Consider the following 288,358-nt stretch of genomic DNA (forward strand, 5'->3'; position numbering starts at 1 on the left):
GGCTGGCTCACCTGGATCTGCCAATCCAGGGACAACGGAGATTTGTCCCATTTTGTCAAAATCTCCTTCTGCAGTGGAACTGGGCATAAGGTACTGCCTCGAAGGAGGCTACCATAAGCCCCAGTACTCGCATGCAAAAGCGGAGCGACGACCACTTGCGGTTCATCAGTAGTTTGACCGCAGATCTGAGAGTCTGCATTTTGTCGGAGGGGAGAAAGACCCTCGCTTCCCTGGAGTCCAATAGTAAACCTAGGTACTCCAGATGCTGGGTCGGTACAATCACCGACTTCTTTAGGTTCAACAGCCACCCAAATTCTCGCAGAGTCTGCATGGTGATCGCCACATCCTCCTCTAATTCTGAGGCGGAAGATGCTCTCAGGGAGATCGTCTAGGTAACCCACGATCGCAATCCCACGTTGTCGCAGCAACGCCAATACTGGAGCCAGTACTTTGGTAAAGACTCGGGGGGGGGGGGGGGGCTGATGCCAGGCCAAAGCAAAGAGCCACAAATTGGTAGTGGGCTTCCCCCGACTGCCAAACGCAGACATTTTTGATGCCGAAGGCATATGGGTATGTGCAGGTACGCAACCTGGATGTCCAAGGACACCAGGGAGTCCCCTTGGTGGAGTGCAGCGACTACTGAGCAAACTGATTCCATTCTGAACCTCTGCACCTTTTACAAAGTGATTGAGGGCTTTTAAGTCCAAGATTGGACGTACCCCTACCTTCTTGGGGACCACAAACAGATTTAAGTAAAACCCCTGGAAGCGTTCCGATTCCGGAAATGGTACAATCACCCCCTGATTCAGCAAGTCCCTCACCGCCCCTAACAGGGCCTCCCCGGCAAACTGGGGATGTGGGTATGCTGGAAGGGAAGAATCTGTTCGGCGGCCAAGAGAAACTATCTTGTAGCCTGTGTAAATCAGGTTGCAGACCCATTGGTCGGATAACCGGGAGGTCCACTGGGCTGCAAACTCCCAAAGGCGACCCCCCCACCCGATATGTGGGTGGGGGGCAAACCTTCATGCGGTAGCACTTTTGTTTGTAGGCTTGCGGTTCCAGGGATGCTTTTGACCGTCTGTGGACTATCAGGCTGGGAACGTTTTGTCGAAGCACAGGGCGGACCAAAAAGCCGATTGTGAGCTGAAAGAGGGCCCTTGCCTGTGGTGTGGCTCCTTAGCCTTCCTGGCCTGTGGGAGTAGTGTACTCTTACCGCCAGTGGCATTTTTAAATAATTTCATCCAACGAAGCTCTAAAGAACTGGTCTCCAAGGAAAGGCAGATCCGTCAGGGCTTTTTTGTATGCTTGGTCAGCAGATCAGCATTTTTAGCCAAATCAGGCGCCTCAGCACCACAGTGGACACTGAAGCCCTGGATAACAGAGGGAGAGTATCCAGGGCCGCGTCACAAACGTACTTAAGGCCTTGCACTAGTTGGTCTGCTAGTTCCATGCAGATAGGGGAGGCCTTTTGCTCACCCGATTCACGGTGCAAAACTTTTGCCCACTCAGTCAGTGTCTGACACCAGTGCGGATGCCAGTACTGGTCGCGCGGCTGACACACACACACACACACACACACACACACACACACACACACACAGCCTCGGCCTTCCTATCCACGAGATCCTTGAATGCAGGAGTCCCCTCAACCGGGATCGTGGTTACTTTATTTAACCTAGATACTGGGGGGTCCACGACCAGAGGAGCCAACCATTTCTTGAGAAGGCTTTCCTCAAAGGGGTAACGCACCGCCATGTTTTTTGGGGACCGAAAAGGTCCTTTTCAGCCGACCCATTCCCTGTAGATGAACTTGTCAAAATACAGGAACACCTTATAGTTTCATAGTTAGTAAGGTTAAAGACAACAGTCCATCCATCTCAACCTGAGTGAGTGTCTACAATTGCCCCTATCCCTGTACATTGTACACTCACATCACACATCCCTACCCTCAAGGAGCCCACAATCCAAGGTCCCCATTCATATACTAGGGCAAATTTTGGACAGAAGGTGAATGTGCTGACTTGCGGGACCCAAAAGGGACCGATACATCAGCAGAGGGATCCGCTGGCTCCTGGATCTTCAGGGTATCACGCACAGCTGTGATAAGTGCTCCAAGAAGCACTTTGTCGCACCCGGACCCAGACGGGGAATCATCCTCGCTGTCCAAATGGTCCTGGTCAGCCTCGTTCGATAGGTCAGAGCAGGGGGTCACCAGGTGCAGCAGGGCCCGAGTCTGCATCAGAGCTCTCCCCAGAGGATGGGGGGGGGGAGGGGCCTTTTACGCGCACCTTTCCTTCCACGCACCGCCTCTAATTTTAGCAACAAAAGAGTTAAGGACCGCCGTCAGGGTGTCCATGGGCACAGCGCTATCCGCAGGTGACCCAGTTGCAACAGCCTGGATTTTGGGGGGGGGGGGGGGGGGGGAGAAACACCAGTTTCTGAAGCCATGCTGACCCTACCCTGTCTGCCACCTGCAAGGGGACATAGGACAGTGAAGGTCCCACCCTCCTGCCACCACCGCCTGGTGGGGGGGTTCCTAGCGCCAGACTCACCACCCTGGGGATTTCTGTGATAGTTTTGAGCCTTGCCTGTAGTCCCCAGGAGGTTACCCAAGTGCAGAGTGAGGAAACTGTCGGCAGCAGCTGTAGAAAATAGTGATGAAACGTTCTGCAGAGCTTGCACCAGCGTTCAGGAAATGGCCATCCAGTGTCCTGTATACACAGTGGACACAGGAAACAGCATGTGAAAGCACATTTAATGCTGTCACAAGAGAACTGCGGTGAAAAGAGCGCTCAGGCTTAAAAAAAAAAAGCCACCAATGCAACTAATAGGAAAATCTCCTAGAAAATGGCCGCTGAGGCTCACAAGGGGAACCTGCTCTGCCCTCAGCCAAAATGGCCACCGGACAGCACCATGCAGTGACAGGAAAAATCCTAGAACAGCGCTGCCTTCAACCAGCAATAACTCCACAGACACCTTTTGGGACCCCCCCCACACGGGGACCAGTACCATCGCTAGCTGCACAGACCCCCTACAGGTGAGAGAACCAGCGATCCCCATACACACACCGCCCCCAGCACATGCAGCCACCCCCCCCCTTCTGGGGGGGGGGGGGGGGGAGGGAGGGAAGATAGGGACGTGGGAGAGAAGTGGTGAGGTGGCCCCCGAATCGACCTCCCAGAGAATGCCCAGCTGCTCCACTCCCCGAGGAGGGAGAGCCGTACTTGCCAGTCCTGAAGAGCTGGGAGACATTCCATCACAGACCCACTCCTGTGCAGTTACAGGATGGCTGCTGGCCCAGTATACTGTGATCCAGACATCAGTAGCCTAGTCATATGTATACCCTGGAGCATTGAAGCTCACCGACCACCTCTGGAGCTGAGGTATGTCGTGGTCTGCCGAGCCTTAGCTGCGACCTGCACACGCTCGATGGCCGAACTGGGGGGACTACAAGGATAACTCAACCAGCCTGTCACCCAGCCGGCAGTTGATGAAAGATCCTGGGAACTTCTATCTTGCGCAAAAGCATCAATCCTGCATCAAAAAAAAAAAAATGGACCAAAGGGCCCGCAGGGTTCCTAGGTCATTCTCCTTCACTAGGCAAAATAAAACTGGAGGCTGCTGGGGCAGCAGGGACAGTTGTTAGCACAGGGTCCGCCCCCTGGGCGGTACTGACAATTCTGTGTTACAATTTTGCCTAGTTCTCCTAATGGCAGGCTAACAAACCCATTTAGTTACAGAGAGCTGTGTCGGTCGGTGAAATAAGAGAAATCAAGGCATGTTTCGTATGCCATTGGATCCCTTGTCCTTGACACAAAGGTCCACATCCGGAACTACCCATCTTCTGGCATATCAACAGAAGCATGTTGGGGTGAAGGGACCATTCTCCCGGGAACAATTGTTGGCGACTCAAGTAGTCCGCCTGCCAATTCACTATTCCTGGAATGAAAATTGCTAATAGGCAAAGAATGTTTTCTGCCAAGATAGACTATGATTCACCTCTTTCTGGGCCGCACGACTTCTTGTGTCCCCTTGGTAAATGATAAAAAGCCACAGCTGTGGCACTGTCAGATTGGATACCGATATGACAATTCCGTAGTTTGAACTTCCAGGCCTCGCGGACCAGGCGTACTGCCCAATTTTCTAGACTATTGATGGACAAGGTCATCACTGATTTGGACCATTTCCCCAGGACAGATTCTTCTTCCAGGACTTTTCCTTAGCCCAGAAGGCTGGCATGTTACCACCTTCCAGGTAACTGGTAGAAAGGATTTTTGAAGATTCTTGGATATCAACCACCAATTGGGCTCTGATGCACATTGGGGGATAAACGCATTGGGAAGTCCAGAGCTTGGGCCTTCTTGTTTGCAGTTGACAGTATACGGTTTTGCAGCAGTCTTAAATGAAACCGCACATAAGGAACAGGCTCGAAAGAAGCCATCTTTCCCAACAAAATTCATGTAAAGCCTAATAGGATTCTTCGTTAATTTGAGTCACTTAATCAGTCCCCTTATGGAACTGATCCTTTCCTGGAGAGAAAAAAAAAAAAAAACACACACACACACAACATCCTGTGAGCTGTATCAATGATCAGCCCCAAGTACTGCAATCTCCTTGATGGATTTAAGGAGGATTTCTCTAGGTTGAGAATCCAACCTTGGTATTCCAGGTAGCCAACTGCAGTGACCAAAGTTTGGATTAAGCAGGCTACCAAATTGATCTATGAAGAGAAGATCTAAGCAGGCTAGTATTGTTATACCTTGAACCATTACCCTGGCTAAAGGAGGAGCCAGGATCTTTGTAAACACTAGTAGCTGAAAAGGCAGAGCTACAAACTGAAAATGAAGATTTTCTACCTTGAAGCGTAGATTTCTGGTGAGCGGGCAAAAAAATAAAATAAAAAAAGCATCCTTGATGTCGATGGAGGCCAGACGTTCTCTCCCTTGTAGGACAGAGACTACTGACTGGATTGATTCCATGCAAAAAGGATATTTCAAAACCGGTTTAGATCTAAAATGAGTCCGACATCCCTGTACGGTTTTGCAACTGTAAAAAAGGTTTGAATAGAACCCTAATCCTTGCTCTACCAAGGGGACCACCGATATCACTGAGACAAGAGAGGATTCAAGCTAGAAAGACTTCACTGGATCTCTGGGAACATTTTGATCTGAGAAAACAAGATGTGAACAGTTTCTGCCAGACCCATGAAAACTGTAGAAGCCTTCCCACTCGAGCGAGCGGGGGGAGGCACCCTCCATAAGGCTTTAGTATTTTGTTTTGTGGGTTACCCAGGTCCTCTTGATCCTGGGACTGACCCTGAGGTTGAATCCTGACTGGAGGCCATCGTGACTGCATGGAGGCAGATACCCCTGGCACTGGAGAAGCACATTTAAAAGAAAAATACTTAAACTTCTTAGCCGAAAAAAAAAGGACTTTTCCCATTAGAAATTCTTTGGATATACCTATCCAGATTGTCTCCAAATAATCATGCACCATAAAAAGGGAAACTGTCCAAGAGCTTTTTGCATGGCGCTTCAGCTGACCATTTTCAAATCATAAAATATGCCATGTACCATATCAACTGTAAAAACAGAACACTTCTGATATTCTGGCCAAACCCTGGGACTGCTACTGATCAGAAATAACCGACTACCTCTATAAACTGGTCCTTTAAGGACTGAGACACTCCGAATGCCAGCGCAGGTTTGAATGACTAAACCTGCAAAATCTTTTTTAAAAGGAACTCCAACTTCTTATCTGTTGGACCATTTAGCACATGAGCATTGTCTACTGGACAAGTCAGGTTTTTGTTTACAGAGGATATAGCAGCGTTAATTGCTGGAACTCCCCATAAAACCCTTCCTCCATAGAAGGAAGTCTGGAGAACTCTTTCAGGGGGGGGGGGGGGGTTATCTGGGTGCTCTCAGAATATAAGCTTTCTTAGCCATGAATGGATAGAAAAAGCATTAACAGATTGGTGGGCTTTTAGTGAACTCAAGCAGAAGCGGGCTCAACGACTGACTGCGTTACTAGCAGTAAAAATGTGGAGCGGACCAAATCAGTGAATTGTAAACAACTTTTCACCAGCTAGGCTTCCATGTGACTAAATACGGTTTTCTAGAGCCCTTATTGACATTTTAACCCCCCTTCTGCCATAGCGCAAAGAACAAAGCAGAGGTACTACCAGAAGGAATGCATCCACTGCTTGAGAAATAGTTCAGCTGTCGCTATTGATGCTCAGCTAGATGCAGTAGTAAAATGTTTCAAAGGAATGCCTGTGTCACCAACCTCGTTGGTCGTGTCATTCCTGCAGCATAAACACAATGGTGCTTTAAAAACCAGACCTTTCCGCACTGGGCATTTGAGGACGCCGACTCTGCATTAAACCAACCCCCCCCCCCCCCCTTTAAAAAAAAAAAAAAAAGTTTTCCTGTGTGAGTGTGTGCCCCAGATCCTATAGGATCCACGGGGGAGGAAGGAGGAATGGAAGAAGAGGGGCCTGGAAGCCAACGAGCGGCGTATTTTTTTTTGGAAAAACACCCTTTCGCACCCTTTTCCGAAGAGGGGAAGAAAAAAACAGCACAGGGGGGCATCCGGTGGGGAGAGGGAACACACCCCCCCCCGACTTACTAGAGGTCTTGCTGCACCGGAGGAAGAGAAACTGGCTGTTTCCTGGACAGCGATTGTGACGATTTTTATTCAAGCTAAACCTCGGCTTTAAGTGTTGTGATGACACTTTCCAAAAAACAAAACAAAAAAAACGACCATATCACTGCTCTTTCATCCCCTGGGCACTAAAACTTTTTAGCTAAACAGGCTTTAAAAGGCAGAGTACGTCAACAAGGGTAACAGCTGAAAATGTGGCATGAGCAGGTTTACAAGCTTTGAGGGAGTCTTGACAGGCATAGGATTTGAAGTAATTTGTTAAAAGTATCAGCTAAGGTTCAAGGAGAAACCCCCTTGCCAATAATGCATCCTGAACTTTTCTGACCCAGCTGGCAGCAAGTTAAACCCAACCTGCAAAAATACCCTTGGCAAATTCTTTATAAGTGAGAGTTGGGATAAGTCAGCAACCCACCTCTGCATGGGGGGGCACTCTACCCTACAGATTGAGGACCCCTGAACACTGCCCTATGTATTAGGATCTCTGCAAATCACTTACATTGGCAAGACCTCATTACAGCCAGTTGGGCCAAAACTCAGACCAGACTGCAAGGCCAGAAGCTAGTGCATCATGCAAGCCTAAAAAGGTACCATTTCTGTTTGCAGGATAGACTTGTGGGGGTGAGCAATTACTCTCCAGCCATGAAAACTGACTAGTGAACAAGTGAAGCCTAGTTTAACGTAGAGCAAGTTTATCGTGATAGATATATATATATATATATTTTTTTTTACTCCAGCTCTACTTTGTTGGGGCCTTGCTGGTTATAAAAAAAAAAAAAAATGAAGACAGCTGGAAGCTGGCAACAGCTTGGATTACGGGATAAATTTATATTTTGGGTATGTACGGAGCAAGCCAATTTGCCAAAACAGTGAATTTAGAACCTTGAATTAAGTCTCCCTTGCATGTCTTTTAACTTCTAGAGCACTTTGGGGCACGCCAATATGCGATAAAAGCAAGAAACAATTTAACACCGCACTAGGCAATGATTAAGCACCCTACAGTGGCGTGAAAAGAGAATATGGCTAGAGAATTTTTGTCCCTCATGTCTCTAACCGTATGGATTTTACTATCTTTAATAAAGTTATAATGGAGTGTGGAAGTCCAGCTTTTTCTTCAATTCTTCATGCAATAAAAGCACTCAAGACAAACACAGAGTTGACGTGATCCTTCCAGCGAACCCTAAAGTTTCAGCTTGATGGGTTTACTTAGCAAGAAATTGCAGGCAGGCCAGTACTCCGCTTTCCATTTGCAATTCCTTCATTTTATATTAGAGTATTCTATGATTGCTTACTGTGTGCCTGAAAAGTGCAGAATTGGTTCCATACCTCAATTAAAGCTGCCACGTTACATACTGTGATAACAAAGCCAGCCCTCATGGATCTAAATCTGGTCGAATCAGGGACTGACCAAATTTCAACCCATGTATGGGCACGCTGGTTGCACACAAGTGGATCAATCCACTTGTGTACACAGCCTGTCTTCCGGATATTTCCCAGATTAGTGCTGCAGTAGTGATTCCCCCATCAACACTGACTAGGTTGAATCAAGCAATTTTCAGTGGAAGGGGGGGAAAAAAAATAAATAAAAATCATAATCCATGGGCTGCTTTTGGCCAAACCTTGTAGGCAATGGCCCAATCTGTGTAAGCTGGCCATGAACAATAAGAGGTCTCCCACAAACAACAGGTGGGGAAACATCTGCTTGTCAACTAGTGTCAGGACCCACAGCCATCCTTATAGGTGACCTGTTTTAAAGGACTAAAGCAGCACATGCGTATACCTTTTTTCCACTCATTGAATGGAAGGAGGGTCAGCCTGGTTACACAAAACTAGAGCCATTTCTTGAGCCGGCAAGTGCTCATTAGTAACCCCTCGAATAGCCCTTCATGTCCCAATCCCTGACCATTTTATTTTTTCCACCAAAAGAGAAAGAAATCAAGCAATACAGAACGTTTGCCAAAAATTTACCAGTCAGTTCCAAATTTATTTGGGAAAATATACAGATCGCAAAGGAATTTTAACATAACTTGCAGGCATTTTTCCAAGAAATACATATCTAATAGTAAAATGAGTAGAAAATTAAATATTTCCTTCCTGCAATCACAGTGATATCACCATCCTAGACTGGAATTGCACCACAGGGCAATCACAACCTATGACCTCCATCAGCAAACACGGTACGCGCACCAATAGTCCCTTTCATGTAAAAAGGAAAAACATTGTCCCTTCGAATGACAGACAAGTTAAATAAGTGTTATTACAACTTTAAAATATCCAGCTGCTTAAGAGTCTTGATCTGGACCCTTTCCAGCCAAACGAAACTTAAAGATAAGATGTAACATCACTTTGAAGTCCCTAACGGACATGCCTGTCCCACTAAGAGGACAGAACATGAAGTAGCCAAGGATCAGTTTTAGGAGGAGAGTGGTAACCCCATAATTCCTCACAGGTCCAGAACTACATAAATGTGATCTTTAAAAGCTAGTTTATTACATGATATAAAAATATATATTTTCCCCACAATTTGTGGGGGATGGATGGATGCATGGTTTAATATTAAAACAAAATAGGTGAAAGCAGAGTTTAAATCACAATTTTGCTGGGCCAATTAAGCAGGACCTACAGCAAAAACAAAAAAACCCTCAGCCAAAATTTTCCAATGGAGCAGCCTGAAAGCACTAAATAGAAAAAAGCAACCATACATATTTGAAACGTTTTGATGATACACAAACCCAGGGGTATTGCTGTATTTTTAGTGACAGAGGATGCTTAGGAGGCGTTACGGCATTTTCAAAAATTATATTATATATATATATATATATATATATATATATATATATATATATATATATATATATATATATATATATATATATATATATATATATATATATATATATATATATATACACACATATACATATACACACATATACACACACACCCCGTTTCCCCTAAAATAAGACCTAGTGTGATTGTTGGTGATAGCTGCAATAAAAGCCCTACCCCCCAAATTAACTAGGGCTTATTTGGGGGGTAGGGCTTATATTGCAGCCAACACCGACAATCATGCTAGGTCTTATTTTAGGGGAAACAGGGTATATATATACACATTCTTCAATGCATGTATATATTCTTTGAAATACACCTGCCACAGTCGGTCACGCTAGTAATATTTAGATATCACCTTCTAGTCAGGGATTAGTATAGAGCATAGCTGCTGGAAAATGCATGACATTTTAAAACTAAGCCCTACTCAAATGCCACCATTTGCAGAAAGGAATGACTAGATCAGTTAATGACAAAAATAAGGACATGATTGCATTTGTTACCAAATTCATACATTATTATAATAGCAGAATCTGCTCCTTTTCCCATTTCCAAAAAAAAAAAAAAAAAAAGAAAAAATTAAACACTTCAATTATTTCTACCTAGAATGACTTTTACATGCAAACGTTCTCATACTTTTAAAATATGAGTTCGTTTAAGTGCGCCGTTGTACCTGCAACAAAAAAAATAAAAATAAAATGGAGCTACAATTTCTAACTTGTTTTAAAAAGGTGCAAGCTCCAGGGGTTTAAACCAAGCCCTAACATTACAGCCACAGTTATTGATCTAGATAGAACTCTGCACAATAAAAGTGCAGACTTTTCAGATGGCACACTTGTTGCAGAATATGAGTTTACTAGTTACTTCATCAAGCTGGACCTTTGAAAACAAGCCTGCAATGGGCAGACCCTGCGTTTGTATTCTCATAGCACTTATCAATAGCTGAACGTCTGAGATCAGGATAAAAAGTTAATGTTAATGCACATACCACCCTGCAGTTGCCAAAAGAATGGACATGGAAACCAGAGAGGGGGTTAGGCTGATGACACTCTGCTCAATAGACTAGATACGTGTGGAATGCGGAGTTGCAGAAGTGAATTTTACTCTAGCCTCCACAATCCTAAAATCATTCCAGTTGAGCGCAGGGACGTAGCATTTTCCAATAAACTGGGTTGCCATTTGACTTGGCCGGTGTAAAAAAATAAAAAATAAAAAATCCTTCAGGAGATGGCCATAAAATGCTCAAGTGCACTAGAGGCAGGCATTATGTGCAAATTGGAAATACACTTTGGTATCAGCAAGAATACACAGATGAAACCAGATATGTTACAAGTGCAGTACCAGCTCTTGGATCAACGAGTAAAGTTATATCTGGTTAAAGAGCACTGTTTGTCGGTTTGAATAAAGTATTTCCAATGTTCACAAAATTTGAAGTGCACTGCATGTCCTGCAAACTGCATACTGGAGGTCCCTATCTCAGTAATAGAAACACAGCTATAAATGACAATCAAGCAATGGTAAGAACAGCAAAGGAATGATAAATAGACTTGTGGTTTAAAGTCAATAACAGACCAAAATGAATGCAAGTTTTGTGACAGCAGTGGTTTTAAACTTAACAATGGACTGTCCCAATCCTACAAAATATCAAAATCCTTTTAGAAAGAGGGTCTTAAGACTGGTTTATATGCCCGATTTTATTGGTTGTATTTATATATATTTTCTTTTGGTAAAGTAGTCTGGTGTGAATTCCAAAGAGGTCTTTTCCTCCGCGTCCATGTTTGTATCCAAAGAGGATGGGGGGTGGGGGGGCCTGGATCCAATAGTACTCTGTTAGATCACCAACAAAGCCCTTTTTTCAGTTTCAATTCATTTCGTTGGGAGAGGGGAGAGGCAAAAAACAAAACAAAAACGCAGGTACTAAAAATAAACTGGCAGGTCGAAGTCAAACACCTTTGGATCTAGATTTCCTCACTCTGTGCCTTCATTATCTTCAGCAGTGGCTTGCTCTGCATTCTTTGAAGCCTACAAAAATAAAATTAAACACCATTATATGAATGCCCATTCAGAACCAAAGATCCCACTATTAGCAGCTATAGTTCAATGTTCTATGTGTTAGACTGGCCATAGACAGAGGATGGCTGAAAACATTTATGAGTGAACCACTAGAAGGGTGGTCTCCCCCCAGACTGATCTAAGCACGTACATTCAAGTGGATCAAGCATGCATGTGTAACGTCAATAGACAACTGGATACAAGCAGTAAACTGATCAGTCAATTCTAGAAGCAACAGCAACTAGCCAAAAATCACACAACTGATCACCATTTACTTCACCTTCAAAAGTCTTCTTGGTATTTGTTACCCAAGGACATGAGGATGGTCATCCAAACTTCTGCTGATCATATTATTCCAATAAGAGCCGTAAAGAATAAAATTTGTGGTCGAACGCCACCATGTATGGCCAAAAATCAAACTAATTCTGTCTAACAATACTGCTGCAAAATTGGATTTTTGTATTTTCTGTGAAATAGTTTTCTAGGACTCCACTGAGGGATGCAGGAAATTTTATCCCTTGGGGTTATACTACCACCTACAGAAGGATTGGATACTGGAGGGGGAAAAAAAAAAATTTAGGCAGCGCAGGATAACTCCTTTAACTAGATGCCGACCGCCGGCTGTCAAATGACGGCCAGGCGGCGCACCTATTGTGGCGAGAGGCCGTCATATGACGGCCTCCCGTTTAAACAGGGAATGCGCGCGATCATGCGTGCGCATCCCTGTTTCTTCGGTGGCGGCGTGTCACGGAGACACCGCTCGCCACCGAAGGGGGTGAACAGCCATTCGTTATGGCCGTTTACCACGTGATCGGCCGTGATGAAGTCACGGCCGATCACAGATGGTCACACCCTGAACGTGCATGGCGCATGCGCGCGATCGCGTGCACGTCGATGGCGGCGAGTTCCCCGGGAACACTGCTCGTCACCTACGCTGGTAAACAGCCATTGGCCGGCTGTTTACCCACGTGATCGGCTGTGATCCTTCCACAGCCGATCACTAAAATGTAAACAAACCGCGGTAACATCTCGTTACCGCATACAGTGTACACCAATCATACTGATTGCCCCCCCCCAATAAAGAGGACCTGTCAATCACGGCCCATCAGAGTACCCGAGTACCTGTCCCGGCCCATCAGAGTACCCGAGTACCTGTCCCGGCCCATCAGAGTACCCGAGTACCTGTCCCGGCCCATCAGAGTACCCGAATACCTGTCACAGTCCATATGAGTACCAGTCACCAGGCCATCAGAGTACCAGAGTAATGGGGTCATTTTGTGGGTAATTTCACTGTCCTGTGGTCCAGGACCTTCAAAAGTGTGATGGGTAGGAATGAAATGAGATGCGTCATTTATGCTCCTAGAACGCCTGAACGTACTACTTCAATGTTCGGCCTCTCTATGTGGCCAGGCTGTGTAAAAAGTCCTACACATGTGGTATCGCCATACTCAGGAGTAGCAGAATGTATTTTGGGGTGTAATTTTTGCTATATACATGCTATGTGTTAGAAATCTTATAAATTGACAATTTTGTGTAAAAAAAAAAAAAAAAAAAGCGTTTTTATTTTTTCCCACATATTCCAAAAACTTCTGGAAAAAAATGAACCGTTCAAGACTCATTATGCCTCACAGATTATGCGTTGGGCTGTTTTCTTTCCAAAATGGGGTAATTTTATGGGAAATGCCATTGTCCTGGTACTCCAGGGACTTCAAAAGTGTAATAGGTGGTTGAGAAATGAGATGCGTCATTTTTGCTCGTAGAACGTCTGAAGGTACTACATCAATGTTGGTGCTCTGTATGTGGCCAGGCTGTGTAAAAGTCTCACACATGTGGTATCGCCGTACTCGGGAAGAGTAGAAAAATGTATTTTGGGGTGCAATTTGTTGTATGCATATGCTGTGTGTGAGAAATAACCTGATAATATGACAATTTAGTGAAAAAAAAAAAAAAGAAAAAAAAAAAAAAAAAAAAAAAAAACCTTCATTTTGCAAAGAATTGTGGGGAAAAAAAAGACAACTTAACCACTTGCCGACTGCCGCACGACGATGTACGTCGACAGAATGGCACGGGCAGGCATATGGGCGTACCTGTACATCCCTGCCTTCCCGCGGGTGGGGGGCCCTATCGGGCCCCCCCCCCCGGTGCCTGGGGCGGTCGGTATTCGTTCGGGAGCGATCCGGGATGAGGGGGCGGCCATTCATTCATGGCCACCCCCCTCGCGATCGCTCCCGACGAATGAAAATGCTCCGTGACATCACTTCCTCTCCTGTAATGTAAACACAGGAGAGGAAGTGATGTAATCTCTCCTCCGTGTCGGTATTTTTCGTTCCGACACCGAGGAGAGAGGATCGGTGAGTTGCACCAACACGACACTACACAGTAGAACATGCCAGGCACACACACACCCCCCCGATCACCCCCCCCCCCCCCATTACCCCTGCCCCCCAGTCACAGTGACACCAATGTCTTTTTTTTTGCATTGGTGTCATTTGTGACTGTAATAACTTAAGGCAGTTAGGGTTAGCCCCCTTTAGTTCTAATGTACCCCCCTAACCCCCCCAATAAAGGTTTAACCCCGTGATCACCCACCGTCGCCAGTGTCACTAAGGCTGGGTTCACATTGCAGCGGTTTATGAGAACGAATGTGATTCGCACCGCACTGCAGTGCAAATCACATCCGATCTCTGTGCGATTCGAGTTCAGCCATACAGATAGTATGGCTGAATTCGCGCCGCACCTGCCCCTTTTTTGGTCCGCAGCAGAATCGGATCGCATGGGTGTTCACACCATGCGATCCGAGTTTGCAGATCGCACTGCGATATGCGAACTGATCTTGGGGTGTCATTAACATTTCACTGACACTCCCAGCAGTTCGCATAGGGCAGTGTGAACTGCCGCCGGGAGGCATGCGATGCGGGAACCCGCCGCGGATTCGTGGCGTTCCCGCATCGCTCCAGTGTGAACCCAGTCTAATAAGCGATCATTTTTCTGATCGCTGTATTAGTGTCACAGGTGACGCTAGTTAGGCAGGTAGGTAGGTATTTAGGTTCGCCGCAGCTTTTTATAGCGCCAGGGACCCCCATATACTACCGCATAAAGCCCCCTGATTGCCCCCTAGTTAACCCTTTCATCAGTGATCACCATATAACTGTTACAGGTGACGCTGATTGGTTAGTTATTTTTTTATAGTTTCAGGGCACCCGCCATTACCTAGTCTCACTTGTGTACCCCTAAATTTAGGGGGTGTCTACTTTCCAAAATGGGGTCATTTGGGGGGGGGGGGGGGGGTTTGTGCCATCTTGGCATTTTATGGCCTTCAAAACTGTAACGCCCTTAGAAAGCCTGAAGGCGGTGCTTGGTTTTCGGGGCCCCGTACACGGCTAGGCTCCCAAAAAGTCCCACATATGTGGTATCCCCGTACTCAGGAGAAGCAGCAGAATTTATTTTGGGGTGTCATTTCACATATGCCCATGGCACGCGTGAGCAATATATCATTTAGTGACAACTTTGTGGAAAAAAAAAAAAAAAAAGTTTGTAATTTTCCCGCAACTTGTGGCAAAATATAAAATATTCCATGGACTCAACATGCCTCTCAGAAAATAGCTTGGGGTGTCTACTTTCTAAAATAGGGTCATTTGTGGGGGTTTTGTTCCATCTTGGCATTTTATGGCCTTCAAAACTGTAATAGGTAGTGAGGAGTGAAGTCAAATATTTACGCCCTTAGAAAACCTGAAGGCGGTTCTTGGCTTTCGGGGCCCCGTACGCGGCTAGGCTCACAAAAAATCCCACACGTGGTATCCCCGTACTCAGGAGAAGCAGCAGAATTTATTTTGGGGTGTCATTTCACATATGCCCATGGCATGTGTGAGCAATATATCATTTAGTGACAACTTTGTGTAAAAAAAAAAAAAAAAAAAAAAAAATTTTTTTTTTTGTCATTATAAAATCGCTTGAGGCAAAAAAATAAAATATTCAATGGGCTCAACATGCCACTTATCAATTTCCTTAGGGTGTCTACTTTCCAAAATGGGGTCATTTGGGGGGGTTTTGTACTGCCCTGCCATTTTAGCACCTCAAGAAATGAGATAGGCAGTCGTAAACTAAAAGCTGCGTAAATTCCAGAAAACGTACCTTAGTTTGTAGATGTGACAACTTTTGCGCAAACCAATATACAGTTATTGACTTTTTTTTTTACCAAATACATGTGGCTGAATACATTTTGGCCTAAATGTATGACTAAAATTGAGTTTATTGGATTTTTCTAATAACAAAGTAGAAAATATTTTTTTTCAAAATTTGCGGTCTTTTTACGTTTATATATCGCAAAAAATAAAAAAAAATCGCAGAGGCAATCAAATACCATCAAAAGAAAGCTCTATTTGTGGGAAGAAAAGGACGCAAATTTTGTTTGGGTACAACATTGCATGACCGCGCAATTACCAGTTAAAGCAGCGCAGTGCCAAATTGTAAAAAGACCTCTGGTCATTTACCAGCAAAATGGTCCGGTCTGAAGGTGGTTAAAAAAACTCACCATGCTACTTACTTAATACCTTGAGATGTCTACTTTGTAAAAAGGGGTCATTTGGGGGGTATTTGTACTTTCCTGACAAAGTAGTGTCTCAAGAAATGAGATACACCTGATGTACTGAAGGCCTGATCAGAAGTGATCAATTGGCACCATAGTTTGTAGACTCTATAACTTTCACAAAGCCCAAATATATACTAATGTGGGTCATTTTTACCAAAGATATGTAGCAGTATAAATTTTGGCCAAAATTTATGAAGAAACATTACTAATTAGCAAAAATTTATGACAAACGAAAAAGGCTTTTTTTTTCCACAAAATTTACGTTTTATTTTATTTATAGCACAAAAAATAAAAAACCCACTAGTGATTAAATACCACTAAAAGAAAGCTCCTAAAAAGGACACAAGTTTCATATGGATACAGTGTTGGATGACTGAGTAATTGTCTTTCAAACTGTGAGAGCTCTGAAAGCTGAAAATTGGTCTGGTCAGGAAGGGGGTGTAACTGCACTGTATTGAGGTGGTTAATCACCAGCATGCCACAATTCTACAGCAAAGCAGCGTTGAGAATTGGGAACTGCCTGCAACTCAAAGAGCCGCCTGGGAGCATAAGCTTGGAGCGTGGTCTAGAAGCCACCTAGAGATAGTGGAGGAAGAAGCTGGTACACCCTTACAGAGTCCATCTGGGGATTATAAAAAAGGGAATTAAGGGTTATTAAACTGAAAACCAAAAGTGTAATAGATTACAGTTTACAAGATATTAGATGTGGTGGTTGCATTTGTTTTTTAGGCTCCCCTCGACCCTTCACCTGATCTGGCCAGCAACACACCTATTAGAATGCCTACACTCTGGATGAAGGAACACCAGTGCACATTTGGACAGCAGCATTTTTAGTTTGGGAGGGGAGTGTTAGACAACAAAGCCGTCTTATAGGTTCAAACACTGCAGAGAACCAAATTCACATCCCAGAGAGTCGGAAGGGAACAAATGGGGGGAGCCAAATGTGGGACCTTCTGTACAAAAATCTTAATCGTAGACAAACTGTCACAGAAAAAATAGAGAGGGCAGAAACCTCACCAATGATAATGCCGAGAGCCAGAACCATAAAAGCAAGATTACCAGAATGTCCTCCATCTTGGACCCCAAAAAGCAAGTGAGCTGAGGGGGGGGGGGGCAGAAATTAGGCAAGACTGATGCAATGGTGCCACCAGGGCATTCCCTATTCACTGTACTTGGAAAAAACCTTTACATTTTATTTTATTTTTTTTAAACTGGGAGGTCCACATCCTGGATCCCCAACCTGCAGGTTTAGAGACCACTCCCCCAGGTCCAGGCACTGCCGGCTGAGGAGCTCTTCCTGCCAATTCTCTGCAAACCAGAATAAACACAGCTAACAAGTCTAAAAGTTCGGAGGACAAGTTCCAATCTGCAGGCAGATTTCTGGTTTCTCCAAAATTGATGATCGCCATCCACTGTAGCAGTCTGGATTGGACAATCCTTCAGTAGAATGGTCCAATGCTGCAGAGACAGCCAAAAGTTCCAGAAAATTGATTGGGAGAAGAGACTCCTGCAAAAAAAAAAAAAAATAGGATTTTTATACTCGCCGTGAAATCCTTTTCTCTGAAGTTCATTCAGCAGCTCTTGACCTTAGGTTATATCATCCCTTTAGGAGAGGACTAAGCAGAACGTGTTAAAAACAGCAATACTTGCACAGTACTGCCCAGGGAGAGGTCCTACTGGCTATAACCCTTCACACTGCATCCAGCAGCTCAGTTCGTCGAAAGCAGTACAACCAGAAATAGGAGGGGTGGGTGCTGTGTCCATCAATGAAGTTGAGAGAAAAGGATTTAATGGCGAGTACAAAAATCCTATTTTCTCTATAGTCCATTGACAGACACAGCAGCTCTTGACCTTAGGGACGTCCCCAAGCAGTGTCAAAGAAACGAGGGGAGGGAACAGCAAACAACTCCACCCAAAACAGCCACAGCTCCTCAACGGAGGAGTTGCAACCTTAAACAGCCACCTGTAAAACCTTGCGGCCGAAGCAAGCATCTGAAGATGCACTCACATCAACCTTGTAAAATTTAGTAAAAAAAGTGTGAACGGTAGACCAGGTGGCCACCTTACACACCAGAGAAACAGATGCTTGATGTCGGAAAGCCCAAGAGGCACCAATTGCCCTGGTAGAATGTGCCGTGACAGGAAAGGGAGGCGCCCTCCCCCTTATGGCATAAGCCTGAGACACAATTTGTCTGATCCACCCAGAAATGGAAAAACGAGACCGCCAGGCCCTTCTTTGGACCAGCCACCGATAAAGTCCGACCTCCGAAAGGGAGCCGTAACAGACAGACAGACAGATACATGCGCAGAGTCCGGACTATGTCCAGGGAATGCAAAGCCACCTCTTTAGGGTGTGACAGCCAAGAACATAAGGATAGAAGCACAATGTCCTCATTTAGATGAAAGTCTGAAACAACCTTTGGAAGAAACTAAGGCTGCGGATGCAGCACTGCCTTATCCTTGTGGAGGATCAAGTAGGGATGACTTGCAAGACAAAGCCACCAGCTCAGAAACCCTCCTGGCAGATGTAATGGCAACTAGAAAGAACACCTTCTGAGAGTGTCAATAAGGAAAACTCCCTAATGTTTTCAAACGGCGGTTTCTGAAGCACCGAGAGCACCAGATTCAAATCCCACGGGGGCAGCGGTGGGCCACATGTTGAAACCCCTGAACAAATGTGCCCAATGAATGAGCCAAGGGTCCCTTGAAAAAAATAGCCAAAAGCTGATCTCTGCCCCTTAATGGTGCTTAATGCAAGTTTCTGATCCACTCCTCACTAAACAGGATCCTGGAACGTGAATATATACGCAGATGCCACCCCATCTCCTCACACATGGAGATGTAGGCCTTCCACGTATGATGATAAATCTAAGAAGATAACTTCTGTGCCCTCAACATAGTGGATAGTACCGAATCCGACAGACATCGGTCCCTTAGCACCTGGCTTTCAAACAGCCACGCCATTAAAGCCAGTGACGGTAAAGCAGGATGAAATATTGGACCTTGCGACAGAAGGTCCTCTCACATTGGCAGTCGCCAAGGAACATTCGCCACCATTCATACTATGTCAGCATAACACGGACGCAGAGGCCAGTCTGGGGCAATCAGAATCACAGGAATCCCCTCTGCCTTCAATCTGATCACCATCCAATGAAGGAGGAACGACTTCCCGGACCGAAGGGCTGACAACCTCAGCCACCAGATTAGGGAATCCCCGACTAGCTGGCTCACCCGAATTGGACAATCCAGGGACAACAGAGATTCGTCCCATTTGGACAATATCTCCCTTTGCAAGACTAGAGTGTGTAATTGAGCAAACGGTATCGCCTCAAAAGTGGCTACCATGAGACCCAGGACTCATGCAAAAACGCAGCGACGACCACCTGCGGGACACCAACTTAAAAACTAAAACAATACTATAATATGCGCAAATTTGGATCCCAAGAAATGAATATTCAGATTCCTACATAAGCCCAATCAGGTCTGTCTCATTCTCTTAAACTAAAAACTAAAAGAAGAAAATTATAGCTGTTGACATTCCAAATAGGCATGAGCATTGCCGAGCAAGAATTACCTTCTTTTTCTTCTTTTTCTGGGTCTTTCGGCTAGCAGAACTTTGCAGAAGTGCCTGAAAAAACAAAATAAATAAATAGGTTACTAAATAAGTTAATAGTATACAAATTTATTGGCCAGTAAAAGAAGTTGGTCTATGCTGGAGCATTATAGAGGATGAACTTTTCAAACTATTCAAATAATTTTACAAAATCAGCCTGAGCTACTTTCAGCCTTTGAGAAACACAAACGTAACGATGCTGCAAACTGAAGTCAATGCACTGTTACTGTAATTTTTCTGAATGTATCAAGTGGAAAATCCAAAAAAAGATTACACCTCACGGATTTTTATACAAAAATATTAAAATACCGTCATATTGGGGTTATCAATGCTGAATTTTTGAAAAACTGGTTTTAATGCATTAAGTCAGGAAAGATTAAGACATCAGGAAAGTTTGACAATGTCCTCTGCATTATTAGTCAATTATGCAAAGTATTAAAATGAGAGTCGGGTAGCTAAAATTTTGGGACAGAACAGCAAATGGAAAGGTTTTGCTTAAGTCTGCTGTGGCAATTTTGGTAGTTTAAATATTTAAATCTAAAAAGTCCAAAGACCAATGTCCACTTACCTTTAAGTCTGTATCCTGCACCTCAAGTGCAGACTTGTACAAATCTGGCTCAAAGGGACCACTTGTTATTCTCATGGGGCCATTAGGCATCAACAGAACTGTAAACTTAAACTGTGCAACGTGTTCTCCTGAGAAAATAAAATGCAATAAGTTAATGTACAGACTCCACAGAATTCTCCAAATCTTAATAAAAAAGCTGAAATAAAATAGAAAATACAAGAAGATTATGTGAGCACAGTCCTACACCATGACTGCTCAGGTAAAGCATAATTTTTTTGCACAGCAAACCTATTATGCAAGGCTACTAACACATACCACACATAAAATGCAGTTTGCAATCTCACCTTCCTTTTCATAGAGTACATTGAAAGGTTGGAGCAATTCATGCTTTGCACATTCCACCACGCCCATCCTTGCTTTCTTTTCATCTTCAAACGCCCTGTAAAAAATTTGAATATTGAAAGCTAGGAAATATACACACACACACACACACACACACACACACACACACACACACACACACACACACAACCCAGCAGAATACATTTTAGATTTCTTTCCAGTGTTTGAAGGCCATTTAAAAGGGCAAATGAATGTTTGCATACAAATATTTCAGCCACGAATTTACATGGCTTTCCATAGTAGAAGCAATTTCTATCCAAGAACCAGAAAAAGCAGCGACTTACAACACATGCATAAAGTATGAATGTTGCTTTTACAGAGAGCATACGGTAGTCAGCAAAGTTTCAATGAACACCAATAGCGGCATTGAGCACAAATAACCCAAATTAAATAAGTGCACAAAGCTCTAAAAATGCCAAATTACTGCAGCTTCCTTTGACGTTCCAGAAAAAGAATAAAAAAAGGCTAAGATCAGTTATGTGCCAGTTATTTTATACATATAGGTTTATATTTTAGGGCTTAAAAAAAAAAAAAAAAAAAAAAATAAAGGACAATATACTATACCTAAGAGTAAATGGCATGGCACCAAAACGTCTCTCAACTTCACTGAAAAAGGCACGAGAGGTTTTCATCTTCAATCCATACTGCTTAGTTGGATCCCTTTTGTAAATTGTTGTTCTCTGTCCAGCATCCTTTGCCTAATTCAAGGTTGATAAATTATATATTAGCAATAAAATCACACTAATTTGGATTACTGCAATATAAAATAAAACCTGCTTTGTCCTAAACATTTACCAAGGTAACTGCTCTGATGTGCAAGAGCCTTGTACAAATAAACGTAAAAGTAGCAATCTTTTTTTTGCAGAGCCTTGTGTGTGAACATACCTGCATTAATCTTCAAATCCACCACTGGGGAACCCTTCGGATGCTAGGCCCATGCCATACAAGAGACTGACTTCTGCCCGTCTAGACAATAGGTTGTCACTTCACAAAATGAAGCCTTGCCTCATCAATCAAGTCCTAAATGTCTGAACCTCATGATCAGCTCTGGCTTTTGAGGCCCCTTGTTTCACCTTGGGCTAGGATAAAAGAGGTGCCTGCACATCAGCATGGTTTTTATAAAATGTTTAAGATCAGGCTTAAAAAGGTTCAGCCTGAGCTTTTTAGGCTTCTCCTAAGGGTCACAGGAGTGCAATTCGTTTTGCACTCCTGTGACCAGTTTTCAGCAGAGCCAACATTACCAAGTTCAGTCCAGGCAGCACATCATCCAGACTTAGAAAGTCTGGATCCACCAGCTGCCTGGACTGATGGCAGTCTCAGCGAACCGCTGAGACAGCCACTCCCCGTCCCTCTACAACTCAGTACTCCAGTGAGCGTGCAGGAGAGATGTTGACAGTCAGCAGCTCTCCACTCGGGCAGGTGAGAGAACCGAGCCATCGGCGATGCTCGGTGGCTCAGCTGTCAGTGAAGAGGCAGCAGGGGACAGATGTGGCATGCATCCACCTAAGTATGAATAGGGAAAAAAGCAAAAAAAAAAAAAACACACAAACCAAACCATACCATACCATACTACTCTACATAACTCACCTTTCCCTCCCCAGTACTAATAAGAACATCAATAGCATAAACTTCGTGAACTTCAAATTCTGCCTTTTCATGGTCTTTCCTATAAAAGGGAATGAAAAATACAATTTAAACAAGTTTTTCTCCCCCTTTATCCAGCTACAAGCAAACAGACAAACAGGATGCAGAGGTACACAATGCAATAAATACCAGTATGTGGAAAAAAGGCAAACTGCATTCCCATCCACTTATACAGTAGATCTTACAGCAGCGACAGTTCTGCATATATCATTTGCCCAGCCACACCTGTTTTCTTATATAGATATCAGAAACCAAGCATTACAATACCTTCTATCCTCAACTGCATCATCCAACTACTTACCCAATATAAGAGTGCTTTTGTGTTACACAACACCCCCCCCCCCCAACTTTTATGCAATTTGTTTTTCTTGTAAAGTTTGAGCTCCGTAACACATTCTTCCACTATGGAGGTCTCAATTGAAACTAATTTCAGTACTAGCATTCCGCTACCGGCAAACTGATTGTGTCATCACCAATAGTATGCAAATCCAAATCGGAGTTTTAAAAACAGGGCAAAATACACGTGAGCAGAATATTGCTAATAAGCAAGCAAAAAAATTTAAAAAGTTGCTAATCTCAAAAACTATCCCAGTTTGGAAGTTTAGAACATATCCGCGGAAGAAGGTGCAGAAGGTCTCCTTGACCTGAGCTCCATTTGCTGCAAGCATGGGGTATCTCTGACTCCAGGACCATGTAAAAATTTGGGGGGTCCTAAATGCTCTAGAGATTGGAGAACATCCTCCCATGTCTTCTCAGACAGGGTAATATACAGACGTATTACCAAGGAGTTGAGCAGCAGGTCAAAAATAAGCCTGAGCTGCAATGCAAAGTTGTAAGGTCTAGACTTGCCTGTCATTGCGAGTGTAATTAGAACCAAACAGATGCTTAAAGTGGTTAGCCCATATTAATCTATGCCAGCCCCTCTATTAGAGCCTGGCATTGCACACCAAGTCTTTGGTAAAAATGAGGCTTGTAAATACCTGTTTAGAGCCGACTTCAGGCCGGTCACATGACTCACAGCCGCTGTACAGCTCCGTTGGATTTTTTCTGCAGGAGGAGCCCAAGAGCTCCCTGTAATGTCAGCTGGGGAGGTTACATGGCCCCTCCTGCAGTAGCCCTGTAAACTGTCCAAGAGTCATGTAACCGGCCTGAAGATCCCTCTGAATGGGTATTCACAAATTAATTATATATATATATATATATATATGTGCTATGCCAGGCTCTAATAGAGGGGCTGGCAGTGACGATTTCAAAGTTTTAATTTTACTAATAGCAGTGGGAAATATGAAGGGGGTTTGAGGCAGAGAGACACAGCCACTGAGCTAACAGGTAGGGAGGAGGGAGTTAGGGAGAGAGATGAGAGCAGAAGGGCTGCGGATGGAGAGAGACGTACCGATGAGGATAGTCAGGGCTCAGCCTGGATTTTCATTGTCAGTGCAGGGGAGGGGGCAATGGACACAGAGTGGAGGGATCAGGGAGGTTTTTATTAAAAAAATTTTTTTACAGTTTAGGAGGTGGGGCAGATTACACAGCACAAGCACTGTTCTGTTTAATCTGCTTTAAGGGATCAGTATCTGCATTTTTTGGGGGGTTAAACACTTTAAGCATCATATGCCAGGCACGCTCAACCTATGGAGCCATCTGATGTGGCCAGTGATCTCAAACCTACGGCGACCTGCATAGCCTCCTTCTGGTGCATACCAGTATTGCAGCCAGCTGCCTGCCCGTCTTACTTTCCTAATGCACAGACATGGGAGAGGAGCCTTTAGTCAGGTGGATTACATCTAGTGTCATCAATACAAAGGTGGATTCTGTGATCTTGATGCAATTCCGGGAGAATGTGAGTGCACCGTGTCATTTTATCTTTGCTTAATAAAAAAAGACAAAAAAAGAAAATAGATTACTGCACCAATAAGGCATGTGCTTTCCTGGTCTGTTTTTGTTTAGCTTATCCACAGTCCTTATTTTGGCAATTCAAGGGATGGCTGCAAAGACCCTGATTTAAGGCTGAAACATCGGTTCAGGGCTTATTTTCACTGGTCACACCTAAGTGCAAGAGTGGGATTAATGGTGAAAGTTAATTGTGAGAATAAAAAAAAAAAAAAAAAAAAGATCTTTGATTGCGAGGGGGAATACTGCTACCCAAACTTTTTATCTTCATGTAAGGAATTGTAAGGTAAAAATGTTTAGGCTTTAGAGACGACGACAATTCCAGTGCCCTAGTTAGAGCCCATTCACACAGGGGCAACTCCTGATCCGACTTCAGGTCGCCCCTAGTCGCCTCAGGTCGGACAACATTTAAAAAGCAATGTAAGTGAATGAGAGCCGTCTTAATGCACACTACTGAAGTCGCTCCGACTTCAGAAAAGGTTCCTGTACTACTTCTATCCGACTTGTAGGCGACCGGTACCCATTGATTTCAATGGAGATCGCCTCCAAGTCGGATCTCCGTTTATACGGAGGCGACTTTGACAGAATTATCAGCTCTCAAGAGGGAACTCCACGGCAAATTTCTGAAAAAAATTTGGCGTGGGTTCCCCCTCCGAGAGCATACCAGGCCCTTAGGTCTGGTATGGATTCCAAGGGGAACCCCCTACGCCGAAAAAACGGCGTGGGGGTCCCCCCCAGATCCACACCAGACCCTTATCCGAGCACGCTACCCGGCCGGCCAGGAAAGGGGACGAGCGGGCGGCCCCCCCCTCCTGAGCCGTACCAGGCCGCGTGCCCTCAACATGGGGGGGTGCCTTGGGGGAGGGGGGGCCTGCGGCCCCCCCACCCCAAAGCACCTTGTCCCCATGTCGATGAGGACAAGGGCCTCTTCCCGACAACCCTGGCCGTTGGTTGTCGGGGTCTGCGGGCGGGGGGCTTATCGGAATCCGGGAGCCCCCTTTAATAAGGGGGCCCCCGGATACCGGCCCCCCCACCCTATGTGAATGAGTATGGGGTACAATGTACCCCTACCCATTCACCTGTGGAAAAAAAGTACAAAAAAAAAACACAACACAGGGAAAAAATATTTTATTGCACAGCTCCGGGGGTCTTCAGTCTTCGGGGGTCTTCTCGCCGGACTCCTCCGCTATCTTCTTGTAGCTCTTTTACTAGCGGAGGAGTCCGGCTTTCTTCCTCCCCGCCGCCGGCCTCTTCTCCCGACTTCGGGGGTCTTGTCCCCCTCTTCGGTTCTTCTGCCGGGCAACCGCGCCTTCTTATAGCTCTTTTACAGGCGGTGGCCCGGTCTTCTGTCGTCGCCGCCGCCTTCCGTTCTTCTTCTTCTTCTTCTCCAGGAGATGTTGACACGACGCTCTCTCCGGCCGGAATGCCAGAGCCGCCCTGCGCTGCCACTTATATAGGGACAATGGGGCGGTGTCACATGGGTTGATGTCACATGGGTTGATGTCACATGGTAAGGGGCGGGGTCACCATGTGACATCAACCCATGTGACCAACCCATGTGACATCAACCCATGTGACACCGCCCCATTGTCCCTATATAAGTGGCAGCGCAGGGCGGCTCTGGCATTCCGGCCGGAGAGAGCGTCGTGTCAACATCTCCTGGAGAAGAAGAAGAAGAAGAAGAACGGAAGGCGGCGGCGGCGGCGACAGCGACGACGACAGAAGACCGGGCCACCGCCTGTAAAAGAGCTATAAGAAGGCGCGGTGGCCCGGCAGAAGAACCGAAGAGGGGGACAAGACCCCCGAAGTCGGGAGAAGAGGCCGGCGGCGGGGAGGAAGAAAGCCGGACTCCTCCGCTAGTAAAAGAGCTACAAGAAGATAGCGGAGGAGTCCGACGAGAAGACCCCCGAAGACGGAAGACCCCCGGAGCTGTGCAATAAAATATTTTTTCCCTGTGTTGTGTTTTTTTTTTGTACTTTTTTTCCACAGGTGAATGGGTAGGGGTACATTGTACCCCATACTCATTCACATAGGGTGGGGGGCCGGTATCCGGGGGCCCCCTTATTAAAGGGGGCTCCCGGATTCCGATAAGCCCCCCGCCAGCAGACCCCGACAACCAACGGCCAGGGTTGTCGGGAAGAGGCCCTTGTCCTCATCGACATGGGGACAAGGTGCTTTGGGGTGGCCTCCCCCAAGGCACCCCCCCATGTTGAGGGCACGCGGCCTGGTACGGCTCAGGAGGGGGGGGGGGGGCGCCCGCTCGTCCCCACCCCCTTTCCTGGCCGGCCGGGTAGCGTGCTCGGATAAGGGTCTGGTGTGGATCTGGGGGGGACCCCCGCGCCGTTTTTTCGGCGTAGGGGGTTCCCCTTGGAATCCATACCAGACCTAAGGGCCTGGTATGCTCTCGGAGGGGGAACCCACGCCAAATTTTTTTCAGAAATTTGCCGTGGAGTTCCCCCTTGAGCTCATTCTCTGCTTGGCCTCGGCAAAAGTCGCCTGGCCTGGGGCGACTTGTAAGTCGTCCCAAGTCGGGCTTGAAGTTATCACAAGTCGTTTTGAAGTCGTCCCAAGTCGCGCTGTGAAGTCGTGTCCAAGTTGCCTGACTCAAGTCGCCTACAAGTCGTGTTGCCCCTGTGTGAATGGGCTCTAAGAGTGTACTTTGTGTCAGAAATGGGAAGATGCCGATGACACTAGTGCCACTTTTTCTTCATCAGACCCCTTCCTGAATCTCACTACATGAAGGGTCTTTCCAAAAAAAAAAAAAAACAAAAAAAAAAAAACCACACACACACACACACACACACACACACACCACAGGCAGCAGGATGCGACTGCAAAAAATAAATAAAAAATAAAATAGCAGCAACAAGGGACACCATAACCCTTTCATGCCTATGTGCCATTTCTTGCTTACAACTTAAAATCCATGTTTTTTTGCTAGAAAAATTACTTAGAATCCCAAAAACAATACAGTGTGTAAAGCAGATCTAAAGTGAGAGGCCAGAGAGCACAGAAGTGACACGGGAAGAAAGGGATCAAATCCCCTTATATTATGAACACTCAATCAATGGTGAAGGGATACATCACGTACAGTCATGTAAATCTTATTAGGGACTGAGCATTTATGGCCATTAATCATCTCTTTATCTGTGTGCAAATTGGTGTCCATCTTTGATACATGGTTTCCTTATGGCACAGGAACCACTTTAATTGTATCATTAGATTAAGGACATCACTGAATTCAATTGGTTTGTTTCACTTTATTATATTCTAATGTGTGCGGATTCACTAGTGTCCATCATTGAGACACGTGGTTTCATCTTTCTTCAGAGGAATCACTGATATAATTATTGCTTTGATTGACAGCGCAACACTACCCCACTGTCCAGTTATACATTTTGGGCTGTTGAGAAGTAGCAAAATGTGCAAGCAACTTTCAAGCGTCATTAAAAGAGCACTGGGTTTAAATCTCGTCTGATTGAAATAGCCGTTTGTGAATACTGAGTCAATGGAGAGTAGAAGGCAAAAAAATAGGATTTTTACAACAGATTACCTGTAAAATCCTTTTCTTTGAATTACATCATAGGACACAGACATAGTAACTGCTATGTGGGTTAAAGGCCACCTTCAGGTGATGGACACCAGCACGCCCTAAATTAAAAAAGTGCACTCCCACTAGTGGGAGTACCTCAGTCTTGTAGCAAAGCAATACACGTGTATACCAAGATAAGCGGTTATAAAAATCCTAGTTTCTTATCGTACATCACGGGACACAGAGCCATAGTAGTTACTATGTGGGATGTCCCATAGCAATGCCAACTGCAGGGAGACAACAAAAGTAAGGCACCAGAAGATCTGGCAACCAAGAAAATATTTTTTCCCCTGTCAAGAGGACCAAGGGAATCTCATACCAACGCCGGAAAAAAAAGACTGCTTCTATAAGCTAACAGGACTACAATTAAGTCCCAAGGGTTCAGGGGTGACAAAACTGGAAGATTAATCCACGTTACCCCCTGTTTAAAGGAGAGAGGAAAATAAAAAGACCAATAAGGCAGATATCTGGCCACCGATAGTACTCAAGGCCAGCTTCAATTCTAATCCCATCTATAGGAATTCAAGTAGCCTACCTATGACATTTTTCTGGGGTGTCACCCCCTGGACGTACACCAGGAGACATATGCCTTCCAGATTCTTGACTCGAGGAGGCTGGCTTCCTAGCATTTACCAAAGTAGGACTACTGAGGTTAAATCACGCACGATCTTTCAGAATGTGGGTCTCAATAGCCAAACCGCAAAATTTAGCATTTGAAAGGAAGGATGGAATAACGAACCTCGCGAGAGAAGGTCTGGCCATAGCGGTAGGGTCCAAGGGTTCCCCACCACCATCTTTACGATCTCAGCAAACCAAATCCTTTCCTTCTTTCTTGATCCTGTGATGAAGGAGCTGAAGCAGAACAGGAGGGAACACATGGATCAGAAAAAAAAAAAAAACGATCCCATGAAACAAAAAAATAAATAAAAAATATATCAAGCCATCCGTTTCGTATGCCAAAGGATCCCTTGTCCTTGACACAAATTTCCACATCCGGAACTCCCCATCTTCTGGTATATCAACAGAAACATGTCAGGGTGAAAGGACCATCTCCCAGGAACAATTGTTAGCAACTCAAGTAGTCTGCCTGTCAGTTCCTATTCCTGGAATGAAAAAATTGTTAATAGGCAAGGAATGTTTTCTGCCAAGAAAAAAAATTCTTCACCTCTTCCTGGACCGCACGACTTTTCGTGCCAACTTGGATAAAAGCCATACCTGTGGCACTGTTGGATTGGATCCCTATAGGACAATTCTGTACTTTGAGCGTGCAGGCCTCGAGGACCAGATGTACTGCACGAATATTTATGGACAAGGTCATCACTGATTTGGACCATTTTCCTTAGGACAGATTCTTCTTCCAGGACTGCTCCTTAGCACAGAAGGCTGGCATCCGTTACCACCTTCCAGGTACCTGGTAGAAAGGATTCCTCTTTTTGAAGATTCTTGGATATCAACCACCAATTGGGGCTCTTGATGTACATTGGGGGATAAACTCATTAGGAAGCCCATAGCTTGGGCCTTCTTGTTCCCAGTTGACAGGACACTGTTTTGCAGACGTCTTAAAAGAAACTGAGCATAAGGAACAGCCTCGAAAGAAGCCACCATCTCTCTCAACAAATTAATGCAAAGCCAAATAGGATTTTTCTTTGACTTGAGTAACTTAATCAGTTCCCTTACTGAACTGATCCTTTCCTGGGGAAATAAAACATCCTCTGAGCTGTATCAATGATCAGTCCCAAGTACTGCCATCTGTATGGATTTAAGGAGGAGGGTTTCTCTAGCTCGAGAATCCAACCTAGGCATTCCAGGTAGCTAACTGCAGTGACGAAAGTTTGGAATAAGCAGGCTACCAAATTGATGTATGAAGAGGATCTAAATAGGCTAGTATTGTTATACCTTGAGCCATTTACCCTGGCTAAAGGAGGAGCCAGGACCTTTGTAAACACTCAAGGTGGAGTAGCTAGACTGAAGTAGAGCTACAAACTGAAAATGATGATTTCCTATCTTGAAGCATAAATTTCTGGTGAGCGGGGTGGGGGGGAACGGAACATGGTGGAAAAAAAAAAAGCATTCTTGATGTCGATTGATGCCAGAAGAAGTTCTCCCCCTTGTAGGACAGACTACAGATTGGATTGACTACATGCAAAAAATTGATATTCACACCCGGTTTAGATCCAAAATGGGTCAGACATCCCTGTACGGTTTTGGACCTGGGAAAAAAAAAAAAAATAATAAAAAGGCTGAAAAAGCCCTTATCCTTGCGCTAGCAAGGGGATCACCGATATCCCTCTTTGAGACAAGATCTGAGAAAATGGGGAGACGGGGACCCTGACATCGATCCTGCCAGACCCTGGAAAGCAGTAGACGTCTTCCTCCCACTCGAGCGAGCAGGGGTGGCCTTTCATGAAAGGCTTTAGTATTTTGTTTTGTGGGTTACCTCTTCCCAGGTCCTCTTTTGACCCTGGGACTGACCCTGAGGTTTACCTCTTGAATCCTGGCGGTGGAGGAGTCGTGACTACCTGGAGGCGGATGCCCCTGGCACTGAAGAAGCACATTTAAAAAGAAAAATACTTAAACTTCTTAACCGGAAAAAAAGGGGAACTTTTCCCATTATAAATGATTTGGATATTCTTATGCAGGTTATCTCCAAATAACCATTCACCATAAAAAGGGAAAGAACTTTGTATGGCGCTTCGGGTGACCATCTTTCAACTATAGGGTTCTATGCACATGTACCAGCCTTAGCATGAGCCGTGAGGCCTGAAGAATAGAATCTTTCATAGCGTCAACTGTAAAACAGAACTCTTCTGATATGCAGGCCAAACCCTGGGCCTGCTGATCAGGAATAACTTTGGAGTGCCTCTATAAACTGGCCCTAGAAGCCTACGGCACATGGAATTCCCAGGTGGTCTCCCATGCAGGTACTAACCAGGCCTGACCCTGCTTAGCCTCCAAGATCAGGACCAGAATGGGCACGTTCAGGGTGATGTGGCTGTAGGACTCTGAATGCCACTGCAGGTTTGAATGACTGAACCCGTGGACGAAATATATAATAATGTATAAAAGTAACTCCAACTTATCTGTTGGACCCTTTAGCATATGAGCACTGTCTATTGGACAAGTCATGTTTTTGTTTACAGAGGATATAGCAGCATTAATCGCCAACTCCCCATAAAGCCCTTCCTCCATAGAATAAAGTACTGAAGAGGAAAAAAAAAAAAAGTATTTTTTTTATCTGGGTGCTCTCACTCAATATAGAAGCTTTCTTAGCCATGAATGGATAGAAAAAGCATGAACAGATTGGGGGGCTTTTAGTGAATCCAAAGCAGAAGTGGGCTCATTGACAGACCGTTACTGGTAGTAAAAATGTGGAGCAGACAATTCAGTGACTGAAAAACAACCTTTCCTACGAGCTTGATACTTTGCATCAGATTCTATGGAAGAGAAGACATCAGCCTTTTCCTTGTCCTAGAGAGAAAAAAAAGTCACCATCTCTCACTCCTTGTTCCTCAATATGAGGATCCTGAGCAATGGACGGGGACCTGTTACGCTTAGTCCCACTCTGGGTTGCGATTAAAGCATCAAACCTTTACTTTAAGCTTTGAACATATACTGCTTGAGCTATAGTTTAGCACAGTTGCTGCTATTAATGCCCAGCCTGATGCAGCAGTAACAATGTCAAAGAAAAAGCCTGTATCACCAAACATGATAATGCCACCTTTTTGCAGAGGAGCATTCGCAGACAAAAACCTTGTTTCTTTGGATAATAGGCCCAGGTACCAGTCAATCCGGCCAAAAAAATAGGATTTTTAAAACAGCTTACCTGTAAAATCCTTTTCTTTGATGTACATCAGGGGACACAAAGCCATAGTAATAACTATGTGGGTTATATCAGATCATCATGTGCTGGACACTGGCACGCTTCCTAAGGCGTGTACTTCCCCCATATAACCCCTCCCATTGCTGGGAGTCCTCAGTTTTGTAGCCAAGCAATATAAGTGTATAAGAAGGGAGGGAGGGACCTCCATGTCCCCTGATGTACATCAAAGAAAAGGATTTTACTGGTAAGCCGTACAGAAAAAAAAAAAAATAAGTAAGTGACTCTGGAAGCCGGTATCCTGGAATTAGTCAAAGTAGACACTACTGAAGGAGATTACCCACAATCTTTTATAGAGTGGGACTCAACAGTCAAACCTGTTAAACTTTTGTCCGTAAGGTAGGCTAAAATACCTGACCTCGTGCAAGGTCTGGCTATAATGGCAGAGGCAAAAGGACTCATACTGTCATCTTTAGGATCTTCTGGGGCCGCCAGAATAACCTCCTTTTGTTCCTGCTTGATCCTGTGGAGAAGGTACGGAAGTAGCAGAATTGGAGTAAATACATAGATCAGCGATAACTAATCCCCTGGGAAGACTAATGAGTTTGTTCCACCTGCTTGCAGACCCCTTGTTGGACATAACGTTGTCGACCTTGTTAATGAATATGGATGCGAATAGGTTCATGTCCGGAATAACCCATCTGACAAATTGCTAGGAAGATGTCGGGGTGAAGAGATTCTCCCGGAAATAATTGTTGGAGTCTCAAGTAGTACGCCTGAAAAATTTAAATTGCTAGGCAAGGAGTGTTGTGTTCTGCCAAAGCTAGAACCTTCTCTTTTGGGCTGCACGACTTATCGTGCCTCCTCTGGTGACCGATGTAAGCCACCGTGGCCTTGTCAGACTGAATCCTGTCAGGACAGTCCCGTAGTCTGACTGCCAAGATTCTAGGGCCAGATGTACTGCCTGAAACTTCCGAAAAAAAAAAAAAAAAAAAAAGTTGATAGGCAAGGTCCTCTAACTTGGACCATCTCTCCCCTGGACAGAATCTTCTTCCAGGGCTGCTCCGCAGCCTCGAAGGCTAGCATCTGTTAACACCTTCCAGGATAACCACCAATTTAGGCTCTGACCTGTCGGGAGCCAGGCGTATTGGAAATAAACAAGGCCTGAATCTTCTTTATTCCAGACCGACAGGATGGTGTCTTGAAGCAGTCTTTGAGTAAAATTGCGCGTAAGGGACGGCCTTGAAGGAGTCCACCATTTCCCCTAAAAATCTCCTGCACAGCCAAATTAAGGCATTTTCCCTTTGGTTTGATACGTTGAATTAATCCTACAATGGAACCGATTCTCGTCTGGGGTAAGAATACCTTCTTCTGTATGGTATCTATAACCATTTTTTTTTGGTGGCAACACCAATTTAACCTGGCTAAAGGAGGTGCCAGAATCTTTCAGGAACACTCGTAGTGCTGTGGCTAAGCCAAATGGCAGGGCCACAACTGAAAAAATATTTTCCTTTTTCAAAACCGCAGAAATTTCTGGTAAGCGGGAAACTTTGGCACATGGAGCTATGCAACTCCCCTCCTTGCAGGATGGACACAGCTGATCGAATTATGAAAGGATCAGATGTTCAAGTGACAATTCAGATCTTGAAGATCTAGAATGGGGTCTTATCTTTGTTTAGTACTGGAACCTTAAAAAGGTTTGAGAAAAAAACCTCCTGTTCCACTAAGGGAACCTCTGATATCACCGACTGGGATAACAGCTAATCCAGAAAGACTTTTCTTGGATCCTTAGGAACATTCTCTGAGGAGACGGAAACTCTTGCATAAAGACTACTGCATCAGTAACCCAAGGACCCCACAGGCAGCACCCAAACAAACAGGGACCCGAACCCTAGACCCTCAGATTAAAGCAGACAGCCATCCAGGCTCCTGGAACTCTAGTTATAACCTAGAGAAAAAAAAAAAAAAAATGCAGAAATCCCTCTGCTCTTGACATTGTTCCTGCCAGACTGAGAATCACAGGACCTTTCCCCTCACCCAAACGAGTGGGGGTGCTCCTTCGTGAGAAGGCTTTAGAATTCTGCTTCATGTGCTTTGGGCTGACGATTGAGACTGTCAAGACTGCCTAAATGCCAGATGCCCCAGGCATAGGAGAAGCAGCACGATTAAAGGAGAAAATGTTTGAACCTCCTTTTGCTGGTAAAGTGAGCTTTACCCTTTTGGATGTACTTATCCACTCTAAATAGCCGTACCCCAGGAAGGGACAAACTGGCTAAGTTTTTCACATGATGCTTTGGCTGATCAATATTCCAGCCACGGAACTGAGAGAATGCACTAGACCACGTATAAGCCATAAGGCTTAAACGATAGTCTTTCATAGCATCTGTGAGACATAGTGCGTCAGATACACCAGCCTATTGTCAGGCCTGCTGATCAGGCAGAATTTCATGCATCTCACAAACTGTTCCTTAACCCTTAAAAGTCCACATTTTTCAATGAATTAGCATGACTTAAAATTTGCTCCACCAAAATAGTGGAGCAGACGTTAAAGGGTTAATGGACTGAGATACCCCAGTTGCACCAAGAACTGCAAAAGACATCTGGTCTTTAAAAGGAAGTTCCAACCTTAATTTGCTGGGTCCTTTATCATCAGTGAATTATCCACTGGACATGTGAGACTCTGCTCACTGAGGCGATTGCAGCATCAATTTAAGTTGGATACTCAGAATTAGCAAAGTATATAAAAAAAAAAAAAAAAAAAAAAATTACATACATATACACATATACATATATATATATATATATATATATATATATATATATATACACATATACATATATATATATATATATATATATATTATATATACATATATATATATATATATATATATATATATATATATATATATATATATATATATATATATATATATATATATACATACATACACACACACATACATATACACATACACACACACACCCCAAAATGCATGCTGAATGGCAAAAATTTAAATTCATACAATTTATAAACAGGCCAAGATAATAAGCGCATTACAACTCCGAAAATAAACAATGCATAAACATAACTGATGTCCCAACGTACTTTTGCTGGTCAGTAGGGTTTTGAATGATGGTCTTCTCTCCATCAATAACATGTTGTTTTAACTGATGAGAAAGCATTCCTAGGATGAAACACACAACATTACTTACATTGAATATATAAACAAATTATCTATGTTTGTGAAAGCCTCAAACTGAACAGCGAGATCCAATTAGTATAGAGGGGTGCAACTTTCACCTGTGTATCTCCTGGCATGCAATGTCCGACTGAGCTGCATGACAGCTTCCAGCTTTGCTCATTGCCCAAATGGCAAATTTCCCCACAAGGGTCCAATAAGAAAAAAGGTGTTGAGCCACACTGCAAATCCCTGCGACAAGAAGCCACCAATTCCTTCTAGATGTGCGTTTACAGCAGCAGCCGCTGAGCCTGTATGGTCTAAGGAAGGGCTATTGTTGGTCGCAGCCATTTGTGCCTGTTCGCTAGCCAGTGGACTACCTACGGACATTGCAGATGCATGCAGCACCAAGAGGTGGCTGTACAAATAAAGCCTTAATAGCTTGCAGGCGCCGACAGCCTGTACAGGCTCAGCGGCTGCCGCTATCTGCGCACAGCTACCAATCTCAGTCACAAGATTCTGCACTCTTGCTTGAAGGGATTTGCAGCATGGCTAAACACTTGCACACATGGTGCCTAAGCTGGATATACACTATCATTTTCTTTAGATTTACCAAAACCATATGAGGTCAAACCTTAACAGTTTCAATTTGTATGCAATCAGGCAGGCCCTTGCTCTACATGGTTTTGGTAAATCTAAAGGAAATCAAAGAACAAAAAAGTTGTATAGTGTGTATCCAGCTTAAGTCACCGCTTCAGTTTCAAACTCCTAGCTGGTCTAGAATCTCTCCAAGGTAATAGAAGATTGGGATATGGAGGGTGATAAGATTCATATCCCCAAAGATTCTGCAGTTCAAAAATTACTGAAATGTGAGTATATTGTTGAAAATAAATGCATGCATGACATCTGTCTTATTTATAAAAGTCGGTCCTCCAGCAAAGCATATAGAACAGTTCACAAAACATGGAGATAATTAGCGTTTGCGTGCACAGAAATAACACCTTAGTAGTAATGTCTTAGCAAGAACATAGCCATATCAAAAAGACATAGACAGATTTCTATTTCTTCCCTTAAGGACAATAGTTTTCCAAAAAAAAAAAAAAAAAAAAAAAAAAAAAACCCTTGGTAAAGAAGGTGCATTTAGGTTTTCAGGGTTCTTTTCAGGTAAAAATTTAGTGCATGTGCATTAGCTTAGTGCTTGCCCGATGTATGCAACTACAGCTGAACAGTGCATATGTAGTACTCTGTCTAGATTTCAAAGAACAGTATTATGTATGCACCAGGCAAAAATAGTGCCACAGAAAGGTCAATGGACCAACAAGCAAATGTGCTGGCAGGGCACAGCACCAGCATCCGCCTTGTGGAGAATTATACGATTTTCTGTGTAACCTAGGAAAGTGTAAAATGCATTACATACCTTCAATTGGATTACAGTTAAAAGAAGGAGCAATCTTGTTCCATGCTTCAGTTACTTGTGTGTTCTAAAAAGAAATAAAAGTTGCATCAATCTTTTGGCATTTTTCATACAACACTTTAATAACTAGCGTCCATATGTTAGACAGGACTTTTGTCAGTGGTTGGAAGCAAAAGCCTTATCCCAATGCCTCAATTAGCACTACCCAATTGAATACACCAAACGTTTAACCTAGGTTCACACTTCCATGTTTGCGCAGGTAGGGCAGCTCATTGAAATGTGAATAAGTAATGCAGAGCCAGCTTTTCTCTCTTTTTCACTTTGTTAACCTGAAACCCTTCTCATCTGTTCGTGAAGCAGAAAAATGACAAAAATGATGAATTTAAAAGGCTGGAACAAAAATAAGAATGTGTAAAGACGTGGTAAAATTTAACTTCTAACAGAAATGAATACTACCACATACCAGGAGCTGTCCCGATAGGGCCATTATTTTTCTAGCATTGTGGGCCACTAATTTAGAATACTCAGCATCAGTAGTGCCGATTGGAAAGACTGGACCATTACTATTCGGTTGGTGTAATGGGTGACATTATGGCCTCAGTATAGTAAATGTAATTTGTTCACTCACTGAAACTTTCGTAGACACACTCTAGTTAACATTACTTAAACCTTTTCTGCGTGGTTTGTTAGTTATTGTATCACATTATTGCTGGGTGATCAATGTACACTGCAAGGATTTTAATGAACTGTTGCAGATTCCTATCCATTTCTGCTCTGAAGAAAAAACTGTTTGATTCTGTCAATGTGCATCAGTATCTGAATGGGATTCATTTTTTCATCAAGTATTCTAAGGAAAGATGCAGGGTCTGCAAGCATCCCTTTAAAAGCAATTAACCCTTTAGGAGCACTGAACTAAAGATGGGCAGCACACAACTTCCGGCCTGGCCATCTTGGCAGTCACTTTCACTGTGCCAGCCATCTTGATCACAAGGGAAGGCAGATAGGTAGGCACCTGAGTGCTGCAATGGCAGGCAGAAAAACTGAGCCGGACCAGGGAGGAAGAGGCAAGCCAACCTCTTTCAAAGGCTTTTCCTCCCCCATAAAAGGCTTCCCGCAGAAGAACCAGTCTGCCAAACACAGGTGGGAAGTATCCCAAGACACCTGGCCCAAATAACAGCAAAAAAAATAAAAACGAACTGTGGATGAATTCTCCTAGCTCTGTGCAGGAAACACAAGAACTGAGTGAGCAGCCTTTTAAAATCTGTGCTGGTGTTTCCTGTAGGTCATTGCAGCGCCTCTCCCACTCTCGAGTGACCATCTTTGGAGGATGACTTGGGAAAATAAACATCAACCCATGTTGATGACGACAAGGGCCTCTTCCAGACAACCCGGCGATTGTCGGGGTCTGCTTATCGGAATATGGGAGCCCCCTTTAATAAGGGGGTCCCCAGATCCCGACACTATGCAAATTAGTATGGGGGGGTGTGTATAAAAAAAAAAAAAAAAAAAAAACACGCCACAAAAGGTTTTTATAATAATTAGGCAGCTTCGGGGGTCTCTTACAACTTCTCTGCGCTCTCCGGCCTCTTCTCCCACTGTCTTCTGCCGGGCTCCTCCACCCGCTCTTTTGCCAATGGGTCTTCTGTCTTCTTCCCTCCAGTCTTCCTCCGATGTTGACACAACGCTCTCTCCCACTGTAATGCTGTGTCTGCGGTGCGCAGAGACTTATATAGGCATGGGGTGGGGTCATCTGGTGACCCCACCCCTTATGACATCAGTCCCGGGGCATGATGGGAACGCACTGGTCATAGTTTTTTTGCAGCTTAAAACGGCTATGCCATTTACAGCTCAAAAATGCCATGGTGGGTATGAGGCCATAGACCAACATGGAGAGGCGTTTTTAAGCTGCAGAAACATCCGTGTGCATGTAGCCTTACTGGCACCTCTAGCGCAAAAAAAGTTCAAGAAATTAAGTGTATCCCTTTAAATTAAATGCATGTCTTTACACTGGTCTGTTGTGCTTCCATTGTGGTGTTAAATCCTGCATGCTGCATTTTGGTTAAAAAAAAAAATAAGCCACACCAAAAACTGCATCAATAATGCACCTGTGTTGTGTTTTTGAGTCACATAACCTATGAAACACAACATAACACATTGTAAAATCACTACAAAATCGGCACCATTGTCTGTACCCTTTTCTCTGATCAGCAAAATGCCAATAACACCATTTTCAGCCACCAAAATTTCGGTGTATCTCTAGTTGCAGAGGATGCCTAAAATATGGATGTCAGTCTTAGTGCAGACTTCTGGAAAAACAGTGAGTCGATCCCACAAACTGAAAATAAAATTTCTAGGCAAATCCTTTAAGTGATACTAAAGTATTTCTCTCTTTAAAAAGAACAAACATGTTATAGTCACCTGCTCTGTGCAGTGGTTTTGCACAGATGAGCCCAGAGCCTCCTTCTCGGGTCCCTTGCCGGCACATCAAGACGCTTGCTATGGGGGCACCTGAGCCGCTGCTCTGTATGACCATTCAGACACATAGCCGCGGCTTGCACCCCTCCCTCCTCCTTGGCTCACTGACTGACAGCAGCAGGAGCTCAAGTATTAGGGAGACTTGCTACACACAGGGTTTTTTTTTTTTTTATCTTAATGCATAGAAAACATTAAGGAAAAAACCCTTCTGCCTTTAGAACCACTTTAAGGCAAAACTGTGTACAGAGGGCCACCAGGCTGCCATATTGCTTGGATTTTAAAGAAAAGGACACTTCTGCAGATTGAAAAAGGTAATTCAATTCCAATATGGCTTATGTAGCAATTGTATATGCTATGATTTTTTTCCAATGAAAGTGGAGTCAAAGGATAAGTTCACCTTTGGGAAAAAATAAATAAAAAAGCTGGTGGAACATGTAACGGTGTAACATGTTCCCGAATGTTGCCCTCAATCCCTGTGGCAGCAGTACAGGAAGAAGTTTCCCATACTAGCTGTAACTTTTTTAAATCAGCGTGGGGCTCTGCCCACATCATTCACACAGCTCTGTGCGTGAATGAACTACAAGCCCTGGCATACTTTGCGGTTGTTGGCTTGCGGTTCTGAATGAGCTACCATGGCGCTGTGGAAGTTCATTGACTTCTTCCTCAGTGTATCTGCCTGCCCATACGGGATGTACGGGTACTCTGATATACTGAGATCTGAAGGAGACACCAGTGATCTTCTGATTGCTAGTGCAATGCTTTACAGGCTGCAAAATAAATGCACTTTTTTTGTGCAGGTAAAAAGTGCATTTAATATATATTTTTTGTCAAAAAAGGCGATCCTATCCAAAAGAAAAAAATCTGAGGATTATATAATGTTAGACTCAAAAGGTTTTTCCCCATTCCAAAAGCATGTTGTTGTTTTCTAACTTTTTTACTAAACATATATTCTCCAGAGGTCTTACTGCATCTCCAAGTGAAATCTATGGACAGGGAAGAGCTAAAAGGAGAGTTGCCAGAATCGAGCACTAAACAGTTGCATTGAAAAATGAAGGAATTGATTACCTTTTAGGAAAATTTTTAGTTTGCACATATATATATATATATATAAAATAGTAAAGTTAAAGATGCCTGAGCAAGAAAATTTTATACCTGATTTCCTGGCTTCACCAGGCGGAGAGCAGCTTCTGCACAAAGGTGAGCTGCCTTAACAACATCTGCTTTACGACCAGTCACCACAGACTCCTGAATCACAGGACAGGAAAATGATCAGCCAACATAATCAGAAAAAATAACAGGCAATATAAGGAGATATGTTGAATTTTTATTTTTTGGTGCAGGGATGTCAGTCTAAATTTTTGTTAGCCATTTAGAGTAATGGACATAGAAAAATCTTTAGTTGTCCCATACATGCTTGTTCCAGGTCAGTGACTCAGTTAAGGACATTCCATGCACCTTTAATATTAAATCTGAAGCAGGTTTTGCCCATTTAGTATCCATCCTGAAAAATGAAATTTTAAGCCACCTCATTTTGCTGCGTTGTAGATCTACTAAAAGCGGAGTTTCACCTGTTTTAGTTTATTACATGTCAGCAACTACAAAAATAGCTGCTGACTTGACACTCACCTGTCCCACGGTCCAGCAATGCGGCCACCCGGAGCCTCGCTCTCAAGTCGCACTCTGCTATTGGCCAGCCAATCTTCTGGGACCTGTGTTGTGTCTCAGAAGATCGCTGGCAGGGAGGGGTCGCCGCCTAGGGGGCCCAAAAAGAGGGAGGAAGTGGGACAGGAAGTCGCACTAAAAAATAAGGTACACCAAACGCAAAAAATGGCATGTAAGGGGACGAGGAGTGCTTAAAGCAGAATTTTCACTTTTGGGTGGAACTCCGCTTTAAGCATATACATACATTTTACCACAATAAGAAAGTGTTTGTACACCTCTGTTGCGGTTTGTGAATGCAGATAAAATAAGCCCACTCCCCTTATTCTGAGCACTTTTATAATAGTATTATACTTCCCTGAAATGTACCCTACACAGCGCAATACAAACTAGCTTTTAACTCTTACCAGGGTAGATTAAAAGCAAAACGAACAAAAATAAATTGAAATCAGATTTTTTTTGGGCTGAAATGTTGAGAGCGAGAGAGAGCGAGAGCGAGAGAGCGAGCGAGCTCTTCTATTTAAGATACAGTAATAGTTTATTCAGCATGAAATGGAGCTTTTTGTAGCATGAGGCTGCAATATTAAATTTTTGGGTAAATTCAATGACTCCAAGCTGAGATAACATGCACTGCATGTATGCATACATTTCACAGTACAGGCGTACCCAGCTTTAGGCTGGATTCACACCTATGCATTTTTAGTGCTTTTTGCATTTTGCACTACAGTCCATTCACCATGGTTTCCTATGGAATACGTTCTGTAGTGTAAATACGCAAAATGCACTAAAAATGCATAGGTGTGAATCCAGCTTTACGAACACTCACTTTACATACACTCCGCAAATGCGGACATAACCGCGAGTGTACGTAAAGTACCTCACAAGTACAAATATTCCCGCGCCATGCACTGGCACTAGGACGGAACTGTAGCTCTGAGCACATAGCCTGTCCTGTTCCAGCATGCTCTTCCTGTATCCTGCCCACCTCTGGTGATGCAACATCACATCCAGTTCTTCTGGCTTCCCTGTCAGCCACAGAATTCCATCCAGCCTCTCCATAGTACTGTACTCTGTGTGCAGCACGATGTCCGGGGGGATGGATTGGAGTGCCCCCCCCCCCCTTGCATCAAATGAGCTCATTTAAGAGATTGTTCCCCTGAAACCCCCACTACAGCCCCTGGTGCCCCCACTACAGCCTAGAAGTGAAAAATGTATTGCTTCACTTTAAGTACATTTTCATTTTATATACATGCTCTGGTTCCATTGTGTACTTTAAAGCGGGGTATGCCTGTAACCATGAGATCAAAGTTCAGGAATATTCCTTTATCACATTGTGAGGCAAATCTATGTACACTTCAAACTGTATGATTGATCGGTTCTGATTTGCCATTTTACTAACCTGACAGCTTATTATTCTAAATAGGAAACCTTTTGTTTGCAAATAATAAAGATTCTACCAGCAAGAATAAGTCCTTACATTTGGCAACACCTGTTAGCGGGCATCCACTCACCTGCTGCCAACACGGCCCTCACCTTGTTGCGTCACTGCCGCATCATCAGCTGTCCCAGTAAAGTAAGGACTGTCAGTGAGTCAACAGCGGGTCAGAGGAGGAGCCGCTGGCAGGACAGAGATGACAGTTGCTCTTTAAACATTATGATTTAAAGCAAGTGGATTTAAAATCAAGCTTTTTTTACTAGCGATTTAAAAAATAAAAAAATAAAAAAAAAAAGTCAAATCTACCGAATCTTACCCATTTTCCTTTGTGGACACTAAACCACTTATTCTGACTATAGATGGTTCAAAACTTGGCCAGTAGAACAGGGACCGACCAAGATTCAAACCATGTACGGGCAGGCTATTTACACCAAAAAAAGTCAACCCATTGATCGGCTTGGGTACAACCAGCATGTAGAATTTTTTCAAGCAACTACTGCCAGTGGCTATAGCTTCTAGAAATAAACAGTGTTCTCCAGGTAGTGATGGCGCCCCACCCTTGCTGGGAGAATACAATAGCTTTGGAGGAAATCCCCCATCACTGACCGTGTTGATTGGGGAATCAAGAGATTTTCCTTTCGAGCAACAAAGAAATTTGCATCTAATGGCCTGAATTAGTCTTTAATGGAATGCCGATCTACATTCTGTTGGCCTTTCCATCAAAGTAAAAGACACTTGACTGTAAGTGCACAGCAGAGGACAGGGAAGATTTTGAACCTAAATAATGAATACAAAAAGTGTTCTCCAATTAGACAAGGTGGAGATTGTGGGGTCTGTCCCACCTCTCCACTCTGCCCAATATCAGAAAATCTTGCATGCATTAATAAATACAAGACAGTTTTACGAATGGCATTGCTGAGCAATCGACCCCCCCGTGGTCAGAATGCAGAAGGCAAGCAGCTTTTGCATAACAACCAATAATAATAATAATCCGGAGAACAAAACATAAGCTTACCTTGGAGGCTCCAACCACAAAGCTGTGGGCAACATTAGCAATGAAACCATCTACATGGACACCCAAATCACTGAAATACAAAGTTAGCCATTACTACATTGATTTCATGATAACTAGTTGCTGTTTACTGCTAGTTCATTATCAAAAGGGTATGTTAGCATGCACCTGTAATTCAAGTGACCTTTATAAACTGGCACTTCAACACTTCAAGCCACCTTTAGGTGCCTGTAGGTAATATCAGTTACTTTCCAGCACACCCCAACCCCAGCTAGGAAGTCAGCGCTTTGAGAAGCTTTGAGTCTTGCTAGCGTGCCATCATTGATGAGCAGTGCCAGATTATTAACGTAGACTAAAGATTTATTTTGCATTAGACATAAGGAACTATTGCTAAAAGCATTAAACTCAGTACTAAATTTTAAGTTTAAAACGTCATCCTTCCAAGTACAAACGTGACATAAAAGCACAGCAACAAAGGGATATGTTTAGACATGTCTGGAATATTCAGTTTGTTGAATTAACATCTCTATACTTATTGTTCTACAAAGCTGTCACTTACATCTTCACCAGATCACCATTCTTCAGAAGATAATCTTGATCACTCTTCAGAGGGGAGAAGTGGCACACACAGTTATTAACAGATATACTCGTTGGAAAAGCAATGCCTGAAAAAAATAATAAAATAAACACTCCATGAGTCTAGACCAAGTGACATCACAAATGGCACAGGTTTGTGCTGTAATCCAAGTAGCTTTTAAGTACCTTTTTTCATTTCTTTTTCCTTTTTGAAAATTTTGCCAGTTTCCTCCATTATCATAGCATCTCCCTTTTCACAGAGGCTTAGGATGGAAGCCTCTGGAGTAGCTGCCTCCACAAGTGTACGCAGGACCCCTAAAAACAGAAAAAGTCACAAGGTTAATTATCTGACAAACAGTCATTTGAGGACTGCATTGTTCTCGAAATAGTGATCCGAGCACATTCACTAAGCATTTTGCCCTCTTGTGTGGGAGATTGCATGCACAGCTTTATTCTACCAAAAACAGTAATTTCAGGACAATATATTCAGTATACAATTAACTCCCTGTAGGTCCACTTAAGTCTGTCATATAGAGAAAGACCAAAGTTGATAACATGGAGGACATTCATTTTTTTTCTGATAGCAACAGAGTAAGTGAAAAGGATCCATGTAACTGTATCTTAGGCAACACGTCAAGAATACTGGCATCTGACTCCTACAGTATCCCATTTCATTACCTCTTCAGCACTTTAAATGCATTGGCCCAATGAGCCTCCCATATTGATGAAGGGCAGACAAGTTTCCTCTTCAAAGCAACTACTCCTCTATAGGTACAGGATGCAAAGACAATAAGCATGCACCCCTTCCAAAGTGAAGATAAAGGGGAAGAGCAAGAAAAGTTGCACATGTGTAATAATTCTGCATCTATCACAACTTTTACTTTTCTTTAGGAAGCATGTGCCAGTGACATCACCAGCATCGACGGAAAAAACCTCTTAAACTATGTATGTTTAGGATATATATACAGTACCTGCAGGTAAGCCTCATTATAGGACTGAAACCAAACAACTTTATTACCCATTTTAAGCTAGCATAGCATTCAGCAAAACCACTTTTTTAAAACAAAAAAAATAATTAGTCTCCAAAACCATTTTGTCATTTTAGTTGCAGTAACATTTGCAATGTCTAATTTAGCAGCTGGAGCCAATCGGCTGAAGCCCTTGACCAGGGTATTCTGACAGCGGAGAGTCCTGCTGTCAAAATGTAATATCCCAGCAGTGGAGGAGGGGCAGACAAGCAGAGCTTCTCCTTATGGGCTTTATGTTTTTATTTTTTTATTTTTTTAATACTGAAGTAGGATTTATAACACAACTATCCAGTACAGTTCTAGATACGGACAGCATAGTGGCCAAGATTTGACGGATGAAACAACCTTAGGGAGGAGATGCACTTCTGAGAACTCAAAATGGTTTGTCAATTACATGAACTATATGGTACAGTTAAAGAGGAAGTAAATTCTCCCACTCTGATGCTTCTTTTCTTTTAGTCCATTATAATAAGTAATTATCAAACTATAGCCACTGCAATCCAGCCCAAATTGCATATTACTTACGGTTTAAAGAAACTTTAAATAACTTGTTTTCAGGGGTTAGGCAGCACCATCTTAAGTATTGTTTTCTGAGTCCACAGTGGAGTGTATTTCTGCCCTTACATTGAGCACTTCCTGTACTGTTAACCAAGCCTCCTTCTCAACCCAACGTTTCTATGGCGACCCTGCTTCCCTGTTCATAACTGACTCGTTTTTCATAGTACCGTATATACTCGAGTATAGGCCGACCCGAATATAAGCCGAGGCCCCCAATTTACCCCCAAAAAAACTGGCAAACTTATTGACTCGTGTATAAGCCGAGGGTGAGACATGCCTGTCCATCCCTGTGTGTGTGTCCGTCCCTGTGTGTCCGTGTGTCCATCCATCCCTGTGTGTGTGTGTGTGTCTCCATCCATCCATCCCTGTGTGTGTGTGTGTGTCTCCATCCATCCATCCATCCCTGTGTGTGTCTCCATCCATCCGTGTGTGTGTGTGTGTGTGTGTGTGTGTGTGTGTGTGTGTGTGTGTGTCCAGCCTACCTGTGTCCCGAGCCTCCGTCCCGAGCCTTGCCTCCTTGCCTCCGTCCCGTGCCTTGCCTCCGTCCCGTCCCGTGCCTTGCCTCCGTCCCGTCCCGTGCCTTGCCTCCGTCCCGTCCCGTGCCTTGCCTCCGTCCCGTCCCGTGCCTTGCCTCCGTCCCGTCCCGTGCCTTGCCTCCGTCCCGTCCCGTGCCTTGCCTCCGTCCCGTCCCGTGCCTTGCCAGGATCGCCGCTCTTCGTCGGCGCCTCGGCGGCCATTCTAAAATTCAAAAGCCGCGCCTCCGCCTTCGCCTGTGATAGGCGGAACACTGAATTTCCCAGCAGCCTGTGTTCCGCCTATCACGGACATCGTCTCATCCTCGTACTACAGACGAGGATGAGACGATGTCCGTGATAGGCGGAACACAGGCTGCTGGGAAATTCAGTGTTCCGCCTATCACAGGCGGAGGCGCGGCTTTCGAATTGTAGTATGTCCGCCGTCTGTCTGCTCGATACGCTGATCGAGCAGTCAGACGGCGATGACTCGAGTATAAGCCGAGGGGGGCACTTTCAGCCTCAAAAAAGAGGCTGAAAATCTCGGCTTATACTCGAGTATATACGGTATTTACTTGTGCCGATTATCTAGTGTTTGCCCGTGTGAGTCCTATCAGCTTCAACTGATAAGACTGCAGTCATTTCTGTCCCATGCAATGCTTTACACTGTATGTGAGGTCAGATGGTGTGAAGGAGGAAGCCGAGTGATTCTGCAGCCTCCTGGGATTTCAGTGGCGTGCCGTAGGAAATCCTGATAACAGATAAGCACATAGAGTGTGCCGTAAATCGGGGAGATCTGGGCATGCTCAGTGAAATTCTAAAGAACAAAAAGGATTACAATATTAAGTAAGGACATATCTACAAGCAGTGTTCATTAGGGTTTTTATGCTGATTTACATGGGACAAAGTTGTGGGGGAGGGTTTACAACCACTTTAATGGGTACGCTTCCAGCAAACCATAAACTAAAATATATAGCCAACTGCTATAAAAAAACAAAAAAACAAAACAAAAAAAAACACCCCATACACCAAGGACCCTTTCACACAGGCTGTCCAATCAGGTCTGCCTGTCAGTTTTCCTGATCTGACCCTGCATTTGTCCTCTATGGAGCAGCACATTGTCCATTGATACCCGCCTTCATCCAATCCTGTCCACCAAAAACAGACAGATGGTGGTCCTATTTTCCATCCGTCTGCCGGTTTCCATCAGATTTGCCCAACAGAGGAAAGCAGGACTATATATTTGTGTCTGCTCTGCATAGCAGAGCTGACCTGTCATCTGCCTGCTCAATGGAGATATCCCCCATTGAGCAAGCAAATTCCGCATACAGCCAGTGTGAATGGGACCTAAAAGGGATTTCTGTTTGGTGCACAAGTAAGTTACTGCTGGTACAATTTTACAATGTGATGGTGGATGCGACAGTCATTTCTACAATTAACAGCAGAGGGTAGAACTGTTGGTGTGAGTGCTTGATAACTGGGTGTGGTGGTTTATCATAGAAGTCTAACCAACACTTGAAAGTTTTGTTGGCCTTTGACTACGTATTCAGACATGTTTAACCACTTTCAGACCGGACCATTTTGCTGGTAAATGACCAGAGGTCTTTTTACACTTTGGCACTGCGCTGCTTTAACTGGTAATTGCGCGGTCATGCAATGTTGTACCCAAACAAAATTTGCGTCCTTTTCTTCCCACAAATAGAGCTTTCTTTTGATGGTATTTGATTGCCTCTGCGATTTTTATTTTTTGCGATATAAACGTAAAAAGACCGCAAATTTTGAAAAAAAATGATATTTTCTACTTTTTGTTATTAGAAAAATCCAATAAACTCAATTTTAGTCATACATTTAGGCCAAAATGTATTCAGCCACATGTCTTTGGTAAAAAAAAAGTCAATAATTGTATATTTATTGGTTTGCGCAAAAGTTGTCACATCTACAAACTAAGGTACGTTTTCTGGAATTTACGCAGCTTTTAGTTTACGACTGTCTATCTCATTTCTTGAGGTGCTAAAATGACAGGGCAGTACAAAACCCCCCCAAATGACCCCATTTTGGAAAGTAGACCCCCTAAGGAAATTGATAAGAGGCATGTTGAGCCCATTGAATATTTTATTTTTTTGCCTCAAGCGATTGAATAATGACAAAAAAAAAAATTTTTTTTTTTTTTTACACAAAGTTGTCACTAAATGATATATTGCTCACACATGCTATGGGCGTATGTGAAATGACACCCCAAAATAAATTCTGCTGCTTCTCCTGAGTACGGGGATACCACATATGTGGGACTTTTTGGGAGCCTAGCCGCGTACAGGGCCCCGAAAACCAAGCACCGCCTTCAGGCTTTCTAAGGGCGTAAATTTTTGATTTCACGCCTCACTACCTATTACAGTTTTGAAGGCCATAAAATGCCAAGATGGCACAAAACCCCCACAAATGACCCCATTTTAGAAAGTAGACACCCCAAGCTATTTGCTGAGAGGCATGTTGAGTCCATGGAATATTTTATATTTTGCCACAAGTTGCGGGAAAATTACAAACTTTTTTTTTTTTTTTTTTTTTTTCACAAAGTTGTCACTAAATGATATATTGCTCATGCATGCCATGGGCATATGTGAAATGACACCCCAAAATAAATTCTGCTGCTTCTCCTGAGTACGGGGATACCACATATGTGGGACTTTTTGGGAGCCTAGCCGCGTACGGGGCCCCGAAAACCAAGCACCGCCTTCAGGCTTTCTAAGGGCGTAATTTTTTGAGTTCACTTCTCACTACCTATTACAGTTTTGAAGGCCATAAAATGCCAAGATGGCACAAAACCCCCACAAATGACCCCATTTTAGAAAGTAGACACCCCAAGCTATTTGCTGAGAGGCATGTTGAGTCCATGGAATATTTTATATTTTGCCACAAGTTGCGGGAAAATTACAAACTTTTTTTTTTTTTCACAAAGTTGTCACTAAATGATATATTGCTCACGCATGCCATGGGCATATGTGAAATGACACCCCAAAATAAATTCTGCTGCTTCTCCTGAGTACGGGGATACCACATATGTGGGACTTTTTGGGAGCCTAGCCGCGTACGGGGCCCCAAAAACCAAGCACCGCCTTCAGGCTTTCTAAGGGCGTTACAGTTTTGAAGGCCATAAAATGCCAAGATGGCACAAACCCCCCCCCCCAAATGACCCCATTTTAGAAAGTAGACACCCCTAAATTTAGGGGTACACTAGTGAGACTAGGTAATAAATGGCGGGTGCCCTGAAACTATAAAAAAATAACTAACCAACCAGCGTCACCTGTAACAGTTATATGGTGATCACTGGTGAAAGGGTTAACTAGGGGGCAATCAGGGGGCTTTATGCGGTAGTATATGGGGGTCCCTGGCGCTATAAAAAGCTGCGGCGAACCTAAATACCTACCTGCCTAACTAGCGTCACCTGTGACACTAATACAGCGATCAGAAAAACGATCGCTTATTAGGCTGGGTTCACACTGGAGCGATGCGGGAACGCCACGAATGCGCGGCGGGTTCCCGCATCGCATGCCTCCCGGCGGCAGTTCACACTGCCCTATGCGAACTGCTGGGAGTGTCAGTGAAATGTTAATGACACCCCCAGATCAGTTCGCATATCGCAGTGCGATCTGCAAACTTGGATCGCATGGTGTGAACACCCATGCGATCCGATTCTGCTGCGGACCAAAAAAAGGGTCCCGTGCGAGTTTGCGGCGGGTGCGGCGGGTGCGACACGAATTCAGCCATACTATCTGTATAGCTGAACTCGAATCGCACAGAGATCGGATGTGATTTGCACTGCAGTGCGGTGCGAATCACATCCGTTCTCATAAACCGCTGCAATGTGAACCCAGCCTTAGTGACACTGGCGACGGGGGGTGATCACGGGGTTAAACCTTTATTGGGGGGGTTAGGGGGGTACCTTAGAACTAAAGGGGGCTAACCCTAACTGCCCTAACAGTTATTAGTCACAAATGACACCTGCCGGGTGATCAGGGGGTTAAACCTTTATTAGGTAATAAATGGCGGGTGCCCTGAAACTATAAAAAAATAACTAACCAACCAGCGTCACCTGTAACAGTTATATGGTGATCACTGGTGAAAGGGTTAACTAGGGGGCAATCAGGGGGCTTTATGCGGTAGTATATGGGGGTCCCTAGCGCTATAAAAAGCTGCGGCGAACCTAAATACCTACCTGCCTAACTAGCGTCACCTGTGACACTAATACGGCGATCAGAAAAATGATCGCTTATTAGGCTGGGTTCACACTGGAGCGATGCGGAAACGCCGCGAATCCGCGGCGGGTTCCCGCATCGCATGCCTCCCGGCGGCAGTTCACACTGCCCTATGCGAACTGCTGGGAGTGTCAGTGAAATGTTACTGACACCCCCAGATCAGTTCGCATATCGCAGTGCGATCTGCAAACTCGGATCGCATGGTGTGAACACCCATGCGATCCGATTCTGCTGCGGGCCAAAAAAAGGGTCCCGTGCGAATTTGCGGCGGGTGCGGCGGGTGTGGCGGGTGCGGCGAATGGCTGAACTCGAATCGCACAGAGATCGGATGTGATTTGCACTGCAGTGCGGTGCGAATCACATTCGTTCTCATAAACCGCTGCAATGTGAACCCAGCCTTAGTGACACTGGCGACGGGGGGTGATCACGGGGTTAAACCTTTATTGGGGGGGTTAGGGGGGTACATTAGAACTAAAGGGGGCTAACCCTAACTGCCCTAACAGTTATTACAGTCACAAATGACACCAATGCAAAAAAAAAAAAAAAAAAAAAAAAATGACATTGGTGTCACTGTGACTGGGGGGCAGGGGTAATTGGGGGGGTGATCGGGGGGTAAAGGGGGGGTGTGAGTGTGCCTGGCATGTTCTACTGTGTGTGGGATGTGTTGGTGCAACTCACTGATCCGCTCTCCTCCGTGTCGGAACGAAAAATACCGACACGGAGGAGAGAATACATCACTTCCTCTCCTGTGTTTACATTACAGGAGAGGAAGTGATGTCACCGGGGATTTCCATTCGTCGGGAGCGATCGCGAGGGGGTGGCCATGAATGAATGGCCGTCCCCTCGTCCGGGATCGCTCCCGAACGAAAACCGACCGCCGCAGGCACCGGGCGGGGGCCCGATCGGGCCCCCGACCCGCGGGAGGCAAAGCACGTACATGTACGTGCTTATGCCTGCCCGTGCCATTCTGATGACGTACATCGGCGTGAGGCGGTCGGCAAGTGGTTAACTGAGCAGAGGTCAAAAACAAAGCTCATGTACAAAAGGTTTGACAAGAAAAGAATGTATATTGTATAGAGCAGGACAGGGGACTCAAGTATACAAAAAGATTAAAGTGGTTGTAAACGGCTCACACAGGTCCCTCTCCTGTCACCTTTTTTTCTCTGTGTCTTGTAAACGTGTCAGCATTGATGCATGCTGATAGATGAATGAAGTAGCAGACAAATGACACTCAATGCCAGTTCATACCAGTGCGTGGTGCAAGATTGCATGCGATTTGCATAGCAGTGCAAATCACATGCGATGTCCGTGTAATGCGATTTCAGCCAGATAGTATGTCAGAATTCACATTGTATTTGGACCAAACTCACACAGGACCAGATTTTTGGTCCGCACCAGAATCAGATCGCATGGGTGTTCAACCCATGAAATCTAATTCCTGTCCAAACTGTCAGTTGGCAGTACGATATGAGAGCTGAAATGCGGGGTGTCCTTAACATTGTATTGATTGGGGTGTAATTAACATTGTGAACTGCCTTGCGAGTCTGGTGTGATACAGGAACCCGCAGTGGAGCCGCAGGGTACTGCATCGCCAAGTGTGAACCCGGCACTTAGAGCTCTCAATTGAGACCAAGCCCATACCACTGCAGTGACAGGCTGTCAGGAACAGGTCGGCAACGGCTGGCTGTGCAAGCAGCTGTGACCACTGACAGCCCGTCATTCATGGGCTTGGCAGCCACTATCTGCACGCAGCTGCCGGCCCCAAAGCAGGAATTAGAACAGGGACATGCAATTAGCAGACCTCCAGCTGTTGCAGAACTAAAATTCCCATGAGGCTTGGCAAGATTGACAGCCAGAGGCATGATGGGACTTGTAGTTTTGCAACAGCTGGAGGTCTGCTAATTGCATATCCCTGAATTAGATTCCTGCTGCTGGGATGTGCAGTGTGGCAAAACACTCATGCAAAAAGGTGACTAAAGGAATTTTAAATGATGTACCTTACTCCGCCCTCTATCTTGCACAACTGGTCCTCTGCAGCCTCTTCTCTAAAGCATTCCCAGGCACATTTCCTCCCTCACATACAATGCAGGACCAATAGCCCTGAATTGTACTTGATGACACTCTGGGGCAGCCCACAGAGAGGAGCAAGGGGTGCGTCAAGTATTACAGCCTCTTCCGCTGACCCCTAGAGTTAAGGGGTCGACTCCCTGCAAAACATGTAAGGGGTCCGCCGCATAGGGTTTTTTTACCCTCATCCAGGGGATGGGCATTAACCCTTTTGCTGCCAGAGCAGTTTTTGCACATTAAAAAAAAAAAAAGAATTTTAGGTCTGAAGATTACATAAAACCCCCAAACACATTTTCTGAAAGCAGACACCCTAGAGCAGTGATGGCGAACCTTGGCACTCCAGATGTTTTGAAACTACATTTCCCATGATGCTCAACTACACTGCAGAGTGCATAAGCATCATGGGAAATGTAGTTCCAAAACAACTGGGGTGCCAACGTTCACCATCACTGCCCTAGAGAATAAATTAGTGGTAGATCAATTTTTTATGCCACACGATATTACCGCAAAGGTTTGGGAAACGTAAAATTTCAGTGAAAAACCAAGCGCAATAAACTACCCAAATCTTTGGTAAAATATAAAAGACAAGGCTGTGCCGAGAAAAGAGAGAGATACAGAACATGTCAAACTTAAAATTTGTGCCCACCCGTGAGATAAAAAAATATATATATATAAAAAGGTACTGAAGTTTAATAGGCAACACTTCAAAAGTCCCCTATAGGTCATCGGTTTGGTGTTACAGAGGTCACGCCAGCGCGTGCTATAATATGCAACGCGCATTACAATAGACATTTTCACGAGTAGGCGCATGCATATGTGTATAGTCTTACACTGCTCAGACAGGAATAAAATACAACCAAGGGGGGTCTCAAAATTTTCTAAACAAAGAGCCAAATTTACTGTTCTTCATACTTTAGGAGGGCTGGAGTGTGGCCACTGGGAGTACAAAATGTCCTGCCAATGTTCGGATCAGAGAAATAGTACCCCATTATTGGTGCCAGTCAGGGGAATAGCACGCCAAAGGCCAGAGAGAAGGGCAAGTAAAGGACCACAGTTTGGAGACCACTGGTCTAAGGGATCACACTGGTGGTGTTAAAACCTGTTTACAGGACATTCCTAAATGCATATAATGATTTTTCAATGGTGTCATGCAAATATTAGGATTTAACTGAGTTTAGGTGCATTCAGTTCAATTGCAATTAGAGAAAATAGAATTCTGTGCATCCGGAATCCAATAACAAATTCTGCTAAACATGTGTGAACCCTGCCAAACCAGCTTTAAAGCAGGAACATCAGCAAAAAGTCATCTGGGAAGCATACAATTATTTGTACTTCCCAGACAACTTATCCTGCCTTTAGAAAAGCTAAATTGCAGGAGTGCCAGTACGAATGAGGGCCAAAAAATAAAAAACAATTAATCCCTAGGTGGTCATGCTGCACTTAGATTACTATTGGTTACCTAAAAAAGCATTAGCCACACAACTAGCATTATGTTACAGATAAGCTGTCAATGAAGGACTTCAGCTCAAGTAATAAAAATTGTGCCCTTTTACCTGCTAACAGGAAACATGAATGACATGTTACAGTGACTTTGACACCACCATAGAAAAAAAGGAAACAGTTTGTACCTTTCTAAAGAGAGAAAAATCTGCAGATAAGCAAAATATTTTAAGACTAAAACTGACTGGGAACCTGATTTTAAAAGTTTTGGCAATGGTGTCCAGATAGACAATGCACATCTTTGCATAGCTCCATGTTCCAGCTCCACCTTTGGTTGTGGCCACTTCTTTAAACTAAGAAGTTTCCATCACGTTTGAAAAATAAAAAAAAATAAAGAACACACACAAATTGTAATCTCAGTGGGATACCCTGCCAATGGATTGTAAAACTGTGCTCCAAAAAGGTGTGTAATGCCAAAGGCAGCTTCCAGAACGTATAGCTGCAGCATGTTCTCTATACACTCTGCTTACCAAGCAGTCATTATGCGCTTCCACAAAGAACTGGATTACACGTTACTAGAGCTGAACACTCAACCACAGTTGTGCATGAAATACCCCCCAAAAATTCAAGAGCACATTATTTCTAACTGGCTACAGGAGTGACTCATTAACATATTGGCAACAAGAGGCATCTACTTGCAGACAACTTTGTCAGCTACCTGCTAATGCAGAAAGTTTTTAAAAATTTATTTCTGGACTGAATAAAAAAAATGTGTGAACTATTTTCAGCACAGAAATGGCAAACAAAGGACTCCATGGTGCTACATCTCCTGGTAGTGCCTACCTGCCACATCAATCCTTTACTAGCAACTAGGGATGCACTGCTACCATTTTTTTTTTCTTTTCACAATGAGTACAAACACTGATACACTTTTTTTAGTACTCGCTGATACCAATTACCGATACCTAGAGCAACGGTTTTGTTTTAACTTCAGATGTCAGCAATGGTACAAAGCATTGAAGTTATTTATAAATGAAATGATTTGATTTTTTCTTTTTTTAATTTAGCGCTATTTTCAATGTGAAACGGGTAAATATGTCACTATATGTGTAAAAATATTCACTAACAAAGCAAACAAAAAAAGTAAATTATCTTTTATAAAATAGACGTGAAGAAAGAAAAATCAGGAAAATAATGATTAAACAGAGGAGAATAGGGAGTTAAGGCTGATTAGAGTAAATTAAGGGTTAAACAGAGGAACATTTCGTTCATCCCTTTGATCTGCAGATGAAGAAGCCGAAATATACAAAAAGAAACAAGGTTTCTTTTTATTTTAGTGTTTCAGGGTTGAACAATGTTGTTAATAAACATTGCCGACTGCTTTTATTTATTTTTTTGACAGCTTCAATTACCGGACTTCTTCAACACTGGGGAGACCCACTGACCACTCAAAGAACCGAGCCTGAAAGTATCGGTTTTAGGGATTGGTGGATTTGCACGAATACTGATATCAGCACCGATACTAGTATTGGTGCAACCCTACTAGCAACCCCTGCAGATCCTATATCAATATTACGATTGCCTGACAACCTCCCTCATTATTACAGTACTAGGACCTAGTGTTAGATCACCTAGGCACTGGGCACCGCATTGTGTGTTGGAAAGGGAGTGTTTCTTCAGAAGGCTACAATGGTGCATTGTGGTTGCAGGTGGGCACTGAAAAGTTATGACTGGCACTGCTGGCTACCCTTTACACCAGGGTAAAGAGCGTGTTAAACAAAAAGCCCTGTGTGCGATTCCCCCCCCCCCCAAAAACATCACTAGCATTAATTGGAGTGTCTGGAGCCAAGGCAGCATGCATGTCGACACCACCCACTACCTTGTGGGCGCGCTCTTGAGTCCAGCATTCGGTTTCAATAGACGCCGAATGCAGGACTCGGTCCCGTCATTGAATTTGATTGACAGCAGCGGAAGCCAATGTCTGCATTGCGATCAATCTATCCAATCAACAGCCCAGAATCCCCTAGCAAAGAGACGGCGCATACCCGTGGGACAAGTTAGAGGGGTTAGGTGGGGGGCACTGACAGGTGTTTTTTTCACCTTAAAGCGGTTGTATAGTCTAACTTTTACCTACAGGCTTACCTGTAGGTAAAAAAAATATCTCCTGTATGGTTTTAGAGATATTCCCCTCGCAATGAGCCGCTGACTGCAGCGGTGCATGCAGGATTCTCGGCTAAAAGCCAGCAGATGCCGGACCCTGCCAGAAAGATCTCCTTCACGCATGCGCGGGAGTGACGATAGTGCAGCTCTGGCCACTCACAGCGCCGTAGCCGTGATACCCAAAAGACATTGGGTGAGATGTCAGGCCTCATTCTAAGGTAAGTATTTCATAATGAGCTAGTATGCACCGACCTATCCCTCGCAGGTCTGAAAAAAAAGTCAGTGGGTTTACTCCCGCTTTAACGCATAGGAAGCATGAAGGTAAAAAATAAAATAAAAATAAAAAAAACACAAACCTTTACAACCCCTTTAACCAGGTCTGATCTAAATAAATCTGAGCGTTCCCCCATCCACACAATAGAGGAACCCTTCCGCATCCTCTACCGACAATGGGGACTACACTGATCAGTGCCGCCAATGACTGCCTGCAGTGCTGATCAACGTACAATCGTCCAAGTCTGTTGGAGAGCGATCAGTCCATTCCATGAACTTCTGTGGAGTGGGAACAGCCACAGATGTCTGGATTTCACCTCATCTATGGGCAGATTACAGTTATACAAGGATTGCACTATACAGTAGTAAAAACCTGACAGGGGCACTAATCCTTCCATATTAAAAGGGGGGGAAACTTTAATGTAGACTTGACTATCCCCCATGAAGTGATGGGGAGCAGCAGAGGAGCCAGTCCCCATTGTACTAGGACAGACAGGCCGGTGACATGGAGGCCATCAGGCGGGCTCCCGGCAGACACGTGGGTGCCCGCGGATGTACGGATGCCGGGGAGGCACATGGCAGGCGGGACACGTGCGCTCCGCTCTCATCCTCCCCAACCCCCCACAGCACGGAGAGCGGGCCACCGCCGGCGGAGAGAACACACCTCCGGCCGGGTCCCCTCCGTCACCCCCACCATGCCGGCCACACCGCCACCTCCCCCCCCCCTACCTCCGGACACTCACTGTTGGCAATGTCGCCCCCCATCTTGTATTTGGTGACCACCAGGTCCTCGGCGATGGTTTGCTCTTGCTGCTCATCGTCACCCGACATGTCGGCGTTCGGCGGTCTCCCCTCTGCACGGGAATTGCTGGCTGGAGCGCGCGGCGGACACACACAGCGCGAGGAGAGCTCAGGAGGCGGGAGCGCACCGCACGCGTCAGGTCGAGGGTCAGGCGGATGGGCCGCACAGGATGCCGGGTGTTGTAGTTCCCACGGGTGACAGCTGACGACCTGCGCCACCCACATTTGTGCGCTCGCGGTGTACGCTGGGAGTTGTAGTCAGGAGGCGCCCTACAGGCAGGAGGAAGCTATAATGAGTCAGAGCGGAGGGATATGTGGGGCCTGTACGAGGAGTCTGGTGGTAATCCAAGGTGACTGGTGTGGTAATCCAAGAGGCTGAGGAGGCCCCAGAGTCTGTGTAATAAGGAATGAGGGGAACTCACACAGGCCTACCACACAGGCCTACCCTCTCATAAAACACCCAGAAGAAGACTACCTGTACACTTGAAAATTTATCATGGACTTAGACTCCAGGGTTATCTATTATATGACATAATGAGGAGGACTAATCCCTGTTCTTGCCTGAAGACGTTTATAATTCAACTACAAGAAAACTAAGGATGTAGATCATGAAGAAGATAAACAGAACACAAAAGGGAATGATAATAATTGTAGTATCCTCCTAGGTAGGTTGGAAGGGTATACCCTCACCAGACACTTTATTAGGTACCTCTTGCTAGTATCAGGTAGGATTCGGGAAGGATTTTGCCTTTAGAACCACCTTAAAGCGGATTTCTGCTAATAAAAAAAAATAAACGTCAGCAGCTACAAATTGTGCAGCTGCTGACTTAATAATCGGACACTTACCTGTCCCACAGTCCAGCGATGCAGGGGAACGAAGCCCTGCTTATCTCCCTCTCCTCTCTGCAGCGCCAGCATTGTAACTGTGGGCGCCCGGCTGTGACTTCACACTGGGCACCCACTGCACGCACTGTGGCTGGCCATGCAATCATCTGGGACCTGTGAAATGATTGCCGAGAGGGAAGGGGGAGAGGTGATCTCCCTTCCGGGGCTGCGGTGCGCCGGGGGGAAGTGGGAACTAGAACCCCACAGGTACCGCCCCCCCCCCCCAAAAAAGTGACATGCCAAATGTGGCATGTCAGGGGGTCACCTCCCTTAAAGCGGAAGTTCCATTTTTGGGTGGAACACCACTTTAAGGCCCCGTTCACACCTGAGCATTTTGTAGCCTGAAGCTACAAAACGCTGGAGGGGAAAAAAATCCATTATTCTCTATGGAGATGGTGTATACTATACAGCCTGCCCTATATACTCTGCAGAAAATTGTCCCGTAGGTGTTGGTGGTACCAGAATACTAAGCCCTCGCATTTACTCTTCTTGGGCGCAGGAACGAGACCTGCTGTGAAATATTATATTAAGAATTGTAATTACATGCCCCTGTTAAATAGGGGCAGAAAAATTGGGCAGTGGTGGTGGTGCCACAACACTGTAAGCCTTCACAGTTACTCTTGTTGGGCACAGGAACGGGCTCTGCATTGAAATAGTATATCAAAAATTGTAATCATATGCCCCTATTAAACAGGGGCAGAAAATATGGGCCTTGGGTGGTGGTGCCACAACACTGTAACTCCTCACAGATACTCTTGTTGGACGCAAGAACGGGCCTGCAGGAATGCTATATGGATAAAGTGGGCCTTGAAAAGTAAGTAAATCCTCCTATTCCTCCCGCTGTTCTGCCTCAAGTGCCCTGTCTAAAGCCCCATACACACGGTCGGACTTGTACAAACTTTTCCGTGGACTTTTGTACAAAGTGTGTTGTCCACAAGTTTGTATTGCATACACACGGTCGGACTTTTTGACAACAAACACGAACGTAATGACGTCACAACGTACTGACGCCGCTTCAAAAGAGGACGTTCAATGACTCCAGCGCCACCTTTGGTCAACTTCTGTATTGTAGTCTGATCGTTTGCAATGGTTCTGAGCATGCGTGTTTGTACCTTGTACAAAAGTCCGATGCTTTTGCGTACACACGGTAGGACTTTGCTCCATCGGACTTTTGTTGCCAGAAAGTTTGTCCGTTCGCACAGCCAACAAAAGTCAGATGAAAACAGAAAAAGTTTGTCCGATGGAGCGTACACACAGTCGGATGTTGCTCCAAAACAGCTAATTTGCATGTTTGTTGTCAAAAAGTCCGACCGTGTGTACGGGCCTTATGATTCCACGAAGCATGTGGTCCAACAGGAAATCTAGAGGGACAGTGTCACTGATGCATGCATTGTCGCTGCTCACCATCCTTATGGTCTCCTCAAATAGTGACAGGACAGTGCATGCATCCTTGATCAGTAGCCACTGGCGTGGCGAAAAGAAGCCAGGCTCCCCTGACTCTGTCCTGGTACCATACTCACACAGGTACGCATTGATAAAGGGAAAAGCCCTGAGGGTGGGGACTTTAAGGGCACTAACAAAAAACCATTGAAGTAAAAAATTATTTTATTGAGAATATAAACAAAGTACTGAACGTGGTCATAAATGCTGTAGAATCAAAGTATACAACAGTATATTTTGATTCTTCAGTATTCATAACCATGTTCAGTACTTTGTTTATATTCTCAACAAAAATTTTTTTTTCTTCAATTGTTTTTTGGTAGTGCCTTTAAAGAGGAAGTAAACCCTGATGAGTTTACTTCCTCTTTCATTCCCTGCAAAGGCAAAGCATAATGGACTACTATGCATCACATAGTAGTCCATTATGTGTCACTTACCTGACACAGGAGCCAGCGAAGTCACCGCTGTCCCCTGTAGTCCGGCACATCCATCTTCTCAGTGGGTCTCGCTGCTCCGCCGCTGTCATTCGGCGAAGCCACGATGACGTCACTCCCGCGCATGCACACGGGAGCCGCCACTCGCGGCATATCGGCGTTGACCATGACGCGCTCAGTGCACCTGCGCGCCGCTGTCTACGGTGCATGCGCCATTGACAGCGGTGCCTGTCTTTCGGCAAATATCTCCTAACCGTGTAGGTTTAGGAGATATTTCTTGGACCTACAGGTAAGCCTTAATCTAGGCTTACCTGTAGGTCAAAGTTGGTTGTAAGGCTTTACAACCACTTTAAAGTCACACCCTCAGGGGTTTTCCCTTTCTCGTTGTCCTTCATGGGATGTGGCTCACTGGGAAATCTGCATTATCAAGATTTTTTTTCTCAGGTACTCATTGATGGCCCTCTGCTGTGTGTGCAGCTGCTGCAGCATTACCAATGTTGGCATGTCACAAATGAGACAGTTGGTGGGCAGGTTACATTCTCTTTGAATGTCAGCCAACCGGCAGAAATTATCACAGACTTTTCTGACCTGCCTCAGGAGATTCTGTATGTCCGGGTACCTGCTCAAAAACCGCTGCACCACCAAATTCAGGATGTATGCCAAACATGGAACATGAATCATGTGTCCCTGTCGGAGGGCAGAGAGAAGGTTGGTGCCATTATTGCATACAACCATTCCTGGCTGAAGCTGGCGTGGCGTCAACCACCTCTGAGCCTGCTCCAGTGTGGCTCCTGTCCCCTAGGCAGACCAACTCAAGCACCTCATGGCATCTTTTAGCCTGACTGCTTGCGTAGCCCCTTGAACGCTCACAGAGCACCGTTTGTTCAGAGGACAAATCTGCAGAAGAGGTCATAAAGGAAGAAGGGGAGGGGGTGGAGGAGAGAGCTGAATCACCACTAGCATTTTGGACGCGTGGTGGCGGAACAAGCTCCAACAACATTGAACCCTGTCCTGCATCCTTCCCAGCTGCCAGCAGTTACCCAGTGTGCCGTGAAGGAAAGGTAACATCCCTGCCAATGCCTGCTGGACCATTAGTCAGCGGTAATATTAACCTTACTGCTGACCGCCCTGTCCAACGAGGCCAAAACATTGCCTTCCACATTCCGGTAGAGAGCCGGTAATGGCCTTCCGTGAAAATAAATGGTGTTTTGGAACCTGCCACTGAAGTACAGCACATTCCACAAATTCACAAAAGGGGGCAGCGTCTACCAGCTGAAAAGGCAGCAGTTGCAGTACTAGCAATTTGGCCAAGCTAGCATTTAGACGCTGAGCATGTGGATGGCTGGGACCGAATTTCTTTTTACGGTTCAGCAACTGGGGTAGGGAAATTTGCCTGGTAAAATCAGATGGTGGTATTGGCTGCAAGTACTTGGGACACCTATTGCTTCAACTTCATTCCTCTCAGTGCAGGTTTCTGAGAGGACTGGGGGTACAGCAGGGTTATAGATCCCAGATGAGGAGCAACGAGAGGACCGCCTTTTTCTTTGATGTGGGTTTTTCAAGTGCTGCATGGCAGGTCGTCATATGTCTGGTAAAGCATGTGGTGCCCAAGCGGCTGCTATTCTGGCCACACTTGATCCGCTTCAGGCATATGTTGTAAACAGCAATGGTGCAATCTACTGCACACGTGTTGAAAAAGGCCCACACCAAGGAACTTTTAAAAGTCAGCAGTTATCAGCACCCTGTACCTGCAGAGCTCTGCAGTGTAATGCAATAGGGTGGCTTCCTCTCTTCTCTCAGGCACCAAAGTACAGTCAGTGACCTCATCTTCCCCTCCCTCCTTGTCACTGGAACAAATTTGGCAGTATGCTGCAACTGGGGGAACATGATTGCCAGTTACTTGTCCTTCTGTGGCACCCCCTTTCTTTAGGCTCATGTTACTCCCTTCCTCAACCTGGGAACCAACATCGGAGCCTTCAAATCTCTGCGCATCCTCCAGCAGCATGTACTTGACTCTGTGGTTGAATAATTCTTGGGACTCGTCCATGCATGATGGTGGGGCTATGGAAGGAGTGACTGTGGACAAGGAGCCAGTGGAATAGGCCGCTTTGGCAGCTGCGTTGGAGGGTAAATTACTCTGAGCCTGGGTGGAGGAGGGTGAGGATGGCTTTGTTATCCACTCCACCAATTCTTCTGCATGTTGTGGCTCAATAACATGGCCAGCAGCAGAAAAAAAGGTAAAGCATGCCCCACTGCCACCTGCAGAGAATGCACCATGTCCATGACCACCACTGTTGACTGTAGACACAGAGGCTGCTTGCCCTCTTTTAGTGGCCTGTGAGCATCTGCCTCTCCTTGGTGGCCTTCTGTATATGATGTATTTTTTTTTTTTGCAACACCATACTGCACTGTATTAGAAACTGTACACACTGTATTAGATACTGTGTATACCACCTGTACTTTATTAGAAACTGTACTAGAGCTGCACTGTATTATGTACTGTGTACACCACCAGAAGTGTAGTAGAAACTGTACACACTCTATTAGATACTATGTACACCGCCTGCACTGTATTAGCAACTGTACAACGGCTGCACTGTATTGTATACTGTGTATATGAGGCACAGTAGAAACTGTAGATACTGTGTACACCGCCTGCACTGTATTATGCCACGTACACACAATCGGAATTTTGGTTGGAAAAAGCTCTGATAGTTTTCCCGAAGGAATTCCGATAGGATTTCGCTCAAGCTGTTTTGCATACACACGGTCACACCAAATTCCGACCGTCAAGAACGCGGTGACGTGCAACACGTACGACGGGACTAGAAAACGGAAGTTCAATACCCAGTAGCCAATATCTTCCATCTCCTAGTTGAATCTGAGCATGCGTGAGTTTTAACGCATCGGAATTGCATACACAGGATCGGAATTTCAGATAGAAAGTTTTTCCGTCGGAAAAATTGAGAACATGTTCTCAAATGTTTGCTGGCAGGAATTCGGCCAGCTAAGTTCCAATGAGCATACACATGGTCACATTTTCCGATGAAAAGCTCTCATCGGTCTTTTGCTGGCCGAAATTCCGATCGTGTGTACGCAGCATTAGAAACTGTACTACGGCTGCACTGTATTGTGTACACCATCAGAAGTGTAGTAGAAACTGCACACACTGTATTAGATACTGTGTACACCACCATAAAAGTAGTAGAAACTGTACTATGGCTGCACTGTATTGTGTACTGGGTACACCACCAAAACTGTACACACTGTATTAGATACTGTGTACACCGCCTGCACTTTATTAGAAACTGTACTACAGCTGCACTGTATTGTGTACTGTGTACACCAGAAGTGTAGTAGAAACTGTACATACTGTATTAGATACTTTGTACACTGCCTGAAGTGTATTAGAAACAAGAGATTGTATATATATTAACCACTTCAATACAGGGCACTTAAACACCTTCCCGCCCAGACCATTTTTCAGCTTTCAGTGCTCTCACAATTTGAATGACAATTATTCTGTCATGCAACACTGTATCCAAACAAATTTTTTTCTCATAATTAGAGCTTTCGTTTGGTGGTATTTAATCACCGCTGTTTTTTTTTGCGATATAAGCGGGAAAAAAACGAAAAATTTGAAAAAAACAACAATTTTTTTTTTTAGTTTCTATTGTAAAATGTTGCAAATAAGTAATTTTTCTTCATAAATTTGGGCCAAAATTTATACTGCAACATATCTTTAGTAAAAATAATCCAAATTTAGTGGATAGTATCTAGTTTGTGTGAAAGTTATAGAATCTACAAGTTAGGGTGCAAATCACTGAAAATTGATCTCATCTGATCACACCTGATGTACTGAAGGCCTATCTAATTTCTTGAGACACTAACAATCAAGGAAAGTACAAATACCCCCCAAATGCCCCCTTTTTGGACAGTCCAAATTATTTAGTAAAAGGCATGGTGAGTTTTTTGAAGTTGTAATTTTTTCCCACAATTCTTTGGAAAATTAAGACCTTTTTTTTTGACACCAACTTATCGTATTGACAGGTTATTTCTTGAACACAGCATATGCATACTTGCAACTACACCCAAAAATACATTCTGCTACTCCTGAGTTTGACGATACCAATGTGTGAGACTTTTACAGAGCCTGGCCACATATAGAGGCCCAACATCCAAGTAGCACTTTCAGGCATTTTAGGAGCAAAATTACACATATCATTTCTTGACAACCTATCTCATTTTTGAAGGCCCTGGAGCACCAGGACAATGGAAACGCCCACAAAATAACTCCATTTTGGAAAGCAAACACCCCAACTTATAATCTATGAGGCATAATTAGTCTTTTGAATGGTTAATTTTTTTTCCCAGAAGTTTTTAGAAAACGTAAGAAGAAAATGAAAATGCATTTTTTTTTAAACAAAGTTGTCCATTTATAAGATATTTGCAACACATACAATGTACATAGCAAAAATGACACCCCAAAATACATTCTGCTACTCCTTCTGACTTTAACAATACCACATGTATGACCCGTTTACACAGCCTGGCCATATATAGAGGCCCAACATCCAAATAGCACCTCCAGTCATTCTAGGAGCATAAATTACACATATAATTTCCTGAAAACCGATCACATTTTTGAAGTCCCTACATAATTCTAACACATAACGTGCATATCAAATAACAAAAGATTACCTGTGGTTTTAGTAGTGCAGTGGTCCACAGAGGAGAGCATTGGTCCAGGCAGCAGCCAGGGATGTAGTCAGCAACAGCAAAAGCAATCGTCCAGGCAGCAGGCAGGAATACTGTCCATAGTTAGTACAGGCAGAGATACTGTCAGCACAGCCAAAGCATTGGACCAGGTAGCAGGCAGAGATGTCCAGGCAGAAATACTGTCAATAGTCAGTAGAGGCAGCAGGCTGAGATATGGTCAACACAGCCAAAGTATTGGTCCAGGCAGCAGAAAGAAACACAGTCCATAAAGTCCTGTGTCATTATAGGCAGCGATATGGTCAGCACAGCCAAAGTATTGGTCAAGGCAGCAGGAAGGACCATCAAGCTTAGGGCCAGGGGGACACAGGGGTAGAGGACTCGCGTCCAGATGAAGCTACACACTGTTTGTTGTGAAACGCGCTGACGTCATTTCCAGCCGGAGGCCACGCTGCGCTGCTGCGGCAAGGATCCCCGATTGGCTGGGAATCTCCAGCAATATACAGGAATATGCCTAGGTGAAGCCCGGATTAACAGGGAATTTTTATGCAGCTACAGCCTAAATACAGCCCCTTGAGGTACAGGTTGTCGCAATACATTATAAGTGACCAGCGCTATAGGACAAATATACATAAGATCGTTGCGCTGTAAGTATACCAGATATTAGTGTTTAATGTTGAAGGCTACTGACATCATGGGAACATACATCTTTTACCACAAGTGACCACAGCTGTGGGAGGACTATTACTAATAATTATCAAGTTTCCCAATGTTTAATGAATATAGAGACTCTGATCAAATCTCCAGGCTCTGTGGTCTACTGCTGATACTGTATATATACTTGGTACCTCGACGGACTACTGCACTGTCTGCACTTTATGCCTTGATTGGAACATTATATGCACGGCTGTCTCTTTACAAATAAGACACTCAAATAACTTTGAACAATTATAGTATTTCCAATTTTTTTGATTTTTGATAGTAGTGTAATATTGCTCTGAGGCTTTGCAATGAATGTTGTTTCCCTGGCTATCCCTGTCTTTCAGCTGGCTCGAGCCTCCGGGGAACTTGGTGCTGATCCTATCAGGCTTTTTAGCATCTGTTGATGTATATTCAGTAACATCAGCGGTGGATCGGCACCAGTCTCCTTGGTGTCCGGACGTACATGTGTGTCTTTTGTTTTTGTTTTATGTTTTATGTAAGCACGTTTTTTTGTGTATCCTCCTCGTTTGTGCCTGTACTGATTGAACAACTCAGTTCAATCGTTAACAGTCTTTTATACTAGGCATCTTAATAGTGGTCCTTGATCCTGCCCCTAAGTGTATATTAAAGATATTTCTTACTGTGTAAATTGCATTCAATTTAATATTTATGAATTTGTAATAAAGTAAGTTTAACTAGAGACATTGGTGTACTGCTCCTCAGTGAGCCTCACTTTTTGGGTCACCGTTCTTTGGGACGCTGGGTTTTTGGTGTATATTCTGTTGGAGGTTAGAGGGCAGTCCCGTGGTATTAATTCACAGTACGATTTATATGCTAAACCAGTAGACCTTCTCTTTTCTAGTTATTGTGACTGTGTACTGAAGTAGAAGGGCAAAAGATCAGTCCAAGTGGCAGGCAAAAACATGATCGATTTAACAGGCCGAGGTCGATGCACGTGGAAGTCAGAAACATGGTTAAAATGGCAGGCAAAGGCATTGTCAGTAAACAGGCTGAGGTTGGTGCATGTTGAAGTCAGAAACGTGGTTACAACGGCAGGCAAAGGCATTGTCGCTAAACAGGCTGAGGTTGGTGCACGTGGAAGTCAGAAATATGGTTAAAATGGCAGGCAATGACATTGTCGGTAAACAGGCCAGGGTCAGTTAACATGGAAGGTAGAAACATGGTGGCAGGCAAATGATAAACACAGGTAACTGAAATATCTGATGGATGTGTGATAATTTTTGAAGCAATCACTGATACACAGGCCAGGTTGTTAGGAACAATAATAACTTGTATCTCTTCTAGCTCCTCTACTTGCGCATACACGACATATCTTTTGGTGTCTTCTTCCAGATTCTGGGGGGGAATGTTATAGGGAAAATGTTGCTCATGAAGTTGACTCACACTATCAGAGGGAATGCTTCCTTGCTGGTAAATAAGGGCAGTGACAATGTTTTCAATATATTTGAGGTAGGTTATTTTCGATAGCAGACAAATTAATTGAACATGGCCATATGAAACAGATGAAATGCCAATATACCAATAATTGGACTGGCAGTATGGTTGTAGCATCTGATCATTTAAATCTACCCCTCCATATACAGATTATACTGTAGCAGCTTGACAGGTTCTGATGTCCTGTGAGAGGTTCTCTTTATTGGGGGGGGGGGGGGGGCATGTTTTGCAGACAGTAAATATGATAAAATGTTTCACTCAAAGATTTCGGGATGGTCCAAGGGACACGCACCATCTCTGATCTGCGCGCCACCGGCGCCGCACATTAGGCGTGAACACGATTTGTTTTGACATGTGACTGGCTGTTATTGGACACAGCCGATCACATGGTAAACAGCCAATTTCATTGGCTGTTTACCCTGATCAGGGATGCGTTGTGTCCGAGGGACAGGCATCATCCCTGATCACCGTGGTTCGTGCAATAGTGGCTCATCCTGGCCGAAGTCATTTGACGTCCGGTCAGGATATTCAAACCACTTTGCAGCTGTCATTTTGTAATAGGGCGGGTGGCAAGTGGTTAATACACCGCCTAAAGTGTATTAGAAACAGTATTGTTTACTTTGCAAAAAGACTGACCTACCCAGAGTGCCCACTCATTTACCCATGAACACTGAGTGGCTGAACTGCATGCTGGTTAGGTAATAAAGGGCCCTGTGCAGCCATTTTCTGTCTCTTTCTGCTGGGACGCATGGCCTGCCTACAGAGATCTGTGTGTGGGCATTCGGAAGAGCGCGGCCTACCTCGTGCGGAGGGACAACTAAAGAAAGAGCCTCACCACTGTGTGCTGGAAAAGCGGTGTGATCCAACCGGAAGATCCAGAGTATCTGACGGAGCCAGACAGAGGTCCCGGCCGTCTTGTGGAGGGGTGCAGCATTGCAGAGCTGACTGACAGCAGGATGAAGACCGTCTGAGCAGAGGCATCCATCCATCCACACCTGGTGTGGTGAGAGGGCTGTTTCCCAGAAGTTAAATACTGCATTTCACACAATTAGACTAACTTTACACCATTGCTGGGAACTGTAGTCCGAAGCAGCAGTTCTTTCTAAGTTGACTGACACTCACATAGGCCTCAAGACCTGATTTCATTGTCAAGTGACTGCCGCTGGAAGTACATTCCCAGGGAAGGAGTTCACAAACATATTGCTGATCGAATTTACTGTTTCATATTATCCTACACTACTTTATTGGTTGGAAGCCCTGCGGATTATAAGTACTGCAGTATAAATGGCTAGCTGAAAAAAGAAGACAAGAGACTCTATCCTTTACTGTAAGGACTTACAGTGTTACTATTACTTGCCGTAAACTGTAGGTGGAGTATTGAGTAATTATACTGCCTCCTGTTCAAATACTGTGTGGGACATTATCAATTTTATATAGGGTATGCACAGTGTGCTGGAAGTGGGAAGGTGTCCAGTGCTGAGGTTGTATTGCCTGAGCATTAGTCCCACTTGGAGACACGCCTGCATGGGCAATTCAGTTAACCCTTGTGTGATAGTCGTTCACAACCAATTGTTTCATTATTGTGTCAGAATTGTATGACATTACGGTTTATAAGTTGAATGCTCAAAGCAGTTCCAGTAAACTTATACTTTGGTCTAACACAGTCTATTGTGAGGTCTGTTCATTCTCCAGACAGGTTTAGCAGTGTATGCCAAGGTGACAACACAGGTAAAGTGCATATAATCTGTGACTATTCAATTGTCTTATCATTGGGTTTCACACCAACACTGTTACACTGCTGTGTCAAGCGGGTTCGAGTACAGGACCAATTAATTATCAGCCGCTCCTTCGGGGTTAAGTGCTCACAAAGAAAAATTAACTGCATCCCTACTAGTCCACCCACCCAGTGCCCATATATTGTTCTGTTATGTCCAGGACACGGTACGATATGATTATGCGTTTCCTACATTTCAATGACAATTCGCAGTGCCTTCCCCAAGATCATCCCAACCAAGCCCCTAATAAATTATTTTACCAAATTATTTTCTGAAGTGTTTATCCCTGACCAAAATATTTGTGTAGACGAATCCCTTATCCACTTTACTGGCCGGCTGCAGTTCAAGCAGTATATCCCAAGTAGGAAAGCCAGGTACAGGGTGAAATTGAATAAATTATGTGATCGAGCTACTGGATACGTGTACACATTTCGTATTTATGAGGGCAAGGACTCCCAGCTCCATCCCCGTAAGTGCCCCACATATAAAGGAACCAGTGGTAAAATTGTGTGGGACCTTGCATACCCCCTGTTCAAAAAAGGTTACCACTTATATGTAGATAATTACAGCAGCTTGTATAGCTTCAGAGTCTTGGGTGGGATGGGATCTCCAACCCTGTGTCCGGGTCTTGTGGACAGCCAGCAGGGTGTGTGCCCAGGTGCACACAGCCCATAAAATGGGCTGGTGACAGCAGAGAGGGGAGGAAGATGGAGTGTGTGCAGCTTGTTAGGCCGCGTACACATGGGCGGACTGTTCGCCCAACTTTGTCCGCTGAACAGTGTTTCAGCGGACAGTCCGCTCGTGTGTGGGCTTCAGCGGACAGTTTCAGCAGACAGTCTGACGAACAAAGTTTTTCGGAATTTCCGTAAGACTGTCCGCTGAAACTTGGTTTGAGCGGACAGTCCGCTCGTGTGTAGGCTTGTTCGTCAAACTAAGTTCCGCGCATGCTCAGAAAGGATTTACACGCCGAAGGTTGCATTGCAGTGTATAGGACTTCGAATCTCTCGTCCCGTCGTACGTGCCGTTCACGTCATCGCGCAAGTTTTCAGCGGACTGTTCGTTCGTCGTGTGTGGTCAAGTCCGTTCATGCTAATTTTGAACGGACTGTTTGTCAAACTGTTTGACGAACCTAGTTGGGCGGACAGTCCGCCCGTGTGTACGCGGCCTTACTGCTGCTGCTGTATCAAGAAAGACCTGTGTCTGGAAAGCTGTCTGCCCTGTGTGAGACTTCATCCCTGGTGAGGGGGGATTTCGTGTCTGAAGGACTGGGAAGGTTGGGACAGCTACAAGGGCCTGTGAGACCAGAGAAGGGGCTGGGAGAGGCGAGGCGACTAGCAAGTCCAAGGGGGCTGAAGGAAGTCCTGAAGTCTGGGGGACAGTAAGCAAAACTCAGGGGGCTGGAGAATCCTGTTGAGGCCAGGAGCGCAGCAGGGAACTGCAAGGCAAAGTAAGCCTAGGAGCCAGGAGGCTTGGCATTTTCTGTTGTATGAATTTACTGAAGAAGAACCCCTGTGTGGGAAATCCTGTGTATAAACTTTTATTTTGTTCCTGTTAATAAAAATGGGCTGCCATGCCCTCAAACCTGATAACTGACTGCTGTGGAATCACTACGTGAACACCCCAATATCACTATATATATATATATATATATATATATATATATATATATATATATATATAGCCCTAGCACTAAGAGATACTAGCCAAAGTTGTAATACAACACTTCAGAACTCTTAGTTCCGCCCAGGGGGGCGATCCCTCAGGCTACAATCCCCCACACTCTGCACTAGCAGCCTCAGTTTTAATTTGCCTAGTGAAGGAGATAGACCTAGGAACCCTGCGGGCCCATAGGTCCGTGTATTTTGATGCAGAAGCTTGGCTTTTTGCGTAAGATGAATGATCCTGTGATCTTCTATCAACAGCCGCCTGGGTGACAGGCTGGTTCACTTATCCTCGTAGTCTCCCCAGTCTGGCCATCGAGCGTGTGCAGGTCTCGGCTACGGCTCAGCAGGCCACGACATACCTCAGCTCCAGAGGTGGTCGTGAGCTTTTATGCTCCGGGGCATACATATGACTGGGCTACTGATGTCTGCGTCACAGTATGCCGGGCCAGTAACCTTCCCTGTACTGATCAGGAGTTGGCTACAATGGAATGTCTCCCAGCTCTTCAGGACTGGTAAGTACAGCTCTCCCTGTCTCTGCAGGGTTGAGCAGCTGGGCATTCCCTGGGAGGTCCATTCGGGGGCCCCCTCACCCACCTCTCTTCTCTCCCCTGTCCCTATCTCCCCTCCTTCCCCACTCACGCGGGGGCTGTGCATGGGTACTGAGCGGTGTGTGTGTGCCCCTGGGCTCTCCCCTGGGTTCTGGCTGACTGGGGGTGCCTGGATCCTGAGTGCTTAAACTCCCGGGAGGTGCCTATGAGGTTTGCCCCTGTGTCGGTGCAGCGCTGTGTCTCTGCCACATGTTTGTTTCTGTCTCTCATGGGGCTGGCTGACGGCCATTTTCAGTGTGGGCAGAGGACAGCATGCTTCTGGGCTTCAAGCGGCCATTTTCCTGGTGATTCCCTATTCAGGACACTGGTGGCCATTTTCTTGAAGCCGGACCACGTTTTTTGTGCTCTAGCAGCAGCTTCATGTGCCCTCAGCTTCTCGTTTGTCATTACAGAGCACTGGACAGCCTTCTATGTAGTCTGAGTACGTTCACGGATCGTTCTGATGGACTGCCACTGACACAGCTTTGGTTCCTCTGCATCTGGGAGCGCTAGGGGTCTATAGGCACTGCTGTAAACAGCGTGATACTCCTCAGGGTTCATTATTTAAGGAAGAATTCATGAGAAGCACTTTGCAAGAAGCACTTTACAAGAAGCACTTTATAAGAAGCTTTTTATTTGACATATGAACTGCAATCTTTATTGTACATTTAGGATTTTTTTTTTTTAACTATACACAACATCTTTTCCTTTTTGATTGATCACATTTTATTTCAATATTTTGAACTTTTTTCACATTTACTTGGATCATCAATCACCATGTGATTTATTCATCACTTATATTTATTTATATTTATTATCATTTACTGGTATTGTTGTTAGTGATCATCACATCATTTTGAGGTTGCGCTCATCACTATTTACTTATATATACTGGGAATGATCCTACCACCTGTTAAAGTTACTAGTTATTTACTGCTCTCCGTAATGCTGTTGCATACTGTTTGTGCATGTTGACTTATAAGCAGCAGATATTCGGCTTTACTGTTTTCATTCATTTTCAAGGTCTGGGTGGGTAGGAGCAGCCGGGGCAACATTCCTGGTTGTATCTATCCAAATCCCCACATAGGCCAGTGCTCAGTCTCCAGTCTCGGACTGGAGAGCGTAATAGCAATAGATTTCTTCCATCTTAGTGATCTATTTTTTCTGCTCAGCTACTACTACTCACCTTTCCTAGCTTTTTCAATTCTATCCACTCTGCCCCCTCTTTCCCCCTTCTTTTTACCCCTTATTATCCCTACCCATGGAGGTTATTAATGCGATTTCGATCAACGCTAAGGGACTTAATATTCCAGAGAAATGACGGATGCCTCTGCAAGACTTAAATCGTCTTAAATCAGATATAGCTTTTGTACAGGAGACCCATTTTAAGGACGACAAATTACCCATAAGTGCCATGGTCCTGCCTAGAGCAGGGCCGTCTTAATGAGTGGGCACCCCTAGGCACTGCCCAGGGGCCCCAGCTGCATTGGGGGCCCCTGCACTTTTCCTGTCCCCTTGCAGCTTTGTAAACGTGCTTTCAAGCCGATCGGGACAGCAGGAGCATCAGCGGTGTGGGGGAGGCTGCCTCTGCCTGTAATACTCCCCTCTCATTTAATCACAATAACCTGCCCCTCTGGGATCTTCAGTAGATCCCGAGGCAGCCCGAGATGGTGGGCAGAGCTGGGGGTGTGGCGCCTCCTCCACTCCTCTCAAACACTTGTTTACACAGGCTGAGGAGGAGAGACTACAGCAGCCCTGGGAGTGTCCATATCCAGGAATGCAGTAAGTGAGCACAAGTCACTGCATACAGAACTAAGCTGCCACCATCCAGTGGTGGCCGTACACTAATGGCACAGTGGCGGCTATTGATGGCACAGTGGTGGCTATTGATGGTACAGTGGTGGCTATTGATGGCACAGTGGCGGCGATTGATGGCACAGTGGCAGCGATTGATGGCACAGTGGCTGCGATTGATGGGGGTTTTTTTTCTGAATTTTTCAGTTTGTTTGCTCCCCCCTAAAAATTTTGAGCACCAGCTGCCACTGCATTTCACCCTATACTACCTAATCCTGTCTCTATAGCTCCCTATACTATCCAATCCTGTCACTATAGCTTCTTTATACTATCTGATCCTGTTACTATAGCTCCCTATACTATCCGATCCTGTCACTATAGCACCCTATATCATCCAATCATGTCACTATAGCTCCCCATACCATCCAATCCTGTCACTATAGCTCCCTTTACCATCCAATCCTGTCACTATAGCTCCCTTTACCATCAAATCCAGTCACTATAGCTCCCTATAGCATCAAATCTAGTCACTATAGCTCCCTATACCATCCAATCCTGTCACTATACCTCCCTTTACCATCAAATCCAGTCACTATACCTCCCTTTACCATCAAATCCAGTTACTATGCCTCCCTTTGCTATCCAATCCTGTCACTATACCTCCCAATACTACTCAAACCTGCCACAATACCTCCCTATGTTACCCAAACTTGACACCATACATAACTACACCTGATACTGTATGCTTCTGACCTCCCCTCTACTGTGTCCTCCAACCCCCACCCCCCATACTAGGCTGGCAGTGGCATTTATGACAGGGGGACATGTGTACAGGGAGCGGGATAGTTTCAAAAAGGAGTGGGAGCAGTGTGTACAGGGAAAAAGTCAGTGTATATGATGGAGGTTGGGCAGTGTGTAGATAATTAATTAAATAATTTAAATAAATAATAATAAATTAAATAATTTGAGATAATTCCCTAGTTGTCTGTATTTGTTTCTAATCAGACTAAAAAGCCACACCCAATATGTGGCATTTAACCACACCCACTCCATGCCACAGCACCCATAGCATGCCGTAGGGCACCATCTCCCTGGTAGGGGCCCTAGTGCATTACTTTTCCCAGGGGCCCATGCTGATATTAAGATGGCCCTGGCCTAGAGTCCATTACAGACCCTGGAGGTCGCTTCTTGTTTTTAAAAGGCATGATTGGCGGTGTCAAGGTAACCCTGGCAAATCTCTATGTCCCTAATGACCACCAAGATGTCTTCATATGTAAGACGCTAGCTCGCTTAACGGACTTTGCAGAGGGGCAATTGATTGTGAGCAGAGACCTGAACGTCCCCTTGAGGATACTTCCTCAGGTACCTCCTCAGGTATGTCCTCCGCCTCCCCTGGCTCTCGTAAATGCATTGCCCATACTTTGCAGAATGGGCAATGAGTCCAACGAATTGATGTGTGGCGCCTTTTACACCCCACAGAAAGGGATTTCACTTTCAATTCCCTGCCACGCAAGGTATACTCATGCATTGACTACTTTTTTAATACCTCACACTCAACTACATGCAGTGCGAGCCTCCACCATAGACTCCATTACATGGTTCGACCATTCCCCGGTGTTCCTATCCTACGCTCTCACTGACTCCATGACATCCAGATCCGGGAGCTGGAGGCTAAATGAAAGCCTCCTGCTGGACAATGAAATGCTTGCTGGTGTCACTAGGGAACTAGACTTTTACTTCGGAACCAACGACACGTCAGACTGTGACCCTAGTATTGTTTGGGAAGCACACAAAGCAATCATTCGCTGTGTCCTTATCAAGCATGGTTCGAGGCTCAAGTGACAATGTACTGTTATGTGTGGTGGATCTCAATGATATCCATATATTTTTCAAGTCTCTGGAGAGCCACCACAAAGATGTCTGTTGTGTGCTTCAGAAACTAAGAGAGAATAATCTCTATTGTAAACTAGAGAAGTGCGAGTTCCATTGTGAACAGGTTAAATTCCTGGGCTATGTCATTTCCACTGCTGGTTTTTCGATGGACCCAGAAACTTTTGGCAGTCCTACAGTCGCCCGACCCGTGTATTTACGTCCTTTGCAGCGTTTCCTGGGCTTTGCCAACTATTATCAGAAGTTTATTCATAACTTCTCGTCTCTGGTCAAGCCCCTGACTGATATTACCAGAAAGAACGGTAACCCACAGAGTTGGTCTCCGGAGTCCATTAAGGCTTTTGAGACTCTCAAGGCTGCCTTTGTTCCTGCTCCTGTGTTGGCACATCCTGATCCTACATTGCCTTTTATCCTAGAAGTTGATGCTTCTGAGACTGGAGTTGGCACCCTTCTGTCTCAACGTCCTAACTCTGAGAGCGCAATGCATCCATGTGACTACTTTTCCAAGAAATTGTCACCTGTGGAGTGCAATTACAAGATTGGTGACAGAGAGTTGTTGGCGATTATTTTAGCCCTGAAAGAATGGAGACATCTCCTCAAAGGTACCACTGTGCTGGTTCTCATTCCTACTGACCATAAGAATCTCACATTCTTGTCTGAGGCTAAACGCCTCTCTCCCAGAAGGGCGCAATAGGCTTTTTTCTTGTCAAGTTTCAATTACATTGTCTCATTCTTACCCAGTGCTATGAATATAAGGGCTGACGCCTTTTCCCAACAATTCTGATGGCCTAGTCTACGTGCTGATGTAACTGCCTTTGTAGCTGCCTGTTCCGTGTGTGCTCAGAGTAAGGCTCCATAACACGTTCCAGTGGGCCTCCTACAACCCACACCCAATGGAGAGAGGCCCTGGACCCACCTGTCAATGGATTTCATTGTGGAGTTACCCAACTCCCATGGTAATATCCTTATGGAGGTTGACCGGTTCTCAAAGATGTGTCATTGTATTTCACTTAAGAATTTGCCCACTTCTAAGGGACTGGCTTCCATTTTTGCTTGGGAGATCTTTCGCTTACATGGGCTACCCAAGGTGCTCCTGATGACGTCAGCGTGACTAAACCGGTAGGGCGTGGCCATAAGGACGTGACCTCTCTATAGTAAACCGTAGCGGCCGGCAGTGGAAGTTTTTTTTATACATTGCAAGCACACCATTTGTGATATGTGAGTAATTTTCCTCTTGTAATAAATATATTATAAAGACATACTACACTATGGATTTCCCTCTTTATCTATGAACCACACGAATGAGAGCTTTATCCGTGGATGACAAATCAGATTCCCAGGGAGACGCCAGATAGCGGCACAAGGGCTAACACTGTGGAGGCGACTTTGCTCCAGTGGGGGTAAGGATCTGGTGAGCGCAATAGAATTTAATTTCCAAGTCACCACTTGGAAATAAAATATTGGCCGTGAATTGTTTCGCATAATATAAAGCATTTGTCTATATTTCCACACTTATAGGAAAGGAAATTGGAAGATTTTAACTCTTTGCACATTACAATTCACTCGTCGATTTTGACAAAAATTTTTTTTCCATTTTTTTAATTTTTATTCTTCCATTTGGTTTTTGGCACAATCACTGGCACGGGTTATAAATGTTGACTAATGGTTTATAACGTTTAGGAATTCACATACATATATATATATTTATTTTTTTATTTTTTATATATACTAATTTAAATTTTTTTTTTTTTTTTTTTTCACAAGGTGCACTTGAAATTTATATTAGCAGGGGGCTCTTGCTAAAAGGGCATGTATATATTAATAATCTAATAATTTAAAAATATTTCACAGCACCAATGGTTATAGGACTTTGTGAGTTGAAATTTATAGTTGATTTAAAGGTATAGCGCCAATTCTACCCAATTTTCTTTTCATACCCAAGGTGATTGTCTTGGACAGGGGTAGTCAGTTCGTGTCCCAGTTCTGGGGAGCCTTTTGTGCACAGTTGGGAATTCAGCTTGCTTTCTCCTCTGCGTATCACCCGCAGTCTAATGGGGCAGCAGAACAAGCCAATCAGTCCTTGGAGCAATTCCTACGTTGCTATATTTCTGACTATCATAACAACTGGTCAGACCTATTACCATGGGCAGAGTTTTCTCACAACAGTGCCTTGAATTCTGCTTCCCGATTGTCCCCATTTATGGTGAATTATGGTTTCCAACCTTCCATGTTGCCTGATTCATTTTTTCCACAGAGTATTCCTGCATTAGAGGAGCATCTCTGTGGTCTTCGCTCCACTTGGGCACAAGTTCAGGAGGCTTTGCAACATGCTAATGATAGGTATAGACTCCATGCTGACCGCAGACGCCTGCCTGCACCTTCCTATCGGGTTGGGGACAGGGTCTCGCAACCTTCAACTTCGTGTTCACTGAAGTTCGCATCTCGGTTTAGCAGAAACAAATATGGGCCTTTCCATATTCTTCGCAGGATTAACCCAGTGGCTTACGCATTACACCTTTCTTCTAATATACGTATTTCAAATGTATTTCATGTCTCCTTATTAAAACCTTTGGTCTGCAACCACTTTACCACCTCGGTGCCAGGTCCTCACCCTGTACAGGTTGAGAACAATGAGTAGTATGAAGTACAGTCCATTGTTGACTCCCATAGGTTCTGCGGTTGCATACAGTACCTGGTGCATTGGAAAGGGTACAGTCCGGAGGAACACTCTTGGGTCTCATCCTCGGATGTACATGCCTCTGTCCTCCTCCTTGATTTCCATAGACGTTTTTCCCCTCAAGCCTGGTGGTCCTCCAAGGGTGAGGGGTAGTTGAGGAGGGGGTACTGTCAGGTCTGGGCTGTCGGGTAATTGCCAGCTCCTATCTCTCCACAGTTACTCAGCTGTTGATGATATCCTGCTCGTCAGTCCTGCCAACTTAAGCCATCCAGTCCAGAGGTTCTCTGCCTTCACTTTGGTCAACATCACAGAAACTATCTATCTCCTGCGATTCTGTTCAAGACCTGCTTTGTTGACATTCCTTCTGGCTCCAGATCCTGCTTGCTGTTCCACTACATTGATCCCTGAATTCTGGCTTGTCTGATTATCCATTCTGGTTACTGAACTTTCGCTAAATTTTAATCAAATGTTTTTTATTGAGAATATACGAAAAAGAAAGTGAACATGTACATGCCCAATCCAGGCTGAAATGCGTTGAATTACATCATACAAAAGGACATTTTGTAAACTGAGTACCTAGCAAACACAATACATGTGTATTTCACATTACAGAAGTCTCCATCACTTTAATCATATCACTAAATGTGAAGAATGTGCCGCATATAACATACCGCATCTTAACCTGAACATGTATAGAACAACAGTGAACCTTCTTTGATAGAAGATTAGTAGAAAAAATAGTAAACTAAAAGAAGCTAAAGAGAAAAGGAGAAGATAGGAGGAATAAAGGAAGAAGAGAGTTTGGAGTGTGAGATTTGAGATAATGGAGTCGAGGGTACAGAAATGAAATATAGATGACCCATCACGAAAATGTACTTTACATATCCATCTTCCCTGAGGAGGCATGCCATACAGACCAATTATTCAAGTATTTCTTTCTAGATCCATCTCTAAATGCTAGAATTTTCTCATATTCTGAGATAACATTCACTTTCATAATCAATTCCGAGATGTTAGGAGTATCCCTTGATTTCCACTTATATACTATCAAGGTCCTGGCTGCGAAAACGATGTGCATAGCTATTGTTCTCATGGGTACTGGATCTTCTGACATACCAACACTTAGCAATGCCTTTTCTGGGGAGGGCCTGATCAGGACGCCTGTGACACGGGCAATCAGTTTAAATACCTCGTTCCAGAAGCTCCGCAAATGCGGACACCTCCACCACATATGAAGTAGCGTCCCCACCTGGCCACATCCCCTCCAACACTTGCTGGACCTCTCACCCGAAAATTTAGCTATTATGTAGGGAGTGAGATGCCATCTTGCCGTTATTTTCGCAGCCAGTTCCTCATAGTTTGAACATCTCGAGAAGCTAGCATTATTTCTAAAGGCCTGCAACCATTGTTGCTCAGTAAATTTCTGACCTATATCTGTTTCCCATTTCTCCAAATGTCCGAACCGATAAAAAGAAGACTTTGCATTGAGTAAGTCATACATTAATGAAATTCCCTTAGGTTTAGGTTTGGGCGAGTTCAGGAAATCCCACACTTCTGTAATAAATTGAGTGCCTGACATTTTCATTTCCCGGAACCAAGACCGAATTTGACAATATGTCAAGAATTCAGTCTGGGGTATATTAAATTTGTTTTTAACCACTTTCAGACCGGACCATTTTGCTGGTAAATGACCAGAGGTCTTTTTACACTTTGGCACTGCGCTGCTTTAACTGGTAATTGCGCGGTCATGCAATGTTGTACCCAAACAAAATTTGCGTCCTTTTCTTCCCACAAATAGAGCTTTCTTTTGATGGTATTTGATTGCCTCTGCAATTTTTATTTTTTGCGATATAAACGTAAAAAGACCGCAAATTTTGAAAAAAAATGATATTTTCTACTTTTTGTTATTAGAAAAATCCAATAAACTCAATTTTAGTCATACATTTAGGCCAAAATGTATTCAGCCACATGTCTTTGGTAAAAAAAAAGTCAATAATTGTATATTTATTGGTTTGCGCAAAAGTTGTCACATCTACAAACTAAGGTACGTTTTCTGGAATTTACGCAGCTTTTAGTTTACGACTGCCTATCTCATTTCTTGAGGTGCTAAAATGGCAGGGCAGTACAAAACCCCCCCAAATGACCCCATTTTGGAAAGTAGACCCCCTAAGGAAATTGATAAGAGGCATGTTGAGCCCATTGAATATTTTATTTTTTTGCCTCAAGCGATTGAATAATGACAAAAAAAAAAATTTTTTTTTTTTTTTACACAAAGTTGTCACTAAATGATATATTGCTCACACATGCTATGGGCGTATGTGAAATGACACCCCAAAATAAATTCTGCTGCTTCTCCTGAGTACGGGGATACCACATATGTGGGACTTTTTGGGAGCCTAGCCGCGTACGGGGCCCCGAAAACCAAGCACCGCCTTCAGGCTTTCTAAGGGCGTAAATTTTTGAGTTCACTTCTCACTACCTATTACAGTTTTGAAGGCCATAAAATGCCAAGATGGCACAAAACCCCCACAAATGACCCCATTTTAGAAAGTAGACACCCCAAGCTATTTGCTGAGAGGCATGTTGAGTTCATGGAATATTTTATATTTTGCCACAAGTTGCGGGAAAATTACAAACTTTTTTTTTTTTTTTTTTTTTTCACAAAGTTGTCACTAAATGATATATTGCTCATGCATGCCATGGGCATATGTGAAATGACACCCCAAAATAAATTCTGCTGCTTCTCCTGAGTACGGGGATACCACATATGTGGGACTTTTTGGGAGCCTAGCCGCGTACGGGGCCCCGAAAACCAAGCACCACCTTCAGGCTTTCTAAGGGCGTAAATTTTTGAGTTCACTTCTCACTACCTATTAGGCCGCGTACACACGGGCGGACTGTTCGCCCAACCTTGTCCGCTGAACAGTGTTTGGGCGGACAGTCCGCTCGTGTGTGGGCTTTCAGCGGACAGTTTCAGCGGACAGTTGGACGGACAAAGTCTTTCGGAAATTCCGAAAAACTGTCCGCTGAAACTGTGTTTGAGCGAACAGTCCGCCCGTGTGTGGGCTTGTCCGCTGTACTTTCGAAATGAGCGGACTGTTCCCGCTCGGAAAGTCCGCCCATTTCGAGCGCGTGTACAGGTAGGCGGGGCCCGCGAAGGAGACGTCGCGGGCTCCGCCGCCTGGAATGGGCTTAAAGGGGAACCCCAACGCCGAAAAAAATCGGCGTGGGGGTTCCCCCCAAGTCCAGACCAGACCCTTGTCCGAGCACGCTACCCGGCCGGCCAGGAAAGGGGGGCGAGCGAGCGCGCCCCCCCTCCTGAGCCGTACCAGGCCGCGTGCCCTCAACATGGGGGGTGCCTTGGGGAAGGGGGGGCCGCGCGGCCCCCCCACCCCAAAGCACCTTGTCCCCATGTTGATGAGGACAAGGGCCTCTTCCCGACAACCCTGGCCGTTGGTTGTCGGGGTCTGCGGGCGGGGGGCTTATCGGAATCCGGGAGCCCCCTTTAAGAAGGGGGCCCCCGGATACCGGCCCCCCACCCTATGTGAATGAGTATGGGGTACAATGTACCCCTACCCATTCACCTGTGAAATAAAGTACAAAAAAAAACACAACACATGGAAAAAGTATTTTATTGCACAGCTCCGGGGGTCTTCCGTCTTCGGGGGTCTTCTCGCCGGACTCCTCCGCTATGTGTGTGTAGCTCTTTTACTAGCGGAGGAGTCCGGCTTTCTTCCTCCCCACCGCCGGCCTCTTCTCCCGACTTCGGGGGTCTTGTCCCCCTCTTCGGTTCTTCTGCCGGGCCACCGCGCCTTCTTGTAGCTCTTTTACAGGCGGTGGCCCGGTCTTCTGTCGCCGCCGCTGTCGTCGTCGTCGCCGCCGCCGCCTTCCGTTCTTGTTCTTCTTCTTGTTCTTCTTCTTGTTCTTCTCCTGGAGATGTTGACTCGACGATCTCTCCGGCCGGAATGCCAGAGCCGCGCTGTGCGGTCACTTATATAGTGACAATGGGGCGGTGTCACATGGTATATGTCACATGGGTTGGTCACATGGTGACCCCGCCCCCTTACGATGTCATAGTCCCCATGTGACATCAACCCATGTGACCAACCCATGTGACATATACCATGTGACACCGCCCCATTGTCACTATATAAGTGGCAGCGGAGCGTGTCCCTGGCATTCCGGCCGGAGAGCTCGTCGAGTCAACATCTCCAGGAGAAGAAGAAGAAGAACAAGAAGAAGAACAAGAACGGAAGGCGGCGGCGGCGGCGGCGGCGGCGACGACGACGACAGCGGCGGCGACAGAAGACCGGGCCACCGCCTGTAAAAGAGCTACAAGAAGGCGCGGTGGCCCGGCAGAAGAACCGAAGAGGGGGACAAGACCCCCAAAGTCGGGAGAAGAGGCCGGCGGCGGGGAGGAAGAAAGCCGGACTCCTCCGCTAGTAAAAGAGCTACACACACATAGCGGAGGAGTCCGGCGAGAAGACCCCCGAAGACGGAAGACCCCCGGAGCTGTGCAATAAAATACTTTTTCCATGTGTTGTGTTTTTTTTTGTACTTTATTTCACAGGTGAATGGGTAGGGGTACATTGTACCCCATACTCATTCACATAGGGTGGGGGGCCGGTATCCGGGGGCCCCCTTCTTAAAGGGGGCTCCCGGATTCCGATAAGCCCCCCGCCCGCAGACCCCGACAACCAACGGCCAGGGTTGTCGGGAAGAGGCCCTTGTCCTCATCAACATGGGGACAAGGTGCTTTGGGGTGGGGGGGCCGCGCGGCCCCCCCTTCCCCAAGGCACCCCCCATGTTGAGGGCACGCGGCCTGGTACGGCTCAGGAGGGGGGGCGCGCTCGCTCGCCCCCCTTTCCTGGCCGGCCGGGTAGCGTGCTCGGACAAGGGTCTGGTCTGGACTTGGGGGGAACCCCCACGCCGATTTTTTTCGGCGTTGGGGTTCCCCTTTAAGCCCATTCCAGGCGGCGGAGCCCGCGACGTCTCCTTCGCGGGCCCCGCCTACCTGTACACGCGCTCGAAATGGGCGGATTTGCCTCCTCCTTACGTGGGCGAGTCCGTTCATTTCAAAAGTTGAGCGAACTGTTTGCCCAACCTTGTTCGTCAAACAGTCCGCTCGTGTGTGGGCAAGTCCGCTCATGCAAATTTTGAGCGGACTGTTTGCCGAAACTGTTTGACGAACAAGGTTGGGCAAACAGTCCGCGCGTGTGTACGCGGCCTTACAGTTTTGAAGGCCATAAAATGCCAAGATGGCACAAAACCCCCACAAATGACCCCATTTTAGAAAGTAGACACCCCAAGCTATTTGCTGAGAGGCATGTTGAGTCCATGGAATATTTTATATTTTGCCACAAGTTGCGGGAAAATTACAAACTTTTTTTTTTTTTTTTTTTTTTCACAAAGTTGTCACTAAATGATATATTGCTCACGCATGCCATGGGCATATGTGAAATGACACCCCAAAATAAATTCTGCTGCTTCTCCTGAGTACGGGGATACCACATATGTGGGACTTTTTGGGAGCCTAGCCGCGTACGGGGCCCCGAAAACCAAGCACCGCCTTCAGGCTTTCTAAGGGCGTTACAGTTTTGAAGGCCATAAAATGCCAAGATGGCACAAACCCCCCCCAAATGACCCCATTTTGGAAAGTAGACACCCCTAAATTTAGGGGTACACTAGTGAGACTAGGTAATAAATGGCGGGTGCCCTGAAACTATAAAAAAATAACTAACCAACCAGCGTCACCTGTAACAGTTATATGGTGATCACTGGTGAAAGGGTTAACTAGGGGGCAATCAGGGGGCTTTATGCGGTAGTATATGGGGGTCCCTGGCGCTATAAAAAGCTGCGGCAAACCTAAATACCTACCTGCCTAACTAGCGTCACCTGTGACACTAATACAGCGATCAGAAAAACGATCGCTTATTAGGCTGGGTTCACACTGGAGCGATGTGGGAACGCCACGAATGCGCGGCGGGTTCCCGCATCGCATGCCTCCCGGCGGCAGTTCACACTGCCCTATGCGAACTGCTGGGAGTGTCAGTGAAATGTTACTGACACCCCCAGATCAGTTCGCATATCGCAGTGCGATCTGCAAACTCGGATCGCATGGTGTGAACACCCATGCAATCCGATTCTGCTGCGGGCCAAAAAAAGGGTCCCGTGCGAATTTGCGGCGGGTGTGGCGGGTGCGGCGAATGGCTGAACTCGAATCGCACAGAGATCGGATGTGATTTGCACTGCAGTGCGGTGCGAATCACATCCGTTCTCATAAACCGCTGCAATGTGAACCCAGCCTTAGTGACACTGGCGACGGGGGGTGATCACGGGGTTAAACCTTTATTGGGGGGGTTAGGGGGGTACCTTAGAACTAAAGGGGGCTAACCCTAACTGCCCTAACAGTTATTAGTCACAAATGACACCCGCCGGGTGATCAGGGGGTTAAACCTTTATTAGGTAATAAATGGCGGGTGCCCTGAAACTATAAAAAAATAACTAACCAACCAGCGTCACCTGTAACAGTTATATGGTGATCACAGGTGAAAGGGTTAACTAGGGGGCAATCAGGGGGCTTTATGCGGTAGTATATGGGGGTCCCTGGCGCTATAAAAAGCTGCGGCGAACCTAAATACCTACCTGCCTAACTAGCGTCACCTGTGACACTAATACGGCGATCAGAAAAATGATCGCTTATTAGGCTGGGTTCACACTGGAGCGATGCGGAAACGCCGCGAATCCGCGGCGGGTTCCCGCATCGCATGCCTCCCGGCGGCAGTTCACACTGCCCTATGCGAACTGCTGGGAGTGTCAGTGAAATGTTACTGACACCCCCAGATCAGTTCGCATATCGCAGTGCGATCTGCAAACTCGGATCGCATGGTGTGAACACCCATGCGATCCGATTCTGCTGCGGGCCAAAAAAAGGGTCCCGTGCGAATTTGCGGCGGGTGCGGCGGGTGTGGCGGGTGCGGCGGGTGCGGCGAATGGCTGAACTCGAATCGCACAGAGATCGGATGTGATTTGCACTGCAGTGCGGTGCGAATCACATTCGTTCTCATAAACCGCTGCAATGTGAACCCAGCCTTAGTGACACTGGCGACGGGGGGTGATCACGGGGTTAAACCTTTATTGGGGGGGTTAGGGGGGTACATTAGAACTTAAGGGGGCTAACTCTAACTGCCCTAACAGTTATTACAGTCACAAATGACACCAATGCAAAAAAAAAAAAAATGACATTGGTGTCACTGTGACTGGGGGGCAGGGGTAATTGGGGGGGTGATCGGGGGGTAAAGGGGGGGTGTGAGTGTGCCTGGCATGTTCTACTGTGTGTGTAGAGTGTTGGTGCAACTCACCGATCCGCTCTCCTCCGTGTCGGAACGAAAAATACCGACACGGAGGAGAGAATACATCACTTCCTCTCCTGTGTTTACATTACAGGAGAGGAAGTGATGTCACGGGGGATTTCCATTCGTCGAGAGCGATCGCGAGGGGGTGGCCATGAATGAATGGCCGCCCCCTCATCCCGGATCGCTCTCGAAGGAATGCCGACCGCCGCAGGCACCGGGGGGGGGCCCGATCGGGCCCCCCACCCGCGGGCAGGCAGGGACTTATATATACGCCCATATGCCTGCCCGTGCCATTCTGCCGACGTATATCGTCGTGCGGCGGTCGGCAAGTGGTTAAGTACCTGGAAGGGCATGATGTGGTTGCCCTCTATAAGGTCCTGAACAGTGGAAATCCCGCCTCTGCGCAACGCGGCCAGAGATATGTTCGGAATCAACCAAATAAGAGATTCTATGGGGATAGGAACCAAGCTGAATGTGTTTGTGGTATGGTACGAAGTAAGTAGGTCCTTCCAGGCTTGTAGGGAAGCCTGCACAGTGGGATGGTCATTACTAAAGTGGAATTGCTCAAAGTTATATGCGATTAGAAGGGAGATGAGCGACCCAGGATGTATCCCTGCCTGTTCCAATTGGCACCAAGGCTTCGGCTCCAGGGCGGAGAACCATCCCTGAAGCTGATCCAGGACCGCAGCCGTGGCGTAGTCCCGTAGTATAGGTACACCCAAACCCCCCGCATGCTTCTTCTTACCCTGCAGAGTGGCAGAAAATCTAGCTCTCTTCCCCGCCCAGATAAATGTTAACATTTGTCTCTGTAAAGCCTTAAAAAAGTGGTTAGGAATGAGGATTGGGAGAGCCCTGAACAGATATGTCAGTTTGGGAAGTAGTAGCATTTTATGAGCCGCTAAGCGTCCATGCCACGAGATATGATGTTTCTTAAGTCTATTTATGTCTGATTGAAGTAACTCTAATAATGGGGGGAAGTTAGCCTGAAATAAGTAGTTGAGGGAGTTAAGTTAGTGCCCAGGTACTTTATGGAATTTGAAGCCCACGGGTATGGAAGAGCTCCTTGAATTTGTGCTTTAAGGCGATCATCTATACCGATTCCTAGAATGCAGGACTTATTCTCATTAATTTTGTAATATGAAGCCTTCCCAAACTTCACAATAATATTATGCGCTGCTATGACGGATTTAAAGGGATTGGAGAGTGTCAAAATGACATAATCTGCAAATAGTGAAAGTTTGTGCTGCGTGGTCTGGGAATGGATGCACATCCAGCTGTTGTCTAATGGTTTCGGCAAATGGCTCCATTACTAGCGCAAAAATAATGGGAGATAGCGGGCAGCCTTGTCTGGTGCCGTTTGTTATATGGAATTGTTTAGAAAACATTCCCTCTGTATACACATAGGCAGACGGGGAAGAGTATAGAGCTAGTATGGCCTGATGTATTTGTCCTGCCAACCCAAACTTTTGAAGAAACCTTGGTCAAATAACCCCAATGAATTCGATCGAAGGCCTTCTCCGCGTCCAATGAAAGGAGCAGAGAAGGCCTTCCCGACTTTTCAGCCGAGTAAATTAAGTTTATCAGTCTCCTGGTTGCATTATTGGCCTGCCGGCCTAATACAAAGCCCACTTGATCATGATTGATAAGCCCCAGTAGCAAACCCGCCAGCCTACTAGCAATCATTTTCGCATATATTTTAATGTCGACATTCAATAAAGATATCGGTCTGTAACTCTGTGGGAGTGTGGGGTCCTTACCCGCTTTTGGTAAAGTAATGATGGATGCAGTAAGCATCTCACTCGGAAAAGAGGCACTGGACATCGCGGCTCCAAAAATCTGTTTCATATATGGTGATAGTTCATCTTGGAATAATTGATAATACTCTGACGAATAGCCGTCCGGACCCGGCGCTTTATTATGGGGCATACTGCTAATAATTTTTTGGATTTCTGGGATCGTGCAAGGTGAGTTTAACGCCTCCAGATCACCTTGAGATATTTTGGGTAGATTAAGCGAATTCAAAAAATCGGAAATCGAATGTTCGGATAGTTGGAACGTGTCTGGGTCATCTTTAAGATTATAAAGAGACTCATAATAGTCGCTGAAAGTGTCCGCAATCTCTTTAGGGTTGTGCACTTTACGCTTCGTAATGGGGTTAACCATGCATCCGACCTTTTGTTGTGCTATCCTTTCCCGAAGCTGGTCCGCCAGCAGTTTCCCCGCCTTGTTGCTGTATCTATAGCTATGAGCTTTAAGGAAACGAAGGCGGTTCTTCTGCTGGGAGACCAGCAATGCACGCAATTCTTGTTGAGTAGCAAATAGAGCTTCCCTAATTTTTTGTGTAGTATTTTGTTTGTTTATGGACTCCAAATTCTCTATCTTCTCTAATAAACCGTTAAGCCGTTCCGTCCGTTGTCTCTTAACCTTAGCACTTAACTGGATTAATAAGCCCCTCATATACACCTTGTGCGTATTCCAAAGGGTGAAGGGATCCGACACCGACGGAGCATTGATCTGGAAAAATTCTGACATAGCTGTCTTTAAGTATTTTGTATTCTCAGGATGGGAAATGATGGACACCTCATTTCGCCACCTGTTTGCTCTCGTAACAGCGCCTTGCTCCCCCACCCTAACTGAAATAGGCGCATGGTCTGACCACGTTATGGCATGAATCTCAGATTTAAAAATCTTCTGTAACAAAAATTTGTCAACATGGAACCTATCAATACGTGAGTATGAATGATGTACATTTGAGAAAAAAAGTATAGTCCCTTTCTGACGCGTGCTGACACCGCCAAACATCAAAAAGGTCCACAGAAGAAAAAAGTTTAGTTAAATTTGGCCTACGGGACTTGCGGTTTTGCGGGTTAGAAATATATAAATCACTATGCATAACAGCATTAGTTAGCACAAGTCCCCACATAATACAACATGTCCCCTTTTCATGGTTGAGACTTTTTTTCAAAATTTTCTGCAAGAAGCCACGCTGGTTGGAGTTTGGGAGGTATACATTTACTAGGGTGTATGTCACCTGGGCAATTTCACAGATAAGAATAATGTACCGGCCCGAATGGTCCAGGTGAGAGTCTATAAGACAAAATGGGATGGTATTCTTAACCGCAATGACCACTCCAGCCTTCTTCTTGGGACCATTGGCCATAAAGACCTGTGTAAAATTGTGGTTAGTAAATAAAGGGTGATTTCCCACCATAAAGTGGGACTCCTGAAAACAAACTATTTCACTGTGCAGTCTAGCCGCCTCCTTCCACGCCATTTGACGTTTATATGGGCTATTGAGCCCTTTAACAGTGAGCGACGAAATTGTAAAAGCCATATTGATTTGTGTAATTCTCAGGCTAACTTTCGCTAAATTTTGACTATGTTTGTTCTCCTTTTTTTTTTGCAAATATCCTTTTATTCGTTTTTTTAGGAATGTAACGGCGGCTCCTGAAAAGCATGCGCTATGTGTTTTTCAAAGTTAAAGTTATGCCTGAACTGCAGTTTGGTTTGGGTACAATTGTCTAAATTTAGACTTCAGCATCGGCCTGACTGGACTATGAGATGTTCAGCCTGGCCACAGGGGGCGCTGTCTCTTCTGGCAGGCATGGAACTATGGTCTGGTTAGGTGTTTAAGTTACTCTCTCTCGGAGCCCAGAAAGGATGGTAACAATATCTTATTCGTATAAGGAGGACTCAGCCTTCTAATTATGTGAAAGCCGTAAACAGTTATGCATTATCTGTAAACAAAGACTGTACTTGTCTGAAGTATGTGATTGGAATTTTGACTGGTAGGGCCGAGAATAGGTAAAGATACTTTGGTAGTATGCACATTTTTAGTAAATTACACCTGCCAAACCAGGAATGAAGGTTTGTGTTCCACTTGTCTAGTAGCAACTTAGTTTTCGTAAACAGGGGTGGGAAGTTTAGGTCTTATATTCGGGACAGGTCGGCCTGAATGCTCGTGCCCAGGTAATTAAGTGCGGTCGATGTCCACTTAAAGCAAAAATCTGAGTACATCGATGAGAGTGTTCGCGGTGACATGGCTATTCCCTTTGCTTCTGATTTTGTGAAATTTATCTTCAGGTTGGATAAAGTGCCATATATATCGAATTGTTTGAGGAGGTTTGGGAGTGATATTGTGGGGTTTGTGAGTGCAAAAAGTAGGTAATCGGCATATGCCTATACCTTCTGTTGTGTCTTACCTACTTTTAACCTCTGTATGTCCGGGTTCAATCTGACAGTAGCGAGGAAGGGTTCTAGGGATAGGGTGAACAACAGGGGAGATAATGGGCAGCCTTGTCTTGTTCCGTTTCTAATTGGGAAGGGTTCAGATAGTACGCCGTTCGCTTTTACCCGGGTGGTTGGGTTGGAGTATATTGACCAGTTCAACCGGTCAAATACCTTTTCCGCTTCATTGTTCAGAAAGACACATGTGGTATCTGTGGACTAGGCTATGTGTAGAAGATTCAGCACTTTAGAAATACCGTCTCTTGCTTCACATGTGGGAATAAATCCCACCTGGTCTAGGTGAATGAGTTTTTGCAGGTGTTGAGCCAGCCGGGTAGCTAGAATCCTTGTGTAAAGCTTGAGATCTGAATTTAACAGCCATATAGGTCTGTAGCTACCGCATGTCGTGGGGTCTTTTCCTTCTTTATGTATTACAGAGATGTGAGCTCTTAGGGTGTCTCTGGCGAAGGCTGAGCCAGAATCGATTGCGCTGAATAGTTGAATCATGTGTGGGGCTAGGATTGGGAGGAGAGTTTGGTAGTATTGTATAGTGTACCCATCAGTGCCCGGTGCCTTCCCTGGTTTCATGGATCCTAGTGCTTTTTGTACTTCCAAAAGGGAGATGGGGAAGTCAAGTTCCTCTCGAAGTTTAGGAGACAGGAATGTTAATTGAGATGCCCTAATGTATGCCTCCATGGCCTGCAGTGGCGATGTTGGCAATGGTAAATTATACAGGTGAGAGTAAAACTCTCTAAATTCCTGTGTTATCTGTGCTGGGAGGACTATTTTTTGTCCATTGCCTCTGACAACCTGGGGGATATATGAAGATAGTTTGTGTTCTCTAACCTGAGTTTCACACATTTGTCTGCCAACTCGAAATTTGCCTTGTGACAAAACTGCAGTGGCGCTTTAGCCTTATATAGTAAAAGATCAGTGATCTGCTTTCTGATTATTGTAAGATCCAACTCTAAGGCCAAGGAGGGGGCATGTTTATGTTTGGATTCCATAGTTTCTAGTTTTTGTAGCAGTTGGGACAGCTGTTTCGCTCGCTCTCTTTTAATACGGGCTCTGTGCTTGATAAGGATTCCCCTAATGACTTGTTTATGTGCTTCCCATAATATGCCCGGGTTACCTTCAGGTCTGTCGTTCGTCTGAAAGTACAACCTTAGTTCTTTTGTCACTTCCTCTAGTACTTGCGGGGTCTGCAAAAGACTTTAGTTTAAGTGCCAGAAGCAATGTCTGGGCGATGTGGTGCCAGTCTGGGTGTATGTCAGAAATATGGGTGCATGGTCTGACCATGTGATGTTACCTATTGACGTGTCTCGTACGGCATGTAATTGAGTAATCAAAAAATCTATTCTAGTATAGATTTTGTGTGGGGAAGAGTAGAACGTGTAATCCCATTCCCCAGAATGTTGAAGTCGCCATATATCTATTAATTAAGCTCTGGCATAACAGTTGGAGATACCCAACAAAAGGTCTCGGCCTATGCTGACGGCATGTTATTCTCCCTTACAAACCCTTTGATTTCGCTCTTGAATCTGATGGAGCAATTTGAGAGATACGGAGCCCTCTCCAAATTAATTTTACCAAATCCGAAGCAATGGGAATTAACCTCCCGCAGCCAACACTCCAGAGCAACTTTAAATTAAAATGGATAAGCATCCTTCCAACATATCCAAGATATTCTAATTAAACTTTTCCCCACTACTGAAAAAAGTCAGAGCTCTACTGGACAAATGGAACACCGGACTCTACTCGTGGTTTGGCCGCTGCAACATTCTCAAAATGAGTATCCTTCCTAAGTTTCTATATCTCCTACAAGCTCTACCAATCCAGATCCCATCTAGCTACTTCAAACAGACCAAGGGATATTTTTTGCATTCATATGGGCCCATAAATGCCCACGATTGAAACGCAGACAGCTCAAAACAATATAGGTGACTGGTGGTGTCAGACATACGCAAATACTACCAGGCTGTACACCTAAGTAGACTTCTTGATTGGAATAGGCATGGCGACTTCAAATTATGGGTTAGGGTAGAACAAGCTCAAAGTGCCATATCCCTCTGTAAAGCACCTTGGTGCTATATCTGTCTGCCGAGGGAAGTGAAAAGCCATCCTCTGATTGGCCAAACCGCAAAACTCTGTTCGTCTTAGCTTACACATACTCCTCTCCTCTCCCCAACCTTGCCATTATTCCCAATATTGGGAAATCCACTTTTTACCCCGGGATACCAGGATCCAACCTTTCGGGCCTTGACTAGGTCAGGGCATTCACAGGCCTCTCACTTCTTGAATGAGGGGCGCTGGCCATCAAATCCGGGCTCGTGCAGTTCGTTTCGTTTGAATCAAAAATTTGTATGAATTTCCAAAAATTTGTACATTCGGAAGCATCTGAAATATAAATTCCTATGCTTCCGAATTGTATACGAAATTTCATTGATGAATTTTGGATCCAAATTCCATTACAACGGAAACGTGAGCACAGCACAGGGATGGTGGGAGCCCCTCATAATGAGTACAGCAGGGGTACAGCCCCAGGCGGAAGTCAGCACAGCACAGAGATGGTGGGATCCCCTCATAATGAGCACAAAACAGGGATGGTGGGAGCCTCTCATAATGAGCACAGCAGGGGTACAGCCCTAGGAGGAAGTCAGCACAGCACAGGGATGGTGAGAGCCCCTCATAATGAGCACAGCAGGGGTACAGCCCCGAGAAGGAGTCAGCACAGGCATGGTGGGAGCCCCTCATAATGAGTCGACGACTGCTATATTGAGAAAGGTATTTTTTGCTTTTTAAATTCATCATAACTAAGGTTCATAATTGTTACGAAAAGTTAACATACCTATTTTCTAAGATCCCTCCCAGGCCCCTCAAAACTTTTGAGGAACACTGCTTGGATTTGGGAGTGATGTCTCACACACTCTCAGCCAACTACGACCTACTGATCATACTGGGAGAATCTACAAAAAATGAATCATTCACCATCTCCATGACACCGCCAAGGCATGCATTCCTCCTAAATGGAAATCCCCACAGCCTCTGACCAACAGGATGTGGCTTAAAACGGTAAAGGAAATAAGCTGGAAGACCTCAGTCTCTCAAAACACCACCAAGAACACTACTCCAAGACTTGATCGCTCTGGAACATGTTCGTCTTCTCTGATGAAGGTAGAACCCTCCTAGACTGTGACTCTGCCAACTAAATCTACCTTACTAGGACCCTGACTCGAACTGGTATTTTAGAATTATCAAACCTGAATCCCGTCTGCAATCTATGCGGCTCACGACCTCACATTTCCTATCTCTCCATCCCTTCTCCAACCCCTCTCCCCCCTCCCTCTCCTTCCCTTCAAGTTTTTTCCTCTTCTTATATTACATTATTTCTTCTTCATGGATCCGTATGTTTATGGCTCCATGTTACCTTTTTACCTTTTTTCTATAGAAAATTGAAAAAATTATTTGAGCTTGTTCCGTGGCCTCACCCTATTAGAAATTTTTGGAGTTTTGGCTATGACTTAGCTTAACCATGCCTGGCTCTGAAGGTCTATTTTCCTTACATCTAGCCTGGCACTGAACTCCCATGTGCATGGGCTAAAGATGTTGAGCCTAAGCCCTTGTACACACGGTCGGACATTCCGACAACAAAATCCGTCTGATTTTTTCAGACGGATTTTGTCTGAAACTGGTGTTGCATACACACGGTCGGACAAAGTTGTCGGAAAATCCGATCGTTCTTAACGTGATGACATTATTTAGTTATGACTGGACTACATTCAGGCTAGTAGCCAATATCTTTGGTCTAGGAATTTGATCTGAGCATGCGTGGCACTTTGTCTGATCGGAATTCTCTACAAACCGATCGGATCATGTTGTCGGAATTTTTTTTATATCCAGCTCTTAAACTTTGTTGGTCGGACATTTTGACAGAAAAAGTCCGATGGAGCACACACACGGTCGAATTATCCGACAACACGGTCCGATCGGATATTTTCCGTCGGAATGTCCGACCGTGTGTACTAAAAGAAGTTTGGTAGAAAATATTGGCACTGGTGTGAATGCTGACATTACAACTTTTTTTTTTTTTGCACATTTTTTACTCTATTTATCTATATAAACAATTTTTGTTTGCGATAGAACATTTATCGGCTTTACAAAATTGTCGTTGTGGATCGAGCATTTGACAGGTTTCATTGATGTTTGGGGCCTGGGCAGACTTTGTACTAACATCATCTTCATCTGTTGTCGTGTGGGGCCTCATACAGAACCATTTTTACTGTTAATGTAAGTTCTTTTGTCTTTGCATCCTTGGTTTATATTTCTTTCCATGAAATACTCTGATAATACTTTGAAAACGTATACAATAATTAATAAAATACTAATGGAATTTGTGCTTTTTTATTAGAGATTGGGCTTTTTTTATGTCTATAAAATCCCTGAAGAAGAGCAGAAAGCCTGAAATGATTGTTGGGTTGGACCTTACACTATATCTGTTGTTTATGCTATGTGTGATATATTTATATAATTTTTGTAATATTCAATAAACTTTATATAATTTTCTGATAAATTAGTGCTCTCAGTCACTTTTAAAGTCCCGCTCCTTAGGGGGATTGTCCTTTTCTTCTTTTGTATAATGCCGACATTACTGGAGCAGGGGTGAGTATAGTTCAGCTTTAAGGATAACTTTAAAGTCAGACTGTTGGGAAAACCAGAACAGTGTGGTAGGGTCATTTCTACACAACGTTAACAAAAAAGAACACAAAAATACATATTATGTGTACAAAACATATTTTACTTTATACATATACAACAAATTACATGTCTCTCATGATCTCTGAAGCAGACACTACATAAAACAGATATGTTGCCTCCTTTTACATTACATTTGTTGCAATAAGGTAATGTAGGAGAGCATGCTAAATAAGTATGCACACTTTATTGCTTGTTTTAAAAGTACAAAAATAATGTACAAAAATAAATTCTGAATAGCAATGTTCATAGAAGGTTACTTCACAAACATTAGGAAATACAGTAAATCATTCACAAGGTCATTATAGTTCATTCAGAGGTGAACACGTTCTAGTCTGTTTTTAAGATTATACTGTACTGGTGGCAAATTTGTGAATTAAATTAGTAGTCTTAAATCTCAGTCTATTAATGTATGTACTGGTCACATGACTGAAGTGACATCACAGTGATATTTGTTTGATATTAGATTTATTGATTTTACTGGTTTAGCAGACAAAAATTACGATTTATATTTAATTTATGAACAAAATCACAATGGAAGACTTGCACTTTTTGACATTACTTGGTCTACTCTACTCAGAAAGAAATCTGTACATGTATATAAAAATGCATTATTTTTTTATACAAAAACATTAATGTAAAACACATTGATTAACTGTATACTTTGAAGGTACCTCAGTGCAAAATGCACATTGTCATCAAACTAATAGAGCTTCAGCCCATGGCCAAGGGCAGAAATACAGCTTTTACTGATAACAGTATTATAAGTACTAACAAAGCTCCTTCTGACAAAAGATACGGGGCATTTTTTATAAATCAGTAATTGTGATATTCACCAAACATTGACTGTGGGTGAATCAATCAATTTTAAACAAATGCACCAGGAGGGTACACATCCAGTAAAAAGTACATGAATATCACATTTATCAGCCTTTATAAATATACCCTCAAATCAGAATCTTCAACTTGTTCTTCATTATTTAAAATACCTTGGAAAATACCTCTGACCTGGCCACACATGGGCTTCTGCAGACAGTAGGGCAGCTGGATCTGTGACAAGAATATCATACATCAATATGGCAAATGAAAAGTCCAGTCTTTTGGCTTTCATGTTTAACAGTTGGGTCATACATGACAAAGCAGTGGTGGCCGTAAAGGGACTATATACAGAACATGGAACCTTATGCATATATCTTAGCTAACCATGTGTTTTTAACCTGTCTGCTGATCTGTAGTGACTGACCACAATTTACCAGAGCATTTTTCACATACTTGGCATGTTCTTGCTTTTAATAACCAAAAATACTGTAGTACTTAACATAAATATAAATACATAACAGAGGCCTTTCATATTATTAGGCCTCATGCACACTGGACATTTTTGGATGTTTTTAGAGCTGATGTTTTTGGCTTCAGACATTTTTTTTTCTACAGTCAATAAACTCTCCAGCATGTTATCCTATGTGTCCATGCATACATAGGCTGTTATGAACTATTTTTGGCTGGAATGTATTTTGGCTGTAAAAAACAAAAACAAAAAAAAATAGTGGATTCTGAGAGGAGTTTTTCAGCTCTAAAAACTTTCTTACTTCAAAAAACGCTGATGAATGCTTATAAATGCTCAAAAACAGATCTTTTTGATCCATTGAAAAAAAACACTTCTAAAAAACACTATTAAACAACTCACTGCAAAGCTATTGCCTTTTTTATAACGTTAGTTTAACGTCCAGTGTGCATGAGGCCTTAATGTAAAAAATATCGCTGACTACCAGTGTAGGTTACATGCCTTTTAACTGACATTGCAGAACAGGCTGCTGAATGAAAATTTCAGACCCAGCAAATATAGGTTTCTTCTGATGTTGCGCCCTGAAGTTGACTATTGCAACTGGCTGTAATTCATAGAATCACCAGTTTGTTATTTCACATCAGCCTTGATTCAAACTCCAGCTAGCTAATTAAGGGGATTCCCCTTTGCAAAGTTTAAAAGTTGCCCTAGTTATTTCCTTCATATTTTGTGCACAAGACATAATTACAAAAAAAAGTAAGATTCCAGAAAAATAATCAGTGTAGAGACTATTCAGCAATCCAATGATTATGAAAGGGTATCATCTCAGTTAACTGTTCTTCATGATGAAATCATATTTACACACCAGCTCCTTGCAACAAGTGAATTTAATTGTTGATTTTCTATTTTCCAAAAACATTAAAACTGCACGGAGTAAAACTTTTTTTTTGAACGTTGGCAATGATCATACAAGGTGTGGAGCTGAGCTGGAAGGGAAGACTTAACCTGCCATTTACATGGCATCAGCAGATGGTGTGTCCAGATTACTGTTAACAGGGAAGTGTCAAGCAATACTGTGGCCTGGAGTGCTACAGTTATACTGTACCTGATTAAAAAAAAACGGAAGTCATGAGTAACTATGCATTTCAAGGATTAATTTCGAGTTTTTGATGAACATTTTATTAAACAGTTACTTTTTTTTTTCTTTTTTCTTTTTTTTAAATATATCATATACTGTATCTATGCTTGTTGTAATTGAAAATGCACTGCCACCTACCCAAGTTCTTGAGAAGTTATGTATATAGAGCACAAAATGTAAAAAAAGTCTACTGTACATAATTAAAATAAAAGTAGCGTAATTAGTAATTACGTTCTCAATTCATATTCCACAAATTAATTGTACTATATCTGGCTTTTATGTAAGAGTTGTAGGGCTCTAAACATATGTTTGAATATTACTGTAGACATCATTATAGAAAACTAACTGGCATATGGCAGTGATGTATAGAAGGAAGGAAGACAGTAGCAAGTTCAACCTTCTGTCTGGACATAGACCAATAAAGTGCTGCAACCCCATATCAGCCAAATAAATGTAATAGGACGTGTTTTCAGAAACAAGTGTAAAAAAAAAGACAAATAAAATACTGCTAAACTTGAAAACCAATGGAACCATTCTGTTGCTTCCAACTATGACTTGACTAGCTGATGAGGATATCACTACATTTTTCTTCTGTGCTTTTTCTAGGGCTAAAAATCTATTTCAAACATAAGATCTGATACTGTAGAAATATGGTGTAACTAGTTGACAGGTAACATCTATGTTGGATCACTTTAATTCACATGGGTTTTTTATGGCAGTGTAGTCATTAACTGTGCATTCTTACAGAGAAAAATAAATTCTCTTGTGTCCATACATCATAGATAGTTGCAGTCTTTGGGGCAAAGACAAACTACCATGTTTATTTATTAAAACATATCTTCAAATTTTGATCATTAGTGCTTACTTTGTACAGGCAGCAAAGCAAATTGCCGCTTTTGTTTATTCTAGCTTTATTTGAAATATTATTCTCATGCTTACACCTTCCTGTTTATTCTTCTTCATTTGAACTGTAACAAAATGTTACTCTTCTCACAATAACCTATTTAACAGGCTTGTACCTACTGGATTCAAGGCTTGACCACTGCAATTACTTAACAAGAATAGTAGTCCTAGTAAGTGATCATTCTTAATCTTGCAAATGGTCTGCATATTCTTCCTTTCCCAGACTGTCACCAAGAATTAATGGTAATGTTAAGGCACTCTGTGGCTCATTCAGTTTATCCTCAGATGAAGACTGCTAAAAGTAGTCTGCTTCAAGTTGCCGGCCTCAAGGATGAAGAAGTAACAGAAGAAATTGTCCCTTTTGAGTAGTAAACATACAGTGAAGTAGGTGTGAGTTTGTCTTGGAAACCTGCTGTCTCCGTTTCTTATGTTCTTTGCGTGTCACTCTTGACAAACAAGCGGCTATGCCAATAGTCCGGATTGTCAAAGGCACAGTCCTTCGCTTCCAGTTCTCGAAGGGGTTGAATGAACCCTTTTTGTAGTGCCTCTCTGTGGCATGTTTGTGGGATCAAATTGGGTTTGTCAAAGGACTTAGGGCGGCTGGCAATTAAGTTCATGTCCTCATAGCCCTGTTTTTCCTCTGAAGAGCTGTCCATTCTCTGTCTGCTATTTCGATTCATGTAAGTATACTCCTCTGCATCCTCACTGATTAGGTCTTGGCTATTGCTTCTTCTCTGTTCATTCATATATTCATATTCCCCCTTGTTCCCATAGTCATAATCCTCATCGTTATTGTCGCCTGCTGTAGATGTTCTGCATTCGCTGTTTGTATCTCCTGCTCCTCGGATGTCCATGTATTCATATTCCAATCTCTCAGGTGGCTGCTTTTTCCTGTTCATATATTCATATTCTTCATCATCATCATCATCATATTCACTGGGCATGCAAGGCGTCAGAGACCTGGACTCAAGGGATTTCAATGTACTGTTCTGGGAAATGTCTGTGGAAACAGAAATGATAGGTTTTGACTATGTGGAAATGTTGAAGAGAAAAGGGTTAAAAGCGTATTTATAACAGACTTTGTGGGCATAACATGAGGCAGTAAATATAATAAAATGTATCTATATTACAAAGATATTAAAATTAACATAAACATGACAAACAACAACACCCTTTACTAGAGAAGGTCAACAGATATACAATATAACAATCATGGAGGCATGGATCCTTTCAATGAGTTGGTGAAAAGGCCATCATTTTGTAGACAACTGTATATTTATATATCAAAGGGTTAGGTCCATGGAGTCCCTCATGCTTGCTTGTCAATGCGTTTCACATTTAATTGCTTCCTCAGGACATAGTGGTTAGGTGCTGATTGGCCTTGAAAAACAGGTACTGAGTGACACCACACAAGACAAATGAAGAACCAAATCAATCCTTCCAAGAGATCAAATTCCAAATATTAAAGGAAATTCAACTCTCATATAGAACACCTGGATCAGGAGGGGAGCCACCCTCCAGGGTGACCAAAGAAACTGTCACTTCTATCAAGAGTGGAGTGTTATGGATCAGTTGGAGCTCAGTGTTTGTGTGTGTGTGTGTGTGGGGGGGGGGTAGAGAAATCGAGCATCAAATATAGATATCATGAGTAGTATCAACACCCCTCAAGTTGGAGCAGTCCCTTTCCCACACTCTCGAATAGGACTTGCCAATCATCAAATAGGAGTAAAGAGGCCTTCCAATAGTGTATTGGTATCCTTCACTTGGGGGCTCACCAGTGGAGCAAAACCCAAGATCTCGATAGGGTAGGAGCGCCTCACCTTGAAAGTCTTGATAGCATGGGTATCCGTGAGCTGGCGGGGACACCCGTGTTATCAAGACTTTCAAGGTGAGGCTGCCTCTACCCTATCAGGATCTTGGGTTTTGCTCCACTAGTGAGGGATACCAAATACACTATAGGAAGGCCTCTTTACTCCTATTTGATGATTGGCAAGTCCTATTTGAGAATGTGTGAAAGGACAGCTTCAACTTTGAGGGGTGTTGATACTACTCATGATATCTATATTTGAGCTCAAACTGATCCATACCACTCCACTCTTGATGGAACTGCCAGTTTCTTTGGTCACCCTGGAGGGTGGCTCCCCTCCCATTGATTCAGTTGTCCTATATGAGAGTTGAATTGCCTTCAATATCTGGAATTTTATCCCTTGGAAGGATTGATTTGGTTCTCTGTCTTGTGTGGTGTCACCCAGTACCTATTTTTCAAGGCCAATCAACACCTACTCACTATATCCTGAGGAAGCAATTAAATGCGAAAAACGTGTTGACAAGCAAAACCAGGGAGGAGTCCATGGAGCTAACCCTTTGATATATACATCTACCGTTGTCTGCATAATTATGGACTTTTCACCAACTCATTCAACCCTTTTCTATATCTATTGGATGTTGGCATGGTGGGGGTCCTCCCTTCTTATGTAAAAATTTTATATTTTTGTTTAACTGCTTCAGCCCCGGAAGGATTTACCCCCTTCCTGACCAGAGCACTTTTTTGTTTTTTGGCACTGCGTTGCTTTAACTGACAATTGTGCGGTCGTTTGACATTGCACCCAAACAAAATTGACATCCTTTTTTTTCCCACAAATAGAGCTTTCTTTTGGTGGTATTTGATCACCTCTGAAGTTTTTATTTTTTGTGCTATAAACTATTTTGAAAAAAAGCTATATTTTTTACTTTTTGTTATAATAAATATCCCCCCAAAATATATAAAAAAGTTTTTTTCCTCAGTTTAGGCCCATATGTATTCTTCTACATATTTTTGGTTAAAAAATCGCAATAATTGTATATTGATTTTTTTGCAAAAGTTATAGCGTCTACAAAAGAGGGGATAGTTTTATGGCATTTTTATTATTATTTTTTATTAGTAATGGCGGCGATCTGCAAATTTTTATCATGACTGTGACATTATGGCAGACACATCGGACACTTTTGACACTATTTTGGGACCATTGTCATTTATACAGCGATCAGTGCTATAAAAATGCACTGATTACTGTGTAAATGACACTGGCAGGGAAGGGTTAAACACTAGGGGGAGATCAAGGGGTTAAGTGTTTCCTATAGAGTGATTCTAACTGTGGGGGGGGGGGTGGGCTACTACTCACATGACAGCGATCATTGCTCCCGATGACAGTGACTAGTGATCTCTGTCAAGTCACTAGGTAGAACGAGGAAATGCCTTGTTTCTTCCGCTCTGTGACACGATCGCAGCCACTGGCGGACATCGAGTCCTCGGGACCCGCGGTCACGGAGCATGCAGCGGGCGTATGTGCCCACAATGCCGCATCTTAAAGGGGACATACCTGTATGCCTATTTTCCCAGCCGTGCCATTGTGCCGACATATATAGTTGTATGCTGGTTGGCAAGGGGTTAAAAGTCAGTAAACTGTTTAAGATCTGAAGTTAATAAAATCATAATTTGTCAAAATAATTCAATTTCTGTTCTTTGGCTTGTTTCACTTACTGCTGTGTCTGATTCATGCTATAGCCCCCAATTCTGCTTAAGGCTCCACCCAATGGTACCTCCAAAGACAGCCACTGTGCAAAGTGATTTGTGACCTTGTATTGTGAGTTACATAATAGCACCTAATACAGGGGTTTCCAAACTTTCTAAACAAAGGGCTTTAGACATTATGAGGGCTGGACTGTGGCCATTGGATGTAGAATAGGTCCCAACATCAGAGGGAAAAAACAATACTCCATCTTTGGTGTCAGTGGGAGGAATTGTGTCCCATCACTGGTGTCATTGGGAGGAATTGTGGCAGTTCATTAGAGATGAAATAGTGCCTCGAGGGCCAAATAAAAGCAAGCAAAGGGCTGCATCTGGCCCCTGGGCCACAGGTTACATATCACTGACCTAATATATAATCAGCCTAAACCTGAGCTCAAACACCTGCTCAATGGACCCATTACAATCACTCTGAAGGACATTTCTCAGGCGAATTAGAGACAAGGAGCAAATAAGGTTGCATCTCCTTTTATCAAAGTCTCTGCGACAGGCTTATAGACCTGTGTGTATGTATTCCTAGGCAATCAAGTGTGACAGTTTTGCAGATTTCAAAAACAGATTTATTACTCAGGATGAGAGAAATACTCTAAAAAGATGCCTAATGCCGCGTACACAGGACCAGACTATCTGGCAGACTAGGTCCGACGGTCTTCCCGACGGACTTTTGGCGGAGTTCTGATGGACTTTCCGAACGGACTTGGCCACACACGAACGGACTAAGTCCATTCGAAAGTCCGTTAGTTTTGAACGTGATGACCTAAGACGGGACTAAAAAAGGAAGTTCATTAGCCAGTAGCCCATAGCTTCCCTTGCGTCATATTTGGTCCGTCAGATCAGCATACAGACGAACAGTTTTCCCGATAGGAATTAGGTCCATCGGACAGATTTGAAACATGTTCTATTTCTAGGTCCTTCTGATTTTTATAAAGAAAAACGATCGGATTAGCCCACACACGATCGGATTGTCCAATGGACTGATTCCGTCAGACCTAGTCTGCCGGAAAGTCCGGTCGTGTGTACGCGGCATAAGATGTGGCCAGGGTCAAGTTTTATTCAGGCACAGGCCAACTTTAGAGCAGCCAAAAAAGGAATGTATGACAAGGCCGTAACCATGTAACAAATCTGTCTCACAATGCATCTGCTCTGGTTTGACATTTCTTAATTGTATGACAGAATCGATAAATGTCTCCCTCTGTGTACAGGAAAGGTTCAAACAACAAACAGTCCTTTATCTGAAATATAGTACTAATCTATATATTATTTTTTGTTACTATTTTTACTGTAAAACTATAAAGTGCTGATCCATACATACCTCCTAGGCTGAGCTGCGGCATAATATATTCACTATCTGTATCAGGTGTATCAGGAAGAAAGCTTTCTCTTTGAGAACGATAGGCGCTGTCAAGGCGAGAGCGAGAACTTCGACTCAGGCTTCCACCACCGTATGACATATATTCTGCTGTATCCATATCAGATAAGGTACAACATCCCTCTGATGACTCAGATACTGTACGGCCTAAGGAGTCCTCCCTTCTTCGTGTCCCCTGTCTGGCAACTGGGTCAACACGTTGCATAGAGCTCTAAAAAAAAATAAAAAAAATAAAATCAACTTTCTAATACCAGTGAATAATTTCTGTACACTTCTATGGCATCTGTGGCATGATTAGATAATTCTTAGGCTGCTTACAAAGAATAGCAGACCAAGTCAGAAGTCAGGTGAGAGCTGTTCACAATTCTGGCAGACAGTGTAGTCTCTCTATTCAGCCACCAGAAGCAAAGAAAAACACATAGTACTTTCGAGTATAATGAGCATGTGATTAAGTTCCCTTTTTCCCATGTGACAGCAGTGCTGCTTGAGCAGTAGGTGGCCATTTCAGCACCACATGCCTTGACCAATTTGGGTTTGAAAATCAATCAAGTCGGGTGGAAAATTCTCAGATGAACAATGGCTGCAGCCAATCAAATGCAGTCACTGCTTGGGGATTCTGACAGCCACAGAGGTAGAGGCTGTCAGAATAAAAGTCAGCAAGAAAGAGTCCTTAATTCACACTCTTTAGGGAAATCTATTGATTTGTTTTATTCAATCTTAACGTTTAAGCATAACTAGGCTAGTAGCAATAGACTGAGGCATTACACAGGGTTTTACGACTGTCTGAATTTTTGGCAATCTTCAGAACTTTTGCATACCTCAATTCAATAGTCAGAGTGACGAGTTAATTTAATTTTATGATCTGGTAAAATTTTTATGAATTATTTATTCATGCATTTTAACACACTACGAGTAATAAGGAAGGATATAGACAAAGGAGATAAAAACTTTATGGATGTTAGATCCATTGTGTCACAGGTAAGTATGAGCAGAAATAAACATGATACATAAACATAGCAGTTGCATTATGAAGGTGGAGTCAAAGTGGAATTGAGTGGTTACCTTTTTAGTAATGCTGCCAGTGGTTTGGTTCATTGGAAGATACCCAGCAAGAGAACTTTGCACACTTTGACTCTGAAACATAAAAGTATTCAGAACATAAAAATGTTTCTTCTGTTTTAAATTTTTTGAAAGCAAGCATACAGGGCCTGTTTTTCAGGCAGATCAGTTACATTTTGACCTAATCTTGAACTAATTAACCTACAGTATGCGTGGGAACTAATGGGAACGAATTACTTCTACACTCACCCATTGTCTGCTGGGAGATCAATTAAATGGTACAGAAAATCTAATTACATGGTCACTAAGAACAGACCTTAGGGGCCAGACAGTTTTGTAGGTACAATTTTGACTTGCCTTAGGGCATGTTATTGCCAAAGCACTGCAGCAGGCTCTATAAACTGAATTTACAGTTAAGCCGGCCACACACTGATCAAAATTTGGCTGGTTCAGCTGGGACCTAGCAAATTTTGATTTGTGTATGTGCACCCTGGTTATACAGAGGTCAAGCTATTAATCGACTTCTGTACAACCACCCTGTCATTTTTTTTACCAATCTGTGCCACCATCTATAGCCAATAACACTGATCATTGTGTTCTGATGGTGGGCAAGGCTCAAATTTACTTTGATCATGGCTCACAACCAACTGTAAAATCGAAATCTATTTGTGTAAAATGCGGTATTAACCCTAAAAACAGCAATTTGGTAAATTGCAGCTTATCAAGTCTTTGATGTGGTGTCTACATTAGTTTCCTTTATTTTCATCTGGTAATCCAGCCAACAGGTCTGTTGTTTTTCAACTTCCTTTAACAGGCCAAGCTGTCCAGATGAAGTAGCATGGTCAGATTTATACATTTATTTAAAACATTTACCACAAAAGGAAAAAACTGTTTGCTGTAACAGCTTATAAAGTGTTAGCTGGAGTTCGGCTTTCATTAGTTAGTCAAGTCTATCTAAATTTGCTAGTTTAAAGAGGAACTGCAGTCTGCTCACATAATTTGTAATAAAAACATCTATGTCATTCTGAAGCTTCCCTCCAACCACTTTGCATATTCATTTATATACAGTTGTGCTCATAAGTTTACATACCCTGACAGATTTTTTGTTTTCATGACCATTTTTCTGAGAATATGAATGATAACACAAACTTTTCTTTCACTCATGGTTAGTGTTTGGCTGAAGCCATTTATTATCAAACAAATGTGTTTACTCTTTTTAAACCATAATGAGAACAGAAACTACCCAAATGACCCTGATCAAAAGTTTATGAACCCTGGTGATTTTGGCCTGATAACATGCACACAAGTTGACACAAAGGGGTTTGAATGGCTATTAAAGGGACCCATCCTCACCTGTGATCTGTTTGCTTGTAATTAGCGTGTGTGTATAAAATGTCAATGAGTTTCTGGACTCCTGACAGACCCTTGCAACTTTCATCCAGTGCTGGACTGATGATTCTGGATTCTGAGTCATGGGGAAAGCAAAATAATTGTCAAAGGATCTGCGGGAAAAAGTAGTTGAACTGTATAAAACAGGAAAGGGATATAAAAAGATATCCAAGGAATTCAGAATGCCAATCGGCAGTGTTCAAACTCTAATCAAGAAGCGGAAAATGAGGGGTTTTGTTGAAACCAAACCACGGTCAAGTAGGCCAACTAAAATTTCAGCCACAACTGCCAGGAAAATTATTCGGGATGCCCATAAATAAATTCAAATGAAATACAGGACTCTCTGAAAACATGTGGTGTGGCTGTTTCAAAATGGACAATAACTTGAAGAAAGATGGGCTGCATGGTCGAGTCGCCAGAAGAAAGCCATTGCTATGCAAATGCCACAAAGTATCCTGCTTATAATACACCAAACAGCACAGAGAAAAGCCTCAAACCTTCTGGCACAAAGTGATTTGCAGTGAGGAGACCAAAATTAAGCTTTGTGGCCACAACCATAAATGGTACATTTGGAGAGGAGTCAACAAGGCCTATAATGAAAGGTACACCATTCCTACTGTGCAACGCGGAGGTGGATCGCTGAAGTTTTGGAGATGTGTGAGCTACAAAGGAACAGGGAATTAGGGCAAAATTGATGGCAAGATGAATGCAGTATGTTATCAAATACTGGAGGAAAATTTGCAGTCATCAGCCAGGAAGCTGCGGATGGGACGTACTTGGACATTCCAACATGACAATGATCCAAAACACAAGGCCAAGTCGACCTGTCATTGGCTACAGCAGAATAAAGTGAAGCTTCTGTAGTGGCCATCTCAGTCTCCTGACCTCAATATCATTGAGCCACTCTGGGGAGATCTCATACGTGCAGTTCATGCAAGACAGCCCAAGAATTTACAGGAACTGGAGGCTTTTTGTCAAAAGGCATGGGCAGCTTTACCATCTGAAAAGATAAAGAGCCTCATCCACAAATACCACAAAAGACTTCAAGCTGTCATTGATGTTAAAGGGGGCAATACACAATATTAAGAACTGGGCTATGTAAACTTTTGATCAGGGTAATTTGGGTAGTTTCTTTTGCCATTATGATTTAAAAAAAGAAAACACAGTTAATTGATACTAAATGGTTTCAGCCAAACACTAACCACGAGTGAAAGAAAAGTTTTTGTTATCATTCATATTCTCTGAAAAATGGCCAAGAAATCATAAATTCTGCCAGGGTATGTAAACTTATGAGCACAACTGTATACTTTGATTCTGTACTTGCCAAACATGCTGCAGAAATCTGCCTCCACTGGCTGCAACCATTATAACTGTGGGTAGTTGAAGCTGCTGCCTGTTCACTTCTTGGATTTACACAGAGGCACATCTCCAGCGCTGCAGCCCTGCAGCTTTCATTGGCCCTCTTATGACTCCCCCCCCCTTCCTGGCAAACTCTCACAAGAGTTAGAGAGAGCTGTACATGATGTCATAAACCTAGACTTTTTACCAGACAAGAAACAGGAAGTGGGCTGTATAAGGTATTTACTGGCAAGAAAAAAAAATGTTTTACTATCCAAAGTTAAAACAATAAGGGCAGAGGATTTAATACATGGAAAGTTGAAAAAAATGACAGAACGTCCCCTTTAATGCTACTTTTTCTCAAGACTGACAATGTTGCTGTTCAAAGGTGTCTGCTTTACTACTTGATCTAGAACGCAGACATCCAAAGACAAGAAGTATGTTACTGGCTAAATCAACAGGTGAAATAACAGGGAAAAAAAATCTAAACTAGATAATGCAATCTAAAGATTGGTAATCTTTAATATACCATTTTTAACTGGCATTCCAGCCAAAATCCTTTTTTTTCCCCTAATTTGGATACGTATAACAGAAGCCTCTGTCAGTTTTGTTTTCCTGTTTTAGAGAGTTTCCCCTTACTTCCAATCACAACAACATTAGGTTCTTGCAGGAAAAAAGCGTGTGGGGGATGTCCCCTACAGGAACAAAAACCTAATTATGTCAGTTTCCCACTTTACACATTCTGCCTAAGAAAAGCATTTTATTGCCTTCTGTGTCCTCGTTAGAAAAACATAACTTCTAGTCGTAATGATATGGAATAGAGACAGTAACTCTCTTCAAAAAAATGTCTGAAATTTGAAATCACAAGTTTCATCAACATTGAGTGCTGCACAAACAATTTTGGACTCTTTGACACTCTTATCAAAGATTACTTTTCCACTTCAAGCAACTAGCTATGATTTCTATAACTTTTCTTTTGATAGCAACTGTATTCACTTGTAGACCAAATTTTCTAGAAGTCCACCCCATCAAGAGTTTCTTATTAATAAAACTTTTTAGTTTAGTGCAAAAAAAAACTCCCAGTTGGCACTAAGAGAGATTTCAGAAAAAGCACAGAAAAGTCTTCTCTCATGGATCGGCACAAAACTTTTGTTGAAATGCTTGCAATGTATATTACTGCAGAGGACCTGAAGATTTGTTTTCTTTTTAAGGCCTTACCCTTGAATAGTCTATTCTTTGCCGTGATGTATAGACAGTAGTGGGAGTTTTAGGATGTGAATTGATATCGTCATCTTCCTCTGTGTCTAAATCGGTTTCCATCTCCTCAACTTCTTTCTCACACAGTGCTGGCTGTTCTCCAAAGACAGGAGACTGTGGGATTTCACTGTCCCGCTGTAAAAAAAAACACATTTTGGATGTCAAGTTAGAATCTACAATTCCAGAGAGCTTGTATAAAGTTGGCCTCTTCTTTACAACCCCTAAAATGCATATTAGCCCTTGTACATGCGGTCGGACATTCTGATGGACAATGTCCGACAGGACCGTGTTGTCGGATAATCCGACAGTGTGTGGGCTCCTTCAGACTGTTTCCGTCTGAGTATCCGACGGACCAAGTTTTCCAGCTGGGCTATAAAATTTTCCGACAACATGATCCGATCGGACTTTGTCCGATCATGTGTAGAGAATTTCGATCGGACAAAGTGCCATGCATGCTCAGATCAAATTCCTAGACCAAAGCTATTGACTATTAGCCTGAACGTAGTCCTGTCCTAAGGAAATAACGTCATCACGTTCTGAAAGATCGGATTTTTCGACATCTTTGTCTGACCGTGTGTATGCAACAGTTTCGGACAAGATCCGACTGACAAAATCCGACAGACAAAATCCGAAGGATTTGGTTGTCGAAATCTCCGACCGTGTGTACAGGGGCTTAGAGTTTTTTTTTGAAGGCCCAGTTTAAACCTCACCTCTGCAGCAGGACTTTTATCTTTGTACACTGTTTATCATATTATCACTTGACTGGTTTGAGATTGGTCAATATTTACGAGATTCGCCAGTGTATTTGCGTTTTATGGATTTTTTTATCACTTTATTTTAATATGTCTTTTCTGATGTTGCATGTCATATAGAGTTACACATTTTATATGACATATATAATTTTGGGTATAGTACTACACTTTTTTGATTTTTGTTTTTTAAAGAGGGAGTCCGCCGGGAGTCCGCCGGGAGTCCGCGTTTTTTTTTTAAAAAGCCAGCAGCTACAAATACTGCAGCTGCTGACTTTTAAAATAGTGACACCTACCTGTCCAGCGCGCCCGAGATGTCGGCACCCGAAGCCGATCTCTCGATCGTCTTTCGGGTGCTGCCGCCGCCATCTTGGGTATGGGAATCAGGAAGTGGAGCCTTTCGGCTTCATTTCCCGATTCCCTACTGTGCATGCGCGAGTCGCGCTGCGCAATAAGGATGGACCCGCTGCCTCTGGGATCTGGGTGTTTCCCAGCAGGCAGCGGGGGACTTTCGGAAAGGGGCGTAATCTACGCCCCTTTCCGCCGAGAGCTATCCCGGAAGTGGGTGCAGGTACCTGTACTGTACATGTACCTGCACCCCCCTCCCCCCTGAAAGGTGCCAATTGTGGCGCCGGAGGGGGGGGGGATTCCAATGAGCGGAAGGTCCACTTTAGGGTGGACCTCCGCTTTAAGTTTAGTATCACAAAATGTTAGTGTTGGCTGCTTTATCCAGGTTATATTTCTAGCTCGGGGAATATTTCCAGCGCAGATTTTTTTGGGTATGTAATGTACATAGATTATAAAAACTCCTTGTGAATGAAAAAGTGTTGGAAGTGAATCAGTAAAACAGCTTTTTATTTAATGAAATAACAATCCATTATGTATAATAAATTAACTAGAAGCCTAAATACAAAGCCTTCAGCTTAGGTCCCTTTCACAGTTGTGTGATTTTTTCTGTAACTTTGGACATCAGAGTCGTATGACAAGTCATACCCCATGATTCCCAATGAGAACCATTCATATCTCTGCGACTTGTCCCTGTACTACTTTCGTCCAATTTGGATGCAAGTTGAGGTCCATAGACCTCAAGTTTACACAGGCATTCCCTAAAATTGCTGTAAAATTGCACCACTTTCAAGTTGTGGCAGTGTGAAAGGGGCCTCAAGCAGTTGTGCTAGTTTAAGATAGGGCAGCTCACCTTTATGACCAAGTACCGAGGTGGATCTCGGGCCATTCGAGTAAATTCATTACCCAGTTCCTTGAATGTGGGCCGAACATTTTCATCAATCATCCAACCTAAACATGGCACATGAGAAAATGTTAGTGTTCCCACCATAAAAAAAAGCAGTTCTAAAATATACAAGCAGTGATCAGCAATTAAAACAAAATGGTCAGAAAGCCCTCTATGCACTTATTGTCCAATTACTTACATTTCACCATGACCATGTAGACATCAATAGTAGAGATAACTGGCTGGGGAAGCCTTTCGCCTTTTTCTAAGAGGTCTGGCACTTCAGACAAACGAATACCTGGATATGGCTCATCTCCAAACGTCATCATTTCCCACAGTGTTACTCCTGCATGAGACAGCAGAAAATAGACTTTATAAAAAGTATGGACGATGAATCTCTAGGCCTAAATTGGCAGTTTCTAAGAATACTTGCAGCTTCTGTAAGCTTATTTGGGTTGTTTTAAAATTAAAGACTAGGGTCGCTGTCGTTTATGTACATTCTGGGACTGGATCCAATAGTAATAGTGAGTTGGCTATGGCTAATTCATAAATATTATTACTTCATCAGGCTCAGCAAAATGAGGTCACATGCACAAGGGAGGCCGGTGTGACACTTACCATAACTCCACACGTCACTTTGATGAGTGTATTTGCCAAAGTGTATGCTTTCCAAAGCCATCCATTTAATGGGTGTCTGTGTTAAGTACAATGAAAAAGGAGCACAATTTAGGGGCAGTTAAACATAATAAAGTAATAACTATTACAAAAAAAGGCACAAGATTCAAAGTTATACTTTAAATGTGCATCAGTAACAGTAAGAAGTAATATGGAAGTACAGTACCTGCATATGTGCTCACATGTTTTGCATACTGCTCAAATAGCCCTATTGATCTGATATGGAAATAGAAATTCAAGAACCTAATACACCTGAATGACAGCAGGGGGTTAGAAGTGGCTATTTGCACATCAGATGCCCACAGCTTTGATGTGTACAAATGCAGATACCTTCTGCAAATATAATTGCTTTTAGTGCTAGGGGATCGACACTGGTAGTGTTCAGTATAGAGCTACTGGTGAGGAGAATAATACCCTAGCCTAAATTGGTTCTAAAGGCTGAATGTTTTTTTAACTTTAATGCATTCTCTGCAATAAGGTAAAAAAACTTCTGAATGCATCTCCCCCAATTCAAACCGAGTATGGCCAGCTTAATTGTCAAACAAATTCTTCATGTAATTCTAACACCAATATACTGTTACCACCTCGCCAGTGGGGTCCCCTGCAGTAATTCCTTTCTGACACAAGATGTCCTCAGTCTTCTGGATTTAATGACGGACAGCTATGGCACCCTGCCCTAGATGTGCCCAGCTTATTGCATTAGGGTGTGCACCCCAATGCTCATTCAGAAAAGGAGGGGGCCAGTAAATTACATATTTACCAGTCCCTTCCCCTACTGTCCATCCTGAAACATCCCAGTGTGCCCGCAGCAGCAGCCGGCAGGAGAGGAGAGGAGGGAACCTGGCAGCACTAGGTGAAGGGTCCCGGGTAGCAGGGGAAATCTATCTCGCATGGGGTGTTTAGGGTGTGCTCAGGCACTTCTAACACACCATGTGCATGCCTATGTACCCTGCATTCACATACAATGACACAGAAAGCGCCACTGGCCTTTACTTCTCTTCTTAGCATGGTCACCTCTCCTGCGCTTGTATTCCATGTGCTAAAGACTAGCCAAACCATTCCTGTGCCAACAAGATGCTGGTGCTGGCTTACACTTACTGATGCACTTTTAAGGTGACCACATATATCTTAAACTATCGCCAGAACAGTATTTGCATGAATGTCGCATGCTTCACAAGTAGCCAATCTTAAATGTAACTGTATAAATCAATACTCCGTTAATAAAGACAAAGGTGTGCAAAAATAAATTTAGGTTTCTGAATATCTCTTGCTGCAGACATGCACATAGGATCTGTTTTTAGTTCCTAGTACATAAGAGGACGATAATAAAGAATATTGAAATCAACGTTTAAATATTTCACCTTGACTTCATTGTAGCAAAATTTCTTGTCATCTGGATACAACAGATCTGCCACACCAAAATCTGACACTTGAACGTGATTGTCTGTTTTCATGAGGATGTTACGAGCTGACAGGTTCCTGTGAACCATGCGATGTTCCTCCAGGTAATACATTCCCTGTACAAAAACAGAGACACGTAAATACAGAAGACAAAAGAAGGCTAGGGCAATTATCGGTTACCTTAACTTTTTTTCCCCCCAAGAATAACATATATATGAATTACAAGAACCCTTTGCTTTTAGGGCCAGTCTGGTATAACAATTAGAAGAAGCTTTTGAAATATATTTAAATGTTGATCAAACATCTTCTGCAGTACAAATTTACTTTGACTGGAGGGGGGAATGAATAAAGATTTTCATTGTATTTACTTGGGTCTGTTTATATGACTGCTCCCTAGCTCTTTTTTTAAAATGAATAATCATATTTTCAGATACTACTTTTGACAGCTCATAGTTAAAAGAGAATAAATGTTATGATAATCAAGTGTTAATTATGTTTTAATTTCTACATCCATCTGTTCTTTCACAAAAGGTAGCTATAAAATATTTAATGTTCTAGCTCGATATACAAGTGAGAGTAATCAGCTTGATGAAAATAACCTCATCATATGACAAGTTTTCGTATTAGTTCCGTGTTTGCATTAAAACATAACTAAAGCCAAAACTTTTTTTTAGATTTGGATAGAGTGATGAGGGTTTAGTACAACTGCCAGGTGTTTGTTGCTGTCTGTGTTCCCCTTGAGGGAGATTCGTCCTGTTTGTCCTAACCACAAATGTCACCCGGGAATATAAGCTAGGGTAAATCCAAAATTTGAGTTCCCTCCAGAAGAGGAATAAATGGGAAATCATCAAATGGTAACCCTTGTTCCTTTGACAACTAAGAAGGAATATTGCCCACGCTGGATAGCATCTTATTTCCTGTTGAGTCTACAGGACAGGACATAAAGGGAATACTTTCTTGATGAGAGGTAGATTACAAAAACTCCAAGCTCACTTACCAGCCAGCCTGCAACAAACTGAATTGACCCTGTCTAATGCCCCGTACACACGATGGGATTTACAGACAACAAATGTTGGATGTGAGCTTTTTGTCGGAAAGTCCGACCGTGTCTATGCTCCATTGAACATTTGCTGTCAGAATTTCCTCCCACAAATATTTGAGAGCAGGTTCTCAAATTTTCCGCCAACAAAACTTGTTGTCGGAATCGCCAATAGTGTGTACACAAGTCTGTCGCACAAAAGTTCACGCATGCTCAGAATCAAGCAGAAGGAGCCGCACTGGCTATAGAGCTTCCTTTTTCTTGGCTCGTCGTACGTCACCGCATTCAGAATTTTGGGCCAACATTTGCGTGACTGTGTGTATGCAAGACAAGTTTGAGCCAACATCCTTCAGAAAAAAATCCACAGTTTTGTTGTCGGCAAATCTGATTGTGTGTACAGTTCACATTAGAAACAAGTGGTTTAGTTTGCACACACTTGCAAATATATGCGTAAGCTGCAGCGTGTCCTTTGCCGCCATTGTGCTGTTGCTAGGTGTTCAGGGGTGGGCTCCTTCTAGACATACCTGTTCTTAATCTATCCATGATTATATATGTGCTCCAACTCAGGAGATTCCCAAATTATACAGTTAGGACTACAGTACACTGGGGTGCCATGACATGGTCGATGCAGCTTGCAGCTTACGCATATATTTGGAAGTGTGTGCAAACTAAACCATTGGTTTTTAACATGAACTGTTAGCCCACGTACACACGGTCGGAGATTTTGCCAACCAAATCCGTCAGATTTTGCCCGTCGGATTTAGTCAGACGGATTGTGTCCAAAAACTGTTGCATACACACGGTCGGGCCAAGTTGTCTGATTTAGCGGTTGCCAAGAACGCGGTGACGTAATTTCGTTACGATGGGACTACATTCAGGCTAGTAGCCAATAGCTTTGATGTAGGAATTTGATCTGAGCATGCGTGGCACTTGGTCCGATGAAAATGCTCTACACATGAGCAGATTAGGTCCGTCCGGCCCAGTTGGTTGGGAAATATTTCCAACATGTTGGAAAATTGGGTCGGACGCAATCAGTCCGATGCATACCACACACAGTCGGATTATCTGACGAAGGGGTCCGATAAGACTCATTCCGACAGATTCTCCGACCGTGTGTACAAGGGCTTAGACAGGGTCAATTCAGTTTGTTGTAGGCTGGCTGGTAAGGGAGCTGGGAATTTTTGTGCTCCCTTCTGTACAGGCCAGTTATAGGTTGGGGGATTGCCATTTGTTTATACTACAGGGGGGACAGGGGACTGGGGGCTGCAAGGCTTCATTTTGCCTAATACTGTACCTGGCGTTCAACTTTAACCATGTACACCAGAATAAAACATTTTTATCAAGAGTCATCATTTGTGTTAGAGTAGGATTACATTTCATTTTCTTTATGTTTAGATGTAGTTATGCAAAGAAGCACTAATCCCAATAATGAAGAATTTGTGATATTTTTTATCATGCATGGATTATTTTGATGAGCAACTAGGTGGTGAATGCAAACTCTTCACACATCTGATGCATATTTTATGCATCTTTGCACTGACACTCACTGCTAGGCTCCCTGTAAGTGTTCCTCATACATTCATTTTTTTAGAAAGCATGCTGTTTCCACACAGTTAGTAGACCTCACCTTAGCAATCTGCACACACCAGTTAAGTAGCATTTGAGGACCAACAACATTGGTGTTCTTATGCCGGCGAACGTACTCCACTAATGAGCCCATTGGAAGGAGCTGAGTAACCAGTTGTAGCTGTGTCCCTGGACAGATGCCCAGTAACCGCACAATACAGGGATGATCAAGGCTTCCCATCGCCAACATATGCTGCAGGGAAAAAATTTTAATTAGGATCAAGATCTGAATTGTACACAAAGACTGATGACCTTATGACATATTCTTCATTGGCACTATGACAATATTTAAAACCTTTCATCTACACTTTAAATAACTATACAATTAAATACTTTAAAAAAAAAACAATTTTCTAATGAAAGTAAGTTTTTAATCACATTTAATATTAAATAACTTTGATTCAATGAAATTTAGATTTTAGGCTAACGCTGCATAAACACGAGCAGACTTTTCGACGGACTAGGTCCGACGGTCTTCCCATCGGACTTTCGGCGGAGTTCCGAAGGACTTTCTGAATGAACGGACTTGGCCACACACAATCACACCAAAGTCCGACGGATTTGAACGTGATGACATACGACCGGACTAGAATAAAGAAGTTCATAGCCAGTAGCCAATAGCTGCCCTAGCGTTGGTTTTTGTCAGTCGGACTAGCATACACATGAATGGATTTCTCGACAGGAACTGGGTCCGGCGGAGTTCCGGCGAAAAAATTTGAAACATGTTCTATTTCTAAAGTCCGTCAGATTTTTGGACAGCAAAGGTCCGATGGAGCACACACACAATCGAATTGTCCGCCTGGATTAGTTCCGTCTGACCTTTGCGGTCGAAAAGTTCAGTCATGTGTACGCGGCATAAGTCTAAGCCCTTGTACACACGGTCAGACATTCCGACAACAAAATCCATTGGATTTTGTCTGACGGATTTTGTCCGAAACTTGTGTTGCATACACACGGTTGGACAAAGTTTGGAACGTGATGACGTTTGTTCGTTACGACGGGACTACATTCAGGCTAGTAGCCAATAGCTTTGGTCTAGGAATTTGATCTGAGCATGCGTGGCACTTTGTCCGATCGGAATTCTCTACAAACGATCGGACAAAGTCAGATCGGACCATGTTGTGGGAAAATTTTATAGCCCAGCTCTAAAACTTTGTCCGTCGGATATTCCGACGGAAACAGTCCGATGGAGCCCACACACGGTCGGATTATCCGACAACGCGGTCCGATTGGACATTTTCCGTCGGAATGTCCGACCACGTGTACAAGGGCTAAGAAATTCAGTAGGTGCAGTTTCTACTTGGCCATAAGTTAATGAGATCAACTAAGACTACTCATTCTTGTTATGCACAAATTGTGCTTTTACAGAATAAACTGGGATATCTCTTCACAACCCTTTTTTATCCTGTTACCTGATGTTAGAAGCTATATTAAGGTTTTTAGGTTTACAGTAAAAGAACAAACTATACCCATTAAATTAAACAGTTGAACTTGTCTGCCAAAGATTTTTGTATGACATTATTGAGGGGCTCCTATTGTTAAGATTAAGAAGTCCTGCCTACTTAAGCCGTCCAGCCCAGAGGATCTCTGCCTTCACCTTAGTCAACATCACAGAGACGCTCTCCTGCATTCCTGTTAAACGACTTGCTTGGCTGACATCCCTTCTGGCTCCAGTTCCTGCTTGCTGTTTGACTACGCTCATCTCTGGCTCCCTGACATTTGGTTTGTCTGACTATCCATTCCGGTTCCTGAACTCTGGCTATGTTTTGACTACATTTGTTCTATTTACTTTTATTATTAAACAAGTGTGATTTAACTGTACTTCTGTCTCGGTCTGATTTCATGGTTTAGGACACCCTGGTTAAATAATTTTATAGCCACATTCTATGTGTTCACATCAGGTAACCTATATTTTGACAAGTCCAGTATCTCACAAAAGTGAGTACACCCCTCACATTTTTGTAAATATTTTATTATATGTTTTCATGTGACAACACTGAAGAAATTACACTTTGCTACAATGTAAAGTAGGGAGTTTACCGCTTGCATAACAGTGTAAATTTGTTGTGCCCTCAAAATAACTCAACACACAGCCATTAATGTATAAACCGCTGGGAACATAGGTGAGTACACCCCTAAGTGAAAATGTCCAAACTGGGCCAAAGTGTCAATATTTAGTGTGGCCATCATCATTTTCCAGCACTGCCTTAACCCTCTTGGGTATGGAGTTCACCAGAACTTCATAGGTTGCCACTGGAGTCCTCTTCCACTCCTCCGTGACAATATCACAGAGCTGGTGGATGTTGGAGACCTTATTGGGCCCAATTAGCCATTTTCCCTCCCTGGTGTCATGTGACTCATTAGTGTTACATATTAGTCATACACCAAGAATTTTTAAAACGTGAGAATAGAACTTATATTTAATTATTAGGCTTTTCTAAATAACTGAACTTTAATGTTTATCAGGATTTTATTTTTGGGTCCAATTAATCACATGAAAGTAAATCTATCATACATTTAGGAATAAATTATCAAAATAATAAATGTTATTATTACAAGAACTTATATAGCACTGCCAATTTATGCAGCGCTTTACATATTTTACATATATATATTATATATATATATATATATATATATATATATATATATATATATATATATATATATATATAATGGAAGTCCGCTCCAGGTAAGTGATACTGCTAGGTCCAGGACCCCCCATCACCCCCACCTGATGAGCTGACATTAAAGGAGCATTCTGCTCTCCTCTCTTGTCAGTATCTTCATTATATTGGACTAGTTTTAGTCCTACACACAGTCTACTGTGCAGAGGGTTACAGAACCAACATAATGAAAAATTATCTTTTTTAAATATACTGTCCATCTGATTAAACTTTTTTTTTACATGCCTAGAATTCACTTTTAAAGTTTACAAGGAGGATAGTTACATACGGTATGGTCCTAAACATAAACTGCAGACCTATTTGAGCTTTTTGTGTCTCTTTCAATAAATGCATTTCTAATTTATATTATGACAAGAACATATATATGTATGTATATTTTATACTAAAACTCATTTTGCTTGAGAAACACCTGTATTTCTTTGTAACTATTTCTCTGCTTTAAAGTGTATCTAAACCCAAAATCAAAAACTGAATATAATGAAGCTTACCAGTCCTATGATGAGGTCACTGTGTAAATTTTCTTTTTTTCAGGCCTTTTTGCTTTATTTTCACATTGTGAAATGCAAATACATATCTTACCTCTCCTTAAGTAGCTATGCTAACTTCTCCACTTTCTTTATGGAGGGGACCATGGCTGTCACGCAGGCTGAACTTCAAACATGTCTGTCTTTTTTTAAATTTCCATTATATGGTGAGTGGGGAGATTAGTAGTTTACAGTTAAAATGCTTTTGCTTTTTTTGGCAAGCTCAATAGGCATTTCCTGTACTTGCTAAAAATATTCTTAGCCTGAAAAAAGAAAACTAATGCAGCCACCTTATCTAAGGACTGGTAAGCTGTAATAAATTATTTGCTGTTGGGTTTATCCTTTAACTATTATATAAATTAAAAAATAACATGTAATGTAGTTTTCTATTCTAGTTCACAATATGCTGTAACAATTGTAATAATGTTTTCAAATCAATATATGTGCTAAAATAAAATCTACATGGACTTACATCTGTAACAGCATGGAATGTCTGGGAGCCATTCCGGTCTTGTATAACTTTGATGCTGACTGGAATCTTAACAGAGTCTCCTTCTGGAATCCAAACGCCCTACAGGGAATAAAGTGGGAATGATGAAAAGGAAAAGAAGAGGGCAAGAGAATGAAATTAAAGCAACATACACCCACAGATGTGTATGAAATAAAATATTATACCTTGTGTATGGTGCCAAACACTCCAGCACCCAAGATCTTCAGTTTCTTCAGCTCAGTGCTTTTGAATATACGAGCTTGGACTGTATTGGACTTTTCTGAGGGGTCCATGATTTCAGGACACTGTTGATAATGTTAGGTTATAATTAATTTATTATATATATATATAATTAATTTATTATATATATATATATATATATATATATATATATATATATATATATATATATATATGGAATAATGGAATATCAATGTAATACTTCTCTTTGATTTGTAAGTACACTATACAGAGATTTTCACAATAATTACTATGTATATTATTTTCATGTTCTAATATTCTGTTATTTGTATCTTTTGAATAGAAATGTGCTTTTTGCTATACATACACCCCTGAGGAAGGAGACATCCAGCACTCCAAAACTCGTAGGATGATAAGCTCTATAGCTTACTGCACTTTATACCATTGACAACCATGTTGTTTAAGCTGTTTCTATATGTAATGTTTTTATGATAGCCTAATCAATAAATTTTGTTTCTTATCTACTTTTCACTTTTTGTACGTGCCTTTAAAGTCCACCACTAGGGGTTCCTTTTTGCTAGTTTTCAATTATTGGATGTGGCACAACAAATTTGCAAGGAACTGCCGTTCTCCTTAATACTACCAAAAGTATTGAGACACCTGCCTTTACACGCACATGAACTTTAATGGCATCCCAGTCTTACTCTGTAGGGTTCAATATTGAGTTTGCCCACCCTTTGCAGCTATAACAGCTTTAACTGTTCTGGGAAGGCCGTCGACAAGGTTTAGGAGTGTGTCTGTGGAAATGTTTGACCATTCTTCCAGAAGTGCATTTGTAAGGTCAGGTACTAATGTGCAGGGCAACCATCAGAAATGTTGGGGCCCCTTATACTGCTTTAGGCCTGGGCCCTCTGGGGCCTGACCACCAACATTCCCAGGGCCTGCCCACTGGCCGCCCCACCAAATCCGCCCTGGGCATCCCACTGAGTCCTTTGGTGCACCCACGTTTATTTTAACACTCTTACAACTTAATGTATGCCCACCCACGCCCAGTATTATCCATCCCTCTCTGTAAAATGAGGCTGGGCGTGGATGGGCATACATTGTGGAGAGGGATGGATGATGCTGGGTGTGGATGGGGATACTAGAGTGATGGATGATGCTGGGTGTGGATGGGCAATTCTTTGTGACTTGTCCTCCATGCTGCTCTCTCGTATCTGCATTCACCTGAGAGGGCTGGGTCCACTTTCACTGCTGACGAACTGACCATACCCCCTGCCCGAGTCCCAGTCAATCAGACTGAAACTAACCTAGCAGCAGGCAGCATGCTCTGTCTCTGCAGGGAAGGAAGCGGAGCGAGTGCTGGACTCGATCACCTGCTGGGGGAGGGGGGCCCTACTGATGAGGATGAGAAAGCCTAGCTCTCAGTTTCAGCTCTAATTATTGCCAAAGGTGTTCTATCGGGTTGAGGTCAGGACTTTGTGCAGGCCAGTCAAGTTCCTTCACCTCAAACTCGCTCATCCATGTCTTTATGAACCTTGATTTGTGCACTGGTCCAAATCATTTGGTGGAGGGGGGATTATGGTGTGGAGTTGTTTTAAGAGGTGGGTCTTGGCCCCTTAGTTCCAGTGAAGGGAACTCTTTAGGTGTCAGCATACCAAGACATTTTGGACAATTTCATGCTCCCAACTTTGTGGGAACAGTTTGGGGATGGTCCCTTCCTGTTCCAACATGACTGCGTATCAGTGCACAAAGCAAGGTCCATAAAGACATGGATGAGCGAGTTTGGGGTGGAGGAACTTGACTGGCCTGCACAGAGTTCTGACCTCAACCCCCATAGAACACTTCTGGGATGAATTAGAGTAGAGACTGTGAGCCAAGCCTTCTTGTTCACATCAGTGCCTGACCTCACAAATGCGCTTCTGGAAGAATGGGCAGACATTCCCATAGACACACTCCTAAACCTTGTGGACAGCCTTCCCAGAAGAGTTGAAGCTGTTATAGCTGAAATGGGTGGGCCAACTCAATATTGAACCCTATGAACTAAGACTGGGATGCCATTAAAGTTCATGCCCGTGTAAAGGCAGGCATCCCAATTATAGTGTGTGTGTGTGTGTGTGTGTGTGTGTGTGTGTGTGTGTGTGTGTGTGTGTGTGTGTGTGTGTATATATATATATATATATATATATATATATATATATATAAAAAATATATATAATTCTGTCTTTCTAATTTCCCACAAACTAGTAAAGTGATTCAAACATCCCTACCAGATCTTCGACATCCATTGCTTGGTCAACAACATTGGGTCAGAACAGATAGCCAACTTGATCAATAATCAATAAAGGGAGCAGCATAACACTGAGAGGTCATGCTCACTCCTGCCGCCAGCAAGTGTGTGCAGCAGATCCTGATTGTTATCAGTTCTGCCCCCCCGGCAGATATCAAGACAAATTTAGATCCTTACATTAGTTGCATTTAATGCATTCATTTCCTGGAAGTCAGTTTTTTTTTTTTTAAAGTCACAAGAAGCTGCTATCCCCCCTTGACTCTGACTGTAATTTTTTGGAAATGGATGGCAGCTCTTTTTAGAACATATATTTACAAAGTACATTAGACGAGAGAGAGAGATGCTGAATGTGACTTACCTCGACCCTCTCCAAGTAACGCCTCATAGCTCGCTTCTTGCGGATTTTCAGCCCTCTCCAGTACAGAAGTGCCAGTAGGAGGCAACAACACAGAACAAAGATGGACGCTACAATTGATATTGCCACAATTGCCTGAGTTTTACTGTAGACCAATAAAGAAGTCTGTTAGAAAATCCTAGCCCATGATTACAAAACACTGCTTAGTCAGTTTAATAGTAATGGTGTTTTCCTAGTTTTCCCTATGTCATGATTCATATCATAGTTACTTACTTTGGATGCATTGCCATTTTGTTTCACCAGAGGGCAGTACAGCACTGGCTTTCTTTATTCCCCAAACAGGTGTAACATTTAAACAAAACCTGAAACCTGTCATGTTAAGAATTATGTGGATTTCCATTGCTGAGCTCCTTCAATAACTTTAGTTGTCTGGCTTTAATACTTATGGAGTCACAAACCCAGATCAAGTATCAACAAGTGAAGTCAGATTTCCTAGTCCTTATACTTGTTCTGTGTCAGTAACTCAGAAAGCACCAAAGCCAATGGGTCTACATAACAGCCACCCAACTAGCATGACAACAATGGTGACATATGTATCTTCCTCGTATTGTTTCTTTAGAATCAGGGCCAGATTTTCATTACTGCAGCCACTAACACCCCTCTGCGATGGTCAACTCCTATTTGCAGAAAATGTTCTTGTTTTTGTGGTTCTAACTAAGGATGAGCAAAGGTTCGGGCTCGTTTGGCTGAGCGTCTCCTAAGGGTCACAGGAATGCAATTAGTTTTGCGCTCCTGTGACCCGTTTTTAGCAGAGAGTGGTCTGAAGTCCGCTCTCTGCTGACGTCACACAGATCAGTCCAGGCACCGCGTCATCCCAACTCTAGGAGTCTGGATCCACCAGGTGCCGGGACTGATAGCCGTCTTAACGAGCCGGTGAGAGGCCGAGACGGCCATTCCCCGCGTGAGCATGGAGGAGCAGAGCAGGAGAGCTGCTGACTGAAAGGCAGCAGCTCTCTGCTCAGGGAGCTGAGAGAACCAATCGGCAATGTTCAATGGCTCGGTTCTCAGTGCAGAGGCGGTAGGGGACAGATGCAGCACTGGGCTGATGCTGCATCCACCTCAGTAAGTATGATTATGGGAAAATTCCCATACTTCTCTTTTAAAGAGGGGTGGGCTGCCTCCAGGTTCACCTGCCATCTGCTTATCCATTGTAATGCATGTGCTTTCATGTGGAGGCTCTCAAATAGAGTTAGGACTGCAGATAATACTGGTGTGCCATGAAGTGGCTCTGCAGCTTAAGCATGTTTTTGCAAATGTATGCAAACTAAACCCCTGTTTTTAACGCATACTGTTAGACAGGATAATTTGGTTGGTTGCAGGCTGGTCGGTAAGTTGAGCTGGGAATTTTCTTTGGTTTTGTTTGACATAGGTTCATCCCACGGCCTAACCTGGCTGATCCTTAGTCCTAACCTGTCTTAAATTATTTCAATAGCATGTAAACAACCTTATAAAAGATACAAATTCATACTGATGATAGGGGGGAAAAAATGTGTGGTCAATAATTATGGAGGAAAAAGCTTTCTTTTTTGCATGTGCTACCTAACAGCACATGCCTACTGTGCCTTATGGCCATTGGCATGAGCAGCCTAATGTATTAGGGTGTGCACCCCAGAGCACAAACACACATGCGTGTATATCAGCAGAGCAGTGGACGGTGTCAGTAGGGCAAAGATTAGTGTCAGTAGGGCAGTGGATGTAGGTCATTCGTTTTTTATTTTTACTATTTTTTACAATGTTATTTTTTTTAAATAATGTTTTACAATGCTTTGGTGGAATATCAAGGGTCTAAACAGACCCCTGATATCTCACTTCAGACAGAGAGAGAAACTGAGGACAGAGATTCCCAAGTCCCTTTCTATGCAGCCTGCAGTAAACACAGTTCATGCTTCAGTGAAGAATGAAGACAGGAACGATCGGTAAAGATCACTCACTCTGTTTATTCAGACAAGGAAGGGGCCAGTTAAATAAATATTTACCAGTCCCTTCCCCGCTCCAGTAAGGAAAGCAGCACTGCAGAGGGGAGAAAGGAAGCAGGGGGGATCAGCACCACACAGGATGTTTTGGGTGTGCCCAGACACATCCGGCACACCCTGTGCGCACGCCATTGCTTATGGCAAATCGGACTCAGGTTAGATATTGCTTGCACTTATTTGTAAGAAATTCACCTTGGGTCCAGACACTGTAATATTTTATGGACTTCTCTCTTCCCTGTGTAGCAACCTACAGAAAATATGTACATATGGCCAAAATTATGTGGACATCGCTCCAAATGATTGAGCTCAGGTATTTCCAGAGCTACTGTTAATGCTTCAGTATACAAAGCTATTTTAGAGTATTGTGTGTTTCCAACCTTATAGCAACAATTTGGGAAGGTTCTTTTCTGTTCCAGCATCATTGTACCCCTGTGCACAACGTTAACGCCACAAAATCATAGCGTGCTTAGTTTGACATAGAGGAACTCACATGGTTAGCATAGACTTCAATCCAACTAAACACTTTTAGATTGAACTGGAACACCAACTGCATGCCAGGTCTTCTCATCCAACATTGGTACCAGACCACAAAAAGTGCTGTAACAGACCCCCAGTGCACACACCAAACCTTGTGAAAATCTTTATCAGAAGAGTGGATACCATAGGAGGCCAACTCCGTACTAATGCCCATGGTTTTGAAATGGGATGTCCAACAAGGTCATACAGCTTTAATGGTCAGGATTCCATAAAAATTTAGCCACAGAGTGTAGTGTATAATGCTTTGAAGGAGACCTTTAGATTGACATCTCTACACTCAGCACACTGTAGAAAACAAACAGGTTGGGGAAGGTTTAGGGACAGACCAAGGATACTTTGGCCTAAGGCAGTAACATTCAAGAAAGGTGTCTCAGTGAAAAAGTGTAGCGTCAAAACAGCAAGTGCTTGTTTACTACAAACAATGTTTATAGATCGTCATCTTGTATGTTTAAAAGGAGCAAAAAGCTGGGATAATTGCAGTGATATCATGCACAAGTCATTTCTATGGGCTGATGATTGAAGTAGCCTGTCCTCCTAAATGATCTTGACAGGAAGGGCGTTATCTATTGACAACATAACCAAGCCCTGCAATTATTGTCCCGCCATTTGTATTGACTCAATTGCCTTTTAATTTGAATCTTCGGCAAACCATACTTCTTTTAATTCTGTTAATTCACAAGCAGCATGACTGACATCATAAGCTGAGTTTGGGGGGAACACAAGCTGATTGTCCGGACAGTTCCTCTCTCAGTGTAATAGCAGTTATTATTGAGAAAAGGAATAGAGCCAAGGATTGTAACTTCTATTCATCCTACTGGATAGTGTAGGGAAATTCCAGGACAAGTTCAACAATATGTCCACTATACCCATTCTTTGTACTTCCACTGTGGCAACGGAAATAATCATATCTAGCAGTACAGTAGTAAATGTATTTTACATTAAATTCCTTAGAGTTGCATGTTATAACGTGCTACATTGTCTTAACATTTTCCATTAAAATATTGCTAGGAATATATTACTGACCCATAATATATTTTATACCTAAAGAGACCTTTCTGCAAGCAAATAGATACATGTGGGTTGATTTTCTAAAGAAAAATAGGCTGTTCACTTTGCAAGATCATTTTCCTTTAGCTTAGTGAATATGGTATAAATTAACTATACCCAATTGCGTACATTGGGGGAAAAAAAGTACTGTATTTTTACTTTAACATAATTGGATGATAGAAGTCAGCAAAGCTTTACCTCGTTCACTAAGCTAAGGGAAAATTACCCTTTAAATGTGATAATTCCCTTGCAAAGTGAACAGCCTATGTGCAATTAGTAAATTAGCCACATGGGCTTGTGACTCTTGTAGACTACTGTTGGTCCCTCTCTGGTTGTCGTCAAAAGCTCTACCATCTTTCACAGCCACTGATTGACTGGCCATACCTGAAGGCCTTATCTGAATGTTGACTGTCCCCAATTATCTTGTGCTCCACCATTTAATGCCTGGCGTTGCCGGGAGGTAAAGAACACACCATTTTTATTGGCAGGTTACGTAACAGAATCACAGGCTTTGGGGTGCATAAAATGTTCACTTTGAGCGATCTAAATATGTCTAAAACCTAAGAAATGCTTTTATAGACAATGCAAACAATTGATGTAAATGCAAAAAAGTGCAGATCCTTTGCACTTGGAAGTGGAAAACCATTTTTAAGACAAAAGTGGACTCTCCAACTCCAAAAGTCAAGATTGCACAGCCTGATCTGACCATGCACAACAAATTCCTTTGAATATTATTGGATATGTAAAATGCACCCACATTTAGGCAATGCATATATTGCTGTGAAGGAGAGTACAAGAATGAAACAATATTCTTGGTTTCAATTAGTAAAAGTTTCAATGAATTCTGAAAGCATAATGTCTACAATGGGCATTGCCTACTTGTCCCTCGCACCTAGTTGGCAGGATTTCTTTTTATCTCTCCAAGGCAGTTGTTCATAATAATGTCCTAACAAAATTAGCGTCATATGTAAAATGTACCTTTCAGCTGGATGTGGAAGTATGTTGATGCAGTTGTTTATCCCAGGTCCTACACATCTGTCACACAGAAAGAGATGACTATGTCATATACAGAACCAATACAGAAATATTATCATGCAGAAGGATATCCCAAGACAGCATTGTTGGCAAGAGTGAATGCTCTAAAACAAGTCATAAAGGTCAAATAATACTATAAAAATAATAATATGGTGTGCAAAGGAGCATTGGGGGATGCCTCATAATCCTCATTTCTTCGTAATAAAAAAGTATTATTGTTATAGTTTGTGATCCATGAATTAATGATAAACAATGAACAGTAGGAGAAAGCAAAATTCCCATGTAAGAAGGGTCTTGCCACTTATCAGGGAAGCTGTAAATGGATAGGAGTATCCAGGCATCCGCAAAAGTGATTTTATCTTTAAACAAAATGGCTGTCTTGCCATTTTAACACTGTTTTTTCATTGAGGACACCAAGTGAGAACTCACCCCGCTGTACAGTTCTCATGGCAAGGCAAACAGATCTTATTTGCACTGGAGTATTTATACACTCGTCCTTTTTCTCCCATCACTCCATGAGGACACTCAGACACACAATTCAACCCATCACGAAAGTGTGCACACTGAATGCAAGCGTCTGCACCCTGCCAGAATAAAGAACATTGCATGATACAAGGCAATGATATTTAAGAGTTATATACAGGGGGATAGTAGGGGCAATGTTCAGTACTCACTGTTCCGTTACAACTTAGACTCTCTTCCATTTTCTGACACTCTGGATGACACTGGAGGCAAACGCCATCTTTAGCAAACTCCCTCGTATCTCTACACATAAAAACAAAGACATATGACATATGACGTGTAATGAGGAAGAATCAGCAAACAGTAGCAAATAATAGACATTTAACATTATCAAGATTTACCCTCGGGAAAGGTTGCAGAATGGTACACATATGCTGTCTCGGCTAAAGTTCTTGCATGACAGGCATAGGCTGGGCCCAGGACCCCAGCATCCAGCATCAGAACAAAGTGGATCACAAACTCTGTTCTCCTCAACTGTGAATAAATAAATAAATATTTCAATATTTTAAATACTAAAAAAAACATTATGTTGTGTTTAGTTACACGTTGTTCATTAAGTGCATGGCTGCTTTCCTTCGTTGAGTTAAGATAATGATCACATTTTTAATACTGGTCTACTACAACTTTCCCCAGGAGTTTCATGCCAAACTATCCGGAGTACAAATATATATAAGGGTCCTTTCACACGGGGCGGATCAGTTCTGATCCGCCCCGTGGATGTCCGTTTGCTCAGCGGGGATCACTCCGCCGATCCCCGCTGAGCAGGGAGATGACAGGTCTGTCTCCGCACACTGTGCAGGGACGGACCTGTCATAGCGCCGCTCTCCCCTATGGGAGATCGGATGACGACGGACCGCAGTGCCCGTCGTCATCCGATCCGATCCGCAGACGGATGGAAAAATAGCTTTTTCCTCCGTCACACTTTTTCGGATCGTAGCGGGTCGGATGTCAGCGGACATGTCACCGCTGACATCCGACGCTCCATAGAGCTCTATGGAGCACCCGTTCAGGTCCGCCTGAAAAACTGACAGGCGGGCCTGAACGGGACGTTAGTGTGAAAGGGGCCTAACTCATAATACAAGAAAGCTTAAGGGTCCTTTCACACGGGGCGGATCAGTTCTGATCCGCCCCGTGGATGTCCGTTTGCTCAGCGGGGATCACTCCGCCGATCCCCGCTGAGCAGGGAGATGACAGGTCTGTCTCCGCACACTGTGCAGGGACGGACCTGTCATAGCGCCGCTCTCCCCTATGGGAGATCGGATGACGACGGACCGCAGTGCCCGTCGTCATCCGATCCGATCCGCAGACGGATGGAAAAATAGCTTTTTCCTCCGTCACACTTTTTCGGATCGGAGCGGGTCGGATGTCAGCGGACATGTCACCGCTGACATCCGACGCTCCATAGAGCTCTATGGAGCACCCGTTCAGGGCCGCCTGAAAAACTGACAGGCGGGCCTGAACGGGACGTTAGTGTGAAAGGGGCCTTAAGGATAAGGTCACCTTTTAAAAATAAATAAATAAATAAAAGCACATCTTTTTGCAAGTAAAAAAAATGTGCATTTATTGTTTTTTTTCACTAGGAGCCTGAAAAGCATTTCCATGCAGGGCTCCTGCAGTCTTCTCAGTGTACAGTATCTGTCTGCTCGTACCTCGTACGGGCAGACAGATACACATTGACAGGAGGAGACAATGAATTACCAGAGCACTCAACAGCGTCCTGGTAGTTCATTGAGAACTACAAGCTGACGGACACACACAGCTGTATTTAAAAAAAAATTGTGACAGCTAGCAAGGGGAGAAGATCTCCCACTTGCTGTCTCTAGATGCAGCAGATTGGGGAGATGCTACAGGAGGGGGAACCTGTTACATGTTCCCCCCAAAAGTGAACTTATCCTTTAAAGTGTTGGCATAGATCAACTCTAAAGCCCCATACACACTATCAGATTTTCTGCTGATTTTTGTCTTCAGATTTACCAAAACCATGTAGTGCAAGGGCCTGCCTGATTGCATACAAATTGAAACTCCTAAGGTTTGACCTCATATTACATGGTTTTGGTAAATCTGAAGGAAAAAATCAGCAGAAAATCTGATTGTGTGTATGGGGCTTAACTCTTCTTAAAAACGTTCTCTCCCCCCTCCTCCTGCATACCCTGTCTAAAAAATATCTGTATACTTATCTACTTTATTTTCCAGTCCTTTCATGTGATTAAGCAGCTCTGGCTACCCTGTGTAAGGGTACGCTTGACAATGGCTCTGAATTCCCAGAGCCATGACGTCGCCCATAGGCTCTCATAACCCAGCCACTCTCTCCTCTCCCCTGCAGCAGCTGCTTACTGTATTTGACATTTTTGGAAGTAAATGCCCATTTATAACTCCTTTTAGGCAGGAGGAGACAATGAACTACCAGAGCAATTAAAAGCGCCCTGGTAGTTCATTGAGAACTAAAAGCCAAAAGCCCCACACAGCAACATTTATTTTAAATAGTGACAGCTAGCGGGTGGAGAAGTTCTCCTACTTGCTATTTCTAGATGCATCAGATCGGAGAGACACTGCAGGAGTGGGAACCTGTTACATGTTGCCCCCAAAAAATGAGTGGAACATGTAACATGTTCCCAAAAGTGAACTTATCCTTTAAGCTCCATGCCCACTGAAGCTCAAAAAAAGCTTTTTCTGGACGCCAGATTGCTGGCAGAAAACGCTGGTTGAAAAACCTGCTTTTAACAGCGTTTTGTACTAGCGTTTGTTAGCGTTAGCGTTTATGGGCGTTTTCAATAAAAATACACAGAGGACACTTCAAAAATCCCACAGTGCATTCCAAACTCCCACAATGCATTGAAAAAATAGAATGCCGAACACTAATTAACGCGTGTTTATGAGCGTTTATGAGTGTTTATCAGCGTTTGTAGTTTTTTAGCGGTGAAAAACGGCACTTTGAGCGCAAATTTCTGGCGTTCATAAAAAAGCCCATAAACTCCACTGCTCATTAAAGCTAAAAAATGTCCATGTGTGCATGGACACATAGGCTAACATAGAGTGGAGTTTATGGGCTTTTAAAAAAAAACGCCCAAACTCCAATAAACTGCAGTTTATGAGCTCCAGTGTGCATGGAGCCTTAAAGTGTTTACACATGATCGCATTTTCCAATAACAAAACCGTTGATTTTTGTTTGAAGGATGCTGGCTCAAACTTGTCTTGCATACACACGGTCACAAAAATGTTGGGCAAAAATTCCAAACGTGAGAACGCAGTGACGTACAACACGAGCTGAAAAAAAGGAAGTTCAATAGCCAGTGCGGCTCCTTCTGCTTGACTCAGAGCATGCATGAACCTTTGTGCGACGGACTTGTGTACACACGATCGGACTTTCCGACAACAAGTTTTGTTGTCGGAAAATTTGAGAGCCTGCTATCAAACATTTGTTGGTGGAAATTCCGACAGCAAATGTTCGATGAAGCATACACATGGTCGGAATTTCCGACAATAAGCTCACATCGAACATTTCCCATCAGAAAATCCGACTCTGTGTACGTGGCATTACTCTTCATAAAAACGTTCTCTCCCCCCCTCCTCCTGCATACTCTGTCTAAAAAATATCTGCATACTTATCTACTTTATTTTCCTGTCCTTTCATGTGATTAAGCAGCTCTGGCTACCCTGTGTAAGGGAACGCTTGACAATGGCTGTGAATTCCCAGAGCCATGACGTCGCCCATAGGCTCTCAAAACCCAGCCACTCTCTCCTCTCCCCTGCAGCAGCTGCTTACTGTATTTGACATTTTTGGAAGCAAATGCCCATTTATAACTCCTTTTAGGTATATTGGTTACAATAAATACAAAATAATGGTGCAGATCAAATAAGAAAGGCACCAAACAGGTTTAATCTAATAATACGGGCATGAATATGGCCAGTTCTTATACAATCACCATGAAGACAAATACATAGCAAAACGACTACTTACTACAGGTAGCTTCAGCTTTGTTATTCTTCACATCAGTGTTTTGCCGCCTGTTTGAAAATAATCGTGACCATTTTATAGTGTGGTAATAGCAAAGGTTCTCATTCTCTGTAATGTAAACCTTCCCAGCGCTAATATCCCGCAGTGAGCGTAACCCCAGAGATGTCACATTGCTGTTTTTCATTATAAGAAGAGAGACTCCTCGACTGAAATAAAGAGTAAAAGAAAAGTCACACACTCTGATGAAGAAATAAAAAAAAAAACACACACACACTACAAAATGAAGGCATTACAATATGGGCTAAATCCAATCAAATTATTATTTAAGCTCTGGATGGATTTTATGATTAACCACTTCAGCTCTGGAAGGTTTTACCCACTTCCTTACTAGGCCATTTTTTGCGATACGGCACTGCGTCGCTTTAACTGACAATTGCGCACCCAAATAAAAACAATAGCTGTACCCAAATAAAATTGATGTCCCTTTTTTTCCCACAAATAAAGCTTTCTTTTGGGGGTATTTGATCGCCTCTGCGCTCTTTATTTTTTCCACTATAGCAAAAAAATACAGGCAGTTTTAAAAAAGAAATAATATTTTTTACTTTCTGCTATAAAACTTTCCCAAGAAAAAATTAAAAAAATCGAATTTCTTCATAAATTTAGGCCAATATGTATTCTGCTACATATTTGTGGTAAAAAAAAAAATCCCAATAAGTGTATATTGATTGGTTTGCGCAAAAGTTATAGCGTTTACAAAATTGGGGATGGATTTAGGAACTTTTTATTTTTTTTAATTGTTAATTGTTTTTACTAGTAATAGCGGCGATCTGCGATTTTTAACGGAACTGCAACATTGTGGCCGATAAAAAAAAAAAAATGTAGAAGAATACATATCGGTCTAAACTGAGCGAAAAAAATGTTTTTTATATATTTTTGGGGGATATTTATTATAGCAAAAAGTAAAAAATAATGCTCTTATTTTTATAGCGCAAATAATAAAAACCGCAGGAGGTGATCAAATATCACCAAAAGAAAGCTCTATTTGTGGGAAAAAAAGGATGTCAAGTTTGTTTGTGTACAACGTCGCACAACTGCGCAATTGTCAGTTAAAGTGACTCAGTGCCGAATCGCAAAAAGTGCTCTGGTCAGGAAGGGGGTAAAATCTTCCGGTGCTGAAGCGGTAATAGAGAGGGAATATTCCCCAAAAATAATGCTGTGTTCTTAACATATGCACATGCTTTTCTCTGCATATGACTATTATGACCGTTGGTTTGAATCCCAACCACGGCACTACCTGCAAGGAGTTTATATGTTCTCCCTGTGCCTGTGTGGGTTTCCTCCGGGTAGTCCAGTTTCCTTCCACACTACAAAGACATTCTAATAGGTTAATTGACTCCTGTCTAATTTGGCCTCAGTATATGTATGAATCTGAGGGACCTTAGATTGTAAGCTTGTTGAGGACAGGGACTGATGTAAATGTACAATAATGCTGAAGACACTTATATAAGTACCTGTAATAAATAAAAAAAATAAAACTGTTCTTGTAACAGGACAGTGGCTAAGTGGTTAGCACTTCTGCCTAGCAGCACTAGGGTGACCGGTTTGAATCTCACCCATGACACTACCTGCCTGGGGGTTGTAGGTTCTCCCTGTGCCTACGTGGGTATCCTCCTGGTACTCCAGTTTCCTCCCACACTCCAAAGACATGCTGGTAGGTTAATTGGATACTGTCTAAATTGGCTCTAGTATGTGTATGTGAGTTAGGGACCTTCGATTATAAGCTCCCTGAGGGTAGGGACTGTTGTGAATGTACAATGTATATGTAAAATTGACAGTTCTATAATAAATAAAATAAGACACTCACTTGTAAAGAGTTCGACCTCCTATGGTTGTAAGACTGGAGAAGACACTGAAGTCATTCATATGCTTTGGCCAGGACTGGATATTTAAGTATCCTAAGAAGACAGATGGGTAACCATTATTTTTATTATCTGATTACTTACAAATCTATTTCTTTTAAATAGCGCATCCATCCAACATATTACATCCATTCATCTCAGTATTTCAGTGTTGTTCCTCCTACCTGTAATCTCTTGCACTGTTCTGAAAACGTTCAATTTGTTGGGATCCAAAGCTGAGATATTCATCCACAAATCCCTAAAATGATATATTACTATGTTACAGAATCTCAAAAAATCTGGTATGGTATGGCAAGCTGCAGTTTCAAACTTTTTATTGATTATATTCTAACTATTTAAAAAAAAATACAAGAGATTGTTTAAAAAGCTGGTGCAAGTAAATATAGGACAGCTTTCAATATGCGGCATTCGGCGGATAGCTCTCATTCTCGGACCTGTGCAGGAACAAATACAGCTGATATTCTGACTGGCTGCTATAGACAATGCTCCCATTTTTATTTTGCTATTTGTCACCTATGAGTTCCTATCTATCAGTACAGATGGAAGGCATAAAAGGAAAAAAACAGGCACTCCTATTTCCCAATGTAACTTATCAGATATCTGTTCCCTGGAAGTGAAAAGTGTAAAGCCTCGTACACACAATCGGATTTTCGGCAGGGAATTGTGTGATGACAGACTGTTGGCCTAAAATCCGACCGTTAGTATGCCCCTTCAGACAACTGTCCAACTTTCCGCCAACAAATGTTGGATCGCAGGACAACGGACTGTTGTCAGGTTTTCGTATCGTGTGTACACAAGTCCGTCACACAAAAGTACAAACACGCATGCTCAGAGTCAATGCTCACCAAGCATAACATTAGCAGATGGTGCCCAAAGGGTGGCACTCAAGATCTGGAATTTCTCGTAGTACGTTACTTACTACGTTTGTTTTTGTTGGCCAACAATTGTGTGCAGTTAGTATGCAAGACAAAATCCTGGCACACGCCCTGACGCTCTGTTAGCTAACAATCGTATTGTGTGTATGAGGCTTTAGAGAGAGAATCTGACTGGTTGCTATGAACAAGAACTGCTTATCCAATACTTCTGTGCGTGATGCCCTTGTCTCTTAAGCCTCATAAACACGGTACGATTGTTGGTCAACTGAGCATCAGATTTTTGTCCAAAGGGCGCGTGCCAGGATCTTGTCTTGCATACTAACGGTACACAATTGCCGTGCCACAAACATGAGCGTAGTGACGTACTACGAGGAATTTCAGCTCTTGAGCGCCACCCTTTGGGTCCCTTCTAATTTCGTGTTTGGTGAGCAATGATTCCGAGAATGCGTGTTTGTGCCTTCAACTTTTGTGTGACAGATTTGTGTACTGAATATACGAAAATCAGACGTCAAGCAGTTGTCTGCCGAAAATTTACTAACCTGTCGTCCAACATTTGTTGGCCAAAAATTGGACAACAATTGTCAAAAGGAGCGTACTAACGGTAAGATTTTAGGACAACAGCCTGTCAACAGACAATCCCCTGCCAACAATCGAACCGTGTGTACGAGGCTTTATACACATGAAAGTGAGGATTCCAGGTCATTGGAAACGACTTCACACTACAGTACGGTATATTAGAAATCTGCATATATAGTGTCACAAAATAGCATACAGCCCCACCTTTTATCTCATTTACTAGATTTTTTTTACACTGCTATAATCAGGTTTAACCTAGGTTACTCAATTAATGTCAGCTTTGCCAGTGGTGTAGTCATGTGACAGTGATTCATAATCACTACTGAGGCTGCCCACACATAGGCAGATCCTGTCCTTTGTGCCAGTTTTCTACACATTTGGGTGGCCAGATTAGTCAGATCCTGTTGGATCTTTGAGGTCAAACTGAAGGTCAAGGTTTAGATGAGGTCAAACATGGTGGTCTGTTGATGCCTCCTACACCCACAATAGGCATATTGTATTATTTTAGCATTTAAAATGAAGCTAGAAATGTAAGATTTTGATTAAGGCCCTTGGTAGCATGCATTTAAGCATCTAAATATTTACATCACAGACAGAACCCCAATAAATTGCATTCTTAGCTCCTAAAAACAATTAGATGACGTCCTGATGGTGAAAAGACAAGTGACTTTTCTGAACAGTAAGCACGCAAAGCATTTGCCATACTTTTTAGTTCTTAAAGCGGGAGTCCGGCGTTTATTTTTTTTTAAAACCCAGCAGCTACAAATACTGCAGCTGCTGACTTTTAAAATAATGACACTTACCCGCCCAGCTCGCCCGCGATGTCGGCACCCGAAGCCGATTTCTCTCGATCGTCTCTCGGGTGCTGCCCCCGCCATCTTGGGTATGGGAATCAGGAAGTGGAGCCTTTCGGCTTCATTTCCCGGTTCCCTACTGCGCATGCGCGAGTCGCGCTGCGCAATAAGGATGGTCCCCGCTGTCGCTGGGATCCGTGTGTTTCCCAGCAGGCAGCGGGGGACCTTCGGAAAGGGGCATAGATTCTGCGGAAAGGGGCATACCTTCTGCAGAATCTACGCCGGAAGTGGGTGCAGATACCTGTACTGTACAGGTACCTGCACCCCCCTCCCCCCTGAAAGGTGTCAATTGTGGCGCCGGAGGGGGGAGGGTTCTAATGAGCGGAAGGTCCACTTTAGGATGGACCTCCGCTTTAAAGCAGGGTTCCCTCGAGCAGGGTTCCATGGATCCTTAGGGTTCCTCCAGAGGTTGCTAGGGGTTCCTTGAGCAATGAGCAATTTCTGCCTCTCTGATAAGTTCCCACTGACACCATTGCCCTTTTTAGCTATATGTAAAGGGGCAATTCTTCCCAGTGACCACAAGTGTAAGGAGCATTCTCCCCATTGACCATCACACTAAAGTATTTTAAAGTAAGTAAGGTAGTTGTAGATATAGTCATTTTTAGTAGGGGAGACTGGAAAGTTATTTTGAAGGGTTTCTCTGTCTTAAAACGTTGATAAATGCTGTCTTTAAGTGTTACTAAACCCAGGACCCTGCATTCACTATATCTGGTCTCCCACAGTACACAGAACATAGAAATGCAATAGTTTTAGTAAATATAAACGGCTAAATACCTTTTCTCATCAGCAGTATATAGCAGTCTTGTGACTTCTATCAGTGTTCAACTGAGCACTGGTTAAAACTTGTAGGAGGAGTTTTTATTCTCCCCTGATTGTCCTATGAGGCTGCAAGACCCCCGACCCTCTGCCTGGACAGTGCAGCCTCTCAAGAAGAAAACAAAAACTCTCTAGCAATACACACCAAACTGAGCATGTGCAGCTTGCACCCAAGGCTTTGTTCTATCAGGAGGTGGTTTGGGGACTGTGGAAAAAGGGGAGGATCAGAGAAGACTGGATCAAACAGCATTTTTACACAATGCAGAGGATTAACCTCTTAGGTTCCACAGTGAGTATAACGAGCATGCTTTTCTGCAGATACAGACTGATTTTAATGTTGTGGGTTTACTAACACTTTAACATTGTACTTTGTATAATTATTGGATGCAAAGGAAGACTAGACTGTGAGACCAGAACATATAAAATATGTGGAGCTGGGTGTACTTCCCCCTTCAGACCTCGACCAGAGCGGAACCTGTAGTCAGTGACACATGCTGGGTGTTATACAGCAATCTGCTCCATGTTTAGACCTGTGGTCACAGCGGCTGGCGTAGGGAAGTCTTCCAGCACTGACTTTCTTTGTAACTATGAAATGTTATGTGACCAAATACAGAGAGCTGCAATAGGAAGTCAATGATGGAAGGATGCAAAATTGTCAAATATGTTGTGTCAATTTGTTATGTATATGTAAAAGGTGTGCTACTTTGGTCTCTTTCAACATGGCCACCATTCATTGGCACACTTTGTGTGAGGTACTTTCCTTAGCCCATAGGAAATTATTATTACCATCAAAAGCTTAGTTGATTTGACCTGGTATGGGGCTTTTTACTGTCTTGGTTCCCTCTCTGTGCTCCAGTCTACCCTTATAAATGAATTAAATAACATAATTGACCCTTATCCAAATTGGATCTTAAGGAAATGTACCTTGACTGCCATATAGACCTTAACATACACTCACCAGCCACTTTATTAGGTACACCTTGCTAGTACTGGGTTGGACTCACTTTTGCAGAACTGCCTTAATTCTTCATGGCATAGATTCAACAAGGTGTTGGAAGTATTCCTCAGAGATTTGGTCCATATTGACATGATAGCATCACGCAGTTGCTGCAGATTTGTCAGCTGCACATCCATGATGCGGATCTCCCATTGCCGTCCCACCACATCCCAAAGGTGCTCTATTGGATTGAGATCTGGTGACTGTGAAGGCCAATGGAGTACAGTGATCTCATTGTCATGTTCAAGAACCCAGTGGTGAGATGATTTGGGCTGTGTGTGACATGGAGCATTATCCCGCTGGAAGTAGCCATCAGAAGATGGGTACACTGTAGTCATAAAGGGATAGACATGGTCAGCAACAATACTCAAGGAGGCTGTGGCGTTTAAACAATGCTCAATTTGTACTAAGGGGTCCAAAGTGTGCCAAGAAAATATCCCCCACACCATTACACCACCACCAGCCTGACAGGAGTGGCACTGGTGTGGTCTTCTGCTGCTGTAGCCCATCTGCTTCAAGGTTGGATGTGTTGCACATTCAGAGATGGTATTCTTCATACCTTGGTTGTAACAAGTAATTATTTGAGTTACCTTTGCCTTTCTATCATCTCAAACCAGTCTGCCCATTCTCCTGTAAAATCAACAAGGCATTTTCCGCCACACAACTGCCGCTCACTGGATGTTTTCTCTTTTTCGGACCATAGTCTGTAAACACTAGAGAGTGTGTGAAAATCCCAGTAGATCAGCAGTTTTTGAATTACTCAGAACAGCCCGTCTGGCACCAACAACCATGCCATGATCAAACTCACTTAAATCCTCTTTCTTCTTCAATCTGATGCTTGGTTTGAACTCCAGCAAGTCATCTTCACCACATCCAGGTGCCTAAATGCATTGAGTTGCTGCCATGGGCTGTATGTTTTGTCTTGCATTTAATGGATTCCCAATAAAGATACAGATTTTTTATGCTGGAAGTGCCGACACCTCTCCTTTCTTTGCACTACAGGCTTGGTCGCGGACCAGACGAGCCCCGGCTCTATACAAGGGCAAAGGATCCCACGGGTCACCTCATGAGGGGCACGCGCTCCCTGTCATTTCTCAGTTGCTAGCATGTGATTGGCTGATTAGCAATTTGCGTTACCAAGCATTTAACAGGTGTACCTAATAAAGTGGCTGGTGAGTGTAGAAGCTTCTTAAAATAAAAGGGACTCACGTGAATAGTTGTATGTGCTAAAAGGTGTTGCAGAAAATGTGGTGCTGTTATATACATGAATAAAGAACTAAAAGCGTATCTTACCCATCTAGTCCAATAGTGAGAAAGTCCAGATTACCAAGAATTTTGGTGCAGTTAACAAATTTATCAATATTACTCGAATCCACTGTTTGGTATTTACTACCAGGTCCTGTTCCCTCGCAGGCTGTGAAACAGAAAGAGATGAATCATAATAAATTAAATACGGAGTCTTAAAAACAAAAGTTCAAAAAAACAAAATATCTTAATGGCTAGTATGAAAGTGCGCTGGGAACTATTTACTATACTACTCTATTTACTGCCATGCCCTTGTACCCTTTTTCCTAGTTTTAAATTGATCTGAACATCTGCGCTTGTTGCTTAGCACTGTGTAGTCTAAAGACATATTAAAGACTTTATCTGTAAAAATAAATAAATATATATATATATATATATATATATATATAAATAAATAAATATATATATATATATATATATATATATATATATATATATATATATATGCAGTATACATATATATTTTTGTTAATTCATAAACATTAATATTCCTTGACACAGCAGTACAGCAAGAACCCATGATAACACAAACGTGTTGCGGACTTGTCAATTTACCCTAAAGAAAAACTGCTTTTTTCATTAATTTATTAATTAAACAGCATTATAAAAACAGAAACAACAATCAAAACTTAATATGCATAAAACAGTTTCCCTTATTAGCAATTAAAAAGCTATTTTCAGTCCTTACTGCTGAAAATAGCAATCCTTATAGCTTAAAGAATTGAGATACATACTAAGTAAGGTCTTGTTCTAATAGTCTTAGCCCTTGTTTACACGGTCGGGCATTCCGACAACCAAATCCGTCGGATTTTGTCCGACGGATTTTGTCAGAAACTGTTGCATACACACAGTCAGACAAAGTTGTCAGAAAACCCGATCGTACTTAACGTGATGACGTTATTTGGTTAGGACGGGACTACGTTCAGGCTAGTAGCCAATAGCTTTGGTCTAGGAATTTGATATGAGCATGCGTGGCACTTTGTCCGATCGGAATTCTCTACACATGATCGGACAAAATCCGATCTGATCATGTTGTCGGAAAATTTTATAGCCCAGCTGGAAAACTTGGTCCGTCGGATACTCCGACGGAAACAGTCCGATGGAGCCCACACACAGTCGGATTATCCAACAACACGGTTCTATCGGACATTGTCCATTTGAATGTCCAACCGTGTGTACAAGGGCTTAGCTCAGTGAAACCCCTTATTATGTAATCAGAATCTAATCATATTTTATGAATTTATAAGGATTTGCTGCCACACGATACAGTAATTTCAGATATTACAAGCACTCATATTTAAAGTAGCCGACGTTCACTACAGGTAGATACCAGATTATGAACAATATATGAAGCAGATCTGTTTCATGCCTTAAATTCTTTTGCTTTTGCAAAGAACAATGCCCTACTTTACATATGAAAACCAATTTCGATTTAGGCACTCAGCAGGGTAGTGAAGCCAAAGCAACAACATTATTTCTGTCTAGTTACTTTAATGGCAATTTTTTATTCCATTGACTGATTTACTGTAATAAATAAGGACCTAGAGGCCCTCAGAATCCAATGAATACCTTTAGGACATAGGCCTGAACATGGTTCACACATCTTCACCCCAAGCTTTGTAACTTCCATCTTGTTGCTGGGACAAGCACGAACACAGGAATTCTGATCCACCACAAAGTTATCTAGGGTAAGCAAAAGGCACATATTACCTTAACAACTATCATATCAGCAAAACTAGTATAGATATAAATTAGGGCTATTACTGATTTAAATTTTTGTGTTCGATTAATCCTTTTTTTTAATCGATTAACCAACTAATTTCGATTAATTATAACGCACATACAGATCCAACTACTTTTAGCTGATCTCCTTGCATTGCAACTCTGCATTAGTCAGTGGTAAATGTGGTATACACTATATACAATCACCCGACACTAGTTACTTTCCACAATCCATGACTTAACTTCACAGTTCACACAAATACCTTTTAAATTCAAACTGTAGCACTGACGTAAGTAATTTTTTTTATTAAACTTTAAGAAAAACTTATAAAGTTAGTTTAACTTTAATTATAAAACTTATATTGACTGTCTGTCACTTTATAGTAGGCATCACTTTAGCCAGTCATGCAGATATACCAGAGTGTTTAAATTTTTTTTTTTTTTTTTTTTTTACAACAATGTTAAAAACTGAGGTTATCAAATTTGCCTATACTTAGCTCACTGAATGATCCCAGTTAACCACATCCATATTTACCATCACTGTCCAGGCTGTCCGGTGACATCACTGACATCGACGTCACCGGACTCCTCCCCCCGTCCCTTCGTTAGCAGACAGAGGCACTGCTAACATCGCCGGATCTCGGACGTAACTCCCTGAAGACCCGGAATTCGGCGGAGAGGTGACTACCGATCAAAAGAATTTTGATCGATCAAAATAATTAACGATTAATCGGAGAATTAATCTTTAATTTTCCCAGCCCTATAATATATACATCAACTCCTACAGTAATTGAATATACCCATATCATGTTTTACCCAAGCATCCTATACTGTATTTCAGATGTCTCTAAACTATGGTCAGTCAGCAGGCCACATGTGATTTACGCTTCTGATGGGGAGCCTAAGGTAAGTGGGAACTCTGTAGGGAACCCCGATGTATGGGGGCTTATCATCTAAAAGGGGGCCTCAGATGTAGGGGGGGGAGCTCTGATGTACTGGGGAGGCTTCTGATGTGAATGGGGTGTCTGAAATGAAGTTATTTCCTGGAGTATTTTTATTCATTCATTTAACTTTCATTTATTCATTTCTAAAAATGATTTTTTGGCCTGCGAATATTTAAAAATTATACGTATTCCTTGTACTAAAAAGTTTGGCGACCTCTGCTAATATATGCTTATTTGTTACTTTTTTCTGGTTTGCTTGAACAAATATCTTTATGTGCACTTATCTGTATGCATCACCTACAGTCACCTTACTCTCTCCAGATCATCTGTTATCATTGTCAGACATATTTTGTACTTAGCATTTTTCAGTTCTCTATGAATTTTCAATAAACTGCATACAAAAATTGTACTTATACAGAAAATATGTCCCTGCCTATACATACGGGGGCAGTTCTTGACACATGATCCTCCATATTGGAATTTAGCATCAGGGCTGTGTTCCATCTGACCGGTCACTGGGTTGTAAATCAGCTGAGAACATTGGGGTACGCAGGTTCCGTTATCATTAAAGTTGCGACAAGACTGTAAGTAAAAAAAAGGTACACGTAAGGGACATATCTGGTTGGTCTCAGGAGGCCCCAGCTGAAATTCAGTGTACAGTACTTACAAAGCACTGAGTGTTTAAGGATCCAGTGCAGCCTCCAGCACACTCATCGTGGCAGCATTCTGTGGGGGCTCGTCCATAGCAACGGCCATTGCACTGCTCCGCACAAATGTTCTTTGTCACTGCAGAAAAAGAGAATACAGTAGATTGCTTATATATAAAATAAGTTCTTTATTCTACTCTAACAACAGCTGGCATAATGCTATACCGGCATAAGTAATATTGTCAGATCTAGGACTAATTTACAAATTATTATTATTATACAGGATTTATATATCACCAACAGTTTACGCAGCGCTTTACAACATGAGGGCAGACAGTACACTTACAATACAAATGAATACAGATTGATCAGAGGGCTCTGCTCGTTAGAGCTTACAATCTAGAAGGGAGGGTCAAGTGGAAACAATAAGTAATCACTGTGGGGGGTGAGCTGATGGACAAAATGAAAAAAAAAAACAATTGTTGTTAGGTGTGGGTAGGATAGGCTTCTCTGAAGAGAAGGGTTTTCAGGGATCATCTAAAAGCTAATAGAGTAGGAGATAAGCGAACAGATTGGGGTAGGGCATTCCATAGGATTGGAGAGACTTTGGAAAAGTCCTGGAGGCGAGCATGGGAGGAGGTGACGAGGGAGCTAGAGAGCAGGAGGTCTTGAGAGGAACAAAGAGAACGATTAGGTTGGTATTTAGATCCACCCAACTTTAATTGATCACACAACAATTACTGGACAACCACTACATATTACAATCAAGAGTTAAAGAGGTATTAACCCCCCCAAAAACATATTTTGCAGCCTACCAGTCCTTAAAGTGGACATAAAGGCTAATATAAGTCTGCTTAAAAATGTTACCTCCCCTTCCCCCTACCTATACTGCATACCATTTGGAAAAGAGAGCAGTATAAATACCTGACATGAGCCAGAATCAGCGGTTCCCCTGTATCAGGGAGCATTCGACAACAGTGCTGAATTCAAAGAGCTGTGATGTCACCTGACGGCATCCATTGCTCCCATCTCCTGCAGCAGTTGTTTACTGACACAAGGGAGCTGCTGCTTCTGGATCACCCAAGTTGAATTTAAAAAAAAGTATTTATACTGCTCTCTTTTCTTACATAGTTACATAGTAGGAGAGGTTGAAAAAAGACACAAGTCCATCAAGTCCAACCTATGTATGTGATTATATGTCAGTATTACATTGTATATTCCTGTATGTTGCGGTCGTTCAGGTGCTTATCTAATAGTTTCTTGAAACTATCAATGCCCCCTGCTGAGGCCACCGCCTGTGGAAGGGAATTCCACATCCTTGCCACTCTTACAGTAAAGAACCCTCTACGTAGTTTAAGCTTAAACCTCTTTTCTTCTAATTTTAATGAGTGGCCACGAGTCTTGTTAAACTCCCTTCTGTGAAAAAGTTTTATCACTATTGTGGGGTCACCAGAATGGTATTGGTATTTTGTAAATTGTATGTAACATAGGTAGTAGGTGGCGGGAGCGACATTTTCCAGCAAACCTAAATTCAACTTTAAATGTGGTGGCAGCTTTTGTTTTCTTTTTTAGTCATTATTCCCTTATTTCCCTAGCCTTACAGGTCCTATTTTAGGGTGGCCCATCTATCTTTGACTGGGGGAAGTGTTAAAGACTAGCAGATTTCAGTGGATCTTCTTTGAAGTGAAACTTTACCCATAACAACTTGATAAAAAAATGATGTTCTTTAGCAAGGAACATAAATTCCACAATAATAATAATGCTACCAAAATTAGTGTGTAAATTGCCTCCAGCAATGCTCCTGTTACTCCTTGCTGGAGGCTGCCATTTTGCTGAAGCCCAAAGCCCCAGCAGTAAATCTTGAAGCAGAACTAAACCCATGAATTTACCAGTTTCAAAATTTCTGGAATGCTGGAAATGCAAACTATTGCATTTGATTGTGTTCTCAACCAAACTGTCAAGCCATCAAATGGCTGGTGTCATAACTGATCACATCACATTTGCAGCACCATGGCAGTTGCAGTTGAAACAGAAGCAGTTTCTTTGGCTGTAAAGAATAGGAGGGTTTAATTCTGCTTTAAAGTGGAGTGCCACCCAAAAGCGAAACCTCCACTCATTTGTTGACCCCCCCCCCCCCCGCCCGGTGCCTCATTTGGCACCTTTCTGAGACCAGGCCGGGGCACATTACATCAGCAGCTCGGCTCCCTCCTCCTTTTACCCACTGCTGAGCAAGTAAGATACCGCAGTGTTGCCTCTAGAATGCGCAGTAGGGACCTGGCATGAAGCTGTAATGCTTCTCTTACTGGCAGCAGCAGCACCCGACAGCTGATGGAAACATCAGCTGCGGTGCTGACATCACTGGACTCCAGGACAGGTAAGTGTCCTATTATTAAAAGTCAGCATCTACAGTATGTGTAGCTTCTGGCTTTTAATTTTTGCAGGGGTGGACCTCCGCTTTAAGGCTGTCAGCAGAACAACCTCTACAAACTCAGCAGTGCCTAAAAATGGAGAGCAACTGAGCATGTGCAGAGCAGAGTGAGACAGTGTATTACTGGATTTTAAATAGTATAGACACTTATTTTTAATGTTTTACATCGCTATACCTGCAAAAGGGGTCAGCCTGAAGTCATCTAGCAGGACTTTATTTTCTGACTAAAGTTCCACTTTGTCGCTCAGGTCTTGGGTGCTGCCGCCGCCATCATCGATAAGGGGAATAAGGAAATCAAGCCTTGCGGCTTCACTTCCCGGTTCCCTACTGTGCATGCACGAGTCGTGCTGCGCAATCCAGATGGTCCCTGCGTAGACCGTGGGAGTCTATGCCCGAAAGTGGGTGCAAACACCTGTATTATACAGGTATTTGACACCGGAGGGGGGGGGGGGGGGGGTTACGAAAAGGGGAGGGTTCCATTTTTGTGTGAGCCTCCACTTTAAGTGACTAAACAGTTTTATTTCTTTGGATAACTTTACATAGATGAATAAAAGCTGACCATTGTAAGCACCCCTTGGTTTGATTCAACCCTCTAACTGCCATTTTTGCAGCACAGCCTGGTCTGTTAAAGGAAGTCGAAACATAATAGCAGGGAACAGGTAAAAAAAAAAGTTACAGAGGGACTCAGAAAAACAAACACTGCTGCTTTAATGCTACTGACAGGCTGCACCACATATAGCCTTTTTTATTTTGCCTTTAGTACCATTTTAAACAATGACAGGACCTACCAATAATTACTTAAACATTAAAACGGACACTGTATCCTCCCTGGACCCTTATTATACTAATCAGAAACTTCACATTTCTCAAACATGCAACAACTTTCTTGGCTTCATAAATTCATCCCATCCTTTTGAAATAACCTGCATGCCCATATAAGAACACTTTATCTTTGGCTTTGAGAATTCTGTAACATAAAAATATTTTACAGCAATCCTGCCCAACTAGTATAAAATTATTACTGTCATTATTGCTTTCATTGCCAATAAAGTTTTGAGATGAATAACAAGACACCAAGTACTCACATTTCTGGCAGTCTCCCTCTTCTGCACTCCAACACTTTCCATTACAGGCAGGGTGGCAAGCGTTACCTGCATTAAGGAATAAAAAGAATGGTCAATGAATATTGTGAATCCTAAATTTATTTTAACGCCATACAAAGCCATCCACAACACTGCCCCCAGCTACATCATCCACCTCAGCAGACATCACCCACATTGTCCTCTCTTCTCCCATCCTTTGGACCTCCTTACCGCAGTATGTCAGATTAGCTCTTACCCTGTCCGCCTTCAGGCGATCCTTGAAAATTCAAGGATTATTTTTTTCCTAATACATTTTATGGCCACACTAATATGTGTGACAATGAACTAATTATCAGGAAATACTAGGACATACACCTGGACAAAATGTTTTTGTAAAATGTGTAGCGCCCTGCTCTAGAAAGGTTACATTTAATTTTTGGCACGGCTGTAGTCACTGAAGTAGTAACTTGCTTCCTAGGTCTGTTTAAGTCTCCCTTGGTGGTTGATTACTCATGCCTGCTTCTGGGAGCTTCCAGAGAATAGGGTAGGAGGGTCAGCCACTGAAGTTAATATTTATTTGTTCTGAGCCAATCCCTGGGAGGGGCACCCAGAATGAGGATATGGGAAAAGATAAATGTTTGGGAGGCTTCCTTTGTGTTCTTATCCTGGGACTGCTGCTCTTGGGATGTAGCCTGTGTACTGGAGAGCTAATGTTAGGCCTCAGTAGGTGCTTGGCTGAGGGCCTAAAGGAATCCAGATTGAAAGATACTTGCTGGAGGGCCTCACCTATGAAAACTGACCTAAACAGGATTTCTTTTATCACATGAGAATGTTTAATGGAAGCTGGTGGGTGTCAGCTGTCCTTGGACATTGTGAGTAGGACCCTTGCTTAAGACTCCAGAGGGGTGATTTACTAAAGGCAAATTGACTGTGCACTTTGCAAAGTGCAGTTGCACTCTGAAAGCGCTGTTGCTCCAGAGCTTATTAAAAGAGCAGAAGCCAAAATGCATTTTTTTTCCCCTTGCACGTGATTGGGTACTCTTTGCAAAGTGAAGCTTTACCTAATTTACTAAGCCCTGGAGCAAATGCACTTGCAGATGGCAAGTGCACTTTGAAAAGTGCACACTCAATTTGCCTTTAGTAAATCAACCCCCAGGTGTGCATGTACGTAGGGGCTAAATGCCAGGAGTTGCTGTATGGACTGGAGCTGCCCATAAAGAGTCCCAGATTAACAAGCTATCCCCTTTACCCCAAAACAAAGGCTGCTGCTAGTGGTTTTGTGATTAAACCCTGGTTCACATTGGTATAATTTGACATGTCAAATCGGAGGCAATTGCCGGCTATGGCCGTAATCGGTGCGACGCTGCATTTGCGCACTGATTTCAAAAAGTAGTTTCTGTACTACTTTTTGCGATTTTGGCCTGCGATTTACATTGACATCTGTGCAGAAACCTGCACAGATGTCTAGGAAATCGCAGCTGGAATCGGGACTGACATGCGGGAGTGAAATTGTGCGAGTTCAGCTGAACTCGCATGGCTTCATTCCCGCAGCTCAGTGTGATCCTGGGCTTAGAGACTGTCCTCCTGTTGGTTGGTGCAATAAATTCATAAAAGACAACCCCTTGACTGAGCCTGTGTTTGTGATTGGAACCAGTGTTGGGCCTTGCCGACTCTGAACTGGTGAGGGAGACCTGGGTTATGTTCAGCGGGGTGAGCACTACAAATGTATTTGCCATGTTAATTCTTTATCTTCTACTGAATTTCATTTCTGCTGAAGAATGGGCTCCTGCCACTAGGTCTGGCTGTAGAGAGGTCCGGGGTAATATTCATGAAAACACAGCTTAGGATCCACCCACTCAGTTTCATCAATGACATATTCTATAAATGTAATGTTGCTGTATAACAATTTGAGATGGAAGTGTGCTGGTGATTTCTCTCAACTGGCACAAACAAGGCCAAGGATAAATCCAAGGAAAAACCAAGCTTAACTCGCTCAACCAAATCATTAGGGCTTCTGCACACAATAATCAAAGACAGTCCCCTGTTGCCCTGAATTTGCTGGCAATAATGGGAAATTGTAAGTGATTTTCAATGCAAACTCTAGAAATTAATAAATAAAAATATTTTACAAAAAAAAAGAAAATACAGAAATGACAGAAATAAAATATATAACTTAATCTTGTTTTGGCTGCAGATCAGCCTCAAAAGAGCTGGTTCCAGCGACATTTCACTACTGTGATAACATTTATGAATGCTAAAAAAATTGCTTCATCTTATAAAGTGTTTACTTTAAAGCAGAGGTATGGCTGTTGTCTTGAAATAGGATAAGAGATGGCAGAAGTTGTGCAAAGGCAAGGTTTACTTTGGCTCTCTGGTGGCACGAGCTAATATTTGCTAAAAGGGCTTGTAGAGCTGAACTGTACGGCACCTGAAATTAGCTTGTGACCGTCACCACACATATATACGGAGTTAGGCCAGGTTCACACTGGTACGACATGACAGTCGTACCACTTTCGATCTGACATGTGTCCGACTTAAATGAACAGGGATCTGACTTTGATCCCCAACAATACCAGGCACTGTGTCTGGTATGAATCTTTAGGGGGAACTCTATGCCAAATTTAAATAAAAAAACAGCATGGATTCCCCCTCCAAGAGCATACCAGGCAGAAGCCTGGTATGGATTTTCAGGGGAACCCCATGCTGAAAAAACGGCATTGAGGCCCCCCAAAATCCATACCAGACCTTATCCGAGCACACAGCCCAGCAGGTCAGGAAAGGGGGTGGGGATGAGCGAGCACCCCCTCCTGATCCGTACCAGGCCGCATGCCCTCAACATGGGGGGGTGGGTGCTTCGGAGCAGGGGGGCCCTGTGCCCCTCACCCCAAAGCACCTTGTCCCCACCTTGTCCCCATGTTGATGAGGACAAGGACCTCTTCCCGACAACCCTGGTCGTTGGTTGTTGGGGTCTGCTGGCTAGGCAGCTCCGTCATCTCTTCCGATCTGTTCTCCCCTCTCTGACGTCTTCTGCCTCTGCTGGTTCTTCTCCCCTCTCCCGTTCTCCTTTGCTCTCTCTCCGGTTCTTCTCCCTCTGTTCTGGTGCACGGTGTGCCACTACTTATATTGGAATGTGACGGGGTCACTGGGAAGAGGCCCTTGTCCTCATCAACACCCACCCCCCCCATGTTGAGGGCATGTTGCCTGGTATGGTTTAGGGGGAGGGCGATCGCTCGTCCCCATCCCTTTTCTGACCAGCTGGGCTGTGTGCTCGCATAAGGGTCTGGTATGAATTTTGGGGGGACCCCAGTGCTGTTTTTTTCTGCGTGGGGGTTCCTCTGAAAATCCACACCAGACCGTAGGGCCTGGTATGCTCTTGGAGGGGAAACCATGCTGTTTTTTTTTTAATTTGGCGTAGAGTTCCCCTTCAAGATCCTCAGAGCAAAGTCGGGTGAGTTAAGACGGCAATCCAACTTTGATCCGGCTTCAGTGATATTCAGTGGGCTGAAGTAGTCAAAGTCGGACCAAAGTAGTGCAGGGAGCAGTTAAGACGGCTCCCATAGGGTAACATTGATTTTCACACGTCATGTGACATGAGTTCCCAATGTCGGATCATTTGTCATACCAGTGTTAACCTGGCCTTACAAATAAACATAAATTAACAAAGTGACACCAGTATCAGAACCACTAATAATTGTTGTCTGCATCAAGAATCCTGAGTAGACAATCAGGTGTATTCAGTAAGTTAAAGTTGCCCTTTATATAAAGCCATTTATGTTATGCCATACTGCAGTGTCTAATATTATTTTGTAGATTGATTTGGATTCATTAGGGTTTAGAGAGAATCCATAGAAGACCTCCCTGTGATATAGGAGGTACGCCATATCCCTATTCTCTATAATTATGTATGAGCAGAGATTAATTATTTATAAGGTAACCTAGGCAAGAACCCAGGGCCAGGGAATGTCCAGGGGGCCCGGCTGCAACCTTCATCCACCTAAAGTAAACCAGGGGAATAGCGAGTTGGCCAGAGCTGTACACCTGCCTATCACTTCTCAAGACAGGATGAACTTGTAGGCAGTTGGTATTTTATTGGGTGCTCCATGCCAATACAAAGGGACAGCGGTTAAAGGATAAGTTCACCTTTGGGAACGTGCTATATGTTTTACCCATTTTTAGGATGGAACATGTAACAGATTCCCACTCCTGCAGCGTCTCGTCGATCCGCTGCCTCTATATAGCTGTCACTATTTAAAAAAAAATGCAGCCGTGTGTGGCCGTTGGCTTGTAGTTCTCTATGCGCTGTTGAGTGCTCTGGTAGTTCATTGTCTCCTCCTGTCAGTGTGTATCTGTCTGCCCTTATAAGGTACGAGCAGACAGATATGCTGAGAAGTCTGCAGGAGCCCTGCATGGGAATGCTTTCCAGACTCCTAGGGAAAAAAAACAATAAATGCACATTTTTACCTGCAAAAAGATGAGCATTTATTATTATTATTTTTTATTATTTTTTTTAAAAAGGTAAACTTTTCCTTTAAAGTGGTCAGTGCTCCTACCATGCATAGGCCCCCCATTCTGCCCTAATTCATTCAATGGCATAAAAATGAGCTCCAGAAAGGCCTTTCTGCTATCTTCTTGCACTTTTTTAACATTGGACATACTTTAACATAAGTAAAACTTGAATTTGTCTACAGATGACACTGACTGTAAAAATGTCAATCGCTCCTTTGCAACACAATGGACAACTATGAGGAGTGGTACAAAAATATGTGCAATTTGAGAATTTCTTTATTTGACTGACATTCTTTACAGTACTTCATACAAAACAAATCGGTCTCTGCCTCTGAAGGCCCTTACAGTCTAACGCTCTAACAAAGTGATATAGACAGTATGGTCTTTGAGAATGGGAGCCAATTGACCAATCAGTATGTCTTACTGTCAGAGGAAAAATATTTAATGGAAATGTCAGTAACTAGAAATATATAATAAATGTGTAATATGAATTAAAATATAATACAAACGTGAAAAAGGTGATAATAAGTGAACAGGTAAAATTAGATCGATATAATAACTTTTTTTTACAAATCATAGGTATTTTGTTATATGGACAGGTATATAAACAGGCGGAGCAGAGAATAGATGTATATTATATACAGGTACAGTAAAACCTTGGTTTGAGAGCGTTTTGCAAGACAAGCAACATTTTTTAATACATTTTGACTTGATACACAAGTGATGTCTTGAAATACAAGTAGCGTCATCTCACAACTGAATATAAAAGAGATGAGAGACATCTCTAACTGCAGCAATGGGGTTACATTTAATGAAGGTACAACATTTAGCAACATATTGATACACTTAGAGGCGCCTCTCTTCTCTTTTATACTCTATAGCAGGGGTCTTCAAACTTTCTAAACAAAGGGCCAGTTTAATGTCCTCCAGTCTTTGGGAGGGTCGAACTATGGTCTTCAGGAGTAAAAATTATCCTGGCATCAGTGGGAGTAAACAGTGCATCTTTGGTATTAGGGGGTGAACTAGTGCTCTATTGCTGGTGTCAGTGGGCTGAATAGTGGCCAAATGTTGGTGTCAGTGGGATTAGTAGTTCCCCATCATTGGTGACAGAGGAAGGAATAGTGCACCATCATTTGTGTCAGTGGGATTATTAGTTCCACATTGTTGGTGTCAGTTTGAGGAATAGAGCTTCATCATTGGTGTCAATGGGAGTAATAGCGCCCCATTGTTGGGGTCAGTGGGATTAATAGTGCTCCATCTTTAGTGTCAATGGAAGAAATAATGCCCCATCATTGGTATCAGAGGGAGGAATAGTGTCATGTACTAGTGGAAGGAAAAGTTTCCCAAGGGCCGGAAAAAGGCAAGTAAAGGGCCACATTTGGCCCCAGGGCCGCAGATTGGAGGCCCCTGCTCTATAGCATCTGCTGGATTTTGCTTCTAATCCCCTTGTAGAGGCTTCCATTTGTGGATGGACATTTTATGGTTACACAACCTGGTCACATTGATAGAATATTTTTATAAGGACTATAAACTGAAGGACCTATGAATAAATGGTTGTGGAACAAATCATTTGAGTTTCCATTACCTCTTATGGGAAAATTTGCTTTGATATACAAGTGCTTTAGATTACAAGCATGTTTCTGGAACGAATTATGCTTGTAATCCAAGGTTTTACTGTATGTTTACTGGTTAGACCAGAGCAAAGGTTGGAAATAAGTACATTAGCACTCTACATGAGGTTCAAGCATTGATTCCGAAGAGAACTCGGATATTATACATCAGGAATGGCTGGGTTGCCATTTGGTAGTTAAAGTAGAATAGTACCCTGATGCAGAATGATGGCATAATAATAGCATACCGGCACTCAGAGTGTCAGAAAAGAAAGGCTAATAATCAGAACCTAGAAAAGGAAATGATCTTTGTTTTGGCTGATATAGTAACAGAGCTTTAGGAACTAGAAAATTACAGTGTAACAATAATAGCAATTCATTGTATATGAACCTTTCGTGCTACTTCAGGATAGCTTCCTCTCTTACTATGTAATTACTGTTTTTCTGTTGCCTTAAAATTAAGCTATGGGTAACCTAAACCTATACTGGAAGAGCTGAAGCATGTTGCAAACAATATACGATGTCAGCTCATATCATTTTTGTAGTATTGTCCAATGATTGGCCCTCCTGGGGCACCCAACTTTCTTAAAGTCATAATTTGCATAAATGTACATTTTTTTCTTAAAAATAATTAATAAAATAGTGATTATTCTGTGGAGCTGACTTGTAAAACATTCACAACATCTCATGCTGCGGGAATAAAAGAGGTCATGGGGTGATGTGAGGAACAGCTGATCAGGTAGGTCTCCAAAGCTGCAAATGAATGAATGAAATACTTATATAGCGCACAATGCGAACATTATGGGTCCCAGTTTAGTGGGTAATCTTCTATCTAGGGTTACCACCTTTTAAACCCAAACACATGAATTACACAGGTTCTTAGGTTAATTAAATGCAGATAAGGCAACAAGTGAGTTTAATTACCACCTTAATCAGCCACAGAACCCATGTAATTAATATCGTGTTTGGGTTTAAAGGGATGAGCTGGCAACTCTACTTCTATCCCTCATGAAGATTCACTTAGTTAATAACATGCATATTATAATGTTATGATGCTGGCACTTTTGTACTGTTTAAAATCTGAGTTAGAGTGCAGTGTAAATGTATAATGGAAATGTTCTCTCTGTTTATGACCTTGTATTGTTTGTCCCACTTTACCAGAAGTAATTTCACATTTCCCACACCCAGCGCCAGGCACAGGCAAGAAAGACACCTATCTGGGGAGTGGTGCTGTGGAGGCACTTTCCTGACTCTGTAGTACCCAGCCATCCCCTGAACCATACATGACCAAGCTGTCAAACTCACAGCTTATGCCGCGCACACACAGCTGAACATTCCGTCAGAATAAACTCTTGACAGTCTTTCCGATGGAGTTCCGCTGAAACGGACTTGCCTACACAAGATCACATCAAAGTCCGTTAGTTTAGAACGCGATGACGTACGACGGGACTAGAAAAGGAAGTTCAATAGCCAGTAGCCAATAGCTGCCCTTGCATCTTATTTGGTCCTTCGGAATAGCATACAGACGAATGGTTTTCCCGATAGGTCCATCAGAATTTTTGAAAAAAAAGTCAGATGAAGCCCACACACGATGGTAATATCCGATGAAATTATTCCGTGGGACCTTTTCTGCCGGAAAGTCCGGTCATGTGTACACGGCATTAGTCCTGCAGATTATACTGTGATGCTCTCCCTGTGTACTCTGTAAATGCTGCAGAACTTCAGGCTTCATGCAATTTGGAGTGGAAATATGAACCATTCCCATAGAGAATAATTTATTTTTTCTCCTCCATGTTTGAGCTTCAGGCCTGGTTCACACCCATGCATTTTTTAGTGCATTTTCAGTTTTGCAGAAACACACTAAAATAAATTTAACATGGTTTCCTATGGATGTAGTTCACATCTGTGCATTTTATGGAAAGGGCCAGAAATTTTTTCCTGACTTTTGGTTCCACAGACTTTAATGGATCAAAAATGTGTATTGAAAAATGCAAAATGCACCCGGAATATGCAAACTGCAACCTACATAGTTGTGAATCAGGCCTAAAGCTACAAAATGTTGAGAGGTGAATGGGGCCTAAAATAGGTCTCTGTATTCATTTCTGAAATTACTGTTATACGTTAATGTAAAAATAGATTTAAAAAATAGTTTTTTTTTCTTTCTTTTAAATAACAATTTAGCCTTTTATGAGTCCTTTGTTATACTTATTAGTTTTAATTAACTCCTTAACCTCCTTCTTCCCTAAGCCTTTTGTTTTTATTTATTACTGGTTTATTTTTTTCTCATTTGTATGTAACCTTTTAAATTTCTTATTTAGTCATATTTATAGCACTGAATCCAACAAATGTTTTGTACCAGAAACATGAGTCTTGTGCCTTTATAAAAGAGACAAGTCACAAATTAAAATTTTTTATCTACATCTAGTTTAATAATCCTAAAATTTGTAGTTCAATTTTTTGATAACCCTAAGAAGTTTTTATTAAAGGGGTTGTTAAGGCCAATATTAATTCCTGACAGCCCCTTTGCAATAAGAAGGTATACTACACAGTGTGTTTTTTTTTTTTTTTTTTTTAATTCAGCAGCTAAATACCTTTTTTTTATATCACTGATGTGCAGTCACGTGACTGCCCAATGTTCTCCCTCCCCAATGAACAGATTACCTTGAGAGTGGCTGAGTTTCCCCTCTGACATCAGCCGGGCGGTCACGTGACCGCACATCAGTGATGTGAACAAAGTATTTAGCTGCAGAATTAAAAAAACAAAAACAAAAAAACACACACACACGGTCTAGTACATATTCTAGTTGCAAAGAGGCTGGCAGGAATTGGCAGTAACATTTTACAGGTGAAAAAGCAGCAGGAGGGGAGAGGAGAAGGAGATGGGAGAAGCGGGGAGGAGAGGGGAAGGTGAGGAGGAGAGAAGAGGGGAGGGGAAGGGTGTGGAGGATCGTATACTCACTGCTGACTACGGAACTGACAGGGAGAGGAAGAAGGAGGGGGGAGATGCTGAGATGCACAGGAGAGAGCTGTTATGATGGAGGCATGTAAACTGACCACGCTTTCATGGCCATGATAAATGTGGTCAGCTCACAGAGGGGAATTCAGGACCAGACAGGATCAGCCAGGTACTGTAGTAGATGGCAGGGGGCGATTGAAAAGGCAAAAGCACTATGCTACAGCTTGAACCTTCAAGAGACAGGGGCATCATTTTTTTGGGGGGGGGGGGGAGGGGTAACAATCACTTTAACACCAATACTCGCTATTTTTTTCTTCTTACTGTTCGTATGTAAACTTTTTATATATGTGTTCATATGTTTGCAGCACTTAACTAAAAACCTGGGGTAGGAAGGTGATGCACTTTGGCATAGCTGTCTTGAGTGCCACAGGACCTCATCCCAGTTCTGCCCTCACCCCCTTGCAGTTGAAGGTGGGTATAGCGGACTGACTATTCACAAGTTATGGCATTTTACATGCAGCATTTTATTACGGTCAGACTTCCAGTAGACCTGTACTAGAAAAATACGGGGGGTTGCCATTGCAGTCATTTCCTTCTGGAAATGTTAGGAAATGTTAGTAGCCTAACTGTCATGGTGATCCAATGGCTTCAGTACTTTCTGATGCGCTGACCTTGAACAGATACAGTATACAGACCATGCCATGGTCTGCAAAACCCTTTATGATAAATAGTTCTGGGGCTAGGGGTAAAAGGGACCACCTAGCCAATAAATAATGGTACTTAAAAACGGCAGGCTCTGTACGTGGCGTCTTCTGCAATCTTGGGCTGCCATTATGCTTAAACAGAGTTATGTAACTATGGAAGTACATAGCCTTACACTAATTTTTTATATATTTATAATTTCTCGGACACAGAAATCAAATACATTTTGGTATCAATCAGGGACAAGGGGTGGAGGTTGTTTCTCTTGACACCTAACACATTGCATGAGGGTTCACACGTCTCACTGTGGAGAACTTTGCCATCCAGTTGTAATCTTATTGATAAGACATCTGGCCAAGTCTCAAGTGAGGCTGCCAAGTTATTTAGTGTGGTGGATGCAGACACTCCAGGGAGACATAGTAACAGACTCGGTGTTGTGTTGTAACTAACCTTCTGCTCCGCTCCGGTTGCTATTTATATTTAAAGTAGTGAAACTGTGGTCAGTAACAAACATATTTACAATTACATGATTTTTTTATTTTTTTATGCTCAACTGAACTTTCAGTTGAAATCAGTTGCATACATTCCAGGGATATGAAAACAAAAGGTGTAAAATGTCTTACAGTTCATTTCTGGAGAAAGAAGCCACAGCCTGAGTAGAAAGTCTGCCAGCACGTTGGAGAGAAGGACCTTCGCTCTATGTTAGGGTGACCAGACATCCCCGGTTTCCGGGGACAGTCCCCGGATTGAGGACACTGTACTCGAACCAAGTCTGTCTCCGGTTTTGATTGCATTTGAACAGGGGCTGGGGCAATTTCAAAGACAGTCAGTGCAGAATAAAAAAAAAAAATCTGAATTACACCCCCCCCCCGCACTCTTCCGCTCCTACTAGCTTAGGGGGAGGGGTGTATTTTTTCATTATCTGTGCCCCTTTCTAATGATCATGTGCTGGTCAGAGCGGAGAGAATATTTCTTCAGTTTCGGGTGCATGCCTGTTCCGCTCCTGCTCGCATGTTCTTCTGCCTTGGCTCAAGTCCCCTGCCCATCTCCTTGCCTTCCCTGAGCCTCCCCACCCAGTAGTAGCCAAGGCTCGGAGAGTAAGACTTGACAGGCTGTGAGGCGGGCGGCGGTGGTGACGGGCAGAGAGTCGCTAACTGCCACCATTACTAGTAAAAAAAAAAATATGTCCCCGGATTTCATTAAAAAAATCTGGTCACCTTACTCTATGTGGTCTCTCTGCAGATGTGTGACATGTCCCCTGTTGAGTAAAATCTAGGGTTCATGGAGTAGGACCTTTGCTAGTTACAGAGCTAAAGGTCAGACTCAGCAGACCTGTGCAGAGTGACCACTGCTTTCCTGCAGTGAGAAAGGGTCTTTTTTTATTTAAAGTGGAAGTAAACCCTTCTATCGTTTTCAGTCAAGGAAGCTGCCATCTTGGCCTCTAATGATTCTTCAACTACCATAATGACGCACATGTGATCAGTTATGAAACCAGACATTGGATGGTTTGAAAGTTTGGTTGAGAGCACAACCAATGTGAAAGTGTCGGCATGCCGGGAATGTAAGTGTATTTTGAAACTGGGTTTACTCCCGCTTTAAGCTTGCTGGCAGTGGACAGTGTTTTTTATTCAGGCTGTGGCTGCTTTCTAAAGAAAACAAACTGTAATACTTTGCATGCATTTTTGATGCACCTGGAGTGTATTAAGCTGATTTAAACTGAAATTTAGTAGTTCATTTGGGATTTAACATCTTCGCCTCAAGATATTCTGTGCTGTATGCATGCTAGAAAGGTTAGGTACGGTGTATAAATACATGTATGAAATGCCAAGACGTGACTCATGGTGCAAAGCTATATGTTACCATTCAAAGCTTTCTTGGAGTATGGATAGCTATAGACTAACAGATGTCTCCCCTAGAACAAGTGTTGGGGAGACAACTGCCCATTGTCTTTAGCACCAAAATAGAGTACATAGCTTCAGGGTGAGCACAGGTTTACTTTAAAGCAGATGTTTTTTGTTAGTTTATAGAACTCATTTATGGGTTTTTATACTCATGAATGTGTTAGTACCATATTTTACATCTGTGTATGCATGCGTTGTTTGGACATTATATCAACAGGATAAAAATAAATACATTTCTGTTTGCCCATGCCAAGACTTACAGGTTTTAGCATTATCCTCAATTTCAACCTGCGCCTTTGGATCCCGGATGATATCTTTCCAGTCAATGGTATCCGTGTAGCACAGCTGTTCATTATTGATAATATGGATGCCTCCAGCCAGGATTTCTGGGACCAATATTAAAAGAAAAGGCAAATTAGCAGAGAATGTCTGATGATAAAAGTAGATGTTTCTTGCAGTTTTGTTACTGGTTCCTGCTAAGTGATGTGCTAATACAGCAACATATACTCACTGGACACTTTATTAGGTACACCTGTTCAATTGCTTGGTATGTAAATTTAAACGTGGCATGGTTTTTGGTGCCAGATTAGCTGGTCTGAGTATTTCAAAAACTGCTGATCTACTGGGATTTTCGCACACAACCATCTCTAGGGTTTACAGAGAATGGTCCAAAAAAGAGAAAATATCCAGTGAGCGGCAGTTGTATGGACAAAAATACCTTGTAGGAGAATGAGCAGACTGGTTTGAGTTGATAGAAAGGCAACAGTAACTCAAATAACCACTCGTTACAATCAAGGTATGTAGAATACGATCTCTAAATGCACAACAAATCGAACCTTAAAGCAGATGGTCTACAGCAGAAGAAGACCACACCGGGTGCCACTCCTGTCAGCTAAGAACAAGAAACTGAGGCTACAATTTGCACAGGCTCACCAAAATTGGACAATAGAAGATTGGAAAAACATTGCCTGGTCTGATGAGTCTGGATTTCAGCTCCGACATTCAGATGGTAGGGTCAGACTTTGGCATAAACAATATGAAAGCATGGATCCATTATTATTATACACGATCTATATAGCGCCAACAGTTTACGCAGCGCTTTACAATGTATAGGGGGGACAACACAATTACAGTACAGTACAATACAAAAGTTACAGGAGGGCCCTGCTTGTAAAGCTTACATTCTAAAGGGAGGGGGTGGTGGTACAAAAGGTGATAGCTGCAGAGAATGATTTGATTGGGTGGCTCGGGGACAGTTGTTAGGTGGGTGTGGGATAGGCTTCCCTGAATAAATGAGTTTTCAGGGAACTCCTAAAGGTGGACAGGGTAGGGGCTGATCGGACAGACTGGGGCAGGGAGTTCCAGAGGATGGGAGAGGATCCATCCTGTCTTGTATCAGCGGTTCAGGCTGGTGGTGGTGTAATGGTGTGGGGGATATTTTCCTGGCACACTTTGGGCACCTTAGTACCAATTGAGTATCGTTTAAAAGCCAAGGCCTACCTGCTTATACTCTGCGTTCCTTTTTTTGTGCGTGCACATAAAAAAGTCGCCATCTAAGTTAGCAAAGAGAGCTTCAGTGGCTTTAGGTGTTTAGAAATAATAAAGTGTTTTATAACTGTAGAAGAGTTCTGCCATATTTATTGTCCAACATGACTGCCTCCCCTGTAACCTAGCTATAAGTCAAAGTGATCTACAGAGGGTGATCAGGATCCTTTACAGAGATTTGATTAAGACCTGGGAAAGTGTAAGTTCTATTGTGATTGTGTTGTGTTTGCGTAACTCTGAAACCTGTATAACCAGTGCACCTATCCAGATAGACCCAGGTTCATATTTTATCTGTTTGTCTGGTAATGTGAACAACACAATAGTATTGGCATGCCGCCACTAGTAGTAAAGCAATAAAGGCCAAAACACTGGCCAAAGTCCATCAGGGTGTTGCTGCATAAACATAATGTGAGGATTGCTGCTACGAAGGAGTACTGAGGTCACTGCGTGCTGGTCAGTCGCAGAATTAGAGCGGCTACAGAATGCGACTCCCACATACAGAGGTTATTGTAGGATTTTGAACTCATTAGGCATGTCGGTTTGTCATCTCAACAACCCTCACTGTTCTCGGAAATGTATTTAGAAGTGTTTTTGAAGCTTCAGCTTCTAGGAGCAGAAAAAAAAACGATTTCTTTGCGTTCTTGGGAGTGATTTTCTAGCAGAAAAAGGCCGCTGAACGCTGCTAAGCTGGCACAAAAATTTTACTATGAGAGTTTTTCATCCAGCATTTTTCTGCCATTTTTTAGCTTATAGAGTGCATGGAGCCTTAAACTGTAACGTGGTGGTTTTAAAAAAAATTCCAGTGGTTAAATCAGCTCCTTTAAAATTGACTAGTTCTAATGGGCAAGCCAAACACCAAATGAATGCAACTGTCTGACACTAAAAAATAAAACAGTACTTTAACCACTTCAACCTCACAAGGATTTGCCCCCTTAATTTTGAGATACGGCACTGCGTCACTTTAACTGACAATTGTGCAGTCGTGCGACGTTGCACCCTGACGTCCTTTTTTCCCCAGAAATAGAGCTTTCTTTTGGTGGTATTTGTCATCTCTGCAGTTTTAATTTTTTTGTGTTATAAATTAAAAAAGAGCATCAATTTTGAGAAAAAAAATTATTATTTTTTATTTTTTACTATAGTAAATATCCCCAAAAAATTTAATGAAAAAATGTCTTCATCAGTTTAGGCCAATATTTATTCTTCTACATATTTTTGGTTAAAAAAAATTGCAATAAGCGTATATTGATTAGTTTGTGCAAAAGTTATAGCGTCTACAAAATAGAGAATGGATTTATGAGTTTTTTTTTTTTTTACTAGTAATTGCGATTTTTAACGAGACTGCAACATTGTAGGGGTCAGATCAAACACTTTTGACATTTTTTAGGACCATTGAAATTTATGCAGTGATCAGAGCTATAAAAATGCACTGATTACTATGTAATGTCACTGGTAGGGAAGGGGGTAACACTAGGGGGAGTTTCCTGAGTATGTTCTAACTGTGAGGGGATGTGATTGACTAGAGGAGGAGCCAGGTCGTTGTTCTTACTTAGTAGGAACAGACAATCTGTTTCTCCTCCCCTGTCAGAACAGGGATTTGTGTGTTTACACATACCAATCCTCATCCTGGCTCTCATGCCCGCGATTACGGGTGGCCAGCGGCGATCTGCCCGCCAGCCACGTGCATTGGGCACCCCAACTGTGCAGCGGGTGTGCCCCTGCTATGGCTCTTAAAGGACCTGCCATTTATATACGTTGATTCGCACAGGAGAGCCATCCTGCCACCGTATATCGGCATGAGCTGGTAGGGAAGTGGTTAAAGCAGACTTTTTCAGCCAGGGAGTCCAGGCACCCTGGGGTGCCTTCCATTTTTTTCCAGGGGTGCCTTCGAAAAATGCCTAAAATTTTCTCATCGTTTTATACATACCAGCGGGTGTATCAAGCCTGCCTTTTAGTTACACAAAGCCACAGGTTTTTATTGTGCACTATTCCAACCTTCTAACCACTGGCCTGCTAGCATCCAATAACATTACCGGTTGATAAGGAGCATGTTGGGTGTCTACAAACATCCTTGTTTACCCCTCCCCTGCCCATATCGAAGAACACTTAGGGGCACATTAGCTGAGTGAGGAAGAGAAACATTGGAACACTAGTGAGGAACAGAACGCAAAGCAGTATTTGCTTTGGAAGAATAAACCATCTCTAAAGTTGGGGGTCAGTTTCATGTGGATGTTGCTTGGAAACATTTAGGAGGGTAAGGCATTTTTTTCTGCCAGGAAAACGCTCCCAAAAATGCTACAAAAACATTTTTTTTCTGCTCCTAAACACTGAAGCTTGAAAAACGCTTCTAGCATAAAATAGCCTGCATGGTCACATAGGATAACACTATTAGCTTCTAGGAGCAGAAAATAAAATGCTCAAAAAACTGCTAGCTTAAAAAAATGTTCGTATGCATGGAGCCTAAAGCTGGCCATACCAGATTTCATGCGAGTCTCCCATTCATGCTAAACAGTGTGGATGGATGAATCTCTTCTACAAGCTATTGTTTCCTGACAGGCAGAACCTGTGGCTTTCAGAATAGCTGAACAGTCACTACATTTGACTGGATACAGTCACTATTCAGCTGACAATCTTCAGCCTAACTTCCTCGATCGAGGATGGTGGACAGTGGGAAGAATAGGGGTTCACCCAAGCTTGGATTTCAACTGGTTTATCGGGGGGGGGGGGGGGTGTTGTACGTCACTCCATGAAATCCTGAAATCCGTGGCTTTAGGCCAGTCAAAACTGCTCTTAAAGCGGAACTTTACCCATAACAACTTGATAAAAAGTAATGTTCTTTAGCAAGGACACATTAATAATTAAGCCACCAAAATTCATTTGTGCTGTAAAGTGTCTCCAGCATTGCTGCTGTTTCTTCTTGCCGGAGGCTTCCATTTTGCTGAAGCCCAGAGCCCCTGAACAGCAGTAAATCATAAAGCGGAACTAAACCCATCGATTTAATGGTTTCAAAAAACAGTTACATTCCTGGAATGACAGGATTGCTAACTGTCATATTTGCTTATGTCCTCAACCCAACTGTCAAACCATCAAATGGCTGGTGTCATAACTAATCACATGTGCAGCACCATGGCAGTTGCAGATCAAACATAAGCAGCTTCTTTGGCTGTAAAGAATAGGAGGGTTTAATTCCACTTTTAGGCCCCTTTCACACGATCAGCCTGCAAAGATTTGCCGCTCAGTTTTTCAGGCAGAACTGAGAGAGCCACCCACTGACTTCTATGGGCAGGCGGATATCAGCGGAGATGTGTCCACTGACACCCGCCTGCCATCCAATCCGACAAGATCCGCTCAAAACAGACGGATGGGGATACATTCATCATCCGTCCAGTGGATCGGATGAAAACGCACAGGCTGTCCATTTTCCATCTCATCATAAAAGACAGCGGAGCTCTGACGGGTCCGTCCCTACACAGTGAGCACAGACGGATCTGTAATGCGCCTGCTCAGCGGGGATCAACGGAGCGATCAAGTCAAAGGGCAGTGCTGTCAATCCATGGGTAGTGACAATGATGAAAGCCAGCACCCCTCAATATTTCGTCTGATTGTAGTTCAAGCAGACAAAGCCTATACTAGTGGCAACTCTGCTCTAAATTCAGGCGCAATGCAGCATTGTGGCCACACCATCATAGGAAGATGCATTAGGCTAGCTCAACAGTTATTTTGGGGACTTTGCAGGGGAACTAAGAGAAAACTGTAGTGCAAATGTACTTAGAATTAAGTGCAGCACATACTTTTTTATTAATGAGAATATTCTGATATGTGCCCTCTAATTCATCTAAAGTTTGACAAGTTAACTTAACCTCCCTGGCGGTACGATTATTTCGGATTTTAGGTGCTAAAAGCGGTACCATTATTTTGCATGAAAATTTGGCGTTTTATATTGTAGTCCTGCAATTCTTAGGAATAACTCTCTTAAATCTGTCCAAACCAGAGTCTAGCAGACATCCCGGGTATGATAAAGTTTGAAAAATTAAATCATAAATTATAATATAATAAATAATTATAAATAATTGTACCAAATAATAATATAACAATAATAAAAATTATTCAATAATGTAATCAAATCAAAAACACTGAAATTTGCTCAGTTGCAGAATTGTCACTGTCATTACTTTTCAGTATTTGATGACGGATCTCCCCACAAATCGCTATCGCTCAATTCTGCGAGTGATTCTAATTTATTATCGCTGTTTTCTAGCTGGTCTAAAATCATTTTTGATGTAAAATGACAGTTTGGTTGCTATGGACAATCCCCAGTTTCCAGGCATAAAGAACATTTTTTATTATATAAAAGTGCATGCAGGACACTGGGCAGACCACTAGGGACAACGGGGATGTGAAATATTTACATACAGCAATGTAATCTGTAAGATTACATTATACTGTATGTTTACTGTTTGTTTCACTTTTTGAATTTGGCGCCGATCTCCGTGCCCGTGCGTCGCAACGCTCGCAGGGCACGGAGATCGGCGATGTAATGCATCGAGCGAGACACGGCTCGCTCGTACAGCGGGGAGACAACGCTGGATCCGAGGGAGAAGGTAAGTAAACCTCCTCCTGGATCCAGCGATGCAGTCCCGAGTCTGGCTCGGGGATACCGCTTTTGGTATGAAAAATCCACCCCGAGTCAGACTCGGGAACACCGTCAGGGGGGTTAAAGTGGATGTAAACCCTCACATATACCCAGTGAAGTTACAAGCATCAGATGATACTTTGCTAATCTATTTATAGCACCCACCCGACACAAATTTCAGGCTGGTTTTATCTTGGTTGACAGAGAACTTGTCAGAAGATATCATGCTGATAACAGAGCAAGGAAACAGCAGAAATACATGGGACTCAGTGTTTAGGAGACAGATGAGTATACATTGCAGATTAATGTGATTAGATGGTTTAAGAAAGGCCTGTATTCTTTCCTAAATGCACACAATATAACTGGGTACTAACATAGGAAAGTTGATCCAGGGAAAATCCAATTGCCTCTTCAGGGGGTCAGGAATGAATTTTTCCCCTGTAGCAAATTGAAGCATGCTTTGCTGGGGTTTTTCGCCTACCTCTCAATCAACTCTGGGCATAGAATTGGGTATATGGGACTGTTTGATATTATTTTTTATTTATTTATTTATTTTTATGGTTGAACTGGATGGACTTGTGTCTTTTTTCAACCTTACTAACTATGTAACTATGGGGATTATTTACTAAAGGAAATCCACTTTGCACTGCAAGTGCACTTGAAAGTGCACTAAAAGTGCATTTGGAAGTAAAGTCGCCGTAGATCCGAGGGAGACATGCAAGGAAAATAAAAAACAGCATTTTAGCTTGCATATGATTGGATGATAACGAGCAGGGCCCTCTGACTCCTCTTGTACCAAATTGTAATGTAACTGTAATGTCTGCCCTCATGTTGTAAAGCGCTGTGCAAACTGTTGGCGGTATATAAATCCTGTATAATAATAATAATGATAAAATCAGCAGAGCTTCCCCTCATTTCAGATCTACCCGTTAGATTTAGAGCGACTGCACTTTCAAGTGCACTTGCAGTGCAAAGTGGATTTGCCTTTTGTAAATAACCCCCAATGTAACTATGTAATGTGCCCAGGTCAAATTTCATGAATCGGGTTTACTTTCATTTTAAATGCACGATGAGGGGGAAAATGAAAGTATTTTCCATTTGCTTGATTGTACATTATTTTACTTTAAAAAACAAAACCGCAAACATCTGCTCAGGCTAATATACTATAGACCAGTGATGGTGAACCTTGGCACTCCAGATGTTTTGGAACTCCATTTCCCATGATGCTCATGCACTTTTCAGTGTAGTTGAGCATCATGGGAAATGTAGTTCCAAAACACCTGGGGTGCCAAGGTTCGCCATCACTGCTATAGACCTATATTTCTGAACTGTTACATCAAACAAACTATAATATAAATTAGTCCAATGATGAGGAAACACAGCTCAAGGTGTAAGTGCTGCAAGTCTAGTGTTGCATCCAAAGCAGAAGTGCCCCCCCTCCGGCTCGCCTTCGAGATCAACAGGGGAAAAATGGATGAATGGCTCCCGAAGGATACCAAAATCTTTATTGTCCTGCACAACAAATAAAAGCATATACGGCACAGCGAGCACCAGAAGATAAAAATGTTAATCATAAGCGGTTATCTGCGAGAAACACATTACCGCTTTTATCTCCTGATGTTCACTGCGCTGTATATGCTTTTATTTGTTGATCACGACAATAAAGATTTTGGCATCCTTCCGGAGTGTGCAGCCATTTATCCATTTTTCCCTATAATATAAATTACCAACTTACTCCATAAGACACATACGCCCTTAAAATCCCAAGCTGTTGGATCATTATTGTGATCAATTTCGCTCACCTGTTAGCTGGTGAAAGCCAAGCATCTGAAGGCCCCGTGTGCCATTAACCTGGTTATTAAGGGTCATATAAAGGGAATATTTGTCCTCATACAGACTTTGTCCTCGAATCACACGTAGGTTGTCTAGCGGCAGATATTGAAAAATGTTCAACGCGATCAAAACGTACCCCGTCACTTCACGTATAGACTAAAAAGACACAATGAAACACACATTAGCATCTTCATGCAAAGTTTATTGCAGTAAGGTCATAAACAGGGCATTGCACTATTCATTCGTCATTCTATAATAACAACTCTGCATGAGAAAATTAGATGTTGTACATTAATGGAAAGAAGGCATTAATTTCTCTTGTGCCGTCATCCAATATGGCACACTATGGAAGTTTTGTCAGACTGTTAAGGCTTCTATTCACAGAGGCCAGACATTATTGTCTAAAACATTCACATCACTTTCTCTGAGTACAGAGGCTGGGACAGAACTGTCTCCCCACAGCGAAAAAAACCCTGCTATAGTTAAAAAAGTTTAAAAACGTGTAAAAAAAAATAGAATGAAATAATTAAAATTATATGCATCCAGTACTTGCCTTCTACTCAGTGAAACCACCCACCCCTTGCACCAGAACCAAGCAATGGTGAGGTGTTGCCAAAAATCACTTCTTTATACTTTTCAACCCTGGCATACATCCCACTTAAACTCTTATCGCCAATATAAATATTCTACCAAATATATTAATGTAAGTACATTGTGCAAATGGAATCCAACCAATAAGTGATGATTGAAGTGGCATTGTTACACTCTAGGAATGCACTGCTGTGGTGCAGGTTATGGCTTTCTGTATTCACCTGCAGTGATGGGAAGCCTCTCCCACTGGCTGGAGCTGTACTTTACCTGTTCTAAGCTGTAGGGAGGAGTAGGGAGGGGAAACAAGTTGTGCAATATTCCTCTGTGAAGGCTGGTTAAACAGGACTGGTGGGAGCAACATTCCTGTGACGGAGGTGCTAACTCGGTGAACTGGCTAACATTTCCAACCATTTATTCACACATGAAACAACAGACATCTGTATTGTGGGTGAATAGTACAGTGTCATTTTAGCATACCTTTAGTACATACTGCGTGAAAAAAGTGACTACTATGAAGGAAAGTTCAATAAAGCTACTGGTTGCATGATGAGAAGCAAGCAAGAACTCTTTTTTTAAACTTTTATTCAATCCTGAAGGGGACCAAGAGCATATAGCACCCTATTTTTCTGTTTGTGGCTCCACCCCAGTCTTAAACCCAAATTATGGGCATTTCTGTGGTGGGGGTTACAGCCAACAACGAGCCCTTCCCCCTCTCTAAGCTGACTGTTCCTTTACTATTCTGGATAAATAATCAGTTTTGCCCCAACAGCGCAGATAGTTCTTTCATAACAGTGAAAATTCACTTGGCTATGAGGCTCTTTGTGATCTATCTGCTGATGCTTGTGCACATACCCAGTCCCCGCAGTAATGTGTGATGTCTCACTATTATGATTGAGCGATCAGGGCTATTGGGACCAGTGCTGTGCATTACACAGTGTCAGGGCTGGGCTCAGCCCTTCCTTCTCTGAGCTGGCCGCTCAGCTGTCGGCTAAGTGCCCGCTCCTATCTCTCAACAGTTACTCAGCTGTTGATGATATCCTGCTCGTCAGTCCTGCCTACTTAAGCCATCCAGTCCAGAGGAGCTCTGCCTTTGCCTTGGTCAACATCACAGAAACTATCTCCTGCGATCCAGTGTAAGACGTGCTTTGCTGACATCCCTTCTGGCTCCAGATCCTGCTTGCTGTTCCACATTGATCCCTGACTTCTGACTTGGCTGACTATCCGTTCTGGTTACTGGACTTTGGCTATGTTTTGACTAAGTTTGTTCTTTTACTTTGTGATTTAACTGTACTTCTGTCTCGGGTCGGATTTCATGGTTTCTGACACTCAGGCCCACATCGCTGATCATTCAATCATAAAAGTGAAAGGTCACTCAGCGCTGCAGGGCTGTGTGATCCACAGGGCAGGGCTGTATATGTTTACAAGCAGCCGCAGATAGACGCACAGTGCCACAGGCTGTGCAATCTATTGTGAATGTCAGCGCTGGGCTCCAGAGCAGACACTGCTGCCAGTCACTAGAAATATCATTCAGAATTCTGTCTCCTTTCTAGCCACATGGTCGGCCAGCAGATGGAACACTGTCCATCCACACTGCTTGGCATCGGCAGGACAGATTCCAATAGGATCAAGTGCTACATTCACTTCATCTTCCATAGGGTGATATAAAAGTTTAAAAAAGACTAGTAAGAGTACTTATTTTAATAGATGAGGGTCTTAAACTGTAATGCCGCGTACACACGAGCGGACTTTTCAACATCCAAAGTCCGAAGGACTGAGTCCGTCAGACTATCCGATCGTGTGTGGGCTGCAACGGACTTTTGACTCACCAAAGTCCGAAGGACTTTAGAATATGGAACATGCTTCAAATTTTCCCGATGGAACTCCGCTGGACCCGGTCCCCTTTGAAAAATCTGCTCGTGTGTATGCTACTCCGACGGACTAAAACCGACGCTAGGGCAGCTATTGGCTACTGGCTATGAACTTCCTTATTCGAGTCGGGTCGTACGTCATCACGTTCGAATCCGTCGGAGTTTAGTGTGATCGTGTGTGGCCAAGTCCGTTCGGCCGAAAAGTCTGTCAGAACTCCGTCGGAATTCCAGCAGAACTCCGACGGAACTCCTTTGGAAGTCTGTCGGACATAAGTCCTCTCGTGTGTACGGGGCTTTAGATTAGAAATTTTCAATAGATTTTGCTCTACATGCCACATGAAAAAAGCTGTGAGACACATTCAACTACATCTGTTCGTATCTTCCACTAAAATCTGCTTATTAGGCAGACCTTACTGGTGAAGATGGTGAGATTGAAATAATAGTTAAGCCTCGTACACACGAACGGACTTATGTCCGACAGACTTCCGAAGGAGTTCTGCCGGAGTTCTGCCGGAGTTCCGAAAGAGTTCTGACGGGCTTTTCGAATGAGCGGACTTGGCCACACACAATCACACCAAACTCCGACGGATTCGAACGTGATGACGTACGACTGGACTCGAATAAGGAAGTTCATAGCCAGTAGCCAATAGCTGCCCTAGCGTCGGTTTTAGTCCGTCGGAATAGCATACACACGAGCAAATTTTTCGGTAGGAACTGGGTCCGGCGGAGTTCCGTCGGAAAAATTTGAAGCATGTTCCATTTTCTAAAGTCTGTCAGACTTTTGCGAATCAAAAGTCCGTTGCAGCCCACACACGATCGAAAAGTCTGACGGAATCATTCCGTCAGACTTTGGATGTCGAAAAGTCCGCTCGTGTGTACGGGGCTTTAGACTTTCTACAGTATTTTATACAATAATGCTCAACGGGGCTTTTTTTCTTAAATTATAGATGCGGGTACTCTCCCCTTCATAGTCACCCCTTGTCTTCGCCCCCTACCCAGCCCCTAGTACCGTTCCTTGGTTCCACCCCCTACCCACCTCCTAGTATCACCTCTTTTAGGGTACTTTCACATTGGAATGGGGGTTTGTTGGCGGTACAGCCCTGCTAGTATTAGCAGGGCTTTACTGTCGTTTTAGCTCCACTTTTCGGTGGCTAGTGAGGCAATTTTCAGCCCCGGCCGAAAAAGGGTTAAAAGCGCCCATGTTGCAGTGCTTCAGGAGCGCTGCCCATTGATTTGAATGGGCAAAGGCGGTTTAGAAACGCTGTATACAGCGCTCCCACACTGCCCCAAAGATGCTGCTTGCAGGACTTTTTTTCCCGTCCCGCAAACGCATTGCCCCAGTGTGAAAGCACTCGGGCTTTCACACTGGGGAGGCACGAGAGGCACTTTTTAGGCACTTTACAGGTGCTATTTTTAGCGCTAAAACACATGAAAGGAGCCTCAGTGTGGGGTCTGAGAACCAAGAATCATTATGTGGTTCTAAGTAATTTATACAGAATTTGTTAATGATAACAGGAAAAATGCTAAAATAGATCCCCTGCAGGTAACAACAATAAATCCCCCGCAACAACAGTCACCTCCCCAGCAACAATAGATCCCCATTAACAATAGATCCTCCAGCAACAATTGATCCCCACCAACAATATTTCCCCCTCAGCAATAACAGATCTACCACAACAACAATAGATCCCCTGCAACAATATACCCTCAGCAACAATATATCCCCCTCAGCAACAATAGACCACCCCAACAACATTAAATCTCCTAGCAGCCAGCATTGGTAGACCCCTCCCTCAACAGGAGATCCCCCCAGCAACAACTGAACCCCCAACATTAGACCCCACTGCAACAATAGATCTCCCCAGGGACAATAGAATCCCCAGTATCCAGCATCATCTGACCCTCCAACACACCCCACCACCCCTTGCCACTACATACATTCATTGCTGGGGGTGCCAGAACTGCGTTCTCCTGCGTTTCTGAAAAAAGCCCCGATGCTCATTACTGTATAAAGACTAGGATTGGTGTGTGTTCACCTACCATTTTCTTGAGTAGTATTTATAATTACTTGTATATAAGTGTAATCTCATTAATAAGGCGGTTACAACATTTATTTATTTGACATTGAGAGTGATATCTAATCTATATGGTCTTTCATATTTAAATTGCAGAATACGTCAATTTTAACCAGTAAATTAATACAGATGACTTTCTATTAGGAATTCCTGACCACAGTTTACTTAAAGCTGAACTCTGGGTATAAACGCACCTTGTGCACACCAAATACCTTTGCAAACCCAACTATTTCCTTGTAAAGTTAGCAGTGACATCACCACTGTGCCTGTAAAGACAGCAGGCATGTGAGAGGGGCACTGCAGGCTCCACCCACTACAGGCTTCCGGCAAAAAACTACAGGAGGAGGCGGAGTCAAGACCAGTCACCCTGCACAAGAAGAGAGAGCAGCAGTGATTGGTCTTTATTACAGGACGATCCTGCATAGGAGGCGAAGTAGAGGAGTTGTCTCTTAACAGATCACTGAAAAGATCTGGAAAAAAATATACAAATCACACCAAGATTCAAGTAAGGATACACAAGCCTCCTGCATTTAGACAATATATGCTTATCCTGGAGCTCAGCTTTAAAGTAAAACACCAGTCAACAGGTTTGGCTACAGTGTGGAAGGGTTTGAAATGCTGTCCGGTTTTTATTGATGTCTGTATCTTTTTCAGGGAAATTCACTTTCAAGTTCTTGCCTTGTAGCCACTGTCAGCACAACAAAAAGCACAGGAAATTGAATTTGTTACAATTGTCATCAAACAGTAGAAAAGGGGGGATCTGGGGACACCTTTTCCAGTGATGACATTCAAAGATTGGGATTTTGTGAATATTTCATTTTCTGTTTTCTTTGGAACAGTGAGTCAAAAATATTAGCATAAAAATAAAAAAAAACACCCAGAGGGATGTTAACTCTTCTCCAGCCAAAGCCATAGAACACGTTTTGGGTTCAGTTCTACTTTAAAACACAAATTGGACAGTGTTTGTATTGCTTCTTTAAATCTCACCTTTAAGAATGACAGATCTTTATTGTTCTCAACCAGCACAATCTCCAGGTTACCCATCACGATATGACAGTTGTTGTACATGTTCTTCAAGGTCAGATGCTGGTATTCAGCCTCACCCGTAACACTGAGGCCATTCACTGTCCCAGTACAAACTGTAAGAAACAGAAAAAAATGCATTTAGGAAAAAAAAATCTCTTTTCCATAAAAAAAAGGGGGGATTTTTTCAAAGTGAAACTTAATATATGCCTAAAGCCCCATACACACTATCAGATTTTCTGCTGATTTTTTTCCTTCAGATTTACGAAAACCATATAATATGAGGTCAAACCTTAGGAGTTTCAATTTGTATGCAATCAGGCAGGTCTTTGTACTACATGGTTTTGGTAAATCTGAAGAAAAAAATCTGAAGAAAATCTGATAGTGTATATGGGGTTTTATAGACACAAATTCAGGAATAATACATAATCTTAATCGCAGGTAAAACCCAGCATGCTGGTTGTACCCAAGGTGATCGATTGATCAACTTGGTACATTCAGCCTGCCCATACATGGTTTGAATTTTTCAGCTGGTTCCTGCTCAACCAACCAAGATTCGAACCATGCCTGGCCTGCCTAAGGGCTTGTTCACATGGGTGGGGTGTAAAAGGAAGCAGCGAAGCCGTGGTTTAAGCTCTCCCTGAAGCCCTCCTAAAGAAAGGCATGCAGCCTCTCATGGTGTAACAGCTATGCTTTGCTTGTGGGCGCACCACAAATAAAACCGCATGTCAAATTCACAGGGTGGTACCACTGCCATACACAACCCATTTAGATGTATAAAGCCAGGTTGTATGCGCTCTGCAGGTGTGGTGATTCAGCCCTTTTAGGGTTAAAACAGATGGTGACACCACCTGTCAAACACCTTCTGAAAAGTGATCCACTGCAGATCACTTTTCAGAGGGGCAGCAAGGGTGTGAGAATCTACATGTAAAGATGGGATGTATATAGTTCAAATTTTGGCTGATTCTTGTTGAAAAATCAAAGGAGTTCAGAGATTTGTTTGTGTTTGGGAGGCAACACCTTGATCAGTGAGGTTTTACTTTAACTGCTAAAAAAATTAAAGCTGACGACTTGCAGGAAGAATGAAAAATTTGATAGACTAAATCTGTTACGGAAGTTATATATGTATCCTAATGATTGACAGATTACAGAAGAGGGCTGGATACATCTACAGGTGAACTAGGAAAACTGCCAAGAAACTGCAAATTTCAAAGAAGCTTTGTTAGACGGGTAAACATAAAACATTCCAAAAATCTGAATCATTACAATGATCACTATGCCAGATTAGTATTTTACAGATTTTCTGTGTTTCTTACATATTAACTACAGATAAAACACCAACCATTCCTTTCTCTATAACAGTACAAAAATCAATATAGAACAGTAATACAATTGAAAATGTTGGAAGTGCAGATACACAGTTACATTATGCGAATGCTGCCCATCATATATACATTTCCTTTACTAAATAATAGATATTACCAATTCCAATAAAGAGCATTGCAGTATTCTCAGGGAAAAATTTTAAATTACATTTTTTTATTTAAGCTGAGCTCCAGGCCAATATGAAATACACAATTAAATGTAGTTATGTATTAGTTAAAGGGGTTGTAAAGGCAGAAGGTTTTTTTTTCCTTATTGCATTATATGCATTAAGATGAAAACCTTTCTGTGTGTAGCAGCCCCCCTGATACTTACCTGAGATCTCTCTTTGTCCAGCGATGTCCACGAATGTCTCAGCCGTCTTTTTTTTTTGCTCTCCCCCGCTATATGTCTTTCTTGTTCCATTTTAGCCGCCCTAACTGCACCCTTACATTTCCTGTTGCATTCTTTATAAAGTCTTAATGCTGATGATCCCTCAACCCTGTATTTTTTGGAGACCTTCTCCTTTGCTTTTATATGCATTTTTACATTGGAGTTAAGCCATCCAGGGCTTTTCTTTGTTTTTTTTTTATTTATTACCCAATGGGATGCATTGGCTAATGCCCTTATTTAATATGCTCTTAAAGCAAACCCATCTCTTCCCCGTGTTCTTTGTTCCTAAGATTTTATCCCAATTTATGCCTTTTAGCAAGGTTCATAGTTAAGGGAAGTTGGCTCTTTTGAAATACAGTGTCTTTGTATTCCCCTTATGTTACCTATCTGTGTGATTTATACTGAAGCCAATTGACCCATGATCGCTGTTTCCTAAATTGCCCCGTATTTCCACATCCGTAAGCAGGTCTGTATTGTTGGTAATCAGTAGATCCAGTAGCGCTTTATTTCTATTGGTGCGTCTACCATCTGACTCATGGAATTGTCCTGCAATACATTTAGGAACTGGCGAGACTTAGACGAATGTGTGGTTCCCTCCACCCAGTCTACGTCTGGATAATTAAAATCCCCCATTATAACACTTCCCATACTTGCTGCTAATCCAAATTGTGATAGGCGATCTGGCTCCCAGTCCTCCCTCAGGTTAGGGGGCCTATAGCATACTCCCAGTATTATTTTCCCCTTAGCTTCATCCCTTTGGAGCTTTACCCATAAGGATTCCACCTCCTCCCTAGCTCCCTTAGTAATGTCATCTCTCACATTCACTTACACATTATTTTTGATATATAGGCATACCTCTCCCCCTTTTTTACCATCTCTATTCCTGTGATAAATGGTATACCCATGAATGGTTGCCAGCCAATCATGAGAGCTGTTGAACCAGGTCCCACAAAATCGAAATCCTCCTCGTACAAAAGTATCTCTAGTTCACCCATATTGTCTGCCAGGCTCCTGGCTTTGGGGAACATGCCACATAGTTTAGACCGGTCGTGTACTATCCTCTTATTGGGTGTTCGGAGATTGCAACTAGGACTTGTTACTATACTTACCTTGGGTTTATGTGCTTTAGTTAAGCTACCACTAATGCCCCGGATAGTACCCCTGGAATGTGTTCCGTGTTGACTATCTCTACCTCTGGACCCTCCCCCTTCACCTAGTTTAAAAACCCCTCTAACTTTTTGGCCATCTTCACTCTCAGCATATCTGCACCCTCCTCATTTAGGTGCAGTCTGTCCCTTTTATAGTACCGGTGACTGACTGAGTAGTAGTCGACCCAGTCCTCCAGGAGCCCAAACTCCTCCTTACTACACCAGCTCTTCAGCCACTTGTTTACTTCCCTAATCTCCCTCTGCCTTTCTGATGTGGCTCAAGGTACCAGTAGTATTCCTGAGAATACTACCTTGGAGGTCCTTTTCCTTAATTACCTCATACAGTTCGGCGCTTTAGGTCTTTGTTACAGATTGCCCTCTCTGTCCTTCTAAGAAATGAGTCCCCTGCCACCAGAATCTGTCTTTCCTTTCCCTTTGCTTCCCCCTGCCCCCCCCCCCCCACACACACACACACACACTGGAGGAGTTCTTCCCCCGGCAGCTAGGAGTGTCCCTCAGCTCCAGTAGTGCTGGTCCCTGACTGGTTTCACCAATGTCACTCAATGGAGTGTACTTATTCGGATTGCTCCAGCCCAGGATCGGTCTCCCTGGCCCTTTCCCCTCTAGCCTTCCTGACTGTCACCCATCTACTTGTTTCTAGTGCCTGCATCTCTTTGTCTTTGAAGGCTGGAGGAATATTTAAGCTAGAATTAAGGAGAGAGGGTGAACTAGAATTCCATCGGGCAGACAGGTCAGTTAAGGGTCAGACATTAATGGAGGGTGGAATGGGGATAGATGGGGGAGGGTTATGGCAGGTGACAAGAAAGTTCCCATGTTGCAAACAACCATTGGAAACTATAGTGCCATTTGTACTACAAAACAAGATATGAAAAACCAGAGCAAAATGTAATAATGCATTAAAGTGTTTGTTCACCAATGCCAGAAGTCTGCCAAGCAAAATAGGTGAGTTGGAAGCTCTGGTGCACGAGGAGAGCTATGATGTAATCTGTATTGCTGAAACTTGGCTTCATTCCTCACATGACTGGGCTATTAATATTCCTGGCTATGCACTCTTTCAGAGAGACAGGGTAAAAAGGAAAGGTGGCGGGGTCAGGCTCTATGTGAGAAATGATCTCAAAGCGAGTGTGAAAGAGGACCTGGTTGATGGAGAGTGTGATGAGTCTGAAGCATTATGGGTGGAACTGCATATAGATGTGCCTAGTTCAAAGTTAATCATTGGAGTTTGTTATAGACAACCCAATGTTAATGAGGAGGTGGAGATTCAGCTCCTTGCACAGATGAAAAGGGCTGCAAGGGCTGGAACGGTGATAATAATGGGGGATTTTAACTACCCAGAAATTGACTGGAGTAATGGCGCTGCTGAGAGAGTTAAAGGGCAAACATTTATAAACCTAATACAGGACAATTTTATGGTCCAGTTTATTGAGGCCCCAACTAGGAATTATGCTCTGTTGGACCTTGTAACCTCAAACCATGCAGAGCTTATTACTAATGTTCATATAAAGGAACATCTTGGTAGCAGTGACCATAATATGATTTCATTTGATGTTAGCTGTAAGCAAAAAACATACGGGAAAGATAAAAACAACTTCAAGAGAGCAAATTTTCCAAGGATGAGGGCTGCTCTCCAGGACCTGGACTGGGAGGGAATATTGGCATTAATGAGCACAGAACAGAAATGGGAATTCTCAAATTGACTGTGAACTCACTGCAAAGTATATTTCCATGGGCAATACGTTTAAAAGGCTAAAAATAAAACTTATGTGGCTCACGGCCAAAGTTAAAAAAGCTATAAACAATAAGAAAAGAGCTTTTAAAAACTATAAAAATGAAGGAACACTACTATCGTTTAAATGTTACAAAGAATATAACAGAATATGTAAAAACAAAATCAAGGACGCAAAACTGAAAATGAAAATGAACAGATTTTAAAAGATAGTAGGACAAACCCCAAAAAATTCTTCAAATGTTAATAGTAAAAAGGTGAAGTCTGAGCATGTAGGCCCTTTACAAAATAATCTTGAGTGGGTGACTGGGGACAAAGAGAAGGCTAATTTATTAAATACTTTGTTCAGCTCTGTGTATACAAAGGAGCATAGGGGAGCTCATGTCCATAATGGGGATGGTAGTGACACAGCCCCAAATGATCCAAAATGGTCCAGAAATATTTATATAGAATAAAGGTGGATAAAGCACTTGGACCAGATGGCATCCACACATGGATCCTAAAAGAATTTAGCTCTGTAATTTCAAAGCCATTGTATCAAATTTTTAGGGACTCATGGATGACGGGAATAGTACCACTGGATTGGTGTAGGGCCAATGTGGTGCCTATATTTAAAAAAGGAACAACGATTATACCAAGTAACTATAGACCTGTTAATTTAACTTCTATAGTCGGGAAGATATTGGAGAGTTTAATAAAAGACCACATAGATGAGTTCTTGCTGGAAAAATATATTTTAAGCAACAGACAGCATGGATTCATGAAACACAAAAGTTATCAAACAAATTTGATTTCTTTTTATGAGGAGGTAAGTAAAACCTTGGACAGAGGGGTGGCGGTGGACATGTTATACTTGGATTTTGCAAAAGCGCTTGACACAGTTCCCCACACACGGCTCATGTGTAAGATAAGTCTTACAGGCTTGGAAATATCAGTTTGTAAATGTATAGAAAACTGGCTAAAAGACAGAATTCAGAGAGTAGTGGTTAATGATTTTTACTCTGAATGGTCTAAGGTTATCAGTGGTGTATCCCAAGGTTCAGTGCTGGGACCCTTACTTTTTAATATCTTTATAAATGATATTGGGTCTGGGATTAAAGGTAACATTTCTGTCTTTGCAGATGACACTAAGCTATGCAGTGGAATAACATCCTTACAGGATGTCTCCAATTTACAAGCTGGCCTCAATGCACTGTCTAATTGGGCGACTATGTGGCAGATGAGGTTTAATGTTGATAAATAAAGAATATTCATACATCATACATACTAGGGGGAGTACAACTGGGGGAATCAATGGCAGAGAAGGATCTGGGGGTTTTGGTAGATCATAAGCTCAATAATAGCATGCAATGCCAAGCTGCAGTTTCCAAAGCAAGTCCTTTCTTGTATTAAGAAAAGTATGGACTCCAGAGAGAGAGAAATAATTTTTCCCATTAGTAATTATTTTTCCATTAATAAGACCTCATCTGGAATATGCAGTTCAGTTTTGGTCACCAGTTCTCAAAAAGGATATTGGGGAACTGGAGAAAGTGCAGAGAAAGGCAACCAAACTGATGAGAGGCACGGAGAAGATCAGCTTTGAGGAATGATTAGAGGAACTGAATTTATTCACTCGTGAGAAGAGGAGATTAAAGGGGGAATATGATCACCATGTATAAATATATGAGGGGTCCATATAAGGAACTTGGTGTTGAGTTATTTGGTAAACACTGAGGACAAGAGGGCACTCTTTACATCTAGAGGAAAAGAGATTTCATATCCAAATACAGAAAGGTTTCTTCACAGTAAGAGGTGGTTCTGGCCAGCTCAGTATATTGCTTTAAGAAAGGCCTGGATTCTCTCCTAAATGTACATACTATAACTGGCTACTAACATGTATAGGTAAAGTTGATCCAGGGAAAATCCGATTGCCTCGCTGGGATCAGGAAGGAATTTTTTCCCCTGCTGTAGAAAATTGGGTCCTGCTTTTCTGGGGAGGGGTTTTCACCATCCTCTGGATCAACTGTGGGTATAAGATTGGGTATATGGGATTGTATGATATATATATATATTTTTTTTATTGTATTTTTTTTTGGTTGAACTAGATGGACTTGTGTCTTTTTTTTCAACCTGACTAACTATGTAACTATGTATGTCTCCACCCACCCCTGTGCTGGCCCCTGCCGAAACCTGCCAGTTACGTTCCCGGCTCTCCTTTAGTATGGAGGGTCTTCTCAGTGCTGACAGTTGCTACACTAGATTCAGAACCTGGGCTTCCAGGGAAACAATGTGCTTACATTTTGCACAGCAGTATTCGCCCTCGATCGGATGATCAAGGAACGCATACATGCTGCAAGATGTACACCGAGTCGCATCTCCACACCCGCTGGGCAATAAATTAGTACCTACTAATTTAATGATGATTGGGGATTATACCCTGTCCAAATTACCTAACAACTAGCCTCCTGACACTAACAAGACAATACACAGGTATTCAACAAGACAATACACAGGTACTCGCAGACCCACATGCACTCGCAGACCCACGTGCACTCGCAGACCCACATGTACTTGCGTAAATTGACAAACAACTTGTAACTTTGTTTAGCCAGACTTATGCTCCTCTATAAAATCATACAACCAGGCCCTGCCTTCTGTGAGCTGTCTTCAGACGTCAATGCAGTTGAGCAATAAAGCCTTGTTAAAGACCCAGCTCGGCATATGATTGGACCATTATAGGACAGAGCAACACTGATGAGGTAATCAATCTGCTCTGTGCTCCCATCAGTAGGATTGCAGTGTTCAATGCAATAGAACCTAACTGGCCCCTGGTGCATATTTTCTCTTTGCCAGTTTGTGTGGTGGGGATTACGGAAGGTTTATCAGGTTTATAAAGTAATTTTAACGGAAATATGGAAACATTTATTTAATGATTTTTAATAAATTACAAAACTGCATTAATGGTGGTTTATTATTTACATAGATTCAGCTTTGAGGTGAGCATAATACATATTCAATGGTCATCATGGTGGGGCCACCTCAATAGTATTCAGGCCCCAAGCAGTATTAGGGCCTGTGTTGATGTGGTTTTGTTTACACCAGAACTGCTTCACTCCCCATGAAGGTCTTTGGGAATGCAAAAGCAGTTTGACGCTGCTTAGAAGAAGAATGTCAGGTACAAGTCATAAGGAGGCTACCTGCATGTCAAAGACACCTGTCAATGAATTGTGAAGGATCTCAAGAGTGACTCAAATTGATCTCAAGTACAAGTGGAATTAACCCAAATCTGAGCTGCATTTGCCCATCCACACAAACCCAGAGCTCGTTGACACTGGCCCTAATGGAATAAATGCTAGGCTAGGCAATTTGTAATGCGAGTACGTAGATGTGGCTATAATCTACATGGGCCAAAGAAGTGGCATTTTGTCTCTTAAAAAGATCTTGCTGAATTTTGCTACAATACGGTCTTGTACAGCTAAAAGAAGTACACTGATACATGCTGTGTTTTTAGGTCATACCTTTTTTAGCTAATGACTAAATATATATTATTATGTATAGCCCCTCTGATTTCATCAGCATTATATTTATATCCACCTTTTGTAATAGTATTACAACAAAGAATATGTAGCTATTTTCCTTCAAAATGGCACGGTAAGACTAAAGCCAGCCGTAGATGGTGGGATTTTCTTTCCTGCAACCCATGGTTGAGTCCACCGTCAACACGGAAATACCAGTGTAAAAGTGTAAGATGCTGCTCACCCAGCCAGCTGCTCATGGATGTATGTGATGGCCTCCGCCCTCAGACCTCTGGCCATGATCTGACATGTTTCACCCACCCACCGGGGTTTAGTGGCAGAGACCTATAGCTGTAGATGATAATTATAATTATAATTATAAAATAAAAATCTGACATGCTGGTTTTACACAAGTTGATCAATTGATCAAATTGGGTTCAATCAGCCTGCCCATAAAGAAATTCGGACTATCTATGGCTGGCTTAACTTGCCTTTTTATTTATTTTGCATACAGGAATTTGGTAATTGCATTTAAAACTTCTATGCATAGTAGTGAATTTTTGAGAAAATATGGTGGTCACTGACAGTATGGTATTTTAACTGTTTTTTTTTTTTTTTACTTTATTTTTAGTATTGTGGCATCTTAAATAATATAACTTCAAATGAATTAGAACTATACAATATATGCATATACCAAAATATGCAAAATAATAAAGCCTTCCAAATTTAAGCAGAAATCAGTCAGCGGATAACTAATTTTACATTGTTATTTTAAATTAGACTTTTGCTTACTCTAGTGCAGGGGTAGGCAACCTTAGCCCTCCAGCTGTGGCGAAACTACAAATCCCATCATGCATCTGCCTCTAGGAGTCATGCCTGTGATTTCCAGGCTATGTCTCATGGGACTTGTAGTTTCAAAACAGTTTCTTCATTCAGTAGATGTAAACCCCAAGTGAAAGTCATTACGTTTGTTAAAGAGCTATGTGTTGCAAACAATTGCCTCTTTTCATACAATACTTTATTTCATCTTTTTCTTTTAAGCCTTTGTTTCAGCTCAGTGCTGCTGATCGCCTGTATTCTCTTTGCAGTCACTTTCTGTCCACCAGAAATACCATTGTATTTCTCAGGGTGGGTTTGATGAAAGTGAAAATAGTGAACATGCCTGGGTAATGTGCATCAGCACTGCCACTTGTGGTCTCCATTGGAAGCCCATTGACAGGGACAGAGCATTGATAAATTAGATTGCATCATAACAATGTGGTACTGTGGATATGAGGGATGAGTAAACATGTGCCACGTCCCAATATATTATATTGGAAAATACGTTTTTGGATGATATAACATTATAGGCACAACACTAACTACATAGTTTTGTAAAAAAGTTTATAAATGTATTATTTACAGAAACATACGAAACAATTTTAGAAACACTGACTATTATCCACAATTGTGCCTTGAAGCATACAACATACCACCTATGTATCAGAGAGTAGACAGAGGCATTGTCATTCATACCAGGAATTTTCTGCACAAAGCGCTGCAAATTTAAAATATTAAAAATTACGTGTAGTTGTTTCTATGAAATTTTAATGATTTGGTTTGCAGAGAATTAAAACTTCTGCATGTGGGATAGAAGCAGTGGGCCCAAAGTTGTTATACTGCCTAGGCCCCTGCTTAGTCTTGATCAGGCTTTGACATGTACTGGTCAACACATAATGGGTCACCATACCATGTTTTCACAGCTGTGTATAGTAAATTCCACAGTTCCAGGTCTAGATTGTCAGCACTGGACAAGTGAACCATTTTGTCCTACATAGATATTTTACAATCTTCTGCTAAACAATAGACAATCTAATTATGGAAATGGCTTCTAGTGCGCAAAGCTTGTAATTTCTTTCATAGGAGTTGTGAATAATTAAAATAAGAGGGAAGCTCAGTGATGGATAAGGGTGATTTTTTCCCCCTCAAGACGTAAAAATGGGAAAGGTCAGGCATTAGAAAGGATCCAAACAAACCCAAGTACATTGACAAGTGTCCAAGCAATGCTGCCCCCGCCTCTGCCTGTCCCGGAGAGAATGGCTCCTCTCTCTGCTGGACACAATGTGTCCTTTTCTGTGTCTGGACACAGCCTCTCATTGTGCCCTGAACAGGAATCTGATGAGAGGCTCAAGGGGCAGGAATGAAAAAAAAGTGAGGTCTGGATGTAAATAGTAAAGAATTTCTTAACCCCCATTGCCATAACAAGTCTGTGGACATTACTGCATTCAATGCAACATGCATGTGTACACACACACAGAAAGACTGTATGAACTTACTATATGCAGGGTATAATTGTAACAATGCACATAATAAGTCCTTGCTATTGTACATCATACTACTAAAGAATTCAAACCCATATTTAAAAGGGAATTTGTTTTCCGTTGGCAGCCCCACAGTATCTCACAAAAGTCAGTACACCCCTCATATTTTTGTAAATATTTTATTATACCTTTTCATGTGACAACACTGAAGAAATTACACTTTGCTACAATGTAAAGTAGTGAGTGTACAGTAAATTTGGTGTCCCCTCAAAATAACTCAACACACAGCCATTAATGTCTAAACCGCTGGCAACAAAAATGAGTACCCCCCTAAGTGAAGATGTCCAAATTGGGCCCAATTAGCCATTTTCCCTTTCCAGTGTCATGTGACTCGTTTAATGTTACAAGGTCTCAGGTGTGAATGGGAAGTAGGTGAGTTAAATTTGGTGTTATCACTCTCACTCTCTCATACTGGTCACTGGAAGTTCAACCTCATGGCAAAGAACTCTCCGAGGATCTGAAAAAAAAGAATTGTTGTTCTACATAAAGATGGCCTAGACTATAAGAAGATTGCCAAGACCTTGAAACTGACCTGCAGCACCTGTGGCCAAGTCCATACAGCGGTTTAACAGGACGGGTTCCACTCTGAACAGGCCTCGCCATGGTTGACCAAAGCAGTTGAGTGCACATGCTCAGCGTTATATCCAGAGGTTGTCTTTGGGAAATAGATGTAAGAGTGCTGCCAGCATTGCTGCAGAGGTTGAAGGGGTGGGGGATCAGCCTGTCAGTGCTCAGACCATACGCCGCACACTGCATCAAATTTGTCTGCATGGCTGTTGTCCAAGATGGAAGCCTCTTCTAAAAATGATGCACAAGAAAGCCCGTAGTTTGCTGAAGACAAACAGACTAAGGACATGGATTACTGGAACAATGTCCTGTGTTCTGATGAGACCAAGGTAAACTTATTTGGTTCAGATGATGTCAAGCGTGTGTGGTGGCAACCAGGTGAGGAGTACAAAGACAAGTGTGTCTTGCCTACAGTCAAGTATGCTGGTGGGTGTATCATGGTCTGGGGCTGCGTGAGTGCTGCTGGCACTGGGGAGCTACAGTTCATTGAGGGAACCATGAATGCCAACATGTACTGTGACATACTGAAGCAGAGCATGATCCTCTCCCTTTGGAGACTGGGCTGCAGAGGAGTATTCCAACATGATAACAACCCCAAACACACCTCCAAGACGACCACTGCCTTGCTAAAGAAGCTGAAGGTAAAGGTGATGGCCTGACCAAGCATGTCTCCAGACCTAAACCCTATTGAGCAACTGTGGGGCATCCTCAAACAAAAGGTGGATTAGCGCAAGGTCTCTAACATCCGCCAGCTCTGTCATGGAGAAGTGGAAGAAGACTCCACTGGCAACCTGTAAAGCTCTGGTGAACTCCATGCCCAAGAGGGTCCAGGCAGTGCTGAAAAATAATGGTGGCCACGCAAAATATTGACACTTTGGGCCCAATTTGGAAATTTTCACTTATTATTTTGAGAGGACAGCAAATGTACACTGTTATAACAAAAGAATACATACAAAACGATTTAACATGTTACGTCACTTCTGACATATTCTGTTAAATGTAAATTCTCATATTGTTAGTGACTGCTTCACTTTCGACATGAGATTAGCATGCCACAAAAATCAGACGTTCTGTCGTCCGAAAATCAAAGTGTGCGTACGAGGCTTAAGCATGATAGAAAAATATTTCTTCTTCTCAGTGCATCTGACAAATTTAGCAAACAGCTGTAATTTACTTACATTTTTACAAGTTTGTCTCCACCCAATACAGGCATACCCCACTTTTAAGTATACAATGGGGTTTATTTACTAAAGCTGGAAAGTGCAAAATCAGGCTCACTTCTGCATAGAAACCAATGAGCTTCTAACCCCAGCTTGTTCAATTAAGCTTTGGTAATAAAATCCGGAAGCTGATTGGTTTCTATGCAGAAGTGAGCCTGATTTCGCACTTTCCAGCTTTAGTAAATAAACATCATTGTGTACTTAAAAGTGGGGTATGCCTGTAGTACAGGACACATCTGGAGTACTTTGAATGTGTGTGTAATGCATCAATGTTCTAAAATAAAAATTCTAAAAATAAAAATAAATTCCTTGTCAGGTTTTTATTTCTGTCTGTCCCCCTTATTTGTTCTAGTGATCACTGTCACGGACAAAAATGTGATGAGACATCTAAAATGTTACAGTTATCAGCAGAGCAGGAAAAGGGGGGGGGGGGGGGTGTCTTGTACTGGTGACTGTCTAGGAGGACATTTTTCCTTGTATTGGAAAAATGTCTTTCTACTTTCTGTTATGTCTACAGGACACAGATGGCAAAAAAAAAAAAAAAAAAATGGGCAGTGGTTTTAACCATTTCCAACTCTACCCAAAACTAGAAAGAAAATAGTTTTCAGGTGCCCTATGCTTTTAAAAATAACTGAAAAGCAGCAGATAGCTAAATTTCAGTGTGTGTTATGTCCTGCATGAGGGCAGAGTGCCCAAGCAGGAGATTACAATAAAAGGTGAGCAAAAAGTGTATACAAGACAAGCAAAATCAAGTTGGTACATCCAACTCGCCTTACTGTTTGCTGTGTTATTTGCAGTGAGCCGATTTAGACTGAAGAAGTAATACATTAGCGTTGGTGATGAGTGGCACACTGGGGGAGCTGTTAGAGATAAGCAGCTACCCCCTTGAGCTCCTAGTGCTGGGAGACTGCTGACAGATCAGCTATGGAATTTCGTCTGCTCTCTGTCCATATCTCTGAACTTTGCCATACAGGGAAATTGCTGTTATAATATAGGAATAATAAGAATACTACCATTTTTTACCTTACTATATAATGAGAAAAACAGACCAACGAATGTAGGACCTATATAAATCAAGGCTGGCAGGAGGGACCTGGCAGGCCTTCATTAAATGCAACAACCTCTCCACAGTGGTGGTGAAAATCATAATCATTTTGAAATCAATATCATTGACATAAATGCCAACTATCCCCAAATTCCTGGGGCAGGCCTGAATCTAGCTACTCCTTTCCGGTGCTGCTGTGTCCTGGGCTGTACCTGGAAGGCTTAGCATCACCCTTTTTTGAGTTACTGATCACTGCTGCAAATAGTTGGTTCTCACATAGTTAAGGGCAGGACCATCCAGAAAGTGGTTGTAATCTGGATAGGGCTGCCCGGAAGGAGGACATGTTAAGTGTGGGCAGTTTCCCAGAGATGGGGATGAACATGTTGGCAAGTAAAGGAAAAAAGGATTGACAGTCCAAGAAGCTCCAGACTTTTTCGGAAACACCCACCCATGTTGGCAAGTATACATTGATTTAAGCAACATTTTTTCTTGATTATTTGGAGAGCCATATATCTTGTGAGCTTGGTTAACATACATATGATACATACATACAGTACATATTATAATAACAGATACTGTAAACCGGGTGTCAATCAAAAGTAAGGAATAAGTGTGCAGTAAACCGGTAGTGACATGAAAACAGGGGTATAGATCGCCGTACATACCAGGATACTCCTAGCAAACCACAGAGCCTTTAAAAAACATATCTAAATGCCCTTTCCATTGCCAGCACACAGACAACCTGCTTTATACTCTTGGAGTATAGAGGTCATACTATGCTAGGTGCAGGGGGTTTTAGGGGTTTACATGGGGAGAAGGGGTTAGTAAGGCTGAGGGGTTAAAGAATTATGGGGGGAAGCATGTTAGCTGCAGGGGAAGCTTGGTTTGGGAGTTGAAGATATTCATTCTGTAGCAGTGGTAACATAATTGGAGCTCAAGGCTCTTGGCACAATGAAAGTTTATAAGCAACTTTAGATTAGAAGCAATGCACAGATTGTATAAGGTAAAGTGACCCTCTAGCTAATTTTTCAAAAAAATGTATTAAAGTCATCCTGCAATAGAAGATGTTTATCTCTCCAGTGACTGGCATATCCAATCTCACTTTCAGGGCTACAGTTGCCAATGGTATCTAACTCTTTGGACAGTGTCAGATGCCTGGTCTTCCACTGGGTACTGTGGTTTCTTCTCTCAACTCCAGTTTCTGCTGTCAACTCTGTATATCATTACAGGACACAGTAGTGACATAGGGGTTGGCGAGAAGACAAGAACCAGTATTACTCCTGCTCTTTTACAAGGTTGTCTTCAGTTTTATTTTTCTAAGTTATTTTAAGTTATGAGCCAAGAACTCATCTACTAAGGAAATATGGAGGTTGTCACTGCTGAACTTTTATTGCTAAAATTCTATTTGCCTGACTGTTATTCTGATCCAACAGTTTTAGTGCTTTTTGAGTCACTAACAAGCGAACAAGTATACAGATTAGTAGCTCTGACTTTCCTGATTGACTTGTCCCTGGTCCGTGACTCAGAAAGCATCAAAGCCATTGGTTTAGACTGACAAGTCACTGTCAAGTGACTAACATTTTCATAAGTAAGTCTGCAATGAGAACCTACATTATCTCTCAGTACAGGGTTCTTTTAAATAACCCAACTTAAAAAAAAAAAATCTCCCAATCATTTCATAAATTAATTTATTTGTTGTTGATAGAAACCATCTACAATAAACATTTGTTACAGCTACAGGATCAATAATTATGATTTAGAAAAAAATGACCAAGCATATTGATGGTTAAAAAAATAATTTGGTCTCTATAGATTGCATTTCAAGACTCACCTTGAAGTGAATGCGAGGGCCTGGCCATGGTATTACATACGTCACCTTCATATAGTGGGTTTGATTTACTAAAACTGGAGAGTGCACACTTTGGTGCAGCTGTGCATGGTAGCCAGTTAGCTTCTAACTTCAGCTTGTTCAATTATTATTATTATTATTATTATAATACAGGATTTATATAGTGGCAACAGTTTACGCAACACTTTACAATATAAAAGGGAGACAATACAGTTAAAATACAAGGGGATTAAGAGGGCCCTGCTCAGAAGAGCTTACAATCTATTAGGGTGGGGCAGGTGGTACAAAAGGTTGTAACTGTGGGGAATGAGCTGATTAAAGTGGTAGGAGATTAGTTGGAGATGTGATAGGCTTTCCTGAAGTGATGAGTTTTCAGGGATCACCTGAAGGTAGCAAGAGTAGGGGATAGCCGGACAGGTTGAGGTAGCGAGTTCGAGAGGATGGGAGAGGCTCTGGAGAAATCCAATTAAGCTTTGACAATAAAACCTAGAAGCTGATTGGTTTCTATACAGAGCTGCACCAGATTTTTCGCACTCCAGTTTTAGTAAATCAACCCCATTGTCTCTTCTTTCTGCTTTGAGATCTTCTTACTTAATTCCTTCCTATACTTTTTATTTTTTTTGTTTTTCCTCTATTGTTATTATTCAATTTTATGGCTCCATGCACACTAGAGGTTTTTTATAAGCTTAAAAAATGCTAAATAATAACGCTGGATGAAAAAAAAATCTGATAACAGCATTTCTGTGCCGGCTTGTAGTAATGTTTTAGTAACTTTTAGATGCTTTTAGGAGCATTTAAAAGCATTGGGATTTTATTAGCATTTTTACGGTAGATGAAGAAAAAAAATAAGCTAAAAAAAAGCGGTTAGGAGCATTTTAGTAGTAGTTAGAAGCATTTAGGAGCGTAACGCATTTTTATCTGCTGGAAAAGCACTCCAAAAAAAGTTTCTGCTTCTAGATCCTGAAGCTTAAAAAAATACTAAAAGCCTAATGAAGTGGGCATGGGCACAATGGATAAGAGTATTTAACGTCTAGGAGCAGAAAACAAATGCTAATTAGGCTCCATGCACATTGGCTTAAAAATTGCTGCTTCTACAGGAGTTTGGTGTTCTGCCTGTAGAAGTAACTCAGTGTTATCCTATGTGTCCATGAACATTAGGACGATTACAGGCATATTTTGAGCTCAATGTTTAGAGGCAAGAAAAAAAAACCTTCTGGTTTGCGTTTCTGATTGGAGCTTACTGCTATAAAAAAAAAACACAAAATTCTCCCTAAACTCGTCTAAACGCTGTACAAAAAAAATGCTCTGCCAAGGGAATTGGAGTTTTCTTTTAAGCCCGGTGTGCATGGAGCCTAACAGCTTCTTGGAGCTTAAAAAAACCCTAGTGTGCACAGAGCCTTAAATTTACTATTGTGACTCCTGCGTAATGGCTATTGATTATTATAATACGTGGTATAAAAACACTATGTATTATGGGCGATGATCATAATACATTGTAAAAAAGTTACTATGTATTATGACACTTGGTCATTTTGCATATTCTAATTCCTAACTGTTCTATATCAGGAATCACAATACTAAACAACAAGAATGAATCACTATAATAAATATATTATTTATATATATATATTTTAATATACCATATTTATTGGCGTATAACATGCGCCGGCGTATAACACGCACCCCCAAGTTTAGGAGAGAATTTTAAAGAAAAAAACTTTTAGGAGGGAAGTACATTTAAATGGCCATTAATGCAGCCTTGTCAGTGTCATTTGCAGCCTTCCATTTAGCCTTGTCAGTCATTTGCAGCCTTGTCAGTGTCATTGCCAGCTTGCAGTTTAAAAATGGCACCACCGAGATACAGAGCGAATGTCCTGTGTATCTTGGCCGCGCTCGGTAGCTCTTGGCCGTTCTCGGCGGCTTTAGGCTATTTTTGGCTGCACTCGCCCAATCTCGGCGGTTTTCGGCTTGCTGAAAGCCGCTGAGAATGGCCAAAAATAGCTGAAAGCCGCCGAGTATGGCAGAGAAGCTGAGAAACGGCGGGGATCGGCGTATAACATTCACCCACGATTTTCGCCTAATTTTAAGGGGGGAAAAAGTACGTGTTATACGCCGATAAATATGGTATATTTGTTGCTATAGGCTCTAGTTGCCTTACTGATGATAAATCTTTATTGGTGGTGGTTTTTCTACATAAGATTTGGTGTTTATGCCAGAGGTGTTGCTAGCCACTGACACCCGGGGCAAGTAACCCACATCTACTGCTGGAGGCCCTGGAATCTTCGGCAGGAAAACCGCTCTTATGTATGTGTTTTAACTGCATATTTGGTTGTTTACCTGTAGTTAGCGTTAAGGAAATGTCCAAAGGTTAACTATGTTTAAGGCTAGATGGCACCTCTATCTGTATTCGACTATATGTACGAATGTAATTTCTGTTTTTTTTATCTCTTTTACAAAATGTATCACCTTGTCCTGGATTGTCAAACTGTTTGTCTTTAACAAACATTTTTCTGATTTACAAAAAAAAAAAAGAACTTTAAATACATTTAAAGTGTAACTCCACTTTTGTTCAGAAAAAAAATTCCCCTCTGGGTGATCGATGTACATCGATGCAAGGATTATAACAACCTTCGTTGCAGATTCCTACCTTTTGTTTTTCTGAAGAAATCCATGTGTGTTTGTGCCTCTGTACTGAGTGAGTCTAATGGGAGTGGTTTCATAATTACCTGTCAGGTGTGCATCTGCAGAGCACTAATAAGAAAATCTGCTGGGCCTGCATCCCTTTAAATGGGTTTCTATTAAAAGTATCTCTCCAAAAATGAAATTTTTGTTGCAGGGGATGCCAGAAATCTGACTTGTATCCTAGGCAGACTTCTGGGAAAATTGGTGAGCCAATCACACAAGCAAGAAATTATGTTTCTGGGGAGTGGTCAGTACACACTCTGTGTACAGAACAACTCCAGGTAGCCATATTGCATTGCATTCTCAGAAAATTACAGTGGCTGTAGATTGAAAAAGAAAGGTAATTTTTAATAAAATTCAATTACAATATGATTAGTGTCGCAATTATAAGTTCTATATTATTTTTTCTTTATTTGCTATTTTTTTCCCCAAAAACGTGGAGTTACCCTTTAATTTATGAAGATTTCTTAGTTTTAATTGAAAAAGCATAGCATTCCTTGCTGACAACACAGCTATTGAATGATAGTAACGCGGTTTATGGTGACGCAGCTCTTTATTACTTAAGTAATTGTTGAGTTCTGATTTTCCACACCACTGAGCATTTAGCACGACTAGTTAACCAATAGGAAGATAATTAATATTTCAGGCTCAGGTCATCAATCTAACCTATCTGCACATTAATAGTTTTCAATTTGTTCTCTTTCATGCTCTCTATGGGAAACCTTATTAGGCCCAGAGGTAAATTCTTTTGCAGAATGCTGTCTCTTTAAGAGCCCGGTGGCATTCTTGGGTCAACAGATAAGACTGGGACTCTGTACAGTGTCCCCGCTTGTCCTCCAGTGGAGGTGACAGGAAAACAGAGCAGACCTTGTATACTTTCCAGGCCTCCTAAACACTGGCAAAAGCAGCAGGAGAGATTAAGCCCTTCATCTTTGTATTACTCACTCAGTGTAGGATGTGGTTTACCATCTAATTAATTTCTCTGCACAGTAGCCAAAAGCACGCATACACAACGGCAGCAGTGGGACTCTGCATTACAAAAGGCGGCCTGTGTTCAACCTCTCCTGGGTGGAAGCAATCCTAACAGATAGACGTAGGAGCAAAACATTAATGACCTTAGGACAGAAATCCACAACCAAGATAATATTTAGCACCTACTGGCATATATATCGCAGCATGAGCTCATGTCTTTGTATGTGAATTTGACTGAAATTTTGGCGTTTGAGTCGTCTAGCACGTCTAAAGGAGAAGAGAACAGTAACTTGGCTTTATTTCCTGTAATGGTTTAGAATGGTATTACATTATAGCTGGGAAAGAAGGTATCTGGGCCTCAGTGTCTTTCCAAGGGTGAACACTGCCTGTGGTGGCTATTTTTGATTGCAACTCCCACCAGTCCCATCACTGGTTGCTAGGATGCTTCTGGTTGCTAGGATGCTGGCTGGTGGGCTGCACAGCATACTTGGTTGTTAGGACACTGCCAGCCTGGTTGTGTGTTGGACTGACATTTTGACATTCAGGTTGTTTAACATCAGCTTAAAAAATGAGAAAAAGAAACGTATCTTGGCCAAAGAGCTCTGCCAGGGGTGGATAGTGGCAGTGGTAGCCCATTTCACCTCCCATTGTTGGTACCACACAGCATCAGTGGTTGCTAGGACACTGGTGACCAGGCTACAAAACATCATCGGTTGCTAGGATGCTGGCAGGCAGACTGCACATTGGTTGCGAGGATGCAGGTGACCAGGCTGCACAGAAATGTTGGCTGTTATGGTGCAGATATGTCAGTGCATGGAGTTCCGCTTGAATTCTGCTCTGCCTAACACATGTAAATGTGCTCAAAATATATTATCATTTTTCTTTTGGATAAAAGGTAAGCTCCAGGAAAAACAGTTTGTGGTCATTTGCTATGTAAAAATAAATTCCCTTTAATGATGGGTGGATGTTGGTGTGTTAGAATACAAGGAGTTCCATGGATAGAAGAGAGAAGAGGAGGGGGAATGCACATAATGTTAGCCCACTGTCCATTCCTGGAACATCTTCTATTCTGCGAAAGAAATACAAGACATTTGTAAAAGGACAAGATAAAAGAAAGGTGGAGAGTGAGCGACCCCCTATCCTTTACTATATGAGAGACCAAAATTCAGCACTTACAAGTAGTGTCTAGGATGAATAAAACCATCTCAGCACCATCCACACATGAGACATCCATCATCAGAGGTCATTTATTTTTTGTTTGGTAAAAAAAAATTTTTATCTAGAGTTTGGCTTTAATCGTTACTCGAACAATAAAAAAAAAACAAATATTACATCTAAATAAGTAGCAAAAAAATCACGGGACAGTTTTCTTTGTCGCCATTCTCAACAAGGTGTCATGGCAATGGCACTGTACCAATACAGTTTTACTTTGGATGCATTTCCAATGTGTTTAACAACTTTAGCCCTGGAAGGATTTGCCCCCTTAATGACTACGCCATTATTTGCAATACGGCACTGTGTTGTTTTAACTGACAATTGCGCAGTCGTGCAAAGCTGTACCAAAACAAAATTGACGTCCTTTTTTTCCCACAAATATAGCTTTCTTTTGGTGGTATTCGATCACCTCTGTGGTTTTTATTTCTTGTGCGATAAACAAAGAGCGACAATTTTGAAAAAAACGTTTTTTGCTATAATACATAGGCAAAAAAATATAAAAAAAATTATTTATTCATCAGTTTAAGCCTATATATATTCTTCTACATATTTCTGGTAAAAAAAAAATCTCAATTGGCATATATAGATTGGTTTGCACAAAACCGTCTACAAACTATAGGATAGATTTAGGGACTATTATATATTTATTTATTGTTTTTACTAGTAATGGTGGCAATCTTTAGTGGGACTGCGACATTGCGACGGACAAATCTGACCCCAAATGTTACTAGGGACCAGTAACATTATTAGATTGATCAGTGCTATAAAAATGATGCAGTGATCAATGTGAAAATAACACTGGCAGGGAACGGGTTACCAGTACGGGGCGATCAAGGGGTTAACTGTGTTCCCTCAGCGTGTTCTAACTGTAGGGGGGATGGGCTGGCAGGACATGACAGAGATCATTATTCCCGATGACTGAGAACTGTAGATCTCTGTCATGTCTGCTGGCAGAACGGGAATCTGCTTGTTTACATAGGCAGATCCCCATTCTGCCTCTGTACTAGGCGATTGCGCCTGCGCAAGCCGCCATACAGCTACGGTGATCTGCACAGGAGAGCCGACCTGCCGCCAGATAACAGCGGCTGGAAGGCAAGTAGTTAAAATGTTACTAAACCCACAACAGTGAAATCAATCTGTAAATGCAGTAAAGCATTTTCTAGATAGGCAACTCCTATCCTCATATTGATTAGTGGTTCCAAATTAATAATAACTACTGCAGTAGGAAACAGACACAAAAGATACACTCCGCATCTTTCCAAATAACTGTTCTGCTTTATTATGATGCAATTGAAGGTTTTTATACATATGATTACGTAGGTATCGCATTACTATTACAATTGTACATTTATGGTAACAAGGGGCTTAACATAGGCAGACTAATTCTAATGAGGACTCAAAAGAATGCAAACACGTACCGAAAACATTATTAGTACCGTGTGCACAGTGAGGGCAGTGTGCAATACAGGCATACCCCACTTTTAAGTACGCAATAGGGGTTTATTTACTAAAGCTGGAAAGTGCAAAATCAGGCTCACTTCTGCATAGAAACTAACGAGCCTCCAGTTTTTATTAGCAAAGCTTAATTGAACAAGCTGGGGTTAGAAGCTCATTGGTTTCTATGTAGAAGTGAACCTGATTTTGCACTTTCCAGCTTTAGTAAATAAACCCCATTGTGTACTTAAAAGTGGGGTATGCCTGTACATACAAAATAGAATACATTTATATACAGAACTTACAAATTTCCTTTACAGCATGCTTGTTATACTCACCCTGGAACCTAAGAGGTTAATCCTCTGCAGCTATTTGATCTTGTCTTCTGTGATTTTCCACAGTCGCCAACCCATCTTCCAATAGAACAAAGCCTTGCGGGCAAGCTGCACATACTCAGTTTGGTGCATATTGATAAAGAGTTTTTTTTTTGGGAGAGTGCATGTGATCAGCACAGGCCAAATCAGCACTGTCCAGACAAATGGTCAGGGGTTCTGCAGCCTAATAGGACAATTAGGGGAGAATGAAAACTCCTACAAGCTTTAACCAGTGCTCACAATGATAGAAGTCACAAGACTGCTATATACTGCTGGTGAGAAAAGGTATTTAGCGGTTCATATTTACTAAAATAATTGCATTTCCATGTCCTGTGTACTGTGGGAGACCACATATAGAGAATGCAGGGTCCTGGGTCTAGTAACACTTTAATAACTAACTGTTAATCAGCCCTGTGCAGCAAGGCCATGATCTCAACTCGCTGTCACATCACAAAGATGAATTATGACTGGCTGTTAAGAGTTAGCACACATTTCCCATTTCCTTATTGAATGGGCCCTTTGTATTATTCCATCAAACACCGATTCTCCCAAGCTTGGTTACGAAGTCCGCTTTCTGTTCTTTATCATAGGAAACCTTCAAATCAAAACCTCTCACACAAGCACTGGGATTGTTTTTCTGTAAAAAGGGGAGGCTATGGAACACATATCTTATGTTTATTGTGTGTAATGTTTTAGTACGACGTCTTTATTGTGGTAAACAAGCTCATATTCTTTAAATAGACAATGAAATTTCATAGGTTGACAAAAGACTTTACTTCACTTAAAATCACACAACAATCCAAGCCCGGCAAAACAGGCTCTGCCAAAGGGACCGCGTTCCTCCCACTCACATCGGTGCACCTGCAGTTCAGTTTTTTCCCCCCTTGCAACACTTAAAAACATGATTATGTTTCTATTTGCATTTGTTCTGTTGCCTTTTACTTTGCATTGTTACAAATGGCCGTGACAGCCATAACTTATTCACACGCCTGTATTGATTAAAGGCCCTCCCTAACAATGGTGCCTATTGAAGAAGTTGTGAGAGTTGGAATGCTTCACTGTTCGTGTTACAGGTTCCAAATGTGCCAGGGATTCATAATGGGGGATAATAGAGCAATAGGGAAATTCCATGTTGCTGTCTTATTTTATGACCGTGTCCCGTGTGCTGAGCAACAAGTCAGTAAAAGAGTTCTGCTGAGGGTTTAAATCTCCCACCCACTTCTCCGAAAAATTCATTTAAGAGGCTGAACACGGGATCAGGGCAGATTCCTGCTACATACCAACCATACCCAGATGCCAGCTGACTCGAAGAACAGAATGCTGGCAGATTAGAGCAATGAAAAATTCTGTTCCTGGAAAAGGACGGCGAGGAAAATAGGGGGACATTTATAAACCTTGTGTGGTTACTATGATTTGTATGTTAATTATTTCCCTTGCAAAACAGTAATAAAGTGCAAGTGGTCATTATAAATACATGCACTTAAATAAAGAAATGAATTCTAAGGTTTTTTCACTTTGGTGATATGCTTACCACCCTCTAATAAACCATCTGCGGTGGATCACTTTTCTTGGTACGGTTTGGGGTATGGCACTACTACTGCCTCCTGATGCCTGTTTTTATGTTCTTTTTTTTTTTTTTTTTTTTTTTACTTTTTTTTTTATATTGCCAAGTGGCAATGTTTTCATTGCAGGAAAAGTTCTGTTCCTGGAATAGGATGGCGAGGAAGATGTAGACATTTATATACCTTGTGTGGTAACTATAGATTTAATGTTAATTATTTCCCTTACTAAACAGTAATAACGCACAAATTGTCAATATAAATACATGCACTAAATAAATTCTAAGGCTTCTTCCACTTTAGTGTTATGCTTAGCACCCTCTAAAAAATTATCTGGATCACTTTTCAGGGGGCGGTATAGCAGCATAGCAATGCATGACAGGCATTCAGGAGGTACTGCTGCCGTCTCCTATTTTTTATTTTATTTTTTTAACTTGCCGAGTGGCAATTTTATATTGTTGGACCGCAACACAACTATAAGCCAAGCCTTTGACTCACAGTTGTAGTGTGACTCTATTGATTTCAATTATTATTATTACAGGTACTTATATAGTGCTGTCAATCAATGTTTATTTTGTCGACTAAAACGACTAAAATATTTTAGTAGACTAAATGAATACTATTTTAGTCTACTAAAATACAACTAAAACTAAAACAATTGAGATTACTAAAATACGACTAAAACTAAAATGGGACTAAAACTAAAATGGCATTTTAGTCGAAAGACTAAAACTGAATTGAAATTTGACTTCCAAATGAACACACTGGTCTGTAGTGCATGTTCATACCTCAATACAGGCATACCCCACTTTTAAGTACACAATAGGGTTTATTTACTAAAGTTGGAAAGTGCAAAATCAGGCTCATTTCTGCATAGAAACGATCTTCTAACCCCAGCTTGTTCAATTAAGCTTTGGTAATAAAACCTGGAAGTTCATTGGTTTCTATGCAGAAGTGAGCCTGATTTTGCACTTTACAGCTTTATTAAATAAACCTCATTGTTTACTTAAAAGTGAGATATGCCTGTACCTTAAATAATAACATGAGATTTTTCACTCCAGCAGTATATAATGAGTTTGGATATTGTAGAGAAATAACTCTTAGAATTAACTAATGCATTACAATTTAATTACACCCGTTAGATTTTAGATGACTAAAATTAGTTTTAGTCTACTAACATGTACTGGGGTTTTTAGTCGACTAAAACATAGGACGTTTTAGTTGACTAAAATGCACTGGAGATTTAGTCGACTAAATACGACTATGACTAAAACAATTGCAGAAGACTAAAATGGCACTAAAACTAAAATGCCAATTTAGTCCTAAGACTAAGACTAAAACTAAATAGAAATTTGTTGCCAAAATTAACACTGCTGTCAATTTTATACAGCACTTTACATATACATTGTACATTCACATCAGTCCCTGCCCTCAAGGAGCTTACAATCTAATCTAATCGAATCTAATCTAACTCCCACTCATACATACTAGAGCCAATTTAGACAGGAGCCAATTAACCTACCAGCATGTCTTTAGAGTGTGGGAGAAAAAAGGAGTACCCGGTGGATACCCACATGGGCACAAGGAGAACGTACAGACTCCAGGCAAGTATTGTCATGGACGAGTTTGACAGGCGGTGGAGGTATAAAAGTACATATATATTCACAATTACATCATATAAAAACATCTGACTACAAATATGTATCAGAAAAAAAAAATCAAAACAGTGATAGTGTCTTGTGTGCTTTTGTTACATACATTCCAAAACATGTTGCCAAGAAGTTCAAATATACTGGGTGGGGTAGTTAACTTTAAAGCGGTTGTATACCCGCACATCAAAAAAAAAAAGAAAAGAAAAAGAAATCCTGTAAGGCAAAGGCATAATGAGCTAGTATGCACCGCATACTTGCTCATTATGAAATACTGACCTTAGATCAAAGTCCTTGTATCACAGTCTGGTCCACAACGAGGGAGCTGATATCTTGCTATCTGCGTTTCTTCCGGGTTCGTGGCTCTGGCACTGTGATTGGCTGGAGCCGCTATGACGTCACTCCCACACATGTGCACGGGAGTCCTCTTCCCGGCAAGGTCTGGCAGTGTCTGCCGGACCTTCAGCCAGGCATTCAGAGCGCATGACGTCAGCGGCTGCATGCAAAGGAAGTATCTCCTAAACCGTACAGGTTTAGGAGATATTAATTTTACCTACAGTACAGGTAATCCTTATTATAGGCTTACCTGTAGGTAAAAATGACAAATTAGGGTATACACCCGCTTTTAGCGGGTCACCCCCAAATTTAAAAATGACACCACCAAATTTTAAGATAAAGTTCTTATTTCCAAATATTACTTTTTCATAAGGGATGATCTCATTAACTATTGATTTCCACTGGGCTGCAGTAGTTGGCCTCCCTTTAATAGCTATAGCTTTGCGAGCCATAAACAGATTCTTGCAAGAATATACTAGTATATTGTGACCAATATTCTTGGTATAGTATACCAAATAAACAAATGTCAGGCGTACAGGGAAGAGAGAGCTGCAGAAAGGTCATAAGCACAGTAAGGTATTTTAACTTTTGTTAGGGCTCTTTCAAACTGGTGGTAATGCTTACTGGCCTCTGAGAAGCAATCTGTGGAGGATCACTTTTCAGAGGGCGGTACAGCAGCAGCTGGCAGGCTTTCAGGAGGCGCTACTCTCATGTACAAATAGCTACTAATCAGCTTTGATTTTTTAATATTGCAAGCTAGGTTCAAATTTAAAACAAAAAATGTGATTAGTTGCTATGGGAAACAGGACCTTTTCCTTAGCACACACTTCATAGAGTAAAATATTGGTGATGGTTCTACCACAATAGTGTAGAGAAATTTGTCTGCACATAAGACACAGTGCAACACCTTGTTATTCATTAATTTCCTTCCTTGTACCTTTCTCTGGAGATTACTTGGTGCACCTATTTACACGGCAAAGTGCAAAATCCAAAGTAACTTCTCTGCAGTTAAAGTTGCTTGTAAACACAGCACTTAGAGGGTGTTAGAAATACACAGGGATTTGCACAGTGATTTTCAAAGTCAATAGGTACTTTTCGTTCGCCTTCAGGAAAACAAGCTATAAATGCTCATATAAATCTTTTAAGGTTGAAAAGAGGAGTGCAGTATTAAAAAAAAAAAACTATACTCATCTAGGTGAATGCAGCATCTGTCTGATGCTGCATCTGTCCCCCAACACCTCTAAGACCGAGAACTGAGCGATCAAAGACCTCTTATCACTCATTTCTCAGTCTTCAGTGATCAGAGAGCCGGTGACTGGCATTTCTCAGTCTTCAGTGAGCAGAGAGCTGGTGACTGGCACCGACTCTTTGCTATGCCCCTCCAGTGCTCACTGGAGCACTAGGCTCTATAGGGGGCGGGAACGGCTGGCTTAGAGATTGCCCAAAAATGGCACTCAAATAAGCCCTCGACGCCTGAAGAATGGGTCAAAGTGATGAATGCAACAGTGTGGAAGGAAAAAGTGGCCTTTATTAGGGGACAAATTCTTAAAGTTATAGAAGCCATGGTTAAGTAATATGGGTTGTCCACCATGAGGAAACGTGTGATAGAGTATAACTAGAACGAGGGAGGTGGGGAGAGGATGAACAACACACAAATATAGATATAACGAGTGTGGGTAAGATTGGTAATGAACTTTTATAGGGAGCTGGGGGAAATGGGGGGGGGGGTGTTAAGAAAGGTGAAGCATAGGCATGTTTTTTGTTGATATTTTGGTTAAGGGTACTGCTATTGCTGGGTTGGGGGGGGGGGGCGTAAACATAGGATGTTTCTTCTGCAATAAGTATTTTAAATACTTGAGTCCCAGGTGCCATTTTTAAATGGTGCTGAGACAGTTGCTATTCGTCCAAGCATTACACAAATTGTTATTAAGAATTGGCCATTCCGGTAGGTTCTGTCCAGCTTCTGTGATCAAACCACCAGCTTTGACTGATATCTGGGGTTCAACACTAAGGTGCCTGTTTATGAAGCTGTGTTAGATTGTTTCACCCGTCAAAAGGTGAAGCAATCTACAAACAATTCTAACTGTGGAGAACTCCTTTTGCAACCTCCAGAAATTCTGGTAACAGAAAATCAATGAAACACAGCAACACAGCAGTGTCCATTTAATAAGCAGCGTTGAATTACCACTGCTGAGTACATGGGCATTCTCAAAGGAGACCGCTGTCCTCAGTACCTCACACTACATTGAACAGTACAAAAATAATAAAGTTAAAGTCCCCCTACACAAATTTTATATATATATATATATATATATATATATATATATATATATATATATATATATATATATATATTTTTTTTTTTTTTGGTGTTAACAAACACTTTAGACCATTGTATAAACAACTGATATACTTGATATAAATGATTCATGGTATACTTGTATGATGAATTGTGCCGTGACATCACTGTCTCAGCCTGTACTTCGGCTAGACAGTTGGGTTGATTTACTAAAACTGGAGAGTTCTTATTGTCAAAGCATAATTGAACAAGCTGAAGTTAAAAGCTGATTGGCTACCATGCACAGCTGCACCAGATTTTGCACACTCCATTTTTAGTAAATCAACCCCAGTATTACTTACAGGGGAACCAAATTCTCCTATCCTTTAAAGCCAAAGAAGCTCTCATCTTAGCCTCTGTTTGATCTGCAGTTACCATGTGATTAGTTATAACGCCGGTTATAACAACTCCGCTTCAATGGTACAATGTCCGTGAGATCCATTGCTGGCACTGGCAACTTCTCACTGGCTTCTTCTGGATGCCTATCTTTGGCTATCTTGATTTTCCAGTGCAGGATGACGTGGCCCCTGTGTATGTGTAGCAGTGCAGTGATCCCAGCACACAGGCACTATGCCAGGATGTTAATTGACCTCTACATTTTACAGAAGACTGATTGGGCACATAGATTTATTTTATTACAGAAGAGAAATTGTATTTCTCCTCTGCAACAAAGCCCCTTTAGTTCCGATTTAACTTGTACGTTTAGGTTGGACCTCATCACTGAAAGTATTTAAAAGAAAAAATGAATGACTATGATTACTACAGCAACCAATCCTTGTCTAACCAGGTCAAACATAGAACCTTAGGCTCCCAACTTTTGGACATACAGCTCATACTTTGCAACTAAATCCCTTGACCCTCTCTCCTCCACAGTTGTCCTTTTTAATGTTTTATGTAGAGCTCTGCATATTAACTGAACTATTTTAAATGTATGTATATCCATATTATTATCTTTATTTTGTTTTGGATAGAGTAGGGTTAGAAACCATATACGGTTATTTTTTGTTGTGTGTTGTGGAAATTTCCCTTGTGTTGTTTTCCTAACAAAAGGTGGTAGGGCATTTCCCTCTTATAGCGTTGTCACTGGAACTGGTGTCTCTGTTGGAAGATTTACTCTCATCTCTTATGTTGATGACATCTCCAACATTTTGGATTTCCCAATACTTTCTGTCTCAGGGACAGTGGTCACCAGGGAAAAAAGAACCACTGTATTTAGGCTGTTTGTATTTTATGGGGTATCCTTTATTCTAGTTTATGTTGACCATTGCTGGCATCTGTAAATGAGTATATTTTTTGCTCATAAATAGGGATGAGCCGAACACCCCCCGGTTCGGTTCGCACCAGAACTTGCGAACGACCCCCGCGTTCGGTACGAACGTTAGAACCCCATTGAAGTCTATGGGACTCGAACGTTCGAATTGGAAAGTGCTAATTTTAACGGCTAATATGCAAGATAGTGTCCTAAAAAGGGTTTGGGGACCTGCCTCCTGCCTCAGGGGACATGGGTCACTGCAAAAAAAAGTTTTAAAAACTGCCGTTTTGACGGGAGCACTGATTTTAATGACGATTAAAGTGAAAAAAAAAGGTGAAATATTCCTTTAAATATGGTGCCTGGGGGGTGTCAGTAGTATGCCTGTGAAGTGCCACGTGTTTCCCGTGTTTGGAACAGTCCCTGCACAAAATGACATTAAACGGAAATAACACCATTTAAAACTGCTTGCGGTTTTAATGTTATATCTGGTTCCTGCAATATGGTTGAAAATCATTGAGAAACATGGCATGGATAGCCCTCCCTGCCCATTACCAGCCTATTTGGGTCTTGTACGCATATTAAGGGGAACCCCGTACCCATATTAAAAAAAGGAAATGCGTGTGGCCCCCAGGCCCTATATACTCAGAACAGCAGTATACAGGCGGTGCAAACAAGACAGGGACTGTGTAGGTTTGTTGTGTTAAGTTGAATCTGTTTGTCATTTTCAACCGGTACATTTTTAAAGTTTAGCTCCAGTCAAAAAAACTATCTTTAAGCTTTTTGGAAAACATAGGGAAGGGTTATCACCCCTGTATAATTTGTTTTGTCGTCCATCTTTTTTCATCTCACTTGCTGCTGTCTCCTTGCGTTTGCAAGTAGGAGATGTTTGTAAGTTGGATGTTTGAAAGTAGGGGCCTGCCCTATATTATAGCGGTATGTACTGGGTACAGAGCACGCAGACAGCACGCACTATCTCCTAACACTACTGACTGCAAGCTCTATTATTAACCACTTGTTAGCCCAATGTTTGCATAAAGTGAAAGATGAAGTTATGCTGAGTAAATAGATATCAAACATGTCACTCTTCAAAATTGCACATGCCCGTGGAATGGCGCCAAACGTCGCTACTTAAAAAATCCCCATAGGCGACGCTTTAATTTTTTTTTTACTGGTTACATGTTTTGAGTTGCAGAGGAGGTCTAGGACTAGAATTATTGCTCTCGCTCTAACATTCTCGGCGATACCTCACATGTGTGGCACATGCGAGCACATGGGGACATGGGCGCTTTAATTTTTATTTAATTTTTTTATTGTTCATTTTACTTTATTTATTTTAGTTTGACATTTTTTCCCCCAAAAATATATTTTTGATCACTTTTATTCCTATTACAAGAAATGTAAACATCCCTTGTAATAGGAATATGGGGTGACAGGTCCTCTTTACAGTGAAATCTGGGGGGTCAATATGACCCCACATCTCACCTCTAGGCTGGGAAGCCTGAAATAAAAAATAAAAAAAAAGATTCTGGCTTTGATCGTACTGGCGAGTTGGTAGAAGCACCGGAGGGCGGTGAGGGGTGGGGGGCGTCTATGGCTGGGTATTTCAGGGTATCACCGAGTATGGCTGGGTATCTCTGAGTATGGCTGGGTATGGCAATTTATGGCAGGGTATTACAGAGTATTGGCGGGGTATTGGCGGGGTACTACAGAGTAATAGCAGGGTACTGCAGAGTATTGGGGGGTACTGCAGAGTATGCACTGGTATTGCAGAGTATTGGCAGGGAATTGAGGGGTTAAATTCGGTGAGCAGCGATGTGGGCACTGCAGATGCAGCCCACATCGCTGCTGACACCGATCTCTTTCCCCTCCGCTGTACCGATCGGTACAGAGAGGGGAGGGAGGAACAGGCGTCATAACATGACGCCGGTTTGTTTCCAAGTGATCACTCCGTCATTTGACGGAGCAATCACGTGGTAAACGGCCACTATGAGCGGCCGTTTACCGTGATCCGTGATGCGACCCGGCGGTCACGGATGCTCTCGAGTGCGCACACCTCGGGGCACGCAAGAGCAGAATTCTGGGAGGCCGTTAATTAACAGCCTCTCAGAGTTAAACAACCCCCCTGAAGCTGTTAATCGGCAATGGGCAGTTGTTAAGTGGTTAAAGCTAGATCACTAGCTATATAGGTGAGGTGAATATAGTGGTGTATACTGCAGTCAGGGCACAGACAACAACCACTACACAGCAGCAAGATAGGAAATCAGCCAAAAACGATTGGTGTGTACTGTGTTGAAGGTACACAGAACACCCACTGCTTCAGATGCTAAGTAACACACTACACGAGGCCGCCTCAAAGGCGGCCTTATATAGTGTGGGGCGTGCACTACACAGCCTGAGCTATGATTGGCCACAGGCAATCATGGCTCTCCTCGCTGCCGGCACTGCGATTGGCCAAGCATGCGGGGTCACAGTGCATGCTTGGCCAATCATCAGGCAGCAATGCACTGCGCCAACGCAGTGCATTATGGTCCGCGCGCGCGTCACTCGAATTTTGACGCGAACGGCCAAAACGTTCGGAATTCGCCGAACGCACAAACAGCCAATGTTCGAGTCGAACGTACATTCGACTCGAACACGAAGCTCATCCCTACTCATAAACCAATGGTCTGTATGGCGAAAGGCGATGTAAGGGTGTTGCTTTTGCTTATGTGTTCACTCGAAACAGCGCCCTAACTAGGCTTCCCAAATGGGGAGGTATGTGCAGGTATGATTTGGCCAACCTCTGTGTCTCAGTTCACTTGTAACCTGTACACTCAGCTCATCTGCAGAAAAAAGAAGGAGGAGAGAAGAGTGGTGCAGGCAAACATTGCTAATATCACTTTTCTCATGAGAAAAATGACAATAAGAACAGGTTTGTGAACCTGTTTCGAAACAACATTCTTCCCGAACAGCAGTTGGCCGATGGCTGCCTTTCTCATACATAGACAAGAGATTGTTGGCCGGTCTGGTTGTTATCATCCATCTATCAATCCATCTGTCCAGCTCATGTCAGTTAATATGTTCTTCACCTGGCTTTAAGGGCTTCTTGGGTGATCCTGGTTCCTGTCACATTCCATATATACAGTAGTGTGCGCCTGCTTTTCTTTTATTGTATAGGGCAGAGCTGGTGTGAAAGGTGCATAGCTCTTTAAAAAGTACTACCTTAACAACAACAAAAAAGTACTACCTTACACTGTAGAATAAAATCAAACAAATTAAAGCTAAATTCCGGGCAAATAGCTAAGAATTTGTAATTTTGTTCAGCAAAGTCTGACATTTATTCAGCTCAGCCAGACAGTACAGCCAGGTCAGTAATTAAATGTTTTCCTAATGTAGTTAGGTAATAAAGCTGGGAACTCTCCCTGCCCCCAGCTTCTGAATGGAGCAGCAGAACACCAATGAGGTCATCACTCTCCTTCTGCCAGCATGTTCCTTGCCTGCACATGTGCAAAAACACTGTATGATTGGTTGCAAATGCTTCATATTCCTGAGCTGGATGGTAGATACAACATATCTTAGAGTGAGGAATTAAAGCTTACGTTTAGGAATAAAATGTTTTTTAAATAATCAGCAAAAGGGATGTTATTTACAATTAATTTGAAGTGTCCCTTGTGGTGGTGCTGTCTGTAATAGTGAAAATCCAAAGTCCTCTTTCACCCCTCCCATATTCCACATTAATAGAGCGTGTTGTATGCATTCACCAAAAGGTGCTCCTTTATTCATAAAAGCTGTACTTTAGCATCTATGAATGGAAGAAGTGGACCTTTCATTCATCTATCCATCCTCCATTCATATTTTGTTCTTCATTCAACACTGGAAGATTACAGCTGCGGAGTATGAGAGGGGGCATAGGTCTTCGGATTTCCACTATAACAGCTGGCACCAGCAACGTTGCACACTTTGTATTAAATGTAATGTCTCTTGCAGATTTTTGAAAACATTTATTCCTAAAACTTAGGCTTTGAGGTCTCTTCAATTTAATAAAATGCTGACATTATAACTATTTAATATAGATCAGCAATTTTTTTTTTTTAATATAATTTATTCTACTTTGAAACTGCCTATCTTCTTCCTTGCTCAAACAAGGACCTACCTAAAATGGTTATGTTTGACCAGATTCTTCTTCATATAATGTATTCACTAAGAACAATTGCATGTTCATGTAGAAATGCATGACGCTTGTTACATCTCCAATTTACTTTTAGCTTCTTTCCCTGTTCAGATCGTAACAGAGAGCCAGTGGAGACATGTAAGAGGTGGCCCATAGCATCTTTGACTGTTAAGATTCCTCCAGTGGATGAAACATCTGGAACCCTTGCATACATTGTTGTGTACCCTATTAAAGGCTTCTTTATCTAAACCAAACCAGAATATGGAATAACTTGGCTTTTAAGCAGATTCAGTGGACAGAACACCTGCTGTTTCACTCGCCTTCTAGAAGGTTGAAGTGTTGTTTCAGAAGTCCGTTGCATCAATTGCTTCCTTGTAGCTTATCCAGTTCCTTATAAACATGTTTTTTATATTCTGATCCTTGTTGGGCGTAAGCAGCTTCTTTAACTCAGCCTGTGTTCTGACTTCATAAAAGACCAATGATTCAGATGCTTGTGAAGGGAGGGAATACAGGCTCAGCTAGGGACCCATTGTAGTTGGGAGGGTAAAAATAGACAAGAGGATGCAGAATGTGTCATTACGACAAAGTGCCTTTTGAGTGAAGGAGGCCCCCCTTGGGGTGACTTTGAAAGACTATAAGCAGTGGAAAGGCTGCAGAGCTGACTGAAAACCCCGTCGTCTTCTCATGTCTGTTTATTCATCACATTCCCTATTGGTGACAACCCTCATCTTTTCAAGATAGCTCATACCCTGGATGAATTGTGCCTTAGTGCTTAGATCTTCTACTCCCAGCATGTAACACATCTCAGTGCCCATTCACTTGGAGGCTGCATGACTCCAAAATTCAATAAGAATACATAAGCAGTTCTCAAAAGAAACTTTGAAATCTGCAACAAATAATATATTTAATGCACATTACATTAGATCTCTGGCATTAGTAGTAGAGATGTCTAAGTAAGATGTGAAGCTTAGGAAGAGCATACGGTATACAATGAGATACTGGAATGGAAAGATGGATAGACTATCCCCTACCATACAGAACCCCCACCTCTTACCCCAATCCTGAAGGCTTGGCAGCATACTGAATAGGAATAATATGGGAAACAATCCTGTATTTGAGAAATTATGGAGGATAAGTAGGAAGGAAAACAATTTGAGTAATTTATATCCAGGAGTAGGGGTCTGTTAGATTATTATCCATTAATAACTAACCATATATGCATAACTAACAGACACAACTTCATACCATCTATCATACCATGGTCTTGGTCATCTGTCTAGCTGCAGAAAATATTTTCCCAGCTTGTTGGAATTTAAAATTGACAAACATCCACTCTTTCCATTGGTTAAAAAAGATCACATTGCATCACTGAAAGTTTTAATTGTTTATTTTTTCAGGTTTGTCTAGCTGATATCAAACCTTAAAAAATAGACCATAGATGGCCACACTTGAGCTATTTATCTCTGGCTCAACAGCTGACCATGTTGTATGAAATGTTCTTTACGTGTTCATCAAGCCTAACAGGTTGAAAATTTTCCAAGTTATACATTTGTTTCGGTGCACTGCCGTTTTTTTACAATACACTGTAACAGTGTTTGACATTTCCCTGAAAGGTTTATAAAACGTCATACTAATGACTTAGGTAAACCAAAGTAGCTCAAAAAAATTGCAAGTAAAGCCAAAACCTTTTTTCCATTTTAGAGTAGGGAAGAGTTCAGACCTCTGTTAGGTTTTTTTTCTATCTGTGCCCTGTTTGGGGATTTCCCATCACTTTCTGTCTCAACAAGATTCTCCTTAGGTAGTTATTTCCCCAGGCAGTTGCCACCAGAACAGTTTTACTGTTCAGTAGATTTTCCCTCACTAACTGTAACAACTCAAACATGGCAGTTACAATTTTTTTATTTTACACGGGTAAATCAGTGATGTGGCTAAATTGCCATACTGTTTCCACTGAGGAGATCCCATAACATTTCCTGTGGGGAACTAGAGGACTGGAATCGATCAACTCTGGCCTAGGCCCCTTTATTTCTGCTACCTAATGTCTTGTGTACAAAAAAATGGATGAAGAAGAAACCAAAGGTGTTGGCAGTGTTTTACCCTCCACTATACCTTCCTCAATTTACACACACGACTCATAGAGGTTGATTAGTTATGGCAAATAGGCTGTTCACTTTGCAATGGAATTTTTCATTAGCTTAGTTAATGAGGTGAAAATTCTATTTGCAATGAATACCCGATCATATGCAGGGTAAACAAAAACCCTGGTAAATTTCTATCAAATACTTACCGTAATTTTCCTTTCCTGATGGACTCCATGGCAGCCTACATGTGGGTTAATCCCACCCCCTCATACCTCACAGAACCCTTCTCCCATAAATCTTTGTTCTGAGCCAGAGGCCATGTTCCATAATGTAGCCTACTCCAGCCACTGGGAGGGAACTCCTGTTGCTGTAAAAATCCATCAGGAAAGGAAAATTACAGTAACTATTTGATAGAAATTTTCAGTTTTGCTTTGGGTTATTGCAAGACCCTGCAGTGGTAGAGGTGTAGTCTGCAAATTTTTTCCAAATCCTCTGGTAGACCCTGTTGGTGTCAGCTCTTCTGGCATTTAATAATGTGGAGATGGCCCTACTTGAACAGACTAGGGCCTCCAGCCTTCCCTTCTCAAGAACCAGACCATCAGATGTAGATGGGCCGGGCATGGATGTAGAGTTGCTCCTTGTGATAGGAGATCTGGTCTGGAGGGCAGAGGAACCAGGTCCAGGAAGCTGAGTGGCATCAGCAATGGTCTGCCAGAGCATCTACTCTGAAAGCCTGGGGACAATGAGACCTTGTGTAATATTTCTGTAGCCTGAATTTGCACGGGGAGGCAAACAAGTCTACTTCCAGAATGACACCCCAGGACAGGACCCACTTGAAGACTTCGGGGTGGAGAGTCCACTCGTTGTCATCTAGAGAAACTCTCAACAGAAAATCTGCCTGAACGTTCTAGACTCCATGGTTCTTCTGGGCCCAGGACATGATGGGCTCCACTTCCTTCAACAGGGAGAGGCTGTGAGTACCCCCTGTCTCTTGATGTTTGAGACTGCTGTTGTGTTGTCCAGTCTTTGGAGGACTGAGGCTCCTATTGTTAAGTGGTGAAGGGCCTGTAGAGCACAGAACGCAGAACCTTGGAGACTATCATGTGAGAAGGAAAGCTCCATATGCCTTGGGCTAACTCTGTCAAGCAGAGAGCACCCCAGCCCCTGTTGCTGGCATCCGTTGTGATGGTGATGCAAGAAATAGGTGCAATGGAGTGACAGTTGAGGAGGCTCCTCTGTGGTAACCAAGGAAGGCTCTCCCGCATGGATAAGGTTATTCGGATAAAGTGATCCCGAAGCCATGGGTTCCACTGCTGGAGGAAGCCCTTCTGGAAGGGCCGCATTTTCCACTGAGCCCACTTTACCTTGGGTGTTGTTGCTACCATTGTGCCAATGATTTTTAGGCATGGTGAGGCTCGGAGATGAGAGGAGGACAATGCAAGCCGAACTCTGTCCCGGATCACTGGGATTTTTTCCAGGGTACAGAGATGGTGCTCTTGATAGTGTTGAATTGTGCCCCGATGAATACCAGGGACTGCATAGGATCTAGGTGGCTCTTTTCCTGCACGAACCAAGCCTCAGTTTCATTCACGCTTGCAGATGCACAAACAGGTCCCGGACACTTTCTGAAATGGCGAACTGGAACACTGGAGCATGATATTAATCATGGCATCACATAATATCACCCATGTCCACTTTCTAATAGCTAGGATTGCTGGACTTTCAGAGAGGATCAACGATAACCACCACAGAATCGCCGTGCACACTGCCAGGTCTGGATTTATAAAAAACATCATAGAAGGTAAGACTTCATCTTAGGAGGACAAAAAGGGAACACGGCATCTGGCCCAGAACAAAGATTTATGGGAGAAGGGTCCTATGAGGTATGAGGGGGCAGGATTAACCCACAGGTAGGCTGCCATGGAATCTGTCAGGAAATTTTTTTTGCTTGCTTATGATTGGATAATGGAAGTCAGCAGAGCTTTGCCTCATTCACTAAGCTGAGAGAAAATTCCCTTGCAAAGTGAACAGCTTATTTGCCTTTAGTAAATCAACCTCTTGGGCTCCAAATTAAACAATCATCTATAGAATAGAAGATTGTGGCACTGGTTTGTGCAATTGGTAAAGCTTCATACATTATGGTAATTCTAATAGCACAGAAGGAAGTAGAATTAGAAGGAAATCGAGGACTCTGCACATGTCTTGTACTTCACGTTCAGTCTTGGCAGGGCAGCTTACTGAAATAACCGTCACAAACAAAATGTCAGATGATCAAGATAATGGTTAACCTTTTCCATACAAGTACACTGCATGTTAAAATGCCATTAGTCTGCAGGTGAATTGTAAATGTAGACAATCTGGCTGTTCAAGAAACTAGGAACAGAAAATGATCTTAACGAAAGGAAATGCACTGTTTTTATGTGCGCAGTATATTTGAACAGTCACTCAGGTGAATTTACATTTATTAGAGCATACCTACAATTTACCAAGGCCTTGTTCATACGGGTGTACTAAAGCATACAGCCATGCGAAGGGCTCTGTTTGCCCGCACAAAGTGTTCTGTGCATCCTTGTACAGGCAGTCCCATTCATGTCAACAGGGATGCAGCAACTATATGGGTACAGCTGTTGCTCCCAATTAGGTATTCTCTTGGGTGTGGGTGCATGCGGGTGCGTGTCCTCAAATGTAGTGAGTCCGGGGACATGCACCTGCACATATACAGATGTCAAATTGGGGGCAGTGGCTGGGTCCGTCCGTGCAGCCACTGCATCCCAATTGACATGAATGGGACTTCCTGCATGTGGATGCACAGAACATCCCAAAGCGGACAAACACAGCCTTTTGCATGAGTGTATGCTTAAAGAGGAGCTGCACCTTAAACAAAAAATATTAAAAGTCAGCAGCTACAAATACTGCAGCTGCTAACTTTTAATAAATGGACACTTACCTGTTCCAGGGTCCAGCGATGTCGGCAGCAGATGACGAGCAATCGCTTGTCTCTCGGCTGCCCCCGCCGCCATCCTCATGAAGCGTTACGGGTTCACTGCCCGGTTCCCTACTGCGTATGCGCGAGTCATGCTGTGCGTCTTTACTGGTCCCCGTTGTGTCCTGGGAACTGTGTGTTTCCCAGAACACAAAGGGGGGAGGGGGCATCTGCGGCTAGCTATTCCCGGAAGTGGGTGCAGATACCTGGATTATACAGGTATCTGCACCCCCCCCGAAAGGTGCCAATTGTGGCACTGGGGGGGGGGGGGGGGAGGGTTCAGATGAGCGGAACTTCCACTTTAGGGTTAAGGTCCACTTTAAGTATGGCCATGTGAAAGGCCCAAAGAAATAAATGATGAATTCTTGGCAAATTGCTCAGTCCAGAAATGACTGACTTCATTCATTTAAATAAGAAAAACATTCCTGCATGCTGGAAGACATAGAAATGCCTAGTTTTTAAACACCCATCTGTAATAGATTGTAGAAATGGATATAAAGATACTCAATGGTTTGCTTATTATGACAAGGATTTGAACATAACATCTTGATGATTGGTTGCATCAGAAAAAAAAAAGAATGAAACTTTCTATAGCCGGCATAAGTCTTTTGATGTTCAGGTAAACGGTTAACAATGAAGGTAATATTATCTCTCAGTGATTTCCTGGATGTTCAAACAAAAACTCCTACGTCTATGGCGTAATCTTCATCTTTTGTGTAAAAAAGCCACTTTTGAGGCTACGACTGACCTTTGATTCCCATAAATACACATAGAGTAAATATAATATTAATATCCCACAACTTTAAATATATCAAAGGTGTCAAGTCATAAAAATCAGGCAGATCTGATAATGCCAGCGAGCAGGCCTACCTAATAGATGGAATTCCACACAGAGCTTGTCACTTGTTATTCTGACCTACATGCTGCAGTCAGCTACTAAACAACTGCTGCAGGGCTGGCAGCAGAGACTGGGATGTGAACACTATTCTTAGCAACTGTAGGGTGTATGGAGATATGTGGGTGCAATTTAATTCACATATGCGATTTAAAGTCATGCCTTAAATAACATCTATGGAACTAATACCCATCATCTGTTAATTGTGAAACTCCAATTGCTGTCCAGCTAAAGTCCTACAATGTATTGCTAGAGGTTATCCAAGGACTTGGAGGGGTATGATTACTTACTCTTTCAAAGCATGCCAAATCATGTCATGTGCTGTTTAAGGTGCCAGCAGCATTGTATGTTACAGCTACTGATACATACTACACCATCCCACTTCCTGTGTGGGGTGAGCTGCCATATAGCAGAATCACATTTCTACATTTACAATTCACTGCACCTGTTATGGCAAAAGTATTAGGCTTATGGATTTAACAGGTAACATGTGGCTGGTTTCAATCACAGCTATAAAAACAGTCTTTAATCCGGGTTTAGAGAAAGTAGAGGTGGGATTCCCAACAACTAGGGCCAAGTTACTAGGCTCTTAGCAAAATATCAAAAGCTATCATGACTGATTTTCAATCTGTAACAATGTAATTCTTTCAAGCAGTGCATGTATCCGTGTTAGCATTAGGACTTTGGTGCTCTACATTTATTTAATTGAAGCAGACCTTTGCAATGTTTTTACTATGAAGGAAAAAAACAGTAATAATCTCTTGCGCTTGGGTGTTTAGTCTCGAAATAAGTGGTGAAACCAATTCTTTAAATTTAAGCAATGCCTACAGCCTTTCAGTCCTCCTCAGGACAATGGGTATTCTCGAAACTGAAACAAAGAAGAAAGAGGGAGGGCGCACCGACCTTGTGCATTACCATGGTAGAATTTTATTAAAAGCATAAGAACAATGTTTATACTCACAAACGAGCATGTAAATGAGGCTTATCAATTGGTGAGACTGTGTCTCTAGACGTCAGCAAACCGGACCTGATGTTGAGGGGATCAGACAATATCCCAACTGGTTGACGCGTTTCAAGGGTGTACGCTTTTCCTCAGAGCCTAAATGGTCAATGGTTCGTCTTTCCTAATTGCCTCTATATGTATCCACGTGCCCAAGCCCCAAGCGACACCCACCCGAGTTAGTCATGCCCATCCACGAGGACCAGCTCCTACCCGGTGGCTCAGATAAATCACATGTCTATCTACTGATAGGATCATTCCCCGGCCCTCCAGTTGTGTGTGCGCGCGCACACCTATACTCCCTGCTATCCTAATACCTCCCTCTTCAGCAGCCCAATAAGAAATTGCAGTAAGGCAATTCTAAAAAGGCATGTTAGTATATGATTATACTGGGGGTCCCTTCATGGAAATTTTTGGCACACAGATACCTAAAAAATGCACAGTGGGTAGGACCAACATAATCACAACTACATAAGGTTAACACACAGAAAAGTAAATAAACGGAATTATTCAAAGGAATCCTATAAACATAATTTCCAGCATTAGAACATATATCCAGACCTGTAATAAACCTACACATAACTATATATAAAAATATATACGCATGTATACAACCAATACTAAAGACCACTAAAACATATATAGACACGCATGCATATAAAAATGTACACCTGCATGCATGTATGCAACAATCTAAAATTAATAAATATACAAATACAATAACTGAATAAATGCATCATTTATTCACAATAATAAATGCTTCTATGGACACATTACCGCCAACCCACCGTGCATTGAATTAATGGAACTAAACTAATTAATAACGATACCCCAGAGGAGCTATATTATAGCTTCCATGTACATATTAAACATAATTGTAATAATCATACCTAATTGGTAATAAAATTATGATCATTGTGTTCCATTATTCGCTGAAGAGCCCATTACCACACTTTAGTATGATTTTTTTTATAGGGGCTTGGCCCAAACATCTAGTCTGGTTATACCCACGGCATTGAACTATGTTGCCAAGGGGATTTAGACCCCTTTCACACTGGGGAGTTTTTCAGGCGCTTTAGCGTTAAAAACAGCTCCTTACAAATGTTTCTGATGTTACACACCAAATAAACTTGATCAAAGATTAGGAATACACTTCTGCCTTAAAACACAACACTCTTGCTAAATTTACCAACGCCTGGAAGTTTTGATTGAAATCCTAAGTGTGAGTAAGTAATGTACTTCCTTCATTTCTCCTCACGTTACATAGTTAGTAAGGTTGAATAAAGACACCAGTCCATCCAGTTCAACCTGAGTGAGTGTCTACAATTGTCCTTATCCCTGTACATTGCACACTCACATCCATCCCTACCCTCAAGGAGCCCACAATCCAAGGTCCCCATTCATATACTAGGACCAATTTTTGACAGAAGCCAATTAACCTACCTGCATGTCTTTGGAGTGTGGGAGGAAACCGGAGTACCCGGAGGAAACCCACACAGGCACAGGGAGAGCATGCATACTCCAGGCAGGTAGTGTCGTGGTTGGGATTTGAACCAATGACCCTTTTTACTGCTAGGTGAGAGTGCTAACCACTACACCACTGTGTTCTACCTTGCTTGGACTAACAGACTGTACCCCACTGTTTACTTCTAAATGTATACATGTACACATGTTATGTGTTCTACAAAAATATGTTTCCCTCCTTGTATATGAAAAAATTGAATAAAAATCATTTTGGAAAAAAAAGCTCCTGAAAGAAGCCATATCTGCAATCCCAGAAAGGCTGAGTGCTTTAAGAGCCCTTTCACACTGCCAGTGCCCGAAAAACGCTGGTAAAGCGCCGCTTAAACCAGCGTTTTTATGCTTTTAATAAAACTCTTTCATTGGTACATGCACAATAATGCACAATATTGGTGCACCCTCCCTCTTTCTTTTTTTTTTTACTATGAAGGAACCATTGAAAATGTTTTTTAGCATTTAGTACCATCTAGGATCACCCATTCTGTACCAGGTTATTCTACACGTTGCTTCAAAAGATGCAGTCAGCTGGGAACCTTCTTTCAATATGGTGGACCTTTCCTGTAGTGCATCAGTTCTGGGAAGAGATATTTTATATGATCTCTGAACTAATGGTCCATTTCACACAGTTGTTTTCGTTCTATTTTAGACCTGGATGAAGGTAGATAGATGTAAAAGAACTCACCGCTCAAGGTGTAACTGATACGTCCACTGGAACACACACTTAAGTACTAGCCCTGGCTCGCCTCCGTTGTAAATTTTCAAAATAAGAAATGGCTGCACCTCACGTGGGCTCCAAGTAAAGTTTATTGGAATATGAAAATATCCAAAATAACACCAGATCACACCAGCAGTGGTCAAGGTAGACACGTTTCATAATCATTAATGATTAAGCACATTTCTGAAACGCGTCTACCTTGACCACTGCTGGTGCCCTCTGGTGTTATTTTGGATATTTTCATATTCCAATAAACTATAGTTGGAGCCCACATAATTTTCTTATTTAGATGTAATTGGAGTAGACACCAGTCCTTTACATCTGCCTGCCCAAAGAGTTGCATGGAGCTTCTAAAACCTGACTGGTTGACCTGTTTGAAAAGCCATTGTGACAGGGATCTTACTTTGTTAGTCAGGGTAGGTAAGATATCATATCATTCTGCCACTGCTCTCTCCGAAAGGAACCCTAAGATTTGCCCTGCATGGCCAAAGCACAACATCACTTTTAAAAATGACTTTCTTGATTTTATGAACATGGGAATGATGCCTCTTGCTGTCTCATTCCCCTTTGTAAAATATTCTTCATCTTTAGACATGTATCTCTATACAAATCTACATATAATAGTTGATGAGGATATGAAAGCAGAATATAAATCTGAAAATTAAAAAGGATGGATGATTTCAACGCTCTGTAATTGCTTCATTTGATCAAGCACACTCGGGGATGTGACCTCAATGGCAAATTTACAATTGCCTTATGGCCTTTCCATTTCAGTGCTTCACTGCAGATGTGATTTAGAGCTTTTTTTAAAGGATCAAAGTACTTTTTAAAGTATTGTATAACGTTTCCCACCCTTGATTTCTCAGTTCCCATCAGAACATCGCAAAAGCAAATCAAAATCCTACTTATTTCATCTTAATTCATCTAGCATGAACTCTGCTTATAATATAGTCATGTGCCTATTTGCATACTGATCTCCTGGACTGAGCCTGTTGTCTCTATTATTTCCTTCAAACAGTGAGATTGTTTGTTTTATATCGATACATGTAACCAAATATTTCTTTAGTGTCTGTGGAACATGATGTTTCTATGCAACTTCAGAGTCAATAAAGCACGCTAAACTGACAAGCCACCTTTCATTTGACACATGAGATGAAAATCTACTAAGCATTTTTATCATATATAACCTGACAATTAATTATAAACACTTTAAACGTTTGTCTGTAGTTCATGATGTGCTTTGAATCTATTATTATTATTATTATCCAGGTTTTATATAGTGCCAACAGTTTGCGTAGCACTTTACAGCATGAGGGCAGACATTACAACTACATTACAATTTGGTACAAGAAGAAACAGAGGGCCCTGCTCGTTAGAGCTTACAATCTAGAAAGGAAGGGTCAATTGATACAAAAGGTACTAGCTGTGGGGGGGATGAGCTGATGGAGGAAGTAAAACAGTGTTAGAAGCAAGATAGGCTTCTTTGAGGAGAAGGGTTTTCAGGGATCACCTAAAGATGGATAGATTAGGGGACAGTCGGACAGATTGGGGTAGGGAGTTCCAAAGGATGGGAGAAGCTCTGGAGAAATCCTGGAGGCGAGCATGGGAGGAGGTGACAAGGGAGCTAAAGAGCAGGAGGTCTTGGGATGACCGAAGAGAGCAGCTTGATTGGTAATTTGGGTCTTGGTTAGTGATGTAGCTGGGGGCAGAGTTGTGGATGGCTTTGTAAATTATGGTTAGTACTTTGAATTTTATTCGTTGGGTGAGTGGAAGCCAGTGCAGGGATTGGCAGAGAGGGGTGGAGGACACTGAATGGCTGTTAAAGTGTATGAGCCTGGCAGCGGCATTCATTATGGAATCTATGCAGCACATTAATAAGGTGGTTAGAATGAAGGTTCAAGGACCCAAATGAAACCTTCACAAGAAATTCCTACACTGCTAATTGTAATAATACTGTCAAGAAGAATTAAACCTCAAAACAAAAAATTTTATATATTGCGGATTTCCAATCCTTAAATCTGGTGGCTCCATCTTTCTTTTTAGTCTTTTTTCCTTCATCTTCACCTGGTGGTTCAGCCATTTATATTATTATTATTATTATACAGGATTTATATAGCACCAACAGTTTGCGCAGCGCTTTACAATGTAAAAGGAGACAATACAGCAAGCAAGAGGGTTAGAGGAACCCTGGTCCTGCGAGCTTGCAATCGAAGAGGGAGGGGCTGGTGAAACAAAAGGTAGGGACTGTGAGGAATGAACTGATGAGGGGAGTAGAACATTTGGTTGTTAGCTGGAGGCAGGATAGACCACCATGAAGTAAATAGTTTCAGGGATCGCCTAAAAGTGGACAGCGTAGGAGATAACCGGACAGATTGGAGTAGTGAGTTCCACAGGATGGGAGAGACTCTCGAAAAGCCCAGGAGGCGAGCATGGGAGGAGGAGACAAGGGAGCTAGAGAGCAGAAGGTTTTGGGAGGGGCGGAGAGGACAGTTTAGGTGAGATTTAGAGATAAGATTAGTGATGTAGCTGGGGGCAGAGTTGTGAATGGCTTTGTACGTTATTGTTAGTGTTTTGTATTTTATTCGTTGGGCAAAATAAATCTATTTGTGGGAAAAAAGGATGCCAATTTTGTTTGGGAGCCATGTCGCACGACCGCGCAATTGTCAGTTAAAGCGCCGCAGTGCCGAATCGCAAAAAGGGGCCTGGTCCTTTGGCGGCAAATTGGTCCAGGGCTTAAGTGGTTAAACGGGTTTCCGAAGACCACCATATAAAAAAAAAGTGTAAACATGCAGTAATCAAGATAATTCAACAACAAGCATGTTACATCTCAGCTGTGTATCCAATAGATTAAAAAAGCTAAACAACTCAGAGGGTATTTACCATGGGATTTCCCTTATGTCAGTATTTGTAGCTCGGTGATCGGCTTAGATTGCATGGTATCCACCTTGAAATCCCCAGTTGTCACTACAACTTGATACGTTATGCTCATTCATAAGTGCATGCAAATCAGAATTATTATTTCAACTATTATTTCATATATTGTATGGCATTCTCAATGCCTAAAATTATACATGGCAAGATTCAAACCTTTCATTCTTGACAAAATGTTTGTACAAAAGTAAGTATTGCAAGTACTGATAACCATATCAAAAATTGTTTGTTAACTTCAATAAACAATGCACCCATTAAAAAAGTTGACATTCACCAGTTACCTCTGTGATGTGCATCGGCTTTAAGCAAGCAAACTATTTCTAATTCCCTTTGGATAGAATGGGCTTTGTAGTGTCTGCCCCCATTGAGGAGATTTCATGTAGACATGACAGGAGTCAAGAGCGAATCACCACAAAAGAGGGATAAAATCAAGTACTGGTGTTCACCTTTCTTTTTTTTGTCCAGGGACACCGATTAAAGCAAGGGGGCACTACAAGGGTAGATTTTGTCTATTTCCCAGAGTTCAGCTTGCAATTTAAAATTTCCTTCGATATTCTGTGTAGGGGGAATCTTTCATACTGGACAAACCAGGCAATAAAATCTAACAGTGGTTCCACACTCAATCAGTAACTGAAAAAGTGCCTGGAATTCCACTTTATAATGATTAGGCTATGAGCATTCCGGTTTTACATATTCTAATGCCGCTTACACGCGACCGGACTTTCCGGCAGACTATGTCCGATGGTCTTCCCTACGAACTTTCAGTGGCGTTCCGATGAACTTTCCGAATGAACGGACTTGGCCACACACGAACGGACTAAGTCAGTTTGAAAGTCCGTTCGTTTTGAACGCGATGACGTAAAATGGGACTAAAAAAGGAAGTTCAATAGCCAGTAGCCAATAGCTTACCTTGTGTCGTATTTGATCTGTCGGACCAGCACACAGAAGAACGTTTTTCCCGATAGGAATTGAGTCCATCGGACAGATTTGAAACATGTTCTATTTCTAGGTCCAGTGGATTTTTTTAATGAAAAATGATCGGATTAACCCACACATGATCGGATTGTCCGATGGACTGATTCCGTCGGACCTAGTCTTCCGGAAAGTCCGGTCGCGTGTATGCAGCATTAATAAGCATTTAATGAGCTTTAAAATATTTTCTTAATAAGCAATAAAGGAAGCAAGCTAACCTTCTCTCATGGAACTTGAGGATGTATTTCTACACCATACCTGCAACTATAGAGGTCAGTGAGTTCTTGTTTAAAAGCTCATCAAATGCTTGTTAAGAATATTCAAATACCTGAATGTCTTAGGATAACCATAGGTTGACTTTAAAAGGTATGCACAGGCATCTGTTTCTTTATTTTATTTTCTTTAACATGCTTACAGATGTGCATCAAGTATTCCTACAGTATGCACATTTACTACTTGTACCCAGTGTTGCCAACCTACCAGACTGAAATTTACTGACACAACACCCAAAATTTACTGGCAAAGCTAAGTTTTTACAGGCATTTACAAAAGTTACAAAATGAAAGTTGTAAGTGCTACAAATAAGTACAATATGCAATTAGCAATGTGATTTAAGGTAGATATTAAGGTAAAAAGCATATTTCTTATTTTATTCTCAATATAGTAAGTAAGTGGCTCAGTGACAGGACTCAGGGGCAGGAAATTAGAATGGGTGACACACCCATGAAATGGACATTCACAGTGTCACTCACAGCAGTGGGCAGCAGCACAGATCACTGACATGTCCCATCCTGAGTCACAGTGACAGTCTCTCTTCATGCCAGGTGGTCCTCTCAGTCCCCTCCAGTCCAAACAGAACTGACAGTCCTGCTCGTGGCTTGCCTTGCTCCTGTCCCACAGACCCGCACACGAGGCTCTGGTCGCTCCGCTCAGCTCCCTTGTACCAAGGACATCACACAACACATTCAGGCACCATCTCCGCCAGACCCGCCCCCCACTGGTACCCCCTGAGCACACTGCGCATGCCCAGTTCTGATCTGCGCATGCCCAGTTCCGAGCCAAGTGCCACAGCCATATTTTTTATTGGCAACCTTTTCCTCTTACTGGCATTTGCTGGCAGGAGAAAAGTGCCCATTTTTTACTGGCTGCCAGGAAAAATACTGACAGTTGTCAACACTGCATGTACCCCTTAACCATATATAAAATGTCCAAACAACAACTCTTTTTTAAAATAAGTCAATAAGTAGACAGTTTGTTGCTGCTTGGAGGAAGTTGCCATAACCTGAAGATTGATACGGGGGGAGTCAAAGCTGATGTATAGAATATATGCATGCTTCTACTATATCTTTATTATATGTTAAGTTATTTTAGTCCAAGAGGTGCAAGGTTTGTTTGGTTTGTGTTCTTTCATGTTTTATTGTACTTTATGGATTAATTTGGTATTGTTATTTGTTTGTATGTATTATAATAAAAATAAAAACTTTTTGATTTAAAAAAGAAAAAAAAAGTAGACCTGTAATTGCTTACTATGAACCCCCCCCCCCGAGAAATACCTTCCACTGATAGCAGAAAAACAACAGCATGAGAAAGCCAATCCTCTGACTGTTCTCCATGGAAATTCACAGCACATATTTCATGGTCACACAGCGTAAAAAATAAAATCACTGAATAATGAGTTGTTTCTACTGTACGTCAGCTACTTTGCATGCCATTTATCAACATGACAGGCATCACAAAAAAGCATTACCTTCATGTTACTACTGCAAAAAAATGAGAAAAATTGTAATGTTCTATTTTTTTTTTATTGGATTTTTTTGCGATATATATTGAAATAACAGCACTTGAAATAAATTAGTCTATGTCAGAGTAGAACAGTACAGCTATGTTCTATTCATGATCAGTGAATCTAAAGTCTTCCCACAGTAATGCCTGCAAGGATTTTGTTTGTTCTCATCCTGGTGCTTGTCTCTCAGCTGTCCAGAGCTTCCATCGATGAGAACCAGCAAGCCGTCCATATGTGGGTGTCCTGTGTCAGCAAAGGCCATATGATGCTTTACAATCCACTGACTGGGGCATTTAATTACAGGTCAGCCATGTATAAATTGCATTTACCAAGAAGCTTCTTTTTTTTTTCTTTTTTTTTTTTAAAAGAATCTCTGTTATTGTGCTATGCGTTTCACTACTCCCACAGTCCAAATATACCCTGGTAGAGCTCATGTTAAATTGGCCACTGTGTGTAATTTTATTAGGATATTGGAATGGGTATGTGATGTTTAATAAATGGGCTAAGCATGGAAACAGTGTATACTTGAAAATCCTGTAAGCCAACTATAGCAGCTGATTTCCAGGGACAGAACTTGTCCCTGGAAAATATTTTACCTAGGAAAAACAACAAACGGTAACCAACACAGCGGGTAGGATTTACTAAAGGCAAATAGACTGTGCACTCTGCAAGTGCAGTTGCTCCATGCATTAAAAAAGAGGATTAATTCAAGAGATAAAACGATAATTCTCCCGCTCTACAAGACTCTGGTCCAGCTGCACCTGGAGCACTGAATTTATTCTCTATGGAGAAGAGACGCTTGAGAGGGGATATGATTTTAATCTACAAATACCGTACTGGTGACCCCACAATAGGGATAAAACTTTTTTGCGGAAGGGAGTTTAACAAGACTTGTGGCCACTCATTAAAATTAGAAGAAAAGAGGTTTAACCTTAAACTACGTAGACGGTTCTTTGCTGTAAGAGCAGCAAGGATGTGGAATTCCCTTCCACAGGTGGTGGTCTCAGTGGGGGGTATCGATAGTTTCAAGAAACTATTAGATAAGCACCTGAACGACCACAACATACAGGGATATACAATGTAATACTGACATATAATCACACACATAGTTTGGACTTGATGGACTTGTGTCTTTTTTCGACCTCACCTACTATGTAACCCCACAGTATCCAATGACAGTAACATTCATTCTAAATGCCTTGCATCTATATAGACTCGCCATTAGGGAATAATACTCAAGATTGGGTGCTGTAACTAAAATAATTCATGGGTTTGGTGTGTAGCCAGGTGCTTGGCTAGAGACTAAGCCCAGGCTCACACTGATAGTGGGATTGAAAGAGACATCTGTGCAGGTTCCTGTACAGATGTCTATACAAATCACACCCCGAAGTTGCCAAAAGTAGTAGAGAAACTACTTTTGTGAACCGGTGAGGCGTTGCACCGATTTGGATGGTGCCCTTGCCGGCAATAGCCACCGATCTGGCATGCGATTTGACATGTCAAATCGCATCAATGTGAAACTAGGCAGAAAGCAATTTAGGAAACTGTGCTGAAGTGCTTTCTGTGTCTCCTGGCTGAATGGGAGGACATTACCTTGCCTCCACCCATCAAGGGAACCTGACTAGTAGAAGTAGCTTAAGAGATGTGATGGTTGGCAACACTGGGAATCATGGGAGATGAAGTTTGAGAAGGAAATTTTACTATGAAAGTTAATTGATTGATTTGACTATTGGACCACAATTCCTAATGCCATCCAGGTACAAAGAGAAAGAGAGCTGTATTTTCACCGGCTGAATATTAAAGCGGGAGTCCGCCGTTTTTTTTTTTTTAAGCCAGCAGCTACAAATACTGCAGCTGCTGACTTTTAAAATAATGACACTTACCCGCCCAGCGCGCCCGCGATGTCGGCACCCGAAGCCGATCTCTCGATCGTCTCTCGGGTGCTGCCGCCGCCATCTTGGGTATGGGAATCAGGAAGTGGAGCCTTTCGGCTTCATTTCCTGGTTCCCTACTGCACATGCGCGAGTCGCGCTGCGCAATAAGGATGGTCCCCGCTGTCTCTGGGATCCGTGTGTTTCCCAGCAGGCAGCGGGGGACCTTCGGAAAGGGGCGTAGATTCTGCGGAAAGGGGCATACCTTCTGCAGAATCTACGCCGGAAGTGGGTGCAGATACCTGTACTGTACAGGTACCTGCACCCCCCTCCCCCCTGAAAGGTGCCAATTGTGGCGCCGGAGGGGGGGAGGGTTCCAATGAGCGGAAGGTCCACTTTAGGGTGGACCTCCGCTTCAAGGAACTTTCTCTTTGGCTGGAGGAGACTGAGGATCAGAGTCATTCCAGGCAGTGCCAGAAGTGAGATGACATCTGAACACTGAGTCCCCTGTTGCTGTAGCATTGGGACTGGTGAGATGACACTGCTGACAATAATCTGTTGTTGCTAGCAAAGACGGAGCACAAAGGACTGGCCATCTAACTAGCAGCATTATTTACTGTATGCAGACTTTACTGGGACTATACTCATGTGCACCACCGTAAACACTGGGCCCAAATGCTAGCGGGTTGAAGAACTAGGGCTTGCTCAGATAGTTGCTTCACAAGAACTTTGCCTATTGTCCATAAGAGGTACCTCTTTAGGGAACAGTGGCTGTTGCTGCTCAATGTTTTTTTTTTTGGGGGGGGGGGCAGCTCTGCTCTGGGATGTTAGCTGACATCGTTGTCCAAATATGGCCGCTGCCATAATAGGGTAATGACATCAGAAAGCATCCAAGAGTTGAGTTCTTGGTTGCTATGTTGCCAGTGTCTCTAGCTTTACTGTAACCAGGGAGCCCTGTGCTTGAATCTGTGTAAGCCAACTCAGAGTTGGTCTTATATAGCGCCAGTTTGCCTATGAGGCATTCATTGTTTTTGAATCTGTTGAAGCCATAGTGCCAGATTTCAAAAGGGTTGATAAGAACTAACTGAACCTGCCAGAAGGCACGTGTCAAAAAGCTTTGTGAAATTGTTACAAGGCTTTAGTGAATTAGGAGCAGGCCATTTTAGGCTCGGTTCACACCTATATGTTTTTTGATGCTTTTTGTAGAAATGCACTCTTCATTTAACATGGTTTCCTACGGGACACATTCACATATATGCTTTTTTTTCAGCCACTGCGCTTTTTGAAAGAGTCAGGGACTTTTTTAAATGCAAAATGGTGCTTTTTTGGTTGAATAGACGTCAATAGAAAAGCTACAGAAAAGCATGTAGTGTGTTTTTGCCGTGATTTGCGGTATTTAATCTGCCAAACAACAAATTTGTCATATAAAAACGGTAAAATCACATATACAAAATCAAAAAGCAAACTGCATAGGTGTGAACCAAGCCTAAAGCCTTGTACACACAATTGGATTGTTGCCTAACAGAGCATCAGACTTTTGTCCAAAGGGCGTGTGCAGAGGAATTGTCTTGCATACAAACGGTACACAATTGTAGGCCAACAAACACGAATGTAGTGACGTACTACGTGGAATTTCAGCTCTTGAGTGCCACCCTTTGGGCACCTTCTGCTAATGTCGTGTTTGTTGAGCATTGATTCCGAGCATGCGTGTTTGTACTTTGGGCTTTTGTGTGCTGGACTTGTGTACAGACGATAGGAAAATCTGACAACAGACCATTGTCCACCGAAAATTTACTAGCCTGCCATCCAACATTTGTTGGTGGAAAGTTGGCCAACAATTGTCTGATGGAGCGTACTAAGTGTTGGATTTTAGGCCAACAGTCTGTCATCACACAATTCCTGGATGAAAATCCAACCGTATGATGCTTTAGGCAGGTCATACATGGGTCCAATTTTCGAAAGAATTTTCCATTGAAAGTCCTATCTAATAATTTTCATTTGAATTTCCCACCATTAGTGGGCTGTGGCAAAAGTCGATATTTGTGCGGACATCAAATTTGAATAATCGGACATGTTTTTGGAAAAATCAGAATTTTTTTGAAAAACAAACGATTTTTTAATTAATGATGGGAGAATTGTCTGAGAAATGTAATTGAAAAAGAAAATTTACTAGCCTGCAATCCAACATTTGTTGGCAGAATGCTGGCCAACAATTGTCTGATGGAGCGTACTAACGGTTGGATTTTAAGCCAACAGTCAATGATGGGAGAATCGTCTGAGAAATGTAATTGAAAAAGAAATGCGCACGTGCAAGAAAAGAAAATTCCCGGAAAGAAAAGAAGATTCTCAGCCACGAAATTTCTTTTCTGTAGCAAAATGAGGTGAAATTGAAGACTTGGTTGGCCGAATTTGCGAAATCAATGGTGGCACCATCGGATGACAAAGCGCACAAATTTTTTGATTTTCAGTAGAAAATTCTTTAGAAATTCAACCATGTATAGCCAAGCCTTGGGATCCCACCATCGCCGCATGCAGCTCCCAGCAGGGGTCCGGTATGTCCTGGTTCACGGTTTCAGGTCTGATTTCAGCCTGAATTTTTGTTTGAATTCGGACCTGAAACAGACCAAAAGACGCACAGTTCGCACCAGAGCCGCAGCGGAGATATGTGAACCCGCTCCATAGAGAGCCTCCTGTCAAAATCTCCTGCTATTGCGAACTAGAAGCGAATTACGAATTGGAAGAGGATTGCCCCGCTTCCAATTTGCAATGGTGTGAACCCAGCCTTAAATGGGCCATTCTGCCAGAAAAGTGTAGTGATTGCTTTATGGAATTCCCCCAACTGAATCTACTCAAACAGGATTTGTTTGATTCCAAGCCCATGAACTGGAGAATTGGGTGCGAATATGCAGGTATTTCACCTTATCTAGTTTGGCCACCTCTAATCCCAATTGATAATGACCAGAACTAACCTTTTTCCCCCTAAGAAGCTCAGACCACTGGCCCTCTAGATTCAGGAATCCCTTCTTACCACAAATGAGATGGTTGCCCAAGGTCACAGAAATCATGCACTATGCACCAAACCTGTTCCACCTGCTGTAGCTTTCTTCTCTATCACTCTCCGATTACTAAACAAATTACATAAAAATGCAATCACTTAACCCGTCTGTTGTGTGACAAGTGCAGAGACATTTATCACCCTGTTTTTGTAATCCATGAAGCAGAAAAAAAAAACACGGAGTGTTCGGTAAATCTGGCACCATGACCCCAACGTGAGACCATACTTCCTTCTAATAATGAAGTATGTTTTTCTAATGTGCCCTGTAGAATGTAAATGAACTCATTTATGTAATACTGTAGCCTGGATTTTAGTAGATTCCCGCAGGCATAGTGTTATGACACCAGTCAAAAGAATTGCAAATAGTAACTTCCTTGTCATTTAAATTAAAGTTTTAACTGTTAGTAAACAGATTTTTAGTTCAGGATTTTAAGTAGTGTAGTGTTATTTTTTTTTTTTTAATCTCAACACATTGAGCACAATAATATAAACATTAAAATGGTAAAATTCTCACCCCAGCATTTGCAGTTTACAACTTTCAATGCTGCTTTCTCATGCTCTCTAAGTGCTCCTTCCCTGAATGTCTGCTCTTCTCAGGAAAGAGTTAACAGTGGACAATGCAGTCTCTCCAAACAATCTTTTAGCTTAGAGAAGAGAGAGGGGGAGGAGGCAGGGCTGTTTTAATAGCGTCATGTACCCCTGGGCAAAGTAATGCACTGAGACTCTCACCACCCTTCCCAAATTTACACACCTACTCTCAAAAATTAAAGTAGAAATAGTTGATAGAATTACAAGTATATTTATTAATACTTACAATAAAATTCATTTTAAACAATAAGAAAACATGCCATAAATCAAAGACTAATCAACACAAAGAGCACAGTACAGGGAAATAGGGTTGCCACCTTATCCCTTTAAACCTGAACACATATTAATTACACAGGTTCTGTGGCTGAGTAAGGTGGTAATTAAACTCATGTAGTGCCTTATCTGCATTAAATTAGCCATAGAACTTGTGTAATTAATATGTATTTGGGTTTAAAGGGATGAGGTGGCAACTCTACAGGGAAAGTAGAAGGGCATAGTACAGGGGGGCTCAGGGAGGCACAGTACATGGGAGGATCAGGAGGGCACAGTACATGGGAGGTTCAAGAGGGCACAATACCGGGAACAGGAGGGCACAGTGCTGGGATCAAGAGGGCACAATACCAGGATCAGGAGGGCACAGTACAGGGGAGGATCGAGAGGACACAGTACTGGGATCAGGAGGGCACAGTACAGAGGAGGATCAAGAGGGCACAATCCTGGGATCAGGAGGGCACAGTACAGGGGAGGATCAGGAGGGCACAGTACTGGGATCAGGAGGGCACAGTACATGGGAGGTTCAAGAGGGCACAATACCGGGATCAGGAGGGCACAGTACTGGGATCAGGTGGACACAGTACATGGGAGGTTCAAGAGGGCGCAAAACCAGGTTCAGGAGGGCACAGTACAGGGGAGGACCAGGAGGGCACAGTATAGAGGAGGATCAGGAGGGCACAGTACTGAGATCAGGAGGGCACAGTACAGGGGAGGATCAGAAGGGCGCAATACTGGTATCAGGAGGGCAAGAGGGCACAATACCAGGATCAGGAGGGCCCAGTACAGGGGAGGATCAGGAGGGCACAATCCTGGGGAGGATCAGGAGAGCACAGTACATGGGAGGTTTAAGAGGGCACAATACCGGGATCAGGAGGGCACAGTACTGGGATCAGGAGGGCACAGTACATGGGAGGTTCAAGAGGGCACAATACCGGGATCAGGAGGGCACAGTACAGGGGAGGATCAGGAGGGCGCAATACTGGGATCAGGAGGGCACAGTACAGGGGAGGATCAGGAGGGCACAATACTGGGTTCAGGAGGGCACAGTACAGGGGAGGATCAGGAGGGCACAATACTTGGATCAAGAGTGCACAGTACAGGTTCTGGCATGCTTCCACAGTCCACAGCCATCCTTGGACAGTTTAGTAAAAAGAAAGACTGTCCCGGAAAATCCTGGACAGCTGGCAAATATGATGCAATACAAGATTATCATTGGGCCCCCATGCACGTGGGGTGCCCATGCTTTAAGACAGTCCTGGGAGGAGGTAGGGACAGGGGAGTGCTTAAATATTTAAAATATAAATATTTCAATGGTTGGAGTGCAGTGTTAAGTTTTTTTGGCCTTGGGGCTACTTATACTGTTAATGCCCATTCACATGCTGCTGCCCTTCCTTGGCATATCATCTCACATTGCTTTGAGAGTGCCCTGGGCACATACAAGGGCCAGAAAAAAATGTTTTTTTTTTTTCCAGCACATTGCACAGCAATGCATGTGTTGCGATTGCATTTATTGTGGTATGCTGAGGGGCAGGTGTGATGGTAGTCTGTATTCATTAAAAGTAAATCAGAAGACACATACACTGTTCTATTTTTTGTTAAACGCATGTGAACGTGTGCGACATTGTTCAGAGACAAGTGTGTATGCAAGCTCAAAGCATATAAGACAGGGATACCAGGCAGTGTGGAAAATATAACCTCTGCTTTTTCTTTCTCTGCTTTCGGACCTGTCATCACAGGCTGAGGCCAAGGTAAACTTTGTTTTGTTTACATGCAGCATGTCAGCAGTTCAATGTCTTCATTGATATGAGCCATAAATGATTTCTATGCATGTAATCAATAGAGCTCATCCACCTCAGCTAAAAAGGCACATCTTATATGACTATAAAACAGAACTCCAGAACAGGAATAGAGGGGAAATCTTTAATTGAGGACACTAGTTCTGCTGACCCTGGAGATTTCCTCACTTTGGAGGGATTTCCTTTCACTTCCTGTTTTGGCTATGGGACAGGAAGTGAAGGGAAATCTCCACAATGGGACACAGAGACAGATAGCAAAAAAAAAAAAAACTTACAGAAGTTATAACCCTCCACAATGAAAAAAAAATGTTTTGCCTATAGTTCAACTTTGAAAAATCACAGTGGATTTGTTCAGTCGGGACATAGAAGGCACATGTTTACCTACAGGTTGTTGAGCCTGAAATGCAAGCTTACCTCAATACTTTATCTTGGGGAGAAAGCAAGTTTTAGATAGCGGCTTGTTTTATTAACCTCAGTGCCCCATAGTACAGTGTACAGATCATTTACTTATTGGCTCCTGTCTCCTAGTCACTCAAGTGCCCCCAGACCAAACTCTAGGTAGTTTAAAAAAAAAAACATTTTATATCCCTGCTATCTGCTTTGTCAGAAATAAAATATATCTGTAGTTTGTTAAACACAAAAGAGATCTCAAGAACAAATCTATCCTCACAAGTTGTCAAACGTTTCTGACAATAAAATATGGAAATTCCCTTCCTTATACTGTATTCCATGACAGGTCACGCACACTTGTCATTTTATATGTACATTAGTAAATACATCCTGGCCCCAAACACATCATAGTAAAATTTGTTTTTGTAGAGTTTCTTGGAGCATTTTACCAGCAGAAAAAAAAAAAAAAGTTGAATGCTTTTAAATGCTACAGCTTTTTTTTTTTTTAGCTTTTTACCCCCTTTCATGTACTGCAAAAACGCTAATAAAATGATAATGCTCCTAAATTAAACATAGGGGGTTATTTACGAAAGGCAAATACACTTTGCACTGCAAGTGCACTTGGAAGTGCAGTAGTTGTAAATCTAAGAGGTAGATCTGAAATGAGTGGAAGCTCTGCTGATTTTATCATCCAATCACATGCAAGCTAAAATGCTGTTTTTTATTTTCCTTGCATGCCCCCCTCCGATCTACAGGGACTTTACTTCCAAGTGCACTTGCAGTGCAAAGTAAATTTGCCTTTAGTAAATAACTCCCATAGAAACCTAGAAAAATGATGGCATCAAAAGACTGAATAGTCTATTGAGTCTGGACATTTTTTTTTTTTTTTTTTTTTGCTTTTAAAAGCTACTAGAACAGCATTTTTCATCCAGCATTTTATTCTAGCTTTTTTACGAGCTTGTGTAAAACGCTTGTGTGCATGGAGCCTTAAAGCGGAGTTCCAGCCTCTGAAAAAGTCAGCAGCTACAGAATAATGTAGCTGCTGACTTTTAATATAAGGGATACTTACATGTCCAGGGATCCATGATATCGAAGCCAATTCATCTATCGGCTCAGGTGCAGGCGCCAGCATTGTAACTAAGGGAAACTGGTAGTGAAGCCTTCAGGTTTCCTACTGCACATGCAAGAGATGCGAATGGTCCTGTGACACACACAGGTCCCAGAAGGCAGCAGGGGAGGGGGGCCAATGATGACATACCTCTCCACGGCGGTGTAGGACGGAAGTCCTGCAGGAAAGCCCCAATAAAAAAGGTTACCGAACAGCTAAATATGTAATTTACAAGCTCCTTCCTTTTCGAAATGAACACCATGAACACACATTCACTCACTGTGTTTATTCATAACTGAAGCATAGTAAATCAGTTTGTGAATGAACAGGAAGTCGCTCAGCACAGAGCACTTTCCATTCAATCACTGCCCAGTGCAGCTGAGGCTGCAGAGAAAGGCCTGTGTGTCTGAACTTTGGGGTGCACACCCTAATGTAATAGGCTGCGCGCACCTACTAGCACTACCTCTTGCTAGCACATCAACACTGCAGGACAACTGATTAGCTTTTTATGTTGCTTATCCCTCTCCCAGTCTGATCTGTACAGTAGATTGCAGGAGGCTTATACCTAGGCTAAGATAAAGTCAGGTACTTACACTGCTTACATTTTAAATATACATTTAATTATATAATAATGAATACCAAGCTGCCTTAAATGTTATATCTTTAGATGCCTGGAGTTCACAAATCTCAGCATTAACAGGACATCTAATAAAAACAGCACACTGTGCATTCATCTCAAGTACAATAGTGCAGTGTGGAATTGCTTCCCCTAAATTATAATAAGCATGTAATATACACACAAACGCATACAAAGTGTATTGTAAAAAGATTATACATCTTGGCATCCATACAACCCCGAATAAAAACAGGAGACCGTGCATCCATCTCCAGCCATACACATGTATAAATTTGCTCATCGGTACCCTATGACAAGCCCGTAATAAACACACAAACTTACAGAAGTGTAATAAAAATGCTGCACATTATTAAGTACATACATCATGTCAGCTACACAATAGCGACTGAAAACAGGACAGCAAGCATTCATCTCAAGTCATCTACACAGCAGTGTCCATCAGTGATTTATAATCAGCCTGTAATATACAAACACAAACTTCTAGGATGTGTAACATAAAATAGTAACATAAAAATTGGCTTCTACCCAATACATAATAAAAATGGGCACCAGGCACTCGTCTCCCGCTATGTACATAGTGCACAACATGTATTTGCTCATCAAGACTTTATAACGAGGCTGTAATATATATATATATATATATATATATATATATATATATATTTTTTTTTTTTTTTCATATATATATATATATATATATATATATATATACAAACTTATAAAAAGTGTCATCTAAAACTCTATACATTATAGATCTTGGCTTTCACACGGCACATAATAAAAAAAGAATCATCTCCAGCCATGTACATAGCACAGTGAGGATATTTGCTTGATTTATAATGAGGCTGTAATATACAGATGGACTAATATACAGTGTACTATAAAATTCTATACATTATGGGGTTGATTTACTAAAGGCAAATCCACTTTGCACTACAAGTGCACTTGGAAGTGCAGTCTCTGTAAATCTAAGGGGTAGATCTGAAATGAGGGGAAGCTCTGCTGATTTTATCATCCAATCATGTGCAAGCTAAAATGCTGTTTTTTATTTTCCTTGCACGTCCCCCTCAGATCTGCAGCGACTTTACTTCCAAGTGCACTTGTAGTGCAAAGTGGATTTGCCTTTAGTAAATAACCCCCTATATATCTTGGGATACAAGACATTGATTTTAGTGCATGTATTTTCTCATCGAGTGATTAGAACGAGCCTTCACACTACATAATACAATTGAATCTGATTCAGGCTAGGTTCGCATCTATGCATGGCGGTTAATGCGTTTTTGTTCTGCATTTTTTCATGAGCGTTTCTAGTGCATTTTGCAAGTTTATATGTTTTCATGTGTTTTTTTCATGCAATTACATTGAAGTCTATGGAGCCAAAAAGGCACTGTGCTGCATGTAAAAAAAGTCCCTGAACCTTTTCACAAAAAGGCACCAGTGGAAAAGGCATAGCTGCCAATATAGGTAACCCATAGGAACTAATGTTATATGGACCAGAGTGTGTTTCTGCAAACACACTGCTAAATATATAGGTGAGCATAGTCTTATAAAATTTTGCAATCCAGATGCGTTCTGGTGTGTGCCAAAGATTACGTTTTTTGTTTTTTTTCTTTAATGCCTTCTGGTTCGTTTCAGATGTGTTCCATACAGAAAAAATGCAACATGTTCTGCTTTTGTTAACTGCACTGGAACGCACTGCACTGGTGTGAACTAGGGCCATTGGACTCTATGTTAGAGCGAAAACCCTGGACTGCATGTGGTGTGTACTAGGGCCACAGTGTGGATCCAGGAAGAGTGATATGTCACATAGGTTGGATCCAGGCACAGCGTTCTATCACACAGTATAGGTCCAGGTACAATGTTCTGTCACATAGTATGGATCCAGGCTCAATATTCTATCACACAGTATGGATCCAGGCACAGTGTTCTATTACATAGTATGGATCCAGGCACAGTGTTCTATCACACGGTATGGATCCAGGCACAGTGTTCTATCACACGGTATGGATCCAGGCACAGTGTTCTATCACATAGTATGGATCCAGGCACAGTGTTCTATCACATAGTATGGATCCAGGCACAGTGTTCTATCACATAGTATGGATCCAGGCTCAATGTTCTATCACACAGTATGGATCCAGGCACAGTGTTCTATCACATAGTATGGATCCAGGCACAGTGTTTTATTACATAGTATGGATCCAGGCACAGTGTTCTATCACACGGTATGGATCCAGGCACAGTGTTCTATCACACGGTATGGATCCAGGCACAGCGTTCTATCACATAGTATGGATCCAGGCTCAATGTTCTATCACACAGTATGGATCCAGTAACAGTGTTCTATCACATAGTATGGATCCAGGCACAGTGTTCTATCACACAGTATGGATCCAGACACAATGTTCTATAACATAGTATAGATCCAGGCACAGTGTTCTATCACACAGTATGGATCCAGACACAATGTTCTATAACATAGTATAGATCCAGGCACAGTGTTCTATCACACGGTATGGATCCAGGCACAATATTCTATAACATAGTATGGATCCAGGCACAGTGTTCTATCACATAGTATGGATCCAGCCACAGTGTTCTATCACATAGTATGAATCCAGGCACAGTGTTCTATCACATAGTATGGATCCAGCCACAGTGTTCTATCACATAGTATGGATCCAGGCACAGCGTTCTGTCAAATAGTATGGATCCAGGCACGGTGTTCTGTCACATAGTATGGATCCAGGCACAGTGTTCTATCACATAGTATGGATCCAGGCACAGCGTTCTGTCACATAATATGGATACAGGCACAGCGTTCTATCACACAGTATGGATCCAGGCACAGCGTTCTATCACACAGTATGGATCCAGGCACAGTGTTCTATCACATAGTATGGATCCAGTCACAGCGTTCTGTCACATAGTATGGATCCAGGCACAGCGTTCTATCACACAGTATGGATCCAGGCACAGCGTTCTATCACACAGTATGGATCCAGGCACAGTGTTCTGTCACACAGTATGGATCCAGGCACAGTGTTCTATCACACAGTATGGATCCAGGCACAGCATTCTATCACACAGTATGGATCCAGGCACAGTGTTCTATCACACAGTATGGATCCAGGCACAGCGTTCTATCACACAGTATGGATCCAGGCACAGTGTTCTATCACACAGTATGGATCCAGGCACAGCATTCTATCACACAGTATGGATCCAGGCACAGCATTCTATCACACAGTATGGATCCAGGCACAGCATTCTATCACACAGTATGGATCCAGGCACAGTGTTCTATCACACAGTATGGATCCAGGCACAGCGTTCTATCACATAGTATGGATCCAGGCACAGCGTTCTGTCACACAGTATGGATCCAGGCACAGTGTTCTATCACATAGTATGGATCCAGGCACAGCGTTCTGTCACATAGTATGGATTCAGGCACAGTGTTCTATCACACAGTATAGATCCAGGTACAATGTTCTGTCACACAGTATTGATACAGGCTCAATGTTCTGTCACACAGTATTGATCCAGGCTCAATGTTCTGTCACACAGTATGGATCCAGGTACAATGTTCTGTCACACAGTATTGATCCAGGCGGCTCAATGTTCTGTCACACAGTATGGATCCAGGTACAATGTTCTGTCACATAGTATGGATCCAGGTACAATGTTCTGTCACACAGTATGAATCCACGTACAATGTTCTGTCACACAGTATGGATCCAGGTACAATGTTCTGTCACACAGTATGGATCCAGGTACAATGTTCTGTCACACAGTATGGATCCACGTACAATGTTCTGCCACACATTATGGATCCAGGTACAATGTTCTGTCACACAGTATGGATCCAGGTACAATGTTCTGCCACACAGTATTGATCCAGGTATAATGTTCTATCACACAGTATTGATCCAGGTACAATGTTCTGTCACACAGTATTGATCCAGGTACAATGTTCTATCACACAGTATTGATCCAGGTACAATGTTCTGTCACACAGTATTGATCCAGGTACAATGTTCTATCACACAGTATGGATCCAGGTACAATGTTCTGTCACACAGTATTGATCCAGGCTCAATGTTCTATCACACAGTATGGATCCAGGTACAATGTTCTGTCACACAGTATTGATCCAGGCTCAATGTTCTGTCACACAGTATGGATCCAGGTACAATGTTCTGTCACACAGTATGGATCCAGGTACAATGTTCTATCACACAGTATGGATCCAGGTACAATGTTCTATCACACAGTATGGATCCAGGTACAATATTCTATCACACAGTATGGATCCAGGTACAATGTTCTATCACACAGTATAGATCCAGGTACAATGTTCTATCACACAGTATGGATCCAGGTACAATGTTCTATCACACAGTATGGATCCAGGTACAATGTTCGATCACACAGTATGGATCCAGGTACAATGTTCTATCACGCAGTAATGATCCAGGTACAATGTTCTATCACACAGTATGGATCCAGGTACAATGTTCTGTCACACAGTATGGATCCAGGTACAATGTTCTATCACACAGTATAGATCCAGGCACAGTGTTCTATCACACAGTATAGATCCAGGTACAATGACACAGCAGTCAGGTTAATAATACACGATCTGAGGCTGACAATTAAAGCCCCACATACACACATTGGCACCTCCATAGGACACTCATCGCTCTCATTCTGCCCCTTTAAGACACACCTTCCCGAAACTGCTGCACACAATGCTGTCTGGATCAGTCGGAATGCAGAGAGAAAACAATGTCAGGAGAGAGAACAGGTCACCCTCCGCACAGACCAGAGAGCACTGCTCGCCCTGAGCCTGGCACAACCCGCACTGCTCATCACTTACCATTCTGAGTGCTCACACATTCCAATGCCACCAGACATCCGAGTACCAGCAAGGTCCATGGTCCTACCGAGCGCTCCATCCCGGACAGTCTGACGACTCACAGATCGGACATGACACTCCAGGACAGATCTCAGGGGGGGACAGATATCCAGTACAGGTCTCAGGAGGGACAGATGGGGGGGCAGATTTCCAGGACAGATCTCAGGGGGGAAAGATCTCCAGGGGGGACAGATCTGGGGGGGGGGGGCAGATCTCCAGGACAGATCTCAGGGGGACAGATCTCCAGGACAGATCCCAGCACTATAGGCATGTAATGTCATCCGCCCGCCCGGGACACACACGGCACTCACTCTGACAGCACTTGTCTCCTCCACATTCCTCATTCAGCAGAAAGTCACTGCAGACACGCCCACATCCTGCTTGATTGGCTGAGAGCCGTCAATGGCTTGTACTGCGAGCCAAAGCCCAGCTACCTGCCACCACCTGAGTGACGTCACCGCCCGCGGGCAGAACACATTGCCTAATAACCGCTTGTGGAGCTGTCACGTTCCTGGCCAATCAGAAAGTCTGATCGCAACCATAAAGTGTCACTATTCATAATGCTAAGAGAAAATACATTTTCATATAGTCGCATCTAAATGTTCTTTTACTGTACTACATCTAACTGAACCATGCTGGATGTGTTCAAAACCATCTGACATTTAAAAAATACATTTAAAAAAAAAAATCGGTGTGAATATATTGCATAGGCAGAAATAAGTGTTGAAATGAACAACAATACTCATAAAATGTATTTTATTTATTATAGGTACTTATATAGCACCAGCAATTTACACATATATATTGTACATTCGCATCAATCCCTGACTTCAATGATCTTACAATCTTAGGTAAATGATATTCATTTTTTTTTCAATTATCTTATCTTTTTCTTTTCTTTGTCATTTTGGTATAAAATCAACTGAGCTGAGTTTTTTTTTCTATAGAAATAGTTTTAGTTTAGATCTAGGATTCTTTTTTTTTTAGTTCTTTTTATTTATTTCCTTAATAAACAACAAACAGAACAAAACAAGACATAACATCATACACAGTGAAGCAAAATATTAAAATATTAATGCAAATTCAAGATCCAGTCTCATTACTAATCAAAGGAGTGTTTTTAACTAGGCAAGGAGCTAAAAACATATTTAACATATTAAATATCAATCCATATCCAATATACAACAAAAATAAAATAGCCTTTAGTTCTTACTAACCATAGTGGCCCCAGAAATCCTATAACTATAAGATGGCTTTCATGCCGAGCCGCCCCAGGTGTCGGCGGTAAAGTGGCGATATTTTTAGCAGCGCTTTACCGTTGTTTTAGCGCCGCTATTCGGCCCCCAGAGGGGCCGTTTTAACCCTCCACTAGCGGCCGAAAAGGGGTTAAATCAATCCGCAAAATGCAGCTTAAGCGCCATTATGCTGGCGGTGTCGCAGCGCTTCCCCATTGATTTCAATGGGGAGGAGCGGTGAGCTCACCACTCCTTCACCGTTCCAAAGAACCTGCTGGCAGGACTTTTTGTGACGCACTGCCAGCGCACCGCTCCAGTGTGAAAGCCCTAATGCTTTTCTAGGAACAACCCAAAATTTGGCATTTCTTTTACTTTCACTTTCAATGATAATGGTAAACAAATAGAGAGGGTGAATCCCCTAAATGGGGGCACAGACAGCAATAAAATCTAATAGGTGTTCCAATCCTTCTCCACTCTATCCAAGTCTAAAAAAAACATTTTTACCTTTAGTTATACCTTAACCACTTGACCACTGGGCACTTAAACACCCTTAATAACCAGACCAATTTTCAGCTTTTGGTGCTCTCACATTTTGAATGACAATTACTCAGTCATGCAACACTGGACCTATATGAAATTTTTGTCCTTTTTTTCACACAAATAGAGCTTTCTTTTGGTGGTATTTAATCACCTCTCAGTTTTTTATTTTTTGTGCTATAAAAGAAAAAAGACTGAAAATTCTGCGAAAAAATTAATTTTTCTTCGTTTCTGTTATAAAATTTAGCAGATTAGTAATTTTTTCTTCATAAATTTTGGCCAAAATTTATACTACTACATATCTTTGGTAAAAATAAGTACAAATTGGTGGATATTATTTGGTCTTTGTGAAAGTTATAGAGTCCACAAGCTATGGTGCCAATATCTGAAAATTGATCACACCTGAAGTACTGACGGCCTATTTCAATTCATGAGACCCTAACATGCCAGAAAAGTACAAATACCCCCCAAATGACCCCTTTTTGGAAAGAAGACATTCCAATGTATTTAGTAAGAGGCATGATGAGTTTTTTGAAGTTGTCATTTTTTCCCACAATTATTTGAAAAATCAAGATTTTTTTTCCTTTTTTTTACACCCCAAAACACATTCTGCTATCACTCCCGAGTATGGCAATACCACATGTGTGAGACTTTTACACAGCGTGGCCACATACAGAGGTCCAACATGCAGGGAGCGCCATCAGGCGTTCTGGAGCGCCCAGGACAATTCTGACATTTCTCTCCTACATGTAAAAATCATCATTTATTTGATAGAAAATTACAGAGAACCCCAAAACATTATATATTTTTTTTTAGCAAAGACCCTGGAGAATACAATGGTGGTCGTTGCAAATTTTTATCTCACACGGTATTTGCGCAGCAATTTTTCGAACGCGTTTTCTTGGGGGAAAAAACTGTTTTGTGCTTAAAAAAAACAAAAAAAACAGTAAAGTTAGCCCAATTTTTGCATAAAGTGAAAGATGAAGTTATGCTGAGTAAATAGATATTGAACATGTCACTCTTCAAAATTGCACATGCCCGTGGAATGGCGCCAAACGTCGCTACTTAAAAAATCCCCATAGGCGACACTTTAATTTTTTTTTACTGGTTACATGTTTTGAGTTGCAGAGGAGGTCTAGGGCTAGAATTATTGCTCTCACTCTAACATTCGTGGCGATACCTCACATGGGTGGTTTGAACACCGTTTTCATATGTGGGCGGGGCTTACGTATGCGTTCGCTTCTGCATGCGAGCACATGGGGACAGGGGAGCTTTAAATTTTTTTATTTTTTTTTATTGTTCATTTTACTTTATTTATTTTAGTTTGACATTTTTTTCCCCAAAAATAAATTTTTGATCACTTTTATTCCTATTACAAGGAATGTAAACATCCCTTGTAATAGGAATATGGGGTGACAGGTCCTCTTTACAGTGAAATCTGGGGGTCAATTTTTCTTCGTTTCTGTTATAAAATTTAGCAGATTAGTAATTTTTTCTTCATAAATTTTGGCCAAAATTTATACTACTACATATCTTTGGTAAAAATAAGTACAAATTGGTGGATATTATTTGGTCTTTGTGAAAGTTATAGAGTCCACAAGCTATGGTGCCAATATCTGAAAATTGATCACACCTGAAGTACTGACGGCCTATTTCAATTCATGAGACCCTAACATGCCAGAAAAGTACAAATACCCCCCAAATGACCCCTTTTTGGAAAGAAGACATTCCAATGTATTTAGTAAGAGGCATGATGAGTTTTTTGAAGTTGTCATTTTTTCCCACAATTATTTGAAAAATCAAGATTTTTTTTCCTTTTTTTTACACCCCAAAACACATTCTGCTATCACTCCCGAGTATGGCAATACCACATGTGTGAGACTTTTACACAGCGTGGCCACATACAGAGGTCCAACATGCAGGGAGCGCCATCAGGCGTTCTGGAGCGCCCAGGACAATTCTGACATTTCTCTCCTACATGTAAAAATCATCATTTATTTGATAGAAAATTACAGAGAACCCCAAAACATTATATATTTTTTTTTAGCAAAGACCCTGGAGAATACAATGGTGGTCGTTGCAAATTTTTATCTCACACGGTATTTGCGCAGCAATTTTTCGAACGCGTTTTCTTGGGGGAAAAAACTGTTTTGTGCTTAAAAAAAACAAAAAAAACAGTAAAGTTAGCCCAATTTTTGCATAAAGTGAAAGATGAAGTTATGCTGAGTAAATAGATATTGAACATGTCACTCTTCAAAATTGCACATGCCCGTGGAATGGCGCCAAACGTCGCTACTTAAAAAATCCCCATAGGCGACACTTTAATTTTTTTTTACTGGTTACATGTTTTGAGTTGCAGAGGAGGTCTAGGGCTAGAATTATTGCTCTCACTCTAACATTCGTGGCGATACCTCACATGGGTGGTTTGAACACCGTTTTCATATGTGGGCGGGGCTTACGTATGCGTTCGCTTCTGCATGCGAGCACATGGGGACAGGGGAGCTTTAAATTTTTTTATTTTTTTTTATTGTTCATTTTACTTTATTTATTTTAGTTTGACATTTTTTTCCCCAAAAATAAATTTTTGATCACTTTTATTCCTATTACAAGGAATGTAAACATCCCTTGTAATAGGAATATGGGGTGACAGGTCCTCTTTACAGTGAAATCTGGGGGTCAATATGACCCCACATCTCACCTCTAGCCTGGGAAGCCTGAAATAAAAAAAATAAAAAAAGATTCTGGCTTTGATCGTACTGGCAAGTTGGTAGAAGCACCGGAGGGCGGTGAGGGGTGGGGGGGGCGTCTATGGCTGGGTATTGCAGGGTATCACCGAGTATGGCTGGGTATCTCCGAGTATGGCTGGGTATGGCAATTTATGGCAGGGTATTGCAGAGTATTGGCGGGGTATTGGCGGGGTATTGGCGGGTATTTCAGAGTATTGGGGGGTATTGCAGAGTATTGGGGGGTATTGCAGAGTATTGGGGGTATTGCAGAGTATTGGGGGGTACTGCAGAGTAATGGCAGGGTACTGCAGAGTATTGGGGGTACTGCAGAGTAATGGGGGGTACTGCAGAGTAATGGCAGGGTACTGCAGAGTATTGGGGGGTACTGCAGAGTAATGGCAGGGTACTGCAGAGTATTGGGGGGTACTGCAGAGTAATGGCAGGGTACTGCAGAGTATTGGGGGGTACTGCAGAGTAATGGTAGGGTACTGCAGAGTAATGGCGGGGTACTGCAGAGTAATGGGGGGGTACTGAAGAGTAATGGCGGGTACTGCAGAGTAATGGCGGGTACTGCAGAGTATTGGGGGTACTGAAGAGTATTGGGGGTACTGCAGAGTAATGGCAGGGTACTGCAGAGTAATGGGGGGTACTGCAGAGTAATGGCAGGGTACTGCAGAGTATTGCAGGGTATTGCAGAGTATTGGCAGTGTATTGGCGGGTATTTCAGAGTATTGGGGGGTATTGCAGAGTATTGGGGGTATTGCAGAGTATTGGGGGGTACTGCAGAGTAATGGCAGGGTACTGCAGAGTATTGGGGGGTACTGCAGAGTAATGGGGGGTACTGCAGAGTAATGGCAGGCTACTGCAGAGTATTGGGGGGTACTGCAGAGTAATGGCAGGGTACTGCAGAGTATTGGGGGGTACTGCAGAGTAATGGCAGGGTACTGCAGAGTATTGGGGGGTACTGCAGAGTATTGGGGGGTACTGCAGAGTAATGGCAGGGTACTGCAGAGTAATGGCGGGGTACTGCAGAGTAATGGGGGGGTACTGAAGAGTAATGGCGGGTACTGCAGAGTAATGGCAGGTACTGCAGAGTATCGGGGGGTACTGCAGAGTATTGGGGGGTACTGCAGAGTAATGGGGGGTACTGCAGAGTAATGGCAGGGTACTGCAGAGTATTGCAGGGTATTGCAGAGTATTGGCAGGGAATTGAGGGGTTAAATTTGGTGAGCAGCGATGTGGGCACTGCAGATGCAGCCCACATCGCTGCTGACACCGATCTCTTTCCCCTCCGCTGTACCGATTGGTACAGAGAGGGGGAGGGAGGAACCGGCATCATAACATGACGCCGATTTATTTACAAGTCATCACTCCGTCATTTGACGGAGCGATTACGTGGTAAACGGCTGCAACGAGCAGCCATTTACCGTGATCCGTGATGCGCCGGGTCCGGTGGACCCGGCGGTCACGGATGATCTCGTGTGCGCGCCCCAGGGGGCGCGCGAGAGCAGAATTCTGGAAGGCCGTTAATTAACGGCCTCTCAGAGTTAAACAACCGCCCTGAAGCCGTTAATCGGCAATGGGCGGTTGTTAAGTGGTTAAAGGCAGGGCAGCTTGTATATATGTCAGCCCCCCCCACACACACCTGTATATATGTCAGCCCCCCAGACACCTGTATATATGCCAGCCCCCCCACACCTGTATATGTCAGCCCCCCCACACCTGTATATTTGTCAGCCCCCCTCACATCTGTATATGTCAGTTCCCCCCACACACCTGCATATATGTCAGTTCTCCCCACACACCTGTATATATGTCAGTCCCCCCCATGCACCTGTATATATGTCAGCCCCCCCCCCCCCACACACACCTGTATACAGTGGTGGCTGGTGCTAAAAAAAATGTGGGGGGCTGACATGTTGCTGACACAGAAAAGCCCAGTACACGAGGGGTGCACATGCACATAGTAGCCAGAGATGGCAGTAAAGAGCTCGATGTCTGTCATTTCCGTAATGCATAGCATGGCTCCTCTTCACCCGTCCTGCCTTTTTCTGGCCCGGGCGGGCCCCTTACAGTTGTAACGGCTGTACTCCCCTGATGGCGGCCCTGCTTAAAGGGGCTGTAAATGCAGAAGGTTTTTTATCTTAATGCAGTCTGTGCATTAGGATAAAACACATTCTGTGTGCAAGAGCCACGTGACAAGCTGCCCCTCTCCTCCTCTCCTCTCCTCCTCCCGACTAACCTCAGTGGGGGATTCTCAGCCCCTCCCGTTGTAGATGTCAGATTGGGAAAAGGAATGGCGGCCAGTCATGTGAGCGTCAAATAATATATACAGGGGCATTTTTTTTAATAAAGCACTGGAGATATTGCATTATCTAACACAGGGGATTACCTGAAGATTCTAAAGTGGGTTTACAACCGTGTTGAGTAGTGTATGTGTATGGGACATTTTCAGAGCGTAAGGATATTGTTGTCACTTTAATGCTCTCTGTGTCACGGACCCAGAACACCTATACAGGTAACAAGTTCTGACTTTCCTCTAATTATATTTGCTGCAAGATTGACCCGGGTCAGTATTGAGGTCAGAGTTGATTCTGCCAGGCAATTGGCATTTTCAGAAGGATGTCACCGATGGCTGCTTCCATATTCCAAATTGCATGGGGTAAAGAGAAACAGAGATAACACTTACATTGGCAGGTCACCATATTAAATCCCTTAATTGTCATCTTAGCTTTTAGTATTTTATTACTGCTAATCCAGTTCCTGTGTTGATCAATGTTTTGATCCAATAATTCAATGATTGTATCGTGTTGTGATATTTTTGGTCAGAAGTTATTGGAATTTAAAAAGGAATATTAATATAAGAGAAACAGAACATTGTATGGAAGTGTGGAACATTTCTTGTTTTATTCTGTTAAATTTTAACTTTTATGGTCTGCTCATCATGTTTAATTTAATTGTAATGTATCAGATTATGTTTTTAAATTGTGTTGCAGGAACAAAGTATATTTTACAATATTGAAATACAGACTGAACAATCATAACTGAAAACAATATTATAATAGTTGTGGACAGCATTAGATATGGTTCCTCTAAACATATTATTTCCCAGTAAATTAGGTTTAAAGCCCAACTCTAGGAAACGTAAAAAGTACACTTGCAGTGGGGCTGGGCCTGTATAGCAAGCGTTAGATTCTTGTTTAGGTCTAGGGGGCATAGAAAAAGAGATTGAATTACCTGATTAGTTACATTGCTTGACTGGTCTTTGCTGTGTCTTCTCCCCCATGCTTCAGCAGTCTAATGCCGCCTACACACGGTCGGAATTCTGGCCAGAAAAAGACAGATGAGGGCTTTTCATCGGAAAATGTGACCGTGTGTATGCTCCTTCGGAATTTAGCTGTCCGAATTTCCGCCAGCCAAAAATTGATAGCATGTTCTCAATTTTCCCGACGGAAAAACTTTCTATCGGTAATTCCGATCGTGTGTATGCATTTCCGACACTCGACAATCACGCATGCTCAGATTAAACTACGAGACAGAAGCTATTGGCTACTGGCTATTGAACTTCCTTCTTCCAGTTCTGTTGTACGTCACTGCGTTCTAAACTATCGGAATTTGGAGTGACCAAGTAGGCAAGACAGCTTGAGCGGAATTCCGTCGGAATTCCATCGGGAAAACCATCAGAGAGAATTCCGATCGTGTGTACATTTCATAAGGTGCTGACATGATCATGACCAATGCAGTGTCCATTATCCTGCACTGGATGTGATAATGCCAAAGGACAGGGGGAGCACCATCTGTCGAGGGATCAGAGCAGGGCTGTCTTTAATATTGATTGGACCCTGGGCAAGTTTTTTCTACCCCCCCCCCCCCCCCCATGCAATTTCCCTCTCCACCTGCTCTGATACATACAATACATAGTAGACTTAAAATCAATTTAATGTTTCAGATCAGGCAGCAATTGCGATTGGTTGCCAGCAGTTACAGCATTTCATTACCGCTTACTGACTGGTTGCAACAGGTTACAGCACACAAACTACGGCTCTCTGATTAGTTGCTAGAAGTTACAGCACATCATCTCCTCACAGCAGGGGAGCATGACATACATATGAATGCCACCTTTATTTACATATCAATGCCGCTGGCTGCAGCTATTTACTTAGTATTGTCGCCGCTATTTACATATGAATGACGGTTATTTACATGTAAACACAGGGTCTGCAGGTGAGTTGTCTGTACACAACAATAGGGCAGAGCTGGGCAGCATTAGTACCAGCACTTTACACTGAGATATCAGGACACAGCACAGGACTAAAACTTCAAGGGGCAAGGGAATTTAAACCTGGATAGTTGGCAAGTATGAGGCAGCTGAATTGGGCCCACCACAATGACAGGGCCCAGGGCAGCTGCCCCTTTTGCCCTACCTTAACGACTGCCCTGGATCAGAGGACCAGGTAAGTTAAAATGCAAAAACTCTCCTCTGGACTTAACATTCAGTTTGTGAGGGTGCAGCCCCACTGGATACAGATCCAACCTGCTCCAAAGCACCCACCCCCCATGTTGAGGGCCTGGTATGGAATTGGGGAGGAACTCCATTCTTTAAAAAAAAAAAAAAAATTGGCATGGGGTTCCCCTTCAGGATTCTCAGAGCACAAGTTGCATGCCAAAGTCAGATCAGTTAACATGTTAATCTGACTTTGATCCAACTTCAATGATGTTGAATAGGCTGAAGTTTGACCAAAGTAGTGCAGGAAAGTTTAAAAGTTTCAAAGTTGGACCAATTAAGATGGCTCTCATAGGAAATCATTAATTTATACAAGTCATGCGACACGTGCTCCCAAAGTCGGAGCGTATGTCGCACCAGTGTGAACCAGGCCTAAAAGATGATCATTGCTTACCTGGTGGATGTTGAGTCACTTCTTAATTTTTTTAAAGATGCTAATATCCACTTCCAGGTGTGTCAGATTGCGTGTTCTCTGCCATGTAGTGTGGCTCCTACCACTGGCCGCTTTGTCGCTACTGTGCTTTGTAGCGACATAGTGGCTGGCGGGATGAACGACAGCATATGAAGGGGAACAGATTTTTGAACGCATCTAGAAGTGGTGGACAGCACTAGCACCAGTATATTTTGAAGAAACAGAAGATTTGACTCAGAACATTCCAGACGGATAAGTATCCATCTATTGCTTTTACAGCTTTTCATTAGTCTATGGTTTCCAATATGGATGACAGGGTATCTATAAATTGCAGTAAACACTATATGTTTTGGGCTGCTTTACTGAACACATTATTATTATACAGGATTTATATAGCGCCAACAGTTTACGCAGCGCTTACATATCACAACCGCTTCCTTCCCAACACACACCAGTGATCGCAGTATAACATGGCTGCTGGGTGAATAAGCCCTAAAGGAAAGCTCTATTGAGAGGAACAGGTAGGCTGCAATTGCTGAAATCTTCTTTTTAAAATGCTAGTTGCCTAGCTGCCATGGTTATCAAATTGCTTCAATCCTATGAATCCTTTGACTCTGCGGGAACGGACAAATCTCCCACGTTGGTTGTCAATATACCCAAACAGTGGCTGCATCTGATTAGATGCAGTCACTGGTCAGCCAACGATTTTGCACCCTCAGTTGATTTATATCGGGTGGGAGGTGGCCGACCGGACCACCCACTAAGCAAATTTTTATTTGAGTCATCAGGAACCAGCCAAAATGTATGCAGTGTATGCAGCTTTAAATCAACATGGCACCAGTACAGATTTTCTTTAAAGTGGGAGTAAACTCCCATCTTTGACTTTTACCTATAGCTAAGCCTATATAATAAGGCTTACCTGTAGGTAGTGTAAACATCTCCTAAATGTGCATCGTTTAGGAGATATTTTTCTATACATGCAGCCAGTGACATCACTGGCGCATTCGCTCTGAAAGAAGCGGCCAACCGGCCTTTACTCCAGATCCCGGTGCCCAGGGCAGGACTTAGGGTGGTGGGGGCCCCTGGGCTTGAGTCACTTTCGGGCCCTACCTTCTATACATTAACGCATTTATCGGCGTACGCACCGGAGTATAACACGCACTCAAAGTTTAGGAGGGGATTTTAAGGAAAAAAACTTTTAGGAGGAAAGTTTAAGGAAAAAAACTTAAATGCCCATCAATGCACCCTTATCAGTGTCTATCTGCAGCCTTGCCCATCCATCTGCAGCCTTGTCCAGTGTCATTGCAGTCTTGTCAGTGTCATTTGCAGCCTTGTCATTGCAGTCTTGAAGTTTAAAAATGGCGCCGCCAAGATACAGAGTCCTGTGTATCTCGGCGGCTCTTGGGTCCTGATGCGGTCCCGAGCGGAGCAGAGAGTAGCCGAGTGTACTCAGCTTGGCTCACGGTCACGCCCAGTCCCTGTGTTATGTCCATCATAGGGCGGGACTGGGCATGACTGTGAGCAGAGCAGTATCTCGGCGGGGGGGCCCCCTATTTGGTGGGGCCCATGGGCTTGAGCCCAGTCAAGCCCAATGGTAAGTCCTGCCCTGCCGGTGCCGTAAACCGTGGCTCCCGCGTGCATGCATGGTAGTGCCGGCATCGCAGCCACGGCCAGTCACAAAGCCAGACTCCGCAAACCCAGAAGAAAGATGGGTGGAGATGGGAATGCCTGCAGTGGTGACAGTTTGGTGCTGGAAGGGCTTCGTTTTAAGGTGAGATTAAGGTAATGTGCTAGTATGCGATGCATACTAGCACATTATGACATTACAATGCAGGGTACAAAAAATAAATAAAAAATGTCCCAGTGGTTTACTACCTTGTTTATTGACTTTGTTTACTGCATAGTAGGTGTAACCAAGACTCATGTGTCTTTCAGCTAATTTGATGCTGATTGTAGCCATTTTCAGCAGGTTCCAGTAGCTATCACATTGCATCATACACTTCCTACAAACATGAAAGCAAGGAAGGCTGATATGTTTGTGTAATTAAAATGTTTAACAATATAATTAGCAAAGGGATTTAGGGTGCTATATTTTGTTGTTTTGTGGTAAATGCGGCTCACCACCATTTGTTATATTATGTATGGAATGTGGCTCTGAGGCCAAGGCTTGGGAACATCTATTAGTAGGCACTGAATATCTCAGGATAGGAATGGAACTTTAGGGTTGGACTTATCACAAATGTGAAAATATGCTGTCAACTATTTTTGAGTATCTTGCATGCTTATATGGTATGGCTATAGAACACAAACTGACAAAAGCAAAAGGCCTAATAAGTAGCTGTTTTTCATTTAAAGTAAATTCTAGTGGACATATTTATGTATTTTCTTTTTGTTTGCTAACCATAACCTGGACTGAAGAGTAACATAAAAAATATATTTTTTTAGTTGGGTAAATATCAACTATTGTATATATAAATATTATGTATTCTTATATCCAGTCAGCAAGGGCTCTTTTTTCATGTGTATTCCACTTTCTCCTTACATCCTTTAAAAAAAAAAGCCTGTGTTTACAAAGCTCAATAGCTAAAGGTGAACCGTATACACAGAAGTAAATTCATTAATTAGAGCACTAAATCATCCAACCTCACCCCCTCCTTCACAGTGCCCCTGTCAGAAGTTTCAATCAGGTAGCATGTCTCAAAATAAACACATCCTCCTGTGCTCTCTCTTTAGAAAATACATAGGGGGACACTTATAAGGCAAATTTGTGGCCTTAAATGCAAATCAGGCTGCTTCTCATTTTGAAAATTCTATGTGCCACAGTTTTGATGTGTATTTCGATCCCTTCACCTGGAATCTTTGGTAGCCAACTGTTACTGATTCACATGACTTTGAAGCCAACGTCCCTGCATGACTTTGATGTGGCTTGTATACAACTTCTTTAACAGAAGTCAATGCAAGTTGTGTTGAAGTTATTTTTGACCCTCTAGTGACGAAACCCATCGGGTTAGCATTTACTGCACCCCACATTGCTTTTACATACCATTTTTTTATATCTTTGTGATCACTTTTTATCATTTCATTTGTTATATATGACATATTCCCATAAACCTCCCGGTTTGACCTGCACTATTTGGCGTCCTCCTTCTCTTTTATCTTTTTTGTCCATATGCTTGCTTGGAGCCTATGAGGAACTGTCTGCAGTGATAACATCCCACCTTGGATACATCCGTGGAGCCTTAAGGACCGAGTGTCGGGGATCCCATAATGGATTGGACTGACCGCCTCCTAGGTACAACATCAACTACAGACCCCATAGGACCCTATGCCCTTTTGACCCATTGTCATATGACACGTGTGTCCACCCAATTTGGTAAGAGTATTTATTTACTTACCTTAGAAGCATCTTGAGAGTAATTTCAGACAAGCTGTTTTCTACACCCATTGCTTTGGTGTCACTCCATTAAGAAGAATATCACTTGCATACGCTTGTGGACTTATTTCTCTACATTTGATTTGTGCACCTTTTGTGGTTCAACTTTTTATCCTCACTATTTATATGTAATGAGTTATTTTTTACATTGAGATAATACACATATACACGTACTTCACTGTACACATTAGCGCTACACTTTTTTTTCACCATTTATATTCAACTTTGTTTGAGTGTTGGCAGCTCATTCACTTTTATTTTTATTTATTCGTGTTTTCAGAACAGTCTTTCCCTTGCACCCAGGGCTGGACTGGGACAAAAATGTGGCCCTGGACTTCATCATGACCGGCCCACTTTCATTTTGAGTGTCCCCAACAGCGTCCCCCTTACATCAGAGAGTCCCAATCAGCAGCCCACTTCCCATCAGAGAGTACCCATCAGAAGCCCCCTTCACATCAGAGAGTCCCCATCAGAAGCTCCCTTTACATCAGAGAATCCCCACCAGCAGCCCCCTTCACATCAGAGAGTCCCCATCAGCAGCCCCCTTCACATCAGATTCCCCATCAGCAGTCCCCTTTACATCAGAGTCCCAATCAGCAGACCCTTCACATCAGAGTCCCCATCAGCAACCCCTTTCACATCAGAGAGTTTCCATCAGCAGCCCCCTTTACATCAGAGAGTCCCCATTGGCAGCCCCCTTCACATCAGAGCATCCTTGATCTCCTCCCCTCCCACATGTACTCACAGTTTTGAAGGCAGCTTCTGGTTCCTCTCTCCAGTCATGTGATAACAAGTGATAAGGGGAGAGAGGAAGGAAAGTCTGCCGGCTGTCCATCTCCCCCTGCAGGCTGGAGGGAGCATAGCGCCTAATGCTTTCTCCAGCAAGTGACGGAAGCAGCTCCTCCTGACAGGAGTGAAATCGTGATCATTCACTGTCTGAGAGGAACGGTTTCAGGACTGCACCTGACCGGCCCACTGAGCCATTTGGCCCACCGGGAAACTCCCGGTAGTCCCAATGGCCAGTCCATGCCTGCTTGCATCCCCATCCCAAAGTAGTCCAGGAACCTTTTTCTAAGTCGGAGTGACTTGAGTCCCACAGATTAGAATGGTTCCATTGCCGTTAATGGGTTGCAGCAGTGTGTACAGGGGCTGAGACAGATTTTCATTCTAAACAGGTGCACAGTTCAGAGGTGGCCAGAGGTAGCTTTTATTCTGTCGTAGTACTTTAGAACAGCCAATGGTGGAACTTACAGTAGGTGACCGCGATATTGTGTCAATCTCGTCGCTTTTATCGGCGAGATTGACACCCTACGAGCCCCGTCGCGGGAGCCAGCGCCGAGCTGGCTTGCATCGGGAAAGGAAAAATGTTTCTTTTCCTTTCCTGATAAGCGACAAGCATCGCTGCCCGGGTTCACACTGGTGCAGGGATCCAAATTGGATTCCCGCCAAAACCAGGCACTGTATTTGGTATGAATCCTAAGGGAAAACTCCACGCCAAATAAAAAAAAAAACGTCATGGGTTCCCCCTCTGGAGGCATACCAGGCCCTTAGGTCCGGTAGGGATTTTAAGGGGAACGCCAAAAAAAACAGCGTGGGATCCCCCCCCCAAAATCCATACCAGACCCCTATTCGAGCACACAGCCTGGCAAAGGGGGTGGAGATGAGCGTGCCCTCAACATGGAGGGGTGGGTGCTTTGGGAAAAGGGGGCACCCTGCGGCCTCCTAGCCTCCTCCTCTTGTAAAAAAAAAATGCACGATGCATGAAAATGCATGCAAAACGCATAAAAAAATGCATACAAATACACAACAAAAAAACACAGAAACATTTTATGCAGCAGCACCGGGTAATACTACTGGACAGGAGGACATACAGTTGTTTCCAAAATGTTCGATTTAGTTCCAAAACGTATGCACACTTATTACACACGATCGGAATTTCGGCCAGCAAAAGACAGATGAGAGCTTTTCGTCGGTAAATGCGACCGTGTGTATACTCCATCAGAATTTTGCTGGCCGAATTTCGGCCAGCAAAAGATTGAGAGCATGTTCTCAATTTTTCAGACGGAAAAAGTTCAGATCGGAAATTCCGATCGTCTGTAGCAATTCTGACAAGCAAAATTTCTACGCATGCTTGGAAACAATTCAACGCACGCCCGGAAGCATTGAACTTTATTTTCTCGGCTCGCCATCAGAGCTTTTTCTGACCATAATTCCTATCACTGTGTAGGCGGCGTTAGAGGAAAACTGGAAAAGAATAACAGAATGGTTGCCTCTTAAAAGCTATTAGTTGTTAGCTTTCATTTTTTAACCTACAGCTGATATGGACAGCTTATTTTAAATAGACCATTATTAGTTTAGATTTTCTTACATAAATAAAAGAGAGTCTTCATAGCACTGAGAATGAAAAGGTGGTTTAGGCCTCTTTCACACGGGGCGGATCAGTAATGATCCGCCCCGTGAAGATCCGCTCGCTCAGCGGGGATCGCTCCGTTGTCCCCGCTGAGCCGGCTGCGGACAGGGCGGTCTCCGCACACTGTGCAGGGACCGCCCTGTCAGATCTCCGCTCTCCTCTATGGGGATCGGACGAGCACGGACCGTCTGTCTGTGTTCGTCCGATCCGCTCTGCAGACGGATAGAAAAATAGGATTTTCCTCCGTCTGCAGAATCGGACTGTTGCGGAGGCGGACTAAATCGGGTGTCTGCGGATGCTCATCCGCAGACACCCGCTATCCCATAGGGATGAATGTATATCCGTATTTCATCCGCAAACGGATGGATGAAATACGGACATACCATCCGCATGTGTGAAAGGGGTCTTAGTGACATATTGTAACGTTTTTCATTATTGCAACATACAATATGGGCTTTTATAATGAGACAATACAGTGCCTTGCAAAAGTATTCGGCCCCCTTGAACTTTTCAACCTTTTGCCACATTTCAGGCTTCAAACATAAAGATATAAAATTTTAATTTTTTTGTGAACAATCACCAACAAGTGGGACACAATTGTGAAGTGGAACGAAATCTATTGGATATTTTAAACTTTTTTAGCAAATAAAAAACTGAAAAGTGGTGCGTGCAAAATTATTCGGCCCCTTTACTTTCAGTGCAGCAAACTCACTCCAGAAGTTCAGCGAGGATCTCTGAATGATCCAATGTTGTCCTAAATGACTGATGGTGATAAATAGAATCCACCTGTGTGTAATCAAGTCTCTGTATAAATGCACCTGCTCTGTGATAGTCTCAGGGTTCTGTTGAAAGCGCAGAGAGCATCATAAAGACCAAGGAACACACCAGGCAGGTCCGTAATACTGTTGTGGAGAAGTTTAAAGCCGGATTTGGATACAAAAAGATTTCCCAAGCTTTAAACATCCCAAGGAGCACTGTGCAAGCGATCATTTTGAAATGGAAGGAGTATCAGACCACTGCAAATCTACCAAGACCTGGCCGTCCCTCTAAACTTCCAGCTCAGACAAGGAGAAGACTGATCAGAGATGCAGCCAAGAGGCCCATGATCACTCTGGATGAACTGCAGAGAACTACAGCTGAGGTGGGAGAGTCTGTCCATAGGACAACAATCAGTCGTACACTGCACAAATCTGGCCTTTATGGAAGAGTGGCAAGAAGAAAGCCATTTCTCAAAGATATCCATAAAAAGTCTTGTCTAATGTTTGCCACAAGCCACCTGGGAGACACACCAAACATGTGGAAGAAGGTGCTCTGGTCAGATGAAACCAAAATCAAACTTTTTGCCCACAATGCAAAACGATATGTTTGGCGTAAAAGCAACACAGCTCATCACCCTCAACACACCATCCCCACTGTCAAACATGGTGGTGGCAGCATCATGGTTTGGGCCTGCTTTTCTTCAGCAGGGACAGGGAAGATGGTTAAAATTGAGGGGAAGATGGATGCAGCCAAATACAGGACCATTCTGGATGAAAACCTGTTGGAGTCTGCAAAAGACCTGAAACTGGGATGGAGATTTATCTTCCAACAAGACAATGATCCCAAACATACAGCAAAATCTACAAAGGAATGGTTCACAAATAAACGTATCCAGGTGTTAGAATGGCCAAGTCAAAGTCTAGACCTGAATCCAATCGAGAATCTGTGGAAAGAGCTGAAAACTGCTGTTCACAAACGCTCTCCATCCAACCTCACTGAGCTCGAGCTGTTTTGTAAGGAAGAATGGGCAAGAATTTCAGTCTCTCGATGTGCAAAACTGATAGAGACATACCCCAAGCGACTTGCAGTTGTAATCGCAGCAAAAGGTGGCTCTACAAAGTATTAACGCAAGGGGGCCGAATAATTTTGCACACCCCACTTTTCATTTTTTTATTAGTTAAAAAAAGTTTCAAAAAACCAATAGATTTTGTTCCACTTCACAATTGTGTCCCACTTGTTGGTGATTCTTCACAAAAAATAAAAATTTTATATCTTTATGTTTGAAGCCTGAAATGTGGCAAAAGGTTGAAAAGTTCAAGGGGGCCGAATACTTTCGCAAGGCACTGTATACTATATCTTTGTTGCTAGAACTCCTATATGAGCCTCTTTCACATGTCATATAAGTATGGAAAGTGTTTTTAGCTCTTCTCTTAAATTATACATTTTAAGGATCCCATTTTTACATGCACATTAATTGTTAATGGCATCCCACTCTTAGTCTGTAGGGTTCAATATTGAGTTGGCCCACCCTTTGCAGCTATAACAGCTTCAACTCCTCTGGGAAGGTCGTCCACAAGGTTTGGGAGTGTCTATGGGAATGTTTGACCATTCTTCCAGAAGCACATGTGAGGTTAGGCACTGATTTGAACGAGAGGGCCTGGCTCGCAGGCTCCACTCTAATTGATCCCAAATTTGTTCTATCAGGTTGAGGTCAAGTTCCTCCACCACAACCTCACTCATCCATGTCTTTATGGACCTTGCTTTGTGCACTGGTGCGCAGTCATGTAGGAACAGGAAGGGGCCATCCCCAAACTGTTCCCATAAATTTGGGAGCATGAAATAGTCCAAAATGTCTTGGTATGCTGATGTCATAAGAGTTCCCTTCGCTGGAACTAAGGGGCCAAGCGCAACCCCTGAAAAACAACTCCAAATAAGAATAATCTATCCTCCACCAAATGATTTGGATAAGTGCAAAAGCAAGGTCTATAAAGACATGGATGAGCGAGTTTGGGGTGGAGAAACGTGACTGGCCTGCACAGAATCCTGACCTCAACCCGATAGAACACCTTTGGGATGAGTTAGAGCAGAGACTGCAAGCCAGGCCTTCTCATCCAACATCAGTGCCTGACCTCACAAATGCGCTTCTGGAAGAATGGTCAAATGTTCCCATAGACACACTCCTAAACCTTGTGGACAGGCTTCCCAGAAGAGTTGAAGCTGTTGTAGCCAATGACGTTCATGTGTGTGTAAAGGCAGGCATTCCAATACTTTTGACAATATAGTGTATATATATATATATATATATATATATATATATATTATATACTGTATTACATACAGGTCTACATATTTCCTAACAATAAAATAATTCTAACTACAAAAAAAAGTGCACAAATGCTGCTGAATTCCTATCACAAAGCAATTATACCTCCTGCCCACATTCTGAACTTCCGGTGTACCTAAATTAGGTAATCTTCTGTTGGACCCACACTATAGGCAGAGTGGGCTGGAGATAGGAAACTGGGGGCAGAATATTGACATTAGATAACAGGCACTGGACTTGCACCCGATGTTTGTTATATTTTCACATCCGGATTACTTTAGGGATTAGTGCAATTTTATTACATTTATCTTTTTACTGCTCCTCTTCCCCTCTCCCAGAAGTCAGGTAAAATGTATAACTACTTGTCACCCCATTCTTGCAAGATCTTTGTTGTAAACCTGCTCAGTACAATGCAGCCTTTTGTTTTTTTGGTGCGTTCTTAAACATTTGTGTAGAATGTAGAATGCTGTATAAGCCCATACTGCTTTTCCATTTGTTTTAGGTAGAATGCAGAACCATCGCTCCCAACTGTCCCTGATTTGGAGGGACTGTCCCTGATTTGGAGCAATGTCCCTCTGTCCCTCTCTCCTCCTCATTTGTCCCTCATTTTGGTCTGATCTATATAGCTGTATATAAAATGCACTTTTTATCAATCAAAAATTGTTGTTCAGCGCTAAACCTTTCATCGGATTTCTAAATTGCTGCATTTGTAAATTCCAAAAGCCAATATAAAGAAATAGTAGTGGTAAAAAAAAAAAAAAGCACTTGTGGGTTTAACCAATCTTGTTTTTTTCGTATAATTCTCCTTTAAGGGGGAGTGGCAAGGGGTGTGTCCTATATCAGCATACTTTTGCTGATAGGTGTCCCTCATTCCCATCTCAAAAAGTTGGGAGTTATGGAGAACTTCTTTCAAGTTTTATCACAGTTTGTCATCCTAATTGAAGATTTACACTCACTTCTTGTCCCTAAGACACCAAGACAGGAAATAAGGAGAACAGGAAAATTTGAATTTGTCTAAATTTTCTTCTTAAAAGGTCCTTATCGGTGTCATTTTTTCAAATATGTTATGAATTCTATCTTTGATGAAAAAAAAAAACAGACACTGTCACAGATGCTGTAATGGCGGGCTACAGGGGCGTACCTAGAGCACTTGGCATATGTCCTATATCTGGCACCCCCCACACTTTAAAATATAAAAACACCCACAAAAATGTAATGTTTTTTTTTTTTTAACATTCTGCTTAAAAATTTGTGAATCAGTACTGCTTGGACCTTGAAGAAGGGGACATACCCCGAAAGCTTGTCCTGAAAAATTGTATGTTTGCATGACAGTACTCAAATTTTCTCTGTCACAATTGCACTAATATGGCTACAATCACCTCAAGTATAATGTTTCTCTCAAATTTTTAATTTTTGTATAAATGAATAAAAAAATAAATAAATAAATAAACCGTAACGTCAGCCCAATTGTTTTGAATAATGTGAAAGATGTTTTACGCTGAGTAAATAGATACCTCACATGTGTGGTTTGGACACCGTTTATATTTGCAGCCACGACCTACGTACGTGCTTTTTTTGATGCACGAACTTGGAGGGATGGGGCGCATTAAAGATTTTTTTTTCTTATTTATTTATTTTTCTGATCACGTTTATTGCTGTCACAAGGAATGTAAACATCCCTTGTGACAGTGATAGGTGGTGACAGGTACTCTTTATGGAGGGATCAGGGATCTAAAAGATACCAAACCTCTCCTCTGCACTTCAAAGTATTCAAAATGCCAAGATCAGCGTGGGATGGGAGACCTGGGTGGAGTGGTGGGACGTACCCTCCTGCTCTTTGTAATAACAGTTGATGCTGTTCATACATGGCAGCCAGTGACAATAGATAGGACAGGACGGAGGTGACAATAGATGGGACAGGACGGAGGTGTCAGTCACTCAGATCCCACATTTTTGGACAGATTGCTGTCAGGGAAGTGGAGGGCTCACCATGGAGGGCTGGACAGGAGCTACTATGAGGGAGACATCGGAGTGAGATGGGGAGACAGCTGACAATACAAAGTATGGGCCATACTTTGCATTATCTGCTGTCCCCAGGGACAGAACCGATCCAGAGATCCCACTGTATGGCAATCTCTGGATCGGATCTGTCCCTGGGGACAGCCGACAATGACATCATTGGCATTGATGATTTGATTTGTTTTTTGGAACTGACCTGCTGAAAGGGCGTGTTGCTTGCTGGACCCAATGGATGGGATCTGATGGCTGCAGGGAAGATGGCAAGATGCTACTGTGACCTGCTGCTTACTGGACGGATCTAATGGCCGCAAATGTGGGTGTGGGTCACTGTCTGTCTACACCTGGTCTGAAGATGCCCCCCCCTTATCATACCAGCTCATCTACTTAACCTGGGTGGTGAAAACAGCAACACCACCCCCCCTTTTATCAGGTGCACAGCTTAGCTACTAAAGGTGGGTGGTAGACACAGAACAAAGCCCCCCATATCAAATCAGCTCAGCTACATTATAATACCTGGGTGGTGGTGGTGGACAACCCCCCCTGTTATAAGGCCATTTCAGGGTGGCAGGGCCGACACAAACACCCCCTCAGTCTGGGCGGCGGTGGAAACCATGCCAACCAACACACACCCTTATCACTAGCTCGGTAGGTGGAGGACAACGCCATTGCAAACTCCCCCCCTCCCCCCCCGGCAGGCAGCTAGCTGGCTGGCTCTCAGCCTCAGATACACAGCCGCACCACCAGGGCAGTGAATGATGGCACGCAGGCCTGACTTGGCAGCACAGCAGTGGTGGGAGAAGCAGCAGGAACACAGTGACACACCACAAGACCAGGCTAATAGAACCGTAATGCAGGCGGTTTTCCGGCTGAAAAAAAATCCCAAAGTGAGCAGCCAGGACTCTTGAAGCCCTCAGGATGGTGTCACCCGATCCAGGTACGGTGCACACCCCCATAGCAATACCACTAACAGTCTGACACCCCTTCAATGTGTGGCACCTGGGGAGGCCCCCCCCCACTCCCCCTGTTGGTACGTCCCTGGTGGGCTGCTAGAGAACAAATTCGTCAAGAACTTTCTGATTTATCAATAAATGGTGTATTACATGCTATTCATACCCAAACTGTCACTATGAGATTAATTTTCTGTATTCTGCAAAAAAAAAACCTGGTTGATCTTGCTGTTCTCTGTCTCTCCCTTCTGTTCATGTCCCCCAATTCAGCTAGGGATTTTACAGGTGTGGTGGCAACTCTACACATGCTCAGTTTTCAGTTAGTATCTATGCTGAGCATTTCCTTCCTCCTATCACTTCTGAGTAGCCCATGTGACTAAATTCACACATGTGGGTATATACACAGTGGTAAATGACAGCCCACTCCATCCCTCTTCTTCCATGCCCACTAACCAGCTAAATACTGTGGGGATGGGATATTAGATATAGATTGATAGAGGCTTCACCTCCCTGTTATTCTATAACATAGGCAGGAGGGGCGTTACATAGCCTGTAACTGGCAGAAATCCACCCACACCATGTTATTGCCAAACAATAATAAAGATTTCAAATGTATTCCAACAGCTGTGTTTATTTCTATTTTGAACACGTGACCAGCAGCAGCAGAGGACTAGAAGCTCCTCCGTTTCCCTGCAGACAGGCTGGGATGAGAATGAGTCCTGTAACAGCTTAAATATTGATTAGGAAAAAGGTACTTATTTTTTTTTCTTTTAATTAAAATAGTTACATCATCCATATACAGAAATAGAAGGAACAATGTAAATTAAACAGTGTGTGTTTATTATCGCTTTAAGTCTATGACACATAATCCAGACAGTGATGATTACACTCTCAGACACAACCTGTGAAGAGGTTTTTCTACTTCAAGACAACAATTTTAGCACCAGTCGATTGATAGTGATCGTCACCGAAGCAGGTTATCTGAGAGCACCTGCTATTGTATGAAATGTCTGTAACCATGCACAGGAATGTAATGGAGTTTACAGTATGGTAGCACCTAACAGAGGCAAACGTATTTAAAGTAGAACTGTAAGACTATTTTGGATAGAGCAAGGGAGGGTTATAACCTGTCAGATTTTTCACTATCTGTGTCCCATTGCGGAGATTTCCCTTCAATTCCTGTCCCATAGCCAAACAGGAAGTGAGATGAAATCCCTGCAAATTAAGTGAATTTCATGGGGACCCCCAGGCCATAAGATCTAGTGTCCCTATTAGAAGATTCCCCCTCTTTTACTTTTCTGGGGTCAACCCAAAAATTGTGCTTTTTATTTACTTTTACTTTCAAAGATAATGGTAAACAGGACGAAGAGAGAGGGTGAATGTCCCTAATGAGGGCACAGACAGCAATAAAAACTGACAGGTGTTCTAATCTATCTCCACTCTATCCAAAACTAAAAATTTTGTTGCCTATAGTTATACTTTAATTTCTGATTAGAGCAGTCAGAGTTTCTGCTTAATGCATTTAAATATTCTTTTAATGAAAGTTAAGAAATATGGCGCAAGAATATACTTACAGAACAAAAATACAAAACAAGCAAAGCAATAGCAAAATAAATGGGATTTAACCTACAGTTTCAAAAAAAGTATGTGAACCCTTTTGGAATGATATGGATTTATGCACAAATTGGTCATAAAATATGATCTGATCTTCATCTAAGTCACAACAATAGACAATCACAGTCTGCTTAAACTAATAACACACAAAGAATTAAATGTTACCATGTTTTTATTGAACACACCATGTAAACATTCATAGTGCAGGTGGAAAAAGTATGTCAACCCTTGGATTTAATAACTGGTTGAACCACCTTTGGCAGCAATAACTTCTACCAAACGTTTCCTGTAGTTGCAGATCAGACGTGCACAACGGTCAGGAATAATTCTTGACCATTCCTCTTTACAGAACTGTTTCAGTTCAGCAATATTCTTGGGATGTCTGGTGTGAATAACTTTCTTGAGGTCATGCCACAGCATCTCAATCGGGTTGAGGTCAGGACTCTAAATGGACCCCTCCAAAAGGCGTATTATCTTTTGTTTAAGCCATTCTGTTGTTGCTTTACTTCTATTCTTTGGGTCATTGTCCTGTTGCAACACCCATCTTCTGTTGCGCTTTAGCTGGTGGACAGATGGCTTTAAGTTCTCCTGCAAAATGTCTTGATAAACTTGGGAATTCATTTTTCCTTCGATGATAGCAATCCGTCCAGGCCCTGACGCAGAAAATCAGCCCCAAACCATGATGCCCCCACCACCATAATTCACAGTTGGGATGGGGTTTAATGTTGGCATGCTGTGCCTCTTTTTCTCCACACATAGTGTTGTGTGTTTCTTCCAAACAACTCAACTTTGGTTTCATCTGTCCATAGAATATTTTGCCAGTACTGCTGTGGAACATCCAGGTGCTCTTGTGCAAACTGTAAACGTGCAGCAATTTTTTTTTTTGGACAGTAGTGGCTTCCTCTGTGGTATCCTCCTATGAAATCCATTCTTGTTTAGTGTTTTATGTATCGTAGATTCGCTAACAGGGATGTTAGCATATGCCAGAGACTTTTGTAAGTCTTTAGCTGACACTCTAGGATTCTTCTTAACCTCATTGAGCAGTCTGCGCTGTGCTCTTGCAGTCATCTTTACAGGACTCCCACTCCTAGGGAGAGTAGTAGCAGTGCTAAACTTTATCCATTTATAGACAATTTGTCTTACCATGGACTGATGAACAGCAAGGCTTTTGGAGATACTTTTATAACCCTTTCCAGCTTTATGCAAGTCAACAATTCTTAATCGTAGGTCTTCCGAGAGCTCTTTTGTGTGAGGCATCATTTACATCAGGCAATGCTTCTTGTGAAAAGCAAACCCAGAACTGGTGTTTTTTTTATAGGGCAGGGTAGCTGTAACCAACACCTCCAATCTCATCTCATTGATTGGACTCCAGTTGGCTGACACCTCACTCCAATTAGGCTGGGTTCACATATGAGAACGCATTTGCTCACAGCAGGGGTCTGGTGCATCCTCGTTCTCCATTCCAGATTTCAGCCTGAACTTTTGGCTGAATTTGGACCTGGAACAGACCAAAAGACGCACAGGGCTCCTGTGCAAATCGCACTGGAGCCGATGCGGAGATATGTGAACCGGCTCCATAGACAGCGGGTCACAATCTTCTGCTGTGCGCACTAATGTGAAGCCAGCCTTAAGGTGGTGTCTGCTATACTAAATAAAGCAGATTTTTTTTCTTTTCTGCTTGTTACTTGTGGTTTTGCATGATACTGGTCACACATAATTGTATAGTTTTGGTAATACTTTGTTACTATTACTGCTTTAATTGTACTTGTAAACCATTGAAGTCTTCATCTGTTTTTATGCGCCCATTACAGGTACTGTCCATGAAGAACAGTATGAGTTTACAGTAATGGGTTGAATATATCAACCTTTCAGTAACTCTACATGGAAAAGCATCCAAAAATGTTACTTTATGGGCATGAAACGCAAGTAAACTTTAAACTGTATATGTATTTATGCAAAAGACATATGTTACTGAGCACATCCTTTAATGCAGTCCATAATTTGAATACACAAGCTTAGTACCTTCACCATGGCTAAACATGAGAAAGTTTCATAGAAAGGTTATTATGCAAGAAAGCTTTCTGTTCTCACCTATTCAAGTTGGCATAAGATGGAGCACAGTTGGTCACCATGTCCTACGTAAGCACCAGATTTCTTACTTTTTGGAAAAAAATGCTTTGGCTAATTGAACTCCCAATACACTGCAATGGAGCAAACCATTTTTTGTCATACAGTGAAGCCAATGTCGGATGGCACCAGGGGAAGCAGTACATTGACATAAGCAAATAACAACTAGGCTTATATCGTAGTAATATTTCCACATCTGGCACAAAGCAGGCAGAGTGGGCTAGAGGCATAAGCACCGTGGGCATTGGCATTATCAAAAAAACAGCAACCTGAACTTGATCTACAGTAATATTTTCACATGTGCCTTACTTAACCCCATCCACCCAACACATTTGGGTTGAGTTCTCTATTAACACCTTTATATGGCCACTTCAAAGCTCTACTCCAATTATGGGATTTGCAGAAGTAAATCAACATAGAGCATATAATCCCGATCATTTCAAAATGGAATGCAAACACCTCACACAAATTATTATTTTAGATACTTATTTTCCAAAGTACATACATACATACAGATGATGCTTTTTCATGAAAACATTATAAAATATGTTTGTGAAGGTTTTACAATCTGTCAGTTAGCTTATTAAACACTGCAGTGCGTATACATGATTTAAATGTTCATACTAACTTGTGACTAAGTCACGCCTTGTAGTGACTGTAAACAAATGCATAAAAAAGCTAAACATGCTCAAACGCATTTCAGCGGGCTTATATATTTCTCTATATGACTATATTAAGTGCAGTCTAACTTACATAAAGAGCTTGCTGACAATAGGACTATAATTATTTCATACTACCGATGTTATAGAAGCATATGATCAAAGAGAAACCAAGTACGCAGTTGTAAGAACTGTCAATAAAAATAATTTTATTAACACCTTTGTTTTCCTGTCACGATATGTTTAAAAGGGTCTGTAGATAAGATAATACCGGATGTATAAATGAAAACACCCAGTGGATGGCTAGTCATTTTTGTTCACTGATTTCATTAAAGTTTGTGGCCAGGGAAAATTAGGCTAACCTCAATGGAGCACATGGGTGAAATGAGTTACCTCCTTGGAGCACATGAGTGAAATGAGTTACCTCCTTGGAGCACGGTGGTGAAAGCAGTTACCTCCTAGGAGCACATGGGTGAAAGGAGTTACCTCCTAGGAGCACATGGGTGAAAGGAGTTACCTCCTAGGAGCACATGGGTGAAAGCAGTTACCCCGTTGGAGCACATGGGTGAAAGGAGTTACCTCCTAGGAGCACATGGGTGAAAGGAGTTACTCCGTTGGAGCACATGGGTGAAAGGAGTTACCTCCTAGGAGCACATGGGTGAAAGGAGTTACCTCCTAGGAGCACATGGGTGAAAGGAGTTACTCCGTTGGAGCACATGGGTGAAAGGAGTTACCTCCTAGGAGCACATGGGTTAAAGGAGTTACCTCCTTAGAGCACGGGGTGAAAGAAGTTAACTCCTAGGAGCACATGGGTGAAAGGAGTTACCCCGTAGGAGATTCATGGGTGAAAGGAGTTACCTCCTAGGAGCACATGGGTAAAAGGAGTTACCTCCTTGGAGCACATGGGTTAAAAGAGTTACCTCCTTGGAGCACGGGGGTGAAAGGAGTTAACTCCTAGGAGCACATGAGTGAAAGGAGTTACCACCTAGGAGCACATGGGTGAAAGAAGTTACCTCCTTGGAGCACATGGGTGAAAGGAGTTACCTCCTTGGAGCACATGGGTGAAAGGAGTTGCCTCCTTGGAGCACATGGGTGAAAGGAGTTACCTCCTTGGAGCACATGGGTGAAAGAAGTTACCTCCTTGGAGCACATGGGTGAAAGGAGTTAACTCCTAGGAGCACATGGGTGAAAGGAGTTACCTCCTTGGAGCACATGGGTGAAAGAAGTTACCTCCTTGGAGCACATGGGTGAAAGGAGTTAACTCCTAGGAGCACATGGGTGAAAGAAGTTACCTCCTTGGAGCAGAAAAAGGGAGTTGTGGGAGAAAAAAGGGTCCAAACATGGAACACCATAGCCATGAATTACCCTAATATCACCCAGTAAAGTGACGGACTGTCTTGATACCAAGTTATATAAAAAAATATAAATTTTATTATTAAATACAAATTTAAAAGATTTTTTAAGAGAAAAAAACATATAAATAAAGAGTTTCAATTAATACATAGTATGGTTGTAACATAAACATATGTGTTACGGCGATATTTAGTGTCCAATTCGGAAACGGAATATGGATAGTTAGATGCAGAGGGGGATCCTGTCCTCCAACTGGTTCAAGATAGAGACTGTATTGGTGTCAACCAAGTTGATCCTGATAAAGATATATATAAGTTGTATTACATATAGCCAGATAGAAATAATTTAAATCAGACTATATATAAAAAAAGTGACCAGAGGAATTGAATAAAATAAAGGACATTACCGGTTAGTAAGATCCCTCTTCGTTCCAGATCTTTCCTATGTGTATTTTGTATATATTATCTTGTAAAGCAATACACCAAATGTTTTTTGAATTATGTTAATTTGTGTACAATAATTTTTTGACATGGTATGTTCAATTTCAGACAAACAAGGTCTCCTGAAGAAGCGACAGAAAAGTCGCGAAACTAGTAGAAAATAAAGACCGAATTGGACACTAAATATCGCCGTAACACATATGTTTATGTTACAACCATACTATGTATTAATTGAAACTCTTTATTTATATGTTTTTTTCTCTTAAAAAATCTTTTAAATTTGTATTTAATAATAAAATTTATATTTTTTTATATAACTTGGTATCAAGACAGTCCGTCACTTTACTGGGTGATATTAGGGTAATTCATGGCTATGGTGTTCCATGTTTGGACCCTTTTTTCTCCCACAACTCCCTTTTTCTGTATTTAATGTATAAGGATGAGGATACCGCATACTTGATTATATTTTGTTTATAGTATTTGAGGCACAACAATACAATTACCTCCTTGGAGCACATGGGTAAAAGGCGGTACAGTGGATATAAAAAGTCTACACACCCCTGTTAAAGAGTTAGGTTTCTGTGATGTAAAAAAATGAGACAAAGATAAATCATTTCAAAACTTTTTCCACCTTTAACCACTTAAAGCCTGAAAGGATTTGGCCCCTTAAAGCGGAGTTCCAGCTGCAATTTTTTTTTTTAAAAGTCAGAAGCTACAAACACTGCAGCTGCTGATTTTTTAATAAGGACACTTACCTGTCCATGGAGCCCATGATGTCAGCCCCCCGAGGCCGATCCATTCATCGTATTGGTTGCAGGTGCCGCCATATCAACTAAGGGATTCCTACTCTGCATGCAGCGCTTCCTGAATGTCCCTGTCATCTTCTGGGACACACTAAGGTCAGCGGGGGGAGAAAGCAGTGGGGGAGAAGAGGACATGATGCACTGGGCCGCAGTGATGCTGGTGCGGAAGTACAGAAAGTACTTCATAAAAGGTAAGGAAAAAAAAAACTATCCAAAATCGAGTGGGGGAGGGGTTGTAATTCCTTTAAGATAAAGTTGTAAAAGTGGGTGGAACTCCACTTTAATGACCAGGCCATTTTTTTGTGATACGACACTGCGTCGCTTTAACCACTTCAGCCTAGGAAGATATGGCTGCTCAATGACAAGGCCATTTTTTGTGTTATGGCACTGCTTCGCTTTAACTGACAATTGCACGGTTGTTGTACTCAAACTAAATTGACACCCTTTTTTTCCCCACAAATGGAGCTTTCCTTTGGTGGTAATTGATCACCTCTGCTGCGGTTTTGATTTTTTCGCTATAAACAAAAGTCAATTAAAAAAATATATATATTATTATTATTATATAATAAATTATATAAATATATAATAAATTCCAGGTTGTGAGGCAACAAAATATATATATATATATATATATATATATATATTTTTTTTTTTACTTTTTTTTTTACTTTTTGCTATAATAAATATCAACCAAAAATATCCCCCAAATTTTTTTTCAAAAGCAAATTTCTTCATCAGTTTAGGCCAATATGTATTCTTCTACATTTTTTGGGTAAAAAAAATCGTAATAAGCGTATATTGATTGGTTTTGTGCAAAAGTTATAGCATCTACAAAATAGGGGATAGATTTATGGCATTTCTATTTTTTTTTTATACTAGTAATGGCAGTGATCTGTGATTTTTCGTGGGACTGCGACATTGCAGCGGAGAGATCAGAACACTTCTGACACTTTTGTGGGACCATTGACATTTATACAGGGATCAGTGCTAAAAAATGCACTGATTACTGTGTAAATGTCACTGACAAGTAAGGGGTTAACATTAGGGGGCAATCAAGGAGTTAATTGTATTCCCTTGTGTGTGTTTCTAACTGTGGGTGGATGGGGACTGACTGGAGGAGGAGACATATCGCTGTTCCTGATTACTAGGAACAGAGAATCTCTCTCCCCTCCTGTCAGAACAGGGATTTGTGTGTTTACACACACAAATCCCCGTTCCGGCGGACATCGTGGCCGTGTGCATCGGGTCCCCCACTGTGCAGCGTGCACTATCGCCTTTAAAGTTGCTGCTTTATTTGCGGGTTCGTGCCGACCTGCCGCCATATAATTGCAGCGGCTGGTCGACAAGTGGTTAATGTGACCTACAAACTGTACAACTCAATTGAAAAAAAAATGAAATCTGTTACCCCCTAACATCTTCCCTCCGAAGACGTAAAAAATAAAAAAATTAAATAATGTGGTTGCATAAGTGTGCACATCCTCTCATAACAGAGGATGTAACTGTGTTCAGAATTAAGCAATCACATTCAAACTCATGTTAAATAGAAGTCAGTACACACAAGCCATCATTCAAAGTGCCTCTGATTAACCCCAAATACATTTCAGCTGTTCTAGTAGGGCTTTCCTGAAATTTTCCTAGTCACATCCTACAACAAAGGCCATGGACCGCAGAGAGCTTCCCAAGCATCAGAAGGATTTTATTGTTTAAAGGTATCAGTCAGGAGAAGGGTACAAAGGAATTTCAAAGGCATTAGATATACCATGGAACACAGTGATGATAGTCATCATCAAGTGCAGAAAATATGGCACAACAGAAGAAAACTGGTCAGGAAGGCTGCCGAGGGGCCTACATCAACTTTAAAGGAGGTGCAGGAATATTTGGCAAGTACTGACTGTGGGCGGCATGTACTGACTGTGGGCGGCACAGTGGTGCCGTGGGTAGCACTCTCACCTAGTAGCAAAAAGGGTTGCTGGTTCGAATCCAAACCACGACACTACCTGCCTGGAATTTGCATGTTCTCCCTGTGCCTGCGTGGGTTTCCTCCCACACTCCAAAGACATACTGGTAGGTTAATTGGCTTCTGTCCAAAATTGGCCCTAGTATGTGAATGTGAGTTGGGGACCTTGGATTGTGGGCTCCTTGAGGGTAGGGACCAATGTGAGTGTGCAAAGTATGTGGAGCGCTGTGTAAATTGACAGCGCTATATGGGTACCTTAAATAAATAATGATATAATAGATGAGCATCTTAATGACACACAATGTACAGGGATAGGGACACTCACTCAGGTTGAACTGGATGGACTGGTGTCTTTATTCAATCTTACTAACTATTATACTATGATATTATGACTGCGTGGTACATGTGACAACAATTTCCCCTATTCTTCATTTGTCTGGACTAATTTCCCCTATTCTTCATATGTCTGGGCTATGGAGTAGAGTGGCAAGAAGGAAGCCTTTTCTTACCAAGAAAACAACCAAGCCGGCTACATTTTGCAAAAACACATCTGAAGTCTCCCAAAAACATGTGGGAAAATGTGTTATTGTCTGAAGAAACCAAGGTTGAACTTTTTGGCCATAATGCCAAAAGATATGTTTGGCGCAAAAAAACAACACTGGGACTTTTCTAATGGGACTTTAACCACTTGCTTACTGGGCACTTAAACCCCCCTCAGTCCCAGACCAATTTTCAGCTTTCAGCGCTGATGCACTTTGAATGACAATTGCGCGGTCATACAACACTGTACCCAAATGAAATTTTTATCATTTTTTTCCCACAAATAGAGCTTTCTTTTGGTGGTATTTAGTTACAGCTCGGAGTTTTATTTTTTGCTAAACAAACAAAAAAAGATGCAAAAAAAAAAAAAAAAAAAATCATGTTTTAATAGTTTGTTATAAAATTTTGCAAACGGGTCATTTTTCTCCTTCATTGAAGTGCGCTGATTAGGCGGCACTGATAGGCTGCATTGGTGGGCACTGATGGGCTGCATTGGTGGGCACTGATGGGCTGCATTGGTGGGCACTGATAGGCTGCACTGGTGGGCACTGATAGGCATAGTTAAGGCGGCACTAATAGGCACAGATAAGGCGGCACCGATGGGCACAGATAAGGCGGCACTGATGGGCAAAGATGGGCACAGATAAGATGGCACGGATGGGTGGCACGGATAAGTGGCAAGGATGGGTGGCACGGATGGGCACTGATAGGTACCACAGATAGATGGGACTGATGGGCACTGATAGGTGGCACTGATAGGTGGCTCTGATAGGTGGCACTGCTGGGCACTGATGGGCGGCACTGCTGGGCACTGATGGGCGGCACTGCTGGGCACTGATGGGCGGCACTGGGGTGCAGCACCTTTGAGGCAGATTTTGGGTGGCACTGTGGGTGGCACTGCTGGGTGGCACTGTGGGTGGCACTGTGGGCACTGCTGGGTGGCACTGTGGGCACTGCTGGGTGGCACTGTGGGCACTATGGGCACTGCTGGGTGGCACTGACAGGGGGGCACTTACTTTATTTCAGGATGGCACTGCGGGTGGCAGGTGGGCACTGGCAGGGGGCAGGTGTCCGCTTAAATTGCTGGCCGTGATCGGGACTGATGTCCCGAACACGGCCGCCGGCGATCGGCTTTTTTTTTTTTCTCCTCGCGCTGTCAGCGCGAGGAGGAATACTAGCCGATTACCGGCTCCGTTTTATCACATGATCAGCTGTCATTGGCTGACAGCTGATCACGTGATAAGGGGTCGGGATCGACCCCTTACACGGATCGGTGATCAGGCGAGTCTCACGGACTCGCCGATCACAGAGCGCGCCGCGCGCGCCCCTCAGGGGGCGCGCAGGCCGCTCGTATCCGGGACGACGTCAATAGACGTCGTCCCGGAAATGTGGGTCCGCGCTGTTGCCGTCATTTTGCAATAGCGCGGTACCCAAGTGGTTAAGGTCCCATAAGAAAAAAACAATACGTTTTTAAGTACAAACGTTTTTTTTAATTAAATATCATTTCATTTTTAAATAAGACTTTGCATTCCGTATTATGTTATAAATTCATACACTGTTATACTCACTTTTACTCAACATGTTTTTCTCTACAAGAGTTTCTTTAGGAGATTTGCAGTGCTGCATGAAGTTTAATACTGTAAAGAGAATATATAATATTACCAATCACAGATAACATTAAAACATCATACAAATTTAATTTCAATAGTAAAAAGATAAATTTTACATTTCAAAAATCATTATCAGACCGAGAGAAAGAGATATCGTGTATACGGTATACCTGATAATCTAAAAATAGTTCTCGAGAAGACTCTCGGAATACCTAGATCAATCTTCCAGAATCTGGGCCAAGACACTCTATTGCAGGGGTGGCCAACCAGATGAAGACCAAGAGCCACATTTTTTACCAAGTTACCGCAAAGAGCCACATCATACGCATGGGCACACATGAACATCACCCCATCCCTTCCTCATACACGCATACTTTTGCTCAGCTGGATTTTTTGTAAATGTCACACACTGTTTTAACACTACAAATACCACAGGCCAGCCATTTTCATCAAGTCAGTAATCTTCCTTTGAAAGTACATCCATGTGACAGAAGACAGCAGCTCATCTAATTTCAAAAATACAAATTGTCTTACAAACAGTGAACTGGTCAGGATAACAATAAACAGTTAATGGGTCTTCTAGCCTGAACTAGCAGTACATTTTTCCAAAAAACATCACAGAAAGCATGCAGCACACACAGAGCTCTGGATAAATAAGTGAAAAGAAGCTGAAATGGTTAACAGCCAGCCATGTGTCACACTATCAACAGACAGAGAATGTGCCCAGCAGATCTTATCAGTGTGCAGGTGAAACAGTTATTAAAAAAAAAAAGTACAGAGCAAGACAGAGGGAGAAGGGAGGACAGATCAGTAACCTGCACACTTGTGGTCATACCTTCTTGTATCTCATCGGCTTCAGATACAGCGTGTTTCTCCTTCCTCTGCCCCCCTTCAGCCTCACTCCAGCGCTTATGTTTTCAAATGTGGTGGGCTGGGGACACTACATGCTGATTGGCTGTTGATGTGTGGGAGGAGCGGAGGAGTGCAGAGACTCGGGCTGCCTGTCACTAAACCAGCCCACTGAACCATCGGCCCAGTCCGAACGCAAGAGCCACAATGAAACAGTCCGACCGCAAGAGCCGAATGAAACAGCCCGAACGCAAGAGCCGCATGAAACTGGGCAAAGAGCCGCATGCGGCTCGGGAGCCGCGGGTTGGCCACCCCTGCTCTATTGCATGGGTCTTCAAACTATGGCCCTCCAGTTATTCAGGAACTACAATACCTATCATGCCTAGTCATGTCTGTGAATGTCAGAGTTTTACAATGCCTCATGGGATGTGTAGTTTCAGAACAGGTAGAGGGCCGTAGCTTGAGGATTCCTGCTCTATTGCAACCAAAGGGAGAGAAGACTTCCTATAGATTATATAGAAATCAAGAAATTAATTTAATTTAATTAATTAAAAATTATATTGAAAACTACATATATGTGTAGTGATCTACTCAGTTTCTACATGATATTTAAAAATGTACCTTGTTTGGTGGACTATAAGAATCTGACCAAAAAATTCCCTCCTTTTATAAGAAAAGAGAGGTGGATGTGAAACGTGGAGCCAGTGAGCAGGATGGAATTTCCTAGTTACTCAGAAGCTAGCCACTTAAAGAGGAAAAATTGTTTTGCTGGCTTTAAAGCAATATTCCCACAGAGTGTCCTACAAAAAATAGAGAAACATCAAAATAAGAAAATTTAATTTAAATAAAAATGAGATCTTATGCAAAAGCATAAATGTAACTATAAAGTGCCATAAATAGATGTATTGCAAATTTGCCCTGACCGACGGGCGAGGCAAACAATCTGTCCCCAACAGCAGTTGCGGAAAGTCTGTCTGGTGCTGACATGTCAGCCCCATCGCAGTAGAAGTAGCAGTTCGTCCAAACAGGCTAAATTAAATGTACTTACAGGCCTTCAAAGGAGAGCTGGGTGAAGGTTAGTTAGGAAAAAGAGAAAAGGCTTCCAACCTCTCTCTCACAATCAGGAATGGATGGCTAGACAACATCCATTTCTTTTCTCCCCGTCCCGCCGAAGTCTGACATCATCAGCGGCACCACACGCAGCGTCAAATGACACTTTAGGGCTCCCGTGGTGGGATGATTGGTCAAGCATCCCACAAAACGAGTGCCCAGGGCGTTCGTTTGGTTGCCGGTGCCCAGGCCAAGTGACCTGATTTTATTTTATCCAGTTAGTGTTCTATTTGTATCAAAGGATTCCTTTTGAGCCTTATCCCTGTTTATTTCAGGGGAAGGCATACTCTTTCATCTCAGCCTGAAAAATACAATAATACAAGTTAAATACAATGTAAAAGTCATTATTCAAATAATAATCAATGTGAAATTCAGAACAATAATCTAAAACCAGTAGTGTATAATTAGCTATATTGACTTCAACAGATATTGAGTCTGTCTGTTGGAGTGGATTAAACATTTAATGAAGGGCATATATGGGAAATTAAGAGTTATTTACAAAAATAGTATTTACAAAAATTAGTCCTGGAGGTTGTAATGCTGACAGGCTATGGATCCAGCGGGCTTCCCGCTGGAACAACAATCGATAATTACCCCCCTTTACATAAAAATATATCTTAGACAAGTCAAATTTGTGGAATAAACCCAAATGTCTGCTGATGGGTGTTTCCATTCTGGATTTTGAGACCAATGAGACATGGTCTTGTATGCATGTATGAGGCGATTCAGTTTGCATTGTGCGCTATACAAGTATTTCATTAATTCATTCATTCAGAGAAAAAAAATGCCTTTTTATCTTTCCCACATAAAATGCTCCACAGTCACATAACATGATGTAGACCACCCCTATCAACTGGCAGTTAGCCAAAAAATTGGGCTTAAATATATGCCCATTTGGTAGTGAAAGTTCCTGGGCTCCAAAAATAAATCAGTAAAATTAGCATTTTCCACAAGGGAAGGTTTCCTTGGGTTTGTTCTTGGATGTTATTTTGGATTGATAGTGACTGTAAACCAGACCATACCTCATTGATCTAGATCTTCTAAAAGTTATCTCAGGATAGCTTTTGAGATGTTTAGCTATAGTCTCATCGGCCATCAAGAAATACCAATATTTTTTCATTATTTCTCGAATTTGTTTATGTTGACCAGGGGTAAGACTGATGGTATCAGTCTTACCCCTACCTCTGGTTTCTTTGATTTTTGCCATGAATTAAGTGTGACCTATTGTGATTATTTTTTGCTTGATTATAGGCTTTTCTGAGGCATTTTTTACTGTACCCTCTCTCCTGTAAGCGCACTTGAAGTGCCTTAGCCTCCTTTTTTAAAATCTCTGCTGCAGTTTCTCTTTTTCCGAAGGTATTGACTGTAAGGGATGCTCATCACCAGAGGCGAAGGGTGAGCTCTCTCTGCATGCAGGATTGAGTTTCCAGCAGAGGATATTCAAAACGGTGTATATCTCAAGCTGCCATCCTGATTCAAAAAATTGTGATGTCTAAAAAATTCATGTTTTTTTACTGAAAATCTATTGTGAATTTTAGATTGAACTCATTTTGTTTAAGAGTCTTGAAAAATGAAAGCAATTCATCTTGTGTCCCTGTCCAGATAAACAAAATATGAAACAATGCCAGATTAATATCTTGTCCAGAAACTCCTGCATATCCTCTTTAAAGTAAAGGTTCTGCTCCCACCCCCCCAGGTACAGGTTGGTGTAGGATGGGGCACATTTTGTCACCCCCTGGAGGTTTTGACAGCATAGGTCTTCAACAGGGGCATATTGGAATTTGCCCCTGTTGAAGACCTATGCTGTCGAAACGCGTTGGGCTTGCATTTGGCACCCCACATTGCTTTTTTAATATTTTTTTGTGATCACGTCATAATTTTGTTATAGTTTTTATGACTTTTTAAAAAAAATAAACCCAATGGTTATCATTTGATCTGCACCATTTGGAGCCTCTTTTTTCCCTTCTTTTCCCTATTTGCGGACCATCCCCTGTATTTGGGGTTGGCACCCCAACGCGACTAATTGGATCCTGTCGCCCCGAGAGACGTATACCACAGCCTTTCAATATTGCAAGTCCTCCCAATCTGGAGACCGCTGAACCACTTGCTTGGACTACTATCAACTTACTATTGGTTCCATTTCTGGACCTCAAGCGCTGTTGACTCAACCGTCGTATGACAGATGAGTCCATCCTCTCTGGTAAGAGTATTTAACCATTTTTTGAAGCCACTTCAGACAAGCCGTCATCTCCGGTTTTATCTGACTTATAGATTGCCTGATCTCCTCGTTGGGAAGATTAACAACAACATTTGTTTACTATTTAACCACTTAATAACCGCCCTATAGCCAAATGACGGCTACAGGGCGGTTTCTTAACTGTGGGAGGCCGTCATATGACGTCCTCCCAGAATTCCGCTCTCGCGCGCCCCCTGGGGCGCGCACTCGAGAGCATCCGTGACCGCCGGGTCCACAGGACCCGGCGCAACACGGATCACGGTAAACGGCCGCTCATAGCGGCCGTTTACCACGTGATCGCTCCGTCAAATGACGGAGTGATCACTTGTAAACAAACCGGCGTCCCTCCCCCTCTCTGTACCGATTGGAACAGCGGAGGGGGAAGAGATCGGTGTCAGCAGCGATGTGGGCTGCATCTGCAGTGCCCACATCGCTGCTCACCGAAAATTAACCCCTGAATTCCCTGCAAATACTCTGCAATACCCTGCCATTACTCTGCATTACTCTGCAATACCCTGAAATACTCTGCAATACCCTGCATTACTCTGCATTACTCTGCATTACTCTGCAATACTTTGCAATACCCTGCATTACTCTGCAATACTCTGCATTACTCTGCATTACTCTGCAATACCCTGCAATACCCTGCAATACCCTGCATTACTCTGCATTACTCTGCAATACCCTGAAATACTCTGCATTACTCTGCAATACTCTGCAATACTCTGCAACACTCTGCAATACCCTGCAATACTCTGCATTACACTGCATTACACTGCAATACTCTGCATTACTCTGCATTACTCTGCAATACTCTGCAATACTCTGCATTACTCTGCATTACTCTGCAACACTCTGCAATACCCTGCAACGCACTGCAACACCCGCCAATACCCTGCAACACTCTGCAATGCTCTGCAACACCCACCAATACCCTGCAACACTCTGCAATGCTCTGCAACACCCACCAATACCCTGCAACACTCTGCAACACCCGCCAATACCGTGCAACACTCTGCAATGCTCTGCAACACCCTCCAATATCCTGCAATGCTCTGCAACGCCATACTCTGAGATACCCAGCCATACTCTGAGATACCCAGCCATAGTCGGTGATACCTTGCAATACCCAGCCATAGACACCCCCCCCCTCTCGCCGCCCTCCGGTGCTTCTACCGAATCGCCAATACGATCAAATCCAGAATCTTTTTTTTTTTTTTCAGGCTTCCCAGCTTAGAGGTGAGATGTGGGTCTTATTGACCCCATATCTCACTGTAAAGAGGACCTGTCATGCCATATTCCTATTACAAGGGATGTTTACATTCCTTGTAATAGGAATAAAAGTGATCAAAAAATTTATTTTTGGGGAAAAAAATGTCAAACTAAAATAAATAAAGTAAAATGAACAATAAAATATATATATATTTTTTTAAAGCGCCCCTGTCCCCATGTGCTCGCATGCAGAAGCGAACGCATACGTAAGTCCCGCCCACATATGAAAACGGTGTTCAAATTGGGCTAACTTTACTGTGTTTTTTTTTTTTTTTTAACCACTTCCCGACCAGCGCACGACGATGTACGTCGACAGAATGGCACGGGCAGGCATATTGGCGTACATGTACGTCCAATATTCGTTGCCGCCGTGCCATCGGGAGCGCGCCGCCGGCGGCGCGCTCCCGCGCTGGTCGGGACCCCCGTGAGTCCGGTCGCGGGACCCGCGGACTCGATCGCCGCGGGCATCCCCGCGATCGTCTCACGGAGCGGCCGAATGGAGGAAATGCTGTATAAACAACATTTTTCCATTCTGCCTAGCAACTAGTGACGCTGATCTCTGCTCCATGTGATTGGAGCAGAGATCAGTGTACATTAAATGAAAGCCCAACCCCCCCACAGTTAGTAACACACCCCTAGGAACACTTAACCCCTACACTGCCACCCACTGGTTAACCCTTTCACTGCCAGTGTCATTTACACAGGAATCACTGCATTTATATAGCAGTGATTACTGTATAAATGACAATGGTCCCAAAAATGTCCGATGGGTCCCCCACAATGTCGCAGTCACAATAAAAATCGCAGATCGCCACCATTACTAGTAAAAAAAAAAATAATAAAAATTTATTAATAAAAATGCTATAAAACTATCCCTATTTTGTAAACGCTATAACTTTTGCGCAAACCAATCAATAATCGCTTATTGCCATAAATATGTAGAAGAATACGTATCGGCCTAAACTGAGGGAAAAAAATGTTTTTTTATATATTTTTGGGGGATATTTATTATTACAAAAAGTAAAAAATAATGCGTTTTTTTCAAAATTATCGCTCTATTTTTGTTTATAGCGCAAAAAATAAAAACCGCAGGGGTGATCAAATACCACCAAAAGAAAGCTCTATTTGTGGGGAAAAAAGGACGTTAATTTTGTTTGGGAGCCACGTCGCACGACCGCGCAATTGTCAGTTAAAGCGACCCAGTGCCGAATCGCAAAAAGTGCTCTGGTCTTTGACCAGCAAATTGGTCCGGTCTGAAAGTGGTTAAGCACAAAACAGTTTTTTTTCCAAAAAAAAAGCATTCGAAAAATTGTTGCGCAAATACCGTGCGAGAAAAAAAGTTGCAACGACCACCATTGTATTCTCCAGGGTGTTTGCTAAAAAAACATATATAATGTTTTGGGATTCTATGTATGTTTCTAGCAAATAAATTATGATTTTTACATGTAGGAGAGAAATGTCAGAATTGTCCTGGGTGCTCCAGAACACCTGATGGCGCTCCCTGCATGTTGGGCCTCTGTATGTGGCCACACTGTGTAAAAGTCTCACACATGTGGTATCACCGTACTCGGGAGTAATAGCAGAATGTGTTTTAGGGTGTAATTTGTGGTATGCATATGCTGTGTGAGAAATAAACTGATAATATGACAATTTTGTGAAAAAAAAAAAAAAGTAAAAAAAATCTTGATTTTGCAAAGAATTGTGGGAAAAAATGACAACTTCAAAAAACTCATCATGCCTCTTACTAAATACCTTGGAATGTCTTCTTTCCAAAAAGGGGTCATTTGGGGGGTAGTTGTACTTTTCTGGCATGTTAGGGTCTCAAGAATTGAAATAGGCCGTCAGTACTTCAGGTGTGATCAATTTTCAGATATTGGCACCATAGCTTGTGGACTCTATAACTTTCACAAAGACCAAATAATATCCACCAATTTGTACCTATTTTTACCAAAGATATGTAGTAGTATAAATTTTGGCCAAAATTTATGAAGAAAAAATTACTAATCTGCTAAATTTTATAACAGAAACGAAGAAAAATTCATTTTTTTACAGAATTTTCTGTATTTTTTCTTTTATAGCACAAAAAATAAAAAAACCCAGCGGTGATTAAATACCACCAAAAGAAAGCGCTATTTGTGTGAAAAAAAGGACAAAAATTTCATATAGGTCCAGTGTTGCATGACTGAGTAATTGTCATTCAAAATGTGAGAGCACCAAAAGCTGAAAATTGGTCTGGTTATTAAGGGTGTTTAAGTGCCCAGTGGTCAAGTGGTTAAGATATGTGGACTATTTCACTGGGACTCACACTCTAGTTATCGATACTTTTTAGTATCGACACATTTTTATTTTTATATTTATGTTGTATTTTTAGTGAACTAATATTTGACTTCTTTCACGTAACTGCATATTTTTTTATTTATGTGCGGTATATTGTCAGTTTTATCGCTGACACTTTCTTACTTATTTAGCGCTACACTATTTATTACTTTATATTCACTGAACTTTGTTTGTTTGAGTGTTAGCTGCTGTTAGCTGCTGTCGCTTATTTATCTTTAGCTTTTCTCTATCATAGCGCAGTGTTTTCCCTTTAAAATTAGCTTAAAGGAACCTATTTAGAAAATAAAAAAATGAACCTTTACAACCCCTTTAAGTTGGGGAATATTTGTATTCTTAAACCCCATGGGGAAACCCCTTTCTCAATATACTTAGTGAAATACCATTTATTCCAGTAGATTCTGTATTTTTTCTCCAACATCCGTTGTAACTGGAGGAAAAACCTCTCCATAGACAGGCCACCACTATCTGTATTCTGGGATCGATGGATTTTGTCTATCAATCCACTGAATGCATTGCCACAGTAACCCAGCATGTTTGAAGAGACCAATTATAACTAACAAATACCAATTAGGCCATACATATAAATTTGACTTTGCAGTGCTAAACTCATACGAACATAAATGTTAATTGATAAAACCAACACATCAATACATTTTGGGTTTATTCAGTACCCCCAATATTTGGGTGGGTACACTCTGAACATATATTTAATAAAAATATTTTTTTGCAATTAAAAACGTATTGTTTAATCATAAAAAGAACACTATACCCTCAGTAAAGCATGGTGGTGGCAGCATCATGGTTATGGGGCTGTTTTTTTTTCAGCTGGAACAGAGGTGTTAGTCAAGGGGCACAAAACATTCAGGCTTATGCTAGAAAGCTGAACATGAAGAGGATCTTTCAACATGACAACGACCCAAAGCATACATCCAAATCAACAGCTTCACCAGAAGAAGATTCAAGTTTTGGAATTTTCCAGCCCAAGCCCAGACCTGAATCTGATTGAAAATATGTGGTAGCAAAGATAAAAAGTGGACTGTGCACAGGAGATGAGGGAAGAGGAACGAGCACCGCTGAATTACATAGAGCCACGATCTCCTGTGTACGCTGCGCTCCGTCACTCACAGCCATGCCTCCTGGTCCCACATTGGTCCACTGTTCTGTCTATCATATGAGCAGGGCCAGGAGGCGTGGCTGTGAGTGACGGAGTGCTCATCCTCTTCCCTCAGGGGTAGCGGGGATAATCCAACATTGGCAAGGCTGCAATGATGGGAAAGGTGAGGCTGCAGATGGGCACTGAACAGGCTGCATTGTTGGTCAATTTATAGGCTGCAGATGGGCACTGAACAGGCTGCATTGTTGGTCAATTTATAGGCTGCAGATGGGCACTGAACAGGCTGCATTGTTGGTCAATTTAATGGCTGCAGATGAGCACTGAGCAGGGTGCATTGCTGGGCAATTTAGAGGCTGCAGATGGGCACTGAGCAGGGTGCATTGATGAGATGTGACCCTAATTTTGCTTCAAAGTTCTTTATTTAAAATGTTAGTTTTTTTCCTTAAACTTCCCTCCTAAAATTGGGGTGGGTGGTATACGCCTGTGCATGTTATACACCGATACATACTGTAACTAAAAATATATAACATACTTTTTTTTAACTCAACCACTACTACATACAGCTGTTGGGAGTGAACAATTAATCCCTGTTAATATTCTAGTTATCTCCCTTGGTGGGGCTTAAAGGGTAAGCTCACCTTTGTATTGAGGGTGTGCTCAAAGAATGGTACATCCCAGATCCTAAGCAAAACAGGGTGGATTGCTTAGAATGGTAGTTTTTCAACCAGGGTATGGGGAAGCAGGGTTTGAATTACAGGCATGACATTTATCTACCTTAACACTATACACTTTCACCCTCTTCCAGTCCAGGCTAATTTTATGTTTTCAGTGCTGTCACACTTTAAATGACAATTACTCAATTATGTAACACTGTACCCAAAAAATTTTATTATTTTTTTTAGACAGATAGAGCTTTATTTTAATGGTATTTATTCACCACTGTTTTTTTTTTTTTTGCTATATAAATGAAAAGATACAGAAAACTTTTATTAAAAAACAAAATGTTTTCACTTATCCCACCCCAAATCATATTCTGCTATGCCCCCCCCCCCCCCCCCCAACCAAGTATGCATAGAGACTCTCAAGGAGCATACATAACACATAAATCATGCATCTAATTTCCTGACTACCTATTTCATTTTGGAGGCCCTTGAACACCAGGACAGTGGACACCCCCATAAAACTGCCACGTTTTGGAGAGTAAACACCCCAATGTATTTTCTAAGAGGCATAGTGAGTTTTTCAACTACACTTTTTGCCACAAAATTTTGGAAAAAATGCAAAATGAAAACAAATTTTTATTTTTTTAAAACAAATTTAGCAATTATTAATGCCATGTTTACTGTCCAGGAAGTACAAGAGGCTAAATAAAGGAAGAACAAAGGAGTCCTAGTGTTTAATATGCCTGTACGTGCCCTTCTGCTGACGCATATCGGCGTGAGCCGGTCGGCAAGCGGTTAAAGAGAAATTTTCTCCCAGGATACGCCAGAGGAAACAATACTTTGAGTCAGCAGAATATACTACTGCCTCTACACCAGTGTTTTCCAACCTTTTTTCAGTCAAGAACTCTGCACAATCCCCAGGCACACCAGTCTGAGGGCTCGTTCACAGCAAGAGGTGCGTCAGCGCTTTTTTGGGTATTCGTGCATGTCGCATTTTTTAATAGGCGCAAACATACACGCATTTGCTAGATGCATGGGGGTGTCATTAACCACTTTACGACCGGCGCACCACGATGTATGCCCATTTTTTGAAGAGGGATATCTCAGTAATGGCAGCAGCTGCTGCCACACCGAGATATCCATCTCTTCAGGCGCCGGTCATGTTTATGATAATGGTTGTCTTCACGGCAGGCTTGCCGCAAGATCACCGTTATCGACAGCGGGAGAGGTGCCACCCCTCCTCCCGCCACTCTCCTGAGCCCTCCGCCGCTTACCGGAGCTGTCGGTAGCGGCGGAGGCGATCGGGTCCTGTCTGTGCCTGGGTATAGAGACGAGTGAGGCTAAGATGGCCCCCACTCGTCTCTATACCATAGGAGGGCGGAAGCGATGTCAAAACGTCACTTCCGCCCATACCTCTTAAAGGCACATTTTGTAATTAAGTAATTTTCTAGAAAAAAAAAACAGTTTTAAACATGTAAACTCAGAGTCCGAAAAAGAGGCCTGGTCCTTAAGTAGCTAAATAATGGCACCCATAAGCGACTGCAAAAGGCAACACATTTTTGTGTGGTAGCACCACACCCCCCCCTCCAAATTCCTCTTCGTAGCACAAACACCCTCATCAAATCCCCCCTCCTACCCCAAATCCTCCTTCCTACAACAACCCCCCTCCCCAAAATTCCTTCTAAGACAAATCCCCAAATTCCTCCTCCTAGCACAAACCCCAAAATACTCCCTTCTTGCACAACCGCCCTCCAACCCCCCTCCCAGCACAAAACCCCCTGTACTCAATTCTCCACTCCAATCCCCCCCATCCTGTCTCCCAGCACAATCTTCTCAAATCCCCGACCATCTCCTAGCACAAATGTGGGCTGTGTGTGTGAACTTGTGTTACCGCTAGGTAACCTGGTACTTGGTGGTACTAGATACAAGAAGGGCAATCCAATGTTAGGTTATGGGTATGTGGGGTATCTCAGCTAACGGGCAGGGGTTTTCTTGAATCCCTTGGCCTGCTGGGAAAACCTATATATTAAGGTGAAGTTAGGTGATCTATGTTCTGTGCCACCTGGACAGCTGTCTGGGTGGTGGTGTATCGTATGCACCGGGCTGCTAGGCCAGAGATTGGGCCTATCCCGGGGGTATCTGCTTGTCAGGCTGTATGAGGGCCTATCCAGAAGTAAGAGGGCAGCGCAGGGTTGGGATTGCGGCTTGCAGTTCAACAAGAAGTGACGATTCTGCCGGCTGGAGAATCTGTCATGGTCGGAGGTAGAAGGAAAGTTTCCGCCACTAAGGGACCATTCACCTTTACCAGGGACCACAGTGAGTAACTGAAGCAAGTACCGGACAGGCACGGTGGAGAATCGAGAAACTTCAGACGGTGATCAAGTCAGGGACCCAATTAACGGAGGTGATGTTTTCAGAGCAGCCTTGTGAGTCAAGCCAAGGACCGAGCCAGTTCGCAGGGGGGAAGCTTGAGAAGTATCAGTGTGTGCCAATCTAGGGACCAAGCAGGGAAGCGTGGGTGATGCTTGAGGGAGATACCACCGTAAAGCTTTGAGGAGCTCCAGGGATTCAGAGTCAGTGAATCAGAGGGCCCAGTGAGAGACCAGGAGCTCAAGGGGCTGAAGAAATACAAGTAGAAGTTGTAGTGAAGAAAAGAGGACTGTAACGTTTTGTGTTAGGAACTTTTAAAGACTGTTTCCATAGGAGACAGCAATCCTGCACGTACAGATGTGGCACCTTGCTGGAGGCCTTTCTCAGTATCGGCTGTCCTCCTATTGAAGTCTCGGAGTCTGACAATTGAAATTGCAACTGTTTAAGGGTGTCCTGGCCCTAACCCTCTTTCCCTCTCAAAATATAAAAAGGACTGTTAAGAGAAACAAAATCTCTTTTACATCCAAGAAGTGTCTGGCACCCAATAACTTTAACCACCTTGCACCCACCATGCCTCACAACCCACCACATACAGAAGGATGCCAGCTATCTTTGGCCCTGAGGCCGCGTACACACGAGGGGACTGTTCGCCCAACTTTGTCCGTCAAACAGTTTCAGCAAACAGTCCGCTCAAAATTAGCATGGACGGACATGGCCACACACGACGAACGAACAGTTTGCTGAAACTTGTGCGCGATGACGTGAACGGCATGTACGACGGGACGAAAAATACGACGTCCTATACACGTCCTATACACTGCATTATAACTTTCGGCGTGTAAATCCTTTCTGAGCATGCGCGGAACTTAGTTTGACGAACAAGCCTACACACGAGGGGACTGTTCGCTGAAACAAAGTTTCAGCGGACAGTTTTTCGGAATTTCCGAAAAACCTTGTTCAGCGGACTGTTTGCTGAAACTGTCCGCTGAAAGCCCACACACAAGCGGACTGTCCGCCGAAACACTGTTCAGCGGACAAAGTTGGCCGAACAGTCCCCGCGTGTGTACGCGGCCTGAAGGTTCTCATTAGACTGGAGGAAGCTAAAGACTTTGCTACATTTACATGTTTCCACTTGCCAAACTGCTTAGGTCACATGGGCTTAATTATCACTACCATGCTTATGATACTCAGATATACATTCACACTAAACTGTATTCTACTTTGGCAGCTTCTCTCCTATCTAACTGTATATGTGATATAAAAACTTGGATGGCCAACAATTTCCTTCAATTAAATTGTGAGAAGACTGAAGTCATGTTTATTGGCACCCCCATCAATTTTCTAAGGCCAGCCCTGATAGCTTATCTATAGATGGCACTATACTTGAGTGTCAGTCTAAATTGAAAGATCTAGGGGTGATATTTGGTGCTTTTTGATTTAACATTTGATCCAGATGTACAAAATGTTGTAAGAACATCTTTTTTGCACTTGAGAAACATTGCTTGGCTGCTTTCTATGCTATCATTTATTGTAGCCGAAAAGCTGATCCACACATTTCTGTTCCCTCGACTTAACTACTGCAATGCTCTACTGGCTGGTGTATCTAAATTAAGGTGACCAGATTTTTAAAATGAAATCCGAGGACATATTTTATTTTTTACTAGTAATGACGGCAATCAGCACTCTCTGCCCATCGCCGCTGACTCCTGCCTCACAGCCTGTCAAGTCTTACTCTCTGAGCCCCAGCTACTACTGGGTAGGGAGCAGAGGAAAATCACTCCACCAGGGAAGGCAAGGAGATAAGCAGGTAGGCGGTTGTCCGGGACTTGAGCCAAGGCAGAAGAACATGCGAGCAGAGCTGGAACTGAAGGAATATTCCCTCTGCTCTGACCAGCACATGATCATCAAAAAGGGGCACAGATAATGGAAAAAATACACTCCGCTAGGCTAGTAAGAGCGGCAGAGCGGGGGGGGGGGGGTGTAATTCAGATTTTTTTTAATTCTGCACTGACTGTCTTTAAATTTGCCCAGCCCCTGTTCGAATCCAATCCGGTGACAAAACCGGGGACAGTATCCTCAATCCGGGGACTTCCCCGGAAACCGTGGATGTCTGGTCACCCTAATCTAAATCCACTATTAATTTACTTCAATGTGTTCAAAATTCTGCAGCCGAATCCTGACTAGTTCTGGTACAAGTGATCATATTACCCCTATATTGGAGTCCTTGCAATGGCCTCCTGTTAGGTTTCGCATAGACTTTAAGATCCTCTTGCCCACTCTATATGACTTGGCACCCTATTATCTGTCTGACCTTTTATCCTACCCCTACCCCCCCCCCCCCCCCCCCCATACCCTCCACTCCTCAAATTCTGCTCTTTGGTGTGTCTCCTCTTCTCCTGCCATGCTCCAAAACTCTAGAATTCACTTCCAAAGAACATGAGTGAGTCATCGTCTCTAAACTTATTCAAATCAAATCTAAATTTTTTTTTCTTTAGACAAGCTTTCACATAATTGTCTCTTGTTTTTCTTTATGTAATCCTGTGGATTTCTTGTGTTTTACTTGTAAAGCACTTTGAGAAGCAACCTTTAAATGCCCTATATAAAATAAAATGTATTATTATTCTTGCTTGCATTCGATTTATGCCTGCATATGGAACTAGAGGGTTAATGTATAGGGTGGCTAATCTAAACTTGCTGGATTACCACAGTCTTTCTGAACAACACTCACACATTATTTTCAGGGCGAGGACACAAATAAATGAGCTTCTGAATGCTAGAATTTGTGAGTCAAAGGTTGACTCATTACAGGTTTTTTAGTGCTGATATGCCAAGAATGCTGCACCTGTTCGAGAGTTCTGCCTCTGTGCGGCTGCTTGGAAAACTGCACTATCTTCTGCAATGGCAACCTACATATTTCTTTCATGTTAGGGTCCTTTCACACGGGGCGGATCAGTTCTGATCCGCCCCGTGGATATCCGTTTGCTCAGCGGGGATCACTCCGTCGATCCCCGCTGAGCAGGGAGATGACAGGTCCGTCTCTGCACACTGCGCAGGGACAGACCTGTCACAGCGCCGCTCTCCCCTATGGGAGATCGGATGACGACGGACTGCCGTGCCCGTCGTCACCCGATCCGATCCGCAGAAGGATGGAAAAATAGCTTTTTCCTCCGTTACACTTTTTCGGATCGGAGCGGGTCGGATGTCAGCGGACTTGTCAGCGCTGACATCCGACGCTCCATAGAGCTCTATGGAGCACCCGTTCAGGTCCGCCTGAAAAACTGACAGGCGGGCCTGAACGGGACGTCAGTGTGAAAGGGGCCTAAGGGGCTTTTAGTGTCTCATGTATCTGTTTGTTAATATATGCATACAAGTGTGATTAGCAGGTCCAGATCAAGGTGGTGCTGAAGTGGGCTGTTCATCAGGTGAAGTGGAAGGTTTTGCCCATGGTGACAATTGATGTATAGGGGCACTCTGATGGGGACAATTGATGTAAGGGGGACTGTGATGGGACAATTGATGTAAGGGAGACTGTGATGGGGACAATTGATGTAAAGGGGACTGTGATGGGGACAATTGATGTAGTCAGAGCCCGTTCACACAGGGTCAACTCAGGATCCGACTTCAGGACGCCCTAGTCGCCTCAAGTCGCGCTACATGTAAAAATCAATGTAAGTGAATGAGAGCCCTCTTAATGCACACTACTGAAGTCACCCCGACTTCAGAAAAGGTTCCTGTACTACTTCTATCCGAATTCTAGGCGACTGGTACCCATTGATTTCAATGGAAGTCGCCTCCAAGTCGGATCTACATCTATATTGAGGCGACTTTCACAGAATAATCAGCTCTCGAGAGGGAACTCCACGCCAAATTTATAAAAAAAATCCAGCATGGGTTCCCCCTCTGGGAGCATACCAGGCCCTCAGGTCTGGTATGGATTTTAAGGTGAACCCCCAATGCCGAAAAACGGCAAGGGGTCCCCCCAGGTCCATACCAGACCCTTTTCCGAGCACGAAGCCTGGCCGGTCAGGAAGGGGGTGGGGACGAGCGAGCACCCCCCGGACTGTACGAGGCCATGTGCCCTCAACATGGGGGGGTTGGTGCTTTGGGGAAAAGGGGCACCCTGCGGCCGCCCCACCCCAAAGCACCTTGTCCCCATGTTGATGAGGACAAGGGCCTCTTCCCGACAACCCTAGCCATTGGTTGTCGGGGTCTGCGGGCAGGGGGCTTATCGGAATCTTGGAGCCCCCTTTAATAAGGGGGTCCCCATATCCCAGCCCCCCACCCTATGTGAATGAGTAAGGGGTACTTCATACCCCTACCCATTCACCTGGGGAAAAAGTGTCAATAAAAAATACAAGTTTTAAAAGTAATTTATTAATCAGCTCCGGGGGTCTTCTTCCGACGTCGGGGGTCTTCTTCCGACTTCTTCGCTCTGTTCGGCCCCTTCTCCCGGTGTCCGGCATCTTCTCCCGGGCTCCTCCACTGTCTTCTTGGAGCTCTTTTACTAGCGGAGGAGCCCGGTCTCCTCCTTCCTCTGTCCTTCTTCTCTCTTCTTCCGATGTTGACACGGCGCTTCCGCTGTACTGGCTTGTGCGATGTGCGCGGCGACTTATATGGGTATAGGGCGTGGTCACCGAGTGATGTCACACGGTGACCCCACCCCTTTATGACGTCACGCCCCTGGGGGTACATTTTTAAACTAGTGATAATGCACTATCCAGCCTCTTTCTTGTTTTAAATTGAGGACAACTTCTCTGGATTTTCCTGTGGGATCCTGCTGAGCCAGTTTCACTTAGAGCCCAGGAGTGGTTCAACTGCTTATGTGGACCAAACTTAAGTGTGCGGTCACACTGTTGGAGGTGATAGCATTCACACGGGGGGAGCACGTGTGTGAAGTCACCCTCTTCTGATCAGGATTATCATCACTAGAGTCACCCTTTGCACATTAATACATATAATACCCAAATTTGCACTTTTGTCTCTGTGGATTGATGTAAATTGGAAGAAAAAAAATCTCTCTCCTTTTTTTGGACACATTAAAGAATAATACAAAATGTTTGTTCACTGTGAGCTTGCTTGTTACACCAAAAAAATTATTTTTTATATTCATAGTTACATTTTTTAGCAATATTGATTTTCATTGTTTATGGCACTATTTATGCATTTGTAAGGTTCAGTATTAAACAGCGCTGCATTTTTTTGTTTTATTATAATTATTTATTATTATTAATTAGTTACATTCCATTAATTTAGATGTGTCATTCGTTATTTCGAATACTTCGTAATTACGGATAAAGTCTTATTCGTTACATTCAACAGTAAAATTTGAAAGGAAATTCCAATATCTATAATTTAATAGCTAGTTATTGTTAGTCATTATTTTGGAATTTTCTAATTCCCAAATTTTTGAATTTACGAATTTATGTATACGTTACGTTCAACAGCAAAATTTGAAAGGAAATTCCAATATCTATAATGTAATAGTTAGTTATTGTTAGTAATTATTTTGGAATTTTCTAATTCCCAAATTTTTGAATTTAATAATTTACGAATACATCATCTAAATGAATGGAACATAACGAATATGAATTTTTCCAAAGTTACAAATTTATTCAAAATAATGAAATTCAAACATAACGAATGACCCGAAAAAACAAAAAACAAACAAAAAAGGAATGAAATGAAAACGAACAAATTTTTCGGCAGTGTACATGTCTAATGCCCACCAGGTGGAACTCAACTTAGCCAATGAATGCTACAGTGGCTGCACATGCAGCAGAGGGCCATCAATGAGTACCTGTGCAAGTATTGCACGAGGACAGGCTCAGGGGAGCTTGGCTTTTTTTCCCCGTGGCTGCTGTTAAAGGATACATGGCCAGTACTGTCACCATTTGAGCAGGTGACAAAGATGGTGAGCCGTGACAATGCATGAATGAGTGACATTATCCCACTTGTGTTCCTGCTGGAGAATACTCTGCATGGCATTATGGACAGGGCACTTGAAGAAGAGTAGCGGGAGGAAGAGGAGAACTTCCTTTACTCTCAAGGCCCGCTTTTTGCAGACACCATTCTTGCGACACGCCACAGAACACACAAGAGGAAAAGGAGAAGGAGGAGGATTCTGGCAGTTTTGGAGACATTGAAGCAGATGAAGACATAGATCAAACCTTAAGAGATGGTTTTCAGTCCCCAGAAACCTTGGGAGTAGTACGTGGCTGGGAGGAGGCAGTTCTAGATACTGTAATTCTCAGTTGCTCAGTCATTCGAGGACTCTGCTTCTCATACCTCCGCAAACTTGCAGTGCATAGGCTCCCTTATTCTTCAAAGCCTGCTAAAGGACTCAAGAATTCCTGGCATCAAGGAGAAGGATCACTATTGGTTGGCAACCCTCCATGAACAACATTACAAGGGAAAAGTCTTGGAACTCATCCTGCCCTTGCAGAGGGAGCACAGGATCAAATATCTTAAGGACACCTTAAAGAGGTGTTTATGTAACACCTTTCCAGACTTTGGTAGGTTACAGTCCCATGGAAAAGGTAGTATTAAGCCTTCTGTTGGTCAAAGGAGGAGCGGAGGAGAAGGGGGCCGCGTAAATGATGCATTTAAAAACAATTTTAGTCCTCGGTGCCCGGGGCTATCAGCTTTCTCATCCCATTGGCAGCGTCTGCATCATATGGTGGATGGTTATGTAGAGACAAAAACAGGCATGAAGAGCTTTCCAGTAGACGATCCATTGGGTTACTGGGTCATGAGAATAGACCACTGCCCAGAACTTGCCCAGTATGCAACTGAGCTGCTGGGCTGCCCTGCATCCAGCATGGTTTCTGAATGGGCATTCAGTGCTGCCAGAGGTTTTGTGACAGATAAAAGAGCACATCTGTCCACAGACTCCGTTGACCAGCTGTAATTGTCAAAATGAATCAGTCCTGGATTAGCAGCAGCTATCAAGCCCCTGACGCCGATGTTGCTGATTAAATGTTTTTGAGATCTGGAATCTCTGCAAGACTGTCTAGGCTGCCTAGCTTTGTGGGTGTTGATTCTATCTTGAAGTCATTTTTGGTATAGGTTTTATGGGCACAATACAACACCCAAGGACCAATTTTTCCACACCTGTTTGACACATATAATGTACATTTTTTACGGAAAGGCCAATTCTTGCTTTCATCAAGAGTACCTCTATATGGCTCTACCAACACCCAAAGCCCAATTTTTCCACACCTGTTTGACAGGTGCATATACTTAACATTTTTTACAGAAATTCCAATTCTTGCTTTCATCAAGAGTACCCCTATCCATTTTCTGCTCTCTGGCGGTGTGTTCTCGCAGCATTCCACAGGGAAATTATTTCTTACTTTAACTCTGTAGACCAGCGGCAGCTTCAGTGGCAGAATGAGTTTGCCACTAAACCCAAGACCATTCATTATTGGCCTTACTGGAATGAGGTATGAAATACAAGGGATACATGGTCTCTGTGCATGGCTACATGAACATGCAGCTCGCAGTACAGAAGAGTATATTGATGGGGCATTGTCTGGAAATCTTAGAGAAGTTCTAATAAAGTGTAATAATGTATTTTCTATACGAGGACTAAGACCCCTTTCACACCGAGGGCGTTTTGCAGGCGCTATAGCGTTAGAAATAGCGCCTGCAATCCGCCCTCAAACTGCTGCACCATTGTCTCCATTTTGAAAGCCCTCGGGTGCGCTGGCAGGATGTCAGGAAAAGTCCCGCCAGCAGCTTCTTTGGAGCGGTGTGTTCACCGCTCCTCCACCGCTGCTCCCCATTGAAATCAATGGGGCAGCACTGCAATACCACCGGAAAAACGCCGCTATTGCGGCTATTGCTAAGAAGATGGAGAAATGAGAGAATAAAGCAATTTCCAAATTAATTTTTTACATTTATTTTGAAACATCTCTTTTAAGCTTATTGTTGATTTTGTATGTTTTGTTAAAAAAATAAACAGAATTTTTTTTCAAGAGTACCTCTATAGGGTTACGGTGTGAAAGCACCACCGACACCCACAGCCCAATTTTTCTGCACCTGTTACTTCTACCCAAAGTCTGCGAAAGAGTCACCAGACTTTATCCAAAAAAAAAGTTAATCTTGGCCTGAGTGTACTATAATTTGGCTTATTCACATAAGGCTTGCTCATTGTGGTGCAAACATTTGTTATTTCTATCCAAAGTCTGCCAAAGGGACACCAGAATGTATCCAAAAAATCTCTAATCTTGTTCCGAGTGGACTAGATTGTGGCCTCATCGTGCAGACTGGAAAATCTATTTAAATTATTTTTTTCTTCTTTATATATGTCAGTTTTGCTGCAGAGGGGTCTATACACATTCCCCTCTTTACAGGCAGACTAAGGTGACTATATTTAAAGGCATTTTTCATTTTTATTGTTTCACTTTAAGCATCATTAAAATCAGTACTCCTTTAAAAAATATATATATTTTTGCATTATTACATGTCCCCCAGGGCAGTACCCAGGCCCCCATACCCATTTTATGGCCAATAACTTGCATATAAAATAAATGGGCACGTTTGATTTTTCAAGTTCAGGTCCCATAGACTTTAATAGGGGTAACAGTTTGGGTCCAAACTTTTGCGATGTTCGAGAGTTCTGGCGTGAGCAAAACCAGGGGGCATTTGACACAACTCTACTTATGGGTCACTTGCTTACGCCTCAGAACAACTCCTCAGTAGACCATTAAAAACATCTCTCCCCCTTCCGCTCCAATGTTCCTTTTCTGTTGTATCTCCAAACAGCCTTTCAAGTGTCATGGGTGTGTGATTCCTTGGTTGGTGTTAAATCCTCTGGATGGGGAATGACCTGGGCAGGATTTGCTTAGCCTAAATGGTTACAACATACAAAGACTCATGATGGATGATCTTATTTTACCTACCTCTTCTCTTTTCCTCAAAATCTATTTTTTTCACTTTTATGCTCTTCTACAGGTCAAGGACTTGCAGTATCTCATGGAAATAGCTGGGGCAAGGCTGGCAGCCTTAGCATCTGCCTCTGCATCCAGGCTAGAATATTTTGTTTCAATAATTTTTAACAGAAAAAGTTTCACGCAGTTACAGAGTATCATATTGATCTTATTCAATGTTAATAGGTTTACAATAAAATACCATAATTTATTGAATACCATGTACTCATCTTTACTTGTGATCATTTCATTCTAAAGTTTGTTGATATAGGGAGGATGCATGGTCTGCAATTTGAATCTGCAGTTGAAGAGAAAGAGGAAAAGAAAAGAAAAACAAATGGCATGGACAGTGAAAAACAACTAAGAGTGAACCAAAAGAGAAAGTCCACACCAGGGTAGGGTTAGAGGATAGAGCAAGCTAAGATATTTTAAGCAGCTATGGCCACAAATGCACACTGTTGTCCCTGTTGGCTGTCTATCATGGGTCTTTTATCATGTGCTATTGTTTTATTCAACTGTCTTTTGGTGACTCACTGGCTCCTCTGGCCATTAGCGTTGTTCTTTCCTGCACTGGTGAGCTACAATTTTTGTCCTTTGACTGCTTTCCTGTTACTTCATATTGTTGATAATTGGGTTTTTTCTTCCTTCCCCTCACTGCTTCTCCCACAAGCACTGCTGCTGGTTTGGGTCTCTGGGGCCATTCTCTCATTCATCTTGCCTCCTTAGTCCCCCCCGCTTCAAGCTGACCTTTCCCTGAGAAGGCCCTAAGCAGGTTCTTATTGGGCCTGTGGAGTTCCTGCCCTGCCATCTAAGCTCTTTTCTGAAAAGTGCTTCACAGAAATGTCATTAAATAAGGAAGCTGAAAATTCGGAGATTTGATCTTTTATCAATGAAACAGTGGCTGGGAGCATAAGTCACATTCAGGAAAAAAAGAGATCTGCACCAGTGGCTCAGAACAGGTAAGATCAGACAATGTATCGGACTCATTGTTGTGAAGAACATTTGCAATACTTACAGGCTGGAGTTTGCAGAACACAAGTGATTCACATCTTACATAGTAGAATTGCTTCAGGCAAAGGCCATTGCTTCAGGCAAAAGCCATTATCCCAGTCGCCATGTGGGAAAGACATAAGGAATTATACTCTCCTATTTTTCTTGTTAAAAATTCATCAGTAAAGTACAGGCTAGTTTTGGTCTAATAAAGCTACTGTAAACACCTCTATGAGAGTAGATCACTTCAAAATGGAGTGCCTAGGGACAATAGCTTTCATCATACATCCACAAGAGTGGAGGCTATGATAGATCTACTTAATGCCTACCTTCATGTTTTCATTACAGACAGTCATAAGCAGTTTCTGAGGTTCGCGATATTTCAGATTATCAGTTCCTGTGTCTACCTTCAGACTTGCTCAGCTCCAAGATTCCGCTGACAATAGTATCCTTGATTCATTTGAGGAGCGTGAGGATTTTTTGCTACATTGATATCTTGATGCTAGCAATCTTGAGGGCCCTTCTTCTGTTGCACACACACAGATAGTGTTGGTTAATCTAGCCAAATTAGGCTGGCTTACAAACAAACAAAATAAAGATTTTGGAGTACCAGGGAATGAGATATTTTTGTAACAGAATCTTCCTGTCTCTACATGAGCCTAATTGATTTCTTATCATCTACTATTCTAACAGTGACATGGGCACACTGGTATCTTCTACAAAGGCAAATTTGCTTGCTTTAATGGGACATGTCCTCTCTGAATCATACCATCTTCCTTCCAAAGACAGTCTGGAAGAATCTGGCATGGTAGACAGCCCCAGCCAACCCGAACCTAGTCAAGCTTCTTAGCTATGGAAACTGGATTACTGCTATGACCTATTCCAGTCTCTGGAGCTGGGGGACATATTATTGGAGCCATCATGCCCAGGACAAGTGACAGGATTCAGCGATTGGGTAGCCATTTGAACCTGTTGGAGTTCCAGTCAGCTCTGGGGGTACTCAAGTATTTTCTCACTGTTATTCAAGATCACTATGGCAGATTAAATTGGTTGTGACAGCAGAAGGTTTTTTTTTTTTCTTAATGCATTCTATGCATTAAGATAAAAAAAATTCTGTGTACAGCAGCCCCCCTAATACTTACCTCAACCCCACCTCTATCCAGCGATGTTGCAAATGAGACTCAGATGCCTGGGACTCCCCTCCTTATTTGTTAAGACAGCAGCGGAGCTCCATTTGCAATTGGCAAAGTCAGTGAGCCGATGAGGAGAGGGGGCAGGGCCTAGTTATGGCTCCGTGTCTGAATGGACACACAGAGTTGCAGCTCCAGTGCCCCCATAGCAAGCTGCTTGCTGTGAGGGCACTCGTCAGGAGGGAGGGGCCAGGAGAGCCAAAAAGATTCCCGAGAAGAGGAAAAGAGCAAAATAATTTCACAGAACAGGTTAGTATGACATGTTTATTATTATTATTCTTTTTTTTCTCGTTCAAAAGTTTTTATTTTATGTTAAAATAAATTACATGTACAGAATATAAGACAAATTATTTGATACCTGAAATAAAAAGACATATTGAAGTACGGATGATATAAAGAAAAGAAGAATTTCAATATATTTTCGTGGGAATGACAATAAATGGCCTTATATATTTTAGAATTTGAACACATTCTTATAGCTGAGTTTTAAACATTTTAATCCCAAGAAAATATAAATATATCTAAAATAAAATATATGATTTTAAAGTTTTGACCATAACTTCTAAAGTATGTTTATAGTAAGTATTATATAGTAAGGGAGGAACATAAAAGGTATATAGGAGGGGAAGGGGAGGGAATAATTCTCCGGAGGAGGTTTTATATATCAGCTAATGTTGTAATTCTATAAAAAATCTTAATCACCATAACAATAAAACTTGGTTATCAATATTATCTGACGTATAATATTTAATCCAGGGTTTCCATATGATATCAAACTTTGTCATCTGGTTTTTATCTATAGCGTCCATTTTAGCATGGATGAAAGATTGATTCATTCTACGTTTGGTTTCTGCAATATTCACCACGTCTGTTTTCCACGCATTGGCTATAGTGTGCTTTGCGGCTATCAGGAGTGTAAGAACTAATTTGAATTGTTTCTGATTCAGAAAGGCTGGTTTTAAATTAAGGAGAGCAATAATTGGGTCTGGAAAAATTGGACGATCAAAAAATTTTGTAATTATCAGAAAGATCTTTTTCCAAAATTATTGTACAATTGGGTAATGCCACCAGGTATGTATATAGGTACCTTTTTCTGGACAGCCACGAAAGCAGAGGCCAGTGTTGTCTGTTGAGAATTTGGTGATTCTCGCAGGAACCAAATACCAGCGTGTGAGAACTTTATATGATGATTCAGACACCAATATATTTATAGAGGAAGATTTTGTGAAAGGCCATATGTCATGTTTATTATTTTTTAAGCAAAAAAAAATTAGACTTTACAATCATTTTAATTATGGATAACAAGGCATAAGTCGTTTATTTATCCAACTAGTGAGGTACCAAAACTTCCTGTCTTCACATGACGGTGGATACTTTTTCATGGGCGCACTTTTATCCCTTATCCCTAACAGTAGTAGCAACAGCAAATGGTTGATGAATCACAAATACCTCTAGATAACTTTCTAGCAGTTGGAACTCCAAATATTGACCTAATTGCATCTTCACCAGATTTTATTGCCAAGAAGCTCTGGGCCAGGATGTCTTCTTGCTATCTTGAGACTTTCGAATGATGTACCTCTACCCACCAACCCAGTTATTCCTGAAGTGCTTATTGAAGATTTAACAGGGGAGAGTCTCTGCAATCTTCAATCCTGCTATTCTGCTAAAGAGTTCCGCAAATTCAACATATCACAGGGTATAGAGAAACTTTCACGATATTGCCCATGGAGAGGAATTAGAATTGTCACAATCCTTCAGCAGCCAACATCCTTTGTTGCTGCAGTCAGCATTAGACTTAGGTTACGATTATACTAATTGAAAAGTTAAAATGTCATCACTTTCTGCCCTGACAGGTAATCATTAGACATCCTATCCTGTGGTAGTAATGCTTCTCCAGGCAGCTATAAAGATGAAGCCCCCAATTTGGTCATTATTCCCAAAATTTGATCTTCCTCTGATTCTGAACAGCCAAATTGAGGAGCCAATTTTCCTAAATAGTCACATCATGCTTCTTATGGAATCTATCTCTACTGTGGGAGATTACTTAAGCCAGCATAAAGGCATTTTCTTTAAATTCTGGCAGGTTTCCAGCTTTATTTACAAGTGGTTTGCAAAGTCATAAAAATAAACAAAAATAGTAACGTAAATCTTTGCCGTCCGGCACTAAAGTAGACTGCTCTCTATACGGTGTAGGGTTGGTCCCTGTCACCCACAAAACATGACGTAAAGCAAACCTTCTCTCTCAGATTCCCTTCTGAGTCTCAGG

The 288,358-nt window shown here is 42.6% G+C and overlaps 2 protein-coding genes and 1 pseudogene across 2 annotated transcripts; all 3 read right to left on the minus strand.

The window, feature by feature from the left end:
• Window positions 1–11,167: 11,167 nt before the first annotated feature.
• Window positions 11,168–56,659, minus strand: PA2G4 (proliferation-associated 2G4). The gene is made up of 13 exons (XM_077483410.1): window positions 56,443–56,659; window positions 43,598–43,726; window positions 43,395–43,500; window positions 42,839–42,908; window positions 39,882–39,974; window positions 36,258–36,321; window positions 34,768–34,846; window positions 22,303–22,381; window positions 21,280–21,413; window positions 20,658–20,752; window positions 20,314–20,441; window positions 19,707–19,760; window positions 11,168–11,514 (listed from the first exon to the last, which is right to left on the minus strand). The coding sequence occupies exons 1-13, from the start codon at window positions 56,528–56,530 to the stop codon at window positions 11,461–11,463; spliced, it is 1,173 nt and encodes a 390-aa protein (XP_077339536.1). The 5' UTR covers window positions 56,531–56,659; the 3' UTR covers window positions 11,168–11,460.
• On the minus strand, window positions 30,722–30,841 carry LOC143985385 (5S ribosomal RNA; annotated as a pseudogene).
• Window positions 56,660–92,875: 36,216 nt separating the features above from the next.
• On the minus strand, window positions 92,876–230,957 carry ERBB3 (erb-b2 receptor tyrosine kinase 3). The gene is made up of 28 exons (XM_077483411.1): window positions 230,586–230,957; window positions 167,923–168,074; window positions 162,371–162,557; window positions 154,654–154,779; window positions 142,722–142,787; window positions 139,229–139,347; window positions 139,005–139,143; window positions 137,465–137,578; window positions 135,884–136,004; window positions 130,637–130,710; window positions 130,418–130,508; window positions 128,557–128,759; window positions 124,940–125,072; window positions 124,751–124,841; window positions 124,506–124,660; window positions 124,020–124,076; window positions 119,428–119,569; window positions 116,764–116,883; window positions 116,561–116,659; window positions 112,879–113,070; window positions 110,173–110,328; window positions 108,755–108,830; window positions 108,336–108,482; window positions 108,104–108,201; window positions 106,118–106,291; window positions 102,176–102,247; window positions 101,057–101,324; window positions 92,876–97,179 (listed from the first exon to the last, which is right to left on the minus strand). Exons 1-28 carry the CDS (start codon window positions 230,662–230,664, stop codon window positions 96,605–96,607), a joined length of 4,026 nt encoding a protein of 1,341 aa, XP_077339537.1. The 5' UTR covers window positions 230,665–230,957; the 3' UTR covers window positions 92,876–96,604.
• Between the last annotated feature and the right edge of the window lie 57,401 nt (window positions 230,958–288,358).

The sequence above is a fragment of the Lithobates pipiens genome, unplaced genomic scaffold (assembly GCF_037356315.1).
Source record: "Lithobates pipiens isolate NorthernLeopardFrog02 unplaced genomic scaffold, aLitPip1_a1.2 Scaffold_16, whole genome shotgun sequence".
Taxonomy (NCBI): Eukaryota; Metazoa; Chordata; class Amphibia; order Anura; family Ranidae; genus Lithobates; species Lithobates pipiens.

Excerpts from the sequence above, each read along its gene's own strand:
- ERBB3 (XM_077483411.1), bottom strand. The coding sequence starts at position 230,664 with ATGGAGCGCTCGGTAGGACCATGGACCTTGCTGGTACTCGGATGTCTG. Across the intron at positions 139,348-142,721 it reads AGAGGGAGACTGCCAGAAAT|TGACAAAGAACATTTGTGCG; the intron begins GTGAGTACTTGG and ends CTTTTTCTGCAG. Across the intron at positions 124,661-124,750 it reads GTCTAAGTTGTAACGGAACA|GGTGCAGACGCTTGCATTCA; the intron begins GTGAGTACTGAA and ends TTATTCTGGCAG.
- PA2G4 (XM_077483410.1), bottom strand. The coding sequence starts at position 56,530 with ATGTCGGGTGACGATGAGCAGCAAGAGCAAACCATCGCCGAGGACCTG. Across the intron at positions 34,847-36,257 it reads TAACTGTAATCCAATTGAAG|GAATGCTTTCTCATCAGTTA; the intron begins GTATGTAATGCA and ends GTTTCATCCTAG. Across the intron at positions 19,761-20,313 it reads TGCAGGATACAGACTTAAAG|GCACTTCTGCAAAGTTCTGC; the intron begins GTAAGTGGACAT and ends TTGTTTTTTCAG.